Raw genomic sequence first — 277,923 nt, 5'->3', positions numbered from 1 at the left:
TGGCTGGTTTTCCAGTTCTTCACTCCTCCTATTTCCTTTTGCTTGGTGACTTGGATATGATTTTTTTAACTTACTTGCATATTGTTGTTCCTGTTGCTATTATTGTTATTATTATCCCTCAAATGCGGCTCAGGCGGTTGAGAGTCTATTGGTTTGGAAATAAAATGGGCCCACCCAAATATAGGACAGTACTTTTTTATATACTCTGGGGATTTCCAAGTGTATAAATTTGCAACTTAAAAGGAAAAGAAAAGTTAATCTCCCAAAAGTTGGTGGGACAAGGAAGGACCCGTGAGCTTCCAGAATGCATGGAATGCTGTGGGGGCAAGAGAGAGAGGAGAAGAAGCTGGAAAATGGGGGGGGGCAATAATGTCTTAGAGGGCGACAGGATTAGGGTTGGGGAATGCATGCTATGAGATTTGAAAAGCACCCATGGATGTTTCAGGAGAAACAAAAAGAAAAAGAATACATTTTTTTCTTTCCCTCTCACCAAAACGCTCCTCTCCCCATTTAGCTACAAAGTGATTAGATTCAGGGGGTTGGTAGCCCCCCCCCCGGGCGTTTGAAATCTCTAGCGCTGTAGGGCAGAGCAGGGGAACTATTCCAGAGAGGTGAGAGGAGACTTCTTCCTTTTCCTCCTTCAGAAGAAATCCCCCCCGCCCCTTCCTGCTATCACACTCTCCTGAGAGGCCTGAACAAAGCTCCTGTTCCATGCTGGCTACGTATGTCCCTGAAAAGCAGCATTCCTCTTGGGGTGGGGGTGCAGAAATACGCTGCAGCTTGTGTTGCAAGGCATCACCACCTGCAACCTTGCGTAGATTCCTGGATTTCTGGAAGGGGAACGAGGGCCAGCAGGTTGTCAGCATGTGTTCCATCACAGTGACACCTGTTCAGAACCTAAGAATGGAAATGGGACCTGCTGCAGAATGATGTGCTCGCTCCATATAGTCTCTGTTTCTTGATTCCCTTGTTCCACCTGTTGCTCCTGCTCTTTCTGGCTCCTGATTCCTCACCCCCTTCTTTGTTGCTCCTATCTCCTCCCCGACCTCATCTGTTGCCCCCCCCTTTTCCCTTCTGTCTCTCGCTCTTCCGGCTGCTCCTGTCTTCCCTCCACTACCAGTTCCTTTCTCCTGGTTCTTCCTCCTCCCTGCATACACAGGTGAGAGCCATTGAAATGGCTTTCAAAAGCCTGTTGCACAAGCCTTGCTTAGAACAGGAGATAAGAGTAATTGAGCAGGGCGAGTCACTCCTGCGGAACATGCATGCTCAGTAGACATGTATTGTTTGGAGGAATTTGCCCCTTCTTTTGAAACTCTGCATACATTAGCTGGGCATGCTGGAATGGCTTTTTTTTGTGTCTCTTTTTGGCCACATTTGGATTGGCACGAACCACTCGAGTTCAGCATTAGCGGGAGTAGTAGCAATGTTCCTGTTTTTCTGAATGGCTCACGGTTGCTTTGCAGCAATCTTGGGGCACCTCTCCTTGGGTTGTCCAGCATTCCCTCTGTTGGCCACTAGGAGGCAGATTTTCTCATGAAACTATGCTTTAGACCAGGCATCCATAGCTGCCAAGTATCCCGTATCCGCCGGGAAAACCCCTTTTTTCTTACTGTTTCCCGGCGGTCTCCCGTTTAGGTTAAAATCCCGGTATTGTCCCTTAAATCGGCTTCGGCCCGGCGGCCAATTTTCTGGTGCCGCTTTGCCCTTCTATGGGCATCAGAAAATGGCGGCGCCAGCGCCGGAAGTCGCTTTTACGTGTTCCCGGTCATGCGCGGAAGCAACTTCCAGTGCTGGCGCCGCCATTTTCTGGTGCCCATAGAAGGGCGAAGCGCCACCGGAAGTTGCGTCACGCAGCTTCCGGTCATGCGCGCGCTGCCGATCCCAGATCTTTACGCCCGGAACTTGGCAGCTATGCAGGCATTCCCAAACTGCGGCCCTCCAGATGTTTTGGCCTACAACTCCTATGATCCCTAGCTAACAGGACCAGTGGTCAGGGATGATGGGAATTGTAGTCCAAAACATCTGGAGGGCCGAAGTTTGGGGATGCATGCTTTAGACAAGGGCTAAAGCAGGCATCCCCAAACTCGGCCCTCCAAATGTTTTGGGACTACAGTTCCCATCATCCCTGACCACTGGTCCTGTTGGCTAGGGATGATGGGAGTTGTAGTCCCAAAACATCTGGAGGGCCGAGTTTGGGGGTGCCTGGGCTAAAGGAAGAGACTAGGACAGGAAGGTCCAGGCCTGAAGGTGTTAAGTAAAATCCACAGAGGGCCAAGTGGCGATTTTAGAGTGTTCATCCATGCAATTATGAGCAGGCTGAAGCATCTGGTGCCACGGTCCCCCCCCCCCATCCTGCTGCCCTCAGGGAGCAGGATGCTGTGTGTTCTCAGCACAAGCTGATTGAGGAAAAACACTGAGTTAGCATGAATTGACAACTGTTTCAGGGCTGGCAGGAAATGGCAGTGGGAGATCTGTAGGGGGTGCTGTGCTGCAGGGAGTGAGATGCAGGTCAAGAAGACATGCTGTGCTGTCAGGAAGAAGCATGAATTGAGTACTGCTTTGTCTATTAATTTTTTGTTATGTGTGCCCTCCTTTATTAACACCTTAAACGTGTGGTTGTATCACGGGGCTTTGCTGAAAATTAAGTCAGGTTTGCCAGCAACAAGCTAGGCTAGCACATTATTTGCAACAAGCTAGGCTAGCACATTATTTGCATCTCAAAACTGCTCTGTGACAGCTGTCAGCGTCTAAGGGCAGAGGTGACAAGAGTTGACTTTTGGGGAAATAAATAAGTATTTATCCTATGGCACTTTTACCCCATACAACATCTGAGGTTGATGGGGCAGTGCCCCATTCACCCTAATGGACCAGCCTCCACTGGTTCCTAGTCAGACAACATGCACTCATGTGCTTTGCATGCAGAAACATCCAGGCTCAATCTCTGACATCTCCAGCTGAAAGGATCAGATAGCAAGTGGTGAGGAAGACCCTCCATCTGCCTGAGCCCCTGGGGAGTCACTTGCCAATGTGGCTCGAAAGACAAATGGACTCACCTGAACCTTTCCAAACCAAATATCATAACCACATCTTTGCATAATGGTTTCTGAGATAGCCGAACAGGCTTTTGCTTAGGTTTGGGTACAACTGGATGCCAGGCGGATCAAACCTTTCCGAATTGCACTGATGCTAACCAATTTTGCATCATGGTTCCAGAAATCATGGAGCTGGTTTCCGTCTATGTTTGGATTACAATTGGGTGCCATTTTGAATCTTTCAGAAAACTGCCCCGATGTTAACCCTTGTTTTCAATTATTATTTTGTTTCTTCAAATTCCCAAACAATGCCGAGCATGAGGCTGCTAGCGAGTTCTAGCTCAGGAGCAGGGAACACATGCTTTGACTGCAGAAGGCATCAGGCCCCACCCCTACGGCTGCCTGCAGCAGCAAGTGGTGTGAATTGTCTCCACTGGAGAGCCACTGCCAGTCAGAGTGTTAAGGGAAAGGCCAAAGCTTAGCGGTAAAAACATCTGCTTTTTTGAATCTGCTTCAATCCCTGGTGTCTCCAGGTAGAATTGGGGAAAGACTCCTGCCTGAAACCTTGGATCAGTGGATTAGTGCTCCTCTTTCCTTTTGGGACGCGGGTGGCACTGTGGGTTAAACCACTGAGCCTAGGGCTTGCTGATCAGGAGGTCGGCGATTCGAATCTCCGCGACGGGGTGAGCTCCCGTTGCTAGGTCCTAGGTCCTGCCAACCTAGCAGTTCGAAAGCACGTCAAAGTGCAAGTAGATAAATAGGTACCGCTACAGCAGGAAGGTAAACGGCGTTTCCGTGTGCTGCTCACCAGAAACGGCTTTGTCATGTTGGCCACATGACCTGAAAGCTGTATGCCGGCTCCCTCGGCCAATAACGCGAGATGAGCGCCGCAACCCCAGAGTCGGTCACGACTTGACCTAATGGTCAGGGGTCTCCCACAGTTCAAACATGTCCTGACAGCGAGCTTGCTGCCAAACGTAAGGAAGAGATGGCACCCAAAGGAAATACAGTGGTACCTCGGTTTACGGATGCAATTGGTTCCGGGGAGCCAGTTGCTCCCCAAGCAGTCCGTAAACGGAGTGCCTCTTCTGTGCATGCGCAAAGCGCCAATAGAGCGGTTCTGTGCATGCGCACACCACGCAGATCACTTCTGCACATACGCACGCTGCGCAGATCGCTTCTGCGTATCTGCGCGTCGCAGAACCCGGTCTGCGGCGTTCGGAAACCGATCAATCGCAAACCGCAGCGATCGTAAACCGAGGTACCAATGTACAGAGCACAGAGTGGGAGAGACTGAGAGCAGCCTATGAGCTAGCTGTCTGCACAGCCACTCACACTCACCCTAGCGAAGAACCTCCAGATGTTGCTGGACTGCAGTCACCATTGGACATGCTGGCTGAGCCCAGCAGTATCTAGAGGGCCACATGTTTCCCGTCCCTACTCTAGTGCAAAGAGGGGGTCACCCTTTTCAAAATCCCCAGAATGCAGACTTGATGAACAGTGTGGCTAATATATTTAACACACATGATTTCCCCACCAAAGAACCCCAGGAACTGTTAAGGGTGCTGGGAATTGTAGCTCTGTGGTGGGTAAACTACAGTTCCCAGTGATCTTTGGGGGAAGCCATGCACTTTAAATGCATTGGGCCCACGTGTCTGTGATCATGTGTCTGAAAGCAGCTCTGTAGTTACTCGTAACTTAGCAATGCCTCCTTTTGTGACGTAAGTCATTTTGGCTGTGTCCCTTCCCCTCAGTAACAACCTCCCCTGGACATATTTTCATAGGACTTTATTTGAAAGGTAGATTCCAGTAAAAATCCATGCATTTTGTTGTTGTTGTTATGACAGACAGACTGTTGTTTTTATTTGTATTGTTTTTTCCCTTCCTCTTGCTTTATTCACCAGTAAGTAGCACAATCAAGTGGATTTTGCCCCTCTTAAAAAAATGTTCTTGTATTTTTGTCTTTTTTTAAATATGAAACCCACTTTTATACAGAAAAAACTTAGAACAGGCGAGGCTTTTCCACTGAAAGGTTTTCTCTCTCATTGCACATTTTAAAACGTACACTTTTCCTCTCAAGTTTTAAATTGTTCATCCTCTCACATTACCACAAAAAAGGAAAAAAGCCCACCCTCCTTACACAATTCTAAGCAGCCCCCCCTCTGGAAAAAAACTATACACTTTCATTAAAACAAATGAGAGGGGGGGCAATACTACTTCTTAAGAGGCAGGAAGAAACAGTAAAGAGACAATCACAGTTTCTAACTGTTTTTCAGACATGGCTTTCCCATAAGATTAGCTACTGAAAGACGAGAGTGTAGTCTCTTGACAAACCTCTTACCAAGCAGTATATCTATTACCCAAGCACTTAATTGTTTTGAAGTTTTAATATATTCTCTTTGACAAGAAGGCTAAATCAAACAGTGCTGTATTCAGGGGTCCTTGAATTCTTCATAGGCTGACCCTTAATTCTTCAGCCGGAGAATTTCAAACCAAAATTCTTGACCTGAATTTTATGTCAGCTGATTTATCAGCCAGGCAGTAAGCATGCTTAATCAGAACAAAGTCCTACAGCATCTCATTGTGCTTACCTTCCTACCAAGTGCGATTAAGGTGGCAATAGTCTGCATCACCCTTTCCAAAGTCATTTTGGTTTGGTTATACAATTTGGTTTGAGTTTTATTTTAACATATATATATATTTATATATTTGCCGAATGTGAGACATTCTGTTCCGTAGTTTTATTCTCATTCATGGGGAAAGAGAAGTGGAAATCTGGCAGCCTGTCTTGTAATATATTTTTTTACATTTAGTTTTTGATTTCTGCCTTCTCTTCCCCTTCCCCTCCTCCTTCCCCATTAATGGTGAAATATATCCATTTTGTTAACATCTATTTATTGTAACTCTCCCTGAGTCCATGTTTTAGGGTCGCTATAAAAATAAATAAATAGCGTGGTTCTGATCTGACCCCCCTGCTGCCAGTGCTGCCAGGATAGGCCTTAAGTATCCTGACACTGTAGTTACAGTCTCCCCTTCTGCTCTTGCTGCAGATGCAGGATATGTGACCCCCCCCAAACCCCCAAGAAATGCAGTCAATAAAACTAGTTTCTGGGAGATTGTGTTTCCTAAGGAGATGGAAAGGGGTATACATTATACATTGGGCCACTTGGGTTCTTGCGGCACCCGTTCAAAAAAGGAAATCCATCTGGGTCGGCAGTGAGGATCTGCAGACCCGTTTCTGCATGCAGAAGGGGAGTAAAGTCGAGCATGGTTCAGGATACCAGGATTATAAAACCGATTGCTTGCAAGTTGGCACAAGTTCCGCTGGGGAAATAGTAATCCCGCTGTTGTTTTAAAAAAGCAACAATAACGCAAATCAACCAAGTCCTAAGAAACTTCACAATCGTTTTGTTCGTCTTCTCATATATATGCGTGGTTTTGTTGTTGTTGTTGTTTATATCTATCTATATCTATCTATTTATATATTTATAATACATGTAAAAATTCTCCCTAGGATGCTGAATTGGGGGGTGGGGTGTAGGTAGGGATGAACAGAAGTGTAATCCATTTCTATTTTTTACTTCTTGTTTCATTTTAAAAGTTCTTCTTCCCAATATTGAAAAGAAGATAAAAGGGGGGTCTATCTATCTATCTATTAAATGGACGAGACAAACAAATAAAGTCAATAATGACTGGTTGATTATCATTTCAAAGTGGGCAAGGGGTGCCTGTATAAATAGCAGGGACCCTCTCCTCCCCAGAGACATCTTCATCTCAGGAAGAGCTATGGCTCAGTGTTAGAGATGGGCTGGAAACTGAAAAAGACTTCAGCCAAACATGTACTAGAAGGAGATTGAAGCAAAGCCTAGTGGATTAGAAATACTTCTAAAAGCCACCAGGGGGCAGTCGGTTCTTTTGGATTTTAAAACACCTTCCCCGCCCTTAAAAAAAATTCTGGCACTGTGTTTTGGCACAAACTTTTTTGTCAGCCCTTAATTAAGCTGCAGTGAAGGAGAAGAGAGGGTTCCCTTATACCCACTGAGGAACAAAACACCCTCTTGATCCACACTGCAGCCCCAAATTTGGCACAGTACGCTGTGGAAGCCATCTTGTAAGAGGCTTACGAGTGGAGGAGCCAGGGTCTTCAAAACATATATATACACAACACACGTCCCTTTCAGATTCTGAATCTGGCTGCCCATTAGAGATCTTAACCAAGTAGGCAAGGAAAACTATCCCCCTTCCTCAAGCACCTCTAAAACACAAAGCATCCCCTCTTCTCCAGCCCAATGTGGGGTGGGGAAAAGTTCATCTCTAGGTTATCCTTGAGGTGCCTGTTTTGAAAGGACAATGATGTTTGGTTTAAGTGTCTCTTAAGCTGTAGGAATGGCTGATCTCTGTCACTTCATTCATGAAAGCCCCCTGGTGAACATACTCCTCCGCTACTTTGCCCTCCCCCAAGGTGTGAGGTGTGAACTTGGGTTCTATTTGCGGGTTAGAAAAAAAGGACAGCAATGCGAGCTCATGGATGGATGAGGGAGGGAGGGAGGGAGGAGGGAGGAAATGCGTGGATGGGTTGTTTTCTCGCTTTGCAACTTTCTGACTCTCCCAACCTACTCTCTGAGCTGTGTCTTCTCTTCATCTTTCCTTCTCCCTATGCCCCCTCCTCCCTTAACTCCATCCCTACACTGGCGTTGTCTTCCTGTTGAGCGTGTTGGTGTTGGAGGAGGCGTCTTTGCCCAGGGTGCCAGTTGCCCCTGCTACACCAGGCCCAGTCACTGTGACGGTGACACCAGGGTCCTTGGGGAAAGTGTTGTGCAGCTGCAAGAACCCACCGCCACTGCCAGTTGCGCCCGGCGCAGCCGCGCCCGTCGATGCCGTTTCACTGGCACCGCCGTAGAGCGAACTGACGTTGGCTTTGGAGGGGTCCCTCGATAGTGTGTACATGGAGATGTCAGTGGAAGGGAAGCCTTTGAGGCCCACCGGTGAGGTTTCCCGAGACTGCGATGGCTCGGTGGAGCGGGAGCTGGAGCGTGACCGGCGGCGGTATCGGAAACGGTAGCTGGGCAGGCGCAAGATAGCCGACGACGAGGAAGATGGGTTTTTCAGTAGCTCCGTGCGGCTCTTGCAATGGGCTTCCCGGTTCTTCTCAATGTATATGTTGACGGCCAGGACCCCAATCATCTCGGCCAGGATGAAGGAAAGGCCACCAAAATAAAAGGACCAGCCGTAGGAGTAGTAGCTCTTCTTCTCGTCGTCGCGTTTTGTGCCAGGGTCTCCGGCATTGGCTGAGATGTAGACGATGACACCGATGATGTTACTGAGGCCTGAGGAGTTGTGGAAATAAAGAACAGTGAAATGAGGGAAGCTGTGGGGTGGGCAGGTAGAGAAGGCAGATGACTCACTGTATATGGGAATGGGTTAGGGAAAGATGAAAGCGGGAGGGGAAATGGTGGCAGTGAATGGATATGTCAGGAGTTGTCAAGGCTCGAATTGGGAGCTCCTGGCTCTGTACACAGCTGCCCTATATGTTGAGACACCGAGACACTGTGGCTGCACTGCCCTAAATCCGCCTCTGGTGGGATGAGCAGGAGGAGAAAGGAAAGATGAGGGAATGGGTAAGAAGGTAGAGGTAAATGGTTGTGAAGTTGTAGATGCATGCATGGAGTGATAAAGGAAGGGTGATAGATTGGCAGAGAAATAAGCTGTGTACACATATCCCGCTTAAAACACAGCTAGGTTGTTCTTTTCACCAATTCAGATTGAGACTGGTTTGAGTGGGGTACTGCACTGAAATGCAGCATTTCATAAGAAATGGAAGAATTGATACAGATTGTGGCTTACATCATATGTATACCTCTTCCCAAAGCAGTATTGGGAGCACCTGGATGCAAAGCAAATGGGAGTGTATACACAGCCATAGACTGGGGGATAAAGTTTTTGGTGGATCTATTCTGTCTGTCTGTCTGTCTGTCTGTCTCTGTGTGTTTCTGAATTAACCACTGAATAGACACACACATGTAACTACACTAGAGAACCAGAGAGGGATTCTTTACCCCCCACTCACCTGCAGCAACAAATAGGATGCCGGCACCTAGGATGATGTTACGCTTGGACTTGTAGACACGGCTGGCAGCCACGCAGAACCCTCCCAGCAATAGCAAGATTGCACTTAGAATGGGGAAGATGCTTGAGGCTCGTACCACACCTGTGGGGAGGGGAAGGTAGGTTGGAGGAGATTACAGTGCAGGAAATAATATATGTCGGAGAGCAGAGCTCTCTCCACAGAGAGAACTAGTATCTCAGGGTGTGTTCTGAACCAGCCTTCCTCATCCTGACATGCTAGTTTTCTACGCGTACAGGATTTCTTCAGAAAAAAAAATCTAGAGGGAAAGAAGCATTCGATGATGCAGTCTGTACCTTCACTCTGAAATGGTGGAATCCAGCAAGGGCAACGCTACAAGATTCTGCCGATAGTTTGCTTTACATAAGTAATGCCAAATCAATCCACAGCCTCTCTAGAGCCAACTTCATTTGCCTGCCTTATTGGTTGCAATACAGCATTGATGACTTGTGGCTACTGAGCTATGACACACCCTGTGTGCCTGTGTGTGGGCTGGAGAAGCTGTTGGAAACTGATGTGGGAAATGTTTCCTGTCGAAAGGTTAAAGATGCTGTTCATATTAATTATTTCCCCCACAACACTCTGAAAGGAGAGGTTGGAATTTTTGTAATTCACCTTGGACCAGTGCCTTGCCACAGTAATGGACTGGATGAGAGCCAGTAAACTAAAGCTTAATCCGAATAAGACAGAGGCACTGTTAGTGGGTGGTTTCCTAGACTGGATGGATGGGAGACTGCCTGACCTTGAGGGGGTTACATTCCCTTTTAAGGAGCAAGTATGTAGCTTCGGGGTGCTCCTGGATCCATTACTGTCACTGCCAGGTGGCCTCGGTTGTGTGGAGTGCCTTCGTCTGGTGGCCCAATTACGCCCCTATCTGGACAGTGAGACTAACTTCTGTGGCCTACGCTCTGGTAACCTCTAGCTTGGATTACTGCAGTGTGTTATACATAGGGCTGCCTCTGAAGGTGGTTTGGAAACTTCAGCTGGTGCAAAATCCAACAACCAGATTGCTCACCAGAACAAGACAATTTGAACATATAACGCTGATCTTGGATCGGCTGCACCAGCTGACAGTTTTTGGGTTCATTCTTCAGGACCTCAATGCCTGAAGGACCACCTTTCCTCATACAAACCAACCTGGACCCTGCACCTGTCATCCAAGGCCCTCCTCTATGTCCTCCCTCCCCAAAATGTTTGGAGGGTGGTAACATGAGAACGGGCCATTTCTGTGGTGGCTCTCCATCTGTGCAATGCTCTCCCCAGAGAGGCTCACCTGTTGCCTTCATTACACAACTTTAGGCATCAGGCAAAAAATTCCTTTTTACCCAGGCCTTTGGCCATTAAAAATATATTGCCTGTTAAATGGGGGGGGCTGTTCTCATGATTGTTTTATTATTATGCTATGTATTATGTTGTTGTTATTATGGTGCATAAATTATGTTCTTAATGTGGTACACCGCCCTGGGATCTTTGGATAAAGGGTGGTATATAAATCTATATATATATAAATGTAGGCATTGCACACACGGAGGTCACAGCCTTTCTCCGTAACTGCTGAACCGTAATGTAACAAATTTGGCCACAACATTCCATGGCCATCAGGGAGGAATCTGGCATTTAATTTTTCCCAAAAAACACACCTTTCAACCTAAAATAATGATTAAATACAAATAAAGTGGTGCCCAAATTAGACGTTACCACCAGAAGCTCTGAAAACTCCAGCAGCATCCAATAGAAAGGCAGATCGCACCCTGCCACCTCCAAAGCTGTGCCTCCAGATGACATCACAAAATTCCAAAGTAACCAACTGAAAACAGTCCTTTTGCAGCAACAAGGCCCAGCTTTTTCAATAGGCCGTAGCATTGCCAAGCAGGGAAAACTGAGTAGGCCGTACCATTCAGTGGGCCACAGGCAAAAAAACAACAACAACAGAAAAGGGCCTTTCACAACGGGGGGGTGGGGGTGCACAGGGATGAGGCACAACAAAGGGAGGGGGGAACACATAGCCATGGGGGGGAGGGAGGACCCTGAGTCAGCCAAAGCAGTGGGGGGTGGGTTGGGACAGTGAAAACTGAGTAGGCTGCAACATTGCCCAGTAGGCCACAGGCAAAAACTAACAGAATATGGGCCTTTCACAGGGTGGGGGAATCACAGGGATGAGGCACAACAACGGGAGAGGGGACTCACAGGGATGAGGCACAGCAAAGGGAGGGGAGAAAACACATAGCCATGGGGGGGGAGGACCCTGAGTCAGCCAAAGCAGTGGGGGTGGGGACATTTTCAGGAACACGCGTGGGTGGGGAAGTCTTATTTTTGAAACTTACAGTAGGGGAGTCGGGGTTGGGACAGGGCAGGTGAGGGGACTCTGAAGGTCAATTTAACAGAAAAGGGTTCATTTAACACAAAAACTCACAACAACGCGTGGCCGGGCCAGCTAGTTGAATATAAATAAATAGGCTTGAGCTACCTCTTGGAGTTGTCCATAGAACACTTGACTGTCCAATCACATTCCCTGAATCCATTCCCCACACTTCTTCCCTCCTGGCATTCCCTAGCATGGGACCATTTTTAATAAATCATCCTGTCCCACAAAGAAAAGCAACAATCAAACCCCACGGGAACCCTTAGAGAAAGACGTTGCATACCTGCCAACCTTACACAAGTGAAAATGTAAAGGACATGCTTGTAACACTCTGATTCTCATAGAAAGATTTACCGCCTCGGCACTCTGAGCCCCTGTATTATATGTTGACGAAGGCTCTACTCCACCTATGTTCTGCATTTATTTTAAAGTCAGACCTCTTAAACTGCAGCATGAGAAGTGGCAGGCTGTGCACTACGTGGTGCCTTAGTGGTCATGCACAGACATTTATATGTTTGCAGATACTCTAGTTGTTCTTATTTGCCATGGGTCGTCCCTTATTTTATTTTTTTGTACTCATCCCTCACAAATCACAATCTTTTCTTTTCCTTCCGTCCTTTTTCTCTTTTCCTCTTTTTGGCCTCTTGGGGATGTCTTGTTGGTTTCTGTGAGTGTGAGAACTGTCAGCCTTTGGAATTCTGCTCTCTTCCTGGAATCTCTAGAGGTTTCATGTCAGAGTGAACAGTGAATACATCTTGTTGCTTTTCAGTGCATGTGCATGCATGCAAGGCTACAATGCAGTGCACAGCCAGCTGTTCCACACACTGCAGCTGCTGAGGTATATTTTGAAATGTTGGTAACTTATTGTTGTGACAATTTTTTTTTCATATAGGTTTATTCCGTCTCAATTGTTTTTACATCACTTACTTTTTAAAATAAATCCCTAGCTTTAACCAAGTGAGCAAGCACTCTCCCAGCTATTAAATGTGTGTTAAGGGGCAGGCAAGTAAATGATTAAAGTAAGCAAGTCAATGACCAGGGCTTTCAGCAATGTTGTAATGGGAGGGAGGGTGGCTCAGACAGCTATCCTTGGTATGAGAGCTGGGGTGTAATAAGCATGTCCCTATTTTTGTCTGTGAAAATTGTTGGGAGGGTATGTGCTTGCGTGCTAGAGACAAAATGTATCTTACCCCTCACTCAGATATTTAAATGTCATGGGGGCCTCAGGAGGGAGGCGAACCTTGATGAACAGCAATATTAGTATATTTCACACATAATTTTAGGAATCCTCAAAAGCTAGATCAGGGATAAAATAAGGTAGTCATTTGGGGGCCAACTCAGCAGAATTAGTGGGGAATCCAAAATACAGAAGGGCTGGCTTACCACATTAGCCTGGATCACACATAATGCTAAGCCACAGTCTATTTAACTATGTTTTATTAAACCACGGTTTAGCATTATGTTTAAACATTGTCACAGTGACTGAACAATGTGGAATTTTTTTGGCCACAGTTTCACTGGTGGAGGAGGATGTGTGTGTGCGCCAACCGCACCCCACGCTTGCTACGTGGGTGGCGCCCCTGGACGCTTGCCGCGCGGACGGCTAGCAACACCCCTCCTGACGCTTGCCGGGCAGGCGGCTGCTCTGAGTGCTGGGGCAGGTAGCTCCGCCCCTGCACGGTTTGTAGCCATGGTTTGTGGTTGGTATACAAACCCTGCTTTGTTTTAACTGTGACATTTTTCCATGGTTTGTTTGGCCCCTCCACTCCAGATGCTCACCAAACTACCAGGCCAGAGTAATTGGAAAACAAAGCAAATTTGGGGGGAACAAGCCATGGTTTGTTTGATCATCCTTGGGACAAATTGTGGATAACTCATGGTTTGTTAAACAACCACAGCTTAGTGTTATGTGAACCAGGTCACTGTGAAGCAATACACCTATAGAGAGAGGGAGGGCATAAGTCAAAAATCTAAAATTACCTAACCGCGCCACTGGAATAGGGGCAGAAGTTTAACAGTGATAAGGTCCAGAAAAAAGAAGGTACTGCCTCTGATTAGGAGAGACAGGGAGCAGCATATGAGAATTTTTTTCAGAGTAGAAAAGTAGATTTACTTATGCGCAAGTGACTCCATCCTAACTCATGTCAAATCAGAATGGATTTTCAGAGGGACAACCAAGAGAACTCTCTTGCCGCCAGGGCTAATGTCAGTTCCAAAATATGAGCTTCAGTGTCTCAGCTGTACAGGCATTGGAAAGGAGGAAGGCAAATCTGTCTTGCATTGTTTTTGCTTAAAGGGGAATGTGAAATGGCTGCTCCTCTTTCCCTTTGAAAAATATCAGTATATTATTTTAAAATACTGTATGTATCATCATTTTTTTTAATCCTCTGTAGGCACAGGCCTGATGGAGCTGTTTAAGGGAAAGGTGAGGACTTCTGAGAAGAAGGAACTGTTAAGAGCAGCTGGCAGAAAAAAATGTCATTCATAAATTCTTGGCTAATCTTTTCAATTAGACGAGAGTAAATTGTAGTAAAAATATTAAGATGGCATTGGCTTGCAGATAGAGAAGCACCTCCAAAATTGCTTTGGTCATGAAGTACACCCATGTTGGGCAACAAGACTTTGAGCACCCAGTCCTAGAAATGTACATGGGATATTTGTACCCATTCCTGGCCTGAGGGCTCTTTCTCCCCCACCTCCCTCTCACCACCACAAGACACTTGATGTCCAGGTTAGTGTTTAGGGGTGACATTATTCTGGACAAATATCTGCACCAACTTTTGTCAACCCCCAAAGTGTACCATAAGTGTGCTGTTGGAACCAAAGCTTTCCTGAACTGAACTAGCCTTGCTAGCTGGCTTTGGGTCAGAGGAGGTGAGATACAGGAGGTCTCTGAATAAGATCTTCCTTATGTGTTTTCTTCTTGTTGTTGTTATTATTGTTGTTGTTGTGGTGGTGGTTGTGAGTCCCATTGTGAGTTACAACAATTTAATATTCAGAATTAAAAACAGGTAAAACAGAATGCAGATACAGGAATAGAATGGGCCCTAAAAACATACACCTCGGGTATCAAAGGCACAATTTGGATTAGGACCTGAGGTCAGTATTGTGTCTCCAGCAGTGGCCAATGAGATGCCCCTGGAAATCTCATCTGGATGGAGGCTGTAACCTGCTTTGGGATGGGACTACCCTCCCCACCCCCCCGGCCGCTGCCTGAAAAATAAAATTCACAGCCTGAGAGTACTCCTAGATCCAGTTGGATGAACTCTTTTCACCTGTTTGGCTGGTTTGCAAGCTGTGTTCCTCCTGAGAGGAGGTGGATCTGGCCTCAGTTACCCATGCACTAGTTACATACAGACTGGCCTGTTCCATTGTTCTCTACAGGAGAACAATGCAGTTTGGAATTGGTATAAAGCCCAGTTGCCAGGATGCTTGGTAGGAGCAATGCAGTGGCCTCAAACGCAGTAGTTTCCAATCAGTGTTCAAGGATCAGTTTAAAGTGCTGATTAATAGCTTGGTCTCAGAACATTTGGGGGCTTTAAAGATTATCTTAGCCACCCTGAGCCTGGTTTTTAAACCGGGAAGGCTGGGGTATAAATAAAAAAATTTTATTATTTATCTTTATTTATTTATCTTTTTATTTGCCCATATGAACCTGTCCAGGCTTAGATCAGCATGGGAGACTGCTCGCTGGCACACCTTTAGCAATTATTTGATTGGTGGGTACCACAGACAAAGCCTTCTCAGCAGCAGCAGCACCACCACTGTTGCGGCATTCTCTCACAGGGAAGGTCTAACAAGCTACTTCCCTTCCCACTTTTAGACAGTGCTTGAATATGATTGACAGCACTGTGTTTTGCTGGCTTTGGATGCTGCCGTGTTTTTCGTTTTTCTATTTTTGTGCTCTACTTGATTTCCAATTATTTTTCTTTGAATATACCATAAGTCACATTGGAAAGTTGGTTTGGCAAAAAGGGTATAAATTAATTAAATAAAAATAAATGGACAGATAAATAAACAGAAAGAAGGAGATAACTATCTATGGCCACATGCTCCAAGCGTCTGGTAATCCGAGCTGTATTGCTTCTGAATATGGAGGATGCAGTTAGCTGTCATGGCTAATACCATTCCCCCATGAATGTCTAATCCTTTTACATGAATGACCTCCCGAGGGCTAATGTTACTTATATGCAAGCACACAGGCCTCTCTCTCTCTCTCTCTCTCTCTCTCTCTCTCTCTCTCTCTCTCTCTCTCTCTCTCACACACACACACACACACACACACACACATCTCCTGACCAGGCAGTTTGCATTTAAATTTACCTACATATATTAATCAAGGTGGGATGCGGGTGCAGCGCCGTCTTAAGCACTCCCGGCGCCGTGGTGTGCCAGATCCCTCCGGCGCCCACTGGATCCCTCCGGAGCCCTCCCGTCCCGTTCCGGCGCCCTACCACCCTGTTTCCCAGCGCGGTGGGCGCCGCGCACAGCGCGGGTGCAACAGGCACTGCTGCGCGGCAGGCGGGCGGGCAGGCGCAGCTGCGCGGCGGACCGGTCGGCCAGCGGGTGGGCGCAGCTTGCGGCGCCCTCCTGGCGGGCCGGTGCCATGGTGCCCTGCGCCACCCAGCCTGCACGTTGGGCCGGCCCTGTGCGGGTGGCACTGTGGGTTAATAATAATAATAATAATAAATTTATTATTTATACCCCGCCCATCTGGCTGGGTTCCCCCAGCCACTCTGGGCGGCTTCCAACAAAACAGAAATTCTAAAATACAGAAATCCATCAAACATTAAAAGCTTCCCTAAACAGGGCTGTCTTGAGATGCCTTCTAAAGGTCTGGTAATTGTTGTTCTCTTTGACCTCTAGTGGGAGGGCATTCCACAGGGTGGGTGCCACTACTGAGAAGGCCCTCTGTCTAGTTCCCTGCAACTTGGCTTCTCGCAGTGAGGGAACCGCCAGAAGGCCCTCGGTTAAACCACAGAGCCTAGGGCTTGCTGATCAGAAGGTTGGCGGTTCGAATCCCCGCGATGGGGTGAGCTCCCTTTGCTTGGTCCCAGCTCCTGCCAACCTAGCAGTTCAAAAGCATGTCAAAGTGCAAGTAGATAAATAGGTACCACTCCAGTGGGAAGGCAAACAGCGTTTCCGTGTGCTGCTCTGGTTCGCCAGAAGCGGCTTTGTCATGCTGGCCACATGACCCGGAAGCTGTACGCCAGCTCCCTCAGCCAATAAAGCGAGATGAGTGCCGCAACCCCAGAGTCGGTCACGACTGGACCTAATGGTCAGGGGTCCCTTTACCTTATGAATCAAGGCAGCACCCCGCCCTTTCCAAAAGGAAGTTTCATGAAAAAAATTGAATGATATTCAGGGCAGGGAGGAATACTTTTTTTGCACTTGCTTTTTCAAATTCAAGGCAATTAAATCACTGCAGAGCCCTAATTTGGCTGGAGCCTCTACCCCAGAGAGTAGTCAGCGTAAAGATGATTCCAGCCTTGCATTTGATATTTACCTGGCAGGGGTGGGGTGGGGGACGCAAGAAGCCACTCAGCAGAACTGATGGGGAATCCTTGGCATTTCCGACACAGCTGCATCTACCCTGCCGCTGCCCCTTTATAACTTGTCAGTAATCTCCAGCATGAAGAAATGGTGAGTGAACTCCTTCTCTGCAACATGGCAGACTCAAAGGAATCCACGGCACTGAGAAGCAGCTACATCCCTTTTGCAGTACAGTAAACCCCCCCCCCCCAAGGAAACTACAATATTTGATGCACCCCCCTTTCAATACGTAGGAGTTGCTGTCCATCTCCAGCTAAATCTTGAGGGCGGCTTCTGTATCTCAGCCCCAGCAACCTCTAACACTGAGATTCAGTGGTATTCAAACTCTGTTTCCCCTGGTAACGGAGAACAGTAGAGACACATTGCTGCCGAGGCCAAGGCACGGGAATGAATAAGCCCCCTATTTATACGTACGTAGGAGGTATTCCGCGCTGTCGTGATCGTAGTCTGTGTCCTCTGGAAAATGGTTGATTTTCACGCACACCCCTCGCTTTAGCCCTAGAGTGGAGGGAGACAGAGATGACCAGCAGCATTCAAAGCAGTTCTGTGAACGCGGCTTGAGCTCAGAGCAGTGTTTTGATGCATCTCCTGGTAATTGGCCCCAACTTTGTTGGATTTTCTGTGACACACAATGTTCCCTACCAAATCCCAAGCTCTTACAAAATCTCAGCGCAGTCTGCCAAGCCCCATTTCTCGAGGCAGGCCCCTCCACTATTAAGTGCTACCTCTTAGGAACATAAGAAACTGCCTTGTACTGAGTCAGACAACAAATCCATCTAGCCCGGTATTGTTTACACTGGTCAGAGTTTTTCTTAGTCTTATTTGGAGATGCTGGGAATTGAACCTAGGACTTTCTGCATGCAGGGCAGATGCACCACCACTGAGCTATTGTCCTTCCCAAGAAGCCACCTAGAGCACCTAGGGGCACCGGGGACCTTCTTCAGGCCTGGAGTGGTAGGTTACCATAGTCACCAACATTGCTCTGGTAGTCCCCTAGTAAGCTGAGTTACGATTGGCTAGTTGGTGGTTGCCAGCTCATTTGGCAAAGGTGTCTAAACTTTAAGGCACAGAGCGAGTCTCCACTTCATTCTCAAGATGTGGTGATGGTCAGTGTCTTGGGAAGTTTAAAGAAGGGATGCATCACAGGTGACAATTCTATCAATGGCTATCTAGCCACAACGACTAAATAAAATAGTCATATTTATGTGTGCCATTCACTACAGAGTAAAGGTAGGGAGGGTTATTATCTTTGCGTTCTGCTTTTTGGGCGTCTCTGAGCTGTCTGCTTGGTTGCTATGGGAAGCAGGATGCTGGAATAGATGGTTCTATGGTCCATCAGGACCTTTCTGGTGTCAGCCTTCACCAGACCTGGTGGTCTCCAGATGTTTTGGGCCACAACACCCATCACTCCTCCACTGACCCTGCCTGTTCTCCTTGTAGTCCTGTGCTGCTGAGGCATTCATCAATCAGACAGAAGCAGGCCTATCACTATGATGTCACATTTAAATGGCACTGAATTAACTGCTGTGTTTCTCTTAACAATCTCACAGTGCCCATTCCCCATGGAAAAGGCAAAAGCAGGCAGCATGATTGCACCAACAGGAGTTTGGATGTTTGTCTTTTTAATTTTATTTTTTAAATGTTTTTAAAAATTCCTTTCAGTAGCACTTTAGAGACCAACTAAGTTTGTCATAAGTATGAGGTTTCGTGTGCATGCACACTTCTTCAGATACTTGCATGCACACGAAAGCTCATACCTATGACAAACTTAGTTGGTCTCTAAGGTGCTACTGGAAGGAATTTTTTTAGTTTTTGTTTTGACTACGTCAGACCGACACGGCTACCTACCTTTAAAATGTTTGTGATTCAGTGCAAAAAAAAAGCAAAAAAGGAATGAACATTTAAAAAACACCAGAAAAAGGCGAATGGCAGCCTGTTTAAAAAGTAACGAGGGAGGGAAGGGACTGTGTTGCAAGTAGGGATAAAAGGAAAAAATCCATTTTGTTTCTGTTTTGCTGAGAAACTACCTAGTGAACCAAAAGACAATTACTCTTTGAAATGTACATTTCTCTGAATTTTGCAATGCTGTTCCAAATAATATGCACAAAAAGCATATATGGCAAACAAAAAATGCATTATATTAGGGGGAAATCGCTTGTACAAATATGTGTATTAGACAAAAATGCATCCAAAAATAAGTATTTTAGGAGAAATGTGCAAAATGAAGCTGATAATTCCCCCCCCCCATGAGGATTAAAAATTATATTCAGGTTGATGCAGAAACTGAATTTAAGACTGTAAAAATGAGAAACTGAGAGAACCCAAATTTGACAGTTTCATCCATCCTTAGCTGCTGGCCATGTAATGATGGAAGCGTAGGAGGCCAATGCAGGCAAAATCTTGCTGATGAGCAGCTTGATGAGGAAAAGGACGGAGGCTGAAATTAGTCTCCCTCTCTGGAGCTGATAATCTGCATCATTTCAACCTTTCTGAAAGGTCTCTGGAATTCAGGTACGAGTGGTAGGTAGTGACAATGTAATGAAGGAATGCAGGGGCAAGTCATGCAGAGCTGAGGGGCTTCACCAACTTTGTCACCATGTGCATCGCAGATTGTAGGCCATGCCTGGTGGATCCCAAGTGGGTCTGGTGAGCCGGAAAGGACCCTGAGGATAATCTAGTCCAGGCATAGGCAAACTCAGCCCTCCAGATGTTTTAGGACTGCTACTCCCATCATCCCTGACCACTGGTCCTGTTAGGTAGGGATCATGGGAGTTGTAGTCCCAAAACATCTGGAGGGCCAAGTTTGCCTATGCTTGATCTTAGTCCAACCCCCTGCAATGCAGGAATATGCAGTTGTCCCATATGGGGATTGAACCTGCAACCTCGGTACAGTATATCAACACCATGCTCTAATCCACTGAGCTATCAATGACTCTGTTTAGGGTCAGAAATATCACCACAAGCCGTGACCCTATAAAAGCGGGGCACCAACAAGGGATTTCCTCTAGGTACAAACAGGGCTTCAGAGGCTTATTTAGGACCACAGTAAGAAAGGGAAACGGCTAGTGTGGAAGAACCCTAATTTTGCTCTGTGGGGGTGTGGCAGCATGAGAAGGCGGAAGCGGGCAGCGAGCATTTAAAGGCTTTCTTTTTCTTGGGGAGAACCTGGGATCTTTGACTGCGCCTTGTGTGGGCAACATGGCAGCCTGTTTACTGTTATGTGGGTAGAGTGAGGAATTCTAGAGTAAGGAGAGAGCTTTCACAACAGCAACAATATGTACTTGATTGCAGTTGGTGTCATGCCCACTGTGACAGGCGGGATTGTGTTGGGTTTGTAGACTGTAAGGGCCACATAGGGGAATAGGAAGCCCCTATCAGTTTGAGGGGCAGACCACCCACTGCCAGTGGAGATGGGGCAGGTTTTTGCCTCTCGGCAGTTGTATCACCAAGACCAGTGCTTTAGTTTTCTTTTGTAAGACTGCATGCTTTCCGAGTTACATAGGAGAAAGCAAAGGGGTACACTCCAGATTAGGGACTAACCCTGCTCCCTGCCTCTGGTGACCCCACCCATTAAAAATCAAGCCTGCTCCTTGCTCCATCGTGTATTCTGTTCCTTGGTCACAAGTGTGGCTGAATAGTGGGACAGTGGGACGCAATGTTGGTGACTGGCTTTTAGAATATATCTATATAGACAGATTCTTTCATTGCTGCTCCAGCTGCCTTCCTCTCATCCTGTCTCATCAACTGAATCTCTCAGTCAACAGCTGCTAGGCCATACTATTGGATATTGGGTTGCTGCCAAGCTTGCAGCTTAAGTTTGGAATTGTCATCCTTTGTTTCAATTGTGTTTTACAGAGAATCTAGATATTATTGCCAGCTTGTTGTATTCCAGTGTTTTTTTCCAGAACCGATTTGTATTATTTTTATTCATTCATGCAATAAAACTGCTGCGTCAGCCTGTCTGGTGTGGAGCAGGAAACCATTAAACTTTTCTGAGCTACTGTGCCTTTAGTTAAAAGCTTCTGTCTTGTGGCTTCTGCCTCTTAATTGCTTCCCATTCAGCATGGCTGGTGAATTGCCCTGTAATTAGCCAGCTTCTATTCCCTGTAAATGCCGGGGAGGGGGGTTGATTACTGGTATCCTCTCATATTTTCTTCCTCTTTTCTTATTGTGAAATAACATTATTTTACAATACGGAAGACAAAATAATGTGGGAAATTAGTAATCAAATCCTCCCACCCCACAGGGTAGGAACTCACTAATTAAGAGCAATTAAGAGGATTCATAATTAATACTGCTGACACATTGCAAAGGAAGCAATTAGATGTAAAAGCTGCAAGGAGAATCATAGAATCATAGAAGAGTTGGAAGGTACCCTTAGGGTCATCTAGCCCAACCCTCTGCAATGCAGGAAGCTTCCAAGTAAAGTTGCAGGGGGTGTCTGCTGAATCAAGCTTACATAACATTTTACAACCATCTTAGCCACGAGCAGAACCACCATCTGAATTTTCTTTCATGCTAAGTGGGGGAAAGCAGTGTCTCAGCAGTACTAAACAGCCCTTCATTTTTAATCAGCACTGAACCACAAAGATTTATGCCTTAGGACAGGCACCCCCAAACTGCGACCCTCCAGATGTTTTGGCCTACAGCTCCCATGATCCCTAGCTAACAGGACCAGTGGTCAGGTATGATGGGAATTGTAGTCCAAAACATCTGGAGGGCCGAAGTCTGGGGATGCCTGCCTTAGGACCTAGGTCCAATACTTTTCTCGCGAGTTCTTTCCACTAGTTTCATTTCCTCTTCTTCCAACCTTTTCTCATGGTAGATGAATCGTACACTAAGGGCTTCTCCCTTGTCACATCTTTGTTATGATTTGCTCCAGCTTGGTGTGCTGTCCTACAATTCTCCTGTCTCCCTCTCCTTATTTTCCAGTGTTTTTTTTTTCCTAAACTTGCTTTCCAGAGAGGGTGTTCAGGTTCCTGGCCAGTGGCCGCCCCTGAATCCTGTCCCAGAACTTTATTGAATGGATTAACAACGTTTGGACTGCGCCCCTCACCTTCTAAGCAGCATATCCTCCAGAGGCCTGAATGGGTGAGCCCTCCAGGATCCTTCTTGTCTTTCTGGGGGGTTTCCTCGGTAGATATGTTGGTGGTATTGCAGATGAAGGCACGGGCATACAGCCAGTAATCTGTGCCAATGGCGATGATCATGAGGCCAAAGGCTGCAAAGGCCCCCACAGTGGTGAGCAGGATCTGGACACCTTTCTCACACCAGACCATCCTCTCCTCATTCCAGCGTTTAAGTGACTCCAGCTTGGCGGCAAGAAAGAAAACTGGGAGTGGTGAAGAAAAATAGTGGTGGTGATGCTTTCAAGGAAGCAGGTGATGAGTGCCTTGTCTATTGTGGTTGGCTTCCTCTTCCAGTCAGCAGAATCTAAAAGCACAAGAGGCTTTTGGAAAATGGCACCAGGAGACTATTGTCTTTCACTGAGTTCAATGTGTAGAAGAAACCGGGATATAAGATGGGCTGGGAAGGTTGTCCTAACAACTGTTGCAAAACCCTAGGGAATCCTGTGAAGAACACAAGCAGAGCTCCTTCTGAATTGCTTCTGACTATTAGATTCTCTTGGAAGCGCTCTCTTCAGATATTCTGTAGAATATCTAGTTGGACTTCAAGATAAGTTTCCAGAGAAGGTGCAATAAGTTTTGGAGAATATCTGGGAATTTTATGGACGATTTCTGAGGAAATTCTGGAGATCTGTCAGACTAGTTCTCTGGAGGACACAGTCAGACGATGAAGGCTTGGGTAGCAGCTGGAAATAGCCAGGGGAGGATAACTGAAGAGTTTCTGGATCACTGTTGTGCAAATCCTGAAGAGCAGGTAGAAAAACCTCTGGAAGGCTTCATCTGGATTACATCTAGATGCCTATTGGTGGAGTACTGGAAGGCTACAATGGAATATCTAGGTACCTACTGGAGATTTTCTGGAAGCTTGCAAGATCCTTTCTGGAGGTGTACTAAATTACAACTGGAGAGCTCCTAGAGATTTCTGGGGGGAAATCTGTATCTTCTCTAGGTTCTTCTTCTTCTTCTTCTTCTTCTTCAAATCTGGATGGCCACTGAGGAACCCATAGAGGTTCTATGGAGAAAATAGGACTTTCAAATATATTTTGTGGTAAAATTCTGTTTCTTCTTAATATGCAGCTTCAGCAAGTTTCAGGGAAGCCTAGAAATGTTTCCCGTTTCTTTATGCCAAGTTTACTTGACTTCCTTTTTAAAAATGTGCTTGTCCTCAGTTTCTTCCTTTCGGGTTTCTCTGAGTTTGGGAGACTTTAAGTTTCAGCTTCTGCTCTTCAGTTTGAGGCACACGTCGGTTTATGAGGATCGCTTGATCTCTCTGACTCAACTTGACATGGAGCCAACTAGTTGTGTGACTTAATGATTTCTGGGCAAAGGGGAGGAAATGAAGAAAGACAGAAAAAAAGAAAGAATTGAGTAAAGACTGCAGAGGGGGGAAGTTTTTAAACCAATCCCTGATACCTTGATGTTCATTGCAGGTATTCTGGTCCTCAGATAAACTATTTATTTATTTAATAAATTATTAAATAAATCAATAGTTCATCTAGTGATCTGCACTCCTATCCTTATTGCTAGTGGACTTGGTGGTTTACAATAACAAAATCAGCAACAACTGTAGAAGCAGGAGAAATTGAGTGTAAAAATAATGTAGGCACTTGTAAACAGTAAAAGGCAATGAAAAGGGCCTCAGCCATTAGTCAAAGCTATTAAAGGCATTTGATATCAAGACAGTGCTTTTCATTATTAATTTAAACAACACAGTTTAAAAGTATATAGTTTGATGAGGTGGTGCTTAAAATGATTAGAGACCAAACTTCCCAGCTCTGTCCCTCCTTCACAAACATGTATTTCCCCTCAGCAACATAGGCTAGTTGCCCTCTGATGGGTTCTTCTCAGACTTGTATTTTACTTTCTTTCAAGATTAAAATAGATTTGCAGTCATCCAGGGGTGGAGGAAGGGGGGTGCGGTGGGAGTGGGCCGCCCCGCGTTTCGCCACTGAGGGGGGTGACAAAATGCTGGGCTGCACTCACCGCGGGGCCTGCAGCGTGCCAGAGCCACGCATCTCTCCTGTGAGTGACACGGTGGCTTGGGCGCCCGCAGGCTCCGCGCTGCCCCAAACGGTCCGCCTGCTTCCTCCCCCTCAGCTGTAGGGCGGCTGAGTGGGAGGAGGCAGGCAGACTCCTTGGATGCCCCACAGAGCGTCCTGCCCTGGCTCACCCCGCCCCACCCCACCCCGCAGGGGGGCTGGCCCCGCCCCTGGGCGTAGGGCCCACACACCGCCCCAGGTGCCCAATCAGCTTGCTCCGCCGCTGCAGGCATCCCCATCATCAGGATTTTTCTGTGCCTCGTATAGAATTTTCTGTAAAAGGAAGATGGACTTATCCCTATCACCATGGCTGCATAGACACATGCATTTAAAGCACACACACATCAAGAATAGTGTGGACTGCTAGTTACCCCTCACAGAGGTATAATTCCCAGCACCCTCAAGAAAGTACAGTTCCCAGGGTTATATGCAGGTGGGGGCATGTGCTTTAACTGTGTGGTCTATTCGCAGCCCATATCCAATTTGGCCCACAGTGAGCAGGTGAAGAGGCAAACTTCTGGGTGGTTCCATATCTCAGAGGTGGATTTAGGGGAGCGTGACCAGTTCGCCTGCACTGGGTGCCAGGCCAAGAGGGTGCCGCAGGGTCCCCAGCGACAGTGACTTACAACAGAAGGCAAGGGGCCGGGGAGGCACTGAATTTTGGCATTGCACAAGACGTTGCTGAAATTTGAAAGCCCAAACTCCGCCACAGCATTTCTAATTGCAAATTGGTGTGTGTATGTGTCACATGAATCACTGCTTCCCCCATACTGCATATACATCTGCTTGTGGGAAATATGCCCACAGCCACACTGATTTTCATGGGGATATATGCAGATTAGTCTGAGAAATGGCTTAAACATGCGAACTCCCTTTCAGGCTTTAAGCCAAGAAACATAAAGCAACACTAAAAGGGTGCTTCTCTGTCTAGCATGTGCATAATGAAGATCCTTCATCACCGAATATGCAGGACTACTAATTAGAGTCCTTTCTATCAATTGCAGGTTGGCCAATTGCAACGGAACATCATTATATTTTTTTCCAACTATGTTTATGCAGTGCATACCCAAGCCACTATTCGTCAATGGAATAAAACGAAAAAATATATAAAACACATCAGGTGGGACCATTTATTTCTTCACTTGCTGGGTGACCAGACACAAGAGACTGCCTCTGATCATGTGCCAAATTTGCAACCATTGAATTGTCATAGCAAGCCCCTGTAAAGCAGAAGGGGCAGCGATTGGGTTTCAGGGAAGAGGTCTGTGGCTTCTGCAGAAATTTCGGCTTATTTTGACTTTAAGTACTTAGTACATATCTACACCACAGGTGTGAACTGCATAGCTGCCAAGTTATCCCTTTTTTAAGGGATTTTCCCTTATGCTGAATAGGCTTCCTCGCGAGAAAAGGGAAAACTTGGCAGCTATGGTGAACTGGTTTCACAGTCATTCCCTTTCTGCAAGCCTAGATCTTAGGAGTCTGTGAGATCTCAAACAGAATGCTCTGCCCTGTTGCCAAACTAAAATTCCCAGGATCCTTTGGGGGAAGCCATGACTGTTAAGCAGGTATAGAATTGATACAAATTTGAAGTGGACCCGTATCCTTGTTAGTTTTGTATGACGATTGCTGTTGCACTGTGCCTCATCAACACATCGCACTCTTAGAGAATATTGCTGTTTTCAGGAGGGATTCAGTCAACATACTGACCAATTCAGGTTGCAGCATGAAAGATGACTTGGTGCTCCTGTGCAACAAACCTGCTTCCCCCCCCCCCAATCACATTTTTTTGCAATAAAGAAAACGTCTGCACTGGAAAGTGTGGGATAACATTGATGCAACGACAGCTAACCTCTATGCAGACAAACCAGAATGAATGCGGAATAAATAGCAAATGTCATCTGACGTCCCCATCAACTTTGTGCAAATAGATCAAGGTGCGTGCTCAATAAAGTCTGGAAGCGACTATTGTGTGAGGATACACCATGCAGGTTTTAAACAAAACTTGGATTATTTTCTTAATTCCTTTACACCATAGCACCCAGACTTTCTCTCTCCTCCTTCCTTCTTTCTTCAGTTTATTCCCACACCCGCCTCCACACCCTCAGTATCCTGGAAGGCCCAGTTAACAAAGTTTAAGGGGATGACTAAAAAGCAGTTATTGGCAAGATCTTGGGCACTGGGTGGTAAGTGATCACCTGGTTCCACCTGTAATGATACAGAAGGTCTCGGCAAATTTGCAAATAGGCCACACATTTATGAAGCTGAAGTACTAAACCAGGCATCCCCAAACTGCGGCCCTCCAGATGTTTTGGCCTACAACTCCCATGATCCCTAGCTAACAGGACCAGTGGTCGGGGAAGATGGGAATTGTAGTCCAAAACATCTGGAGGGCCGAAGTTCGGGGATGCCTGTACTAAACAGATGAGATCTAAGGTCTTGCAAGCCAACTGTAGAAGTGGCCTAAGGCTACACACCATATATGTAAAGCATATTCTTCTCCTACAAAGAATCCTGGGAACTCTAATTTGCTAAGGGTGCTGGGGATCGTAGCTCTGCGAGGTTCCCAGGATTATTTGTGGGGAAAGCGTGTCCTTTAACTGCATGGAATTCAGAATTTACCCAAAGAGTAGAGTGATCCCAAGCATAGAATATGAGGCATCTTGTTTTGGCTTTTGCACAGATTTAGTAACATTGCCAACCAAACAGAAAAGGGGAAAACAATATATTCCACCCTTGTATACCTTGCAGTTCTTACTTTGGGTTCTTCCTTGGACAGGCCCAAATCTCAAGCCCTGCCAACCACTGTGGAGTTTTGCCCAGACCCATCAAAATTTCACAAGTAACAATGGGAACACATTGAAATCTGAAATGCCTTTAGCAGTGCTATTTTTCTGGGGGTACGCATACCCCTAAAGTTTGGCCTCATTGAGGGGCAGTATTTCAATATGAGTAGGAAAATGAGTTCCAGGTAGGTAGCCGTGTTGGTCTGACATAGTCAAAACAAAATAATAATAATAATAATAATACCTTCCAGTAGCACCTTAGAGACCAACTAAGTTTGTCATAGGTATGAGCTTTCGTGTGCATGCATACTTCTTCAGATTCAGGAAAATGAGAATACCCCTAAACATATTTTATAGGGGGGGGGGAGCACTGGCCTTGTGTATATTTTAATGGCAGACAGAAAAGTGAAGAGAGAGCCTCCCCCAGGATGCGTACACATAATACCTTATCGGTATTATTATATATTTATTTATATCCCAACTTTTCCCCTCAAGGTGGCTGACAGATAAAATAAGAGCAGCTAAAAACATGGGGGGGGGAATTAAAAAAAATTATATTTGCACACCACCCCTATCTCTGAACAGTGTGAGATTCCAGGGGTTCCAAGAGCTTACCCAGGGTTCAAACTTCTCAGAATGAGGGACAGCTGTGTCTTTAGGATATGTCATTTATTTATCCTACTACAGAACTGCAATTCCCAGCACCCACTACAAACTACAGTTACCAGGGTTCTTTGGTGAGGGTGGGAATGAGTTTTGTATATGGTTTAAAGGTATGCTGTGTATACAGTGCCAGACAAATGCTAAGCTTAGCTAACCTAGTTTTTCATTTGAATTACACACGTGCAAGATTCAAGCACCAATATACAGGGAGTGCCACTTGTGAAATCAGCGCCCAGGTGTGTTTTTCTTTGCTTTGCTGTTTTTGTCCTCCTATAAATACTAATTTTGGCTGGCAAAGACTTAACCTAATATTGGGGTCATCTTGTACCTGGTTTGACAGCCTTATTGATTTGCTGGGTGCTCCTTTCCATTGCAGAGAATCTGGGATTCTTATTCTCCAGGTTTCCCACATCTACAGCTCTTTATCACACCCTGTCTCTCACCCAGTCCCAAAATATTCCGCCCCCATCCCAGACATTCAGAAGACTGCAAGATACAGTTCCCAAGTAAAGATGGATGATAATAACAGCACCAGGGAAACAGACTGATTGGGGATGTGAGCTTCAGTGTTCTGTACCCCAGTAGCAGTCGGGTGTACATGGTTAGAAATTAACTACTGTACAGTAGAATAAGACAATAAAAGAGAATAATAATAATAATAATAATAATAATAATAATAATAATAAAACTGGTTACACAATCCTACTCATGTTTGCTTTAGAAGTAAGTCCCACTGAATTTATTGGGACATGGTGCTTCCAGTTAACCTGTTTATTGAGCATTCATCCTGATTTGTCTGCAGGGAGACAGAAGATGTTGGCTCCTTATTGAGCATTCATTCAAATATTTTTTTTGAGGGGGGGTGGAGTTGGATGATGAGTCAAAGCAAAATCTCACATTTTCCACTGTATTTCCCGATCACCTTCCTTATTGCAAAAAAGCCCCATCTTTGGGGAAGGGGGTTTGTTGCACAAGATCTCGCAATCAGCTATAATTGTGCTACCTGGATTTGCTGGCACGTGGTTGAATCCCACCTGGAAATAGGGATAGCCTGGAAGCGCCTTTATTTTCAAGTAAGCGAAATTGGATATATATAAGAACATAAGATGGGCCTGCTAAATCAGGCCAGTGGCTCATCTTCTCCAGCATCCTGTTGTCACAGCAGCTGGCCAGATGGGAAACCCACAAGCTGGACTCGAGCGCAACCGCAACTCTGCCTACCTGTGATTTCCTAGCAACTGGTGTTCAGAGGAATCAGGCCTCTGGAAGAGGTGGTGGGACATGGCTGTCGGAGCTTGAAAGCCACTTTTGCTCTCTGTGCCTTATTCCTTTTCTAGAAATTCTGGAAGCCTTGACTGCCTCCAATGTTTTCTGAACATCACACCAAGCTCGCTACAGCCCTGGCAGAGAGAGAACCCAGGCGTCTTCCTGACTCGAAGGACCTTTCCTGCTGTTTGAGCCTATGGTTCTCTGCTGCACAACTACTGAATCCAAAGAGTGGTAGCTTATAGCCCCCAAGCCAGCAGTGCCCATTCTCTTGCTAGAGTGCCCTTGATGGGTGGGAAGCAATCTATCCTAACAGTATCCATGGATACCATTTATAAAATATTGGCGAGAGCTTTAACTCCACCCCACCCCACCCCACCCCCCGCTACTAGCTGCCTTGAGGCCTAGAGGATAAAGACTTGTGGAGATGCAGATAGAGAGGCAATGCCATCTTGAGTGACCTTGGAGCCAAATTTGTAAAATAAGGAGTGTGCTTTACCATGGTAGATAACTGAAACATAGAAAGGCTTCAGGAATGGTCTGGTTAATTTTTCACAGCTATGATAGTGACTGGGTGAATAGATATTTTCGTTTTCTTTCTTTTTCCAGATTGTGCCGAATATTGATACCTGTTCTGTTTCTGGTGAGTTTTTACTTTATAACGAGTGTGTTCAAGATGTTTTTTTTCTTTGCCATCTTTTGTCTCACTTGCCTGATAGCATCTCTTGACACTATGTGACCTGACCGATATGGTCAAACCAATCTGAATTTCTGTGGGGGTTTTTTTTTGGGGGGGGTGTTGCTTTTGTTCAGTTCTTTCAGCTGTCTCATCATGTGACTCATTCAGCCATTTTGTTTGCTAGGTAAGAACTTTGCTTGAGAAAGCTAAAGAAAAATAAAGAAAGAAAAATTTACATCTGGTTTAGAGAGCCTTGGACGCAGGAGGAATTTGATGGGCAGATGGCTCATTTGGGGATGAATGAATGAATGAGAGTATATGTCTGGGTGTAGGTAGTTAGGTGAATGAATAGATGGAGGAGGGAAAGTGAGGTAGGTCGGCTGGCTGGTGAGGGTTTATGAATGGATGGAGTGTAGGTTTTGGAATGGCTGGATAGACACAGGGAGATGAATGGATACTACTAGGAGAGACACTAGGGATGCTAATGGAGAGAGGGGTAGAATGTTTTTATTCATAGGATGTTATATTTAAAGATCAGCTGGTTAACTAGTCGATGGGTTGGTAGAATATGTTTATGGTGAAAGATGGTTGAGTTAAGAGTTGAACAAGATAGAGAAAGACTTGACCTTATTATCCTAATAGGAGCCTAAGTAACATCCATCATTTTTCTGTATCCTTTTTATTGATGGAGGTTTCTCTTGTACCATCTGCCCAGCCATCAATAATAATAATAATAATAATAATAATAATAATAATAATAATAATAATGGCAGTAGTATGGTAATATATAATCTGCTTTACTTGGGCTGCTTACAATGGCCCCATAGCCCCATATAATACAGCAGAATCATAGTAAAGCACAATATCAGAATAAAACAAATACTGTAACTACAACGGGAATTGAGAAACTGAACTAGGGTTTCAAAACAACCACCCCCCAAGACCTCTGATAAGCAAATGCAATGCAGTTCTCCTTATTCAAGGTGATGCTCCAAACGCCTTTCTCAGTCAAAAGGTCTTGCACATGACATCCTCCCCTGGGTCTTTTCTGTTTCTTCCTGCCCAGAGTCGACTGTATCGGCAGGTTCAAAAGCTCTAGTCAAGAGCCACTTCCAACTGCCACTTTGAAGACCATGCAAGCTCAGAAACGCTGAGGACTGAGACCTATATTATACAGCTGGTTCTGAATCCAAGGCCCTCTAGACTGGGCAATTAAGCACCCAGATAGAATCTAGAAGTACTGGTAGGTAGGTTTCTTTACTCACTGCTAGTTGCAGCTCCCCTCTCACATAGGACCCTGGAGACTCCCCCCACCCCCGCCATCTTCACCTAATGTAAATCTGTATAACCCTTTCTTTCCGAGAGAACCCAGGAGTTCTGCCTTTCAGCATTGGAACACTCCCTGTTGTAAGCCACAGGACTTGACTTCCTTTATGCAGAACCCAGGAGTCCCTTGATCCACCACACACAGCCCACCAGTCTCCACTCCTCTCCCAAAGGAAGAAAAGCCAGGAAGGGCTCCCCACGTCCCACTATCAAAAACCCTCTCCTTCTTTTACAGGGACTTTGATGCTTTGCATTTTCAGAGGTCCGCCCCGCCCCCAATATTCTGGTGATTCTTCTAACAAGAAAATCTCTCTTGTCAGTGGCAAATGGCCAGATGGGAGATGGATCTGAACCCTGGAAAGCCAGACAAACGTTGGCATTTTGTTGGGGTGTGCATAGTCCCCCCCCCCCCACAGAATAAGGCCTTAACCTTTGCGGCCAAACTCTTGGGAAGGTGGTCTGCGGTGAGGATCCCCTTTCCCCATCTTCTTATTAAAGGCATGGCTGGTTCGAAGCCTCAATGCAAAATGCCGGGAAGAACAGGCACCTGACGGGCAGCGCCGTGCACAGTTCAACCTAACACTGACATGGGCATTTCTTCCTTGGCTTGATTTCCTCCAAGCCCTCCCTGCTGAATTCCCCATTCATTCAACAGCTGCTCCCAATCAGCAGTTCTTTTCAGTAAGGCCAAAAAAACCCAGCATCGCTGGAAATTTCAACCAGCCTCCCCTTGTCCGCCCCCCCTCCCCAGTATTCTCAAGCCATGCTGCCATTCCCAACATGTGTATGTTTCCCCCCCCCTTGTCTCACAAAACAGGGGGAGGGGGGTGTAAGAAAATAAAAGAGAGGAAAAAATGCAATGCAAAAACCTGGCTGGTATACAATTCAAACCCACCTTCAGTGTCTTATTTCCCCCTCTTGCACATGCAAGCCTGTGTGTGCAAGCAGTAAACGTGGAGAGAAATACACCAAAAGAAAGAAATCCACAGGAGAGGGGACACAAAAGTATGATGCCAAGGGAAATTTATTCCAGTAGATCTGTTGCATATATGCTTTAGCAAAGCCGTCCGGAGGTGGACATCACCTGAAGCGAAAAGGGAAAAGGCAGTGCCTGGGAGGACCAGAAATTCATTCTAGCAACTGGGGAGTTGTGGATTTATTCCTTGGTGCATGAGAGAGAATCATGACACAGTTGTAAAATCCTTCTCTTGTAAATCACAGGCATATTCCACCCCCCCCCCCCAGCTCCTGAATGTCTTGCACGTATATCTTTTGCAGAACAAGGGGAGAATATTGAGAGAGAGAGAGAGAGAGAGAGAGAGAGAGAGAGAGAGAGAGAGAGAGAGAGAGAGAGAGAGAGAGAGAGAGAGAGCAGGCTTACCTTGCAAAAAAAGGGGGGTCTGTTTTCCAAAGGTGTTACACGCTGGGGGTGGTGTGAGACGGCTTCTCTTTTTGTCCCCCCCACCTAGCAGTGGGTTGTTGGTGGCACCAGCCAGAGAAGATTCTGCGAAATGGCGTTTTATATCGAGGGGTATTTTGCTGTATAGGAGAGAGATGCTAGCATGCTGTTATTATGTCATTGGGAGAAACCATTGGACGAAGGAAAAAAAGAAGCAGCAAGCGAAAGAGGCTGGTTAAAGGAACGGAGAGGCATATGGGGTTGGGATGTGTGTATGTAGGGGAGGGGAGGATGGGGGGGCTGTGTGATGCCAGAGCGTTGTTAGGCATTGTGTGTGTGTGTGTGTGTGTGTTTCTGCATTGGGCCACCACGCATACCAGAATGGATTGCTTACTGTGTGTTGTGTGGATGGATCACTTGAGCATTGTTGTGAGCTGCAGTGTTTGTGTGTGTGTGATGAGCAAACAGTGGGACTTGGGGTGGTGTCACACAAGTGTTGTTGTCAGTGTTGTTGTGTATATACATCCTTCTTTTCTATGCTGCAACCCCTCCCTACAAAGTATATTTGGAGCTATAACGTGACAAGACATGATGTTCTTGCTAACATGTTCTTATGTACGTTCTCTCATGATTATATACCCTAAAGTGTTGCATTTGTAGCATTCCATTGTGTGTCTGGGGAGGGGGGTATACAAAAAAATATTGTGTGTGGGGGAATATGTCTTTCTGAATTTTCTTAGACAAGTCTCCATTGGCTGTCATTACATTAGAACTGGTCGTACTGGATTGTACTGGCTGGGGTGCAACATATCCAGAATGGGTACATCATTGTTGTATGTTGTGCATCACTTTCATCTGGCTAATGCATGATGCGCTGGTTGTGTTCCATTGCATGTTGGTTGCACTTTAAATTGTGTCCATTGCCTGTGACTTTCCATCATTTTTTAGTACTGCATCATTGTCATATAGCATGATGCTGTAGTATGGATGTATTTGGGTGTTTTGTTGAACTCCTACTGGTCTCCTCTTGGACTGGCCTCAATATCACATCTGGGTTTGCATTCAGGTCTGCTTGGGGGCTTCCCATAGACATCTCACTGGCCGCAGGGAGAACAGGATACTGGGCCAGATGGCCTGATCCTATGATGTTTGTGACAGCACAATATTAAGGTAAAGGGACCCCTGACCATTAGGTCCAGTCGTGACCGACTCTGGGGTTGCGCGCTCATCTCGCATTATTGGCTGAGGGAGCCGACATATAGCTTCCAGGTCATGTGGCCAGCATGACAAAGCCGCTTCTGGCAAACCAGAGCAGCACATGGAAACGCTGTTTACCTTCCCGCTGTAGCGGTTCCTATTTAACTACTTGCATTTTGATGTGCTTTCGAACTGCTAGGTTGGCAGGAGCTGGGACCAAGCAACGGGAGCTCACCCCATCACAGGGATTCGAACCGCCGACCTTCTGATCAGCAAGCCCTAGGCTCAGTGGTTTAACCCACAGCGCCACCTGGGTCCCACAATATTACCCAGCATCTATATAATCTGGTTCAAAGTCCAGAACTTGTAGATTTTCTTTCCTTCATCACAGCCCTGGGAGGTAGGTTAGAATAAGAGGGAATTGCTTGACCAAGGCCATGGAGGAGTTCCATGACTGAGTGAGGATTTGGACCTGTGTCTCTTAACATCAGGAGTTCCAAACCCAAAGTATCCATTTGTTGTGTGAGTGATTAAATGCGCAATCATCTTAATTGGTCCCTTGAGAGAAACTGAGTCCTTCCCATACAGTGGTAGCAGGTGCCTTTTGGGACCGAGAGCCCAAACAGTAGGTAGAGCTAAATCCAATGACTCGCAGAGCCAACTAACTCTAGTTTTGCACCCATCCTCTTCCCTGCTGAGTTCTACAGGGGCAATTCTGAGAGAAAATGGGGGAGGAACCTGTCAGCCTCTGAACAGTGGGTTGCCTAAGAACAGACTAAGGTTGGCGAGGCTCCATTGCCCTCATGAACCAGCCTCCACTGTCCCCCATACATATCATAGAATCATAGAGTTGGAAGAGACCACAAGGGCCATCCAGTCCAACCCCCTGCCAAGCAGGAAACACCATCAAAGCATTCTTGACATATGCCTGTCAGGCCTCTGCTTAAAGACCTCCAAAGAAGGAGACTCCACCACACTCCTTGGTAGCAAATTCCACTGCTGAACAGCTCTTACTGTCAGGAAGTTCTTTCTAATGTTTAGGTGGAATCTTCTTTCTTGTAGTTTGAATCCATTGCTCCATGTCTGCTTCTCTGGAGCAGCAGAAAACAACCTTTCTCCCTCCTCTATATGACATCCTTTTATATATTTGAACATGGCTATCATATCACCCCTCAACCTTCTCTTCTCCAGGCTAAACATACCCAGCTCCCTAAGCCGTTCCTCATAAGGCATCGTTTACAGGCCTTTGACCATTTTGGTTGCCCTCTTCTAAACACGTTCCAGCTTGTCAGTATCCTTCTTGAACTGTGGTGCCCAGAACTGGACACAGTACTCCAGGTGAGGTCTGACCAGAGCAGAATACAGTGGTACTATTACTTCCCTTTATCTAGATGCTATACTCCTATTGATGCAGCCCAGAATTGCATTGGCTTTTTTAGCTGCTGCATCACAGCAGCTAAAAAAGCCAATGCAATTCTGGGCTGCATCAATAGGAGTATAGCCCTATTGCCTAGGCCTTCACAACCTCCATCTGCCAGCTCCCTGTGTATTCCCTGCCTCAGAACTTCATTTATTTAGCCACCTAGTAGTAAATAAATTAGTAGTGGCTAACTTGTGGCTCGCCAGATGTTGCTGAGCTGCAGTTTCAATAATCCAGTGATTATTGGCTATGGTGGCTTGATCTGATGGGAATATCTGGGGTGAGGAGCACAGGTTAAGCACCCTTGCTATTTACTTTGCAATGTAGAGTCACAAACAGTCAGCAGTTCCTGCTGTGATTTTTGTTTCTGGATTTTTCATCATGCAAGGTATGTGTCTATCTTGCTTATTTACTGATTCAAAAATGCATCGGAACATTTTTATATTAATAATTAATAATTTTATTGCATTTATATCACATGTGTCCCGTCCCCCCACAAGGAGCTCAATGTGGCACATTCAGTTTCCTCCTCCTCATTGAACAACAACCCTGTGAGGGACTGAAACTGCCTTGGTCGCACTGGTCGATGATCTCCGGCGGGCTAGGGACAAAGGTAAGAGCTGTTTCCTTGTTCTGCTGGATCTCTCAGCGGCTTTTGACACCATCGACCATAACATCCTTCTGGACCGTCTAGAGGGCTTGGGAGCTGGGGGCACTGTCATGCAGTGGTTCCGCTCCTTCCTCCTGGGCCGTGTTCAGAAAGTGGTGGTGGGGGATGAGTGTTCAGACCCCTGGGCTCTCACTTGTGGGGTGCCTCAGGGTTCTGTCCTCTCCCCCATGCTTTTTAACATCTATATGCAGCCGCTGGGAGAGATCATCAGGGGGTTTGGGCTGGGTGTCCATCAGTATGCTGATGATACCCAGCTCTACCTCTCTTTTAAATCAGAACCAGTGAAGGCGGTGAAGGTCCTGTGTGAGTGCTTGGAGGCGGTTGGAGGATGGATGGCGGCTAACAGATTGAGATTGAATCCTGACAAGACAGAAGTACTGTTTGTGGGGGACAGGAGGCGGGCGGGTGTGGAGGACTCCCTGGTCCTGAATGGGGTAACTGTGCCCCTGAAAGACCAGGTGCGCAGCCTGGGAGTCATCTTAGACTCACAGCTGTCCATGGAGGCACAGGTCAACTCCGTGTCCAGGGCAGCTGTTTATCAGCTCCATCTGGTACGCAGGCTGAGTCCCTACCTGCCCACTGACTGTCTCTCCAGAGTGGTGCATGCTCTAGTTATCTCTCGCTTGGACTACTGCAATGCGCTCTACGTGGGGCTACCTTTGAAGGTGACCCGGAAACTACAACTAATCCAGAATGCGGCAGCTAGACTGGTGACTGGGAGCGGCCGCCGAGACCACATAACACCGGTCCTGAAAGACCTACATTGGCTCCCAGTACGTTTCCGAGCACAATTCAAAGTGTTGGTGTTGACCTTTAAAGCCCTAAACGGCCTCGGTCCGGTATACCTGAAGGAGCGTCTCCACCTCCATCGTTCTGCCCGGACACTGAGGTCCAGCTCCGAGGGCCTTCTGGCGGTTCCCTCACTACGAGAAGCCAAGTTACAGGGAACCAGGCAGAGGGCCTTCTCGGTAGTGGCACCCACCCTGTGGAATGCCCTCCCACTAGAGGTCAAAGAGAACAACAATTACCAGACCTTTAGAAGGCATCTCAAGGCAGCCCTGTTTAGGGAAGCTTTTAATGTTTAATGGATTTCTGTATTTTAATGTTTGATGGATTTCTGTATTTTAGAATTTCTGTTTTGTTGGAAGCCGCCCAGAGTGGCTGGGGGAACCCGGCCAGATGGGCGGGGTATAAATAATAAATTATTATTATTATTATTATTATTATAGGTTAGACTGAGAGGCAGTGACTGGCCCAAGGTCACAGTGAGGTGTTGCCTGGGTGTAATCTATCATTGAACTCTGATAATGCCTCTTCCTTGCCTGGCATATGACACACACACACCCGGACACCAACGCCAAAGGTTGCCCAGAAGGGAATGTGGCCCTTGGAGTTCAAAGGACTCCCCAAGCCTTTTCTAAAGGCACATAAAGTAGGTGGAGCTTGTTGAAGAAAGTGTTGCATAATGAAGGAGCCACTTCTGGAAGGTCCTGCTATGAGATCTTGCAAAGTGGACAGGTTTCTTGGTGGAGGGCCTTCTCCAAAGATTTGGTGGGTTTTGGTGGATGGGAAGACTCCCAATGTATAGAAGGCTCAAGCTGTGGGTTAAAAAATAATACAGTCATACCTCGGGTTAAGTACACTTCAGGTTGAGTACTTTCAAGTTAAGTCAGGCATCCCCAAACTTTGGCCCTCCAGATGTTTTGGACTACAATTCCCATCATCCGTGACCACCGGTCCTCTTAGCTAGGGATCATGGGAGTTGTAGGCCAAAACATCTGGAGGGCCGCAGTTTGGGGATGCCTGTGTTAAGTACTCCGCGGACCCGTCTGGAATGGATTAATCCACTTTCCATTACTTTCAATGGGAAATTTCGCTTCAGGTTAAGTATACTTCAGGTTAAGTATGGACTTCCAGAACCAATTAAGTACTTAACCTGAGGTACCACTGTAACCATACTTTGAATTGCACCCAGAAATAAAGAAGCAAGCGGTATTGCTTCACTGCAGAATGGTTCCTGGTCATGCACAGAAACCCTGTATGCCTATGGTTTGTACATACTTGCGAGGTCTATTCTGAAGCACTGTATGGATGTTGTATGGATTACAGGTGCCTAACTTCCACACGTTGTCTGATAATACCTGATAGAGCAGGGCACCTGGAGGGTTCTCAATCTCTGAACAGGAGCCCTGATAATTCAGGGATCCTGATGGCATGAAGACATTTGTCTTTGCATACAGTTGAACATGAGAGGGCTCTTTCAGACATGTAGAGGTCAAGGAGGAGCATGCAATTCACTCGCCTTCCATGTAGTCACGTAATATCCAGAACAGGGTTTGGCAGTCTATTGGATATGCAGGTTTTGCAATGGAGCCTGTCACTGCAGTCTTCGTTTCATTCCTCCCCGCGTGCATACAGCCTCCCTAGATTTGTCATCCGAAGGCTTAAGGACAGGGGACGAGATCAAGTGGACAGGAGCGGATGAGCAGTTACATCTGTATAAGCGCATTCACCGGTGTCCATGTTTCTGTGCTACCGTGTAAACTACACTCAAAACATTTTACAGAGGCCAGAATATGCAGTGATTCAGCAGAGTCACATCCAGCCCTTGGATGTGAGGTTGTCCTTCCCAGGCTTGGCTTCACCAGCCCCCCTCCTCTCTGTGTGAGCCCAGGGGTCCCGCAGGTGACAGTGGCCCACCCACCCACCATGCTCACTTCCTCCTACACAATCTAGACTGAGCTTTTCACAAGCAAAAGGAAGACAGAGGGCTCTAAAGAGGGATGAACTTGTGCAGGAATCAAGGGTAGATTGTATACTTATCTGCCATACCTTGCATTGTTTGGGACTTGCATCGCTGGCTGGGGCTGATGGAAGATGCAGTCCAATACCATCTTGGGCAGGGAGTGGCAGCAGTGCATCGGTTACCCTTACATATCAATGTGCATTGTTATCACATCCACCATGATGGTGGAGGGAGTCAGGTCTGTGGCTGGAGGTAACACATTTTCCCCAAACCAACTGTGTCCAGGGACTACAGGATGCTTAGTGTGTCACGTGGAACTTCATGGTAGCCACTGTGAGCCATACCAGCTTCTCTCAGCACATGACCACCCTGCCTTCCCTGCTTTGGTGATGCTAGATTGTGACAAAGAGACAAAAGCCAGGAACTGGGTGATTCCTCTGAGTGACCGATACAAGTCATCATCACAGTGTACTGATTATAGTTGGTTATGTGTGTTGTTCTGTGGGTGTGTTCAGTGGTGTTTTGATGTGTGCTGTTGCACATAATGTATCCTTACATTGTGCCATGCCCTATGTATTACATTTGTACAGAGTATATGAAGAAGAAGAAGAAGAAGAGTTTGGATTCGATATCCTGCTTTATCACTACCCTAAGGAGTCTCAAAGCGGCCAACATTCTCCTTTCCCTTCCTCTCCCACAACAAACACTCTGTGAGGTGAGTGGGGCTGAGAGACTTCAGAGAAGTGTGACCAGCCCAAGGTCACCCAGCAGCTGCATGTGGAGGAGCGGAGATGCGAACCAGGTTCACCGGATTACGAGTCTATGCTCGTAGACCACTACACGTAGACTACGCTCGTAACCACCACACCACACAGGTATATGGTTGTATACCTGTGATAAATGTCATTGCCACGGGTTACTGCATCTCCCTAGTCTGTTGTGCTGCAGTGTGTGAGCTATTACACAACACTGCGTTAGTGTATCGCAAAGGAAGTGTGTACTATACATTTTGTGCTGTTCGTTGCAGTAGCATTGCAAATTGTTAATTACTTAGGAATAGTGGTGTGGGGCATTTTTGTGTGTTTTATTATCAGCTGTGTACCACCGTCATCTATCAGGCTGTGTTGTTCTACATAAATCCGTGGGCTTGGGGGTTATGCATGCCTTGTGCTCACTGCTCGTGGTGGCTGGTGCATATACCTGTGTAGTGTGCACATGCAAACTGCATTGTCGTCGTGCGTGATTATCTGCCTGTTGTGTTTGCGTCACCGTGCACTTAAAGTTGTGCACAGCCTTGCTGCCGCATTGCATAGCACCAGTGTCCCCTTGGCATAACTTAGAACTATCCAGGGTTGCACACAGTGTGGATTGCCCCTGTTCTTTTGGCATATGCTGCTGCTGATTGTGAGCTCCAGACACAGCCGGGAAGCTGCTGCCTCCCTTCCCCCCCCCTGCCCCGGTTGCCATGCCAATGCAGAATGCTGTATCTCTCTGTTCAGCAGATGCCAGTGCTCACAACTCCACCTCTCTCCCACCCAGAAGTCTAGGCTTGCAGAAGGAGTGGAAGGAGGGGGGGGTGATTCTGAGATTGTTGTGAAGAACTCCCTGTCTTCTCTCCTCCTCGGCTTTATTTGAGCGAGGGTTCAGCCCCACAACCTGTTTTGAATGTCAGAGCTCATCAGTCTGGGAGCGGCACATTTCCCTCTCTGACAACACTGCGTCAAAGCAACAGGGGTTGATGGCAATGTGGATCACAAAACATGTCAATAGAGGACAAGTCAATTCATTCAGTCAAACCGCTGAATGCACCATCCGTCACCCGTCAGTCTTGTGAAAGTTTGGCATTGTCTGCCGGGATAGCGGCCCTTGTAAGAAATAATATCTCATGACAACAAAAAGGAAATATGTGTACATAGGCGCAAACTTGATCCTATTCTTTTCTTATGGACTGAGCTCCTCAAATGCAAATGATGAGTTGCCAGCTTTGCTGGGCCCTCCAGGGTTCCACCCTAGTGAGGTAATTGGGATGCTAGACTCTGAACAAGATAAAGCTACTGAATAGGGGAAGTCCAACTAATGCTCAACCAACAGCCAAAGTCATATTGCTGCCCCCTCCAACTTCATGCAAACAGATGAGGATGAAAGTCCAATAAACAGGTTGCCTGGAAGCACCAAAAGTATACTTACACTATAGATACGAAGCTCCTCCAGATGGCCTATTTATTGAGCATCCATCCTAATTTGCTTGCCCAAAGCATACCCAATATTGTCCTGTCTTCAATGAGCATTCTGATTTATTTGTAGGGAGGATAGTCAACAACAGACATTCATTCTGATTTATTTGCACAGAGGTTGCATTCAATCATTAACCCACGCTTTTTAGCGCATTTCTCTGTCATTTTCCTAACTGCAAAATATTAGATTTTTTTTTATTTAAAAAAGTGGATTTCTTGCTCCAAAATCCACTTTATTTGTGCAAACCTAACTTTTTGGTATGCAGCTGAATCCCTCCATCAAGACAGTGACAGTTTGGGGGGGGGGGGTGACCATGCAGCTGTATCCATGACTGAGCAGCCCTTTTTAGGATCCCCTCTGCTCACCCTGAGAAGGGGGAGGGGCTAGAAAAGGTGACCTAAACATAGTCTGCCTCCCTTATCCCAGTGGGGTCACCACCTAGCGGTTGTAAAATCCACACCATGATCAGCTCCCGCCTGGAAACCAATGTCCCCACTGTGGAAGGACGTGTGGATCCAGAATTGGCCTCCATAGTCACTTACAGACCCATTGTTAAAATCGTGTTTATGGAAGACAATCTTACTCGGCTACAAGTGATCACCAAAGAGAAAGAGAAGAGAAGTGATGTTTATTCAGAAAGAGATCCCACTTTGTTCTGTGAGGTTTTCTCTTAGATAAGCGTGCATAGGACTGCACCCTTATCTTGATTTATGTTATTTCCTCTTCCTCTAGGAAAAGCATAAGAAATTCTTGGAATTGTAATTCCATGTGTTGATCTCAGCATCATCACCAAACTTCAGTTCCTGGGTTTCTTGGAAATTAAAAGCCAATGTAAGTTTGTAGTGGAGATGAAAACTGTTGTGAGGGTCATTCTGCAAAATGTGAGCCGTGAACCATTTTAATCCTTTTGACCCAATAGTGCCTCCATGATTCCGATCTCTTCCTTTTCTTGCATTTCTTCAACAGCTCTTCCTGTTCCCCGGGCACACTTACACATCCACCGAACCTCCACTTTTCTCGATTCTTCTTTGCATCCCTTTAATTTTGCTGCGGAACCTTCCCCAAGCTTCCCCGGGAGCACTCTCTATCCTATTTCCTCAACTCTGCATCCACTGTATGCTTCCATTTCTCACTGGGCAATTACAGTCATCTATTTACATCATAGGGACCCAGGTGGCGCTGTGGTTAAACCACTGAGCCTAGGGCTTGCTGATCAGAAGGTCGGCGGTTCGAATCCCTGTGATGGGATGAGCTCCCGTTGCTCGGTCCCAGCTCCTGCCAACCTAGCAGTTCGAAAGCACGTCAAAATGCAAGTAGATAAATAGGAACCGCTACAGCGGGAAGGTAAACAGCGTTTCCATGTGCTGCTCTGGTTTGCCAGAAGCAGCTTTGTCATGCTGGCCACATGACCTGGAAGCTATACGCCGGCTCCCTCGGCCAATAATGCGAGATGAGCGCGCAACCCCAGAGTCGGCCACGACTGGACCTAATGGTCAGGGGTCCCTTTACCTTTACCTTTTATTTACATCATAGGCCATAACCTCCTGAATATTTGCATAGCACCAAACAGGAAGGGGGTCATTTGTAACATTAGAACATGTTTACCATGGTCTTGCTTCTCCAGCTTCTTGGCTGATTGTAGCTAAGTGGTCACACACACACACACACACACACACATACACACACACACCAACTCAGCACAACACTACAAACAACTGCCTTCTTTTGAAATTCACTGTTGGATGTAGCATGCCTCTGAATACCAGCTTCTGGGAATTGCAAGTGGGAATAATGCACTGTTGCACTGTGAGAGCAGGATGCTGCACTTAGATGGGCCATTGGCCTGATCCAGTAGGGTTCTTCTTATGTCCACCTCCCTGTTGAACCTCTGGCACATATTGAAGACAAACTTTTAAATTGAATTCTGATTTTATGGTTGTAACTCATTTTTAGTCTTATTGCATCGGGTCTCCTGTACACTGCTTAGAGACAACTGTGTGGTACCTCGGGTTAAGAACTTAATTCGTTCTGGAGGTCCGTTCTTAACCTAAAACTGTTCTTAACCTGAAGCACCACTTTAGCTAACGGGGCCTCCCGCTGCTGCTGCGCCGCCGCCACCGCACGATTTCTGTTCTCATCCTGAAGCAAAGTCCTTTACCCGAGGTACTATTTCTGGGTTAGCGGAGTCTGTAACCTGAAGTGTCTATAACCTGAAGCATCTGTAACCCGAGGTATCACTGTATACAAAAAATTGTAAATAAAAAAAAGGTATTAACTGCTTTTGCGCCATGGCAAGTTTTCCAGTCTTAATTTCTGTTCTCTAAATTTCTACATCTATCTGTGTTTTGTTTTTTTCAAAGTTCCCATGAAAATTCATCAACTTCTCAGTGTGAAGTGTCCTAATGTGCATCTTTATGTATGCAATTTTGCCTGGTATACCCATTTTTTCCAAAGCAATTTCCCCTAACATCATGCATTTTTGTAGGTTGTTTTCATTAATACATGCATTTATAAGCACATTTGTGCCCTAGGCCATAGCCTATGTGCACATTACTTCTATGGAGAGCTGCTTTGCAAAATTCAGAGAAGTGTGGATTTTGGTGGGTGGCTTAGTTTTGGTTCACATATTGTTTCAGAAAGAGCAAATTAAGTAAGCTTGCCTTTAAGTGGTAGCTGAATCTGATTTCTCCTGCATCCCTAACAGTAGATACCTTCGGTCACACATCTTCCGCTGGTGGCCTTCCCGCAACCCCAACCTTATCCCTTCTTTGTTCCGTGACTTCCATTCCACCTGCACCCACTCAGTCTTCCTCCCCACCTCCAATCTCTCAGACAGGAGATTTATTCTTCTCTTCTCCCTCCTCCTCATCTTCCTTTTCTTCCTCTAATTTCCTCCCCCACATCCTGTCGCCCTAACGTCTTCCCCCGTATCTGCTCTCCCACCCTCCCCACTTCTCAGTAGTTAATTCTGCCTAGATTCTATCTCTCCCTCTGGCAAAAAAATATTGCTAACTAGACTCATGCTCTTTTTTCTTAATTGATCCCCCCTCCCATCCCAGCAGAGGTTCTCCTTCCTTGCTCCTCTGATCCATTTCCCCCACATTCACTGCCAAAAATCTCTCTTCCCCCCCCCTGCAGAACCCTGGATTCTTTTGATGCAACCATCCCCATCATTCCCTCCTGCCCCCACTCTTTTTTGTCTCCCAGACTTCTCTCCCCCACCCCGTGTTCCTCCTATTCCTCTTGCCGCATTTTTTCCTTTTCTGCAGCCCCAGCTTGTTTTTCTTCCTTTCCCTTTTCTCCATGCCCCCCTCTGCATTTGATTTCCTCCTCCTATTAGCAGCAGTCGTTGTTCCAGAAATCTACCCACCTCCTCCTAGCCTTTTCTTTTAATCTCTTTCCCCTTCTCCATAATTCTCCCCGCCGCCACTGATCCTGTACCCCAAAATCTCACACTCCTCCAAACACATTTTCTTTATTCAGCTGCTTGCACCAGCTGCTCCTGTCTTTCTTCCTCCTATTATTTCTGCCTCGGTCTCTTCTGCTCTCTTCCCTCGTCAAAGTGAATCCTCATTCTCCCTGATCTCTGCCCGCACATTCCACATTCATTGCATCCTTCCTGATTCCACAGTCCCCCTCCATTCCCCCCTCCCGTCTTCTCTATGCGGCACAGTTTCTGCCAGTTCCTCTGTTGCCACGTGTGCATCCAAGGTACCATATTCCCAGCTCATTGCCATGGTGACCATTAACCCATTCCATATTTGCCAGGAGGAGGAGGAGGGTGCTCATAGTGCTAGGCCTTCCCTTCCTTTCTCAGGTTAGTGTAGCCCATTAGCTCTCTTATATTGACATCATTGGTTCCTGATGGAGACTGGGGAAACGGAGTCACAGGGAAATGCGCCCATAAGGAATGGGGAAAGATCCAGAGTTCTCCTGCCTTCCAGCCTTGTCCTCTGGTCCATCTTCACTCAGGTGCCAGTGAGCTTCATGGCTGAGTGGAGATTTGAACTCTGGTCTCCAGGCTACTCTAACCCAGTGTTTTTCAACCTTTTCTGGGCAAAGGCACACTTGTTTCATGAAAAAAATCACAAGGCACACCACCATTAGAAAATGTTAAAAAAAAATAACTCTGTGCCTATATTGACTATAGATAAAGTAATTCTCCCACGGCACACCAGGAACAGTGGTTGAAAAACACTGCTCTAACCACTACACCACACTGGCTCCTTGAACCTTCTTGCACTCTGCTCCCTGGGGAGACTGGAGATCATAGAACTGTAGAGTCGGAAGGGACACCGGGGTCATCTAGTCCAACCCCCTGCAATGCAGGAAACTTTTGCCCAACATGAGGCTTGAACCCGCAACCTTGAAATTAAGAGTCTCATGCTTTACCAACTGAGCTATCCCAGCTTGGATCCTGTCGCTCCATCACAATGCCCATCACTTTATTGTTCTCTTTTCTCAGACAGCCAGGGGGGTCCTTCTACCTCAGCCCCAAAACGTGCGAAGCAATAATAATAAAGATGATAGTGCCTCTGAGCACACACAGAGTGACCCCCCTCTTACAGCTGGAAAGGAAGCTATGCTTTAATGAGTCGAACTACTGGTCCATTTAGCTCAGAAGTGTCTACGCAAAGTGGCAGTGGCTCTCAAGGAATTCAGTCAGTCTCTCCCAGAGTCCCATCCCTCCCTGGTGAGGAAGGAATCATTGCAGCTCATAATATGGGTTTTATAGCAGCCTAGTCTATACTCTGGTACCTATCAATCCATCTAGATCCATCTAGATCTTATCTCACAGGGAACTCTGTTTCTATGGTCATGAAAAGGAGAAATTTTTGTTTGAAATAAAGTTTATTGAAGTCTTATTTACATTATATTACAGAGTAAATAATGGATTGTTGTTTTGGCCCAGTCCCTCCTCCATAGCAAGGAGGACTGGGGTTGGGACATTTTTATTAACCATAATAATAATAATAATAATCATTAATAACCATTAATAACAATTTTCTTGTAATTAATTATTTTTTTCTTTTTTTAAAAAAAGGTTCCTTTGTTGGTTAATTAATCCCCTCCCCCTCCCCTTAGGTTCCCCTTTCCCCCCCAACCCCATTCACCCCAAAATTCTAGGATGCAGCCTAAGAAAATAGAATCAGTGCCACCACTCCAGACCAGCCGCACCAATTCTGCCTCCATGACCACAGGATCCACTTTTCTCACCGTGGCAGGCACTCTCCTCCCCGTGTTTCAAAAGTTGCATTCCATGTTTAACCTTAGAGGCTTATAGAGAATAAAATACTCAGCTGCTTCCAAGATGTCTCTCTGCGTGTGCAAATTTAAGTCTTGTAAGCACCACCAGAATATTTCCACTTCCTCTGCCCAGGTGTGACAGAGAGCTTTCACAAGAGGGAAAGAAAACGATTTAATTGGTATAAAAACTAATACTTTGCCTTTGAGTGTGCCACACATATCGATATACGTCTGTTTATTCCAAAACGCTTCTTCTAGCTTTAATGCTGCTGACAAAATGCCCCTATTCCCGTTCTCCTTAGTCTGTTTAAATGTACAAGATGGCTTTTAGCCCTTATATGACTTTTTCCATCCCAAGGGTTGTTTGTATCCATGCACAGGGGGGGAAGGAAGCAAGGCTTAGAGATGTTTTAATGCTTTCAGTGCCAAAATTCATCACGGCACTATTAAATATGCCATCCCTCACTCTCTCACTCTGTGGGGCTCTTGCACTTTTAACCACTCTGTGGTGGGTGGAAGTTGAACAGGTGCAGCTTTTCACAGTGATGGCGAAGGCTTTACCTGCTGAATTTTTGTTTGTCCTCATGCACCTGCGAAAGCCACAGGTGAAAGCTCTGCCCCCCCCAGATGGCAGATTACTTAAAACGGTAAAAGCAAAACGTTTTCCCTCGCTGCTCTCAACTCATTCTGGTTTCTAGCATGACTGTTCGTTCAGCAGAGAGCCCCAAATGCAGGGCTGCCAGATCTAGATTCAGAATCCACTTGTACCTTCAAGGCTTGCATGGGAGAGAAATTCTTACCGGGTGTGGCTTTTTCTGCTCTTAAAGGCACAGAAAGCCTCTCAGAGGCAGGCCCACCCACCTTACCTGAAGGGAATTTGCTATGTTTTCTCTGTTTCCCCTTCCTCCCCCAGAATGACCTCAGCTGCAGGGAGAGGAACACATATCAACTTGGATTGATGGAGAAGTCTATCCTTTGATGACTGCGAGGGTTTGCTTGCTTGTGTGAACGAGCCACCCAATATAAGACAAGATTGCTACACCTTTCCTATCATCTCAGAGCAATGTTTGCCCCCCCCCCCATGGGTTTGGTACACACATTCACTCATGGTGGGGTGGTTGAGTCATCCGTCAAAAGAACTCAAGTGATGCCGCCTTGAGTAATAATACATAGGTATCAGAAAGGTGACGTATAAATCCTTTATAATAAATAAAGTGTGTGCTGTCTGATGCAAAGGTGATTTTGCAGTGAGGAGTGAACAACTTCACCTTAGGCGATCATCTCAGCCGTCCGTGTGAAATTCATGTGAAGTGGGACAGGGGTTACCGAGAAGCTGACAGTTGCCTTAATTTTAGTGGACGAACTCCTGTGTCTTTAAGAGCTTCGTAACACTCAAGAAATGCATAGCTGAAGTTTTCCCTGCATTGCTACATCTCTAGGGACAGGTTCTTCTGCTGGGGCGTTTTGCCTCTTGTACTGCAATTGATGAAGACACAAGTGGTTGCCCATACAGAAAGGAGCAATCGTTGCTGGGGCCATGATTCCTAGTCCACTGGCACTTGCTTGATGTGTGAGAAGTCCACTCACACCCTGCAATACTTTTAAATAGACAAACAAAAACATGCCTTATGCTGTAATCCAGTGCAGACATACCTGGGGCTATGCCCTCACTGAACATAGTGAGACTTCCTTCCAGGTAAACATACATTGGATTGTGCTTCAGTATTCCTTGCTGTAATATGATCCTGCGTTCAAACTGCCCATGTATTGATTCTGTATGTTGTCATGGTTCTGCTTCAGACACTTAGTTGTGGGTTTGCTTTTTGTGAATCGTCTTGAGATGTATGATTGGTAGCATTAAAAACAACAGCCGCCATAACCCTTTAGAAAACTGAGCATCCTGAAAGGGGGATATTTTATCCAGTAATACTTTGGGAGGAAGTGTAGGGAACCACATTCCTCCCCTCCATAAGTTCAAGTGCGTTACTTTTAAATAACATGCTTATAACTAAGGCTGCAATGCTGAATCAATCAATCAGGTAAACTCAATTAAACCATTTTGATTGACTAAAAAAAGCTGCCCCGATTAACATCATGTAAAAACAAAGTCTGTATTAGGCTGTATCCAACTAGGTTCTAGTCAGAATAAACCCACTGAACTTAATGGACCTACGTTAGTAATGTCCATTAATTTCAGCGGGTCGTTTCTGAATATGACTAATTGCATGCAGCCCATTCCCCCACCCCCGCCTTATATCCACATTTATTAATTTTTAGTACAGTTTTTTTAACCAGGTCTTGGGCTGATTAACTTTCTATGTCCTTTTAAATGTGATCAGGGAGGGTTATCAGTCTGTCTTGGTTTTTTTTAATGTAATTTGCGTTCACATTTTGTATTTTTATGTTGTGAACCACCCTGCCATCTTTGGATGAAGGGTGGTGGAATAATAATAATAATAATAATAATAATAATAATAATAATAATAATAGAAGTCTGCTCAGAAATAAGTCTAATTGAGTGCAATTGGCTTCAATTCTAAGCCTACTTACTAGGGAAGTAATTCCAACTGGACTTGGACTTATGTTTTTAGGAAACATGCATAGGGTTGAGCAGTAAGAAGTTAAGTTGCTGAGCGTTGCATTCATTACATTTGTTTCTGAATTGTAAGAGCAGTGGTGGAAAACTGCAATGGGAAGAGAAGGGCAACAACTAGAACGTGCCGTCATAGAACCTCTGCACAAATTTTGTGAAAACAAACCAAGAGGATGGTTCAATATCTGCTTTGTCTGATGGTGACCTATGTCAGGACAACTGAGGGCCCATAAGCCAACCTGGGCCTGCTTTACTCTTCTGTCTACAACCTTGCTGCACCATTGGCTGGCTTGCTCTCATGCCTTGAGGACCAACCTGATTTGCAAAAAGGAGCAAATAATGCTTTTCACAACCTGGAGACCGACACAATCACCTGCCAAAGTCTGTATATCAAACTGCTGTTAAAAGCACTACTACAGTGACCACGTGGAAAGTTGGCAACTCTGCTTGCAGTTGCCCCATGACCTCTATAAATTCCTCATGCTCGGTCTCTCTCTCTCTTATTTATTGCACAGCACACACACCCCCACCACTGAGACTAGATGTCCAGTTGCAAAGGGAAAATTGTGGGTCCTATGTCAAGCAGGTTTCCAAGGAGTTTTCCGTGCCTATCAAATCTATTGGGAAAATAGAAAAAAGAGGAGACTGACACCCAACAACCGTTGGCTGCAAAGCTGTACTCCTATAAGAAGCCATCATCGCAGTACCTATGTTGCTGCTTGGCGATGGCTATTGCTGCTGACCTGACCGAACCTCTGAGCCACACACTCTGCTTTCCTCTCTTTATTTGCACTTTGGAATCAGAAGCCATCCTCTGTATTCCTTCCTTCCTCCATTCTGAGTTGTCATTTTTGTTGAATCTCTACATTTATGGACCCACCACCTCCCTGATCTGGTATTGCTATGGAACAGGCATCCCCAAACTGCGGCCCTCCAGATGTTTTGGCCTACAACTCCCATGATCCCTAGCTAAGAGGACCGGTGGTCAGGGGTGATGGGAATTGTCGTCCAAAACATCTGGAGGGCCGAAGTTTGGGGATGCCTGCTATGGAAGCTTGGCTCACAACAGTCCAGTTATTTTTTTATTTTTTTAAAACAACCTGAGGCCCTAGAGGGACATGAGTGGCAGCAGTCCTGAAAGTTGCGCCACCTGCTTTCTGCTATCTGAGCAACTGCTTGTATTTCCAGAGCTTCCCTCCCCCTGAAAAAAAAAACCCAACAACAACAACAGATGAAACACAGGTTCCCAAGCTCAATATAGCTTGACAAGGGCAGCAATGATTGAGTGCATTGGACAACTGGAAATAATGGGGTGGGACTTATTATGGGATTAATGGAAGTTTGAGGAGTGAGTGCCTGCTCTTCCCTCCCCCTAATGTGCAAATTATAGATTTAGGGCTAAGATTGGTACAACCCAACTGCAGACTGGAGGCGGCCAAATGTTGTGCCCATCTTCAAAAAGGGGGGGGGGAGAAGACCCAGGTAACTACCGACCCGGGTAACTTGACAACAGTACCAGGGAAGAAACAGTTGGTCTGTGAGCACTTAGAAAAAGATGCTGTCATTACTAAGACTCAGCATGGGTTTCTCAAAAACAGTTCATGCAAGATGAATCTCATTTCTTTTCTTTTTGATGGAATTACAAGCTTGGTGGATCAGGAGAAATGCTGTGGATGTAGTTTACCTTGATTTCAGTAAGGCTTTTGACAAAGTCCCCCATGCTATTCTTGCAGAGAAGCTGGTAAAATGTGGGCTGGACAAGGTAAGTGTTAGGTGGATTTGTAGCTGGTTTACTAACCAAACCCAAAGAGTGCTTACTAATGGTTCCTGATCATCCTGGAAAAAGTGACAAGTGGTTCTGTCCAGAGGGTTCTGTCCTGGGCCTATTGTTGTTCAACCTCTTTATAAACGACTTGGGTGGAGGAATTGCAGATGATACCAAACTGGGAGCAGTACCAATGCTGCAGAAGACAGAATCGGGATTCAAGGTGACCTTAACAGATTGGAAAACTGGGCCAAAACTAACAAAATGAACTTCAGTGGGGACAAACGTAAGGTTCTACACCTAGGCAGGAAAAACCAGCTGCACCAATATAAGATGGGGGACACCTGGCTTGCCAGTAGTACATGTGAAATGAGCTTGGGGTCTTAGGAGACGACAAGCTTAACATGAGTCAGTAGTGTAATACAGCAGCAAAAAAAAAAAAGCTAATGCTATTCTAGGCTGCATCAACAGAACTATGGTGTTCTGATCAAGGGAAGTAATAGTTGTGCTGTGTTCTGACTTGGTCAGAACACACCTGGTGTCCTTCCTTGGAGGTTTTTAAGCGGAGGTTGGATGGCCATCTGTCATGGATGCTTTAGTTGAGATTCCTGCATAACAGCTAGTTGATCTAGATGACCCCGGGGGTTCCTTTCAACTCTAAATGATTCTATTAGGGTGGCCAGAGTGAGAGAGACTAATAGGTGATGATTGTGGACCCCTGGGGTGGAGTGCAAATATGGTGATGCTGTAGATAGACCACTTGATAGATGGCAGGAAAATCAGAAACCAGCGCTGGATTCTGATTTCCTAAGCAATGCATGAAGGTGAACTTAACTGCAGCTGGTGCTGACTCTGCAGTGGGAGGAGGAGGAGGAGACATGCAGAAAAAGAGAATCTCTCTCTCTCTAGCTGATTCAGCAGTATCTTTCTTCTCATCCCTTTTCATAGCTATGGCACGAGAGCAGTCAAATAAGCATCTGCTCCTTACCCTTCAAAAGTCCTTGCTGCCTTCTCTTCCCTCTGTGTAAGATGGGTCCATGTTTTGATTGCATTTATAGCATCCAAGGGTAATTCATCTTTTGCTCAGGGGAATTCTGACATAGTGGGTGCTAAAACTTGCTTCAGATTGGGAAGATGGGGGGGGGCAGTGCCACAAGGAAATCCATTGCATCAGCATGACACCTCTTCGCAGGAAGCCATATTGCAATGTTGCCTGCAAATCACAGTGAAACAGAATGCCATTCTTTAAACCTTTGAATGCCCCAGGGGAAATGGGTGGGACTAGCCCAATCTAACAAGAATGTCATTTCCTGCCCCACCTTTTTCCCTGCAAAGGACAGGAGCAGAAGTCCTCCCCCATCACTCCGTTTACTACTGTGTGGCAGGAAAAGAGGCTGGTGACAGGCAGAGAGAGAGAAAGAGAGGGAGAAAACACAAATTCTTCCTTATCTCAAGTTAGATCTTTGGTCCATCTAGGTCGGTATACCAGCAGCCTCCAGCTTTTTCAAACTTAGGACCCATCTTTCCACCAAACATGGATTTGGGGAGGCCAATTTCTTCTTCTTTTATCACATATTTGTATGGCAGTCATGCCAAAGTTTCAACCCACTTTAGATCAGCTTGTGGTTCTGTAGTGGGTGCCCAACCCACCGCTTGAAGACTGACGCCCTGAATCAACTGGCAACAGCATTTCAGGCAGGAAGACTTCCAGTCCTACCAGGAACTGATACATGGTGGGCGTAGCCAGCATTTGGGGGGGGGGCAGGACTTAGTTAGGGGAAATTGGCGCGGGGGGGGGGGCAGGACCAATTTGAGTACTTCTATTGTTTTACTTCTTTTGTTTTACTATGGCTACACCCATAGACTGATACTGCGGTCTTCTGCCTGAAAAGTAGGCTCATTTACAGCACTGAGCAACAGCCTTTTCCTGTAGCTGAAGCGAAACTGGGGGTGGGGGTAAAGCAGGATTAAATTTTACAGGGAAAGCTAAAATAGTTTGAGCTGAGCAGCCAGAAACACCGCAAGATTTTCCCCTCAGGCCTTCTCTTTCTATACAATCTTACATCGAGTAATATCCCATTTTTCTTTGCCGTTTTCCTCTTGCAATTTTTCCACCACATGCATCCCCCCTTTTATTTCCCTCCCCATCCCCATACTCCTTCCATTCAGGTTTCCCTCTTCAGCAGCTCCCTCCCCTCTCCCACTCCCACCATTTTTGTGTGTGTGTCCTGTCAGCATCCCTGTTCAACTCAAAATTCATGTCAGTTGTCTTTTTTTCCTGCACCATGTTCCCTCTTTGGGTGAACCACAGAGTATCCATATGCAGGACCTGGAGTTTCAAAGGAGCAGCTGAGTATTATAGAGAGAGAAGAGAGAGGAACCGGAAAGGAAAGAGACAGTTTCAAAATGAAAGCGGGTGGGGGGGGATGCACGAAATGTTAAGAGGAATTAAATGAGATGGGCGGGGAAAGGAAGAAGCAGAGGCAAGGAAAGAAAACCAGAGAATTATGCATACCGAGTCCTTAGAAAATGAGTGTGTGTGTGTGTGTTTAGCAATCCAAAAATAATCATTCAGAAAGCCCAAGAAGAAGAAATGTTGTGAAAGGGGGGGGATTAAGAAGGGTACAGAAAGTAAAAAACCTCACACACGAGTGAGTGAGGGAATGGGGGGGGGGACCGCTAAGCAAACAAAACAAAAATAAAAGTAAGATGAGAAGAAACTGATGCAGAAAATATAAGCTGTTAAGTCAAAACAAAGGAAAACCAAGAGTGAGAAATATAGGAAAGGAAAGGAAACAGGGATTCAAACTTTTCTCCCTAGTGTGGTAGATGATTGACAGCTGGATAATAAATTTCTCTCTCCCCCCCCTCCCCTTCCCTCCCTCTCTTTCTCTCTCTCTTCCTTCCCCCTTGAGTCTTTAGTCTCATAAACCCCAGGTGGCATCATCATGACTGAAGGGAACATGCTTAAAAAAGAGTCTTCTGGAGTTCTTAAGAGTTTCCATTTGCACCACGATGACATGGCCATGGCCCGTTGCTGATGGACAACTGAATGATGGGGTGGGAATATTTGAGGCATTGTTGGTTGGAAGACACAGTTATTTCCTCACCCCTCCATAATTGTGTTTTAGTTGTCTCATTTGTAGGGGCACCATTTTTTTAAAAAAGGTCTCTTCGGATAATACATTGGGTCCTTCTCTAAAATGCTGACAAAAATAAAGGTGGTGGAAGAGCCAGGAGGTGGAGCCAGGAAGGAAGCAAATGGTATGAGATCTTGGAAGAAAATTAAGATGTCAGACTATTTTCTTCAACAATAGGAACAGAAACGGGAGTGGGGGCATGCACATTTCCTGACAGGAAAAGGCCTTATTTTAGCCAACCCCAAATGGTGGTGCAGCACTTTGCTGTTGGGTTCCAAGGGGAAGTGCCTGAGACAATAATGAAACCTACAGGATTGGTGCCCAAGCTGGTCATTTGTGAGCATACAAAAATGATGATTAGTTATTTCCTGTAAGAACCTAGAAGGCAAGAATGAGGCACAGAGGGAGCAGGTGTGTGTGTGTGTGTGTGTGTGTGTGTGTGTGTGTGTGTTGGGGAGGGAGGAGGACATTTAGAGCACAAAAGAACAGCAAGGGAACAGTTTCATGCTAGAATTTGGTTGACTGAGATTGAGATATTGGTAGAAATAAACTGAATAGAATATTTCTCTCAGGGCTAGTTGTTTTGAGACAAATAAACATAGCAGTATTTGTAGAGCTATGTTACAAACCGGCACGATGAAAAGGGGGGTGTAAAATATAGCACTACATTTTACCTGGTCATTTTTGGTTGAATCAAGATGGCAGTCTAATGTATTTCCTGTCATCACCTAAGAAGCTGGGATGGAGGGATGGCTGTTGTCAGGTGGATAAGCCTGAAGAATTAGGGCCTTTGAAGGATGGAGGTAAAAATGTCAAGGAGATGTCATTTATGGTCAGGAAACGAGAGAATGATGACAATGGTAAAGCAATTACTTCTTGTCAAGCTAGTTTTGTTTGCTCGTTGTTGTTGTTTTGACAGAGGGAGATGTTGGCAATGAGCCCTCTCCTTTCAGGAATTGGATTGATGGGAGACAATGGCTTCTGGGCATCTTCCTCTCACAAGATCTGAAAAACGCAGGTGGTTTTGGAACCTGCTTGTTGTCGAAACCTCTTCAGGGAGAAGGTTGAGAGGAACATACTTCACGAGTCACTTCCCACTAAGGTTTCCAACCACCTGGGTGAAAGGAGAAGTATTCTGAGGCAGCAGAACTGAACTGGGGGAGATATCCCTTCTTTCCGCTGCTCTGTGGAGAATGAACAGGGCGTGTGCGCGACTTGAGTTTTGAGGGGTGGTCTTTTCAATTTGGTAGTTTCCCAGGGAAGCAAGGAAATAAGGACAGTTTCCAAGAGGGCAGAAGGGGTGATGAGGGGGGCACTGGCAATCTCAAAAGTTAATTGAATGGTTCCCACGAGAGAGAGAGAGAGAGAGAGAGAGAGAGAGAGAGAGAGAGAGAGAGAGAGAGAGAGAGAGAGAGAGAGGACATTTCTAGCAGAGTAGGTGGTAAAGAGTCTTTAGAGAGGGGAAGACAACCCACACTGGTAGGGGAGTCTCCTAGGCAGGTTAGGGTAGAACGATACAGTCTGCAAGCGAAAGCTGGCTTCCTTGTCCAGCTCGTTCTCTGGTGCGTCTAGCAAGGTGAGGTGGATATGTGCATATGTTCAGGGTACTTGATGGCTGGTGGGTAGTTCTGAGTCATCTGGATGGAAACGTCGCTGGAGATGTCAGAGGGGCTACGTCCACGGTGCCACACTTCGGGGTGCAAGAACTGGCCAGAGTAGTCGGAGCAGTCGCTCAGGCGTGGCCGGTAGAAGGCTGGGTGAGGGCGGTACATTTCCTCCTCGGCATAGCGCTTGGTGAAGAGGTAGACAGACATCACCCCTGCGCCCTGCAAAGAGCCATTACAGAGGGAAATATCAAGAACAAGACATACCCCTTAGATGCAACCGTATGGTCTCACAAGTACTGGGAGACCAGGGTGCAAATCCTCGCAGGGCCCTGGGTGGCCTTGGGGCAATTACTGTCTCTCAGCCTAACCTACCATCTGTGAAGATAATATGGGAAGAGGGAGAACCATGCAGGCCACCTTGACTTCCTTGGATGAAAAGTGGGGCACAGTGTAATAAACAAATAAATGTCTGTGTGTGTTACGTCTGTAACTCACGTCGCTCGTTGTGGCATCTGGATTCATCCCACTCAAGGATGTCTTCAGGGCATGAGGAGTCATGCTCTGGAATGCGCATTTGCGCAAGTAACACTGAAGGTTGTGTAGACTTACGGCCGTAAAGCATTCTGTTGGTCACTGTGATGATACTCAGCTTTTTGCAGATGGGCACGATCATTCTAGTCCGTAGATGTTTGACTCATGCCAAACATACCAAGAACTTCCTTCATGATTTCTGTTCAACGTGTACTGAAGAGACTTCAACTCCCAACCCCTGTGTTCAGCATCAAATGCCCACCATTTTAATTTCCCACAGTGCCTCAGAGATAGGAGGCAATATGGGAAATTAAAGTGGCAATTATCGGGCATCAATTGGGGGGCCCACTAGCCTAGAAGGGGGCCCACTAGAGGACATTATACCAAAGACTTCTTTAAGCCTGGAGGGTGTGTGCTTGTGAAATCAGCACTGAAATATTCTGTCCCCCACCCCACCAATTAAACTGTAAGAACTGCCCTATATTATCAGATCGAGTATGCCTTTAGCATGCTGTTTTCAAGAGCTGCCAAGGAGATGCCACTAAGAAACTCACAAGCAGGTGAGGAGGGTGATATCTATCCCCTGTTGCTAATCCTCAGAAACTAGAACATAGAGATATGCTGCCTTCATATAAGAGGTTTTCATTTATCTATCCTGGTTGGTTTTATTCACTGTTTTCTCTTTTCTTTTCTTTTCTTTTCTCTTCACTTTTCCTCATCAATTTGCATTTAAGAAAGAAAGAAAGAGTCCTCATGAAAATTTATCCACATTTTAGTGTGGTTTTCCCTCCCTAATTTACATGTTTTGGCAAAGCAATTTTCCTAATATAATGCATTTTTGTATGTTATTTGCACTAAAATATGCATTTTTATGCACACTTTACCATAGTACGGTAAATGCATTCCTGTACAGATTACTTGGCTGGAGAAGTGCACTGCAAACTTCAGAATTGCTTGAATTTTGGATGGCTGTGTTTCGGTGCACTTGCTGTTTCTGAAAGTGCAATTTAGGTGGAGTCACATTTAAATGCAAACTGAATCAAATATCTCCCCCAGCCATAGTCATGTCCAGTTTGGCCCAATGTCTTATGCTGCTGCTGCTGAATTACTGTGAGAGTCAGGGCTAGCTTATGCACCAACATTTCTTCTATTAGCAATGTTTTTGGGTGTGTGTGTGAGTGCCAGTCTTTAGGAGGACAAAACAGAATCATCCATGCACAATAGGAAGTATTGGCTTGTTTGAAAGCCCCGTATTTGTAGAAGTACAGAAAACAAACAAACAAACAAACAAAAACTTAAGGGGAATCCCTTCCACCCCCCATAGCTTCAGAATACTGAATCAGTTGGCAGGAAAAACTGAAGGTGTATGTGTGGAATGGTCTGGTTGCCTGAAAGGAGCAAGGGAAGAGGGTAATGTGGCTGAAACAACTAGGGAAGCTTCAAAACTCTGCTGCTCGGGCAGGTGTGAAAGAGGGCAAGAACCACCCTCTGCTCTGTTTCCCTCCTTGCTGGAGAGAAATGCACCAAAAGATGATGGAAAAAGAGGCACAAAGAGATCACTTTTCTCTGGACAGGTAATTCCCTGGTTCATATTGAGTTTATTTTAAATTGTCCTCAGAGAAAAGTGAAAGTAAGAGCTGCCCATTGGTATAAGTGGATAGCATCCAAAATGTTAATGCAACTGGAATTGGACACCATTGTGTCCAAGCAAAACTCCAAAAGAGACAAAAGAGCTCCTGTTCTTTTTAATGCAATTCTTGTTCATTGTGAAACACTTAAATATATTTTCTTGCTAATATAAATCCCAAAGCAAATGTGGTTCATATTGCCAGCTGGAAAAGGGAGACTTGAGGGTTTTTTTAAAAAAATATATCTTGCAGAGCCCCTTCCTGAATTCTTGTCGTAGACAAGGAGACTTGGGTTGTATCCAGATAGGTCCATTAATTTTAAGTAGAACTTAAGTTAGCCATGCCAATGGGCCTCTTCTGGGTATGACTAAAAGTGAGTCTATCCTGTTAAAAGAGAGTCTATCCTGTCAGGGAGATGTGCCAATCTCAGATTCAGGGATTTTCTTACCCGCTAAAACCCTTCATGTTTTGGAAGCTAATATAATATCTGTTTAGGAAAGGCTTTGGCTACGTTGCAGCCCTGAAGTGCCATTCACACAGAAAGCTGAAGGCCTGGGGACATTGTAACCTCTGTGTGGTTTGCAACAGTCCTACAGTGCTGTCAAGAGAGGTTGTCCAGAGGTAGAAGCTTACTGCAGCCTGGGGTTTGACTAAACACAGATACAGTGTTATCCTTAGCTTTTAGTCGCATGTTTCAGGTTGGCTTGAGAGACTAGTAATCAACGACCGTGCAGTGTAGCTCACTGCTGTATCCTTACTGCAGGTTGAGAGACTGCTGAATATAGAGGAGAATCTTGGTTCAGTACATATTTTGATCCCCTTCATCGATCACTGCCTTCAGTCGTGGCGAAGGGGCTTGAATAACTCCAAGAAGCTATGAGCTATGCCGAGCAGGGCCACCCAAGACGGACAGGTCATAGCCGAGAGTTTAGACTAAATGTGATCCACCTGGAGAAGGAACTGGCAAACCACTCCAGTATTTTGCCAAGAAAACTCCATGGACATAAGGAGAAGCTTTGAGAAGCAAGTGAGAGTTTCCAAGGCATGTTCTGGTTCATGAGGTTACGGAGAGTCGAACACGATGAAGATGACTAAACCACAAGAACATATTTTGATGGGAACCTACCTAACCTGCACTTCCCAAAACGTGAACAGGTAGCCTTCAAAAATTAACACCTCTCTGAATTTTGTGGTGCAAACTTCAGCTAGATACAAAAATGTGTACGTTTGAGGGAAAGTGTGCATAAATGTGCATATATTTGTGAAATAAACACACAAAGATGCATTATATTAAGGGGAAACTACTTCCTCAAGTGTGTCTGTTTGAGAAATGTGTGCTAAAATGCTGACAGTTTTTCTGAGGACTTTTAAAAATAAAATTTTGCATATTGATGTGGAAAACTGAAACCATCGAGAAATTGAGAAAGAGAAACCAAAACTGATGCATTTGCCCATCCCTAGCTGGGAGGGAGTATTTTATAGGAGCAATGCAGTACAGTGGTACCTCGGTTTATGAACACAATTGGGTCCAGAAGTCTGTTCATAAACTGAAGCGTTCATAAACTGAAGCGAACTTTCCCATTGAAAGTAATGGAAAGTGGATTAATCTGTTCCAGACGGTCCGCGGAGTAACCGTTCATAAACTGAAGCGAACTTTCCCATTGAAAGTAATGGAAAGTGGACTAATCCGTTCCAGACGGGTCCGCGAAGTACTTAAACTGAAGCGTTCATAAACTGAAACATGGGTGTAATTGGTTCCGGAAGTCTGTTCATAAACTGAAGCGTTCATAAACTGAAGCGAACTTTCCCATTGAAAGTAATGGAAAGTGAATTAATCCGTTCCAGATGGGTCCGCGGCGTTCATAAACCGAAAATTCATAAACCGAGGTGTTCATAAACCGAGGTTCCACTGTACTCCAATTCCCTGTTAATAATCCATAATCAAGTTGCAGCAAAAGTCAAAACTTATCATAGAATCATAGAATCGTAGAGTTGGAAGAGACCACAAGGGCCATCCAGTCCAACCCCCTGCCGAGCAGGAAAACCTGCCGAGAAGAAAACTTAAATTGTCCCCTGAAACCTCCAGCCAAAAGGGGGGGGGGAGTCGTCATGCTTGGGGAAGCTCCAAGGTTTGCAGAAGTTAAAATAAAATAAAAGTATATTGGTGGCAGTTGAGGGGTAGTGGAAGAAACAGAACACAAAATAAATAAATAAATAAATAAATAAATAATTTGTACCCTGCCCATCTGACTGGGTTGCCCCAGCCACTCTGGGTGGCTTCCAACACACATAAAAATAATAATAAAACAGCAAACATTAATAGTAACAATCTGATCCAGAATAAAAATAACTTTAAACTTGAGGGAGTGGAAGACTGGGCTGTCTTGCTTAGGTGGTTTGACAGGCAGGAACCCTAAACAGGAGCAATCTCTTTAGGAGGAAGGAGATGTGGTGTTCCCACTTGTTAGACTCCCAATGAGGACATGGATTGGCAATAGTACAGTGGGCACCCTTTCTGCCTTCTGGCCTTAAAAGCCCTGTAAGGCCAGCAAAGGAAAACTTGCTTTACCGCTTGGCCAAAATTTAAATCTGCGATTCAAGACTGGGAGTTGGGAGTGTGTGTGTGTTTACGTTTGCGCATGCATGTGTAAGAGTAGTGTGGGAGCTAGTGTTGTGTAACAGTTTGAGTGCCGGACTTCGAGGTGGGAGACCAGGGTTCGAATCCCCGCTTAGCCATGAATCTCACTGGGTGACCTTGGGCCAGACACACACACACACACACACACACACACACACACTCAGCCTAACCTATTCCACAGGATTGTTGTGAGGATTCAACGGGGTGGGGTGGGGACAACCATGACCGTCACCTTGAGCTCCTTGGATGAAAATGTAATAGATAAATAAATGCTGGGAAGTGTACCTCTTTGAGCAAGAAGGAAGAAGCAGCAAAGGCAAAGGACCACCCGTAGCGGTATTGGAAGTACTGCTCTGAGCCACTGGGGCGGTTCATCACTTCGTCATTGATGCTGGAGATGTACAGAACCAAGCCCACCACCAGAGAGAGCCCTGCAGAAAGAGCACAGAGGGAGAGGGGTGGGAAGGAAGAGGCTGTTATTTTCAGCTGTTCATAAAGGCCTCACTTGTGGGGAGGAGCCCCAGCTCCAGTAGCAGAGCCCCTGCTTCGCAAGTGCAGAAGGTCCCAGTTTCAATCCTGACATATCTAGGTAGGGCTAAGCATTTTCAGTTTGAGACCCAGGGAGAGAGCTTCAGCCAGTCAGCGTAGACCAGGGGTAGGCAACTTAAGGCCCGGGGGCCGGATGCAGCCCAACTGCCTTCTCAATCCGGCCCACGGACGGTCCGGGAATCAGCGTGTTTTTACATGAGTAGAATGTGTCCTTTTAATTAAAATGCATCTCTGGGTTGTTTATGGGGCCTGCCTGGTGTTTTTACATGAACAGAATGTGTGCTTTTATTTAAAAAATGTATCTCTGGGTTATTTGTAGGGCCTAGGAATTCATTCATGTTTTTGCCCAAAAAGAGTCCGGCCCCCCACATGGTCTGAGGGACAGTGGACTGGCACACGGCTAAAAAAGGTTGCTGACCCTTGGTGTAGACAATATTGAGCTACATGGACGAATGATCAAACTCAGTATAAGGTACCTCCCTCGGTTCTTATGTTGTAGCACAAACCTACCTCACTCTCCACATTTAGCTCAGAACAGAGATGCCACTGCAATCACCTCTTTATGGGTTCCTTTCAGACTATATGTGTTTGGTGGTGGTGGTTAACAGCATGCCCACATTTCTGTCTATTATATCATATAGGAGGCAGCGAGAGCTACTGTAAACCAAGCCTGCTCCTGTCTACATAATTGCACCCCTTCAGCTGCATAGCTTCACCCTGCATTGCATTTCCTTGTTGTAGTAGTAGCATGTGACAAAGAGAAAGAGTGCTAAAATGCAGCTGGCTCGGTAGTGCAGCATGGTGCCGGACTGTGCTTGTGCTGCAGCATCACAGAGAGGCTGATGTGCCGCTCTTCTTCTGTTTCCCGTTAAGGGCCCAGTCCTGCCCCTTTCGGCTGCTCGCAAATTTACTTCTGGGGTTGCCTTGCAGCCATTGCTCTTCGCCAATTCTTAATATAATCTGAACTGAAGAAGGCGAACCTGGACGTAATTGCCTTCCATGGTCCATTCTTCCCTTGCCATGCAATTAGAACTACTGTATAACATTTTTGTTCAGCCTCACTTGCTTGGCCCCATTGCCTTGGCCCCCATAGAGCCCATCTGTCCCCCACCCCTCCAAATGACAGATTAAACACACTTTTTCCTCCAAGTGGAACTGATTAGGTTCTGCAAGGCTTTGGGATATTTTTGGGGGGGTGGTGGTGGTGGTGTACTATTTTATTATATATTTTATCAGAACTGGCCCAGCCATTATGTGGGGTAAAGCCACTGCTTCAGGAGGCAGAAACCCCGCAGGTGACATGCCCATGGGTGCCCCACCTGCCCCACTGCATCCACCAGCGATGGAGAAGCCCTACTGCCATCGGTGCCAATTTTGGGCAAGATCATGTCCATTCAGGGCAAGATCTTGCCTGAAATGGGGGGGGGCACACTTGAGGAGCGCAGAAGATCTCGTGTGATTTGGAGTGAAATCTCACCTGAAATCAGTGTGACCTTGCCAAAAAACAGTTGCTGAATGCAGCCCTGCTTCGGACGCAGCTGGGTGGAGGGCAGGAGAAGGTGGCGGTGGCAGGGACAGGGGAAAGCAGCACTTCCCATTTCACCTCAAGTGGTGAAATGGGACGTACCACCCCTGTATTTCATTATTACATTTACACCCCACCTTTACTTCCAAGGAGCTCAAGGTGGCTTGCATGGTTCTTCCTCTCTCCACTTTATCCCCACAAGAACCCTGTGAGGTAGGTTAAGCTGAGAGGCAGCGACCAGGCCAAGGTCACCCAGTGAGCTTCATGGCCGAGTGGGGATTTGAACCCTGGTCTCCCAGGTTGTAGTCCAGCACCCTAACCTCTACATCATGATGGCTATCTGCTATGACCCGCTGCTTTATTACTACCTGTATTTGTTGCTACTTATTGTATTGATGTTTTAATAAATATGCACAGGCAGGCTGCACCATTTCTTCCTCCTCCTCCTCTGGTCACCCCCCCCCCGGATCCCAGTATGGATGTGGGCCTAAGGTTGCCCTGCCTGCTTCCCTCTTCTTCCCCCTCCTCCCACACTGGGGAATGCAATGGCAGCAAAATAGTCTGAGGGAGGAGGCAGGAGTGGACAAAACTGGCCTTTTGTCGTAAATCTAAAGGCCGTTTTGTGCTTCGGTTGTGTTCTGGCACTTCTGTCATGCTTGAGTTGGAGCGTGACAGAAGCGGAGGGTGGATGTGTCAGGATGCAGCTCTTTGCTCCCTGCTTTGCTGCCATTCTTCTGCTTCCTCTCCTTCTCCCATGCTGGCCAGGGAGGTCCCCACCCCACCCAGCTCACCTGCCTTCTGAAGTGATGGTTGCTTACTGCTGGAGCTGGTGGCAGGGAAGCTAATGGGAGGTGAAGCCAGAGGCAATTCTGGTTTTCTTCCTGTCCTCCTCTCTTGCAAAAATACAGTGGGTGCTTTAGCAATTCTCAGACAAAAGCTGGACACACAGAAACTTCACATTTGTACAAGCAGCATCCAGTAGCTAAATATCTAGCTGGATAAACGAGTCTTTATAACATGTGCCTGCAAGTTAGGGGTTTAGTTTTGTTTTAAATGCATTTGCCCTTTTATGTTTTTTCTTTAAGTTTTTTTTTTTAAATTTTATATGTAAGTTGCCTTGAGATGATGGTTTAGAAGGTGATTAATAGTAATAATCCTGTAATTTTTCAGTTCTGCTTTTACCAAGATGGCTGGAAAGAATGCCAGGGAGTCTTGGAATAATAAGAAAATTATGAATATGACTCTGGGAGTGGGGGGGGCATGAGACTGCTGGACTTTGGATTTGGGGTGTAGAAAAAATAATGGTAGAACCTTGCCCCTGGCTTCTGAAATGTAAGTGTTGGGGGGGGGCAGAGAAAGGGTGTAACAGGGAAGACATATTCCCACCTTTCCCAGCTCCTTTCTGGTCAGTGCTTCTTCAGGGTGTTTGAAGAGAGCATTGCTGAAGCTGTCTTGGAGGGAAGAGTGATAGCTCAGGGGCAGAGCACCTGCTTTTCAAGCATAAAGTGTCAGATTCAATCCCCAGCATCTCCAGGTGAGTCTGGGAATGATGCTTGTCTGAAATCCTAGGTAACCACTGCCAGTGAGATCAAGGGTGGGGAAACTGTGACCCTCCAGGTGTTGTTGGGCTACATCTCCCATCATCTCTATTACTAATTGGCAGTGCTGGGTGTCCAACAATATCTGAAGGACCACAGACTCCCTGGCCCTGAGCTAGGTGAACCAATGGGGAGTCACCTCTGCCACTAGACACCAAAGGCTAGACCACAGATTTCAGAGGATTGGCAGATCCCTGTGAAGAGATCCCCGCAGCTTGAAATCCCAGGGCCTAGAAGAAGAAGCCAATGGCTGCAGGATAAAAACTTTGGCCTCACTGACCAAATGAAGCATTCATATGGTGTAGCCGCTAGTCTATAAGTAGCTAAGCCAGGCTATGAAGAACTATTTATTAGGTGCTTCAGGGCATTGACTCAGTAATGTATACAGTCTGGCTCAGCTGCATGGTCGCTGACCATGGTCCTGAAATCCACACCTTGACCCTTCTCCAAGGTGCTGATGCTTCCCTGTGCTTTTCCTTCCCATCACCCTAGGACAGTGATGGCGAACCTGTGACATGCAGAGCCCTCACTGCTGGCACGCACCCCATCAGCCCATTCACACTGTTGTTGTCCCCCCCCTGCATTTGTTCTCCCATTCCTCCTACAGCTTGTCTCCGCTAGAGCTTGTCTCCGCTACAGCTTGTCTCCACTGTTAAAACCCGGATCCTTTATTGTTGTTGTTGTTGCTGGTAGCCAGAGATTGGTTTTTTAACCCTTTCTGTGCTGTTTTTTCTGGCGCTTTGGCAGACTATGATTGGGTGTAACAGCGTTCGTTTTTTAACCCGTTCTGTGCTCTTTTTTTGCGCTTTGGCAGTGAAGGTATTATTCGTCATTTATTTCTGTTCTCCCCCCCCCAAAGCACAGCAGCTTTGGGGCATCCCCCCCCCAAAAGCAAAGCAACTTTTGCACAAACACCCCCCCAAAAAACATCCAAAACTTTGGTCAGCATCTCCCCCCAAAAAGCCCAACAACTCTGGGCACTTTGTGATAAATAAGGGTTTTTTGGTTTGGTTAGGTTAAATAATTAGTTTTTGGTTTATTAAATATTACAATTATACATTTTTGTTATTTAAACTATAAATATCGCGAAATTATGGTTTTTGTCTGAAGTGACACACCACCCAAGTTATGCTCGGTTTTTTGGTGAATTTTGACACACCAAGTTCAAAAGGTTGCCCATCACTGCCCTAGGACTATGGACCTCCTCTGTGCTTGGGCTGTCACTTGTGTTGAGAACCCCCATGGAACAAGGTTGTGAAAGGCTACTCTGTGGCTTGCCAATTCTTTACAGAAGCCACCGCCCCACTACAAGGGTTATAGTCCCCCTGTTGCCATGGCCTATCCCTGCTCCACTCTGAAGACTACCACACAGGATTTATTTAGCTATCCCAAATGTCATGGTTAGCACACAGATTCCAAGAATAAATTGCCCTTGGATGAATGTTCCCCCACACCTCACCAGAGAGGATGAAGAAGATTCCTGAAACGAAAGCCAGGATGGTCCTCTGGGGGCGGATATGTCCAATGTTGCTAATGACAAATGCTGTGAAGACGAGAAAGAGGCTGACCATAGGGAAAGGGGTGGCTGTGCGGATGGTCTCTGCCGAGAGAAAGAGAGAAAGAGAAGAGTCAGAAATTCTGGAGTTAAATTTGAGTCGATCCTCTTCACCAAAGCGCAATCCTAGAACCAGGTTTGAATGCTCAGATTTCTGACATGTGAAGCAGTTGTATTGTTTGGAGAGCCCCTGAGCACGCAGAGATATATTCCCCCTACTTCCTGAGTAACCACAGGCAGCATGCATTCCTCTAAGAGTAAAAAGGCTGGGGCTTCTAGATGGGCTTAAACTGGCACTCTTTCTTTTAGAAATGACCCCACAGTACACACACCAAGTTTTAGTGAGTTGGATGCAAAATCATGCCTGGTTCTCTGCAAACTCTATTTATATAAATGGAGATTCCTAACATAGCCCTGTTTCTAGAATTTGGTCTTACAGACAACACAGATGAATACCCCACACATAAAATAACCCACATCTGAATGTGGCAAACAAATGTAGTAAAATTTCCAAAGTAATTTCAGGATTGAGCTTTGATTAAATGGAAGCGGGGAGTAGAAGGAGGGGAGCAGATGGTAACATGTGTGACTAAAATGTTTGAGGCAGAGCTGGCTCAAGACATTTTGCTGCCTGAGGCAACAGTGCAAAGTTCCCCTGAACATGTACAAAGGCTACTGACACACCGTACAACTAAAGCACGGCAACTGTAGTTTGTTAAGGGTGCTGGAAATTGCAGTTCTGTGAGGGGTAAACTACGATTCCTAGGATTATTTGGGGGGGGGCATTGTGCTTTAAATGTATGATGTGTGCACATCCAAAATTGACTTTAAAGGGACATTTTCAGATCAGTAGGTAGGGGTAGGGCAAAAAAATCATACTGCTGTGCCACCTGCATCTCTTCCTATAGGACCATAGATGTGGCTTCCCAGAATTAAAAGAACTGAGGCAGGGGCAGGGGCAGGGGCAGAGGTAAACATCTGCTATGACATTCAGTAAAGCGGGTTGAAGATGCCTGAATTGTATGTAAACCATAATACATGCGCCGTAATAATGGTCCAGTGAATGCACGGAAGTAAGCTTACAAGTGCTACACTAGACGCATGTCCACCACGTATCAAAACATCTCTTTGCCCTTACATTCAAGAGTCCTTATCTTTAGACACACAGAGAGAGAGATGTACATGGGTGATAAAACTAAATCCCTTGTATCTCAGTTGTTTCCCAAGCACATGGAACATTTCCACATACAGGTGAATTCTTATTTGCATGCAGATGGTCCACATTACAAAACAACACAGTCTATCAGATAAATGCTTGCACCAATACATTCTGGAACCAATCCAAGGTGTACTTTTCATTTTTGAGTGTGATCTTAGGTCGACCTTAGTCTAGCCTATTTGTCGGGCCCTCTTCCCAAACCCACAAATTTGACTTTGGTATACAACATGAAGTATACTTTTTCACACACAAAAATTGAGTTTTCCAGAACATGAGATTCAGTTACCCAAAAGTTGCCTTTCTAAAAGTCTCTTTAAACTGTGTGTCAACTGTGATTCCTGATAAGGTAATTCCTGCTTCTGTTAAAAGGGCATGAACCCCATTTGTATTTGGCAACCCTGAACACCAAAGCATCTAACCTTGATGGCTCAGAACTCGAGCTAAGGGCTCCACCCTTTTTGGACAATGTCAAGTTATTTTTAAAAAATTAAGAGTGCCACTGGAATATGTGCAGAGTTGATTGCCCTCCACTCTGTGTAACAGAACTTACTACTAGCCATTTCTGGAACTACAAGGTTCACTACTAAACAATAAAACACCTCTCTTGGCTGGAACTGAGGCCTAGTCTGCACATGCCACAGATGTGAGGAGGTTGAATTCTGAGGTGGTAAATGTGCAGTAGCATTTCAGACTTCAGCTGAATGCACCACATTTTTCAGTACTCCCTCGGTTTCTTCATTTGTAAAGCCCTCCTTGTAAGTTAAAGAAACAACCACAACTATAATTAGGGAGGTTCTGGCCTAGCCTGCTCCCTGCTGTGTTGGTTTGTGCTTGTTGGAAAATTTCTTCTGCTAGGGGAGCATCGAAAATGCAACACCCTTCCTCGCAGCTCAGTTGTAGAGCAGGAAACCCTTAATACCAGCGCTGTGGGTTTGAGCCCCATGTTGGGTGAAAGATTCCTGCATTTGCTGGGAGGTTGGACTAGATGACTCTCATGGCCCCTTCCAACTCTACAATTCTATGATTCTTCCACCTTTTTCTAGGTCCCCCCTACACCTCCAAAAGAATGGATCGTGGCAGGGTGTTGCATGCCAAAGGTGGTAGAGTGGACTGTGGGAAGGAGATACTTCTCCATGTAAATACTCCCTGCAAATAGAAAACTATGTACTGTCAGGGTGCTGCTGGTGGCTACTGGCTGCTTGCCCAGTAAAGCAGAGAGATAGAGAAAAAGTGAACTTTTCAGTTCCTTTTTATTATTAGAATTACCAGGACAAAATTCCATCCACACTGTTCATTATCCAGCGTTGCCTCGAGTGAAGCTCCACCTCCCCTTCTCTGTACTTCCCTATTCATCAGACTCCACCTCCCTCTTACGGCAGCTATTAAGTGCCACCCATCTCTGAGCCCTCTTCTCTCTCCTTCTCAATGAACGCCTGGTTTGGGGGGAGGGAAGGGGATCTGGGGTACTCTCCAGTGACAGAATGTTAGTCAGCCGCTTCTCAGGCTCTGCCTGTTCTGTGCTACCTGGTTCCTGCTCCTCATCTTCCATTATTTCCCAACTTCTTCCTTCTTCTTCTTCTGGGTTGTGACCTGTGCCGAACCACTCCCCTAGATCTATACTCTCGGCCCCTTCCTCCTCTCTGGAAGGCTCCTGGGGAGGCAGTCTCCACCATTCCTCTTCATCTGTCCAGTCCCTGACATATACATATGCTAGAAGAATTCCAGACTTATCCACTCTGCTTTTTTTCTACTCACAGAGAGGTTTTTAAATAATAATAAAAAGCAGGAGAGCATTGAAAAGTGTGATTCCCCCATGCAGCTGAAGTAGTATAATGCATTCTGCAATCTCCTTCCCACCTTTAACTAATAAGTGCGTTCACCCAGTTAGCATTAAGGCAGATGCAACTAAAAATAGCCCTCCTAGGGGCTAGGGTAGCCAACTTTATGTTCTCCAGGTGGACTACAATTCCCATAATCCCTGGTTATAAGCTATACTGGCAAGAGTTGATCAAAATCCCCGGTTATAAGCTATACTGGCAAGAGTTGATCAAAATGAGGAGCCCAAAGCATCTGGAAGGCACCATATTGCCTATTCCTGATCTAGGAAGAGGAAACATGCTATATGATTCCAGGAGATAGAGTAGGGGGCAGGTGAAGATCACTCCAGAGTTTGCTCCAGCTGCCTATTCACTGGGTCATCAGTCATCAACTCAGAGGAACTCAGGCAAAGACCATCTCAGAGCTTCCGGTGGTGGCTGGAACCCATTGCTACTGGTAGGGTGGGAGGCAGGGAGTCCAACAGTAGGTGGCGCCAGTAAAAAGGCAGGCAGGTAGGATAGGGCCTGGCTGAGGGCAAACTGAGGTTGGTGGGGCAGTGCCTGTTCACCCTTAAGGACCAGCCTCCATGGACCTCCTCCAGTGGAACTCTCTGCTTGCCACCATTTTATCACAAACTGGGAAGGATCCTGAACGCTTTCTATAATTTGCTGCTTTTTGCTGTGGTTTCTTTAAAACATAGCTTAATGTTTCTTGCACGCCACCTTGGGAAATAAACTGTTCAAATAAATATTAAGCCTGATGCCATCCCCATTCCACCTCATTAGCTTTCACTTGGCAACGGCAATAAAACTTAGCACACAATGATTATGTCACCCCATGCAGTTTAGATTGTCAGGTGTTAAAGCATAGAAGGGTAGACTGAGGTACGGAGGTGGTGTATTTGGCTGCAGCCTGAAATTGCTTGTGTGCCATCACCATTAATGACGAGCTGCAGAAATCTTCTCACTGCTGCTCTGGAAATTCAAAATATTTTTCCAGTTGAGATTATAAAAGCCTGACTATACCTTCTTTTGTCCAGCAGGGGGCAATGATATTCTCTCTCTCTCTCTCTCTCTCTCTCTCTCTCTCTCTCTCTCTCTCTGAATCAAACACACACACACACACACAATTATCTCAGTTCTGTTTTCAAGATCACACACTAGAACTGTCTGAGTGTTTAGTAACTGCATGAAATAAATTTGGTACTCCGGGAGGGAAACTTGAGAAATTATGTCATAATCAGAATAGAATTGTTGTCAACTGACCAGAAAAGCAAGCTGTGCTCTTGTGCCTTTTGAAAGTAGCTTGGTTTTGCAAGAGAAGAGCAGGTGAGGCTTTTCATAGCATGGAGATCAATGGGAGCTCCTCTGCTAATGCCTGCTGCACATCAGTTCACTTGTTCAGAGCACTGGGGCTGGTTGAAAAGTTGGCAACCTTGAAGCCAAGCTATTGTTAGAAGCAGGGTTTTCTTTTCAGGCAATCTGGCCTCTCCAGCTCCCGACCACAAATAGGGTTGCCAGACTCGATAGAGGACAGGACTTCTGTGCCTTTAATTGCCCTGCTCTCTTTTGAGTCTGGAAACCTTAAAGAGAAACCAGCAGACCCTTTGTATAATTTCCAAGCAAAGGGTCTGCTGGTTTCTCTTTAAGGTTTCCAGCTCAAAAGAGAGCAGGGCAATTAAAGGCACAGAAGTCCTGTCCTCTATTGAGTCTAACCGCAAAGCCCCTGCTTGTTAGCCTCAGCAGTCAGTTTGTTAGCTTTATTGCCTATTTTGGCTCAGAAGGTCAGCGGTTCGAATCCCTGCAACGGGGTGAGCTCCCGTTGCTCGGTCCCAGCTCCTGCCAACCTAGCAGTTCGAAAGCACATCAAAGTGCAAGTAGATAAATAGGTACCACTCCAAGCGGGAAGGTAAACGGCATATCCGTGTGCTGCTCTGGTTCGCCAGAAGCGGCTTTGTCATGCTGGCCACATGACCTGGAAGCTGTACGCCGGCTCCCTCGGCCAATAACGCAAGATGAACGCCGCAACCCCAGAGTCGGTCACGACTGGACCTAATGGTCAGGGGTCCCTTTACCTTTAGCCAAGGCACACAGCACAGTTGTCAAGGCCAACTAAATATTTTCAGGGCAGAGCTTTGGTGGTAGCTTCCACTTCTCTCCACAGCTTAAAGCAGTAGTGACACCCACCCACCCCCAAAATGAAAATGGGGGCAGGTACACAAGGGGCAAATTTGGGAGGGGGGTGCGTGTGCGTGCAAGAGAGATAGAGAGCTCTGTGCCACATGTAAGAAATTTCTAAAAGAGAAACAATGGCATATTTTCCGCTAATGCTCCCATCATAGCCATCTTTTCTCTGAAGCTCCCAGTATAGGGTGGCCAGAATAGAAGGTTTGCTTAGGATTCCAATGTGAACCTCCCCAATTTGCACTTTCCAGAAAAATATTTGAACCGAAAAGCAGTTAGCCTTCAAAATTCACACATTTCCCAAATTTTGTGGTGCGGTTCTCCAACCAAATAGTGTGTACAAAAATGTGTATATTGGGGGGAATTGTGCATTAAAATGCATATATTAGCATATAACGTGCATTATATTGGGGGAAACTACTTTAAATAATGTGTATTCCCTGTTTAGGGAAGCTTTTAATGTTTGATGGATTACTGCATTTTAATATTTTGTTGGAAGCCGCCCAGAATAGCTGGGGAAGCCCAGCAGATGGGTGGGGTATAAATATTATTATTATTATTATTATTATTATTATTATTATAGTATATCATGCAAAGTTGCATACCTGGAATGTGTCTATTGGGAGAAATTTGCACTAAAATGCAGACAAATTTTCATGGAGACTTTGAAAGTATACATTGCAAACTGATGTAGTAATTTGGAAAACAGACCTTAAGACTGGAGAAACAAGACATGGAGAGAAACCGAGTTGGCAGGTTCTTCTATCCCTAGTACTGTGACTGTGGCAGTTGTGCAGAAAAGGGAATTTCAGCAGGTGTCACTGGCGTGCCAAGATCCACCTGTGGAAATTTCCTCTTTTACACAACTGTTAAACACTCAGGAGCCCTGCCCGGTTTATTCACCTGGTCGGCTTAGCTCCTATTGATTTTGAGGGAGCTAAAAATCTTCCCTACCCCAGTTCTGTCACCATTGGACAGATGTGAGCCCACAGGGAACTGCTCGCTCTCTCTGCTGGAAATAAAGAAAAAGCACTATTCTAGGCTTCCTCGACCTCAGCCCTCCATATGTTTTTGGCCTACAACTCCCATGATCCCTAGCTAGCTAGCAGGACCAGGGATGATTGGAATTGTAGTCTCAAAACATATGGAGGGCCGAGGTTGAGGAAGCCTGCACTATTCTGTCTGTGGAAAGTGCCTTTCCTTTAAGTAGCCATAAGGGTCCTGCAGTGGCAGTGGGGTGGAAGGTTACTTGACCAGGGAGAGTGCTGCTCCCTCTAGCTAGCCCCCCTCCCATGCCACTTATGCCTCAAAGACCTAAGACAGTCTTCATCAACATTGTGCTCTTCAGATGCTTTTGTGGACTACAACTCCCATCAGCCCCCAAGCCGTGGTGGCTGGGGCTTATGGGAGTTGTAGTCCAAAACATATGACGGGCACTAGACTGGCAAAGTTTGACCTGGGAGGAGAAGCATTGTGTCAAGCCCACCTGAAATGTATGGTGAGCTGCCAGGTGCCACACAGACAGTCCCAAGCAGTTAACAAATACGTGTGTTTTATTGCATGAATGGTGAACTACACCATACTTGAGCGATTTTGGCCGTTTCTGGCTTGGTTGTCCAAGCTGCAGGTAACCAACGTCCAAACTGCTCTACTTGTTGAATAAGTGGATATTTCCTAAACTGTGCTCCATGGACCACCAGCTTTATTCAGGTTCGTACAAAATTCAAATTATAGATTTCATATTATAATACAATGCAATGTAAGAAATAACAGGCGCAATCAAAATACAATTAAAGAATCATATGGTTTCTAGCACATTAGAATTGCCACAGCAGGTAGAAAAACCATGAGGTGGGCTGCCAAGACTGCAATTTTCAAGTGGTCTGTGAGGGCAGGTAGTCTGGGAACCACGGGGACATTTCATTGTTGTAACTAGGCCTGGGGTCTTATGGTAAAAGGTGGGTCAAACATCTAATTCATTCATTGTTGTTTTTAAATAACAGTTAAGGGGATTTCTGCTGCAAAGGTGCCCTTCGGTCCTCATTCTTAAAACCAAGTTAAACGTCCACAACGTGTTGGATGTTTGTGGGGAGGAAGGTGCGGCAATGCCAGCCAGCTTTTGTGGGGAATAGCCATGGTAGTCCTTCTGCAGGCTCCCATAGGAGTGGGCAGCTATTGCTCCCTTTGGAAGGCAGTTCTGCTGAAACTGGCAAGTCTTACCTGCAAGTCAAGAAAGAGTAGAACTGCTGGGGTGTGAGAAGAACTTGCGTTGCGTGTCCTTCCACAGCATTTCAAAAACTAGTCATTGTAATGGAGCAGGGCCACCAGGGGGCGCCCCAATAGCTACAGATACATCCAGACTGCACCTTAGACTGGAGTTCAGATAATAATAATAATAATAATAATAATAATAATAATAATAATAATAGATTCACTTGCACAAGATGCAGTGATGGCCATCAATCCAGCTGGCTTTAAAAGAGGATTAGACAAAAATTCGCTACTAACAGCGGCTCCTAACCATTATGGCTACATTCAGGGCCATCTCAAGCAGGTCGGGCGCCCTGGCGCTGAGGCGCGGACATTGTGCCGGCACCCCCGCCCTCACGGCATGCAGGATGGCTTTGCCGCGTGGCGCCCCCCCTGCCAGCCCTGCGCCCTGGCGCCCCGCGCCACCGGGACTGCACCTAGAGCCGGGCCTGGCTACATTCTGCCTCCACTGTCTGAGGCAGTTTGCCTTTGAATACCAGTTGCCATGAATTGCAAGTGGGGGAAAGGGCTGTTGCACCCATGCCATGCGAGGGGGCTCCTCTGCGAGAACAGGAAGCATTTCTACCAGCTTTGTTGCATCAAAATTGCATTCCTCAATGGACTTTGCCCCCCCCCCGAATACACATTTCTAAATGTATTTTCTGTCAAAATAGGCAGTTGCAGATGTATTCTCTCGTCAAAACCACACACTTTAAAATGTGTTGAGACACATTTTTTTAGGCAAGAGCTGTACCACCATAACATTTGGATGAGGATGAAATCCAGTGGATAGGAACAGTCTAATCCTCACCTTAGTCTGGCAAGTGTGGATCAGTTCAGCTTGTATTGGAATTCCCAGGGATTGAGCTCCTCGAGGAGCCCTAATCCTTTCTTAGAGAGCAGTGGGATATAAATCCATATGCTTTGGAGAGTTGGGAGTTGAACGACTTGTTAACCTTTCGCTAGTGTGAGTGGCTGGCCTTGTCATTCTTCAAGGGCTCAAATCCTGCTCCATGTCGCTAGAAGTTAAATCTCTGAGCAGGTGGGTGGGCGCATAGCCTCTCTGCAGTGCATGTGGGCAGAACGTGAGCGCTAACTGTGGCTGCCGAGGGGTATTTCAAACTGTTGCTGGCATATTGGGCCGGGACAGGCCATTACATGTGCTTGTTTTGTTCAAAAGGACAACCACCCTCTTGGCTTTTAAGTCAGCCAAGGGCAAGCTGAACAGCAGGGAGCACCAACCTTTTGGAGTCCAGGGGCCCATGTGCAAGTTGGAGAAACTCCTGTGAGCAGCACACACAGAGCAGTAGAGTACATTCCACAACCTATCCTGTTGGCTGTAACCAAATGGTTCTTGCCCATCTAATCTCAGCAAGGGGAGGGGAGTCTGTGGCCGCCAGGGGACACCTCTGGGCACCCTCAGGCACCATGCTGGCAACCCCTGTATACAAGATAAAAGTCAGATGAAGGGTGCCTACAACCCTGCACCATTGTGGAGGTGTGTGTGTGTGTGTGTGTGTGTGTGTGTGTGTGTGTGGAGGTGGCCAAACAAACATTTCTCATTTTAATCCATGAAATGTGCATGCATGGGGGGGGGGGGGTCGCAGATGCGGTGGGTGGGATGGGAAGAAACAAATTAAGGCCAAAGATGAGAGGTAGGCATTCATTCTCCCTTCTCCCCAAGGCGGTCGCCCCACCTTGCTTCATGGGTGGGCCGGTCCTGGGAATTTAACCATTCGCCCCCCCCCAGCTGTGACCCTGGTCTGGAGCAGGGCCTTCATGCCTGTTATTTAGTTGAAGTAAGCCATTCATCCTATTGCTACAAGTGGGGTTGACATCATGTCTAGGGTCTTAGCCACACCATACATTTAAAGCACATGGCTTCCCCTAAGGAATCCTGGGAACTATAGTTTGCTAAGGGTTCTGGGAATTATAGCTCTGTAGTAGAAACTACAGTTCTCAGGATTCTTTACGGGAAGCCATGAGTGTTGCAATGGGATAAATATGCTTTAAATGTGTAGATGTGACCTAATTCGACCTTCAGAGAGCCCCTCTTAACTTTATTTTTCTCAATGCCCAACAAACAGAAGCATATCGACTTACTAAGAATGTTTTCTGTGTTCTCCGTTACGAGGGGGCCTTCAGGGTCAGGGTCAGGCCTGGGCTCTAGGAAGTACTCGGAAGCAACACAGCTGCCCTTTTTCTGACCTGCAGAAGAAGAAAACACATCACATTCATGGTGTCAAAAGCTTCTGGGAAGGGGCCAAAGGTTAGATCAGGTGGGGACCTCATACTGGTCCAAGGGATGGAAAGGACTATATGTCACTGAGGTACGTCTGGCCAAGTGAGAGGACCAGGAGGGCCAGCCCTACTATTAGGCAGAGTGAGGCAGGTGCCTCAGGTGGTAGGTGTTGTGAGGAGCAGGAGGCAGTGGCAATCCCCTATGGCCATTCCTATCCCCTGGAGCTGAAGCCCCAGCAGCAGTGGCGTTTCCTTGTTGCTAGTCTGGTTTGAGGGTCTGGTTGCCTGCACCTCTCACCCATCCAGCTTCTTCCGATGTGCCACAGACAGCACTGGTGCGAAAGGCCTTGCACCATGTGAGCCCCAGAGCACAGGGCCCATCTAGTCCAACATGCTGTTCTTACCAGATGCCTGAGGAAAACCCACAAACAGGACCTGAGCACAAGAGCCCACTTGTGATTCCTCCAGCAACTGGTATCGAGAAGCATGCAGCCTCTGATAGTGAACATATCCAGTGTCGCAATGAGCCACTGACAACACACAACTCAACTCAGACCGCATACTTCAGTGGGCAGAGCATGTGGGCGTAGCATGTGGGCGTATGTGGCTCTGCTGACCTGATGCAAGCCAGTGCTGCCACACTGCAGGTTTTGTTTGAATGGGTAGCATAGCAGGGGCTAGGAAGCAAGGCCACCCCAGGACATTTTGCTGCCTCAGGTGGGCAAGATCTGCTCCCCTCTCCAATATTCCATTCATAGAAACCTCCTGAACTGTTGACTCTTACTTCAAGTTGGGAAAGTATCTTCTACCACACAAGTGGGCAGCTGACTAGCTTAGGAAAGGTGCGGCTGGCCATGTGGCCCACACAACTTGCCATGAAGAAGAAGCACTGTGTGAAGAAGAGGCAGGACATTTGCATTAGAGATTGGAGGGACGGGGAAATGAGGGCTAGAGAAGTTCACACAGGGCCTACAGGCAGGAGATACATGTATGCTCTTGCATGGGGAAAGTGACCGCAGAAGGAAGTTTCAGAGGTGAACAGGTAGGGTGGGGGGATTATAGAAAAAGAAGGCCAAGAATGTATATTGCAGCTGTGTGGGTGAGCGATGAAACACACATTATAATTTGAAGTAACCAACCAAAGTACGGGATTCAGGTCTTGTGGTTTTAAACTAAAGGAAGTAGGCTAAACTCTCGTTCTGAAGGAAGTTCTGAACCTACAGAAATCTTCCACATTTTGAGGTACACGCTGCCAGTATTGATGCCACTGTATCTCGAGTGGTAGATTAAGATTCAGTCGGCAGTTTGATCTCAAACATTTGTTTCAGGAACGAGGTTCCTGAATGATGGCTATTCAAAGAACCTTTTTGAAAGCTGAGCTCCTCGGAAGAGTTCTGCTCTTCTGTTAACAACCAGCAGTCAGATTGTGTCCAGCAACCCTAAGCTTTGCAAGAGTTCAACTGCAAGTATACGTAGACTTGCAGGCAAACAGAGCAAAACCCAGATATGTGTTGTTGTTTTTAAAGCCCCAATGCATGGCCTTACAAATCACTCCCCTCTCATTATCACTTTCCTAAATTAGATGAAAACACAAATTATGGAAGCAGAGGAAGCCATGCAAGCCTAACAAAGCAGTTTAGATCTGGCCTAGTGTTGTGGCCGGAGCATCACCTGTAACTGGAGTCTCCAGGTGTGACATGAGGGGATTTTGGGAGGGGAAACTTGACTTTTCAAGGCTCTTACCAGCAAAGAAACAGACCCTCCAGAGCCCAGCGTGCAGTGCCATGACTATCTCGGTGGTCTGGTTCTGCGGAAACACAATCCCTTCCTCCATGAACAGCCAGTAGTCAGTACTGACGGCGATGCCCACCAGGAGCAGTCCACACGCTCCAAAAACACTAGACAGCAGGGTCAGGGCGCGGCTGCTGCAGTTACTCATCCTAGGTGACAGGGGGAGCCACTGGCCAAATGCAGCGCAAGGACCTGGAGGAGGAACAGATAACAGTCAGGCAGAGAAACCAGATATTCACACAAATCACCCTGCCCAAAAGCTATACTCACATTAAATTTGAACTTTTCCTAGACAAACCAATGGGTTTTCAGAGACCCCAAGAGTTACTGGCTCCCATATTCTTCCTAATCTTTCTTTTCACCAAGACAACATGGCAGCTGGCTCTACGCACCACCCTAACTCACTAAAACCTCCCAAAGAATCCAAGGGGTCTTGTACAAGACCCTTCACCTTCTAACTCAGGAGTGAGGAACCTCCAGCCTGCGGGCTAAACTAGGCCTGCCAATCTGGCCTGCAGAAGCCATTTTTGGCCAGCCACACCCTCCTGTCACTCATATGGCCACCTACCTTTTACCATATAGCATCAGGTGCAGGATAGGCAAAGCTGCAGCTGCCAAGGAGCAACCAGCAGGGCAGAAGTGGATTGGGGCTTGCTTTTGGTGCAGGATGCAAGCCCTGCTGGGTTTTGGGGGGGGGGCAGGATTGGTTCTACTTGCCTGCTTATCGAAAGTGAACCCATGGAGGGTTGGACACCTTTTTGATCCAGCCCACAGGACAAAAGTAGTTCTCTACCTTTGCTCTGACCCAGTAGATTTTTTTAAACATAAAAATAAATTCATATCCCGTCCATTCTCCCAAAGGATGACTCAGGGCAACAAATACTTCTGTGATTTTAAAAAATTACATTTAAAAACAAAATAAAAACATATTAAAGGCATTTAAAGACAGTCGGAAGCTTTTAAAAATAACAGAACAAAACATCTAAAATAAATTTAAGAACCAGTGTAACCAAATCAGGTGACTAGATAGCACCAATGAAATAGAAAAGACTTCAGCAGGCACCTGCTAAATTTTAATCTTCCTCTCTACATGACATGGGACCCAGGTGGCGCTGTGGGTTAAACCACAGAGTCTAGGGCTTGCTGATCAGAAGGTCGGCGGTTCGAATCCCTGCAATGGGGTGAGCTCCCATTGTTCGGTCCCAGCTCCTGCCCACCTAGCAGTTCAAAAGCACATCAAAGTGCAAGTAGATAAATAGGGATCGCTCCGGCAGGAAGGTAAACGGCGTTTCCGTGCGCTGCTCTGGTTCGCCAGAACCATGCTGGCCACATGACCCGGAAGCTGTCTGCGGACAAACGCCGGCTCCCTTGGCCTATAGAGCGAGATGAGCGCCGCAACCCCAGAGTCGGACACAACTGGACCTGATGGTCAGGGTCCCCTTTTCCTTTTTACCTCTACATGACAACCCTGAGAGGCCTTCTAACGAACCTCTCCTAGCTTTCATACTCTGATGAGGAACCCCTTCATGACTGCCCTCAAATCTCAGAACACTGCAGAAGATTCTGGGGTACAGTAGTATTCTGTTTGTGTAGGGTGTCATCCAGGTCTGCTAGACTTACCTATTGAGAGGGTGTCCAAGATTACTCTCACAATGACCCTGAATAACACTATTCCTGGTGTTCTAGAATATGCCCACAATATATCCTTCAGGCAGCTGGTCCACCATTATTGGTCTCAATAAAGAACTCACAGTAGTAGTAGTAGTAGTAGTAATAATAATAATAATTTATTTATTTATACCCCGCCCATCTGGCTGAGTTTTCCCAGCCACTCTGGGCGGCTTCCAACAGAAAAATAAAATAAAATAAAATAATCGATTAAACATTAAAAGCCTCCCTAAACAGGGAGGGTTGGACACCTTTTTGATCCAGCCCACAGGACAAAAGTAGTTCTCTACCTTTGCTCTGACCCAGTAGATTTTTTAAAACATAAAAATAAATTCATATCCCGTCCATTCTCCCAAAGGATGGCTCAGGGCAACAAATACTTCTGTGATTTAAAAAATTACAGTTAAAAACAAAATAAAAACATATTCAAGGCATTTAAAGACAGTTGGAAGCTTTTAAAAATAACAGAACAAAACATCTAAAATAAATTTAAGAACCAGTGTAACCAAATCAGGTGACTAGATAGCACCAATGAAAAGATTTCAGCAGGCACCTGCTCTAAGGAGCTCCAGATTTCCTGAAACTAGTTTGAAAACTTTTCTACCAGAAATGCTTACTTTCACCTACATATTCTCCGTAAAGGACCCCTGACAGTTAAGTCCATTCGCCGACGACTCTGGGGTTGCGGCGCTCATCTCGCTCTATAGGTCGAGGGAGCCGGCGTTTGTCCACAGACAGTTTTCCCGGGTCATGTGGCCAGCATGACTAAGCCACTTCTGGCGCAACAGAGCAGCGCATGGAAACACCATTTACTTTCCCGTCGGAGTGGTACTTATTTATCTACTTGCACTGGCGTGCTTTCAAACTGCTAGGTTGGCAGGAGCTGGGATCGAGCAATGGGATCTCACCCTGTTGCGGGGATTCGAACCGCCGACCTTCTGATCGGCAAGCCCAAGGGGCTCAGTGGTTTAGACCCCAGCGCCACCCGCGTCCCTACATATTCTCCTTACTCCCCCCCCCCAAAAAAAATCTGGGTTATGAAATCTCCACCACCCATACCCTAGCTAGCCCATTAGGCCTTCTGACATGATGCCAGCAAGATTCATAGTTCTCTCCATTCCAGCATAATTCTCTAGCTCACAGTTCATGGATTTTCATTACAACCAGAGAAGCCTTGCTTCTTCCAAGAACTTGGAAGAAGCAAGGCTACACTGGAAGGGACCACACAGGTCACCTAGTCCAACCCCCTGCAATGCAGGAATGTTTTGCCCAAGGGGAAACTCAAACCAACAACCCTGAGATTAAGAGTCTCATGCTCTACCAACTGAGCTATCCCAGAGCTAATGTGAAGAAGCCGGACACCCTGGTGTCTATCGTGTCTCTGAGGAGCCCTCAGTAAAGTGCCTTCTGGTAGGACCTGTCCTACATTTCTGGGCCTCCTCCCCCAGGTAGGGTCTGAGAGCTGCCCTTTTAATTTCCTAGAATTTCCCGAAGTGCCAGACTTTGTTTTTTCAAGAGGAACCCAGGGCAGGTGTCAGAGGTGGACCATCCTCCCAGGGTGTGGGCTCCAAGCACTTGCCCAATCAATCCGTTTCATGGCCATGATCTCACCAAGTTTTCTTTTAAAGAGTCAGGTGGCTTTCCTGCCTTCCTTGCTCTGGGCCTTCCTGCCACTTCCCCCAGAACAATCCAGCATTCCTGATCCCCAGTTTAGGAATCTACATTCTCAAAATGTATGTGGGGAAAGGCTGTAGCTCAGTGGTAGAGCATATGGATCTTAGGAACAGTGGAAGTTGCCTTATCCCAATTTCTTGGTCCTTCTGACCGTGTTCCAAGCCCTACCTGGAGATGCTGGGGATTGAATCTGAGACCTTTTGCATGCAAAGTAGATGTTCTGCCACTGAGTTATGGTCCTGAGTTAAGGTCCCGGGTTCAATCCCCAGCGTCTCATGGAGAAAAGACCCTTGCCTGATATCCTGGGGAGCCGCTGCCAATTGACGCGGACCAGCCTTCCCCAACCTGCCGCCCTCCAGATGTTTTGGCTTCAGCTCCAGCCAGCACACCTGTGGTAGAATTCTGCTGTAGGCCAAACTGAGTTTAGATCAGGCATCCCCAAACTGCGGCCCTCCAGATGTTTTGGACTACAATTCCCATCTTCCCTGACCACTGGTCCTGTTAGCTAGGGATCATGGGAGTTGTAGGCCAAAACATCTGGAGGGCCGCAGTTTGGGGTACCTGGTTTAGATGGACTAAAGGCCTTGGCTTGGCATGAGGAGGCTAAAGGTAAAGGTAAAGGGGGCCCTGACCATCAGGTCCAGTCATGTCCAACTCTGGGGTTGCGGCGCTCATCTCGCTCTATAGGCCGAGGGAGCCGGCGTTTGTCCGCAGACAGCTTCCAGGTCATGTGGCCAACATGCCAAAGCCGCTTCTGGCAAACCAGAGCAGCACACAGAAACGCCGTTTACCTTCCCACCGGAGCAGTCCCTATTTATCTACTTGCACTTTGAGGTGCTTTCGAACTGCTAGGTGGGCAGGAGCTGGGACCGAGCGACGGGAGCTCACCCCGTCACAGGGATTCGAACCGCCGACCTTCTGATCAGCAAGCCCTAGACTCTGTGGTTTAACCCACAGCGCCACCTATGTACAAAAAAGAGCCCCATTTCTTTAGAATTTTGTTGGGATTTTTAACAAAGCAAAATGCAAGATGCAAAATAGACCATCACAGTCCTCAAAATGAATATTGCAGAATCATATTCAGTTCATGCTTGTTGCAACCACTAAAGCAGTGAACTCATCAACAGCTCATAATGACCAAGCTCATTACAGAGAAAAGACACACTGCTGACTTTAAATGCTCTGGGTAGAGCTGATCCCAATACACCAAAAATGATCCCATAGATTGGGAATGGTGAATTATGAGCATGTTTACTCATAAATAAGTCCTGCTGTGTTCAGTGGGGCTTGCCTCCAGGTAAGGGCTTAACCCAGCAAAAAAAGGGGTGGGGTGGGGGTAAAGAATTTATATTGTAACACACTAAGAGATTTGGGTGGTGAAGCCTCCAGGCACCATTGGCTGCCACATAGGGCTGAGGGAAGCATAATGGTTTTCACTTTCCTCCTAGGAAGTCAGAAGGGTCTAGCTCAGTGGTAGGGAACCTGTGGCCCTTCAGATGTTGTTGGACTCTAATTCAAGTACACACCATAGACTTAAAGCACACACGACTTCCCCCAAAGATTCATGGGAACTGTAGTGCTGGGTATGTTTAGCCTGGAGAAGAGAAGGTTAAGGGGTGATATGATAGCCATGTTCAAATATATGAAAGGTTGTCATATAGAGGAGGGAGAAAGATTGTTTTCTGCTGCTCCAGAGAAGCGGACACGGAGCAATGGATTCAAACTTCAAGAAAGAAGATTCCACCTAAACATTAGGAAGAACTTCCTGACAGTAAGAGCTGTTCGGCAGTGGAATTTGCTACCAAGGAGTGTGGTGGAGTCTCCTTCTTTGGAGGTCTTTAAGCAGAGGCTTGACAGGCATATGTCAAGAATGCTTTGATGGTGTTTCCTGCTTGGCAGGGGGTTGGACTGGATGGACCTTGTGGTCTCTTCCAACTCTATGATTCTATGATTCTATGAATTGTGACTCTGTTGGGGTTAGCTACATTTCCCGGGATTGGGGGAAGTCATGTGCTTTTAATATACTGTATATGTATATTGGCATGCCTTGGCAATATTATGGGTTTGGTTCCAGATGGTTTCAATAAAGTGAATATCGCAATACATTGAGTCACATCATATTTTGGGGGGTTTCCCCAGTGCATATAAAAGTTATGTTTACACTATACTGTGGTCTATTAAGCTAGGCCCCACTGGCTGCTGGGGAGGGAGGGGAAAACCCAGCCCCAGCCCTAGCCAGCTCCACTCCCTTGGACAGAAGAGCATTGGTGGTGGACTTCCTTCCCCTGGAAGCGGCCGGGCTTCTGGCACCTGCACCCACATCCTCATGAGAAGCAATAGCTGCGAAGCACAATAAAATGTGGTGTGCCTGTAGTGTGTATATGCTGCCAGAGAAGAAAAGGCCAGGAGACGTGGAGGGAAGGGAGAGAGAAGGGAGTGTGTGTGGATTTTCCTGGGATTTCAAAGGCGGAATTAAAACCCAAGGAGAATTTCTGAAAGGTTGCGCATTGTCAATTGAAAATTGTGGCTCAACAATTTTGGTGGTTACTTAGAAAAAGCTCAGCAACTTTTTGGGTGTGCTGGTTTTTACCCTTTGAAATAAGGTGACCCTAAGTAACTAACTAAATTACTAAGTCAGGGGTAGGCAACCTAAGGCCTGTGGGACGGATGCGGCCCAATCGCCTTCTCAATCCGGCCCACGGACAGTCCGGGAATCGGCATGTTTTTACATGAGCAGAATGTGTCCTTTTATTTAAAATGCATCTCTGGGTTATTTTGTGGGGCATAGGAATTCGTTCTTTTTTTTCTTTTCCAAAATATAGTCTGGCCCACCACATGGTCTGAGGGACGGTGGACCGTCCATAGCTGCCAAGTCTCCCGCTGAAAAATGCGAGATCAGCAGCGGCGCGGTACCGGAACATGCGTAGAAGCGACTTCCGGTGCCGCTCTGCCCGGTGCCCAGACATGGGCAGAGCGGCACCCGAAATGGAGCCTCCCTGGAAGGTAGGAAATCCGGGGGATTTCCGGGATTTTTTTCCTTTCGGGATAACAGCGGGGAAACGGATTAAAATCTGGGGGTTTCCCGTGAAAAACGGGAGACTTGGCAGCTATGTGGACCGGCCCACAGCTGAAAAAGATTGCTGACCCCTGAATTAATTGTCTGCGGACAAACGCCGGCTCCCTCGGCCTATAGAGCAAGATGAGCGCTGCAACCCCAGAGTCGTCCGCAACTGGACCTAAGTAACTCACAAGGCATGTTGATTTGAAATGACTACAAACCTTTGGTTGCAAGCCTCTAGTCCAGGGCTTTCCAAACTTGGGTCTCCAGCTGTTTTTGGACTACAACTCCCATCATCCCTTGCTAGCAGGACCACTGGTCAGGGGTGATGGGAACTGTTGTGGAGACCCAAGTTTGCAAAGCCCTGCTCTAGTCCACTACTGAAGCTTTATAACCACAGCAGTACACCACCATCACCCCATAACCATTAATTCTAGTGCTTGCTTCAGGTTTTGGGGGCAGGACTTGGCAGGGTGCCTACAATGGGCAGAAGTTTAACTTTGTGCTGTGTGACATATGTTTGTATCTTGCTTTTCTGCCCAGGAGCTCAAGGTCATGTATGTTTTCCTCCCCTCCTCCCTTTTATATTTGCAACAGTCCTTTGAGGTAGGGCTAAGCAAAGTTACTATATGTCCCTAAGAAGCAGTTCTTGCCCTCTCCTTCTGGTGCCAATCTGCACAAGCACTCAGAGGAGAAGAGGGTGGCCACGCGCCCTGGTTTACAGAGGATAGCCCTCTCTTCAAAGGGCTCTATCCGGTCCGAGTCTGGATTAAGGAGAAGCAGGAGAGGCCTTGAAGTTGCCTGTTACTGGTGAGCACCTGAACAGCAGACAGAGCAGGCCACAGCAGGCCACCAGGTTGCAGCCTTTCCCAACCATGCCAAGAGCCAGTGCTGGTCCTACTCAGGAGTAGACCCGCTGAAGTCCAATTCACACTACTTACTTAAGTGCATGTGTTTTCTACTACTCTGACCTGAACTTAGTTGAATGGATCCATCCCTGAATTTGCATCTCAACAGAAAACCAGCGTATGGAAATTTGACGCAGACTTGGCACCCTCTCTTTTTGTCGATGCGCCGCTGCTCCTCTTTTGAGCCAATGCGTGTGTAGCCTCCTCTCTTAGAGGAGAGAGCGCAAGGGGACCAGGAGGCTCCAGAGGTCAGCAGTTGGACCTCTGCAGGGAGTGGGCCTTAGCAGATGCCCAGCGTTGTGACCCCTTACCCCTTACATACATGCCCCACAAAGCAACCTTGCAATCAAGTCTTGAGCCACACTCTACCTGCCTGTCCCCAAACACCAGTCTCTGGTCCTGGTCCTTTATGCAGCCGTTTTACAGAGAGACTTGGAAACAGCAGAAACAATGTTGTACCTTCTCAATCTCATTCTTCTTCCCACACCCTGAATTGCCCATCACACCTGTGGCTGGTTTCTCTCCCCCACCCCAATGGTTTCTGGCGTTCAAGCTTCCAGTGGGTTGAACTGGCTGGTGCTTTCGAACCTCCCCCCCCCCCTGTGATTTCCTGTCTGATCTGGAAGCCCTGCACCAGTTGTGCCTGAGCGGGCTGTAGTGAACATAGAGAGAGCTGGATGGAACTCTGCACATGCTCAGAGCCAATCTTCTAGATATATTCTGGGGCTTAGCACTGATACAGAAACGGTCTGTTCTGGGACTGGAAAGCAGTGAGGTCTCACCTGAAGCACTGAGCTCCCTTCATCCCTTCCTTAGTTTCCTAACCCTCAGTGCTCATAATTTCAGGCCAGTTCTCTTGATGGGTTTCTGTGGAAGGATTGGGGGGGGGAGAGCAAGCCTTCTTGTGCACCCCCCCACACACACTCCATGGAAGACTCATCTTTTCCATTGATTTATCTCTTGCAGAAGTTGATGTCATGAAACACAACTATCCTCACGATATATGGGAGTCACGTGAGAAATACATTTGGAGCAGTGGGGTGGGGGTTGAAAACATGTAGAGCAGGGGTGAGTCGTTTCAAGTACATGGCTGCTGCCCCAACCTCCAGTCTCCTCCAATTACATGGGCCTCTGGAATCCAGGGTGTTTCCCTCCCCCCCCCCAAGTCTGCCCCCCACGCGCATCTCCACCCCCCGAAGCCATCAAGGCTTTGCTCCCTTCCGTTGCATAGTTATGGTTTTCTCCAAGATATGTTTGTGCTTTCAGAGAGTCCAGCATCATCCCCCTCACAATGGATTTCCAAGCACTTTTTTTCCCTGGCTTGTGTCTCCAGGGGTTTCTATTTATGCCCTCGACTGCATTTGTGCTGAAGAGAGGGACCAAAAAAAGACCTAAACTCTCTCTCTCTCTCTCTCTCTCTCTCTCTCTCTCTCTCTCTGTGTGTGTGTGTGTGTGTGTGTATGTGTATGTTTGTGAAGGATAGGAAAATAGTATCTGGCCTAGAATGGAGGACCATGGGGATAGGAGCAGTCTGAATGGCAAAGAGTCTGTCATGGGGAGGGTTGGCGCCAGAAAAAGGGTGGGGGGCGCAGAAGGCACAAAGTATATTTTAAGGTACTTGAGAGAGAGAAATAGCAGCATATGTTAACCACAAGAGTCCAGAAATGGGGTGGGGTGAGGGAGGCAGTTCCTTGTTAGAGGGCCCAAATCCTTGTGAGGGGGCAGGTCCTGGTGGTGGTGGGGGGCTCTGACAACACCCCTAGTTAAAGAGAGAAATAAAAACATACCCTCTCCCCCCCTTTCCCCTTTAACCCCACTAAATATCAACCTCCCTGCCCTACTCCCTATGCAACAGCGCCTCCTACTGCCTGCCCACGACATTGTTTACAGCCCCTTAGTAGTGAAGTGTCACCCCCACCCCGCCCCCAGAGGAGAACCTTTATTCGATTTCTCCCATCTGTGATTGTTTTATTTTGGTTACAGAAGGCGGCGCAATATGGACACCCTACTCACACACATTCCTCTTCCTGTTCCAGATCTGTATATGTATACACAGCACTCAAGGGAGAAGGAGCCTAAGTGTGTGTGTGTGTGTGTGTGTGTGTGTGTGTGTGTGTGTGTGGCGGGAGTGGAGGAGAGAGAGTGGATGATAAGTTTGTGGGAACGGATAGGAGGGAGTTTGTAAGGACAGCCCAAGGCCCCATCTGCAGTGTCCGTTTCAAGAAGTATCACACCACTTTAAACAGTCATGGCTCCCCCTCACCCCAAAGAATCCTGGGAACTGTCATCCGATAAATTTGCTGAGAGCTGTTCGTTAGGAGAGCCCTATTTCCACCCACAGAGCTACAGTTCCCGGAGGGGTTGACTGCTAAGGGGAATAGGGGGGTCTCCCAACAATGCTTGGCACCCTTAGCAAGCTACAGTTCTAAGAATTATTTGGAGGAAGCCATGACTATTTAAAGTGGCATGATGCTACTTTCAATGTACTGTGCAGATGGGGCCAAAGACAAAGGTATGGATAGGAAGCAGCTGCCTTAATGCTGAGTCCGACCATGGCTCCATCTTGGTCAGTATTGTCTACATTGACTGGTAGTGGCTCTCCAGGGTTCCATGCAAGGACCCTTTTCCTAGCCAACCCTGGCGATGCCGGGGATTGAATCTGGGGCCTTCTGCATCCAGAGCCGGTGCTCTGCCACTGAGCTATGGCCTCCCAAACAAACAGAAGATCGCATGAGCAGAGAGAGGTTTGTAGACCCTGGGTGAGGCTGTCACTCACTGGAAGTCATTAGGCAGAGGCTGGGCAGCCACCGTAGTGTGGTGGGTAGAGTACTGAACTAGGAGCTGGGAGACCAGGGTTCAAATCCCCAATTGGCAACCAAGCTCAATGGGCGACCTTGGGCTGGCCACTATCCCTCAAGCTAACCTACCTCACAGGGTTGTTGTGAGGATGGTGTGGAGAGAGATGCAGAAATATGTACACTCCCTTGAGTTATTTGGAGATATGCTGTGACACACACACACACACACACACACACACACACACACACACACACACACTAAATAACAATAATAGTAAATATGGAGGTGCTCTGCCTCTCAATTTCCTGCATCATCCAGGGGGGTTGGACTAGATAGCCTACAAATACATTTTCCAACTCTAGATTGTAAGATTATAGGATGGACAGACATTTACAAGAGAGGAACAGGAAGGATGATTAGCAGACAGATATTTATTGCCATGATGGATGTGCAGATAGGTATTGACGGACGGGTTGTTCTGTGGCTCAGCTTGATGACGTAAGTTTTTCATGTAGTTTGTGCATAATTTACTATAAGTAGTATGTTGTTTCCCACATTGAAGTGATGCACACATTAGCAGCTTAAAATGTAGCAATGTCACTTCCCCTCCTGTGTTGCTGTACGCACCCAAGGGCGGCAATGTCTTTACCCAATGCACTTTATGTTTCCCTGTGCCTGCAATGCGCCCCCCCAAACTCCTGTTCAATGAAGCTGTCATCTGGCCATGGAGCTGTCATCTGGCCATGGCCTGTCATCTGCACATGTGCAGTGACTGTTTCTAGCGTACACACCTCAGCTTCACCATGGCTTCCATCTTCGAATCAGATGGGAACTGGTTTGTGAGGAAATGCCTCCAACAACTGTATTTCCCAAGATAGATAGGGATTGTGGCTAATGTTATGTGTACATCGCTTCAAACACCAGCAATGGGAGCGCACTGGAGCCAGAGTAAGTCGTGATGTGTACACAGTTTCATTCTGCAGGATAGGGCCAATTAAAAATATTGAGGGCAATATAGGTATACAAGGAAAATGGACAGGATTGTGAGAGGTGCATGAGCAAAAGACAATAACTTGGTAGGGGAGGGGATCCACACCAAGAAAGGGATGAGTGGAAATCTCTCCATTGAGCTTGTATTCAAAGAGCTGGCCTGCAGGATTCATCATACAATATGTCTAATGCAGGCATCCCCAAACTTGGCCCTCCAGATGTTTTGGGACTACAATTCCCATCATCCCTGACCACTGGTCCTGTTAGCTAGGGATCATGGGAGTTGTAGGCCAAAACATCTGGAGGGCTGCAGTTTGGGGATGCCTGGTCTAATGCAACTTTCCAAGATCTATTATATACTGATCTGTAAGTGCTCGCTGTCACAAGTCCTAAAGTTCTCTGCACATAAGATATTCTGTTTCTATACTCAAAACAACTCATCTGGAATAGCCATTGTCCATTTTTAATAGCAATCACAAACTCCAGTTGCTTGAAAAAACATGTTATGAGAGAGTAGAAGACCCTTTTCACCCGCTATTTCTAAACTCAACTCGTGAGTCCCAAAGGGTGGTTGAAGACACTTAAGGAGCAACAAATCTGTGCTACGATGCCTTGAGTATGTGCCCCTAGCCTGAGTACAAACTCACTGAGTGGCACCTACAGATCAAGAACCAATACTGACGAGTTGTTAAGAGTGAATGAAGCTCATAGCTATCATCATATAAACCCATCACCTCAGTTGGGTTTGCAGTTTCCAAGGCTGTGAGTTTGAGATGCACATGCTTTGCATACAGAAGGTCCTACCGTGTTTCTCATATTATAAGACATGTCTTATATTTATTTTTTCCTCAAAAAAACACACTATGACTTATTTTCAAGGGGTGTCTTATTTTTTCCCTCCTCCTGCCGCGGCCGGCATTGCTGCTGTGCCTATCACTATGTCTTATTTTCGGGGTATGGCTTATATTCCTTGAATGCTTAAAAATCCTGCTATGGCTTATTTTATGGGTATGTCTTAAAATATGAGAAACAGGGTAGGTTTGATCCCGGACTTTCAGTAGTATCTGGTGCCCACTGGGACTGGCAGGGTGGAAGGAAGGAGGAAAAACAGTAGGTGGAGCCAGAATGCCAATGACTGGCAGAACCAACTCACTCTAGTTTTGCTCCCTTCCCTTCTGAGTTCTGCAAGGGCAACGAGACCGAGGAAGAGGATGCTGGCAGGCAGTGCCATGCCCTGGTTACAAGCAGGAAGGCAGGGAGCTGGTGGGAGTTGGCTGAGGGCAGTGGCCCAGTTGCCCTAATGGATCAGCTTCCATTATCTTCTGTAGCAGGTCATGAGAACCCTGAGACCCCGGGGAGAGCTACTGTCAGTCAGAGTAGGCAATACTGGCCATCTGGTCTGCTTTAGGGAAGCTTCCTATGAGTGTTGACATTTGACCAAGAGACCCTTTCCCTTAAGTTAGGGTGACCACCCTTTCCCCCAGTCTTGCTCCTGAGCCTTTAGCATCAGCCTGCTCCATAGAAATTTAGCTGGTGGAGCTTTTGCTGCCACATATTTCCATGGCAGGAAAAGCTTCCCGTTAACTGCAGTGGCTGGTGTCCCTTGGCAGATGCAGGGAGCCCAGTCAGTAGGTGGCACCAGAGAGCCAACGACCTGCAGAACCAACTCATGCTAATTTTGTTCCCATCCTTCTCCTCCTTGCTGAGTTCTATGTGGAGATTCAGGAGCAAGAGGAAGCTGACAGCCAATGCGGTCGCCCTGGACTGGTTGTAAGTAAGAAGGCAGGCAGGCAGGCAAGGGCTGTTTGGAGACCAATTGTGGGGCAGTGCCCCATTTGCCCTAATGAACCAACTTCTACGGCCTGTTAAGCCATTGACTACAGTGTGGTGTTCTGACTAGGGAGACGCACGCATGTTCCAATCCCTGTTCTGTTATGAAACTGAGTGGATGATTTTGGCTATCAATTGGGCTAAGAGAGCTGTTGCAAGACTAACACTGGGATGGGAAAAAGATCCAGGTAAATTAGCCTGTGCTCCTTGGAGAGGGTGTTAGAGAAACATAGACCATCCAGCAAAAAGTCCCCACCCCCACCCCACCCCTGGCTAACCTACCACACAGGTTTATTATTAGGGCAAAACAGGATAAGCCCATGTATTTTGCCCTGATCACTCTGGATCGGATTGTGATGAATTAAACATAAAAATGGGGATTGCTGCTGAAATGTCACCGAAAGTGAAACCCAAAATGAACTTGTAGGCTCCTTCTCAGGCGAAGCCTCTGCATAATTTCAAGAAAAACCAAAAGAGTTCAAATAAAACTAGCAACATTTCCCAGGAGATTTTTGTGCATGGACCCATGCAGACACACACACACACACACACACACACACACACACACGGGTGCACTTTCCACCCAACACAGACTTTCCATGTTAAAAGGGCCAGCCGTGTTCATAGGCCAAATAAATAGGCCAAAGGAAACCATCTTTGTTACAGTTTAATCTCACTCTACCCGCATGGAGTTCAGGATGCCACTAACGGGCCCATCCACCCCAATTCATCCTCACAACAACCTTGTGAGGAAAGTGAGTCTGAGAGAGCATGACAGGCCCAGAGCCAGCCAGTTAGCTTCATGGATGAGGAGGGATTGAGGGTGCAGTGTCCTCCCAACACACTAACCACTATACCATGCTGCCTCCCATACAATAAGCATAAAGGTGTTTTCCCATAGCCACTAGTGTAACTCATAAAACAATTCCTTCTCCTCTAACACCACCACACTGGTCCCCTCACATTCTGCCCCGCTGCATGCTGTTGTCATTGTATAATTGATTGTGTGTGCGCGCCCCCCACAGATGTAACAAACCTAGCACAAATGCAGCGCACATTCTGCTTGACCCCTCTGTATCTCATGCACCCATATGCTAGATTAAATCTCACCCATTAGCTCAATGCCAGAACCCACCCCAAGTACCTCTTCCTTTCTCCCAGCTCCACAGCAACCACATCTCTTCCCTCCAGCAAATACTGTACCATATTCATCTGTGGCGGGGAATACAATCTTACAGCAATGTCACCATCTGGGATTAAACATTTGTGGGTTTGTTTGTTTTCAGGGGCGCGCAGTGAGACAGAAATATACACTGTATTATATGCAAAATCTCGTCTCTTTTTACTTGAAACCCGTCTCTCTTTCAAGTAGACTCACACATCCAGCAGAAAAACACGGAAGGGGGAGGAGGGGTTGGGAATAGCTCCTGGGCGCAAGCTTAAACCTCAGAATTGCTGTTACAGTTATAATATCATAGTCTCTGTACACACAAAGGGCTCGTTCCGATAATTTTGTATTTGTGCGCTAGCATTGAGAATTCACACACACAAACAATGCACACCGAGGGTATAGAATTCACATAGACTTTGGTGTTGAAAGGAATTCACTTGCGCGACCACAGTGCATACCCTCTCAAAGAGGGCAACCTGCCAAGAATTAATGGGAAATATGCAAACATTAACTCTATTCCTGCCATACACACACACACAAACATACATACAGTTAAATAAAATGCACATATAAGACATATAAGACTACACACACACACACACACACTGTCCTCATCTTTATGCACCATGTAATCTAAGCGCCAAGGCGTTAAAGGAGCCACCATAAATCAGGCACCCTTATGTGCACTAACATGAAGAGGGGTGGGAGGTAAGCGTAAACATAATTCAATTGACACCACCCTGTGAAATGGCACACACAAGCTAGAGAGACAGGAGCTAATAGTAATCACAAACACAGACACACACCATTGGATGATCTAGACAGATTGATGTTAAAAGGATTGAAGAGGAGCGCTTGCTCTCTCTCTCTCTCTCTCTCTCTCTCTCTCTCTCTCTCTCTCTCTCACACACACACACACACACACACACAGTATACTGGTGCAGCATACGGCTCATCTAAATGAGCAATTCTGGCTGTTTTGCAACACACATACAAAATGCATTTTAAGGGATTTGTATCTATTAGGCGTCAAAAAGAATAGGAAGATGGGTTTTGTGTATAAAGGCATGAACCCACACGGCTCCGTAGGTAATGTTATAGTTGAAAAGATTAGCTGAAGGGAGCTGTTTGAAATCAGTTTTGTCTTTGTGCTTGGCTCTACAGAAAGCCAGAGAAATCTACAGAAAGGACGCTCAACCGTACATGCTTACTAGGTGTAACGGGAATCACACACACTGAAAAACATGAGATTTCATATGAAGTGACATGCAGTGTCTTGTATTGAATATACGCACATGTATGTACTAGCAAGGAAAGTTCCCACCTGCAGCACAGACTCCACATTTCTGGGGGAAGAGGAGGATTGTGCCAATAAAAATCGCTTCCCATGCACCTCAGTGCAATAACAGAACCGCACAGAAACGAGTTAAAGATGTGTGTTCTCTTCACTAACTTATTACCAAAGAATCTAAACACATAATCACCAATCGGTGCTGTTATGTACCAGAGAAAACCCAACCTTCATCCAAGAGGATCTAAAGGAATTCACTAACATACCAACCAGAGGGCTTAAAAGTTAAGCATCTGCAATGCACATCAGGTGCTACAAAACAGCCATTCCGCTGCCCCTCAAGGAAAGGCCACAAGCTCACACCCAGGCCAAAGTTGTCCAAAGTAACACAACACGGGGCGAATCATACAGAGTGGGAACCCAAAAGAGCAGCATGACATTAGTGAGATTCTCTTTTCCTTAGGACTAGCCAAGCAGGTTACAAGCTTCTTAATTACAAAGAACTCCAGGGCTGCCGGGGAAGAGTCCTGTGTAACTCTGAGGCTTCCATCCTCTTAGAACTATTAGCTGATCTGGCCATGATAACCCCTCTCCTCATTCTGTGTCTCTAATGCAGATGGACACACACAGAGAGAGCAACCTGCCTTGAAGCGAAGAAAAGGCGATTCCCAAGCAGGACAATGTAACAGCTGTGTTACTAGCAGGGATTTCAGCGCACTGTTGGGAAGGGAGGTGGGCTAAGCGGGGGTCTGTATCTCTCACCTTGCTGTTAGAATCCCACCGGAGCTTTGAGATCCTTGCTCTTCCACCGCACCTGCATCGCTTTCCTGCTTTTTATTCTTAGTTATCTCTCTTTTCTCGCTCCAACCTTCCAAGGGGTGGCTAGGAGTGGGGTGGGATGTCACCCTTTCGTTCTTTCTTAAGGGAGGGTATCTTCTTGAAGGGCCGGTGACTACGCGACCCCCAAGCGACGATGGGTCTCTATGGCGGAAGGCCCCATCCAGAAGTTTGCTTCATCCAAAAAGTGGGAGAAGGAGGAAGACGAGGAGGAAAGAGAGAGAGAGAAAGAGAGAGATGGATAAGAGGAGAAGGGGCTGCAGTCTTCTTCGAGGTGGGGGGACACGACAGAATGAAAGAGGGAGAAGGAGGGAGCTCTGGGGAGGGGGGGGCGCGCGACGAATGCAGCAGCCAGCCGCGGTTCTGTGGGGTGGGAGCAGGAGGGCGAGCTGGCGGTGGTCAATATGGAGCTGGGGGCCGGAGGAGCGGAGCTAGGGGGCCGGAAGACGGAATGCAGCAGGAGCAGCAGGAGGGAGACGGGGAATGACAGGATGAAAAAGGGAGCCAAGCGGACAAATGCAGCAGGGGAAGAAGGGAGCGCGCGAGCAGACGACAGAACGAGGGACGCAGAAGGAGAGGAGGGGAGAGGCAGAACGAGGCAGAGGGGCGAAAAGAGGGGTGCAGGAGAGGGGGGAGGCGGAGGGGGGTTTGAAAAGGGATGCAGCGGGTGGGGGAGGGGAAAAGGGAAGCCCTCGGAGGACGAAGGAATCGGGGAAGCGGAAAAGGGGGAGAGAATAGAAGAGGGATCCCGGCAGAAGGAGAGAGAGGGAAGGAAAGGAAGAGGGTCCGGAGGAGGAGGAGAGGGGAGTGCTGGGGGGGGGGTTTCCAGGCAGGAGGCAAATGACTGAAAAAGCCACGCAATGGCGAGAGGCTGGGGGGGGGGGGGGCAAGGGAATGCAGCAGCAGAGAAAGGGAGAACGAGCAAGTGGGGAGCGATCAGAAATCGCAGCAGGAGGAAAACCCGTTTGGGGGGGGGGAGTCAGGGAGCGCAGCAGAGATGCGGGTAAAAGAGGGAGGGAGAGAATTAAATCAATAAGTCCCAGTTGGGGGAAAGGAGGGTCTCCCTGAGCCAAAGATAGCCTCGTTATCTGGAGGGCGACCCCGAAAAGGGGGGGGGGAGAGAAGGGTGGCTGTGCGGGGGGAGGGATCGTTGGATGGAAAAAGAGAGCGGGCGAGGGGGGATGCGGTGGAGGCGCGCCGGAGGAGGGAGGAGGAGGGAGCCCGAGAGAGAGAAAGGCTGCTACCGATTTTGTCCTGGGGGGCTTCAATCGGGCAGTGATGCCGCAGTCGGGTGCCGAGAGGTGGCTGCCTGTCTCTCGGTCCCCCTCCCTCTTGCTTTCCCCCTCTCTCCCTCTCCCTCTCCCACACTCACACGCACGCACACACACAAACACACAGGCTGGCACGCACAGGGCGCCCCCGCGGCCGGATCCCGCACGATCACGGGATCCGCTTGGCTGGGAACTGACGAGGGGCGCGAGGAGAATTCACAATCGCCCCAGCACACACACACACACACACACACACACACACACACACACACACACACACACACCAGCCCGGCTCCCTGCAGCTGGCCGTGATGTCAGAGGGACCACTCTTAAAGGGACCTTGCCAACCGGGGAGAAAGTGGGCTCGTCTGCTGGGTGGTGTGTGTGAGAGAGAGACAGAGAGACAGAACGCGAATAGATCTGAATAGGAGAGGAACGCACACAACAGATAGCAAGCGAGCAGGATGTAGCGGTGAATATCCGAAACGTGGGGAATGTCGACATTCTCCACATGTCTGACACTCGCGGTAACATTCGCTCTGCCCGCATTCACATGTGGGTGGAGCACGCGTATGTTGGTCTCTAGACTATCCACAGTCATCAGATATAAAAGTCAGCCTTCACCAAATTTCGGACAATGAGCTAGCCTAGATGTCTGCGTATGTGTTGGTACACACACAAACACAAACACACACGTGTGCCTAAGTGCGGGCATCTGAGCCCAAGACATTCACAAAACCGACCTCGGGTTGTCAGCATTTCGTCTATGAAAGCGAACAGTTCACCGAGGTTTGGACAGTCATTGTAGCCTATGGAGGTTTTTGTGTTGTTGTTGTTGTTGTTGTTGTGCCTGTCATATACAACAACTATAATAATCATCATCACCTTTATCAGCAGCACCAAAGATTCACAGCTGATGCTGCTGGGATAATGCCAAGTAAATACAATTCGTTAAAAATGTTAATACAGTCATAACAAAACGAGGCACCCACAACTGGCACCTGCGCCTTAGAACACCACCTTGTTTTCTGCACACCTCTATGAAATGCACGTAAATCTCCTCACCACCACACGCGCGGGCGCGGAGTCTCCCCCTAGTGTGAGCATCAGGATGGGTGGCGAATGGAGAAAAGAGGTTTTGTAATAAGACTTCATTCGAGGAGTTCCTAGGACTGGCCGTGAGGGGACTGAGCGTCGATGCTCTCTGGAGCCAGAAATCCTGAAAAGGGGAGGGAGATCTGGTTTGGCCTTTTTTCTTTTCTTTCTTTTTGTAGTCTCAGTTCCTGAGGTCTCTTCGGAAGCTGAAGCCGGGACTCCAGCCGAAGTCAGGAGGGCTCCTGTCCTCTCTCAATGAGAGCCTCGTTCAGTACACACAACAGAAGATAATCCTGTTGACCCACAAGAAATGACCCAATCCCATATTATGGCAAAACCTTTATCAGATCCTCATTAGATATCATGGCCTCATGAAGCTCATATTAATGAGTTTTGGTCACGTTGGAAGCTTTAGATTCCTTGGATCTCCAAGTGGTAATCTAGTGAGTTTACAGAACTGGGTTTCTGGGTTCCCTTGGCATGTGGAGGAAGTAAATGGGTTAGCAATGGGAAGAAACTGGGAGGGGAGCAGCTGTAGACAACTGGGAGGCAAGAAACTGGGAGAGGAGCCAGCAGCTGTCATAGCTGAGGATGATGGGAGTTGTAGTCTCCAAAACGTCTGAGGGGCACCTGGTTGCGGAAGCCTGAGTCACAGGAGAGACACGTCAGTGGGTTTAAAAAATGTATTGTTATGATTTATTCATCACCTTCCACACATGTCCCAAGGCGATGCACAAAATAGGATTAAAACAGCTAAATAGCAGTTACAAAAATAAGCAGAAACAATGCAAAACGAACACCATATGGGAGACACTTATTCATCCAGCAGGGTGGAGGAAAATTTTCTTCTGGGGAAATGTAGAGAGTGGGCGCCAGGCCTATCTCAACAGGGGGCGCTGTTCCACAGAGCAGGGGCAGCCACACTGAAACCCCCGGATACTTCAAGATTTACTGTTTGGGGCTGAGCTTCTGACCATTGCAGGAAATAGGAGCCAATGCTCAAGGAAAGTGGCAACAGGTACAGGGCCCCAGGGTCTGATGTGAAGTGAGGGCCTGAGACAGTGGGAGCAAGCTGTAGGTGTAGGAGCTTGTGGGAGCCTGAGGAGCAATGAAACTTATGGGGATGGGTGGGAAGAAAGAAAGGGACCGAGACGCAGGTAGATACAGCTGTAGGAGTGAAGGAAGAAGGAGGGTCCATTTCAACATTTCAGCATGCTTTAATCTGATCCTCTGTGTGTGGGAGTTATGACTATTCAGGGCCCACACTTTGCACGTGCTCAGAGGCACTCTTTTTAGTACTACTTCATACGCTGCAGGTGCCTCTTGATTTTTTGCATGCCGTGTATTTGTTCAAAAAGCAACACAAACACACAGCCGTGCTAGGAAAAAAAGAAGAAGTTTCCATCTTTGCATTTATTTGTTTGTAAACTGTATACCCGCACCTTTCCTCCCAAAGGAGCCTAGAGCGGCAAACAACAAATGATAAAATAATATTAAATAACCTCTTTAAAACAGTTCCAATACAAATGTAGATTGTAGAAACATGCAAGCATTCCCCAGTAAGCCTTCAATGAACTTCAAACCACAATCAGGCACTCGGAGAATCTGAAAAGATAAGATACCCGATTTCCAACCCAGAAGGCAGCCGGGCCTTCCCATTCTGTTGCAGAACTGGGCCTCTGTGGTACCAGGTGCTGCAAAAACACCAAATGGCATCCATTCTTCGCCTTGAGGCATTTTGAGTGGGCGAATGTAGAGATATATTTATCATCAGACAGTAACAGAACAGAAGCCTCCTTTTATCCTTCTCCCCCCACAGCCCACAAACTCAGCCTCCCTCTGCTCCACTGACAGATATGAGGGAAGATGGAGAGAAATCTCAGAGCTGGTGAGACAGTAAACAATCAACAGGAGGAAGGTGGCCAGAGGGTAGGCTGGAAACTGCAAAAGTTTTCGGTTGTTTCTGCAGAGGGTATTTAAAACTCCTTCCGTGAGATATGATAGGCTGAGATATTTAAGTTGTAAAATTAAAGTATCAAATATGCAAACGCGGAGACACAAATCACCTCCTTTATTAAAATCAATAACATGACTACAAAAACAACATATTCCTTTATATGTGGCTGACATAAAGGTAAAGGGACCCCTGACTATTAGGTCCAGTCGTGACTGACTCTGGGGTTGCGCGCTCATCTCACATTATTGGCCAAGGGAGCCGGCGTACAGCTTCCAGGTCATGTGGCCAGCATGACAAAGCCGCTTCTGGCAAACCAGAGCAGCACACGGAAACGCCGTTTACCTTCCCGCTGTAGCGGTTCCTATTTATCTACTTGCATTTTGACGTGCTTTCGAACTGCTAGGTTGGCAGGAGCTGGGACCAAGCAACGGGAGCTCACCCTGTCACAGGGATTCGAACCGCCGACCTTCTGATCAGCAAGCTACTCCTCTGTTATTCTGATCTTTAATCAAATGTGTGATCAACCAAGCTGTTTACTCTTAATTCTTCATCTATGCCCCCAAAACTGAGAGGTTTTTTAAAAGAAAGAAAGAAAGAGATGCAGAGGTAGTCTTCTCAGGGTTGTTGCCACAGTCACACATCACCTGCTTGCAGACCACTTTGGATCATGCAATGAGGTCATCATTATGCGTCATGAGAGGTAGCTGCCACCACCCCGTGACACTTCCTTCTCCTTGCCTTCTCCTTCAGTATTGTGATGTCATCACACCCAGCATTTCCAGGGCCCTGCTCCATTTCATTGACTGTTGCTTGTTAATGGCAGCCAGAGAAACACTGAGTGTGATTGCCACAGCTTTATGAGTATTATCATTATTATTAATAATATTTATACATTGCTTTTCAACATAAATCTGTAAAACCTAATAAAGCAACAATACGAGAGCAATTAAGACCAGTCAAACAAACCATTAAGCAATGAAAATAAATCCAGGGATTCTGTATAAAAGCTGTATAAAAGCTGCCATTTTCTTTTATTTTTTAAAAAATCATCCCTTCCTTCCTTCCTTCCTTTCACACCATCTATGTGCATGGTGCTGTACAAATAACAAGTTTGGACTCAGCCCCAAAGGACTTAAAATCCAAAAGAGACTCAGGGAAGCAGCAGATGAAGGGGGCAAATGGAGACGTGAGGAGGCAAGGGAAGAATATGTGATTGCAGCAATTAAATGTTCTTTAGCTTAGGGCCTGGGCAGCAGGCGATCCAAAGACTTTGTGGGAAATATGAGGTTTGGCCTTGAAACAAATAGGACTGACGGTCACACAGAGGCGTTATGGGAGGTGGTCCCAGGCATAGGCGGCAGCAAGAGAAAGTGGGTAGATAGAGTCCATTCAGGGTGCAGGAGACCCTTGGACAACTGAGCATGGTAGAGTTGGTTGGGCGAAGATCACAGCAAAGGGCCTTCTAAACTAAGTTCGTGAAATCCCACCTAAAAGAGAGGAGAAATGGGGGTTGGAGGAGCCCTCCGGAGTGTGTGCTTATGCCTTGAGATCTTCAGACAAAGGGTGGTATACAAATTTAATAAATAAATAAATAAACAATAACTTTTGGGGGGGGCAGTGCGAGCAAGGCCCCGTTCCTGGCATCCAGCAATCAGATCTAACCTGGCAACAGGTCCAAGGGAAATCCTCCAGTACTCAGGAAGGCTCAATTGCCATGGTGACTTTTTCTACTACTCAGTGGTGTCTTCCCTATATCATCTACTTTGGGCTACAGATCCATAGAGAGATACATTGGTTTATCAAAAGCCGGAGCAGCAATATGTGACCAGAGTAACAATCACACAATGAGAACATGGTGAAAGTGAGTGAGTTGTAAGTTGATGGCAGCCACAAGTGTCCCATCCCTGCATCCTGCCCATACCTAATTTGGTGCATGCCACCAACCAGAGATAACAGCTGTGCCTCTTCACTCCTCCCCCCCCCCCCCGCCGCCACCACCCATATTTCAACAGTATCCCATCATGATACTGCTGGGGTTAACAGTTGACATTTTGCTAGAGTGAGCTACCACTGTAGTCAGGCATCAGTGTTCAGCCTCCCTCCCCAGGGTTTCTAGAAGTGGGTGAATGCATTGAGTCCCTTGGGCACAAAGAGATGAAATGCATGGGCATGAAAGCGAAGGTGCCATGTAGGGCACAGCCTGCCATTTTAACACATACCACAGTTACCAAGGATGGCATATTGTCAACCCCGTTTTTCACATCTACGGAGCTCATAGCTAAGATGAAATTTGAGTGAAGATGTGAAGGCCAGGGAGGGGAGGAGACATTTGTGGGAAAGACTCAACAGCATTTCCTCCCTATGAAATGTGGGTATTTGGGGCGGAGGTAGATTGGGTATATATATTGCGAGCAAGTTTCTGTTTCAGAAGGATGAATGAAATAAGTTTTAAAAGAAGTGACTTGAGCTAATATTGTTTTGTTACTCAGCCAATTCACACTGCCTGCAAACCTGTTAGTTCCAAGCTTCATAGGTGGTAATGTTAGTGATGACAGCATCGCTACCATGTTGGGTAGCAATCAACACTCTTTGGTGTTAGAAAAGTACTTTCAGAAGCTGCAGAGCATAGGCCATCTTGATGTGTTCTGGTCCAGAAAGGCAGTATGGGAGTCTGGCAAGCATATCGCTCCTACAACAGCAATGGGGAACCTGTGCCCTTCAGATCTCGTTGACTCCTACCCCTATCAGCCCCAGCCACCCAAGCCAATGCTCAGCGATCATGAGATGAGACTGTATTCAAAGGGTGTGGAAGCTCCATCTCAAAGGCCAGACTTGGCCCACCAGTGGTTTCTGTTTGGCCTGCGAGGCCACGTCCCTCCAAACCATGCCCACATTGGATGATGTATGTGATGATGTCAGATGTGGGGCAAATACTGATGTGGCTGAAATGGAGCAACTGTGAGCTCCAGGATTGTTGCTTTGCTGCTGAAGCAAGGAGCGCTCCCACTGCTCATCTGTTGGCTTTCAGAGGTTCAAAGAGCAGCTCAGAGCTGTTTGCAAAAGGGCTTTCAAAAAGCCCCTACACTGCACTTTGAAGTTGCAGCAATCTGGACTTCAGCGCACAGCATCGTCTGATGTTGTAGTGACACTAGGTGATTGACAGGTGTGTAGCCCTACCCATGTGTCAAATTTGCCCCCCCCCCCAAGCCAACCCTAGGGTTGGGGACATAAGGGTCTGGAATGCTAACTAGGAAACCTTTACCAGGCTTGCAGCAGAAATGCAAGAGGTGATGAGTAAGTAGCCATAGGCTGACAGCCTCCGTTTGAAAAAGTGCTCTGCCACTGCCCCACCCCCAATTCCTTACACAGACTTAGGCACCTCCATAGCAAGAGTCTACAGAGCAGCTTTCACCAACCTGGCACCCTCTGGATATTTTGAGCTACAATTCCCGTTGGCCCCAGCCAGCAAAGGTTAGCAAAGGTTGCTAGAGGGCTTCATCTCTTGGCTTGCACAAATCTTTTAGAGCGCGGAGTCTGTCCCATCAATCTTGGCCAGTGTGGCCAATGGCTAAGGATGATGGGAAAGATACAGGTGTCTCCCCACATATGCACACTTGACCAGTGAGTGACCACATATATATGCGGGGCTGGGAAATAATTAAATCAATTTGAACGGCAAAAAAGGCACACACACAAAGGGCGAAAATGGCCGTAGAACAGTGAGAAAGCTGCAAAAATGAAGCAAAAAGAGCAATCCCAAGCACTTTGGGGTACCAGAATACTTCTGAATCACAGCCAGGCACTCCAGGGTACTGGTCTACCCCCCCAATTGCTGTTTCCACATCATCAGTGATGAGGAAGACTGAGAGCCATCATTGCTTGCCACCATTCATGCCAGTCTGGTAATATCTGCTGGTTTTTAAAGGGTTCCCAGTGGTTTTGAGGGTGTTTGCAGGCTTTTCGGATTATGTTCACCACTACATGTGATTTCACACATATGTGCGGTAGCCAGGAACGTAACGTAACCCCCATGTAAGTGGGGAGGTGCCTGTATATGCACATGAAACACAGGAGGTTATAATTGCCCCCTTGCCAAACTATGAAAGTCACGAGTGAAAGCAGTAGTTGGTTCCTCTCCTGGTTGCCCATTAAATCTCTTGTTTGCCTGTTCCCACTCTGACCATCACTCTCCTTAAACTATTCCCCCACAACGAGAGCCAGGCGCAATTGTGAAGGAGCTCTGGAAAGTCAAATTTTGAAAAGAAGATTTGGGGGGGGGGAGAAGAGCAAAGGCGGGTGTCAGATAACACTGAACTCAGCACCCGGAGCTCAAAGTGCTGAGTTGCCTTCTCTCTCTCTCTCCTCCCAAGTACATTTTCCTCCTCTAATAGCTTCATGTTTCCCTTTGCTCAGCTGTCACAGCTCACGTCCCCTTCAAAGACTCTGCTCTGAAACACAACATTATTTATTGAGCAGGCAATTTGCCGGGGATGGGAGGAGAGGGGGGGGGAGAGAGAGGGGTATCCCTGCCCAGTCCTGCAGATGGCCCTTGATCCCTGGACACCCATAAACCAACGGACAGTTGGGCCTTTCCCTCTGGTTTTCCCCAAAACCCCTGGCACAAAACTGTTCAAAGCATCTCTCATTTCCTTGCGGCATCCCTGGGTTCCCTGCATTTTCTAGATGTGCAGCAGCAGCAGCAGCAGCAGCAGCTGAAGACTGTTGCAGCACCCAACAAATCCTGGAATGCCACTGTTAACTCCAACTCAGGACAAGCCCAAGGCATTTTGCTGCCTGAGGCAAAAGATGAGAGGCCCCTCTCATCCATTCCATGCTCAGGAGCCGACCAGACTGGTCATTGAATCTCAGCGGATGAGACAACGTCCTCCAGAATATCTCAGGGCAAAAGACTTGCTTAGGGGGCACAGGGCAGGATGTGTGTGACACATAGCTTTGCCATCCCAGCACCTCACCGCTGACCCCAACATCTATATCTGCTGCTGGAGGCTGCCACCGCATCCTGCCTAATGGTAGAGCTGGCCCTGGCTCCCACTCTCCCTTAGTGACCAGGATCAGCAGGAGTTACTAAGAATTTAAATGGCCTGGGGCACAGGCTCCCAACATGAATGAGCATAAATGTATGGAAGGCCTGTGGATGGGTGGGTCTAGTAGGCAGGTGCCCTGGAAGCAAAGTGTTTTTTTTTTCAAAAAAGGAAGAGGGAAGGGGCAAGAGATCTGGGGCCTGGCACAAGAGACCTGGGACTTCCCTTTGGGTCAGCCTCTAACAATTAACACCCCTGCCTGGCACGGCATACATCCCCTGGATCACAGTCCCGATAATTCACTGTCCTTACTTTGGATACTTCCAGACAACCTGTTTCCTTGAGCATTCGTCCTGATTTGTTTCTGGGGAGGTTAGATGACATTGCACCAAAGCAAGGACTCAGCTACATTAGTTAAAAAACAACAAGAGTGTTTTGAATGCATTATAAACATGCAACACCAGATGGTGCTGGAGAGCAAAACAAAAGTCTAAGTGCTTTTCCATAACAATTTTTTTCTTTTGTTATAATGATTTAATTTCTGACTTATTTATAGTGTTCCCCCCCCCCACGGGTGTAGGTCCACCCCAAGTGTTATCCCACACTTTCCAATGCATTTCCCCGTCACTTATTGCAGAAAGTCCAATATTTTGGAGAAGCCAGTTTGTTGCACAAGAACTCCAAATCCACCTGAATTTGTCAGCACATAATTGAAAATACCTGAAAATAGTGATAGTCTGGAAGTGCCCGCTTTTGAAAATGTCTTGTTAAAATGTGTTAGTCCAAGTTGTGAGTGTTGTCGTTCTTCAGAATTCAGTTTGTCTGTCTGTCTGTCTGTCTGTCTGTCTGTCTGTCTGTCTCTCTCTCTCTCTCTCTCTCTCTCTCTCTCTGTCTCTCTCTCTGGGTGCCTAGAAGTTGGGTTTCTGAGCGAGGAAAAGGTGAATCTTGCTACCTCTAGTGCACATGTGCACAAATGCTTGTGCATGGACACTAAGGCATAACGCAGTGTACACAACAGCAGTCTCAAATGCTGGTAAGGCTTTGAAACTTCTGCTAACAGATGGTAGGACAATTCCCACCCACCCACCCGCAGCATAGCTTTAACCTAAAACACCTTGGTTTTAAAAAGTGGGAAATGACATGTTACTGCACACAGCAAACAGAGCCTTTGGCAATATATGGGTGCAATAGGCAGGGTGAGCATGTGTCAAAATAATAATCCCTTGTGTGTATTAAATGTTTCCCTATTTTTGTCTGTGAAATTATGGAGGGGACAACTAGCAAATTTATGTCACACACACAACTGTCAATCTGGATGATAACAACTTCTGAACACTCTTCAACCTCTGATATGCTTGTTCAAGAGCAGGGTTTGATTATCTCGCTCACCCCCTTCACTATAGCTCTGAACTGAAGTGGGAGCAGAGCATCTTGGCTTGCTGCGTGCATTGTGCCCAAGAGCCATTGTGAGCTAAGGGCACCCACCCAGTGCTGAGGCACAGCAAGCCTCAGCCCTCTTCTGATTCTGAGCTTGTTTTCTTCCCTGCGCCTAGGGGCAGATGGCTCTTTTAATTTTGGTTTCTCTAAGTTTCTCGGTTTTCCAATCTTAGGTTTGGTTCACTGCTCTTGCACATCCGTTTGTATTTTTTTTTTAAGTCCTCATGACAATTTGTCATTATTTTAATTCACAGTTCTCCTACTTACTGGTATATACATTTTTTACAAGCAATTTACACACAATTGTGTATGTTATTTTCACAAACGTGGTGTGTTGTTGTTGTTGTTGTTGTTGTTGTTGTTGTTGTTGTTGTTGTTGTTGTTTTGCATTCTTTAGTACAGTACATGCTTTTTGTTTGGAAAACTGCCCTGCAGAATTTGGGGAGTTCCAAAAGGTAACTTTGTTTTTTTGATTTGCATATTGTTTTAGGAAGGTGTGAATCACAGCACTTGTTGGCAGCAAGGGGGCGGCTTTTGAGTCCTTGTTCTTTCATCCCAACACTGGGTTTAAACTGCAAAGTTATCTCTGCTGTTCCCTAGAGGAACAAAGCATCCTTCGAATGAATCAAGAACGTCAACAAGAGAGTGAGGGTACTGACCCTGTTTAGAGACCCTCCTGGACTTCGGCCCTAACCTGCACTGATGGTAACCAATGCAAGAGCCTATGATGGATGTAGCTCAGGTGGTAGAGCTTGAGACTCTTAATCTGAGGGTCGCGGGTTCGAGGCTCACGTTGGGCAAAAAGATTCCTGCATTGCAGGGGGTTGGACTAGATGACCCCTGTGGTCCTTTCCAACTCTACCGTTCTATGGTTTTATTATTCTAAGAGAGAGTGTGGCCAGGCAAGAACGCCGGGACTTATGGACAGGGCCTCTTATGGACAGGGTGAGAGCTTCATCAAGGCAGCACAATGTCTGTATTTCGGTGAGAAAGTAAACGTGGACGACTGCCTAGGGGTGATGCCTAAATCCAGGTGATTATTAGCTATCAACTAGGCTTTATGGGACCCAGGTGGCGCTGTGGTTAAACCACTGAGCCTAGGGCTTGCTGATCAGAAGGTCGGCGGTTCGAATCCCTGTGACGGGGTGAGCTCCCGTTGCTTGGTCCCAGCTCCTGCCAACCTAGCAGTTCGAAAGTACGTCAAAATGCAAGTAGATAAATAGGAACCGCTACAGTGGGAAGGTAAACGGCGTTTCCATGTGCTGCTCTGGTTTGCCAGAAGCGGCTTAGTCATGCTGGCCACATGACCTGGAAGCTGTACGCCGGCTCCCTCGGCCAATAATGCGAGATGAGCGCACAACCCCAGAGTCGGTCACGACTGGAGCTAATGGTCAGGGGTCCCTTTACCTTTAGGCTTTATGACAGAGGTGGAGAACTGATCCTCTGTGGCTTTTCTTTGATAGGTGAGCAGAACTGCTCACCTGTCAATCACCTGGTGTCAGAATGACACTAGATGATGTGTTTTGCTTTGCAGCATGGTTTGAAATCAGACCACAGCAGGCAAAGGACTGCAAGGGCAGAGGGAGGAGATGGCAGACAGGACAGTCTTGCAGCATTTGGGCAGCAAACTGAAGCGAGTGGAGTGACTGTTTAGTCCCTACCAACACTCCACATTGCCAACTCTCCAGAACTGATCAGGTTAGGGGGGGAAAGGAGCATGCTTTTTAGGACCACTATCCTCATTGCATTAATCACTGCCTCAACCACCCTCCTAATACAATGTCCGGGGCAGCCGCCCCTACCATTAGGCAAAGTGAGGCAACCTTATCAGGTGGCAAATGCTGGCTGTTTCTCATGACTCTTCCTGACAGAGCTGTGTATGGCACATGGCTTGATCCGGCCTCCCAAACTAGCCAGCTTCCCCAGGTGTAGTCAAAGGTGGTTTTAGGCTAGTGTGACAAGTTTGGCTGGACCATGTGCTGCGCTGCAAGGGGCGCCACTGCAATGCTGTAGAATGGAGCGCAAGAGGAAGGGGGCAGCAAATTTCAGCATGGCATGGGGCGCCACTGAAATTGGAGAGCCCAAAGTCTGCCACTGGAGTTTCCGAGGACCCTATCTCATTGTGGAAGTCAGATTAAACAGCCAGCCCACTCGGCTTTGCCTCAGGCAGCAACATGCTTTAGGCTAGCCCTGACAATGTCCGCTGCGCGTCACAGTGTTTTTACTTTGGAGTAGTAAGTGATACATTAGTGGGTGGGTGCGGGATCTGGCTTTTTGTTAAGAACATAAGAAGAGCTGCACTGGATCAGGCCACTGGCCAATCTAGTCCGTCATCTTGTTCTTGTAGATGCTTATGGGAAGCAGGTCCTGAGCACAACCATTTAAATCAGGCATAGGCAAACTCGGCCCTCCAGATGTTTGGGGACTACTATTCGCATCATCCAGGACCACTGGTCCTGTTAGCTAAGGATGATGGGAGTTGTAGGCCAAAAACATCTGGTTCAACGATGTTCCCGGAAGCTGTGAAGTGCAGATGGAAGGCAGGGTGCCAACGTTCTACAGTGGTACCTCGGTTTATGAACACAATTGGTTCCGGAAGTCTGTTCATAAACTGAAGCGTTCATAAACTGAAGCAAACTTTCCCATTGAAAGTAATGGAAAGCGGATTAATCCATTCCAGACGGGTCCGCGGAGTACTCAACCTGAAGCGTACTTAACCCGAAGCATGGGTGTAATTGGTTCCGGAAGTCTGTTCATAAACTGAAGCGTTCATAAACTGAAGCAAACTTTCCCATTGAAAGTAATGGAAAATGAATTAATCCGTTCCAGATGGGTCCGCGGCGTTCATAAACCGAAAATTCATAAACCGAGGTGTTCATAAACCGAAAATTCATAAACCGAGGTGTTCATAAACCGAGGTTCCACTGTACTTATCTTATAGCTTATAAGTTTTCATGGCACCTTGTAATCATGGTTTGTCTGATTCAAGGCTGAGACAGGGGACCAGAGCGCCCTCTGCTGGCGTTGAGCCACACTGGTTCATTTTACTCCTGGGAAATGTTGCTCAGGGCTACAGAGAGCGTGCCAGAAGGTTTGAAGGGTGAGGCTCTTGTTGCGGGGGTGGGGGTGCATGCATGTGCACAAAAGCAAAGGGAACCCCAGTGAGCCTGCCAGCAGCTCTGGCGTTCAATGCAATTACGAGAAGGGGGGAAAGTTGCAGATGAACACACCACGTCCTTTGCTAATGCTCCTTTAGCAGTCTGCTTTCCTCTGCAGCCTCTGTCCCAATAGGCAGCCCTGTCAATTGACATCTCTAAATTGTCCCTCCTTGTCAGATCCATGAGACTATCTGAGTGCCCAGACTGTAGTCTGAGGACCACCAGTGGCCCATGAGCTTCCTTCAAGTGGTCCATGGCATGTTGGTAAAAAATGGCAGTGGCTGTGAGGGGTGGGTGTAGCGACCTTTCCTGTTGTTCTCAGAACCCAGCAGTCTGGCATGCCTGGAAGGGAAAGGGTTTGCTTCCCTGAGTTCCTTTGGGAGGAAGGAGGGGGGTATAAATTAAATAAATAATGGTTTAAAATGTACAGTGATACAATATAGAAGAAATAAAATAAGTGTTAAAAGTGGCTGGGGAAACCCAGCCAGGTGGGTGGGGTATAAATCATCATCATCGAGCATCTACCACAGCACATTCTAAATTATCACTATTAAGTGGCCCACCAACACTCTGTGCAATTTTCAAGTGTTCTGCTGGAGAAAAAGAAGAAGTAACTAACCTAAGTGGCCTAAGTGTGCTGAGTCGAGGACTTTCAATGATGATTGAATTATTCTCTTGTGCTCTCCAGCTATCTTCACAGCTACTTTGCAATCTGGGCAATTAAAAAGTATGGCGTTTTCCCTATCCACTCTTATGGGTTTTCATGGGCAAAAAAAAAAAAACCCATTAATGACAATGACAGATATGCCAGACCAATTTGGTCCATCTAAATCCAGTGTCTACTTTTGACTGGCAGTGTCTCCCCAGCCAAGGTCTTTCCCCATATTGGCTTACCTTGACATTTCTTTTAAAAAAAAAACAGGGGATGGTGGGAGTTGAACCCAGGACATTCTCTATGAACACCATGCACTTACCACAGAGCTACGGGAACGAGAAAGAGAACATTTAAAGCTGCCAGGCGGTTGATCCCTCTAGTCTAGCCCAATGTTGTCCTACTACAACCAGCATGGTCTCTTGTGTTGTAGTCTATCTGTTAAGTATTCTGTGTTGGCTGGGGACTGCATGCTGAGATTCCTGCGTTTCAGGGTGTTGAACTAGATGACCCCCAGGGCTCCCTTCCTACTGTAAAATTCTAGGATTCTAGGATTCCAGGCCTTGCTAATAGTCATCCTTCGCCATCTGGTGGCCATGTGTCCTCACTGCACTTGGAGGGAACGCAGCCGCTATCATTCCAAGGAGGACCAGCAGTCCTTGCGACCCCTGTAAGGCTACATAACCCCAGCCAGGGTCTCAGCCCCTGCTGTTCCCCATCGTCGGTGCTGTGATATCCAGGGGCAGGGAGTGGCAAGCAGGGAAGAGATGGCTGAGGCTTTCTTTATCCAGGAATATTTCCGGTTGTGCACTACGGGGTGCAACTGAGACGTCTGCTCAAGGGCACAAAGACAGACCTGACATTTGTAGGGTAGTGAGGTTTTCAGTAATCATACTGCTATGCTCTGCCCATCCCACTTCCACCAAACAGCGAGAAGCTCCAGGATGCAGCAGATTCCGTTTTCTTTGGTAGGAGGTGAGCTTACTGACGGGTTTTTTTGTAATATTTGCATTTGTTTACAGGTTGAGCATAGGTAGAGGCATCTGGTTTAAGCAACACAGAGCCGAAGCCTTCTGTTGGTTCTGCATCAGATCTCTAGGGAGACAGGACCCCAGGGTTGCACTTGGAAATCTAAGCAAATGTAATGGTCACCACAAAATGCTTATTCCATGCAAGAAAAACAGCTGGTGCTTAGTGCCTCCCCCTTTAAAAAACTACAGGAAAACAGCTCCCCCCCCCACAAAAAAATAAAAATAAAACACACACAGTAAAGTCACCACCCTGAGAAACAAGCAATCCAGCTCAAAGAGAAAAAAGTTCAAACATATCTAAAAGATAAAATATATATATTTGGGAGCTGCAGGGGATCTTGGCAGGCCCCAAGAGGGTGATTGAGGGTGCCACAGAGTCCATATTGGGGACCCCAATAATAGTGGGTATTATATACACATAGCTATAAGGGATCAGGGGTGTATGAGGTGTTAGGGGAGTACCGTAGTACCTCTGGCGGGGGACATGTCATGCTCCTTCTGGGGCACTTTGTCCTTTCATCTCTACCCTGCACTGAGCTCTCACCTGCGGCTCCTAGGAGCTGCAAGCATGTGACAGAGGCCACACCTGGGAATGTCTTCGACTGGCTGGCTATGCCTGTGAGGGGAGCCAAAGTGTCACAAACCCTCGGTGAGTAAGGGACTTCGTCTGTGTGTGAAGACAGGCTCCAAGTGGACTGAGCGGATGAAATCAATAGCGGGTCCGATGGTCAAGAAGGCGGTTTCTGCACTCCTCTCCTCCTGCACTGGACTCCTCAATTTGGGAAAGTAGCCTAGGAGAAGGAAAACTCTGGTCCTAAACCTCCGCTGCCTTGTGGGACATCTTCAGGAGAAGAAAAGGCAAAACAGTCAACGTTACACAAATTCAGAGTGGACGCCCTAAAACACGGTTGGATGGCACCTTTTATGCCTCCTTCCGACAACTCCTGCAGCTGAGCTGTTGCCAAACCTATTGCTCTGCTTTCCTTTGGACCACATCAGCGGGGCCGAGAGGGAGGTCTTGTCGCCTGGGCAGCCCAGGACCTCCATGCACACTGCCCAGGCTTGTGCCCCAAGGAGGTCACTTTAGTGCTGCTTACATAGCAGTTTGACTTCACCCCTGGAGGTGCGCTCCATTGTCTCTTGAGACAGACGGATGCCAGCCACAGCAGAATGGATTAGCACACATTTTTTGGATTCTCTCTGGGGGTGTAGTGCAGAGGGTTGTCACGGGGAGCTCCTGCAATCCACAACAACCATGATGGCAGCTGCTGCAATCGCCACCGCCACCGCCTCCCCTCCCCTCCCACCACTGCTGTCCCCAAGCTAGGGAGAGGGAGCTGTTGGCAAGGCGCTTAGTTCCCCAACAGGACTGGGGTGCGTGTGGAGAGGGTGGCAGTGGAGCAGCTGGCCAGGAGGAGGAAGAGGGGGCTGTAACAGATGCCAGCATTCGATACGCTGCTATACAGAGCTCAAAGCGCACTTGCAGTTCTGGGGGCCTCTTTTTGACTGACGTCTGTTATGGCATAGAGCTTCACTGGTGACTTTAGGCTTGCATACCCCATCAAAAACACATCCCACCCACCCCCAAAAAGAAGAATATTTGGAACTGTATTTCTGTGATAGGAAAACTACAGCCCCCAGGATTCTCTGGAGGTGGGGTGTATGCTTTTAATTTCCTTTTAGTGCATGGTGTGTGGGCAGCCTAGGAGAGACTGCCCACAGAATGATCCAGAAGAGAGATGATCCACGAGGATTGAGAAAATACACACCTCAGTGTTTGGATTGAGAATTGTAGCAGAGCTGAAAAGCTGCAGCGGAGAATTCTCAACATCCTCCCCCCCCAAATGTTCAATATATCACAAAATTCCTTTGTACCTTAAGCAATAGCCTGGGGGGGGGTGTTCTGAAATAGTTAAAGCATTCTAAAAACAATCACAGTTAAAAACATCTAAAAGCAGTTACAGCTGAAAACATTCTAAATGCAATGACAGTAAACAACAGTCTTCTGTCCAATGATCACAGAGTTGCCAGGAACAATATTCTTGAACCACCAAATGCCTGGGTAGACAGGCTTGTTTTCATATTCCTCTGGCTATTTAATAATGATGGATGCAGGCATGCACCTCACGAGGTAGGGCATTCCATAACGGGGGGGCTACCGCTGAAAAGGCCCTGTTAGTGTGAGTTGCTAGCATTGTCAGCTCCCGCTTCAGACTAGGCTAGGGCCTTCTGTACTCCTCCTTGAGCTGCTCTCCAGGGACTGCTCACTGTTGATGGGTACCATCAAGGACCCCCATGCTCTCTTCTTGGGGTTCATTGACTTGGATGGGAGAAGAGAAGAAATGAGTCTCTGTCAGCTCCAGGCCGTAAGCATCCTTCCCAGCATTTAAGGCTGGGCCACTAGGGTGAGTGGAGTGCTGCCTCGCCAACTTCAGTGCGCACTCAGCCCATTGTCTTACTTGCAACCAGCCCAGAGGGTGGCTCTGGCTGCCAGCATCCTCCTTAAGCCACATTTATGACCTACGTTTTAAGCACCATGATATTACTTTAACCCATCATTCTTCCCCCAAAGAATCCTGGGAGCTGTAGTTTGTTATGGACACTGAGAAAAGTTAGGAGACACCCCGCCCACATTCCACTCGCAGAGCTACAGTTCCCAGAGTTTCCTGTGAAGAGGGATTGCCTATTACTCCACTCCAGGAATTGGCCCAAGGGGGTCCAGGCATCGCTGCTTTCCACCACTCCACAGATGGAAACAGCAGCATGCTTGTAGTATTATTTTGCTAAGATCTTCCTATTCACTTTTCTGGAAGGGGTAAATATTTTTGTATTCCTACACATTTTGGGGGGGGGGATAGTACACCTGGTGCCTGTTAAGTACCAGCTGTATGGATGCCCTCAAAGAAGGTGAGCTGCATACCCAGTTGAACAACAGTAACAAAACTTCCCAGGTTCCACAGGCTGCCTTTGTGTTATGCTTGATCGCCAGGCCTGCCAAATCATCGCTGCCAGATTGCTGATTCAAGCTCAGCGTTTTGTACTGGGAAGCCTGACGGAGGCAAAATGGGTTTTTATTGACACGTGGCACTCAAACATACAGACTGGCTGTCGGGTTTCAGGCACCATTAAGGAGAGTGGAGTGGACCGTAGCCAGATCTGACCCAGGAGCCGCCATCTGCCAGGAAGATCACCTGTACAGGACTTCAGGGAAATGAATGAGAAATGCACAAGAACTTGGCAAAATTCTGATATTTTTTCTCTCCATTTCCAGTTCGTTTATGTGGGGCTTGCACTAGAGATCTTCCTAGGGCATCCATGAGATTACTGGGTGCTGTAGGCTTTTACTCCTTACACGCTGCCCAGGCTTGCACCCCAGAGAGGTCACTTTGGTGCCGCTAACACAGAAGTTTGGCTTCACCCTGGAGGCACACTCTATTGTCTCTTGAGACAGACAGATGGCAACAGGCTTTTCCTTAGAAAGCAAAAGAAAGTAGTTCAGAGCTGTTGGGATTCAACAAGACTTCAACAAGAGCATCTGCTTTGTATGCAGAAGCTCCCAGGTTCAATATCTGGTATCTCCAGGTAGGAGTGGAAAATCGAGATAGGCCAATGCTCTGACCAAGTGAAAAGCATCTTTTTATATTCCTGTTAGAAATAAAGGGTGGTGGTCCCAGGTTTTTAGGGGCGCGCAGCTGCAGCCCAGTGGCTGACCACCTGCTTTGCATGCAAAAGTTCCTGTGTTCAGTTCTTTGGCATCTTCCTACAGGACCAGAGGTGGGAAGAAAAAAAACATTCCTGAAACCCTGGACAGCTGCTGCCAGCCAGTGCAGACAGTACTGAGCTAAATGGACCCACAGTCTGACTTTTATCAGGCACTATGGCTACCCGTAATGGATGCTTTAGTTGAGATTCCTGCATTGCAGAGGGGGTGGACTAGATGGCCCTTGGTGGTCCCCTTCCAACTCTATTATTCTATTATTCTATGTTCCAGCCAAGAAGCTCAAATGCCTCAATCATCCTACAAGCCCAGCAACCTCACCATCTGCCCCCCTGCCTCTCCTCCTTTTTTTGAAGACACCCTTACTTTTCCTGCGAGAGAAACTAGGTCAAGGAAAGATACCTCCTTTTGCAAATGACGTTTCGCACTTGTCACGGCTTGGGATCCTCATAGCAACAGCCGCCGTACTCTTGAGATGTCTCCCCCCGCCCCGCCCCCCCCCCCCCGCCCTCCGGCTCTCATCTCATCTGCACTTCCTGTATGCTCCAGCGGGAGGCAGCATTGTCTATCTGCCTGGATGTCTCGCATCCATTCCCAAGTAGACGGAAGGAGATCAGAGTGCTCGCAGCCCCCCCCCCTTTTAAAAATGCTTAACTATTTAACAAGCAATGCTTTGTGAAACAAAAACAACAACAACACACAATCCATCAATATTTTAAGCAGCACTTCAGCTTGTGGTATATTATACTTTCGGATTTGACCGAAAAATAAGAAGAGTTAGATGAAATAATAGTTAAAAACAATGTCCTTGTGTTCTCCTCCATCATCATCATCATAGTGTGCCAGCTGTGGAAGGGTCTCCTTGATCACAAGCCCCCCAAGCTGGATGGATTGCTCTTCCTCAGCTTTACTCAGCCGTCGGCACTGTGGGTGGGTGTGTTAGTGTTACTCCATCACATCACGTGTTACTTTGGACAATTATTGCCTGCATCATTCCTGGTTAGAGCGCTGGGCTGGGGAGGCCCGGGTCCCACCCCTCCTTGGGCTCATGGCTTGCCCGGTGACTTTGGGACAGTCAGTGTCCTCAGCCTAACCTACCTCGCAGGGTTGCTGCGAGGATTAAATGGAGGTTGGTGGTTTCTGCGTGTTCTCTCTGAGCTCCCTGGAGGAAGGATTGGATAAAAACGGAATGCCGCCCCTACTTTCAAAAAGGATAGAAAAAAGTGCAGGGGTTTAAATTCTGTAACCTGGTTCCTCTCCTATGGTAAAGGGAAGCACTCGGCATGCCCTCAGAGGCATTCTTTCTTCTTCAAATATCCCTAGGGTATGAAGGTATGGGAAACTGGCAGCGGGTGTGGGGTCGGGAATGATTTCAAATATTTTCTAGGGCTAAGATCCTGTTCAGATTAAGCACTGGCTGGATAGATGAGGCATTCTTCATCCTCTTTCCACCCTTCACCCCAAGGTTCTAGTATCAGATGTGTCCGGGGTTAAATCTCATCCACCTGTCGTTCCCTTCTTAGATGCACGAAGAATCAGTAATAAAGCGTTCTGCACATGCTCAGAGGAACCCTCCTGGCTTCACATAGTATACAGACGAGCCCTTGCATTGGAAAAAATGGTTCTGAGGCAAAGGCTTCAATCTCATCCGATGCAGCCTTAAAACGGGGTTGGGGGAGGGTTGTGCGAGCTCTCCGGCCACCCTCAGCCCTCTGCCTCCCGTTCCTCCCCACCCCCGACCCTCCCTTTGCCCACTCTCCCCAAAGCCCCGGGGAGCGTTGCTGCTCCTGCCTCCGCTGCCTCCGCGTGTGGTTATTGCTGTTTAGCATTCCATCACGCGCTCGCTTCCCCCTAATCACTGCTAGGAAAGCGGTGCCTTTACCGGCAACTTCAGACCTGCCAGGAACAGCTAACGGCCCTGACTGCGCATGATTAGCTCATAAACACCACCCAAGCCAGGAAGAGCAGGGAAGAGAGAGGGAGAGAGCGCAGCAGGGCCAGGACGCCTGGGTTCTCTGGCCAGGGAGCGAGGGGTCCAGAGAGCTGCTGTGTCAAGATGCCGAGGCTCTCTCACCAAGGGGGAGTGGCGGCGAGTCGCGGCTGGCTCCGTGGCTCCATTGGGGCGGGTGCCTTGAGAAGAGAGAGAGAGAGAGAGAGAGAGAGAGAGAGAGAGAGAGAGAGAGAGAGAGAGAGAGAGAGAGAGAGAGAGAGAGAGAGAGAGAGAGAGAGAGAGAGAGAGAGAGAGAGAGAGAGAGAGAGAGAGAGAGAGAGAGAGAGAGAGAGAGAGTTGGATTGCTGTAAAATAGAGATACATCTCTCTCTCCCCCCCCACCGCCACTCTTCCCTGCCCCCAGCCATTGACTTCGTATTGGATGTACTGACTCCACTGTTTTCTGCTGCACACACAACTGATCGGGGATGGACAAGAGATGTTGCAGCAGCAACCAGCACCTATTCTGCATCCCTGACGCAACGTGTGTATACTCATTAAGCTCACACTTCTGGGAGCTACTGTGAAAAGAAGGGAGAGTGCCAGTCGCTGTAACCCATTAAGAGGGATTTGCAAACGACGAAGGATGTAAAAATGATCATTGTACCTCAAGCATGCCACTTTTTGCAGACTCATTCAGCACTCCATGCACACCTACATATAAACACATCTGTGCATGGGTAACATTGCCCATACAGACCCCACGTGCTCCATAAGCACTCGCCAGGACGCCATCGCACTATTCAAACCAGGATATGTACATATAACACCATGTGTGCAAACTGTGTACCCTCCCCCCCCCAATGTACACAGACACGGTACTGGTGCACATAATCATATTTGTGTGCATGCTCCTCATGTGTCATATATAGGGATAGAAAGAAATATGAAGGCATTTTAATGCATGTGCACACACCAAGGACACACACACACACACACACACACACACACACACACATGAACACCTTACATTGCAATAATATGCACAGACAAACCATAGTCCATTTGCAGGTATTTACCCTTAAGGAATGATCCACCCAAAGAGACACACACGAATAAATGGATACAAGACAGCACATATTTATGCATGTCTACTCAGAAGCAAGTAAGTGTGCATAGGCATACAGCACTATGCACACACTCCAGGGCAAATCCACAAGCTCCATGCACATGCCAATTTTCCACACGCATCCACCTATACATATGAGAAGGTATACACCTGCATGTCCGCACCTGCCCAAAATGTGTATACTTGGTACTGGTGTTACAGTGGTTCTGTAAAATCGAGAGGTACAGTACAATAGAAATATATTAAATAAAACTACCGGTAGCAAGTGACCCCCCCCCACCTATATATTGCATTGATTTCTTTTTCATATTTGTATCGTATCAGGGTCAAGGTGGCATACATGGGACCGTCGCTTCTACATCACAGCAGCCCTACAAGGTAAGTTACGAAGAACAGAAGAAGCTGCCTTGTATAGTGTTGACCCACCTAGCCAGAGTACACTGGCTGGCAGTGTGTGTCCAGGGTTTTGAACACAGGTCTCTTCCAGCTGTACTTGGAGATGCCAGGGATTGAACCTGGGACCTTCTCAGTGGAATGCATGAGCTCAGCCACGGAGTTTCAGCCCCATCCTAAGCTAGGCTCAAAACCAGCAACTAAGCTAAGGATAATCACCAAGGCTCATTCCAACCCAGGTATCTCCCTGGCCCAAGTCCACCACCATATGTGTAAGATGTGCAGCACTATAATTCTATATCCAAAATCCACAGGATCAAACATAATGTTGCAGCATAGTGAGCAAGCTTTGGAGCATTTCCCGAACTCTTTTATCAGCCTAGATGTTAGGCAGATAAAGGAACACAATACAGTCGTACCTTGGTTGTCGAACGCCTTGGTACAGGTATGTTTTGGCTCCCGAACACTGCAAACGCGGAGGTATTCCGGTTTGCGAACGTCCTTTGGAAGCCGAACGTCCGACGCGGTTTCCGCGGCTTCTGATTGAGTGCAGCCAATCGGAAGCCGCGCCTTGGTTTTTGAACATTTTCAGAAGTCGAAGGGACTTTCAGAATGGATTCTGTTCGAGAACCAAGGTATGACTGTATCTGCAGGTTATAACAAAAAATGTATGTGTAATGTATATGGAGCTTTAGGGGCAAATGAGGGCCAGCAGATTTATCCTCACAAGAACCCTGTGAGGTAGGTTGGGCTGAGAAACAGCAACAGGCCCAATGTTACCTAGCTAGCCATCATTGCAGCCAAGCTTGAATTCTCACCCTGGACTCTCCGGTCTTAACGAAACACCAGACCACCACACTGTAAAGTACCATTTATGTTCATCTCCAGCTTCACTGCTGAACAGGAATATGAACCCAGGTCTTCATTTCACGCTCTTCCCACAACAGTAGTAGTAGGTAAAAAGGTAAAGGACCCCCGGACGGTTAAGTCCAGTCAAAGGAGACTATGGGGTTGCGGCACTCATCTCGCTTTCAGGCCGAGAGAGCTGCCGTTTGTCCGCAGACAGCTTTCCGGGTCATGTGGCCAGCATGACTAAACTGCTTCTGGTGCAACGAAACGCCGTTTACCTTCCTGCCGGAGCGGTACCTATTTATCTACTTGCACTGGTGTGCTTTCAAACTGCTAGGTCGGCTGGAGCTGGGACAGAGCAACAGGAGCTCACCCCATCCAGCGGATTTGAACTGCTGACCTTCCGATCAGCAAGCCCAAGAGGCTCAGTGGTTTAGACCACAGCACCACCAGCTCCCCTTGTACCGGTAGTAAGTAGCAATAACAATAACACATTTGTATTATTTATTATATTTATGAGATGCTTCATTAAAAATCCCTATTAAACTGCAATAAACTTAAGAGACAACCAAACTTAAGAGACTCAGAAAGCAAAACCAATGCTGATAATGTATTCAGCAGCAAAATACTATCTATAGCACTTCCAAGTGTTCAGAGCATTTCTCCGTGCGTCAAGCAGTTCTAACCCCTTTAACAACTGTTAGCTAAGTCAGTATTATTACCATCTCTCCTCTCTGAGTTCACAGCCTATTTTACAAGGAGCGATGGGGGCGGGCGGAAGTCAGTGCCTGGGTAAGACCGCCTAGCGGTTAGCTCAGGCAGAGCCGAGGTTCGAACCGGGTACAGTGTGGCCCGCGGTCCCGTGCTTAGCCGCTGCGCTACACCAGCTCTCATTGGATGTTCCTTTCCATGTTCCGCGCACAAGACGCTCTACCTAATACGTGCGCATGCACAAAATTCCTGTTCCGTGCACGGTCAGTGCAAACTGCCCGTGTACAGAGGGCAACCTCATGCGCAAAGTGAAGGCGGCGGGCCGGTGGCTGGAGTGGGAGCCGCCACGGGCCATTGGGGGGGGGAGGTTTTCCCGCTTCGTCTCTTGGGACGCCCAGCCGCGAGGGGGTTAAACGAGTCTCGCGTGGCTGTTGTTTTTTTGCTTTTCGGCCTGCGGGATCTCCCTGCACACCCCTGGATCACCTTACCCAACCTCTCTTCCCTTTTCTGCTGCAGGGATAGGCGGGGACCAGCTCGCTTTCCCCTCCTCCTTACCAACAGTCCCCTCCACACTTCCAGGAATCACCCAGAAGAAAAGAAAAAAAAGCAGGAGGGGGAGGGCGAGGGGGAGGGAGTCTACCGGGGTTTACACAGCCACTTCCTGCCAATCAGGAGCCTGCCAGCCACCTCCGGCGGCCAATGAAAGTTCTGACCATTCATAAAAATAAATACTCTTGCCACACTCCACCCCAGCCACACACAGGCACCAGGAATCCAAGCCTCTCTTTCCCCCAGCGTGTCAGTTACCCCGTCAAATATACAAGCTCCTCTTGGAACTGGAGCAGCTCAAATATTATTCTTGTAGCTCTCGCTCTCTTTCCCGCCCTTCTCCGTCCGTCCCTCCAGCTCCCAGCACTATGCAGCCAGCAGCAGCCACACGCTGACACGAGATGCGAGTTCACCGGCTCTCGCTCTCTTCCTCCTCCTCCTCCTCCCACCGCCGACCAGCCCCGCTTTACTCCGCTAACGGGAAAAGCGCTTCAGAAACGCGCGCGCACATTCACACACACTTCCAGGAAACCAGAAAGACGCTGCGATTCTTGGCGAGAGGAAACGGATCGGTCGGCCTTTCTGCGCGCACACTCCTCCTCCCCCCTCCTCCTCCTCCTCCGCCCAAAGCAACTTCCACCACTTTCGACTCCTCTTGAGGAGTCCTAATCCGGGAGGTATCCTGTGTGTGTGCGGGGGAGGGGGATGTGGGGGATAGAGAGAGATTAATTGGCCCAGCCTGGGAACAAGCCTCCCATCCGGTGCGCCCTAGGCGCGCGGGGCGTTCGCAGACTCTGCTCGGCGCACCGCTTCCCCCTCCCGACCACAACCCGCCCCTCTCGCCGGCGTTGCAAGTATGGCAAAGGCAGGCGATCGGACTGGGCTCCGTTTCGACAGAGGATCCCGCGAAGGGGAGAGAATTTTTAAATTTTGATTCCCCCCAGCCCACCCGTTTCCTCCCTCCCTCTCCTTTTCTTCCACTCTTGGAGAGAAACGCACAGGCATCTCGCTGCTTTCACGCCGCCAAAGGTAAGTGAGTTTAAAATAACGACGACGCCGGCGAGAGCAATAATAACCCCCATCCCAGTCCTTGTTTTATATTGTTGATGCCAGAAGTGGGGGACAGGGCTGAGATTGCAAACGTGGGGAGAAGACGACGACGACCAGGGACAGGACCAGCCCGCCCAGAGCTGGAAGCGAGGAGCAGTCAGTGCCTGGGTAACAAGTTCTGCCCCTGCGCTATTGTGGTTTTCATGTCGGGTGCTAGTCAGCCTAGGAGAAATAACTTCCTCCAAGTTTAATTTTGTATCCTCGTCATAAAGGATTAATTATTATGACGGTTATTAATTAATTAGGGAAATAAGGGGAATCCAGATTGTAGGCAAAGCAGCACGGTGGTTTAGGTTGGTTTTGGGGGTGAACAAGGACTAGAATCTGTACAAATTGGAAACATGACACACACAAAAATCAAAGAAAATGCAAACTTCCAAAACAGTTAACATTTTGCTTTTGAGAGCTGGCTTCTGGAGGATATCTTTGTGGTTGTTGTAATTAAAACAAAACAATATGCACAGCCAACTTGCTACATTCAGGACGTTTCCATTTCCACCACACACGCCTTTAAAAAAAACCTAGTGGGATTGCACAACTGGGAGTATTGGGAGGGAAGTGGAAAATCAGCAGGATTTTTAAATTCAGCTAACCCAATAGAAAATTTATTTAGGAGCTGGTTTCCAAACCGTGCAAAACCTTGGTTGGAAGCCCCATCTTATTTCCACATACTGTATTCCCCTTGTAAAGATTAACAGTGTTTATTTGCTAGTTTGTGAAATTCAATCCCTAGTATCATCAACATCATTATTTGTTATCACCATCATCAAAATAGGTATTGATTGCCTTTCCGTAAACCATACTGAAGGCATTGTTGCTGCTTTAAAAATGAAGGAGACAATAACATGTAATTAAGAGCAGCAAGAAAAGGAGGGGCCTTTGGGGGTAAAGGCAGCAACTCAGAGGAAGAGCATCTACTTTGCATTGCAAAAGGTTCCCTGGTTCAGGTGTGGCTGGGCATGTTCCTTGTCTGAAACCCTGGAAAACCACTGCTAATGGTGCTAATACTGACTATGTTCCTACAGTCCAACCCAAGATGTGCCTATTTAAGTCCTGTTTAAGTGGAACACTTATGCCCATGCTTAAGCCTTCCGTTTTAAATGTGATCCCCTTTTCTAAAGCCTTCAAGTCCAAAACAATTGCAAAAAAGTTTTGCTAACAAGAGAGAAAGAAAGGCAATGAGGTGTTGCTAGCTTGGCAGGGTGTTCTGCCATTGCGATGCCACTGTTGAGGAGACTCTTCCTTTATAGAGGAAAAGGTGTGTGGGACTTGGAGTAAAACCGCCTTAGAAGATCACTGGTGCCAAGAATGTTCATAGACTGGACATATGTGCCTCTTGTTTATGGTTAGCCATCAAGGACTCTATTTAAACCCATGCAGAGATTCAACAGGTAACCTCCTCCAGGGGACCATTCTGCAGCTTGCTTGCTTGCTTGCTTTCATTGGGAGTGGATTGTCCAACTGCACCCAAGGCAGAAATAAGGCAGAAGGAAAACCCAGAGCACCGACTCACACAGAGATATGACAGGCAACATCCACCTGTCATTTGACAGCAGCTCTTGTATGACTGGAAGCTGCTAGCACAGCTGATCCAAGCAGGATCTCTCTCCTCCAGCAAAGACTGGAAAGCTAGAGCAGTGACTCGCTCAGAGAGGCAGCGTTATTGTGGATGGGTACTTCAGGCTCACAGAAACAGTCAACCATTTACTTTCTTTTTTTATGAAAAAAAAGAACATAGGAAGCTGACCTATGCCTGGTCAGGCTGCTAATCCATCCAGGATGTAGATCTATCTACTGCCTTTCCCATCACCTGCTACCTGATGTTTTTAAGTAGGGGTCCAGGAGTTGACCCTGGGACCATCTGCATCCAAAGCTTGTGCTCCACCCACTGAGCCCTTGTCCCCTTCCCCAGTTTCCTAATGGCAGGCTTGCAGTTTCTTCATAGTGTTCTGCTTAGGTAATTTTAGACTCTGGACACTAATGGGCTCGCAGCCTGCCTGCCCCACTTTAGGCGGTCATGTGTTTGCTTCCCTTTCTTCAGAATGTGGCAAGCCTTTCACCCCCTGTTCCTGCTGCCGAGGGAGACAGCTGGACCTCTGGCACAAAGACTTGCCCCATGGCAGCCACTGTTTGCTTGTAGCACCCAAGTTGGCAGGGACATTGATGGATAACCTCACAGTTTCAAGGACTGGACACAAAGGCAAACATTAGCATAACATTTGCATGTGCTAATGTATACGTAGAGATGGGAACATAGATGGAGATGCCAAGGGATTAGATCTGAGACTTTCTGCAGATGCTCCAACCACTAAGCTGACAGCCCTACCCCCCCCTTAAAAAAAAACACCCAGAGATTTCTCACCCAAATCATCCCAGATAAATTTTTCAGTTAATTTGGAGTAGAGGTTGCCTCTACTCAGTTCCTCTTCAGATTCATTTATCCCCATTGATTTCTCACAGCCCCTTCTCCAAATCAATTCTTCTTGCCCAAATCAACTCTAAAGTAGTCTTAAATTAATTTATCTCCCCAGGTGAGTATCCTACACAGTAACCTAGAGCGCTCTCACATGCATGCATTCAATTTCCCTTGAATTCATTACCTGGCTTCAAACACTAGGGGGCATTAGAAAAAAAAAGGTATGAAGCCCCATATCTCATGGGCCCACCTGTATCAACTCTACAGTTTGGGAATTACCAAAGGTGGGTGTGGAGGTTTTATTTCTGCATCAGAACCTCATCACAACCCTGCCAGCCTGTACAGGGTGGTGTGTGTGTGTGTGTGTGTGTGTGTGTGTGATTTCTGCCAGAAGAATGATAGGTGCAGAAAGTACTGCCCAACTCATTTTTTTCCAGGAGAGATTGGGGAACAGGGTACTGTACTAGAATCCTGCTGCCACATCCAAGCCCATGTATCTGAACAACAGAACTGTGCTCTAATGTAATATAATTCCCCACCCTCCCTCTCGGTATTATTCACAGATGCCTCCTTTAAAAAAGAGGAGGAAGAAATTCCATATATTGTTTAATTTTTCTGGAGTAGCATTCGCCACGTCGATCCTGCTGTGGGAATGAATGCTTCCAAAAGCACTTTTTCTGGCAGAGGTTTTTTTGTAAACACTGGCATAGCATAGCTTCCCTCTCCACTCCCCCCCCCAAACAAATTAAGTTAACCACACCCATCCCCGTTAGTCTCCTCCCCCTAACTTTTTCAAAGGGTCTCGGGAAGCAGCTACAGTGGGATGAGAAGATCTTCCAAGATGGTGTCAGCAACAGAATGGTCACTGCAGCCTGTTGTGTTCTTGGGGTTGTACCACTTCAGTATCGAGGCAGGAAGAATTGAAGGATGGAATGTTTTCTCTTGCACTCTGCCCATGGAATGTTGGGGGAATGATTCTTGATTTCTGTATGCAGGGGTGTGGGGAAACTTGTCAAATGTGCAGCCTTCAGCTTCCAGTGGTACAGTCCTGAGGAGGCTTTACCAGGCGGAGCCTGTATATTAGCTCTAAAACTGGGCTTCAGACCTTGTTGTTGCATTTTATGCTCGCAAGCAGATATGCATCGGGTGAAGTTTTCCTATCACTACAGCTCTCTCAAGGAAAAGCATCACTTGTTGAATTTCTGCCCACACACAGCTGGCAAAGGCATAGGATGCCTACCAGAGGGGAACAAAAAATAGGGCAACCCTGGTCTAAGCCACGCTTTAGTATTTGAGCCTAGGACTTGCCGGTAGGAAGGTAGGAAGGTCGGTGGTTCGAATCCCCGCGACGGGGTGAGCTCCCGTTGTTCGGTCCCAGCTCCTGCCCACCTAGCAGTTTGAAAGCATGTCAAAGTGCAAGTAGATAAATAGATACCACTCCGGCGGGAAGGTAAGCAGCGTTTCTGTGCACTGCTCTGGTTCGCCAGAAGCGGCTTAGTCATGCTGGCCACATGATCTGGAAGCTGTCTGCGGACAAACGGCGGCTCCCTCGGCCTATAGAGCGAGATGAGCGCTGCAACCCCAGAGTCGTCCGCAACTGTACCTAATGGTCAGGGGTACCTTTACTTTTACGTTTACCTATAGGAGACTTATCAGGAGGTTCAGACCTAGAGCACACCAGCTTTAGGAAGGCTGATGTATATTGTTCTGAGATGGGCAACAACTTTGGGGTTCTTAAATGTGTGCAGTTTGCAAATCTATGGGAAATCCTAGACAGCTGGACAGTTCAAATTATTTGAGAATGTGCAATGAACATAAAAGTGATTCCTTTCCAAAGTGACAAAAAAAAAAGGTATTTGCTTCCGCTTTCCCAGGAAGTAGGAAGTTGCAGGGTATGTTTCCTTTTAATGAAATATCAGTTACTGTACAAAGGCTTTGCAGTAGGTGCTTACTTATAAAAAGACAACATTTTGGGAGCAAACAGGCTTATATTTATCAGGCCCCGCGAGTGCTATTTTGGGTAGTAGACTCTCAAGGTGGTACTTACTGAACCGCTACAGCCCACCCCAAGACTTCACTGCCAGCTCTCTGTGAGATTCCTTGTATGGCTCCCTATCTCTACCCCAAACTCTGGTGGGTGTTACATTCCAAAGGAAGGAGAGAGTTTTCCATCCATCAAGGACCAGTATGCTGTTTTGACTACCATAGGTGCCTCGTACAAAATCGTTTTATGACCAGTCATATTCATATCATTAAATGTTTAGCACATTTAAAGCACCTGCCTTTCCCCAAAGAATCCTGGGGATTTTGGGGGAAGCCATCTGTTGAACTGCTGTAAATGTGCTTTAAATGTATGGTGTAGATGTGATGACAGTAGAGGGATTTGAACCCAACTCTTCCAGGTCTGAATGCATTTAACCAGGCCTGGTCCTAGGATAAATAGCACCCTGGGGTGAGGGATGCCTGCAGCATTCCCCTCTGTGGCTGGTTTTGTAGGGTTGCCAAGTTATGTAGCTTGTGCAAGGTTGCAAAACCCGACAGTATAACATGCCCTTGTTGCTCCCAGGCATTCCCAGAAATGCTCATGAAAAGAGCCCGGAGATACCTGTCAATGATTTTGCCCCAGCAGTGTAGACAGAACAGTCAACAAACTCTGAACTTAGCTGGACAACACACACACACACACACACACACACACACCCCTTCTTCAGCTTGGCACCCAAGGAGAGCCACACAGCTCATCCACCGCTATGTTTGAGCTACAACTATTAGTTCCAGGTAATCACCCCACCAGATTTGCTGCGAGATCAAACAGTCTTCTATGTTTCTGTCCAGTTTAGTAACAGGAAAAGCTTTGGAGATGTGTCAGCAGAACAAGGTGGGAGAGGGGTGAGGCAGTGGAGGGGAGAGTACCACTTTACACTGCAGATAAGAGGTTCCTACAAGAGCATCTACTCAACACTTTGTCCCTGCAGCCTGTTTTGGATGTACTATCCCCTAGCCTAGACAGTGGGAAAAATATCATTGCTTCTTAGAATGATGGAATTGTAGAGTTGGAAAGGACCCCAAAGATCATCTCTGCAATGCAGGAATCTCTGCTAAAGCAGCCACCCAGCCTCCACTTAAAAACCCCCAAGGAGAGTCTGCCACCTTCCAATACAAGGCTGTCTGTTCCACTGTTGAACAGTGCTTAGTGTTAGTTCTTCTTGTAGAGTCAGGACCTCCTTTCTTGTCACTTGAATCCACTGGTTCCAGTCCTACTCTCTGGAGCGGGAGATAACAAGTTTGCTCCATCTTCCATGCTAACAGCCCTTTAGATATTTGAGGATGATTATCATATCTCCCCAGAGTCAGTACTCTGAGTAGAACTTAGTTGGATACAAGTCATTGATTTTAATGGGTGTATTCTCTGTATGACTAATTGGATATCACTCAGCATCCTAATATGTCCTCCCTGCTTTGCTATCTGGGCACCCAAATTTGCCTTTGTTCTCCTGGGTATAACTTTCATGGATGATTCCCATAGCTACTAGTGGCAAAGGTTTGTGCAAGAGTTGAGTTTGCTCAATCATAGCCCAGCAAACACTGGGCAACATAGCTAAGGCTCCCTGCAAGAAGTTGAAAGCTGTGAAGCCAAGTGCTCTGACAAGCTTGGCGCACTGAAATGTCAGCACAACATCCTTGGTCTGCCCCCCCCCAAGGCCTTATTTTGATGACAGTGGCCAAATTTTGATGACAGTGGCCAAAAAACAAACAAACAAACCATTAGGTACAGCACTAGAGTGAGCAGAGACCCAGTGCCCTGGTTAGGTTGCAGACCACCTCCTGCCCAGTTAGCAGATTGATCTGGTGGCCACAACCTCCCATCTCAGCATATCTGCATGGAGTTGTGTGTGAGGTGGCCACACACACACCACTCATGGACAACACCTGGAAGTTTTTGGCCAAGGGTGAATGTGTCTCTCAAACCAAAAAAAGCTCTGCTTTAGATAAAATGTCAAAGCTACTTTTCGAACAAACTTTGCTAAACCTGCTTTGTTCAGTCGTGCCGATCCGAGATCTTTCACAGCAAATGCACGAGAATAATATGGAGCATTTTTAGTTAGCGTGTCTCCATTTATGCGCATACTGAAATAGATCTATTTCCCAAGTTTCTTGGTTCTGCTTTTATGCTTTGTCTCGAGAAAAGAAGACGTGAGTCCAGGAGAGAGACCAGCTGGAGTTTGAAAGCCAGCAGGTTCCTGCTGCATGAACTGTCTCTGCCTTCCTTTTCAGATGCTGTTCCGGTAACCGACTGAGCGTCTCTCCCAGCCAACTGGAGGCGCAATGGTCCCCTTGTGCTGGTGCTGCATGCCAGCACCTACACCAGCTGCGGCGGCCATGACGGGCACGGGCACAACCTCCTACCACTTCAAGAGTTTCTGTGGGGAGTTTGAGCGGGTGGAAAGCGCCCTGGAACGCCTCGAGGCCAGCGGGTTCTACTGGGGCAGCCTGTCTGGGGCCGAAGCCAAGCGCCTTTTGACCTCCCAGCCACCCGGCGTCTTCCTCGTGCGAGATTCCTCCGACCACCACCACCTCTTCACCCTGAGCGTCCGCACCAACACGGGCATCACCAACCTGCGCATCCAGCAGCAAGGCTCAGCTTTCCACCTGGAGGCCTTGCCAGGCGCTGGCCACCCCCCGGCCTTCCACTGCGTGGTCCGGCTAGTAGAGCACTATCTGTGCCTGGGAGCAGTAGAAGGGGGGCCTTGCTACCTGGAGAGGGAGGGGCAGCCCCCGGTGCCTTTGGCCCTCGCCCATCCTCTCTGCTGCAAAGTGCCCACCTTGCAAGAGCTGAGTCGCCGGGCGGTGCGTGCCAGTATGAGGGGCAGAGGCGATGCCAGGGCTCAGCTGCAGCGGCTGCCAGTTCCACAGGGACTGTTGAACTCGCTGTGCACCTGAAAGGCTCGTTTCCTTCCTAACATTCCCTGTACAGTATATAAGCAGGACTGCCTGCACAGTGTATTGCTGGTGGCGCCTGTTTATCATTATCTTTGTGGAATAAACCAACTGGTATACTGGGGCCAGCCATCTCTTCATTCATCAAAAGCCTTCATATTCATTCTGATGCTCTCAAGATGTCAAGTATCACCAGAAGCAGAGAAAGGGAAAAAAGCTGCCTGGGTGGGCTTGTAAGACAAGCCCCCATCTCAAAAGCACTCTCAGAGAAAGGTATAAAGAACTCCTGCTCTCAGGAGGAGTTGCAATCCTTGCAGGTTCGCACTTGTAATCTCTATGGCCAAGATGTAACTGTTTCCCTAGAACAGGTAAGAGTTGCCCTATCACCTCACAGTTCTCTTCTTCACTGGAAAGTCACTAGGAGATACACTGCTCAGTGTTAAATGAGGGGTAGATGCAGTAAATCTAGCAACAATCGGAAGTGTAGTAATTTGTCAGAATAAACCTGCAGTCTTCTAGGTGTGAGCAACCTCCGTTCCTTCAGATGTTGATGAACTAAAAGCCCCCTCATCCCTGACCACTTCTCATGCTTGTTGGGCTGACGAGAGTTGCAGTTCAGCAACACCTGAAGGGACTGAATATCCCCATACCTGTTTTAATGTGCTACAAATTAGAAGCCCTTGCTTTCCATAGTGTATGGGGAAGGATGTGGGCATTCCATGACCAAGGAAAAGGCATTCTATGTACAGATCAGACTGGGGTTCCATTGCAAAGGCATCTTCTCTCCGCACCAGAGCCAGTCTCTGTGTATGCAGCTGCCCTTCCCCTTCTCGCTTTTCATGTTTGACCACCTCAACATCCCATTTTTCTACACACAACACAAATCTTTCCAGTCACTGGCCTAAGGGCAGGCCTTTACTGTAACTTGACAGGCCTCGAGGATGTTGACACAGGAAACTAGTTGTTGAGAAAAAGACGTTTTGAGGCAAAAAGTACAAGCTCAGCTAATCTGATGCTGCATCTGGCGACTCTTGAGCTTGTGTATGTTTTCATAAACAGCCTGGTGTGTGCAAAGGCCATGTCACTGGGGAGCTTGGAAGAGCAGAGGGGGCTACAGATCTACAGCAGTGTTTAAAGGAAGAAGTGGCTTCTAGTTTATTACTAGGGACTAGGCTATACCACAGTGAGCATATATGCTCAACACTTGCCATGCACTCAAACCCTGTACAAACCAGGCCATACCAGAGGTGTTAAAAGCTTTAAAACAAAACAAAAATCTTAAGCTACCTTTGTCCAAAACTGTACCTGACCAATTAATAATTGAATTTTTTATCCTGTGCCTGTTCCGGTTTACCCGAACGTTAAACCTGAGCGACCCTGCCCCCATTTAAATCAACTGCAGTCATGGGTTCTCTGATTTCAATCTTATTCTTGGGTTGTAAGTTCTGCATTTCTTGTTGGCAAGCCAGATCTCTTACTGGAAACTCTGGGAGTCCCTGCCAATTTGTATCCAAGGCGAGGTGACCCAGAACTTCAAGCTGCTCTGATAAAAGTTGGAAGGCTAATTTAACTTCGACTTCTGTTTGCTTGGAAGTCTCCTTGAAAGCAATGAGACACAGCACACATGGGAGGTGCATGCAAAGTTGGCACCCAAAGCACTCAATTCTGCTCCCGGACCCCAAATCTCTTTTCCATCTGCCATCTGTTCCCGTAGATGCCTCCGGGAAAGATCCCAACTTGTTTCCTGCCAATTCCTTTATCATCGCTCACCTTTATGCTATTTTCAGCAGCGATCGTTTCCATCTACTGGAGAAACGGGTTGCAATTCAGCTATACATATATGTATGCTAATTCCAGGAATAATCCCCCTTGAGAGTGTACAGAAAAACAAGGGGAAGTATAGTATTATGGGTCCAGGGAATGAATGACCCAGGAAGCCATTGGGAAGGGGGTTGGCGGATGACAAACAACTGCTCCTTGTTTTTGGACTCTTCTGTCTGCAATGGAGTTATGCACGCCTCTTTTCCATCTATGAAATGGTTAAGAGTACAGTATCAGCCTCAAATGCACTCTACCCTCCTCAGCCACACTCCACTACTAGCCCCCTTCCCAACCAATTATTGGCTGCTGCTCCTTCCTATGCAGATGTCCGGTTTGTCAAAGTGCTAGGAACAACCCTCAACCAAGTTTCTCATCTGAACAGAGCACCCCATGCAAGATCACTTGTTGCAGGTATTATCAGGTATTTTCAAGATGCACCCCAGACACCAGAAGGGCTACAATATTTTACCCACAAATATTTTTTATTGTGTAATGTTACAGTTAAGGCAGGCTTGATTCCCCACCGGCATGTGCGGAGGGGGGGCACCCCACAGCTTAATCTTCTTCCTCATCATCACCGCCTCCAGCACCGCCCTGGCCCTTCTTGGCATTCTTCCTCTTGACACGACCTGGGCGGCCACCACCATATGGTGAGCGGAGAGAGAAGTCAATATGCTTTTGGGAGTCCAGGCGGACGATGAAGGAAGGGATGTTCACTACTTGCTTCCTTACACTGAAGAGGGAGAAAGGAAGCAGTTAGATGTTCCAGCTAAACCCAGCAACATTCTTCTTAAGAATGGTTTCTCACAGAACTAGAGAGCTAAAGTAATAATTGACAGAAGAGAGCCAGGTGAGGAATCAAGTGATCACCCCCAATTCCAACACTCTAGTTTAAAATTTAAAAGCTCAGCGTTTGGGAAAATGAACGTTAACATCCTGCTCCTATTATCAAGGCCAGGGTTAACCTCAGCCCCTTACTCAATTAACCCTTACTCAATTAACACTGCAATGAATTCCTAAACATGATGCTCAGAACCAAGTCCCACCAATCAATAGGCTTTTCTTACACATTAGTAAGTGTTGAACAATACAACTCAAAGCAACTATGCCCTCACAATTTCTTGCTCACAAAACTGGTCACAGAACAAAGGTTCAGAACCAACCAACAACAGGAAAGGCTTGGGAGAAACTTGATTCAAGTTTGACGTTTACTGCTGTTGCTCTCGGTATACAATGGCAAGATGAATGCCTGGTTATACGTACTGAAAACCGGATGTATCAAGAGGGACAACATTAACACTTTGTGCCGAGAAGGAGCTGAGTTGCTAGTTGTTACCTCTACTGCCCACACGCCAAGACCTTCGCAAGGTGTACGGCTGAGCCGCAGTGAACCTTGCCGAAATTGATGGTGCTTTTGGCATACAGCCTCATTAGGCAGACTGCAGGGCTTTTAGGTTATCCAGGGTTCCAGTCCAGGGAAGGGATTGGCGGGGTAAAGAGACACACGGCTGGGACATGTCCACACATCTCCCTGCACAGGCCACACATAAGAGACATCAGATGCATACAGAGGTAGACCCTGTCTTTACAACCCACAGCAACTCAGTCATTGCTTTTGGCTTTGTTCTGCTTAAGTGAAATGCCATTTCTAAGCATACTCCAAGGCAACCTACCGGATGTGTCTTTGACGGATGAGCACCCGGGCATGGTGGATGGACTTGGCCAGGCCCAGCTTGAAGACTTGGGTTTGGAGACGCCTCTCCAGGAAATCCTCAATTTTCAGACCCAGGATGTAATCCAGCTTCATCTTGCCCTCATCCAGCACCCCAATTCTGACCAGACGGCGCAGCAGGGCATTACCTAGGAAAATATATGGTCATGTAAGCAAGCTGAAGAGGCCCACACATGCTTAGAGAAGTGGGTAAAAGATTCATATATTTTGGTACGTATATATTTTGGCCATGTAAAAAGCATTCTCTATGAAATGCTAATGACAGGTGGGAGAGAGAAGAGGAAGAAATGGCACCAAGTTGACGCCAGCATTTGAAACTCCCTTTGTTCTAGGTGCATTTTGTGACAGGGAACTTTATTCGTGTGAGCAGTTTCTGAGCTCTGGGTGCAGTACTGCGCCTAAGATTTCAGATTAAAATTGCCACTGCTAGAAGGAAAGGACCTTTTTCTGCCTCCCCACTTCCAGCCACTCTGAAGACTGGAGAAGGGACCCTCATAAGAATATTACAGGGGCAGGCAGGGAAAGTATGGATTTGTTTTTTGCAGTCTTCAGATAAAGACTACCAGGCATCCCCAAACTGCGGCCCTCCAGATGTTTTGGCCTACAACTCCCTTGATCCCTAGCTAAGAGGACCAGCGGTCAGGGCTGATGGGAATTGTAGTCCAAAACATCTGGAGGGCCGAAGTTTGGGGATGCCTGGACTAGACCATGTGAAAGCTGAACATAAGATTTAACCTGCAGTTCATTTATTTTCAGCTTTGTATTCTTGTTATAAAAAAGTGAACCTAGAAACTCCGTTGCAGCACCCATAACCTAGGTTTAAGGTGCCATTTAGCTCCTAGCTTTCATATCTCGGTTTCTAACACTGGTTGACACGTTTAGTTACCTACTAGTAAGCAGCATTATAGTATATTACATTGACCTTGAAATCACAGTTCAAATCCCAACTCAGCCACAAATGGTGGGCAGTCTTTGAGAAGTCAGTCACTCTCAGCCTTAGTCTCTGATCTGAAATATGGGACTGATTTACAAGGTTCTCAAGACAATATACAGTATAAATATAATTACAGCAAAGGGAAAAAGAACAATTCAACATAGGTAACTGATATTAATCCAATAGATCTGGTCTATTCACTTAAATCTAACACAAGAAATAAGCACATCTGAAAGGCATTAAATACACACACACACACACACACACACACACACAGCGCGAGAGAGCTGTATCATAAAGTAGTATTTACAATAATATTTATATATAACACATTGAAATCTAAAACCAGAGACCATCAACTAACCATTGTTACATCTGAAGGCCACCCTGTTTAGGGAAGCTTTTAATGTTGAATAAAGTATTGCATTTTAATATTTCTGTTGGAAGCCGCCCAGAGTGGCTGGGGAAACCCAGCCAGATGGGCAGGGTATAAATAAATTATTATTATTATTATTATTATTATTATTATTATTATTATTGTGGAAAGATGTAAATATTACAACTGTCCATAACAGTAAGTTGATAATCTCTAGTTTAAAATTTAATAGGACCAGATCCAAGAAACTGGTAGGATTCATAAAGGAAGTGAACTCACATTCCAGATCCCTTAATCTGCTGGTAACTTAAAGGGATCCGCAACAGCAAAAGAACCATTAAAGATGCAGAAGACTGCCACATCCAGCCCTAACATACCCTCAAAGAGACGCCTCTGATCCTTCTCATCCAGGGTGAGCAGCTCTCGGGCAGCTTTGCGGATCTTGGCCAAGGTGAACTTCACCCGCCACACTTCACGCTTGTTACGCAGCCCATATTCACCTAGAAGGGGGATATAAAAGTTCAAATGTAACATGCACCTGCCTTTGGAGCGTAACTGTTTAATTGAACAACTCTTTATTTTCATCCAGAATAAACTAACCAATCAGCTTCAGTTCCTGGTCAAGCCGGGACTTCTCAAAGGGCCGCCTTGGGGTGACGTATGTCTTCCGACATACCCAACTCCTGGCAACTGGCATGTTGGCCTAAACAGTCCAGTCCTGTGGAGAAAAAAGTTGAGAGATCTATAGAAGTGGCAGGCAGATGAAACAAGTGAAGCAAATGAAGTTTTGATATATTTCACAGCTACTCTGTATAATTTATTATTAGTCTCTCATTTCATTTATACATTCATCCAAACCTATGACATAGGCTAGGCCGGCCAGGAATTTCAGCTCTAAAGCAAGCCTTTTCTACTTGTAAGGTCAATATTACCCAATGGACTGCACCACCCAAACTGAGTTTAGTGTAAATTCAATACAAATTTTGTTTTCTGGAGTCTAGACTGACCCTTAACTGAGTCTACTGGACACCAGAGGGTCACAATTGTTCTTTGTAAAGTTGTGTTGAAGCCCCGAAGGCGATATAAATCATGGAAGGTTGCCCATTAGAAAGGGGGAGAATAGTTTCTTGAAGCAATATGCCACTTTGGACCACTTGCTATATCCAAAAGAAAGCAGCTAATGTACTTGCATCCAGTCAGCATTAAAAACTTCATTTTCAGTGCAGATACTGAATTACAGCAAGCAACTAAAGTATACTTTTTAACAATTTCAATAAACCAGCAAGGCCCTTTGGCCCCTTTTAAAGTCCTGTTCCCCACAAACTAAGCTAAGCAAGACCTGTAATATATGTGGCACAATTTACTGCTACTTCAGTATTTTAATATGGATATAATTTGAGCAGAAAAAAAGAGTGATTCCATATAACAATGGTTAAGCCCAAATGCTCCCAAACTGAGCAGGGAGGTATGAGAATTTGTGAAATGCTCAAAGATGTTATGGGCCAGCAGTAAAATCTCAAAGAAAGGCACATTCCCTACTCATATTAAGGATGATTTTGCATAAGCAGCATTCACCCACCCAGCCTCTGGGGAGGAAACACTTAACAGTGAATCAACTCACCAAGTTTTGAAAATGAATCCACCAACATTATAGAAAAAAGGGAGCACCTAGAAAAAGCTGCTATTTTTCAGCAGCACGTGGAGTGACACCAAGTTATAAAATTCCAGAGTTGGAAGGGACATAGAGGGTCATCTAGTACGAATCTTTCTGCCCAACGTGACACTTGTAGAATTCACAAGACAGGAAAGGCTAATTCCCCTTTTAAAAAAATTAAATCACGTGAGACCGGCGGTTCGAGGGTGTTGAGCGTGTTCAATCCCCACCATCCACGAATCCCCTGAACAGGCCGAGCAGCGCACGCGGGGCTGCCCTAGTTCTACAACCCGCACATGCGCATTGAACGAGTGAGGCGGGGGCCGCGCGAATAAGGGCTCCAACGCAACCGCTAAGGCACTTCTAGCAGTTGGTTGCCGAGAACAATTTATTCGGAGTCACTTAAAACGTCCTTCTCGGCTACCGGGGCGCTTCTTATTCCCCGACACCGAGCCTCGGGTCACCGTGAAACAAAACCTCTGCTTACCTTCCAACGCGCTTGACGGCCACTACTAAAAGGAAGGGAGCGGCCTAAGAGGGTTGGTTATATATTTCGTGCGCTGCTCCGCCTACCGTCTCCACTAGCCAATAGCAAGGCGACGTCTTTCCTGCCTAACCTATTGGCGGAGGGCCGCTTCGCAGTGCGATAACCAATTAGCGCTTGCTCCAAGAATGATAGAGAGGAAGACGTAGAGAGGTGGAGGGGAGGGTAGCACGTTGCCTTAACGGTCCAGGAAACCACCGCGTCTGTGTGCGGAGTGTAGCCGCCATTGCTTTGTGGCACCCGTGACCTGAACCATAGAGATGCCAAAGAACCCACAATGCGTTTCCGCTCCCTTTTCATTAGAGAGATACATACCGTCGCTGCTATTTCTCACTTCCGGTCTTTAGATCCGGGGTTCTTCTCTTGGTTCTATCAAAAGAAACACGGGGCCAGTGACGGCTTTTTCTGTTTGTTTGTTTGTTTGTTTGTATGTGTGTATGTGTGCGTGTGTAGTACAGGATGCGTGTCAACTCTTAATATTTTCTGTCTCCGTGCTCTCACCCAGTAGTACCCTACGTAGTACAGTATACAGCAACTATGGCCATTCAGTACCTTATGAGAGGCAGAGGGGGGAAGATGGTGCTTCAGTCACAGCTGCTCTGGATATTGGGTGGTGGCAAGGAGCGTGTGTTTGTGCGGCAAAAAGTGGCTAATTGGTTTAGTAAATAATAAGGGGCGGGGCGGGGGGACACGGGCAGAGAAAGTGTTGGGAGCTCAGGCAGCTTCAGACATTTCTTTTCATATATATAGACAAAAACAATATTGTACATCAGTTTACCTAAAGTTAAACAATATAATACATACAATACATACCGGTACATTGCCTACATACATACCCAGACATTTCTTTTCCCTGATTTGATGGGGGCAGAGACAGCATGCGCTGCGGAGTGTGTGTGTGTGGAGCGGCCCCTCTCTCTGCCCACCCGGGTACTCTGCAGAACCTGACCAGGCCTGGTGAGGCAAGCAGAAAACTGCTTGGACCCATGCTTTCTTAGGCATGGGACAAACAGAAGTCTGGAAGAGCCCTAAATGTCTCTGCGGAAAACTCTACCAGAGGGTCACTCCACTGCGAAGTGGTTTGACCATAACTAGGTGATAATTTCGACCCCCACTAACATCCCGACCATCCTCCCCTAACCCTGAGACAACTATGAAATCAAGAGTGTGCCTTTTCTTCTGTATTAGACCAGTGACAAGCTGAGACAGCCCCATGGTTGTCATGAAAGCCATGAAGTCCAGTGCTGGGTCTTGACATGGATGTTGAAAACCTCCAGGAACAAGGCCTTCGGGGTTTTCCAGCACTACGCCCAAGACCAGCTCAGGCAGCAAAGCTGTTGGGGAGCAGGGTGCGTGGTATACCAGTAGGAGGCCCCTCCCTATATGTCTTCTAGCCTTATGCCAAATGCAGGCTCTCATCGCCTGACCAAGGATGGAGGGGTTTCCTGGCTAGTGAAATGGTACTTGTGTGGACTATTTAATCTATATACATCCCACACCTTCCTCCCATGGTGGCAGCTCCCCACCAACAACAACCCTGTAGTCTGTCTTGATGCTGCACATCCACCCAGGTCTCAGTAATGCGTGTCGGGTCAACTTCCTTATCCATGATTTAATAGTAGATGGGTGAGATTTCATTTTACTGTGAACTGACCTGGTGTTCACCAACAGCACCACCAGGCTAGAGGGCACAGTGGTCAGTCCATCAGGTGCCTGTGGCATGGGGAGGGAGTTTGAAAATAGGATCGGCAGTACCCATCTTGGACCTCACCTCTCCACCATTAATTTAAAATACAGTACTTTATTTTACAAAAATTATATATGGCTTGATTGTAGTAAAAAACCCTAAGCAATTTACAACAAATATGAAAATTATCAATAAAAACAGTTAAAACAATGAAAAAACTTGTACAAATAATTAAAATAAGAATAAAATAGATTAAAATACATCAACGTCTAAGTGTCTGGCTCTGCTTGCCTATACGGTATTTATTTTCCTGTAGTGTATTCTAATGCTGTCCTTCAGTATTGCTGCTCTGACAGTGGCAAACAGTAAAATGAACCTGTTAGCAAGAAAATAATAAAGCATGTCATGAAGATAATATATATAGAAAGCAAGGCAGCAAAAAATATAATCACGGTGGAATGCCATTGAAGTTTTAAAAGGCCTCAGAAAATGAAGTGGCCTTCATCTAGCATAAGAGAGATCTAACTTTTATAGATAGCTTGGGCACTGTGCTTCTAGCAGTGCTGGCTTTGGAAGTAGACTACTGTAATGAGTTTTGTTTGGGGCTTCCCTTGTGTTTCCCAGCAACTTGTGCAGAATGCAGCAGCCTGGCTCCTGATGGGGATTTCACATCAACAGCACAGTGGCTGCCTATATACTACTGGGGCCAAATTAAAATTCTTACTGCTAGCTAGTTTATAAAGCCCTAAACAGTTTGCTTGAGGGACCGCCTCTCTTCCTATCCAACTGCCCAGGCTTTATGTTTGGCAAGAGAGGCAGTCTCTGCAAGACAGAGGGCATTTTGTGCGAATGCACCTAGTGGAACTCCTTCCATCTGTACTTTTCTGCTTACACAGGGGCCTTTTCTGTGCAACCCATCAGTTATTGTATATCACTATCCAGTTGCTGGCTAAGTATTCTTATGCTATGTGTTATGTTCAGCGTCTGGGCACTCTGTTTACTATGTGGTACCTAAGCTGGTCAATCCTCCCCGCTCACCTCAAGCCTCTTGGCTTGAAAAAAATGAGATATGGTAAAGTTAAAAAGAGAATTCCCCGAATGCCTAGAGTCAGGTTGGGGGGCAAGTACTGTTTGGTGAGAGAGCCCCAGGAGAGATTTAATATCACAAAACAAGCAGCAAAGTAAAGCGTAGAAATGTGGACTGTTTGCAGTTTAAAATACCCCAAGTTGCTTCTAAAGTTCCCCCCTTCCCTTTGCTTAGAAAGAGGCCACCAGTTTGGTAAGCTAGAAATGGTTTACTGTACTTACAAACTCTTCAAGGGTCAGATTCATGTGCTTTTCCATGCAGCAGCAAGAAAAGACAGACAGTACAACATAGATTCCAAAATGGCAAGTGTTTCTAAATTATTTTTATAGAAACATAAAGATGGCTTTCTTAAGCCACATGGCTTGCAGCAACCAGCTTGGACCTCCTTACTGGTAGGGTTCACATGGTGCAATTGAAAGAACAAAGAGTTTGATAACCCTTCCTCCCAAGGTGAGGTGGAGTGATCCAGCTAAGCCTGGCAGAACAGCTTACTCTATGGTCTCAACCTCTTCATACATTAATCAGAGTTAAGCATCTTGGTTATATGAGGTTGGATATCCCGCAAGGCTCTGGTTTCTCTCCTCTGAAACCCATTTCTGTCTTGAGCTAGATTAGAATCAGTTTTAAGAGTTGAAAATGGTCTTCCTTGTATGTGATATTTACATTGAAATTAAGACTTCTATTTGAATAAATGGGAGCTTGCATTTCAAGGCAAATAACAGATGCACCCGCACCCCCCCCCCCCCGCAGCCGCCACCTGCCACGCCTCTGATTTACTTTCTTTAATGCCTGAAATTGCTAATTGTATGAATGATGACGTGTCTTTCTTGGCCCTGAACGACACTGAGAATGCTTGTACATAACTATTTCCACATTAACGAATGCAAATACAGCAGAACATATGGAACTCGGGAAGCATGAGACATAAGGCACTAACTGCTTCATATTATTTTTTCTTTAAATGAATTATTAGGAATGCTTCACTAAGAATCAGACCTGGACAAATATATCTTAGGGATGGATACATTTGGATGCTGCTAAGAGGTAAATACAGTCAAAGAATAATATGGAGCAAGAACCACACATTGGATGACTTTAACTTGCTCAGTTTTAACTTGCTCAGTATAAAGCTTTCTTTCTTTCTTTCTTTCTTTCTTTCTTTCTTTCTTTCTTTCTTTCTTTCTTTCTTTCTTTCTTTCTTTCTTTCTTCAGTGGGTGGCTGAATTTGCCCAGACAATGAGTTTCTTTCCCCTTTCTCCTGCACTGTTGTGTTCTGGGATGTAGAAAATTGCTCTTGGCTCAGGGAGCCTGAAGGCTTGTAAATCACCCCCCCTTTCATTAGACACTTTCATTTGGTAAGCAATAAAGTGCTGAGGAACAGAAAATGCTAGATAAATGAAGCTGCTAATTTACTGGGTGTCTTTTAAAGCAGGGGGGAAAAACAATAAAGTTAGGTTTGTGTAAGCATTTGTTTGTGGCTCAGACTCCTGTCCTGCTTCTATCCTTAAAACTCCACTTTCTCTCTCTCCCTGCCTCCAAATGATCCTCTCAGAAGACATGGATCCAGGCATCTATTTGCCTTCAAGACAAAAGTATCCAGGATCCCTAACATCTTGTCCATTTCTCTCATGGTTGAGTGGGGATTTGAATGCAGGCCTCTCTTGTCGTTTGTGACATTACAGGACGACAAACCTGGGTTTACCACTAGGGGCTAACTACCGTATACATACCCTGTTTCTCCTAAAATAAGACATACCCATAAAATTAGCCATAGCAGGATTTCTAAGCATTTGCGCAATATAAGCCTTACCCTGAAAATAAGACATAGTGATAGGCGCAGTTCTGAAGGGCCCCAAGGAAGAGGCGAGGCTGGACGTGTAATAAAAAATAAGACATCCCCTGAAAATGAGCCACTGTGGGTTTTTTTAAAGGAAAAATAAATATAAGACGGTGTCTTATTTTCGGAGAAACACGGGTAGTTACAGGTAGGTAGCCGTGTTGGTCTGACGTAGTGCAAATGTGTACCAGAGCTCAAATTCCCTTTTGTTAAATTAAGAAAAATAGTTTGGGTGGGGAGGGTGTAACTGAGAGTCAATAAGTGGTACCTAGGGAGAGGGGAGAACATTCCCCTTTCCCCACTCCAGATCTCCTCTCATGCATCTCTCTCTCTCTCTCTCTCTCTCTCTCTCTCTCTCTCTCTCTCCACTTCCTGGATTTCAAGGGCATGTTTGCCTAGTAGTACCGGTTAAACAAAGGCAAAACATCAGTGAGAACTGTACCTTTAAACTGGCTTAAATGTCGTGATTTTCCCCAAGGAAATCTAGGTACAGTACTGTAGTTCCATGAAGTGGTTTAGGGATTCCAAAGAGCAATTTCCCATCATGGACCCAAAAGTACAACCCTCAAGTTCATGGACAGAAGCCAAGGCAGTTAAACGCATCTCAAACCAGTTCAAGTACCGTATGACATGTAGTCATGATCTTAGTGGATTTTCATGTGGATTTTCTGTGCAACGCTGTGACAGTAACATGCGCTGACAAATTATGAAAGTTTTCCCAACGGAAACTTTGAGAAGGGGCCATGATGGCAAACACACCATACATTTAAAGCACTCCCGAAAGAATCCTGGGAGCTGTAGCTTGTTAAGTGTGCAAGGAATTATAGCCTCTGTGAGGGGTAAACTAGAGGTCCCAGGATTCTTTTGCAGAGCGGAGATTACAGGTGAAACTCAGAAAATTAGAATATCGTCAAAAAGTGCATTTATTTCAGTAATGCAACTGAAAAGGTGAAACCAATATATGAGATAGATGCAAGACATGCAAAACAAGATATGTCAAGCCTTTATTTGTTGTAATTGTAATTATTTGTCGTTAGGCGGGTCAATTATAAATGGAATGCAATTAATGAAATGTAATAGCGATGTTAATTTTTGTATTATTGTAACTATTAGTTTTATTACTGTGGAATTTCCAAAAGAAAGCATTTGTAAAAATTTAAAGAAAAATAAAAAATAATAAGTTGCATTACTGAAATAAATGCACTTTTCAACGATGTTCTAATTTTCCGAGTTTCACCTGTATCTTAAGTGTGCTTTAAATATATGGTGTGTATGCAGCACATATTTTAAAGGCCCCATCTGCACTATACTGTACCTTTAAAGTGGTTTTCTACTACTTTAAATGGTCATAGCTCTTCCCAATGTACCTTGGGAACCCTAGTTTGCCCGCCACAGAGCTATAATTCCCAGCACCTTTAACAAACTACAGTTTCCAAGATTATTTGGGGAAGTATGCTTTAAATTATAGTGTGCATGGAGCTAGCTGCACCCCCCAAAATCCTGTTTTGAGTAGCCAACCAGATATTTCCGGGAAGCCCACAAACCAGTAGCATGATGGCAAGAGGCCCTCTCCCACTGTATGCCTTCAGTACCTGGTAGTCAGAAGGTACTCCATGGTGCGAGAGGAATAGCAGCAGGTATCTGTGCGCCACCATTTTGTGTGAGTGAAACACTCTGGCAACTGGGGTCTACATGCATGCAATTATTATTTATCTATTTAGTTATTTCATAAAATGTATACACCGCTTGGCTGTAATAATAATAAAAAACCCCACCTCAAAGCAGTTTACGACAAAGTACAGTGGTCCCTCGCAAGACGAATTTATTTCATCCCGCGAGTCGCTTCGTATAGCGAAAAATTCGTTTTGCGAAGCGGCTCCCATAGGAACACATTGAAGTGCGGTTTCCCATGGGGTGCCTCGCAAGACGAATAAAAAAATCGTCTTGCGAGGCACCCTATGGGACGAAAAAAAACCGTCTTGCAAAGCGCGGCATAGGAAACTTCGTCTTGCGAGTCTCCATTGAAATCGCAAAACGCATTCGTCTTGCGAAAAATTCGTGTTGTGAGGCATTCATCTAGCGAGGTACCACTGTAAAACAATAAAACTGATAATAACTCACAGCCAACGTACAAAAGTTTAAAATGCTAAAACAGATTAAAATTAACTCAACTTTCTAAGCATCTGAGCAGACTTGTCTGAACAGGAATGTTTTTAGCAGGCGCCAAAAATAGTCCAGCAAAGCCGCCTGCTTGATCTCAATAGGCAGGGAGTTCCAAAGTTCTGCCACACTAAACAATCAAATTCTCAACGCAGCTTTAATGGCTGACACAGTGAAAGTATTACTGTAAGCCCTCAACACACACAGGGGTTACATTCTCGGGATGGCGACTAAAGGCAAAATCACATCTAGTCAAGACCCACTGGGTTCAATGGTAGGCAGGATTGCCAGTCATTTCCCCCAGAACCCCGCACCCTTTCTGCCTGTTTCGGGTTTTTAAAAATTATTTTCACCACATACGTAAAGCTGAATGTGCACAAGTTAAATGTGTGTGAGTTGCAGGCTTACTGTATTATTTTTTAATTGACCACACTGCGTAAGATTCCAAGACCATTTCAGCACGTGTGGAAACTTCTGCCATCTTGCACTGAGATATTTATTCATCTTGTTTGCATTCTACCTCCAACAAACTCAGGGCAGAGTATTTTTCAGCATCCCATATTTTTCCTTTACAAAATCCTATGGGGGGCTTAAGCTGGAAGATAGTAACTGGATCAAAACCATCCAATATGATTATCAGAGTTGAGGAAGGCTATGAACCCATGTTTAAGGCTGTTCACCTTGTGGTCAGTACACCCACTTAACTCCGCCTTCTGACACCAGTGCACCAGTTGGCCACACCCCTCATTGGTCAGAATTGCTGAATGAGTGGCTTTCAGGCAGATGTGGCCTCACCGTCATCCAGTGCTGTGGTTGTGGCTTGCAGCAGGTCCAATCCCCTGCCCCATATGTTTGTTGAAGGTGGGTCATTTGAAGATTTCTTCTCTCTGATCCGAATTTGAATCTTTCTCTGGGATGCATGAGGCAACGTGTATGGATGACCTTGAGAAAATGGTTCTATGTGACATAAAACACAGTTCATGACACCATGTGAACGGAGTCTAGTCTGCCGTTGAGAAGGAGCAGGGACTTTTCAGTGGCGGCCTCTAAGCTCTGGGATTCCCTCCTACCCATTCTGCGGTCCTTGTTTGCACATTCCGCCACCTCCTCCTTCCAGAGGACAGGAAAAAAATATATTTCATTCTGCCTTTCCTGTTTGTTTTTATCTGATAATTATGGGATTTTGGCACCACTGTTTCAGCAGCTGTTTTCCTTTATTCGGTGTTTTAATTTTATTGTTGTTTACGTAACGATTAATTGTTTTCACACTAATATCGTTTTAAATCTTTTTATCACTATTGGACACTGTGCTTGGTGGCCGAAAAGCAGCATGCAGCTACTGTAAATAAATGCAGCAACACTCCCTATCTATGTCTAAGACATTTTCTGCAAGCATGAAATATTGTGCATGACCTGTTATGAGTTGTGTGTATGTTTGTGTGTGAGAGACTCTGTTTATGCTTGTGTGTGAGAGAGAGAAGGAGATTCTCCTTATGCTTATGTGTTTGTGGAAAATGACACTGAATCTGGCAGATGCTCAGCGGCGTAGCATTATTTGTGTGCAAAATATCCACTCCCCTTTTGCAGCTCCCTTTGCCTCGCTGCCCTAAACCTCTCTTTTAATCACTCCATCCTTTCCTGGTCCTCACCTCCTTGCTCCTGCACTCCCTACTGCTGCTGCTGCTGCTACCCAAGAGCAGGTCTCCATGGTGATAACACCCCCCCCCATCCATTCCTGCATCCTCCTCCCTTCAGCCTAAGTGACATGCCCATTGTCCAATCCACAACCCGGGTTGGATGGGAGGGCTTTGATCTCCATCAATTTCTCTGCTACCCGAAGAGCAAGGTTTCCGAAGGGGGGGGGGAATACTCAGCCTCCTTCCCCCCCTTTTCTCTTCCCCTCTTTTTCCCCCTCTTTCCTTCCTTCCTCCTTCCTTCTTTCATCTGGGATTTTAGGTTTTTCTCCTTCACCTCTTTCCCACCCCTCCCTCTTCCCCACACATCTGCTTCCTCCTGTTCCCTCCCCCTCCCCATGTGAGATCACCTATTGTTACAATGGCTTTCTTCGCCCCCCCTCCATCCTTGCCGCCACTTCTCTTCAGCCACCTTTGACTATCCTCTGCCCTCCCCTCCCTCTTTATTTATTCCATTTCCCATCTCCTCCCCTTCCTCGGGCAATGAGAGAAGATGATGCCTGGGGATGAGATCCAGGTAGCTGCCAGCCAAGCGGTCGCACATCCACCGAAGGATGCAGGCGACACGATCTGTTGGAAACCATTGTTCTTGGCGTCTTCTGCTCTGCTCCATCCCTTCTGATGACTGATGCCCACCGTGTCTCTTCTTTTCTGTGCATTGCTGGGTGGCGGATCTCCCCCCCCCGTCTCCACTCCCCACCCCGCACCTACGTCTCGAGACCTCTCCCCGCCTCGCTCCCCTCCTTCCTGATCCATGATCCCAGACTCCCCCTAAGATGCTAAGACAAGGCCCCTTCCTTCTCCTGGCTGCGTCCATGTCGTATTTCAACCCAGAGAAAGCTTTGGCAGCGCCTTCGGAAAACGGTGAGTCTTCTTGGCAGGTTGCGAGGGCTCCCAATTCATCTGTGACAGTGGCCACCCCTCCTTGCCTTTGCTTCCCTCGCCTCCACCATCTGTGGCCACCTGTTTGTGTGATGGGTTACCTGCCCGAATTAGATACCCATCCCACTTTCATGTGTGCAAAGCTGGGCACAGCGGCAGGGCTTGCGGGATTTCTCACTTCCCAAACAAGAGACTGGCGGGGTTTTCTGGGTTAATAAATTCCATTCCGGAGAGAAGGCTGTGATTCCTGTACAGACCAAATTAATCATTGCTGGTTTTCGTCAGATGCCTATGCTGGCGGTGTTTGCTGGATGATTGGATTCCCCCCCCCTTCTTCCTTTCCGACCCTGGCGAGGGAAATTGAGTGGCAAACGAGAATAGAAGTTATTTGGGGCGTGCGAGAACAAATATGTTTTTTGTAGATGGTGGGGGCCCATGATTAGAGCACAGCAGCAAAGATCTGGGATTAGTGTGTGAAGAAAACAAGGAACGTGTGTGCGTGTGTGTGTGAGAGAGAGAGAGAGGTGGGGAGGGGTGGGCGTGAGGTCTGTGGCATCTCGAATATATAGCATGAAGCCACATTTGGTCTGGCAGCCATCTGGAGAGAGCGGCGTGACTCACTATGGATGTGCCCTTGGCACAAGGGTCTGGTGATGGGAGAGTTTTGTGGGAATTGGTGTGTGCTGTGGGACTGCTAAAGTGCTGGGAGGGCCGGCATGCCTGAGATAGAGAAGGTACTTGGGGCTGGAAGATAACGGGGGTTGTGAAGATGAGCTGAAAGTGAGAGGAAGGTAGAGGTGTGTGCATAAGGGACGAAAAGGTGAAGGGAAGGGTGAGTGGATATGTACTGATGGATCGTACAGGTAAGAGTAAATGACAGGACCTCATCCACTGGTTACCCTTCTGTAAAATGGGAGCAATAAAGACTTTCCTCGTAATGTTAGCTTGTTTACGAGTGAGTGTGTGTGTGTGTGTGTGTGTGTGAGTGAGAGAGAGAGAGGGGGGTGGGGTGGGGGCCAGAGATCACACCTACTTCATACATTTAAAGCACATGACTCCTCACAGCTACAATTCCCAGCACCCTTAACAAACTACACTTCCCATGATTCCTTGGGGGAAAGCATGCTCTTTAAATGTGTAGTGTGGCTGTGATCCGAGATTAGGACAAGGGAACATTGCTTGTGGTTTTTACTGGAAGTAACTGGCTGGCCTGTTGCGTGAACCAGGATGTTTGCATTGGATCAACTTTTGGTCCAATCCGATAGGGTTCTTGTTTTCTGCGAGACAGAAATAATCACAAAGATTAGTTCCTCGCAGTGAATTCTGAAACACTGTTGGATCAAAAGGCCTGTCAAACAGGCCAGGAGTTTTATCTTCCTTATACCTTTAAAGGACATTCAAAACACATTCTTTTCATCAAAGAATTCTAAGCTTTGTAGTTTACCCCTCATGAGTTGCAGTTCCCAGAAACCCTTAAGAAACTACACTGCCTCAAATTCCTTGAAGAGGAGGGGAATGTGCTTTTAATGTGCTTTAAAGCTACAGTGTGTACCAACATTGGACAAATTCAGTGCTATTCTTGACAAAGTAGCTAATGAATCTTATTTCAGAATGCATCCCCCCCCCTACTGTTCCAACAGCTGGAAAGTTTTTTTCCTGAGTTATAATCAAAGCCCTTTCTCTTTCTCTTGCAAAGTCAGTGTGTTCCCTCATGTACTGTACAGCCCTTCCAATATTTCTCTCTCTTTTTCAGCTCTTGTTCTATACATGCTCTGGTGCCATAGTGCAGGCTGGAGTGGTGGGGCTCAGGCTCATAGCTGCCAAGTTATCCCTTTTTTACAGGGATTTTCCCTTATGCTGAATAGGCTTCCTCGCGAGAAAAGGGAAAACTTGGCAGCTATGCTCAGGCTACCATTGGCTTACTTGCCATGATGTCACCCGGAGGGTAGGGAGTCCTGGGTTGAGTGCTAAGGGGGCCTTGGCAGACCTTGGACCTTTCTGCTTTCTTCTGCAGACAAGGGCAGATAGGGAAACAAATGAATGTTCTAGTAGCCCATTTAGGGACAGGCTAATCAAGGCCATTTGGGTGATGTCAGAAGAAGCAGTTTGGTGGGAAGTCCCATTACTTCATGATGGGCTCCGGACAGATGATTTGACATTTCCCTTTGCGTCACCAACAAAAAGTCTATGGGCTCACCACAGACTGTTTGCCAGGCTTCTCTTAATGTAGGGATTCATAAATTTTTCCTGGAAAATCCAGCTGGATTTCCATTTCTGGTATAACTTTTCCCATGTAACCACCCCCAACCCTTTAGAAAACCTCCAACTGCAGGCTTAAACTGGTTTAACGGTCATTTCCTGTTCCTACAGAACCCTGGGAATTATAATTATTTTGGAGGAAGGGGCTAGACGCCTCAGCAGCTTCACCAAACTACAGTTTCTAGAATTCTTTTTTTTGGGGGGGGGAGTAATGGAAGTTAGAGAGGTATAAAACAGCTTATATAGCCATGGCAGTATATTGACTGTTTTAGTTTTTTTTTCAATTTTACATCTGAAAAATACATCTGCACAGTTTCAGTTTAGAGTTCTGCTTCTGAGGCACCAAATGGGTGGATGGCAGTGAATGGAAAGTGGGATGGATAAAGTAATTGACTGTGGGTTGGTAAAAAGTTTCCATTGGGGAAGACCTGGCCTCAGCACCCAGCATGTCAGGGCAAATGTCAGGACCCTCCTGGATGGGTGCCACCATCCTTTCATATAAAATTTGCCTAAGCATTTTGATAAAAAGTGCCAAGCGGGGCAGGTGCTGCCACAGCCATCTTTATCACCTAGAACAGGCTTCCTCAAACTCGGCCCTCCAGATGTTTTTGAGACTACAATTCCCATCATCCCTGACCACTGGCCCTGCTAGCTAGGGATCATGGGAGTTGTAGGCCAAAAAAAATCTGGAGGGCCGAGTTTGAGGAAGCCCGACCTAGAATGTCTCTAGGCCTCAAGTCCATGGCGCCCAAATGCATTCTGAGGGGAGGGAAAGATGGCGGCAGCTACAGCTGCTATCCTCAGCTGCTGATAACCTTTTCGGGTGTCCGAGCGAGGTTGCGGGGAGTGAGAATTGGTAGGGATGGGTGGTGGTGCTGAGCCCAACGCGCAGCAGAGAAGTGCTGAGCGAGTGGCAAGGTGCTGGTGTCTTCATTTGTCTGGAAAGGCTCACCAGCATGGCAATGTGGAGGACTTGAGGGGCAAAGCTTGCTGAGGACCTATTCACACTGGGCGCTGTAGGGCTAGATGTCAGGAGGTCTGCATGTGGGGAAAAGAGGAGACTGGAGTCATGTGGCTGGGAGGGTAAGTAACAGAAGTACAGTGGTGCCTCGCTAGACGAAATTAATTCGTTCCACGGGTCTTTTCTTATAGCGGAAAATTCATCTAGCGAATCCCATAGGAATGCATTGAATTTTTTTTGAATTTTTTTTTGCCCATAGGAACGCATTAATTGAATTTCAATGCATTCCTATGGGAAACCGCGATTCGCTAGACGAATTTTTCGTAAAACGCATTCGTCTAGCGAGGCAACCTCCGCTCGAAAAATCCTTTCGTTAAGCGGAAATTTCGTTAAGCGGGGCATTTGTTAAGCGAGGCACCACTGTAGTTTGTTAAGAGGATGAGGAGTGGAGGAATGTGTATGATGATAGAAGGAAGGAATGGTTTCTGCCCTGGTCTAGAAAAGTGTGTAGCCAGATGTGTAGAGGAACCGGATTAAACACGAAATAACAGATAACTGGAGAATGGTGCTGTAGGTCCTGAACAGATGTGTAAGGGCTGAAACCAGAGAATTAGTTTACATTTGGGGGGTTGAAAAACACACCCACCCCTGGCATCTGTCCTCCATTCTCTATCATCAACTGCATCTCAGATCCAAAATGTAGAATTCTGGAAGAAAATTTGAATGCCTGCTTATTTACTCTCACTCCCGGTCCTACCATTAGGCAGAGTGAGGTGGCTGCCTCAGGTGGTGGATGGTGGAGGACAGGCAATGGCAGTGAGTTGTTGGACAAAGCTGTGCGTTCCCCTGGGGCTGCTCTGCGCCTCCTAAGCACGTACGCTGCCCTCAGGCAAGGTGGAGGAGGCTAGCCTGTTGCCCATCTTCGGCTGTCAGGCTGCATATGCACCCATGTCTTTAAAGCACATTGCAAGTACATTGATCCCCCCAAAGAACCCTGGGAATTGTAGTTTACCCCTCACAGAACTACAGTTCCCAGCACCCTTAAGATACTGCAGCACCCAGGATTCTGCATGGGGAAGCAAAATGCTTTCAGTGTGCGATGTGTGTATCACCTAGTCTCATTTCTTCTTTACAAGTAATAGGAGGGTGCCATCTTGTATTTTGCCTCAGGCAGTGAAAAAGGTTTGGGTCAGCCCAGCTGCTTTGGCTGATTCTTATAAATGCCATATTATGGGTTGTGGATGAACATAGCTTTTGACATTTTAAAATGTGCTTTAGAGAAAGACCCTGTCCCCTTTCTTCCTCTGTCTCTTGCCTTCCCTGCAGATGGTTTGTCCCAAGGCCGGGCTCCCCTGGCCCCTCCCTATGCTGTGGTCCTGATCTCCTGCTCAGGTTTGCTGGCCTTTATCTTCCTCCTCCTCACCTGCCTGTGCTGCAAGCGGGGCGATGTGGGGTTCAAGGTGAGCCTATGGTTGTGGGGATTTGAGGTGGGCATGGAATGCTTTGGGGAAGGGTTGTTGTTGTTGTTTGCTGAAAGGCATTTGTGGCTTCTATTCTGTGAAGCTAAACATCATCATGGATTGGAGTGTACAGTTTTCCAAGCCAAAAACTGGAAACCTATGGCACTCTCATTAGTTCAGTCAGCAAGGCTGATGGTCAGGGATAATGGGAGGGACACAAGTTCCCCATCCCTCATGTTGGTGAGTAGACCTTGCACCAGCAGTTAACCCCATTGGGCATTTCCTGTGGGCCCCATTACACCAAAGTGCTCCTCACCAGCCTGATCTGATGCCCACTAGCTCACCACTGGGCCCAGCTCCACCCCATAGCAGCTGGCTAGCAACCTTACAGGATGGGAGACACTTGGCTTGAGAGCAGTACATGTGAAAAGGATCTAGGAGTCTTGGTAGACCACAAACTTGACATGAGTCAACAGTGTGATGCAGCAGCTAAAAAAGGCCAATGCAATTCTGGGCTGCATCAATAGGAATATAGCATCTAGATCAAGGGAAGTAATAGTACCACTGTATTCTGCTCTGGTCAGACCTCACCTGGAGTACTGTGTCCAGTTCTGGGCACCACAGTTCAAGAAGGATACTGACAAGCTGGAACGTGTCCAGAGGAGGGCAACCAAAATGGTCAAAAGCCTGGAAACGATGCCTTATGAGGAATGGCTTAGGGAGCTGGGTATGTTTAGCCTGGAGAAGAGAAGGTTAAGGGGTGATATGATAGCCATATTCAAATATATAAAAGAATGTCATATAGAGGAGGGAGAAAGGTTGTTTTCTGCTGCTCCAGAGAAGCGGACACGGAGCAATGGATTCAAACTACAAGAAGATTCCACCTAAACATTAGGAAGAACTTCCTGACAGTAAGAGCTGTTCGACAGTGGAATTTGCTGCCAAGGAGTGTGGTGGAGTCTCCTTCTTTGGAGGTCTTTAAGCAGAGGCTTGACAGGCATATGTCAAGAATGCTTTGATGGTGTTTCCTGCTTGGCAGGGGGTTGGACTGGATGGCCCTTGTGGTCTCTTCCAACTCTATGATTCTATGATTTCTTGCTTGAGCACTGAGAAAGGGGCCAGAGGGTTCTTCTTCTCAGATTCTGGCATTCTTGCTGAGATGGCTAAGCATTGCCTGCATCAGTGCGATTTGCCGTGATAGCTTTAAAAGGCTTAATTTTTTGTTGTTGTATAATTTTAAAATAATAATCATAGACTTGTACAGATGGGTCCAAGAGGGTTGTCTAGTCCAGCTCTCTGCAATGCATGACTCCTTTGCCCAAACTGGGGCTCGAACCCACAACCCTGAGATTAAGAGTCTCATGCTCTATTAACTGAGCCGCAAGAGTAGAAAGGAGCGCCAGAGGTCAGTCCTCTGTGTTTAAAAAGTCTTTCGAGCCACCGTGGCAAACCACAGAAGTGATGGCAGAGGCATTCTCCAGGCCACAACATCACCAAAATACCTGTCTCTAAAAAGGATGCCTTTGACCCTTTCTCAGAGCCCAGGTGCTGAGGGAGGTGCCAGAGAAGCTGTTATTCTAGCCGTGAAGAATGTTTTTAAGCAGGATTAAGAGAGACGTCAGGGCGGAAGGGAAGAGGAGGACGGCAGTGTTGTCCCACAAAGGGGAAGATCGGATGAAGCAGGGGCAACTTGGGTGGCGGCGGCGGTGCATTGGCCATGCCAAGGTCCCCATTAAACCTGGCACCAGCCCTGTTGGTGGGTTCTGACGCTTGGGGATGGGAAAGCCATGGGGAAAGGTTGCTATTTCAGGCAACAGACTGGCAAATAATGGGGAAACCAGCAGAATTTCTTATCATCCTTACACTCACCTCTGCACCACCTGGCAGGAATTTGAGAACCCTGATGGAGAAGAATATTCTGGAGAATACACACCACCTGCAGAGGAGACGTCCTCCTCTCAGTCTATCCCGGATGTCTACATTCTGCCTCTCTCAGAGGTCTCGCTCCCGTCCTCCAACCAGCAGATGCCCAAAACAGGTAGGATTCCTTGCAGAGGGTATGCATGGCCCTACCTGCCTCTTTATTTGCTGATTTGCTACTGGGTTAGGTTCAAGGTACTCGTGTTTATCCACAAAGTCCTAAACAACTTGGGCTCAGAGTGCCATGGGGACCACCTGATTCCTTATGCTCCACCTTGATCACTGAGATCTTCTGATGGGGCCCTTCCATAGCTGCCAAGTCTCCCCCTGAAAAATGCAGGATCAGCAGTGGCGCGGCACCGGAAGTCACTTCTACATGAGTGCCACCAAGAGCTTAGATAAATAGGAGGAAAAATAAGTAGAAAAAAATTGTAATGGACACCATTACAAGAGCAGGTCCACTGGGCGGAGTGGCACCGGAAGTCGCATCTACGCATGTTCGGACATGCGTATAAACGACTTCCGGTGCCGCGCTACCCATGTCAGGGCACCGGAAATCGGGCGGCGCCAGGACCCAAAATGGAGCCTCCCTGGCAGGTAAGAAATCCGGGGGATTTACGGGATTTTTCCCAATCCGGGCTGCCAGCGGGAAACGGTTTAAAATACGGGGGTTTCCCATGAAAAACGGGAGACTTGGCAGCTATGGGCCCTTCTGGTGGCTCCCCCTGGGCCTAAGGATCAGTTGGCCTTCTCTAGGACCCAGCCTTTTGTATGGCAGACCCTGCCCTGTAGAACTGCCTACAAATGGAGGCTTGGCAGGAACCACCCCTCTCTTCCTTCAGACGTCTTTTGAAAACCTTTTCGTTTACAGCATTCCCCCCCCTCCCCTCATAGCCAGCCAGTATTTATTGATATTTATTGATGTCATTCTGTTGATTTTACCCTTATACAGTATGTGTACTCCGCCTTGTTCTATTTTTTATGAAAGTGTGGATTATAAATTTGTAAAAATAAACAAATCGCTGACATTTCCCACACCAGGTTGGCCCCATATAGATGGCAGAAAGGGTAGAGCAGGAACGGGGAGCTTTTGGTCCTTCGGACGCTGTTGAACAACAACCTCCGCCAACCCTGGCCATTTTGCTCGGGCTGATGGGAATTGTAGTTCAGCAACATTTGGAGGGCCAAAGGTTCTCCATTCTTGCCCAGAACAATAGGTGGCCTACAAAGGGAGAAGCAGCGCTCATTACATTTGCCAGGAATCTGGTACCATTCTGCTCCATCAGCTGCTGCTGCTAGCTTATGTCCCAGTAGCTTGTCGATTAACTTTTGAGCGTGGGGGGAAAATGAAGATGGCAGGTTCATGCTCAAGTCATCGGGTCATGACATTGTCTTCTGTTACTGCCACACTCTGTCCCTCTTTCAGATCTAGTTAAACACCTGGGACTCAGCAGACAACACCTCAGTTATTTGCAGGAGATTGGAAATGGCTGGTTTGGAAAGGTGAGCAAAAGCTTATTGTTGGGGATGGGATTATTGTTGTGGGACCCAAGGTTCTTTCCAGCAGGCTCCAGTTTTATTCTCAGGGAATAATGAAGAGCCACTGTGAGTTTAAAAATAGCAATAATTTGAAATATTATTATGCAGCTTACAACAACAACAACAACAACAACAACAACAGAGTAACAGGACACTTACGTAATGCAGATGCACAAAACGAAACAACAGCGAATAAATCAACAACCATGGTTACATCCACGCCATATATTTTAAAGCACATAGCTTCCACCAAAGGATCCTGAGAAGTGTAGTTTGTTAAGGGTGCAGGGAATTGTAGCCCTGTGAGGGGTAAACTACAGTTCCCCAGATTCTTATGTCCTTTAAATGTGTGTTACCCAGGTGGCGCTGTGGTTAAACCACTGAGCCTAGGGCTTGCTGATCAGAAGGTCGGCGGTTCGAATCCCTGTGACGGGGTGAGCTCCCGTTGCTTGGTCCCAGCTCCTGCCAACCTAGCAGTTCGAAAGCACGTCAAAATGCAAGTAGATAAATAGGAACCGCTACAGCGGGAAGGTAAACGGTGTTTCCATGTGCTGCTCTGGTTTGCCAGAAGCGGCTTTGTCATGCTGGCCACATGACCTGGAAGCTATACGCCGGCTCCCTCGGCCAATAATGCGAGATGAGCGCGCAACCCCAGAGTCGGTCACGACTGGACCTAATGGTCAGGGGTCCCTTTACCTTTACCTTTAAATGTTCTCTAACTGTGTGGTGTGGGTGTGACCAGTCAATTGCCCAATACAGGCAGAAACAACAATCGGAAATAAAATCTCAGTATTGGGTGGAAAGGATAAAAGAAAACCTACAGCCATCTTACAGATAAATAACCAGGATCGAGAAGGTCCTCTCTCTCCAGTTGCCACCTACCTAAATTCAGATTAGAGGGACATAGAGAGAAGCCTCCCAAAATGAACAGAAGGTTCAGTCAGTCCTTGTGTGGTAAAAGGTGGTATCCGTACTCAAAGCTGGGTAGGGCTTCATAGGTAATTACGAATTACCTTTGAATTGTGCCCAGAAATGAACTGGCAGTCAGTGTGGCCCTGTAAGAACAGGCAAGATGTATAGCTGCTTCCAGGCTGCTTACATATCCCTGGCTTAAATCGCTGCCAGGTCATTCTTTTTCTGAACTCTGAAGCTAGTTTGGAAGAGAGAGAAAAATGTGGATGTGCAAGGTTTCATAAGAAACGACATGATAGATATGGATCGTGGCCAATGTCATGTGGACACTGCTTCCCTAAACCAGTGGTAGGATCACACTGGATGGGAGCGTGTGTTCACAGCTCTGGTTAGTAACCGTTTCCCCCCCTGTTCCACAGGTAATCCTGGGTGAAATATTCTCAGATTTCACCCCTGCACAAGTGGTAGTGAAGGAGCTACGGGTGAATGCTGGTTCACTGGAGCAGAGGAAATTCCTGTCAGAGGCCCAACCATATCGGTAAGAAGCAGGAGAAACTGAAGTGGGAGGAAGGACCAAGGGGCAAAATATCCCCATATAAACAGCTACCTTATTTTGGGGCGGCTGCTGCAGAGCTAAAGCCGTCCATGATTCCAGTAAGTGATATAACTCATGCCAGTCTCCCCAGTGAGCCCATCATCATGTAATAGGGAAACGCTAGGCGAGACTCCAGTAATACAATTACAGTCGTACCTTGGAAGTCGAACAGCTTAGTTCCTGAACGTTTTGGCTCCCGAACGCAGCAAACCCAGAAGTGACTCTTCCGCTTTGCAAACTATTCTTCCGCTTTGCAAACTATTCAGCCGAACGTCCGATGGGGCTTCCACGGCTTCCGATTGGCTGCAGGAGCTTCCTGCAGCCAATCGGAAGCTGCGCTTTGGTTTCCGAATGTTTTGGAAGTCAAACGGACTTCTGGAACGGATTCCATTCAACTTCCAAAGTACGACTGTACTCCCTGCTCTAAATAAAAAAGGCTGGTGGAACATAAGAAAAGGGAAGAGCATAGGAAAGAAGGAATCTTTACAAAATGGATTTACAGTGGTACCTCATGTTGCAAAGGGGATCCGTTCCGACGGCCCAATCACAACATGAAAAGGCCGCAACATGAAGTGCCGCATCTGCGCACGTGCGTGACACAATGTGGCGCTTCTGCACATGCACAAAGCGTGATTTAGTGCTTCTGCGCATGCGCACAGTTTACGGATGCGCCGAACCTGGAAGTAACCCGTTCCGGGACTTCCGGGTTCGGGCGTCCGTAACCTGAAAATACGCAACATGAAGTGGACGTATCATGAGGTATGACTGTATACTACACCCAGTCGAGCTTTGCTCACTTTGGAATGTAGTGTCAGCTCTTTTTTATTTTATTTGCTAAAATGCAGTTGGGGTACGCTTTCAGCCTTCGAAAACTGAGCAGAAACAGGTGCTGCCTCTTTGTGATGAGTGGAGCAAAACCTTCTTTTCCCCTCCTCTTTCTGCCCTTCTCTCCATCCACCCACTTCCCTCAAGAAGTCTCCAGCATCCAAACATATTGCAATGCCTCGGCCTGTGCACAGAGACCATCCCTTTCCTGCTCATCATGGAATTCTGCCAGCTGGTAAGTATACTTAAGCCGAGAGATGAATTTGGGTGGGAAAACACAAGAGGGATAGATTGCTCTTGCCAGGGGTCCAAACAGATCGCTGTGGGACGGGGGGCGGGGAAGGTTCTCCTAACATCACTCCATCTGTTTCGCCATAGCTGCCAAGTGTCCTGAAAAAAAAGGGACATTCTGTTTTTTTGACGTGAGGCTGGGGAATTTGCTTGGATCTGTAGGAAACTTTGTGCTAGCTTCGCTGACTTTGCTCGCCAACCCTTTTCTCGCCCTGTGTTCCTCCAGGGAGATCTGAAACGTTACCTTCGAGCTCAGCGCAAAGCAGACGGGATGACCCCTGACCTGCTGACCCGTGACCTCAGCACACTACAGCGCATGGCCTATGAGATCACTCTGGGAGTGCTGCATTTGCATAAAAACAACTACATCCACAGGTAGACAAGAGACCACGATCCTTGGGTTTTTAAGGAAAGGTTGAGCTGTATGGAGCTGTGTATGGTTTAAGTGCTAGAACTCAAAGGGTTTTGCTGATGAATGTGAATTTTAATGATTTGAAATGTAGTGGGCCGTACTCCAGACGTGGGTGGCGCTGTGGTCTAAACCACCAAGCCTCTTGGGCTTGCCAATCAGAAGGTCGGCAGTTTGAATCCCTGTGACGGGGTGAGTCCTGTTGCTCTGTCCCAGCTCCAGCCAACCTAGCAGTTCGAAAGCACACCAGTGCAAGTAGATAAATAGGTACCGCTGTGGCAGGAAGGTAAATGGCGTTTCCGTGCACTCTGCCTTCCATCACAGTGTTAGGTTGCGCCAGAGGCGGTTTAGTTATGCTGGCCACATGGCCCGGAAAGCTGTCTGTGGACAAACGTCAGCTCCCTTGGCCTGAAAGCGAGATGCACGCCGCAGCCCCATAGTCGCCTCTGACTGGACTTAACTGTCCAGGGATCCTTTGCTTTACTTTTAGTTTTACTTTACCTCTGAGAGGCAAATTCAGTCCAGCTGAGTATAGTTTGAGCAGGTCGGGGGGAGAACAGATGTGTGAACCTGCCTATCTGCCGAGCTCTTCTGCTGAGGCCTTACTCGGAGTGTCTCACATTTGAAGATGGGGGGAGGGCATCTAAAACAGGACTTTTTCTCTGGTGCCACCCAAAGTTTGGAATGCTTTGTTGTCATTCAGCAGAGCAGTTGTAACTGGGGTGGGGAGTGACAGGTAAGGGCAAGTTTTGTCTATCTTCATCTCAGCGTATCTTGTTTTTCGTTTGTTTTTAAACCCCTCCATAGGCTTCGGAGGGGGGGGGGGGGGAGATTAACTATGCCAGCTCCAGGCTGGTGTAGCTGATTAGCTTCATTCTGGGATTTTTTTGGGGGGGGGGATGGAGAGGCTTTGTATCTAGGGCCATTCTGGCTCTCCCCACCCCTGGCAAGAATGCATCATTTTACCAATGGAATTACTGCTTTACACCATAGGATTTCCCATGGCATACAGGGGGACACTGGGTTTGGCTCCCTGCACCAGAAAGACTCCTATCCGCCCAAAGAAGGGCACTTTTGCCCCTTCTCTAGCCCCCTCCAACCAGTGGACCTGGTCTTGTAATGGTGTCCATTACAATTTTTTTCTACTTATTTCCCCCCCTATTTATCTAAGCTCTTGGTGGCACCTGATTAGTTAGTGCTATTCTGTTTATTTTGGGCCAATTGGCTACATTAAATTAAATAAATAGAAAGAAAGAAAGAAAGAAAGAAAGAAAGAAAGAAAGAAAGAAAGAAAGAAAGAGAAAGCTGGTGAAGAAAGGTGCTTAAAAAATCTTTATTTAATTTACATATCCAATAACCAATATCAAAATTACATTTCACATACATCACATTTTCTTCAGCTTTGTTTATACATAAAGCAAAAATTCTCAAAATTCAAAAAAAAGAGAAAAAAGAAATCTCTAAAAAGGGAAAAAAGAGAGAGAGAAAAAAGAGCAATGAACATAGGGCTAATATTGATACAAATATTAAATATTACTTCCACCCTACCTCCATTCACCTTTTTAAAGTATTGCTTTAGACTTGCGCAGTTTAACTTTCTTTATGCTCGAAATCATAAATCCACTGTTATCGATATCTTCCCAATCATGCAAAATTCTATTTTCATGCTTATGTCATTCCAACTCATATGCTCCATAAATTTGCCTAATAGTCTTGTTTTGTTATACAGTACATTGAATTTGTTATTCTTCCTAAATTACCAATACAGAAGTTTAAACTTTAATTATGAGGTTGTGTTCATTCTGCTGGTTTGTTTATATTTCTACCATCCTGTCCATATATTTCACAAATTTTTCCCATTCTCTCTCATACGTTTCGTTATCTTGCTGTCTTATTTTTGATGTTAATCTAGCTATCCCCATGTATTCCACCATCTTGTATTTCTTGTATTTCTTGTTTCTTGGAATACAAGAAAGGTGCTCTTTACTCTCTCTCTCCATCCCCTGGCCCACCCACCTCCAAGCCACCCTTACTGGGTATTTATTCTATCCCTCCCTAGTGATCTGGCCCTTCGGAACTGCTTGCTGACCTCTGACCTCACAGTGCGTGTTGGAGACTACGGCCTGTCGCACAACAACTACAAGGTGAGGGGCGAAGCCATCCAGGTAGATTGAAATGTGTGGCCTGTGTCTGGTGACATCAGGTTTTTTTCAATCAGCGCATATATATTAACTTCCTGCTGAAATCCCTTTTGCTATCACAAAGGATCTGGATTCAGGTAGGTAGCTGTGTTGGCCTGACGAGGTTGAAATATGTGTAAAAAAAATAGCACCTTAGAGACCAACTAAGTATAAGCTTTTGTGTTCATGCACACTTCTTCAGATCATATTTGAAGCAGTGTGCATGCACGGGAAAACTTTTACCAAGAACAAACCTAGTTGGTCTCTAAGGTGCTACTGGACAATTTTTCAATTTTTTAAAATATATTTCGACAAAGGATCTGGTTTATTTTTGTCCCACTTTTGTTGTTCTGTAGCCCCTTTGGGCAGCCGTAAGGTGGTAGCACCGAGGAAGCATCACAGAACTGTTAATAAAGCAAAGTAAATCCACCACTAAATGCACCAGTGTTGTGTCAGGGACATATTGCGGCATATACCTGCAGAAAGACACCTGCTTGGAGAGGCTCCACGCCATAGCTGCCAAGTTTTCCCTTTTCTCGCGAGGAAGCCTATTCAGCATAAGGGAAAATCCCTTAAAATAAGGGATAACTTGGCAGCTATGCTCCACGCCCCTATTTTCACCTGTGAAGCTTTGGAGAGTCCGCGTCTCCAGCCCTGTTCCACCCATTCCTCATTTCTGTTCGTAGGAAGACTATTACATCACTCCAGACCGGCTCTGGATCCCTTTGCGTTGGGTTGCCCCAGAACTGTTGGATGAGATGCACGGAAGCCTCATCGTGGTGGATCAAACCAAGCAGAGCAATGTCTGGTGAGTTGCAAGGAGCCACGCCCACACACACACCTGTGCTTGAGGGAATTCACAGCGCAACCCTATACAGTGGTACCTTGGTTCTCGAACTTAATCCATTCTGGGAGTCCCGAAACCATTCAAAAACCTAGGCGCAACTTCCGATTGGCTGCAGGAGCTTCCCGCACTCCAGCGGAATCCGCAAAATGTTCGCAAACAGGAACATTTACTTCCAGATTTGCAGCATTCTGGGGCCGATTTGTTTGCAACTAAGCCGTTCGGGAACCAAGGTTTGACTGTATGTCTTTTCAGATATAAGCACCATCAAGTTTAATGGGGCTTATTCCCAGGTAACTGTGCATAGGATTGCAACCTTAGTTTGCATTTTGCACCCCTAGATCCAATTGGGGTAGAGCTGAAACCAACTTGGTTTTAAAATCCTCAAGGGGATGCTCCCAACTTTGCTTACAAATATTTAAATTTATATCCACCGTGTTCAGTGGTGGGGAACCGCTGGCCAGTGGGCCTAATTAAGCCCAGCAGGCCTCATATGACTCATGAGGCTGTTTCTGCTGAGTCATGACCATCTGCCCTATGTCAGGTGTAAATATGTAGTAATGTGGGGTTTACATGCACCCCATTCCAGCTGATCTGTGCTTTGGCAAAAGCTGATCATCAGCACTTTGCCTGGCGGTGTGCCTTTAGAGCACATTTGCAGGCACTCTTTGGTGTCAAACCATTCCTGCAAACCTGACATTTTCCCTCTTCCTTTGCAAGTGCAGCCTGACTGCAATCCTCCCTTGTAAAGAAACTTCAAAGGACATTCTTTGAAGACTTACTGTCAGCCTCAAACAGCTGATTGGCGCAAACACCATGCCTTCAAAGGAGCTCACTCTCAGTACCCACCAGCTGATTGGCGCTGAGAGTGAGCCTTTTCCAAGTGGTTACCTGATGCCATGACATCAGGTGATTGACAGGTGGGCACACACTAGTTTAAAAATTGACCAGCAGGGGGTGGGGTAGATAAGGGATCCAGCTGGATCCAGCTCACTTCTGACCTAGAATCATAGAGTTGGAAGAGACCACAAGGGCCATCCAGTCCAACCCCCTGCCAAGCAGGAAACACCATCAAAGCATTCCTGACAGATGGCTGTCAAGCCTCCGCTTAAAGATCTCCAAAGAAGGAGACTCCACCACACTCCTTGGCAGCAAGTTCCACTGTCGAACAGCTCTGAATTTTTAAAATAACATGTCTAGTTTATGGATACTCTTTTGGTTTAGGGATTTTGTGAGAGGCTGGGAGCCTTATTGCTGTTTCACTTCTGCTTTTGATTTCTGGTTGTGTTCTTTTGCTGTTGTGTACTGCTGTGTGATAATGTACTGTCGGCCTCTCTGTGGTCCCACTGAGAGAAAAAGGTAGGAAACAAATACAAGAAAGCAAACATACACATAAACAAACCAACACAGGGTATAGAATTTTCAATCTGGCACGATAATGCTTTACATTATTTCATTTAACACTCCTAGAATAATTCATTGTTAATGCCCCTCAGACTTCTTCTTTTTTAATGGTTAAATTTGTGTTTTCTTTTTACAGGGAAAATGGTGTCTAGTGCTACCTGTACCACCATATAAGCTCTCAATACTGTTGCGTTCCTTTACATCAGGTGTGAGGAACCTCTGGCCCTTCATATCTTGCTGAACTACAGCTCCCATCACCTCTGACTGTTGGCTGTGCTTGCTGGGAGTTGTAGTTCATCAGCATCTGGGAGGGAGGGCAAATATTTTTTACCACTGCTTTACCCTTAAGGAGTGGGAGAAAGGGGAAGGCTGTAGTGTTGCAGACATTTAGGAAACGTACTATGTGTATTTTCAGGGACACCTTAATCTTAAGATGTTCTAAGACTCAACCCTAGGTATTGTACAGAACCAACTCCTAGGGTCCGAGGTCCCTTTGGCCACTCCCAAATAAATTATTCTAAGAGTAAATAAATAAACTGAGGGCTCCCTCAGTTGATGGGCATTGCCATTCAAATGGTGTGTGATCAATTATGTGGGATGGGGCTTACCTGGGCCCCCCAATATTCTATACAAGTTGGCACCCCTGGCTCTGCCTCACATTCAGAAGGTACAGGTTTGATCCCTGGTGTCTCCAGGTAAGCCTGGGAAAAGCTCCTTCCTGACACCTGGAGAGCTGCTGTCAATCAGACTAGAGAATACTGAGCTAGATGAGCCAATGGTTAGACTCCATATAAGGCAGCTCCCTGCTTTCCTGAAACAAATCCCTGGGCTGCCATTTTCTTTATTGTCTGGGCTGGGACTCTTGGTTTTGTGGTGCTAAGCAAGAATGGGTAAAAAGAGGGGTGGGGTTATAAGGCTTCACCTCATAGCTGTCAACTTTCGGATTTGAAAATAAGGGAAAGATTTGAAAATAAGGGATCAGCAGCCTCACCTGTCCCGGGGACAGTCTACGGCAGGCATCACCAAACTTCGGCCCTCTAGATGTTTTGGACTACAGTTCCCATCATCCCTGACCACTGGTCCTCTTAGCTAGGGATCATGGGAGTTGTAGGCCAAAACATCTGGAGGGTCGCAGTTTGGGGATGCCTGGTCTACAGTATATCTAACAATCCAGGATAGCAGCGGGAAACGGTGCTGGAATAAGGGAATTTCCAGCAAAAAAATGGGGAAGATTGACAGCTGTGGCTTGGAATACGGGAGTTTCCCGCAAAAAAGGGAGGGTTGACAGCTATGCTTCACCTACGGTAATGATTTTCTTCTTTGTTTTCTGCTTGCACTTCTCTGGAGTCCATAGTTCTGGGCTTCATCTCTCTGTTCCCTTTGTTTGCCAGGTCTATGGGGGTGACCATCTGGGAGCTTTTTGAGTTTGGCTCCCAGCCTTACCGTCACCTCTCTGACGAGGAAGTGCTGACCTTTGTCGTCAAGGAGCAGCAGATGAAACTGGCCAAGCCACGCCTTAAACTTCCTTACTCTGACTATTGGTGAGTTGATTCCCCTGTTCTCCCTCCTAAGGGGAAAAAAAGTATTTGTTGTCCAGGACTCTCCTCCAAAGAAAGCAAGGCCCACCAGCTGAGATATCTTCTTCCTGAGTCTCCTCCACCCTTGACATCTGTTTGGTGCCTCCTGGGCAGCTAGTGACTTGGGGGCGGCAGCTGCCCTGTGCGTTAAGATTGTTCTTGTCCTCCTAACATTCTTTCATTCTTCCCTCTCTGTGTTCCTCCAACTATTCCTCTGCCTGCCTGCCCATTTCTCTCCCTGCACTGTCATTCTGCCAGGTCTTCCTTTGATTGTGATGTACCTTTTCCTTGCCTGCTCTTCCTAGACCCCTCCAGCTGCACTGGTGGTCTGTGAATCAAATTCCCTCCTTCCAGATTTGTATTTTCAGACCATTTTTCTGGCAGCTGTTCCAGTTGGTTGTCTGTTTTTTGGGTTGTGGGTCTCCTTTTGGATGTTGTTCATATCCGTATAAGGACATATCGACACTATAGGCTTATTTGTAACTTTTTTATTCAATATTAAGCAACGTTTTATATAGTGAAGAGAGAGAGAGTCCCCACCGTCCCAACCACAAAACGTATACTCATGAGTAGGGAAGGCGGGAGAAATCAGATTCAGTTCACATTTGAAGGTGAATCTATTGTGCTTTCCCGAAACAGTAGGTGAACTGAAACACAGGCATCTTTTGAAGTTTGAAATTTTATGATGCAATTCTCCAGCCAAACTTATGTTTTACAAAATGCACGAATTATGAAAAGCTGTGCCTAAGAATGAATGTATTTGTGAAAATAACGCACAAAAATACATCATAACGGGGGAACACTTGGTGAAAATGTGTATATTAGGCATAAAGTGCATATGAAACATGAGTGTATTAGGAGAAATTTGCACCAAAATGCTGGCGAATTTTTGCCAGCCTTAAAAAAAAATCAAGTGGGGAAAACTGAAGACTGGAAAAATGAGAAATCCCAACTGTTGCCTTTTCATGTCTGCTTGTTCTTCTGACTGTGTCTGCTAAGGCTTCCAATTGGCCTTCCGACTGTTCTCCGTAACTCTGCCCCACAACCCATCTCCTGACAGTTTCCCCACATATCACTGCCCATTCTAGTGCTCATGCCCCCTTTAGCTTCTGCTCCTTTTCCTGTCTCCAACTCTATTCGCAGTGCCTGCGACCATCTTTTCTGCAACTCTATTATTATTATTTTTTTAAAATGTTCCCATTCCCTATCCCCACCCCCAACTGTTCTCTCAGGCTATCTCCCCCTCCCACAACTGTTTCCCCCCTCCTGCTCCTATTTCTGCCTGTTTTTCCGACTGTTCCTCTATCCTTCCTCTGCCCCTGCCCTGCTACAGGTATGAGGTCATGCAGTCCTGCTGGCTCCCGGCTTCCCATCGCCCAACCATGGAAGAGCTGCACTTGCAGGTGAGCTACCTGTTGAATGAGCGCTCCAACGCTCAGGCGGAGGAGAGCTTCGAGTGGCGCTGGAGCGCTCTGAAACCCAAGCGCTCCTCTTCACCGCCCCCGGCCTCCTCTTCTTCCTCGACATGCCATCGCCGCCCCTCGGGAGAGATCTCGGCCTATCCATTGCTGGACGGGTTCCACGGCAGCGACATGGACGACATCCTGACGGTGACAGAGAGCAGTGGGGGGCTGAACTTTGAGTACATGTGGGAGAAGGCCCGCCTGGGGCGGTGGAAGGGCCCTGCCTCGGCACCACCTGACTACCCCTCCAGCAACGGCGGGCTGGCTGTGCCGGGCAGCAATCCTTTCTACGAACAGGCAACGCAGCGTGGGCACAGCCTGGAGACACCCAGCGTCGTGCCCGTCATCAGCGCCCGCAGCCCCTCAGTCAGTAGTGAGTATTACATCCGCCTGGAGGACCATGGCAGCTGCGAGGGGCCCGTCTGCGCCCCCAGCCCTGGATCCCCACCCCAGCCTCTCTTTCCCTCGGATTGGGACTCCCACGGCGCCCCCTACCGGCCGCAGGAGCAGCCCAGCACCAACCCCTTCTTGGCCGGGGGCGACGGGGACAGCAACCCCTTCCGCGTAGACGGCGAGATCCAGGAGACGTCCCTGACTGAGACCCCGACGTCGGGGGGAGAGGCGTTCCTAGCAGAGTCCCTGCTCACAGTGTACCGCGAGCTGGAGGACCAGCATCGCAGCTGGGATGCTGAGATGATGGAGGAAAGAGGGGCAGGGGAGACGCTGGCCGGGGACCCCTCGGAGTTCCAGGGTTCACCCTCGTGGGAACAGGAGCCGTCGCTGATGGAGGACCAGAGCTCTGGCAGCAGCACCGATGGGGGCGGGAGCAGCATCGGGGGCGGGCGCCACAACCTCCTGGCGTGCCCGCTGTGCACCCGGGCACGTTGCACGTGCGCCATCCCTCGGGGGGACATGGTGAGCGGCTGGAGCAACCACGGGCCGCCCCTGCGGCGCCCTCACCACGACAGCTATGGCACGGAGGACGACTCCTCGCTAAAAGTGGAGCGGGGCTCCCTTTCTGACTGTCCAATGCTGCCCCCTAGAGACTGCAATGGGGATGGCGGGGAGCGCAGAGAATTCTACGACCCGCTGATGGGCACAGCGGTGAAGACCTATGAGCTCCAAGATTACCCGAAGCAGAGAGGCGGGGGGAGCGCTCGCCCACCTGGGTCGCCCTTCCCAGCCCTGCCGTCTGGCTGCTGCAATGTGATTGTTCCGGTGGAGATACCGCCGTTGTCCACCCTAGCCGAAAGTAACGATGAGGAGACCATCGCAATCCTCCCGGAAGTCATCGATGGATTCGCCACTGGCCCAGTGACCTTAAGCCTCTCCCCCGCGGTACCAGATCGGCAACGGGGAACCCTAGACTCAGTGGATTCCTTGGACATTCCTTCCAACACCAGCTCCTCGGATGTCTGCAGCCCAGCATCCCACTACTCCTCTCCAGGGCAAAAGTTTGGTGACAGCGGCTACGAAACAGAGAGCACTTTCTCACCCGAGTTCATCTTCAAGGAGGAACCGCCACCGCCACCTTCTGGAGAAGAGGAAGAAACAGAGGCAGAAGAAGATTCCGGCAAACTCCCAACACCATCCATCTCCCAGTCCACTAGTGATCTTACCTTGTCAGTAAGTGAGGAAGGGGCGGAGCTAGAGGAGGAAATAGGGAGGAGCCTGGGGCTAGCAACACCTCACCGGGACTCAGCTTACTTCTCTGACGGGGAGGGAGAACCGGCTGAGGCACCAGCTGCTGCTGGGCCTGAGATCAGGAAGCCCACAGAGAAGGTGACGGTAGACGGAGGCTTTGTGGTCCAAGTGTGCAAGGAGCAGCTGTTGGTCACACTGCAAGAGAATGTCACACGCAACCTACTCTGTAGTCAGAGTAGGCTGCCGACTCTGAGGCTTTCTCCAGCAGCTCCCTTGAAGGAGCAGGCTGTTCTCAGGCTATGGACCTTAGGGCCAGAGGACGGGAAGAAGACGGAGGAGGAAGAGGCGAAGAAAAGACACAATGGAGATGCAACGGGCTCCCAGTGGCCAGAAGGTGTGGAAGATAAAGTGGAGGAGGAGGAGGAGGAGGAGGAGGAGGAGGAGGAGGAGGAGGAGGAGGAGGAGGAGGAGGAGGAGGAGGAGGAGGAGGAGGAGGAGGAGGAGAGGCAGCAGCAACAAGAAGAGGAAAGAGGAGATTCTGAAAAGATGCCGTCAGAGCTGGAGGAGGAGGAGGAGAAAAGGAACGAAGGGGAGATGCCAAGCCAGAAGGAGACCCAAAGTGTAGCAGTGCCCATCGTGGTCGAAACACAGGATACTGCCCAAGAAGACAGATATGTAGCAGCTGAGCAGCCCAAAAAGGATCAGGAACCTGGCGTCCCTGCGAACCAAGCCAGTGAGGATATCAAAGGTGAGGGTTCCATCTGTGATTGGTGTGGAAGTAAAAACAAAGGGTTGGGACTTTCATAGAACAACGGGGGAAGGAGAAGCCAGGTGGGAGACAGTGGTTTAACCTATAGTCTAATTGCTGATTGGCAGTTACACTGAGTGTCTTCAAGCCCATCAGCTGACCGGCAGCACTTGCAAAGCCCTGTTGTGCCTTTGTACATGTCAACAATCGGCTGATCCATGGGCCTTTGCAAGTGGTGCCCACAAGCACTGCCTTACTATGTCTTTCCCTGCCCCACTCCTGGCACCATAGATGATCTCAGGAGTAGGACAGGTGGGTGTGGCTTAACAAAAAACGTCCCCATTGACCAAAAGGGAAGGCCTGCCAGAACTAATTAGACCCACAGGTCAGGTTGTGTATGTGTGCTATTTTGGATGCTAAGGGTATCCTTATGTGCAAAAACAATCAGTATCATAATGTATTCATATAAACGTGTGGTGTGGCTGCATTTGGGAATGCATTTGTGTACAGTATGGGAATGCTGACAACGAGAATACTAATAATAACAATAACAACAACAACTTTATTTATACCCCACCCATCTGGCTAGGTTTCCCCAGCCGCTCTGAGCAGCTTCCAGCAAAATATAAAAACATAATAAAACATTAAACATGAAAAAATCCTGATACAGGGCTGCCCTCAGATGTCTTCTAAAAGTCGTGTAGTTATTTATCTCCCTGACAGCTGATGGGAGGGCGTTCCACAGGGTGGGCGCCACTGCTGAGAAGGCCCTCTGCCTGGATAGATACGTTTGGGTAGAAATCCTAGGGACGTGTTCTTAATGAAGTAAACCTCTCTTTCTGTCTCTCTCATCCCAATCCTTCCATCCTCACCTTGCTTCCATACCATTTGCTCTTCTTGACTTCTGGATCTTGGCTTTTCGACCCAATCATTCCTGGCCATCCTTCCATTTTGACGTCTGGCTCTTCCCTCCAGCCAAGCTCTCCCGCTTATCTCTGTCGCTTCCCCCTCTGGCCTTGCAGACGTTCCCCCCACTTGGCGGGGGAAGGAAAGGGCCATTCTGGGAAGGAGCGGCTTTGGGGGAGGGTCCAGCGCTGGGAGGGAGAGAGGCTGCCATAGCAGCAGAGGATGAGGAGGAAGATGATGCTGAAGAGGAAGAGGAAGGAGGCCTGGCTGGAGGCGGAGGGCAGGGTGTCCCCATTGTGGTGAGCGAAAGCGATGACGCCCGTAACTTGCGTGGCCTCCTCAAGTCACCACGCTCTGCTGAGGAGGCGGCTGCTGAGCTTGACCGTAAGCGGAAGATGGTCTCCTTCTTTGACGATGTCACCGTTTACCTCTTTGATCAGGTGAGCTGTCAGGAGCACCGAGGTTGATGGTGTGAAAGTTTGACCACAGTGAGGTGAAAAGGGCTTCTTTCAAGTCCAAGCCAGTTCCCTACTCTGTCCTCCTTCCCTCAGCCATCTTGGCTCTACTCCCCTCTTTCTGTTACCACTCCTATTTTGGGACCTGTCTTCTTACTAAGCACTCCAAACTTAAGCTCCCTTGTCTACCCACAGAGCATTCACGCCCTCTTGGACCTGGTTTAATCCAAGCCATACTGACCTTTCACTTTCCCTCACACAAACTGTTAGCCAACATTCCGTAGGCAACAGATTCCTAAATAGTCCAGCGAGTTAGTGAATATTTGGTGATATCGAGCAATAGCGGAAAATATATTATGCACAGGTAGCAGGCAGCAGCCCATATTAAATTGTGGTAAGAATGTCAGAAACAAATTGAAAGTGGGAGGAGCCAGAAGCGAAAGGATTGCAGTTCTACCACAACCTCTTGTCTTCCTCTGTATGCAGGAGACACCAACCAATGAGCTGAGTTCCCAGGGAGCTCCAGATGGTGATTCCCCCTCCCCTGGTTCAATGGCAGAACCAGGGCTTGATGCCTTCCCTTCTGCTGATGGCTTCAGTGAGTATTGGGTCAAGGAGGAGAGAGTAAGTAGAAAATAGTCGCTATCGCCATCAGGAATCTGAAATGCAGAATGAGGCAGTCCAGCTGTATAGCCAAAGAAACAGTAACCTGCTCACTTCAATCAGTGTTTGGTGTGAAAATATAAAATGAGTTTCAGGAAGATGTCCTGGCTTCCAGGGGAAGGTGGCTTCTAAGTGTGTGGGGGAGGGGTGAGGGGTAGGTTATGATGGGGGCATGATCCAAAACAGACAAGGTCCAGTTCTAAAGCAAGGCTGAGGATGCTGATGGAGATCAAAAGGGCCAGAGCAGGGGTAGCCAGTCTAGAGGCCTTCAGGGGTGGTTGGGCTCCCAACTCCCACCAACGCAAGCCAACATGGCAGATGTTCGAGGTTGGTGAGAGCCGTACTTCAGCAGCATGTGGAGGGAGATTTTATAATTAAAATAAAAAACCTACAGGATTATGGGCTGTGGCTTTCTTCTCCCAGCCATTTCATTAAGACCTAAGTTCAACTAATGGGCTAGTATAGATTCCACCAAGTGTTTCGAAAGCAGGTGTTGCCATACAGTGAGACTGCCTTGAAATATGGTGGACTCCCCTTCTTCAGAGGCTTTTAGGCAGAAGCTGGATCAGGATGGTTGCAAAGGAGTGGTACAGTTGTGGGTTTCCCCCATTGACAGGGGCTTAAGCTAGATGGCATCTGAGGTGCCCACCAGCTTTAGGATTCTGTTCTCTTTCCACAACCTTAAAAGTAAGCCAGCTTCAGATGTATGAGCGAAGCGTGTGCTTCCTGTATTAATTCTGATCCAGTGCAATTTGGCTCATTGGCTAACAGAACTTTGGGAAATATTGCCAGGGTGTGTTTTGTGTTGAAATTTTTTTATTATTATTGAATCCCTGAATAGTTTATTTTTAGGAGATAAACTCCTAAAAGATTTCTGCTTGAAAGCACACAGTCTAAAAGTGTCACACTCAACAAGGCAGATGGTAGCACAGAGCCTTCTTGGTTATTAAAAATGGATTCAGGGCAGCTTTGTGCCATAGCACAAATGAAGTGAAGACAGAGGATGCGCAAGTCCATTTATTTTATTTGATTCCATTTATTTTTATTTTAGGACTCTTTTTATTTTAGGACTCTGCTACTCTGCTTTCTACCCCACCCTGCAAAAGGCCTCCGAGGCAGCTTCAAGACTAAAACACACATATATATACAAACAAATAAAAACGAGGGGGGGGAACCAAATACAGTATAGTACATGAATTATCTCATTGAAATAGCAGAACAGGAACATAGCAGACTGCCTTAAACCGAGTAAGGCCTTCGGTACATCTAGCTCAGTATTGCCCTCACTGACTGGCAGCAGCTCTCCAGGGTTTCAGGCTATATGACCGCATTTCATTGTTTCCAGGGGCTGTCGGGGGCAGGGGGGAAAGGGGTGTGTGTGACTGCCTTTCTGCCATGTTTTAAACCTGTGCAGGTCAGCACCGGAAAGAGTGTGTGTGTGTGTGTGTGTGTGTGTGTGTGTGAGAGAGAGAGAGAGAGAGAGAGAGAGAGAGAGAGAGAGAGAGAGAGAGAGAGATGATGCCAATTGAACCAAGGGAACAGGCTGGTAGAGGCTGTTTTCCTTATCGCTTCAATCTAGGCCTCCTTCCTACCTCCCCGTTCTTCCTTCTCCACTCAGGTGGCAGCTTTGAGTGGGATGATGACTTCCCCCTGATGGCTCAGAACCCGTCCTATGTCTCCATGGTGCCCGACCCCAACACAGCCAAGCCCCACCCGGTCATGTCATCGCCTGTGCCCATGGCCCCTGCCTTGCTGCCAGCAGCCAAGCGGGCTGAGTCCGGCCTTGTGGATGCCCTGAGGTTCTCTCGCTTCACTGTCTCCCCTGCCCTTGAGCCACACCTTTCTTCATCCTGTGACACCGAATTGGGACCCACGGCTGGTAAGTGGACACATGGATGCACATGGTTCTTATTCGTGGAGCGGGGGCTGATGGGCCATGGCTGCGTATGTGCCATAGATCTTCTCCCAAAAGATCCTGAAAATTGTAATTTTGTAGCTGGAATTGTACCCCTGTGGTGTGGGACGTTATTGCAGTCAAACCAACAATTCATGTTTTGCCAGATAGGCACATGAAGGGGCTGAGGCTCACGGAGCTTTCCTGTAAAATTTGCTAGAGAGAACTCTGTGAGATCACTTCCTTTGCCTGCCTTGGCAGGAAGCTGTAAAGCTACACCCTTTCGTCCTGCCTGGGCAGCCTGCTTTTCTTTATCATGCTTCCAAGCTGACCACACATGCATGCCTGAGCTCTGCAGCTCAGACACCATTTTCGAAATTATATTTCATACTTTTTAAACTTAGTAGTTATAAACCTGCCCATAGCTGCCAAGTACCCCATTTTCCCTGGGAAACCCCCGTTTTTACTTACCTTTTCCCGGTGGTCCCCCGTATCACTTCGTCTCCCGTTTTTCTCCGTTATTTTCTCCTGCCGGCGGCCATTTTTTTTCTTTCTGATTTGCCCTTCTATGGGCACCAAAAATGGCCACCGCTGGCTTCAAAGTTGCATCTACGCATGCCCGGAAGTGCATAGACGCGACTTCCGGTGTCGGCGGCGGCCATTTTTGGTGCCCATAGAAGGGCAAAGTGACACCGGAAGTTACGTCGACGCAACTTCCGGTGTCACAGGGCTGCCGGTCCCGGATTCTGCAGTCTGGGACTTGGAAGGTAAGAACCTGCCTTCATTTTGCTACTGTAATTGCTGCTTCAAGACCCTAGATTATGTAAGTAAATACCACTTTTATTTGTTCACAAAACAATGTGCGTGTGTGATTGTTGTTGTTAAGGGGGAAATCCAGTTGGCCTTAAAGCATCCTGGGTTATTGTTTATAGGAGGTTAAATCAACCTTGTTTTGCTCTCCGAGCTTAAGCTGCAAAGGATGGCACTCATGTGAGTAACGAAGGATAATCACAAGCATATTATCCTCTCGTGTTTAAATCCATTCTTACATGTGGTGGGTAAACTAAAGTCCATCCACTGGTACAGACAGTGGGTGACTTTCATGTACAACAATGTGAAAATGTAATGTGAAATGCAGTAGGGTGGAGTGGGGTGACCTGGTTTTAAGTTGATAATGTGTTAAAAGAAGCTTCCCCCCCCCTTCTCCCAGATCCCATTGAGAACTGAGACCAAGTAGAAATCGGACAACCCCGCCTCTTCTTCTCTCGACATTCAGGGACGACGCCCAGTCATCCAGTTGACTTGCCCATGATGCCAAGATTTCACCTGCCAGTTCCTGTGGCGGATGGACAGACAGATGTGTTTATGTGTGCGTGCGTTTGCGTGCATGGTGTGTTGGGGGGGCCATTGTTGCTAACTGGAGCCTGACATCATAGGGACTGTTTTTGCCCTCCCTCTCTTGCCCAACAACTCACCCCCACTTCTGGGGAAGGGGCAGAACTTTTTGTATAAACAATCATGAGCCAATGAGTGATGAGGAGGGGGGCATCTCCTCGATTTTAGGGGCCCCTGCCCAGCACTGGCTATTGAATGTATAACCTTTGTGCCCCCCTCCTGGCTTCCCTTCAGCAATCTGATATGTCCCTTATAAGGACCCTCCGTGCCAAATTGAGAGGGTTGGGTTGGGAAACGGGTTTCCAGGAAGTAGCGTCTGACCTGCTCATGAGCCTTCTTCTGCAATTCCCCAAACCTCATCAGCTGCATCTTGGAATGTGGAACATGGCTGCCAATTTAAAACAAGACAACCCTTTGTGCCAAATGGAACTGAATAGGGCTGGTGATCCTCCCCTTTTAACCAGCGTTATATACAAAAGAAAAGACCGTTGATTCGAACCTCGGGACAGAGTTTTGTCGGCAAAACTTCATCACCAAGTCAGACACACAGCCTTGGAATTACCAGCGGACAATTGGACTCCACAAGGCAGGTGGATGAGATTTGGTTGGGTAGGGGCCCTTTGATCTGACACCTCTGCAACGGCATGATCCAGAAGTATCGTTTTTGAGAAGAGACGCACATTGGCTCAGCACTCATTGGGATGAACCAGTATGGGAGGATGTTGACTTGGTCACAACACCTACTTAGTGGCCATATAATGGACAGCCATGGGTTAATTGTCTCAGGCTGGTTGGTGTGTCATACATGGGGGGGGGGAAATATCCACCGCTCATACTTAGCATTGACAGAGATGGTTAGCTATTATTGGGATTGGCCTTTTCCTGACCTTCCCAGTCCTACCCTGGTTGATATTGGGAAGTTAATAAAGGCTACTGGGATACAGTTGAAATCACTGGAAGTTCCAGGGATTTGCGGAGCCATTGGCCATTCAGTTGTGCCAAAAGCTCCATGTGAAGACTGAGATTGTATTAGGAGTGGAACGGGGAGCTCAGAGGGGTAGGGAAACTTTTGGAGTTATTCATTCCACGAGCATCTTGAGATGATGGCTCTGCTCACTCCCTTCTCTGCTTGTAGTGGCAATATTTGGATACATGAGGCATCAGTGTGGGGCAAGGATGGGGAAACTGTGGCCTTTCAGTTGTTGTTGGATTCCAATGGCCATCACCCCTAGGGAGAATAGACGAACAGTCAGGGATCATGGGGGTTGGAGTCCAGCAACATCCGGAGGGTGACAGAGGTTCCTCATCTTTTGTGTGAGGCAGTGTGTGGGTTGGTCTTGTGGAGTGGGCAGATATATGCATGAACCTGCTTTCCAGCTTGGGTGGGTGGGATTAGATGTCAACTTCCTCCTGAGCTCTCGCAGCATTGATTTCTGAAGTAAATACTCACTGGACCACCAATGTCATATTGCTGGTTTGGGTTGAGCCTACGATAAGAGGCAGTCAGTTTTTACTCGGCAGTTTGATACAAGCTCATTCTGCCCTTCTAGGGGGAGGGGTTGGTTTAGGGTGCTAGCTCCTTCCTTCCTCCATCCCTCAGAAAGAATTTTTCTGCCCAGATAAGAGACAGGTATTTAATTCTGAACTTGGGGTGCATGTGTATGGGAGATAATAAGGGGGGGGAGAAGGTGAACAGGAACTCAGAATTACCTACAGGGAGGCAAGACAGATGACCAGCCAGATGCCACAGGGAGGTGCCAAAGCAAGGCATGCTGGGAACATCCATTGCTGGTTTGTGGCAGAGATGCACCATCTTTGAACCTAGAGCTTGCACCTGCTGGCTTGCAGAGCTTGCAAGGGTATGGAGAGATGGCGAAGCAAAGTCAACAAATGCACTTGACAGAGAGGAGGAGAGCCGGCATATTTCCAAGCGAGCTGGTGTGCTTATGAGCATGTGAGCTGAGAGGCAGGGAAGCAAGTAGCTGCAAACTGGCCTTTATCCTGAAATCAAGTCGCTTAATTTGGCCAGCCAGGCAGAAGTGTGTCCTCTGACCTGCCGTGAACTAGCAGCTGCCACAGCTAGATTGAGTGGCTAAGGTGGCAATCCTAACAATACCTGCCTGGGAGTAAGTCCCTTTTCATTCAAGAGAGCTTACTTCTGAGCAGGCACATATGAGCAGGCTAGCACATGCTTCTTTTGTCAAGCTATCACAGTGTGGCAAGGAAGATAAGGCCCTTCAGTTTGGCTACCAGAGCCTCTCATTTGAGCCTCCTGCTGCCTTAGAGCAGCCAGTCCCTCCCCAAAGGCATTTAAGGCATTTAAGGCACTCTGCCCTCCTGATATGTCATATCATGGAATTGGTGACTTGGAAGGATCATTTAGTGATTTTAGTCCAACCCCCGGCAGTGCAGGAATCTTTTGCCTGACATGGGGCAAAAGATCCCATGGCCCTGAGATTAAGAGTCTCGTGCTCTATCAACTGAGCTATCCCATGGCATCCAGCAGTGTTAAATATGTGCTAAGAAGTCCCGTGCCCATAGGAGTAGTTTCCTGGGAGCACAAAAGCTTGCAACTCTCTTCTCTTACCTGCTCCTGCAAACCTCCAAAAGTTGCCTTCACCCCTGGCAACACTGGCGGGGCCAAGCCACATCACTTCTGGCCCTAAACTCACAAGCAGGGCTGTGTTGGTCCCCTGACTCTTCCCCCCCCCCCAGTCTTCACACGATATATGGCCACCCTTGGTGCCTCCACCAGGAGACCTGCTTGTCCACTGTGAGAACCCCTTTGCTTAAGGCAGGGGTAGGCAACATGGCACCCTCCCTTGATGCTGTGGGGCTCCCAACTCTTATCAGCCCCAGCTATCTGTGGCCGATGGTCAGGAATAAGATTGGAGTTGTAGTTCAACAGCATCTGAAGGCTGCCATGGCAGCTACCCGTAGATTAAGGGACGATGCCTCTGAGCTAAGATTCCCCTTCCCCCAAAATGACCTTACCGGTGGCATCGCATTCATAACCTTCAAACGTTTTCAGGCAGTGCTAGGGAGAACAGGAAGCAGAAGAATCTAGAAAACATCCAGATTGGAAACATCCAGATTGTGTCAGGCTGGCCATCTTTGTCCTGTGTCTTGTGGGCTGGTTTTAGATTCCTCACCTGCTGAGACTAAAATGGCCGCTCTGACTCAGGGCAAAGGCTCTCCCACATTACTACCAAGTTCCCTCTTTGTATATTCTGAGGAAAGCAGGAGACGATGGGGGCCAGATTTAAAAACAACAACAACAAGCACCACCGACCAGATTACCACATAAAGGGAGGAGAACCGTTGCCAATTCTTCTGATCTGCCAAAATGAAAGAGATGTATAAACTAAAAAGGAAGAGTAGGCGGTGGCGGGGAAGAGGAAATGACCTTAAAAACAAAAACCCACCACTGCACCCAACTCTCAGTCTATGTGGATGAGTGATTCTTCGGGTGGGGGTTGAAAGAAAGCAAATAGCGGGTGGGTAGATGGATGAATGGATAGGGAATGTGACTATTCAAGGAATGGGGGTGGGAAGGGTGGCAATAGGCTGCGTAAGGATGCATTGGGGAGGATGGACTGTGTCATGGGCTGGGGGGGGGAGTGGCTGGTCAGAGATGTTACTGTGGGCTGACTGTAAGGGGTGATACTTTAATGGAAGGGTTGTGGGAAGGAGTATGTAAAGATGGGGAGAGCATTTAAATATCAGAACTTAAAGAGAGAGAAAATCTCCAAAATTCTGCAATGGTAATAAATTGTGCATATTTGCATACATTGAATTAATTTGCCTGATTTGCCACTGGGTTCCTCCAGAGTCCGAAAATGGGTGTGGAGAAGAGGAGAGGTGTATGAGCAACAGAAACATTGGAGTGTGGCCTACATGGGTGTGACAGGACAACTGCAAGAGAGGGCACACAATGTGAGCATGGTGCTCATAGCTAGTTGCGTAAGAGACTGCTGTGGCGCCGCTGCTTTTTGTTGCGCAACAAGCACTAGAGCAATACGGTTGCGCTGGAATTCGTACTGCACATCCTTAATGCTTGCGCAACATGCGCCGTGAGCCGGAGAAAGGCAGAATCTGGGCTACACTTCCTCTCTGACTTTTGGCAAGGAAAGGCCATGTTGGCTGGCCATTTCAAAAGTCACATTAGCCCTAGGCACACATTAAAAGACTCCGCATGCTGCAGGGAGCTGGGGCCTATCACAACGCTCTCTTGCTGCCTTTTTCCTGTGGTATGCACACAGCGGATGCTACTGCCTGACAGAATAGATATAAACACCAATTCCTAAGTGAGTAAATGCAAAAATATTTTCTTCATTTATGTGTTGCATTTAGCACATGCCTGCTAGAAACGGAACAATCTAAAATTCCCATTAATGAATTGTGCTTGTCACAATTTCCCCCTGCTACCCATGCATACCTTGACTGGCCCACTGTGAGATTTGGTTTCCAGAGAATGAGAAAACCGGAGCAGGAGTAGGTTTATATTAAACTTTATTAATATTAGAATTAGGAAGTATCGACACAGAGATATATACATAGCTAATGAGAGACTCCCTCCCACGGCCACGGATAGCTGCACACCTCATGTGTCCCTATGCAATGATGCTTCTTACACACACACACACACGCGCACACACGCATACACACACAAGCCCGATACCCCCAAATGGAACACATCATATCCTTTCCACACTTTGTTCAGAGCCACACCAAGCACCCAGCTATGTACACTTGTACATATTTAGAGTGCATGTGTGCGCACACAAACACAGACTCATTAAATAAAAAGAGAAAGCTATTTATTGATGGGTAACTTGCTGTGAGGTACACTTGCTGAACTAATGGCCTTATATTATCCTACCGAGAAGGGAGGAGAATTTTACTATCCGATGCTTCCCTAGATTTCTGATCTGATGCAGATGCAGCAAGAAGACTCCCTCTTTTCCCACCACTTAGAAGGACAAGAAACAAACAAAAACAAAACCAGTTTACTCAGCTGTTACACGCACATCAAGGTAAGGCACCACCTTGTAACTAGTCACCAGCACTGACCCATTTTTGCCCTTGGAACTATGTCAACCGAACAAAGCAGTGGGACAGGATGGATTCTTTCCACTTGGGGGCCACAGAGCACACATAAGCTGGAATGGAATTCAATTTGCTTTCCCCTCTAAAAGCAAACAGCAGAACTCTGATTTTGTTTGAGTGTGTTACAATGAGTGCTCTTGCACATCAAACGTTGCCATCTCTGTCATTCCTTCAAAGCAGAATGTCCCCAAATAAAAACTTTCACATCATTTCCATGCTCAGAATTTGAAAACTTTGATCTCAGGTATGAAATTCTGCAATTTGAACTTGCACTACAGGCTTTCCAAGTAGAAATATCCAGAATGCAAAATCCCCCAGAACTGACTCTACAAAAACATGCAAAACAAGAAGAAACACGCATACATAAAACCAACATGGGGATTTGGGTCATTTCTCTCTAGTGGAGGGGGTTCTGCCCCCCAACATAAAGCCTGCCACCCCTAACATAAATCCTGGCTAAGCCCGTGGCTGTGAGTATGGTGAAATTAGGCATTTGCTGTTAATAAGGCACACTTCCCAGCTGCATAGGTTTTAGATAATGTATCACATTCTGCGATCAACAATCTGCTACAGAAAATTCTGCAGCTGGTTATTTCATAAAGGACATTTGCAATTGTATAGCCACACCCAAATCCCACATTTTATTCCTCTTCCCCACCCTCACCCCAAAAAAGCATTCTATATTTGGTTGTCCATAGTACAAGAAGTAGTTGTCCTAGCAAACTGGTGACAGCTGTCCTACTGGGAATTTCTGTGAAGGAGAGCAGCTTCAGACATTACATGGAAACGGAGGGCAGAGGGGACACGCATTCACTTTTCACACTTCTGGTGCCATATCCCAAGGAGGAACTGCAGCACCCCCCTTGCCTTGCCTTGCACATGTGGACTTCCCCAGCATCTGGCGCACACACATCTCATAGCAGAGGAGATGAGCAAGTTTCAGCTTTGGATGATACGCCAGAAACATAAAACGAGGGCACAAAACCAGTTAGCCTTCTTCACACCGTTCTCGTGGATCCAATTTGGCCTTATCCATATGCCATTTCCCTAACCCTATCCAAGCCAAACACTGGTCTTATATGCCAATTTTTGAAAACATATCACACAGCTGGGCAGCTACTTCTCTGTAGCTCATTTTGCTGACCTTGCCATTTCAACCACCCACTGTAAGTTTTAATGCTGCCAATTGCACCCACCCTGAATGTCAATCAACATCCAAGGACAACCAATATTGCAAAGTATACAAGGGGATGCGACAGAATGGCTGAGGAGGGGTCCTTGCCACCCCACACGGAACCCATTTACACAGCTGAAACATTTTATCTCCTGCTTTGACAAGCTCTGACCACATGTCCAAAGGGCTGTGGTTCTTTCAACCCTTCCTGGCCCCTGTGGCAAAGGCCATTGATTTGCTATGGAGTTGTGAACATCAACAGAGGTATTGCTTTCGTGATTGCTTATCCCAGGTCTGAAAGAGGGATGGGCCATGGACGTTTCCAGAAACTGGGGGAGATGGAGGCAAGGTCAAGGACCAAGACAAAGTGGCCAGGACAGGGAGTCTGCAATGGCACATCTTTGCCCACAGGGGGCAGCATGCCAGTCCTTAAAATGTGTGGCTTGATGGCATGAAGGCACCGCATAGGAAATGGGACAACATGCCCCTTTCTCAAAAGAGAAATAACTGCTTCAGGCAAAATGTTTGCATCTGAATTAGTCAGCTTGGGTTTTGACCAAAATGCCTGCATTTTGGTTCCCCAAGACATGCATATTGCTGCAGATTGTTTTCTTCTCCCAGCAACTGAAGTTAAGAAACATCCTCAATTATTTTAACATTTCCCAGATGCCTTTCTCTAGTTAGCTACCTCTCCAAAAAACTCAGGAGTCCTGACTCCTGAGTTTTCTATCTACGTCTCATTACATTATGTTGGGACGATGACAAAATCTATTCTCGCAGATGGCCATATATCCTAATGTGCTGAAGTTATGGTTAAATCTGCTACACAAATCAATATAAATTACATGGTGAACACATGAGGAAAATGAAGGGCTATTGGGGAGATGGTCGGCGTTGTTTTTCTGTGAAAGTATTGCAACTTCTGGTTGAAGAGCAGTCAAAGCTCCCTAGCCGTGTGAACCGCTTCGGCGAGGTCTGTGGACTACCCAGCCGCCCACGGAGAATAGCTCAGCAACCACTGCACTTCCAGAAAACCCAGGAAACATAAATCCCAGTTCCTCTTTAACACACCTCGTTGCCCTGCACAGATTATAATGATGGGCTAGTTGTCTCTCAGTCTCAAGCAGCCACTGTAGATCAAATGCCAACAGCGTTTTCATACAGCCTGTAGTTAATGACTTGTCAGTGGAGACTGCTCATCTATTCACCCTCAAGTAGCCAAGGGCTGCCGAAAGTGGGTATGTTTACCGCTCGAAGAAGGCAATTACGAAGTGAGGAATTCATATGTATTAGTAGGCCAATGCATACCTAATATATTGCAGAAACAACTTTCATATCCCTTCCAATGCAATGCTTTTCAATGGAGTCAGTTCACACATTCAGCTGCCAAGTGATGTTGCGTAACTGACTGATGTACGTTGTATGTTGAAAGTGAGATTCAGCCTTGAATTCAGCCTTTCCCAAATTCCGTTTGCAATGATCACCCATTTCCTCTCTCTCCCAAACTATTCTCCCCTTCTCAGTCCTGAAATCTCTAAATTCTATACTGCAGGGGTAGACCCGGGGGACTTCCTGTTAGTGGTCCCTCTGTGGGATGATCTCACCATAGGCAGCCTTTTTAACCACAAGGGATCTACTGTACCCCTTACATGATGTTTATTGCCATTAAGGGGCTAAAATTTCGAAGGACCAGGCTATCACAACTGCAGCCATCAAGGGAGCCACCTGGGCAGTTGAACCCATGCTCTGTACACACAAATTCCAGAGAAAGTGAGGCAAATTTAAGGCTCAGGGAAGTCAGGAATTCTTAAATCGCACTGCTTCTAATGAGATTTAACCATACCTCACTTTCAATCTGGTCTGAAATGCCTTACTTAGGAATACATACCACTGAAATGATGGGGCCTTACTTCAAAATATGAGGGTGCAACTTAGATACAATTTTTTAAAAAGGGAACTTTGCCACTGAGTTCCAAGGAACATTAATTGCATCCACATGCCCAGATCTAGTGACGTGCCTTCCTTAAATTTTTTTTGCAATGTGAGAAGTGGCTCTGAGTCCTCCTCTATCTACCCTAGTTTTCTTCTTCTTCCATCTGACCTCCAGTCCCACATCCTCGATCTTTCTTCTGCCTCTGTTCCTCCAACTATTACACCTGTGCTTGCCTTCTTCTGTCCCGTTCTCTGTCCTTCTGCTGTTGGCTTGTGTCCCCTGCAGGAAATCTCTGCCACCGAGCGCAACACACAACAGTCCGTGCCCAATACTCTCAATGGCAACTAGAGGGGTGATGAGGAGGCAGGCCTGGTCTGGCCTGTGGCGCCGACTCCAAGCCAGGAATGCTTTGTTAGGTAGGAAAGGCCACACGGTGGGGTCAAAAGAGGAAGTGGGTGCAGCAATCTGGCTCCACCAATCGCCACACCTCTCACTGGATGAGCGGAGCTGAGCGGTCGTTGGTCACCGTACGCTTCAGCTTGATGTGAGCAAATGGGTTGGTCCTGCAGCAGGAAAGGGTAAGTCAGAGAAGGATAAGTGTCACCGTGGCAGGAAGGAAGCACCAGATCATGAAGGATGCTTTCTGAAGCTCTGGGTAGGGAGTTGTTACTCTCAGAACCACAGAATTGTAGAGCTGGAAGTGACCATGAGGGTCACCTCAATGCAGAAATATTTCATTCAGCGTGGGGCTCCAACCCACAACCCTGAGATTAAGCGTCTCATAGGGGTTAGCTCAATATGGCATCAAATGAGGTGACAATGCAGAATACAGAGAACAGACAATGGGTGGGGAAACAACACTTTTTAATGCTCTTCCATTTTAAAACAAAGAAGCCCACTTTGCAAATATAAGACTCACATTTCAGGGACAAAGGCTCTAGCCTGGCCTTTTGCCCACAGTGCTAGTTTCCTGTTTGCATGATTTATTTATTTTTAAATGTATAGGAGCATTGAAAAGCTGCAGTTTTCCCACCTGTAACCTGAAGAAGGGCAATCCATTCTACCACTTCACTCTCCTGAATGCGTCAGCTAGGCCTGAATCACAAGGCACTCCAGAAGCTTTTGCTCATGGTGCCCTGTGCTCTCTGGGACTCTTAAAGCACTATATGCAAAATTATATCAGAATTGGGGCACTGGAGGTCTCACAGGAAGAAAGACAGCTGTGGAAGCCACAGGAGGGTTTCTTACCTTGACAGGGAGCCACTTGGACTGCCAAATTCATTTGCTAGCTGGGAAGCAAAACGAGAAAGAATTGCATTCAGAGAATCTTTTCAGTTTAGGCAAAAGGCAGATACTCAAGAGATCCAAACCCCAGATCAGCAGACGAAGCCACAAAACTGTAAAAACTTTGCACTGCAGAATTTGCAACTTGAATTTTGAATCGTTTCTGCTAAGAAATGTTGCTTAGTGGTCTTTGACCACTGGGTGGCAGCACATGAACGTTAAGAGGACAGATGTGGCTAGGGCACCTCTAGCGCTCTCCAGCTCCTTCTCCACACACAGCCACCTGGCAAACTCACCTGCGACAGGTCTGGGTTCAGCATGCTGTAAGGGCGCTGGCGGGATGCACCGGCACGCGGTGAAGGCCCGAAGCGTGGGCCGTCGCCACCGTCGGGCCCAATGGGGGGAGACCCAGCTCGGTCCAAATTTCCTGTGCTGCTACTGTTCATCTTGCTAAGTGGGAAGCTGCTCAGGAAAGGGAAAGGAGAAAGTTTTAAGGCAATTCATGCCAAACGACTTTTGCTTCCTAGATTTGATCCAGGATTTCTCCCTCTTTATGCTTTGGAGGAAATCCTAAAGCCTGGGCACCTAGCCCACCCAGCTTGATCCATCTATATCTTTACCTATATATATCTAGCAGTGGGAGAGGCAGGTGAGCACAAAGCCCACTGCAGTACAAGGATGAGGAAGCCCTATTCCCACGTAATCCCTTGCTGACTGGCAAGTATTAAAACATTAGCAGCTCCCACAAAGGTCAGCCGCTGGAGACCCTTAAGGCAATCAGTCTCAAAGGTTCAAATTGTCCTGTCCCTCCACCACCAGCCAAATCTCCTTCTGAGGCACTGCCCCCCCCATCTCCCACCTTACCTGCTGAACGGTTTGTCAGACCCTTCGGCTGGGGGGAAGGGCCGGGTGTAGGAGAAAGGAAACCAGCCTTTCCTGTAAAAGGCGAAATGGGGAGGGAGAAGCATGGGAAGCAGACATTTAAGAGCAGAAAGGAAAAGGGCCAACAACTGCTTCCTATTCTTTCTGCGCTTGAGAAGCGTCAGTGCTAAGGACAAGAAGCGGCAGAAGCAGGTGTAGCCAAGGCAGAGAGGTTTGGGGAGGTCACCTAGCGGGCTAAGGAACAGCAGGGGCTAGCAGCCCAGATGATCAGGGTTCTCAAGAAAAGGGAATGAGCTTGGTTTAGTCACAAAACCAAGAAAGGCTGATAGCCAGTGTTCTTTGCAGAGGAGTCACAATGGCCTCACCACCAGAGGCAGTATGCCTCTGAATGACTCTTGCTGGGAATTGCAAGTGGGGAGGGGGCTGGGAGGTCCTGCTTTCCAAATTCCCCAAGGCACCTGGCTGGCTGCTGTGAGAACAGGTTGCTGGACCTGTTCTTGAAGGACAGTGCCTCCTAGCTGGGGTTGCATCCAACCAAGAGTAGACCCACTAAAATTAATGAACCTAAATTGGTCATGTTAAGAAGTCTACTCTGAGTAGGACTAGCATTGGATGCAACCCTTGGACTCCCAGACCCTTCTGCAAGGGAACATAGGAAGCCACCATATTTTTCTGTGTATAACACTAGGGTGTGTTTTTTTTAAACAAAAAAAAAAGGTTTAAAATTGGGGCTCGTCTTATACATGGGTAGAGTTGAGGGGCGTTTTCTTAAATTGGAGTCCCCCAAAATGTCTTATACATGGGGGCATCTTATACACAGAAAAATACGGTACTTAACACTGGGTTAGGCCATTGATGTAGTGGTCAGAGCCAGTGTGGTGTAGTGGTTAAGAGCGGTAGACTTGTAATCTGGGGAACCGGGTTCGCGTCTCCGCTCCTCCACATGCAGCTGCTGGGTGACCTTGGGCTAGTCACACTTCTCTGAAGTCTCTCAGCCCCACCCACCTCACAGAGTGTTTGTTGTGGGGGAGGAAGGGAAAGGAGATTGTTAGCCACTTTGAGACTCCTTTGGGTAGTGATAAAGCAGGATATCAAATCCAAACTCCTCCTCCTCTTCTTCTATTGTCTACACTGACTGGCAGCAGCTGCTCATGGTTTCAGGCAGAGGTCTCTTCCAGCCCCACGTGAAGCTGAACCTGGGACCTTCTGCATGCAAAGCAGATGCTCTGCCACTGAGCTACAGCCCTTCACCTCAAGGGAGCTGAGTCGAGCGGTTGCTGGCTGTAAGGTCCACAGACGTCTATCTAGTCCAGTATCCCTTACTGTGGCTGGAAGTAGCTCCCCAAGATCTCAGACGGAGGTCTTTCACATCACCTGCTCTATAAAATGTCAGAGACTGAACCTGGGGCCTTCTGCTACTATTGCACTACAGGTCTTATTCAAGCTGAACAGGCCTCCCCTCTCTCCCTCCCCCTGCAGAGGTTGCAAGAGGATCCTCATACCTGGTCCCTGCAAACTGCACACATGACCTGGACCCACACAGGTAAGGGTAAATTCCCACCCATCCAACAGGGAAAGCCTACCAGTTGTGTTTGTATGGGGCAGAAGGGGGAGGATCTCGCTTACATTTTGGTTGCCTCATTTTCCCCATAATGCCAGCCATCCCGTGCCTCGGTCACTAATAAAAGAATGATGTCTCCCTCTTGGAAGTTGAGCAGGGTGCTGTTCTCTCCTGCTGCATGCGAGAATATCGCCTGGACCCTCCGCCGTTCAGACCGTGGAGGAAGGACCGACAGAGGATTGATGCGGGGCAGGGTTTTGTTCTCCACTGTGGGGAGACGGGAACAGAATTGGGATAGGGAAAAGGCGAGAGTGTTAGTGGATCAACTCTGTACATATGTATATTTACTTCTAAGACCGGAAGAGCTGTACAAAGAATATAGTTTAGCGTCTGGAGACAATAAACACTTAGTTACTTTGAACTGTATGAGAGAGGAGTTTTTCCCTTAACTGGAGACTCTGGAAGAAGCTGTCTGATGGGAGCAGGAAATCTCTGAAGACTCTGCTAGGGCTCCACATCCTCTGCTGAGACATCACACAGGTGGAGGTGTGGCAAGCTACCCACTGACTTCTACAGGTCACCAACAGTTCTTACAATCAGTGCTCAAAAGGTTTTATGGCTTCTCTTCAAGTTCTGCATCTCTTCCTCCATCCTGGCCAATGGTGAAAAAGTGGCATCGTGCAACTCCAATATCGGTGTTGTTGTTTTAAGGGAATGGGCAGAATTTGTTCTGTCCCGACACTGCACAATCTGGAGCTCTGACGAGAATTCAACATAAACATGACTGATCAGATGGCATAAATTACAGAGTGAGAGTCCCATTCCATTCATCCCGGTTTTTAACTGGTGCTGGCTAAAGAAGGAAGACGGGCTGCAGATCGAAACCAACCTGGGGCACTTACCCAGCGTCGCCAGGCGGGTCTCCATTGACATTTTGCGTGGCATTGGCAGGGTGCAGGAATAGCTGTCAGCGGTCTTGGTCTGTAGAGGGGCCTGAGTGGTTTGTGTGGGTGGCAGACCTGATGTAATGGTGAGGGGTTCGGTGACCGGCGGGTGCCCCAAGTCCCGAGATCCCCGCCCACGGTGTGAGTCGCCATTTGGTAACGGCATCACCTCCTGGACTGAGGCACGCTGCGGGGGATCGGGGGAGGGAGAAGGGAAGAGAGAAAGCAAAGAACGGATAGGGAATTATACAGGTGAACCCGGATGCATCCTATTGCCCCACCTTCCCGCCGCACAGAGAACTAATAATAATAATAATAATAATAATAATAATAATAATATATTTTTTATACCCTGCCCATCTGGCTGGGTTTCCCCAGCCACTCTGGGCAGCTTCCAACAGAAAAATAAAATACAATGGTCTATTAAACATTAAAAGCCTCCCTAAACAGGGCTGCCTTCAGATGTCTTCTAAAAGTCTGGTAGTTGTTTTTCTCTTTGACATCTGATGGGAGGGCGTTCCACAGGGTGGGCGCCACTACCAAGAAGGCCCTCTGTCTAGTTCCCTGCAACTTGGCTTCTCGCAATGAGGGAACCGCCAGAAGGCCCTTGGTGCTGGACCTCAGTGTCCGGGCAGAATGATGGAAGTGGAGACGCTCCTTCAGGTATACTGGACCGAGGCCATTTAGGGCTTTCAAGGTCAGCACCAACACTTTGAACTGTGCTTGGAAACGTACTGGGAGCCAATGTAGATCTTTCAAGACCGGTGTTATGTGGTCTCGGCGGCCGCTCCCAGTCACCAGTCTAGCTGCTGCATTCTGGAGTAGTTGTAGTTTCCGAGTCACCTTCAAAGGTAGCCCCACGTAGAGCGCATTGCAGTAGTCCAAGCGGGAGATAACTAGAGCATGCACCACTCTGGTGAGACAGTCTGCAGGCAGGTAGGGTCTCAGCCTGCGTACCAGATGGAGCTGATAGACAGCTGCCCTGGACACAGAATTGACCTGCGCCTCCATGGACAGCTGTGAGTCCAAAATGACTCCCAGGCTGCGCACCTGGTCCTTCAGGGGCACAGTTACCCCGTTCAGGACCAGGGAGTCCTCCACACCTGCCCGCCTCCTGTCCCCCACAAACAGTACTTCTTATAACCTTTGGGCGAGTGTGGTCCTTCTTCATAGTTGGCTAAAGTGTCACATTAGTAGTTTGGGAGCTGCCATTTGAATCCTGGCAGTAAAGAGGGAGGTTGGGGCCCCCAGGATGAGCGGCCTGTTCACCAGTCCACCCCACGGACTCACGTGGTTTGGCCCCAGCTCCGAGAGCTCTTCCAGGACCTTGGAGCCAGGGAGGGCATCAGTGGCTGGTATGGGAGTCCCACCAGAGAGGTTATTGGCTGTGAGCTTGACCAGGGCCAGGGCCCGCTCTGGTAAGCGGGTGGGTTGAGTGCATGACGTCTGCCAGATGGGCAACTTGGCTGCCAGCAGCTCCCGTACCTGCAAAGGGATGAAAAGAAGGACAAGGTCCGTGTTGCTTGTTTTTCTTTTAGCCAACCGGCTTCCACCCCGTCCTGCTTAAGCTACTAGCGGTTGTCTTTTAGCTCCAGACTGCAGGAAGTTGTGCTGAGTTCTCTTCCCCACTCCAAATTCCCAGATTTCACCTAGACCTGCCTGTACAGGAGCAGACAGCATAGTTTGCGGGGGGGGGGCAACACTTACCTGACCTTCCAACAGCTGTGTGACTGCTGTTTACTGGGAGGGAGAGGGACAAGTTGGCAGGGAGGCTGGCACAGTCCAAAGCACTGGCAGTTCTATTATTCTAATATTCTCTAACCACATCACCCTGGCTCAGTGTCTCAGAATGATAAATTCCGCGCCCGTGCCAAATTCTGCAGTGCAGTCGCGGAATCGCAGAATGCAAATGGCCCTTCCTGATTCGCTCTCCTGAGGCCTACATTGGGGAGAGGGAAAGTGAAACAGGGGCTTCTAATCCCTCCTGGGGTGGAGAGGATGCAGCTCACCTTAGTGTGATAGTTGCTGAAGTGTTTGGAGACTGCACACTGGCGGTCCACCAGGAAAGAGTACCGGCGCCTCTCCTCCGTCAGGGCTGCCTTGTAGCCTTCAGCCACGAATCGATCCAGTTCGCTCTGTTTGGTGCTCATGATCTCCACGTACTAAGACAAAAGCCACCATGAGAAGGGAAGGAACCATCATGTTGTAATCTGAGGCCCAACTGCTTCACACCCAGGCCTGCATAGCAGTGCTGAACACCATTTAGTCTCTCCTATACTGTATTATGTAGCACACTTCATTTAATTTCATAAATGTATATCCCGCTACCCTTTGACAGAAATCATTCAAGCGGCTTACAATAAAAAGGATGTTTAAAACTGGGGTGATTTCTTTAGGAAGCCAAAAGGTGGCGAGGGGAAGGAGGTGAAATATGCAACATCATACTTGAAGCGAAATCGTTTTTTTATTATACATTGTGGAAACATGTTTTGACATGTCGCCTTCTTCAGGAGCGAGTGCGAGAGATGTCAACAATGATTATTAAACTGACGATAATAACCTTGCATAAAAAATACACTTTGCCTCAAAATCATACCGAACCAGGTATATTTAACTTCCATTCTCTCTCAAAAAAAGGTGAAAAGGAGCTGGTGTAGAGGAGAATTCTGAATACGTTCTGTATATGTCTTCTAGTCTCTAAACTCTTTGGTTAGACTGAGTAATAAAACAGAGAAACTTAACCAGCAACAGTAAGGGTCAAATCAGGCACGGCACCACTCACGCAATTAGCAATTTCATGATTTCTTTTTTTAAAATAATAAAATAGCAGCAAAGGAGTCTCATTTCCAGTTGAGACCACAGCAGAAGAGGCTCCCCACACCCATCTCTTTTGCTTCCTCTCCCTCTAAGCAGCCAGTTCTAATACAGATCACCCCCACATGCCTGCTATTTACTTTTTAAAAAACAGAACGAAATGTGTGATTGTTCATTGGACGCATGGTGCTATGTCGAGTTTAGCCTTAACAGCACAATCTGTGCATGTTCACCTGGAAGTAAGTCTGACTGTTCGATGGGTCTCACTCTCAAGCACATTTAGGATTGTAGCCGGAAACACTTCCAAGTATTTTACTCAGTACCTTTTTTTTAACACATTGCTGTTATCATCTCTCCTAGTGCCCTTGAAGAATGCAACAAGTCAAAACATGTTTGGGCAGTATCACATTGTATAATAAAAATTTTTTTCACTTCAAGCATCATTTTGTGGTTTCATCCCCGCCTTCCTCCTGCCTCTTTCTTGTCGGCTTTTTGACCTTTTGATGCTCTGGGCTCTTCCCGCCCCTCTCCCCTGTTCAAGGTAATTTCTTCCCTGCTCTTTGAAATGTTGCCTGTGAGGTGAGATAAAACACCCTGTTATTTTATATTCTATATCAGACATTTGCCCAATGCAGTTTCTCCCTGGCTCATGGCTGGAACTGCTGTTCAGCTTTTAGAAAGCTGCACGGCTCACAGAGAGATATTATTACAATCAGCAGATACATTAGCGTTCAAATGTACTGTACTCCTGTTCTCATGCCTTCCAATTTCAGCCCAATTGTGAGTACAAAAGGGTAGCAAAGGTGCTCTGAAACAACTACCATATATATTCCGGCGTATAATACGACTGGGCCTATAAGACAACCCCCAACTTTTCCAGATAAAATATAGAGTTTGGGATATACTCGCTGTATAAGAAATACGACCCGACGTATAAGACGACCGCCGACTTTTGAGAAGATTTTCCTGGGTTAAAAAGTAGTCGTATACTCAGGAATATACAGTAATCTAATTTTAAGAAACATAGGGCTTGTACTGATTTTTATATCCTGGGAAGCTAGGGGCAGCCTTATAAGATCCAGGAGCTGAAGGGTTATCTCCATACCCCATTCCCCCTACCAGCCCCCTCCTCGCGGCCTCTAGCCTGAGCAGGCCTTGATCCTGAAGTAATGGTTGCCGCGGCAACAAGGTTGACAAAAGGGGCCTTTCCGGAGCCAAACGCTGCTGCTAGGATTCACAGGATGGGGGTAGGTGGCGGGTGGTAGATAGGGGAGACAGGGCACCAGACCAAATTGAGTCAGAGAGCGAGGGAGACGGGTGACATCTGAATCAAGGCGGACACAACGTTTCTGCAGCATTCTCCATGCACAGGACCCCATCCCCTCGCAGGGAAACTTTGCCCGACCTTTCAGGTTTGCTGTGTAAGTGTGTACCGACTGTGCATGTGAAGGCGGGTGTGCAAAAGCAGCACACTACACTTGCACTCTGAACAAGCAGGGTGTTTGTGTAAGGCTCTGGGTACAGGGTGTGCATGCATAAAGCACAAGGCGTGTGTGATTTGCACACGTATGCACTTGCCTGTATTTGCGCTTACGGGTGTGCACACAATAGGGTATATGCACGGGTCTGGCGGAGAGACTGTGTACATTTCTCTTTGTATTACTGTCAACAATCCAGGTACCCCCTCTGTAGAGATTACCTCTCCAGGCACTAAACAGCCAAAGAATGTTAAACCCTTTTAAAGACATAAACTTCTTAGTGACCCCAATCCCAGCACCCAGATGGCATCTGTATGGAGTAGCCAGGTCCTGAGTGTAACCTGCTCCACTGAGAAACTTTAGAAAGCTGACCTTCCAAACAACAATATTCCTATACCTTTTTTGCATCCAGATCTGTATTTTTTCATTTACACAAACAGAACGTCCCAATATTATATACACTTTCAAAATTTTGAAACACAACACATACTAGCAAGGTTGTTCTGCTGTGTACCATTTTCCCCCTGTAACCTATCTGTTGCTGTTGTTGTTATTATTATTATTAAATGAAATGTAGCTGGAGGCTAAAATTTTAATTTTTTATCCCATCCCGTTTGTGAGAATTGACCATTCTGGCCTTGCAGGACTATGAAAACACCTTAAAAGCTCAGCTTAGAATTGAGATAAGTCAAAACTAAAAACACCATTCTCTTCAGAACTTCATGGGCTTTAATATTATATGTCACGAGATGGACTAACTTTTAAAGTTACGAGATTCTTTTATTTATTTTTTAAAAAGTGAGTGATGTGCAAAGTTGTGAGTTTAATCCCAGACACCCTAGACTGCAGGACAAGGGAAAAGACCACTGCTTGAACAGCTGCTTCCAGCCAAGGTAGATTGTAGATGGGCTAGAGAGGTCATTTGTCTACCTCAGGATAAGGTAGCTTCACTTGTTATCTTATATCTTGTAAATAAGCACACTTAACTTGAGGAGAGAGAGAGGCAGACATGAGGCTGTTTTGTCTCCTGCCCAGATAGCCTGACCTGCAATTCCACATATCTGCTTCTGGCAGGATGTGACACTGTTCCCTAAGGGAGCGAGCAACATTTCCATTGTTCTCTTAAGCACTTCCCTTTATGGAATCCCTCCCTCCTCCACTGCCAATCTCACCTGCACCTCGCGATCCCCGTATTTCTGTGGGTTTTTGCTATTCTGGCACTTCTTGCGCAGTTTTTTCAGCTCCGTCTGACACTTTTCAATGGACTCTGCTTTGGCACGGTGCTCGCCTTGGTATTTCTTCAGGGTGGCCTAGGAGGTGGGGAGGGAGGGAAGGAAGGAGGGCACCAGACAGTACATAGCCAGGTCAGCCTTGAAGGAACAGGATCCTTCCTGGTTCTCCGAGCCTCATTCCACATATAAATAGACAGAGCAGCTCAAGAAATGGGCTGTTGAGCTTTTATTCCTTTCGGATGACCAAGTAGATCAGGGGTGCGGAATCTTTTGTTCAGTCTGAGGGCCACCTTTCCGCATCAGGGGGCCGCATGCTAGGGGTGGGCAGGGCCAGAGGCAAAAATGGGCAGAGCATTGGATGTCTTATCTCTTATCTATATAAGGTAGCCAGCGTTTCTCAACTAGTGTGCCGCGAGACGCTGGCTGGTGTGCGGCGACGTGCGGCGACGAGAAGGGCGATTTTGCAGCTGCAAACTCCACCTCCCTGGGCGTCCTATTTCTTCGCCCCTTCTAGTTTCCACAGACCAATCAGCTTTCATTATTTCCATTTTCCCCATGCCTCACGTGACAGGATCATCCCAGAATCCTTTAGCCAAGATGGCAGCCCCCAGCAGCTAATAGTGCCGCACCCGCACGTGTGTCTCTTTTTTGGAAAATCGAGCGGACTTCAAGTAGCTACTTTTAAAATATTCAATCTCCATCATTCAAAAGGTAGTTTGTTGCTAATTCACGGAGGCATGAAGACCAAATCGTCCTCTCACAAGTCCGAGAACACGCACAGGGTAAGATACGGGACGGCGGGGTCGGGTGGGGTGGATCAGAAACCCGGATCTTTTAAGAACTCGGCAGCGCTGACCCGCCTGAAAGCAATATTTGGCAAGTGTTTCTTACAGTCATAATTATAATATAGGGCGGCACAGAGTTAATTTTTTTAACTTTTTAAATGGTGGTGTGCCTCGTGATTTTTTTCACGGAACAAGTGTGCCATGGCCCAAAAAAGGTTGAGAAACACTGAGGTAGGCTACAGTTTCAGCCACACTTCAGCTCGCACTTCTCTATCCAGGCAAGCAAGAGGCATTGTCTCAGTTACTGGAGGAGGGGATGGAGCAGGGTCAGAGTTCAGAGCTCTGGGGAGAGGTTGTGGTATAGGGAGAATCCCAAGGGCCAAACAAAGAGCCCCAGAGGGCCGCATTCAACCTGAGCAAGAGGTTCTCCACCCCTGGACAGATGCACGTTGACAGAATGACAAGCTGGAAAATGCCTTCTCAAATCAATACAACATACTGAATGCATTATTGGTTTTCCTGAGGGACAACAGCTGGCCTTGAGCCAAATTGGGTCTCTCTTGAGAGAAATCTTGGACCTGGCAGAAACAGGACCTGCTGACAGTGGACCCTTCTTTCTTCACAGCCGGTCTTAGAGCTGAGCTGCACATCCTCACCTTCGGCAAGAGTGGGGAACTTGTGGCCACCCACAAGTTCCCTGATGGGAGTTGCAGTTCAACCACATCTGGAGGGCTACAAGTTCCCAGTCCCTGACCTAGAGGGCTCTCAAGAGAGTGCCCAGCCCTCAAGCTTTTCCACATGAATAGCAAGGCCTTGTTTGGGCTTTGCCTCTGGCTAGCAAGAAGCTCTCCGGAGAAGTGAAGGCCTGTGAAGAAGTGCTGACCACTGTCTCCTTTGCTTTCTCATAGACTCTGACTATCCCTCAGTCTCATCTTCCTTGCAGGGAATTATTGTGAGATAAAGACAAGATGAAAGAAACATCACAACCCATGCTTAGCTGAATAAATCCTTGCCTCAATGGCACTCTCTTCTGTGGGTAAATTAGATCAGTGTTTCTCAACCAGTGTGCCTCCAGATGTTTTGGGACTACAACTCCCATCATTCCTGACCACTGGTCTTGCTAGCTAGGGATGATGGGAGTTGTAGTCCCAAAACATCTGGAGGCACACTGGTTGAGAAACACTGAATTAGATACCTCCCTAAATGGCCAACTGTAAGAAATGGAAATGTATATAAACAGAGATGGAACCAGCGTTTAATTTATGAATAAAACAAATGCAAGGCCCATGCCTTCCTGGAAGCCATACTGTGACACTATTTGACCTGGAAATTCCAGGAATGTTGTGACAGGCTCTGTGGTGAGGGAAAGTCATTCTGCACGTGCACACATTCGGGTACTTTCCTTCATCATTATTTCAGACATTTGGGGCATACATAGATTCTGATACTGAGCCCTAGCAAAGATTAACGCTTCGGATAGAATATTGCACAAGAAGTGATGGGCGGATGAATACACATGACAACAGACAGACAGACTTGAAATGGCAGAAGAGGAGGGTTCCGATATTAATCTTTCTCTCACCATCAGATACTTGATATCCAGTTCCAGTTTGTGTTCTAGCTGGGATAACAGCTCCGAGTGGAAAAGCTTCAGCTGGGACCAGGTGACAGAGAAGCAGGAAAGGAGAGGGTGAGAGTCAGGAAGAGTCAGGAAGGCCAGTGCCACCCCCTCCCGCCCATAGATTAGAGGTCCCGAGAATGGCTTTTGGACATGACAGAATACCAGGATAGGTGGGTCTGCAGTCCTGATTGGAGGCAGCAAAGGTGAGGAGGGGAAGAGGGCAGAGGTCTAAATAGGCCCATCAGTCTGATTCAGGCAGGCCTGATGCCAGGCTAAATGGGCCCATCACATACAGATACTTACCGTTTCTTCCAGCTGCACTTGGATCTGACGGTGAACCTCGGCCATTTGGAACAACGTGTCACCTGTAGGTCAAGGTGATTGGAGGCTTAATGTACCCCAGACATTCCCTGGTCTATGAAAAGGTCCTTTGTCCCCTGGACTCTGCCTGTCCCTGGATAATCTCCTTTCGGGTTAATTCCTTTCCTAGGAGTTGACCAAAGAACTCCAACCAGCTTTTAATTGGAACCCAAATGTCGATGGCAGGCATTCGTGGAAGGAGGCCTTCAACTCGGTACATACACACAAACTTGAGCACCGCTCTGCAGCTTCTGCTTTGGGGGGTGCATTGTGCAATTCACACAACTGTGACGCAGCGCACACTAAAGGGCATCCAGATGGGAGCACCCCCTCCAAAAGAAAGTGTGATCTAGCACAGGAGCAGTTCACAGCCCTATTGCCTAAGTAGCTAAAAGTGACAAAAAGGTGTTTAAAAAAAGAAAAGCAAATATGTACCCTGCCTATCGGCTACAGGAGCCCTAAAAAAAAAGCTTACAGCATTGTCAACCACAAATATCTTCTGTATACATTATAATCTAAGGTTGTTGTCATGCTCTGTGGTTGAAGCAGCCATGTTAGCTCCAGGGTGAAACAGTGCTGGTGACAGGCGCTTAACCGAGGGGGGAGAGGTGCTTCACATAAGAGTTCAGCAAGCTGTTTTGTGAAGCCGCCACACACACACACACACACACACACACACACACCCCGGTTAAATGTGGTTGAATGGATGAAGGCAAGGCACCCCATCCTTTAAATGAGGGTGAAGGTTGGGACGAGCTGTGAGGGGATAGGTGAAAGGGTGGGTGAGGTACAAAGGGAGGTGGTTGGGCCAGGGAAGCAAGCAGGTATACAACAAAATCACAAGATACAGAAGACGCGCGAGAGGGGGAAAACCTGCCAGCCTCCCAAAGAAGACCATTCCACAGCATAACCTGGCCCCAAACCATTTAGACAGAAAAAAATGTGTCCGAACTATATTTGAGGTTTTACATTTTTAAAAACCTATCTGAAGGTGGCATTACAGTTAGGGCTGCAAGACAGGAGGAACAATCAACAGATTTATAACCGGGATACACATGCAGCAGAATGAGGGCTGTACCATTTCAGGCTGCAGGTATGGATGGCATGTTTGAATGCTCAGCTACATGAAAACTGCCCAATAAATAGTAACCAGGATGAAAAGGAGTGGGCAGGACTCTAGAATCTCTTATACCGTACTGCATCTTATGTGCAATTTATAACTTGCAGGGAGTTGCGTTTAGATGGGGCAGTGTTCAAAACTGGCATCCCTACCTCTCCTGTGAAGTGGTACAGCCCACCCTAACACCACAGTTTTCTTGCTACCTCCCTCTGCTGCATGGTGGAGTTGATTAATGGTAGGGGCCCATTTTAATCAATCCGGCCATGACTTAAGGGCACCCTTGTTTATGCTGGAGTCTATTTTGGTTCTGGTGTTGCAACAGGGAATGGAAAAGAGGAAATATTAAAGATTGCCTCTGCTTCTAACAATGAGCAGTAGCTTTTGTTTGTGAAATCGTACCTTATCTTGTATTTCCTTCAACATCTCAAGAAAGGGCCTGCCGCACTTTTATTTACATGTAATTGATGGATTGTTTGACAGAACCACTAAGAAATCTTTAGCTGCTTGGCAGCCCTATTTACAGCGGAGACTCGTACACCACAAAACAGCTACTGCTAAAAAAACCACAAGGCCCCACAGCCGGCGAGCTTAAAGACTAGTTTACACCGTCAGCAGAGCCAAGCAGTAACAATCTCCTTAGGCATGTGCAGTTTTAGGCTACGAGAAGCAGTGCTGAACACCAACCTGGATGGCTTTGAAAGAGAATTAGACAAATTCGTGGGAGACAAGGCTCTATTGGCCACAATGGCTATGTTCTGCCTCCACTGCCAGGAGCAGTGTGCTGAAAGTGTTGCTGTTGCATTCAGGTCTGGCTTGCGGGCTTCCCAATGGCGCATCTGCTTGGCCACTGTGAGAACAGGCCGCTGAACTAGATGGGCCACTGGCCCGATCGAGAAGACTCTTCTTATGGGTGGATATTGAATGCTTGCTAGTGAAACAAAACAAAACCCTTCATGCAGAAAAATAGGATGGCAGGGAGAAACTGAGGCCAGACTCTCCTCCCTGCCATGCTATTCAAACATACAAGGTTTTTTAAATTAAGGAAGGATTCAAGCATGCAAACACACCCAACCCCCTCACCTTCAGCCTGAAATGGCACAGCCCAAAGGAAATTTTACCAAATGGTTTTGCTGAATGTGCAAACTGGCTCAATGTCTCAGTTTGCCCAGAAGCAGAGATGTGGGGGCTTTGCTCTCTTGAGGCATCATCCCTTGATGATTCCATGATGCTTGAAGGGCAGAATTCCATGGAGTCACCAAGAACACATGGAATGCTGTCCTATTCACCACCAATAGTCCAGATATGGGGGTATGTACATGATGAGACAAGTGCAAGTGGTATCCTCATTGGAAGCGGCTCGGCAGGTGGAGCAGAGCTGCAACTCAAGCCTCCCAGAAGATATTCCACAGCCAATTACGGGAAGCGGAAGGGGTGCAGATTAGAAGTGGCTCTGCTGGTGCCCCTGCACTACACTGACCTTCTTGCAGCTTCACCCCCCCTCTTCCTCCTGGAAGAAACCACTTGCGAGCAACAGGAGTGACCAATACTATGTGGTTCCAAACAGAGACTAGATGCTGTGGGTTTGCTGGGGTTATGCCAACTCCAGATTTGCCTGCCTGCCTCTTACAATGATGCTTGCAAAGTCACAATTGGCTAACACCTTTTTGCAAGCACAAATTCGCGAGCAAGAGTGCTCTAGAGAGAGTTTAGAAGTAGGAAATAAGTCTCTTCCCTCCTGAGGGGGCCACAGGTCAAATAAAAAACCTACCTAACTCCTTGGATCCTTGGCTGTCGCTGGCCAACTCGCCGAGTTTCACTAAGGCATCAAAATAACCCTTGGCAGCCACTGTAACTCCTGCAAGGGGTGGAGGGATGGACCATTGAATCATAAACTCTCAACACAAAAGCTGCAGAGACCTTTCCCCTTTAAGGAACACCAACTCTGACCTGGCCTGAGGTCAAGGGCTGGACTGGGGCATTCCATTACCTGAGAGTGCTTTCTGATAGTTCTTTCCCATAGTAACAAAATTCCTTAGACTGGGGTTGAATTGGTCCAGAATCGCCTGGTTACAAGGGAGAAGAAAACAAACAAATAATGCAAATCCTTCTGGCATCATTCAGACAAAGTTTAGGCACTTTAACTTCCCACAGAGAGGCTGAGGCGTGTGCTTCATTTCCTAGCTGAAATCCACAGGAATTAGAAGTATCAGTATGTAAGTGATTGGTTCATCCCCTTAGCATCACAATTCTCTCTGTATTATCAGGAGAGAGGACTTCCTTGCAAAACAAGATGAATCACGAGTGCTTAGAAGAGACACATAGTAGTAGTAGTAGTAGTAGTAGTAGTAGTAGTATTTATTACATTTGTAATAAATGTAATTGATAGAGAAATCAGAAGATAAGAGTCTGAATTCTGTATGGTTTTATTTTAAATTGTATTTGATGTTAACCTATATTCTTCTTACGGTTGGAAAACTACTTTGTATACCTTAGTGAAACTTTGGACTTTGCAGAAGCATGAACTCAGGACAAAAGGGAGAAATGAGCTAAGAGGAAGGCACGATTGGCAAATCCTCACCGTGATCAACTCCCACCTGCAATCTTATGTCCCCACTGTGGAAGGATGTATGGATCCAGAATTGGCCTCCACAGTCACATACGAACACACTGTTAAGACCATATTCATGGAAGATAATCTTACTCAGCTACGAGTGATCGCCAAAGAAGAAGAAAAGTAGTCTAAAAATCTTACAAATGAAAAAAACAACAACAAAATAACATACTCTGGAAGCAGATATATAATCTGGCACAAGGAATGGGAGAATTGTACGCGGTGGCATGCAGGGAGTTGAATATGACAGAGGGTACCTGGGAAATAATACACAGACCTGGTTGACATGTCATGCTAAAACAAAACAAACCATGGTTTACTGTGAAGCTGCAATCTCTGGGAAAGTAGATTGGGGTTGTTTTGTTCCTCCCCAGGTATTCTGAAGCTGCACTAAACTAAGCCATCATTAAGCTCCGCGTATTGTCTGGAACCGGGTTTGTGATTTTTATCTCCCCCAGACCAATCACAAGCTGTAACTAAGGTTTGTCCTTTATGGCTTGTTGTTTGTCCAGGAGAGCTTAACCATGACCCCTGATGCAGAGGACAGACTAAGATAAACCACAACTTAACTCAGTATAACACTGAGAGAGGAGCAATGTGGCCATGACATCCTCTCCAGGAGCACCATGGCTTGACTTAGTATGACATGTGAACCAGGCCGCAGATAGATGAGAAATCTAAGAATGGATAAAGTAGCTAGGTCAAATAGCTTAGTTGTCCATGTTTTCCTCTAAGGAGTTCAACTGAGCATATATATCCCTATATTTCTCAAAGCAGCCCTATGAGGTGGGTTCAGAAGTGCTGGCTGACCCATGGCAACCCAACTGTAGTCTAGCATGCTAACCACCACAATGCCTTGATCAAGAGTGAGCAGAAACCCTAAACTTTACAAAAACATTGTCCACATCTATAAAATTAAAATTAACATAATTTCTGCATGAAAAATAAAACAATCAAAACTCTACAGATTTTCTTATGACCTATATTTTGTATGTTATATTGATATGCAAAAGTCAATTCATATATTTGGGGATCGAGAAATAATTGTTGATAAGGACTGTGACATTTTATTCATTTCATTTTAATGAAGGAATTGGTTTTAATGTTGCTTCTTCTTTTTTGACAGGTATGCATTAGCAAAATTTACAGTTCTCCCTGACTCATGTGTGCTGCTTGGTAGCTACTGGTCGGGAAGCTATTTATCTTGTTTTGACTCTGATCAAGAGTGCCCAAGGGGGGTGGAAACGGAGAGAGGGAGGGAGGATTATTTGGACAGACAGGAATGTGTGGGAGGATGGAAAGGCAGACTGGAACGGGATGAAGGGAGCAGACAGAACGATGGACGGAGGGAGAGGAGAAGGGATGTCTTGTGGAATGGAGTTGGCCTGGCCTAAACATTCACCAGAAATAAGTGGTGAAAGAGGGCCAACCTTGGTCACAGAGCGTCTACGCCTCTCCCTACCCCCTATCATTTGGGACTGTGATAGAGGGCACCAAACCTGAGAGAGCTGCCCTGGTGCTACCAAGTACTTTTTCCCTTCTGGAAATAGGAAATCAGGTCTGGTCTGCATCTAGGGTTAGTGGTTGGACTCAAGCTTGCCTGTGGACCTTGGGAAGGTGCTGTGTCCCACTGATCTTTGACCCTAGACCTGTGGTAGAATTAGGCATTATCATCATTTAAAACTGCACACGTCTCACCTGGCCCTCATATGAAAGTTCCCTGCAAGTAAAAATCTAGCACAGTGAGGAGGATGTTAGCCAGCTCACTTCTTTTGATGCTATTTTTCTACCTACAGATTAAAAATCCCTTTCCTGTAGTCAGATGCTGAATAGTCTCTTCTGCCACCTTATTCTCACCTGATTCTTTTGCTGTTGATTCATCACAAAAAGACATTTTCACGCACGATGTGAAAAAGGGTATTTTGCTTTCCTGTAATATTATGCAGGTGAACGCCACAATCACATTCTGCCTTTTCTTGCCTTTTCTGTTCTAAATTTACAATATTCCTATGCCCCCCTCATTAGCATGATAAGATAATGATATGATCTTTTAGCCTAGCAGACGCAAAAAAGCCTTCAGCAACTTATTGCAGAGTAATGGTTAGAGTAATCAACTGTGCAGATCCAGGCTCAAACCCCTAGTCAGCCATGAAGCCCATGGACCAAGTCCCTATCTTTCAGTCTAACCTCATCTCAATAAGTTGTTGTGACGATCGAATGAAGGACCTTACATCATCCTGAGCTCCTCTGAGGAAATGTGAACTAAAAATGTAATAAAAAATTAGAATAAGTGGGCACCGCAACAAAATGTTAGTAATATGCAGTCCATTTCATTCTCCCTTACCACTTGGGTTTTCCATTCCACAACAGTGAATTCTGCCTTGACTGAGCATGCTCAGTCCTCATTTGGTTTTTTGGGAAGGAGCTCCTCATTTTCAGGTTAAACACAGCTGTGGGTTAAACCGCAGAGCCTAGGGCTTGCCGATCAGAAGGCCGGCGGTTCGAATCCCTGCGATGGGGTGAGCTCCCGTTGGTCGGTCTCTGCTCCTGCCAACCTAGCAGTTCGAAAGCACGTCAAAGTGCAAGTAGATAAATAGGGACCGCTACAGCGGGAAGGTAAATGGCGTTTCCATGTGCTGCTCTGGTTCGCCAGAAGCGGCTTTGTCATGCTGGCCACATGACCTGGAAGCTGTACGCTGGCTCCCTCGGCCAATAATGCGAGATGAGCGCGCAACCGCAGAGTCGGTCACGACTGGAGCTAATGGTCAGGGGTCCCTTTACCTTTACCTTTTACCCTAAATATTATTTTATGCTCCTGCAAACCTTGGGATTCTCCTAAGCCTGCTGATACCTCTTGCTCATGGGTGGTACCATTTTGGCTACATAACCAACGACAACTCACAGCCCAGACATGGGAGATAGAGGGAATAACAGCACTGGCGTGTATAATGTTCTCCACACACCCAAGGAAAACTGCTCTGAAGACCCAGATTTCAGACAACACAAGCGCCATTCTGCTGCCCCCACCTTCCCAACCCCAAGGAGGCAATGGCCCCTTCTCGGCATCTGCTTTAACAGCTGTCAGATGTGTCTCTGCTGCGCGAAGACAGCAAAGAAAGCACAGGAACCCTGGCCTATGTGCGTGCTTCCTCCCCGGATAAGAAGAGAATATCCCACCCAGTTGGAGTCAAGATGTTTAGGCAACACATCTCAGGGAGAGAGGATGGGGAGCGGAAAGGGTTAAGTTTTCCCTCCTCCTGGCCAAGTACATTGAGGCTGGGATTTGGCATGGGATTTGCTTCATTTCCATATGGGAGAAGAAAACACACAGAAAGAGCAAAAGCTTCCAGCTCCAATCTGAACTTGACCAGAAAAGCGGATAACCACAGATTTCATTGAAAGCAGGGAGCCCAGGTCAGAATCTGGCCTCACATCCTTAGCAAAGTGTCTCCAAGGAAGCGAGCAAAACAAGAACACTTTATTAGCGGTAGTGTTTCTATTACCATTGACGAACTCCCCACCCCCCCACCCCGAGTTTTTTCCATCCACATGTCCAAAGGCACAGCTGAGTTTCTAATAAAACAGTGGGACCAAATGTTGATGATGATGATTAATAAGAATAAGAATAATAAAGTTGCCCGTAACTACATTTCTCCTGCAAATAACAGAACAGTTCCGTTATCTGAGCAAAACTTTTTTAAAAAAGTTCACACAACTTCTCCATCTTAATTAGGGTTTGTCTGGTTCCCCCCCCCTTTTATTTACTAGAAGGAAGGGGAAACTCCCCAGACCTGGACATTTATCTGCATTCAAAAGGTGGTGGTGGGGCTGCGGGGTGGGGTGGGGGCACAAAGTGTGTGTGTTTGTGGAAATGTGGGGTTTGGGGGGTGGCGGCTTGTTGTAACAACTCTGCCCCACTGGCCTCTCCTCCCTTTTCACTGTCCCTTCCTTTTCTGAGGCTCTGTTTTTCCAAAAGATTTTGGGAGCTGAACAAAAGTCTGGTTAAGAACAGCCAGAAAGCAAAAAAGAAAGGGGGGGAAGGGGGGGCGTTGGACGGGGTTTTTTTGTGTGTGTCGGTGCTGGAAAGGGCTTGTGTGCGATGGGGTGTGGATGGCAGGACTGGGGCGGAGGAACAGAAGGACGGAAACACAAATCAGGGAGGGAGGGGGGCAGAGGTGGGGAGAAGCGGTGTGGGGAGAGAGATGAAGGGGAGCCAAAGAGAGGGGCGGAGGGGGGAGTGGAAGAAAGGAAGAACAGGAGGAATAAACAGGGGAGAGGGCTGGCTGAGGAACGGACGGGGGGATATGGGAAGAGAGGAAAGGGTCAAGGGAAAGAATGGAGAGAGAAAGAGAGAGAGAGAGAGAGAAAGAAAGAAAGAAAGAAAGAGGGAATGGGGAAGGGATGAGGAGAAGGATAGAAAGTGTCCCGCTCACTCACCCTATAGACGTTCTCCGTGAGCCGGTTTACCTCCTCCGAGCGGGACATGATGCCGGGGCAGTGAGCGCCGTGGGGCCTGGACGGGGCGTGTTAGAAAGGGGGTGGGGTTGTGGTTCCCCCCCCCCGGTGGGGGCCTGAGGGGTGGGTCTTAAAATGGGGGGAAGCAGGAGGGGATTGGGAGCCGGATCAGCTGGGAAGGAAAAGGCTGGGAGAGCAGCGCCAGAAATCAAACGGGATCCTTAGCAGGCGGACCACACAGATAGATAGATAGATAGATAGATAGATAGATAGATAGATAGATAGATAGATAGATAGATAGATAGATAGATAGATAGATAGATAGATAGATAGATAGATAGATAGATAGATAGATAGAGATAGATCGTGGTAGTGAGATGGGTAAAAGCGTGTCAGGCTCATATACACCGCCATTTTTATCTTATTTTTTAATAGTACTATGCACAGGGTGATGGAGGTATATACATACTGTTGCCAAATGTTGGAGAATTGGATTCCCAGCATCTGAAATGCGCCGTTTGTTTTGGGTGGAGGGAGGTTTATGTTGAAGTCCCTAGTCGGGATTTTTATTTTTATTTTAATCTCCCCTTCTGGAGTCATTTTCAGTGTTTCGCTCTTAGGGAATGCTGCTGGATTTTAAGGTTATCAGGAAATAAACACCCAGGTGTAAAAAAAATATGAAAGTTAGCAAGTTAGTCATGGTGATCGTCGTCTTAAATTTTTAAGATTTTGTAAGCTTTTCTCAAGGCTACAAAAGCAAAATTCAGTGTTTGAAACCCATACACGATGTCCGAAGTCTGAAAAGTTAATTTTAGCTGTGTTCAGGATGATGAGGCTAAACGATATTTATTAGGAAGATCAAATGAAGAAGCTGGTATTTTATCTGCATAAGTTTAAAGAGGAGGAAAATAATTGTCCCAAAAGCAGGGGGGGGGGACTTCATTAGATTAATATGATTGTGTATGTAGAACTGGGATCATCTTTCTTGTTTTGATTATTCCTTGTTTTCTCTCACACAGGACTCAAGGCTGCTGAAGTTTTCGAAAGAGCTTCTATTAAAAATAAGTGAAAATGTTGAAATCTGCTGGCTTGATTAATCAGGAACCCTTTTTTCAATAAATCAAAACATTGTGAAGATATTAATCTTCCTGTCTAAAGCGGGGGTGGGGAACCTTTTTCAGCCAAAGACTGTGTTGCCTCCTCACAGGCAAACATGCAAAGGACACATTCCAGCGATGGGTGAGGCCTTACATATAAAGTGACTAATGAATTTAATCATCGTAGTAGTAGTAGTAGTAGTAAAAAAAAATCCTGCGTGGTTAGAGATTTGTCTCCCTTCGCACTTGGTAAAACTTGCACACAGGAAAATCTGTGCAGTGTAAACAAACTTTCAAAGTCTGCAAAGCAGCATTTGAACCCTGATCTTGAAAGTTCAAGCCTGGGAAACAGATATCATTGACCAGTATAGGTTGGCTGGAGAATACATGAGATGTAACACAGAGGGAGATTCCAAAAATGGTTTCCAACAGCAATGGATCTGGAAGTTGGGCATAAGCAGCCCTGACGGAGCTTGGCGGGAGGTTTGGCTATGCCTGCTATTGTTGCTTTCCAGGGCTGGCAGGATTCCCAGCCATGCAATGCCAGCTCTGGGCGACTCGTTTTTCCCATGGGACACTGTCCAGGCCCCCTGTAGTGAAAGTCCAGGACCTAGGACGGTGCCTGCCAATCCTGTATCTCTACCGCAGTGTGTCCTGATAAGATGGGTGCATCTTGGTTTCACGCTGCCCCCTGCTGGCTGTCTCTGACACTTGGAGCTGGCAAGAGAAAGCAAAAGGGTTAGGAAAACAGGCTAGGCCTACTGCAGAACTTGATCTGGGCCCGGTAGGGTGAGCCAAGGAACATGCTCATAGCACCCCAATTCCAATTCCAGGGATCACTGCCTGAGCTGCCTCTGCCACACCTTGCTGAGGGCTGCAGTTTGCTTGCTATAATCCTGCCCGCACAGTGGTGCCCTTGGGGCAGACATCCAAGGCCTCACTTAGCAGAAGGAAGCCCCCCAAATGCAGCAGGGCCAGGTAACCATGTTTTGAAGTAAGTGAAGAAATGCACATTACCATCTAAAGAATCCAACCACATGACCATTAAGCCCAGAGTCTCGAAATCATCATGTTGTAGCGTGGGCGGCAACAGCACAGGGGTGGTTCCCTCGGGAGCAAAATTGTTAGGGGTGCACAATTTCAACACCCGGTGCTGCGCGATACAGCTGCACACTTCTGTTGCTGGGCTCCGATGAAATTCCAGGGCTATCTCTGGAAAATCGGGACACTTGGAGGGTTTGGTGGTTTCCAGCACCTGCTGTTCAGAACCTTAGCCTACTGCCCCACAGAGCAGAGCTTCCCAGACTTTTATGTTGGTGACACGCTTTTTAGACATGCATCATTTTGCGACACAGCAATTCAGTCTTGCTGGCAAAGCAGAGGTTAAACTAACCCCTTTCCAGTCCCGGGATAGTTGGGAAAGCTTTGCCATAGAGCATAGGTAGAATGTACGCATTGTAGCTAGTAGCCATTGACAGCCCGAGCCTCCATGAATTTGTCTAATTCTCCTTTCAAAGCTCACCCATGGGGTGAAAGAGAGAGAGAAAGTATCCCAGGGTTGCCCCACCTCTTCCTTTTTTCGGTTGACCACAGGATGAGGAAATGAGCTGCACTTTGACTCAAACCTCACGTACCATGGGAGAAGGAGGAAGCACACTTGAGCAGCTTCTTCAGCGGATGAGAGAAAGACCCAAGACAAAGACCCAGTGCTAAAGGTGGGTCTGCCCAAGGCAGGACCTTCAGGGTTTGGTGGGGAGGTTTGGCATCAGTCACAGAGGCAGCTTGCAAAATGGAATGAATGGAAGGGCATAGAGGAAATGATGGGGCTGGAAAGAAATGGGTATTTCTCATGCTTGCCTGGTGCTGCCCGTGGCAGCATTCTTGCGTTTGCCTCAAGGAGCTTCCCCGACAGGCAAAAGCCCAAGTGGGCAAGCTTTCCCCCTCTGCTGAAACTGCCTTGTAGCAGTCGGTGTTTTAAAAAGTGTGAGAGATATTACGACTTGCAGACCTTACAGTATGAGGCTCTGTGAACTCCGGACTTTGGAAATGATTGCTTTCTTGCGTCTGACTGGATCACAAGCCTGCGGTTTCAGATTCCTTCAGTCATACCGCCTTGAGCTTCCTCCCAAGTGGCATTTACAAATCGCTGGACAACTTGAGGTTGTTCAAGGTCTGAAGCGGTCCTTTGTTTAGCTGTGGAGTTTTGCGGAGGCTTCTTTTGTCTCCTTGCATATTGTTATGCTGATCCTCTCTTTCCTGAGAGGAGAGAAGTGTGGTTTTGTGTGGTGTGTTTTGTTTCCTTTGGATGAGAGGGCGCCCAGGGATGGGGGCAGGTGCTGGCGATAGGGGTTGATGTTCTGCTGGGCCAGAGCAGAAGACCCACTGCCAATCTGTGCAGCCTGCCTGCTGGTCCTCTTCCTTGTTGCCCATCCACCTGCTGTCTCTGAGGGCACAGAAAGAGAGGAAGATGCCCTTTAGTCAGCCAGACCATTTGCTCCATCTGGCTCAGGGCTGTCAACACTGTCTGGCAGCAGTTCACCAGCGGCTCAGACAAGGAAATGTTTCCCACCAAGAGATTGAACATCGTCACCTTCCAAATGCAAAGCCACTTTCCTAAATAAAATTACAGGTGTGTAAAAGCAGTTAGCATGCCGCAACAAGCATGTGAGCAGCCTCCCCGTGGGGATAGGAGCAGCAGCGGTGGGGAACCATCACCCCGTTGTGATCATGATCAAAATGACACACCCCAATTTTCTGTTAGAATCTTTCCTGATACAAATCACAGTTTGTGTGTATGTGTGTAACCAGGATGGTGGCAGGAAGACAAGGGTTAAACTCCCCCCTCTCTGCCCACCACGATCCGGATTCTGCTTAGCTTTACCCCTGCCCCATGGTGCCTATTTATTCTAAAAAGTCCATATCAGTTGTTTCCGCACATCTACCTTGGCCCTGGCGCCAGGGTGAGTAAGTGGTGGCAGGATGAAGGAGAAGGAACAGCTGACCTCCTTTCATCTCACCTTCTTCCTCTGTCGGCAGCTGTGGGGCTGGTTTCAGAGGAAGAAGAAGCCAAGTGCATGGGCGGGGGCAACAGTGGCAAGGAAAGAGAGAGAGAGAGAGAGAGAGAGAGAGAGAGAGAGAGAGAGAGAGAGAGAGAGAGAGAGAGAGAGAGAGAGAGAGAGAGAGAGTGTACTGGTATGTGTGTGTCCATGCTGGCTGGGGCTGATGGGAGTTGTAGTCCAAATTATCAGGAGAGCACCAGGCTGGGGAAAGTTGACTTACACCTATAGCTCTGTTTTTGTTGCATTTTAGACACTATTCTCCTTCATTCTAGACTAACATGTTTTGGGGAAGTCACTAAAGGCTTGCCTGTGCAGTGTGGAAGGCACACTTTTCACCCCTTCCCAGGACCCCCTTGAGTACCATTGAGAAGATGCCCCCCCCCTCCTATGGCAGGCAGCTCCTTTCAATATAATAGGTGGGGCATGAACAATGGCCCCTTGCTATGCATTAGGAATAAGGAGAGAACTCTGCTGTACCCCCATATTGCATCCCTGAGCCTTTGAAGGGGCAGGGAACCTGGGCAGTTTACCCCTGTATATGACTAGTGAATTAATATCAGCACTCCTCCTCGGTAAACCTTTCAGAAGAACCTCACGTTTCCAGCTGCCTAGATTACGCATTTCACCACCCTGAGTTTAACTCACTGGAAGCATGCTCATATTCTTGTTTTAGGAGCTAGACGTCTTCTGTATGAAGCTGCTGCATAATGTTTCTCTCAACCCAAGACGGAGAAGAAACAACTGCCTTTGGTCCTGTGAAACCCACAGTATGACATACAGGAAGCACAGAGAGCTCGCCATGCCCAGTTTTAGACCTGTCTCCATGATGCTCTGCGTGCTGCTAGTCTTCTTCGTGTGGCCGCATCGGGGCGTTCATTCTTTCGGGCTCGCTCACTGTATCCTTTCCCCGAACAGACCGGGCCTTGCTGCCTGCAGTGGCCAGGCCATCTCCAACTTGACTTCTACTACCCTCCAGCTGCCCAACTCCACTCGCTGGCTCAATGCCTCCAACAACAAAGTGACACACCTGACTTCAACGACCTTTTCCCATCTTCCGCACTTGTTGGAACTTTACCTGGACCATAACAACATATCAGGCATTGAGCCTTATGCCTTCCAAAGCTTGGGGGAACTGGAGGTGCTTGATCTGAGCTGGAACCAGCTGGTGTCTGTGGAGTCCCCCATTTTGTCCAGCCTCAGGAATCTGCGTGAGCTGTTTTTGGGTCACAACAGTATTGCCACATTGCATCCCAGCTCCCTCATATCCCAGGTGGCTCTCCAGGAACTGCACCTTCCCAACAATAATCTCTCTAGTCTCCAAGAGGTGGCAACAGCCACCCAAGGCTTGGCCAACCTTACCTTCCTTGACTTGGGTTCCAATCAGATCTCTACTCCGTGTATGGGTCCCAGTTGGGTTGTCTTTCCTTCTCTGAGGAACCTCAGCCTCAACAGCAATGGGATTTCCAGGCTGGACTTGTCTAACTGCTCCTTCCCTAACTTGCGACAACTCAACCTAACCTATAGCAACATGTCGCAAGTGGAGGCTGGATCCTTTCGGGCCACCCCTGTTTTGGTGGAGTTGTCCTTCAACATGAACCCCCTGGATATCTCCCAGCTTATCAATGCAACTCTCCCTAACCTAACCATGTTGCATTTCTCCAGTATGAATCCACCATTAAACGAGACCATGCCAGCAGCTTGCTCCTTCTTCAAGAGCTGCCCCTCTTTGACCTCTTTGGACATCCAACATTCTCAAATGAATGACACTCAACTGAGGCAGCTGGGTTCCTGCACTAATCTCACGTGGCTGGATCTGTCCACCACGGGGTACAAGTATCTGAAAAATGGGGTCTTCGAAACATTTCAAGGCCTGGAATTCCTCTCTCTGGAGAAGTGCAAGGTCCTGAGGCTCAGCTCTAGCGCCTGGGGGAAGCAGATGCAGCTACGTACCCTGATCCTGAGGAGAAATTCCATCTCCCAGCTGGAGGATTCTGTCTTCCGTCCTTTGAACCATTTGAGCTATTTGGATCTGTCAAAGAACCACCTGACCAACCTTCAGCAGAGATCCTTTTTTGGCATGGAGGCATTGCGGACCCTCATCCTGCAGGGCTGCCAGATCACAGCTGTCACCCGCAACACCTTCCATTATGCCCGTAAGATGGAATTCTTGGACTTGAGGGACAACAGCATCAAATTAATCAAGGCCCGTGCCTTTTTGCTCAAACACGTGGGGACTCTCCTGCTGTCGGGAAACAAAATCCTCACTGTCAAAAGGAATGGCTTTTACCAGCTGAACTCCCTGAGATATCTCTACCTAGACCACAACCTGCTCTACAAGCTATCTCGGGGACTCTTTACACACCTAAAAAAACTAGAAATCTTGGACATCAGTCACAACCACCTCTTTACTTACAACAAATATGATTACCCGAGTCCTTTTGTTGGTCTCCGCTCCCTTCGCAAGCTGGACCTTAGTTTTCAGAGTCCTAGACTACCCATTTGTCCCCCAGACAAAGTCCTCCAAGGCCTGGGGAACTTACAGTACCTCTCTTTGAAGGGCAACCCCAGTCTCTTGTTCCTTAACATCTCGTTTGTTAACCTGACTAGCCTCAAGTCCTTAGATGTCTCTGAAATCAGTCCAGTCAATAATTCTTGGAAACCCTCATTAAATTTCTTCCAAGGCCTGGGTAACTTAAGCCAACTCTGGATAGATGACAGTGCCATCAGGGACTTGCCTGAACAAATATTTTCTGGTTTGACATCTCTAGAGCAACTCTCCCTGAGCAAGAATGACCTGAGGAACATCAGTAAAGAAACGCTTGGTGGGCTGTCCTCCTTGAAATATCTGGATGTCTCTGGGAATCCCCTGACATGCTCCTGTGATAATGCCTGGTTTCAAAACTGGTCTGTGTCTGAACCAAATATCCAGGTGTCCTTGCTGGGTTCATATCATTGCTTTGGCCCTGGCACGACTGACCGTCTCTTTGCTTATGAAGACTTCTCCTTCTGCTTTGAGACTAGGGAAATATACTTCTTCATTGCCACCACTGTGATCACCCTTTGGTTCCTGTTTACTGTTTTAGTCTATGCCAAATTTGGTTGGACCCTCAGGCATGGCTACTACCTGCTGAGGGGCTGGGGCTTCAAGCGCCTGCGCCAAAAGGGACAGGAATACCAGTATGATGCCTACATTTCTTGTTGTAGTCAGGACCACGAATGGGTGGTGAGCAATGTTCTGGAAAAGCTGGAAGTGCAAGGAGAACCCGGCTTGCGGCTCTGCTTCGGGCCTAGAGATTTCGCCCCTGGAGAATATTACATAGACAACGTTCAGAATGGAATAAGCCAGAGCCGCAAGACCTTGTGTGTAGTGAGCGACAATTACTTGGAAAGTGAGTGGTGTTCGCTGGAAATCCAACTTGCTTGTTCCAAGATCTACTACCACAGAGAGGACCCTCTGGTTGTGGTCTTTATGGAGGAAATCCCTAACTACAGGTGAGTGAGGATAGCTCATCAGCCGCAAAGGTGAGACAGGAATATTGGGTGCCAAGGCAGGAGATCTTATTTCATTCATTCCTTCTGTTTTGAACATTTCTTATCCTTTGTTTAAAATAAACCCAGAGGAGGGTGCAATTCCACGAATCATAATAAAACCACAATTTAATATTTACCTCCCCATGTTCAGAAACGCTGGGGAAGGCTACTGCCTTTGCGCCCTTGTTTATGGGCTTCCCATATGCAGCTGGTGTGGGAATGTTGTAGGTACTAGGAGAGGATATATTGATTTAATAGTATCCTTCCTTGTGAGTCAGCAGCAGAGCGACATCCCCCAATATATAGCAGGAAGCTAGTTGGTAGGCTCGTTTGAATCTCTTTACTTAAGCAATCCAATCTGGCTTTGTTCAGATTGGATTTTGTTCCTGGTAAGTCCCCTTTTTATTCCTCCTAAAAAATAAAATAAAGACACAAGAAGCTTCTTTTAAAAGTAACAAGAATTTTACTCACATTCAGTTCACAGGTGGATTCCTGAAGGCAGGCTTTAGCTTAGAGTTACAGAAGAGGGTTTGAGTTCATCCCATATGGGAATGAGCCCATGTCCTGGTGGCTGAGAGCCAGCAGACAGCAAAATACATCAGTATCAAGAAAGCATGGCATCAAGAGAAAGAAGAAGGGAGATGGCTGTGTAACCAGCCCCTTTTATGGGGTCTCCCAAGGTCACGCCCACCTACCTGGTCACATGCAGGGGGAGGAAGCTCCAGACCAGGTGTGACAGGAAGTCCTCCTAGCTGTGGAGTAACACCCCTCCCCCGCGCGCGTGTCCACTCTGGGCAAACAGGAAGTGTTGTACTTGACTGCTTATGTTACATCCCACAGTTGGTTGGCCACCAAGGGAAGCAGGATGTTTTGCTTAGATTCATCCTTTGACTGCTCCAGTGGGCCACTTCTTGAGGACCCTGTTGAGTACGGGTGAAACTTGGGAAATTAGAATATCGTCGAAAAGTGCATTTATTTCAGTAATGCAACTTAAAAGGTGAAACCAATATATGAGATAGATGCATGACATGCAAAGCAAGATATGTCAAGCCTTTATTTGTTGTAATTGTAATTATTTGTCATTAGGTGGGTCAATTATAAATGGAATGTAATCAACGAAATGTAATGGTGATGTTTATTTTTGTATTATTGTAACTATTTGTTTTATTACAGTGGAATTTCCAAAAGAAAGCATTTGTAAAAATTAAAAGGAAAATAAAAAAATAATAAGTCGCATTACTGAAATAAATGCACTTTTTGACGATATTCTAATTTTCCGAGTTTCACGTATGCTCAGTGTGCTAAGGAATGGGGAACCTCAGCTCTGCTTTCCTTCCTTCCTAGGTTGTCTCCCTTCCATCGCCTAAGGAAACTGATGAAGCAAGAGAGCTACCTCACCTGGCCTGAGGACCCTGAGGCCGAGAATGTGTTCTGGACCAAACTGCACGAGGCCTTGAGCTGTGGAGAGCCAGAGCAAAACACGGCGCAATTTAGCGTGACTTGTTAGGTGACGGCCGCAAAGCAAAACACTGGGACTAGCCCTTCCTGATATCAGTTAACCTACGACAGTGCTTCTCAACCGTGCAGCCTTTTAGCTAATATAAAAATCCCACACTCCAACCCCCTCCCCCCTTCAAACCTGGCTCCTCTTATAAGTTTATTTGAATTTCCAAAAATAAATTGAAATGTTGCGACTTTTGATTGTCAATAGCATTTTGCGTTTAATAATAGAAATGAACGAATTTCATACTTTTATAGATAAATAATTTTGTTTTTGTTGTTGTTACTTAGCTTGGAATATATTTTTTAGAAATACACCCCCTCCCTTGAGATCTTTATACAAGCCTCTGGGGTGGCGGAGCCCCACTGGCTAAGAAACACTGACCTAGAATGACATGAAGCAGAAGGAAGAACATGTACAGTACGGTACTGCGATTGCCGCCACCAACAAAGGATGCCATGGCCCTTTCCATCTCTGGATGACAGAATGTTTTATAAATGATGCTGCCTGAAATTGGACCGGGACATGTGGAGCTCACATTAACTATCAAGTGTGTGTGTGTGTGTGTGTGTGTGTGTGTGTACAGTGGTACCTCTGGTTAAGAACTTAATTCGTTCCGGAAGTCCATTCTTAACCAGAAACCGTTCTTAACCTGAGGTACCACTTTAGCTGCACCGCCAGAGCACAATTTCTGTTCTCATCCTGAAGGAAAGTTCTAAACCTGAGGTGCTACCGTGTTTCTCCTAAAATAAGACACGTCTTATATTTATTTTTCCTCCCAAAAAACACGCCACGGCTTATTTTCAGGGGATGTCTTATTTTTTATTAAGTATTTTTTATTAACCATGCATTTTGTAAAGTGGGCAAGGCAAGAAAAGAAAGTAGGGTACCGTACCGGTAGTGTTTTGAAACTGGGCTTTGGGGCTCGGCACGGTGCGCTGCACACTGTGGCTCTTGCCGTCGGGGCTTGGCGCTGCGCACGCTGCGGCTGTTGCCGGCTCCCGCTCGGTTGGGGCTCGGCTCTGTGATCGCTGCGCCTCTTGCCGGCTCCCCTCAGTCGGGGCTCGGTTCCGCGAGCGCTGCACCGCTTGCCGGCTTTTGCTCAGTCGGGGCGGGCTGTTGCTGGCTCTCACCGGGTCCCGGGTCTCACCGGGTCTCACCTTGGGGAGGCGCGCTGTTCAGGCTCCCGCTGGGTCGGAGCTCGGCGAGCGCTGCGCCTTTTGCCGGCTCCCGCTCAGTAGGGGCTCGGTGCGGCGTGTGCTGCGCCTCTCACCGGGTCCTGCTGTGTCGGGGGTCGGCGTAGCGCGCTGTTGCAGGCTCCTGCTGAGTCGGGGGTCGGAGAGCGCTGCACCTCTTCCCTGCTCCCACTCAATCGGGGCTTCGTGCGGCTCGCGCTACAGCTCTCGCCAGGTCCCGCTGGGTCGGGGATCGGCACGACGCGCTATTGTCGGCTCTCCCGGGTCGGCCCTCATGGGGTCCTGCTTGGTCGGGGCTCGGCGCGCTGTACTGCTGGGACCTGCGGCTCTCGCAGGGTCCTGCTGCAGCTCTTGCCGGCTCCTAGTCAGTCGTGACTCCACGTGGGACACGCTGCTGGGCGATTTGGCGGGGCAGCAACATCCGTTTCCGGGCGCCAACAGGAAACTTCCTTTTCCTTTTCCTCTTCCTCTTCCAGACCTGCTTCCCCCCCGGCTTATTTTCGGGGTATGTCTTATATTTTTTCTACCCTTGAAAAGCCTGCCATGGCTTATTTTTGAGGCCTGTCTTATTTTAGGAGAAACACGGTATTTCTGGCTTAGCGGAGTTTGTAACCTGAAGCCTTTGTAACCTGAAGCCTTTGTAACCTGAAGCCTTTGTAACCTGAAGCCTTTGTAACCCGAGGTACCACTGTATAAAAATATTGAATCTAGTAAGCTGATGCCTAACAGTATTGCCTTAAAATTCATTAAAAGAAAATAATTGAGTTTTTTTATTAGTTGGGAATTAATCAATTCTTTTTTTGGGGGGGGGATACATTCTGAGCATGCGTTCAAGGCTTATTGCTGCTGTGCGATGACTGGGTGTTGAAGAGCTTTAGAAACATTGTTAATATCAATAACTGTGGTTATTAGGATTGTTGTCTAAAAGGCTCAAAATTCTAACGGCAAAATTATATAACTCTCTCAGGTTTGTTTGAGATGTTTTCTGTATCCTGAACCATACACTTTTATGGGTTGCTGGTAGAAATAGCTCTTCTTGACACCTGCTGCTTGTCTGTATGCAATTATAGATGGTTAGTACAATGACTTTGATCCCAAAAGAGTAACTGGGCTGAATTCATTGCAGACACGTAAATTAATTCCACTTAACACCATTGAAATCAATGGGAAAAGTAAATCCTATTGATTTCAGTGTGAACTGAGTGCAACAATCTTAGCCTTGTTAGCACAACCCAATGTGCTAAAATGTAAAATGCCTGCTACAGTGGATCCAACATTCCCAGTTATAAATGCTATTAGATTTGGGGGCTGTCTAAGGGGAAAACCCAATCGTGTAAAAGTGTTCTGGCAAGTTCAGTTTCCCATGTCAGATATGTGAAATCAAGACTTGTAAGAACCAACCTGTTGTGCTCTGAGGCTAGGGATGGAGGACATGCTATTCAGATTGCATTCAGAGCCAAATCTATCATAGGTGCATTTTTTCAAAAACAACATGAGAATCGAAACACAGTCATCCTCAAAATTGATGGGGAGGGGGAAATGTGTTTAGGAGAAAGTTGCACAAATTTTCATGAGGATTTAATCCCCACCCCCGCAAACTGCTGCAGAATAACTCAATTTAAGATTGTAAAAAATGAGAAACTGAGAAATCCCAAATGGACAGATGTTTCCATCCCTATCTGAGCTCTGGGCCTCCACTACCTCTGCCCTTGGGCTATGACTGAAGCTTCTCAATCTGATTTTTACTTTTTTTAAAAAAAGCAAATCTAACAGAAAAAAGAAGATACCACCACTACCACTGCTACTAATAACACCATTGCTAGCTGACATCAACAATAAGACGATTCCATAATTCAAACATATAAATTAAATATAGGCAGTCCAAATATCCAAAGAGATATCTAAATGAAATTGATGATTATAAGCCATGAGTTCGAATACAGGGGAAAAATACTGTTTGTGCTCTTGGAATATATCTCTAATATTTTCCCCCTAAGTGCAGTAGAAGTATTTTCGTTTCTTGGAGGGGTGGGGAACATATTGAGGCTGTTCTGAAATTTCCAGTGCTTAGGGAATTGGGATCAAACAGTTAAAATGATAATTGACCCTGGTGTTTTTAATGTGGTTGTTTCGTCTTAATATTTATGCACTGCACTGAATTGTTTTGTGCTTTTCCTCTCTGTTTTTGATCACTCCACTAGGCCCTTGTGTGGAAAGGTAGGATGTACTGATATATCTTTCACAGATATTCCCACCGTCTTGCTATCCACACCCGCACCCATGGCCTGCTTGACACCCTGGCTCCCCCTATGTCCTCTTATTCTACCTGCGAATAATGGGCCCCGCGTAAGTACTTTTCATTAGATGAGATACCAGTGAATTAGTTCAAAGCTCAGACTTCGCTTCTGTGCCTCTCACGGGTAACTTAATTCTTCTGAGTGGAGTTTTAGCTTTGCAAGTCTCTTATCTGCTGGGGGTGGGAAGGTAGAGGAGGAGGAGGAGGAGGAGGAGGGCAGTGGCGTGAGGAGGGGCTCTACAAAGGCTTCCAGGCAGGGGCCTTAGCAACAGGGGTGGGAGGAGGATGGGCAAGGGTGAAGGAAAAAGCTCTGCTGTGACACCTTAAGCCCATTAATTTCTCGGTCGCCAGGGGAGACGATGCTTCTCTCCGCATCACCAACGGATTTGGCAAATTGAAAAGGAAGGAGAGGCAGGAAAAGCACAAATCCCGCCTGCCTACAGTGTTGGGATACCTGCTGGCAACTCGGTTCCGCTGGGCAGTAAAGCGCAGGTGCCGGCAAAGGAGAAAAGGCTCTGACTGCTGAGGCAACGCTACCAGATTTCTGGGGAGGGCAAGACCTGATTCGTGTTTGGTGACTTGGCGGGCCCAACTTGACTCCCTCCATTGTACTATCCGGTTGGAATTAACGTCCACGACCTTCGGATCGCCTTCCTAACAGAGGCCTATGAGGTGGCCCCTTGGGATTTCCGTTGGCCTCCTAAAAGAGGGCCTAGATGGTCGAGGTTGCATCTAAATCTGTTGTGCGGCAACGTCCATAATATCTAGACCACCGGCTTCTATCTAGGATCACCTCCATTCTCCTTCCTTGGCTGCAAAACCCATTCCGGACTGCTCTCCCTACCCCCACCCCTTTCCCATCCGCCAGAGCCATCACAGCTGTGGAGATGGCCTTGCATTGGGTGTTCCTCTGCCTCATCTTCTCCCCACTGATGCCGGCCACTGAATACGGCTTGCCCAAATTCATCTGCAGCCCTATGCCGTTGGATATGGACAACGGCTGCCAGTCAGCCAGCCAGCAGCGACACGGAGCAGGGGCTGCTAACAGCGGAGGGAATGGGCACTGGGTAGGGACTCTTGAGGAAGCCAAGGAAACCATCCTCCACCTGCGGGAGACCGTGGTGCACCAGAAGGAGACGATCTTGGACCAGAGGGAGACGGTGCGGGAGTTGACGGCCAAGCTGAGCCGCTGCGAATCCCATTCCCGGAGGCATGTCGGGGAGCACCATGGTGGTCACCATGAAGAAAACCACAGCCATGGGCATGGGCATCACGAGGGAGTCCACAGAGGCCACCACGAGGGTGGGCATCGGACCCACCATGAGGATGCTCACAGGGGACATCATGAGAATGCACACCAAGGCCACCGCGAGGATGGGCATCAGGGCCACCATGAAGAAAGTCCTAGGGGACACCATGAGGCTGGGCACCGAGATCCCCATGAAGGAATCCATGCCCGGGAGAACGAGTACCACCATTTTGGGCAACGGGAGCACCATGAACTACAGGTGGGGCACAGCAACCACGATGCCTTTCGCAAGGGGGCTTCCGCTGCCAACACCATGGAGGACCCACCCAAGGAGACCTCTGGGGTGCACCAGATGGAGAGGATGCTGGAATCCCTCAAGGAGAGACTGGAGCATCTTCAGGTACAGAGTCTTGTGCATCAGCCACCTCTTCTCCAGAAAACTATCCCGTATCTTTCCCAGTTATGCTTTCTTCTCAGATTTGTCCATCTGTTCCTTGTCTACCCAAATATTCACCACCCAAGTTTGCCTTCCATCCCTCCCTCCTTTAACGTGACCACAGTAAACAACGGCAGGCAATGCTCTTTATCCCTGGTTAAAAAAGACAAAGCCCCACCTTATTTAACACACAAACCTCTATAAATCCAATGCCCCCCAAAACATTTCCCATCCTGCCAGATACACTTTCTCGCATCAAGCTTTCCTGCTGCTTCTTCACATCTGTGAAATGCATGAATAGATTCACACGGCTAAGTTGTCTTAGCCATAGGGATGATTTTTTTGGACATTGCATGTGAGAAGCAAAATTTATTATTTTGACAGTTTATTGAAACACATTATTTCGCTCAAAGAATCCTGGGCACTCTAGTTTACCCCTCACAGAGTTACAATTCCCAGCAACCCTTATCAAACAACAGTGCCCAGAATACTTTGAGAGGAAAAAAATGTCCTTTGAACGTGCTTTAAAGCTATAGTGAAGACACAGCCTATGAAGCTACCCCATCACTACCAACAATATCTGAATGGGGAAAACCACAAACTAAGGTCAGTCAGTACTCCCAGGGGACACCTAGCTTGCCTGTAGTACATGTGAAAAGTTTGTTTTGTCCTGCTCTGGAGGGTAGGACTCAAATCAACGGCTTCAGGTTACAAGAAAGAACTTTCTGACAGTAAGAGGTGTTCAACAGTGATGACTCCCTTGGAAGGTGGTGGACTTTCCTTCCTTGGAAGTTTTTAAGCAGAGGTTGAATGGCCATCTTTCATGGATGCTTTAATTGATACCTTGCACAGAAGGGGGTTGGATTAGATGAAGCTCAAGGTCCCTTCCAACTCTATGATTCTATGAAATATTTTGGATCTCATTTCTTAAGCGTGCCGTTGCAGACTGATCTCTAAGGTGCTACTGGAAGGATTTTTTATTTTATTTTTTGTTTTACCTACATGTCTATTCATCCATCTTCTGTAACAGAGGCCTTCATCAAGCAAGATGCTACACAAAGCAGTGGATGAAGGAGGATATTCTCTGTCTTAAGGCAGTATATTTCCTGCTTAAGCCACATCGATCAGGTCCTGATTCTTCCCACTCTGTAAAATCTCTAGAGCTGGATCATCTGTAGCTTGGTTCTCATCACAGTTTCTAGACACCTTTACCCTTTATGCCTGGCAGAAAAAAATATCTGAATTGACTCCATTGAAAAAAATTGCGCTGAAAGTCATTTTTGTAGTTAAGAAAATTCTCTAGGTGGATTTATATCTCAGTCATCACTTCTTGTTACAGTCATCAAGTGAAGACCATGCGTTTCTGGCTTTATCACACACAGTCGGCCACCATTCTTTCAGCTAAGAAGTGATCCACCCCACACCCCATGTTCCTATCCCTTGAGGGAGCCAACATCTGGCACTCCAGATGTTGTTGGACTGCAGATCCCATTATCCCTGACCATTGGGCTGGCTGGGGCTGATGGGAGCTGCTCTAAAACTATAGAATGGTGTAAACCCATTGTTCCTGTCCCAGTCCCTGTTGCAAGAGAGAAAAGACTGCCTTCTGCCACCTTTGCATTAAACTCTCTAAAAATAGGCAGAGATTGCAGCTGAGTCCCCTTTTAATCTTCTTTTCCCTAGTCTAAACATACACAGTTTCCTTTACCTTTCTTCATACTGACTAACACACTTTCTAAATGTTTGGGTGTCATGTTGCTTTCCTGCGCACAGGTCCACCTCCCACTTTTCCCTTCCACCCCCCCTTTCCACAAACCCTGTATGCCTTGTCTCTCCCATCAACATACGTATCAATCTCAGCTGCCGAGGTATCTCCTTCAGTAAGGAAGATAGTTCACAGGGTTTCTTGGAATTCCCCCATGACCTTTTCCCTAACCGCAGGAATAAATGTAGGTGAAATCTTTGTTAGGACTCCATAATGGTTTGGTGTCAGTCGTCTCTCTGCCCTTTGCCTCCTGAACTTATCACAAATGACCACTCACTCACACGTACTCTTGTCTGTCTGTGTGTCTATTTCCCTCCCTCCCTATGGCTATATGTAACCAGAGACAGAAAATCATTTTGTTTTGCTTTTACAAAAGTGAGGTTGGTGTAACTGAACCAACAGCTTGCACATGATACAGCACAAACAATGATTCCTGGTTCAATGAGAGCCGCCTTCCAAACTGCCCCCCCCCCCATTTTCTGGTTCCAGTTGAAGTCAATTCATTTCTTTTTACAAGCTGAGTCTATCCATACAGGATAGCACTCAGCTATCTCGGTACCTGCAAATGAGCAGGTCCTTTTAGAGGCATATTTTGGTCTCAGAGGGAAAACCATCTTCGTGAACCTTTAATCCCCCACACCCCAACACACAAACCTTGATTTCCCAAAGTGCATAACACACCAGCCTCCGCCCTGAGGCCTACCACACCTCCCAAGAAAGGAATAACATGTCGACCAAACTCCAAAATTGACAGCTGGGTGAAACCTTTATTGGGGACTTAACCGCAAGCCTTTCAAGTTTTCCAGATGTAAAAAGAGAAGAGAGGAGGCATGGGAAATAGGAACTTTCTTTTTTCAGCATTTTGAAAATTGAGACCTTGGGTGGAATTCAATGTGGCAGCTTGCAAGGTGGAACAACCCCCTGTCCCCCCATGAACTGTTCTGGGGGTTCCTTCAATACCCCTAAAACAATATTATGGGGTGTATAGGAGGAGGAGAGGGGAGAGAGTCCCATTGCACAAGCAACATATTGCCTGATGGTTTTGGAGTGTTTCCCCCCCTTATGGATCACCATAAGTTTTTAATGAAGATCAAAGGTTTCCTTTCCCTCCCCCTCCTTCTTCTGACAAATGCCGAAACTACTGCCAGGGTGGCGGCATCACTCATCTAGGCCTTAGGAATTCTTACTGACCGTCCTTTCCTCTCAAAGGCTATCCTTCACCTCACCTTCCTCGCAGGGTTGTTGAGATGAACAATAATAATACGTGATAAAGGTAAAGCCTGTACCATGTTAAATTGGGCCTCTTTCTCACCTCGGTCCATGTTGCACGTCCCGTACCTTACAATTGCGTTTCCTCACGTGGAGCAGCTGTGAGATCTCCCAAAACGGCTGTCGGACGAGGGATAACAAATAGGCCAGGAAGCTAGGAGAGAGGAAACATGCAAATGGATTTGTGGAACGCAGAGGTGGATCGATGGATTAGAATGGCATGTCCAACAGGTAGATTGTGCTCTACCGGTAGATCACTGGACGTCTGCGGTAAATCACCGGTAGATCACTGGCTCCCCCCAAAGAAGCTGAACAACTGTGGCTCCCCTAAAAAAAAGCTCAACATTTCACCTCCTCCCTGAAAAAACTCAACAACTTTGACCTGAACCCCAAAAAGGGGGTAGATCACTGCCAGTTTTTAACTCTCTGAGTAGATCACAGTCTCTTGGGAGTTGGCCACCCCTGGATTAGTTGCATAGGAAGGTTGGAAGGAAAGCAGGATAGATGAGATGAAGGAGGATGGGAGAAAAGATGAGGTGGAATGAAGGACTGACAGATGTAACCCTCAGGCCCCCGCTGCAAAAAGGAACTCAGGAGGTCATTTGGTGCTGCAACATTTTTAGGGGCACATAAATAATAATGTTTATACGATCTGAGAGAGCATCCTCCTCTTCAGGGACAGGTCAGGTGTCATTTAGGATGGCAGAATGGGCCTTGAGGACACCACAGAATGGCACTTCCATTCAAGACTATGTGCTGCCTATTCTCGTTGTGTCCCCCTCCCCACTTGCTTACCTGACCTGCCTCTCATGCTGTGCTTCACACCTTTCCATGCCCCCTTTCTTCACCTTCATAGCTTTCCCCTCACACACCACCTGTTAATTACCCTTCGGAGGCCATTCCTGTACATGTCCTGCCCCTTTTTTTCTCCTGCGATCCAGATTCCCACAATATGGCTCTCATTCTGTCTGGGGTTATATGTGGACACATACACACCATACAATTTAAAGGACATCTCCCTCCACCCACCCAAAGAATCCCGGGAATTATCACAGAACCTACAATTCCCAGCACCCTTAACAAAACTACAGTTCCCAGGATTCTTTGGGGGAAGTAGTTGGCTTCAGGTGTGTTTTAAATGAATGGTCTGTTTGCAGCCTAAGTGGGAAACAGGATTAATTAAGCCTTCAAGGGGCGGGGGGCGGGAATTGACTGGTTTGATTTTAGACAATGGCCCTATCAGGTAGGAAGTAAAATCATATGGGGGTAATTTGGATGGCAGGGTTCCATCATTTCCCGGACAGAGAGGTTTAATCTGAAAATAATACTAATAATGGAAAGTGCTAAATCTGATGAGTTTTTGACATTTACGATCTATGTGCTGGCTCAGGCATTTGATAGTGACCAATACTAAGCTTTTGCAGATATTGTTGTATTTCACTGCATTGATTTTAATGGGAAATATTATTTTTTTTGCTGTGGACTACCTTAAAAGAAAATTACACAAAGCAGTGTACAAAAATAGTAAAAGCACAGAACAATAACAATACAGTGAACTGCCCTGAGACCTCTGGATATAGGGAGGTATATAAATTCTAATAATAATAATAATAATAATAATAATAATAATAATAATAATAATTCCACCCCACATTCTCCCTGGGACATGGCAGGATAATATAGACTACGGATGGGGAACCTATGGCCCTCCAGATGTTGTTCCTGTGATTCCTGACCATTGGCCATGCTAACAGGGGCTGATTGGAGTTGGAGTCCAACAATCTCTATGGGCTATGGGATTCCCACCCCTGAAATAGACAATCGAGCTCCTCTAGGGCCACACCATAGCTGCCAAGTTATCCCTTTTTTTAAGGGATTTTCCCTTATGCTGAATAGGCTTCCTCGCGAGAAAAGGGAAAACTTGGCAGCTATGGGCCACACAGCTTACACGGGGTGGGGTGGGGTGGGGTGGGGTGGGGGTGAAGGTGGAGATAGTTTACCTGTTATTTATCTGGACTCAGTAGGGTGCAGGTGGGAGAGTCATACAAGAACCAGGGAGACAGACTGAAGTTCTTACACAGCCACAAAGCTCACTAGGTTACAGTGTTATATCGGAAAAGGGGCCCGCAAACTGAATGAAATCCAAACGCAGCAATAGAGAGAAAGAATGCAGTTTATTTGGCTGGCAGCAATTGAGGAACCATGCCTCGCCTGCAACGTCCAACCCATCATGGAGGGAAAGACCGTAGCTACCCCACCTTAGTTGCCCAGTAGGGTCAACTGGGTTGGGTGTCTGGGCTTACTTACTCTGGGAGCTGAGTGGAAGTGGGCAGCAAGCTTAGCTCGGTGGCTCTGCTTCTTGAGCGTATTGTCTGCTCTGCAGGGAACTAAAGTAGGGAAAAAAGCAACACGTCTCCAGTCTCTCTCTCTCTCTCTCCCCTCCCCCTGGCAAATTATGCAGGTTTCACGCAAGCTACAAAATGATTTTCTGTTAATCAGCTTTAAATTCTGCTTATTTTTCAACTTCCAGTTCAATGTGGTTTGCTCTAGATAGAAATAGAACACAGCTGTACTTTGAAGTGACACTACCAAGTGGCCAAGTGCTACAAATATTATGAACACGATAAGTATTATTATTATTATTATTATTATTATTATTATTATTATTATTATTTCTGTAAGGAGTCCATTTCAAAACTGGACGACGTTTTTATTTGGTTAGAACTTTTCTTTATTGTTTTCAAATAAGAAAAATACATCCGAAACCTTTCCCCAGAACTCAAGTAGGACAGGACTGACAGGTTTGGCAGCAAAGCAGCAAATACCTGAGAGGTCGCTCCGGGCGTTTTTCATGGGCACTGCCAGCTTTGGCAACCCTGTACAACCTGAGGCTCAGTAGTAGCAGAGCACCTTTGCATGGAGATGGCCCCGTGCTCAATTCTTGGCTTCTGCAGGTAGAGCTGGGAATGAGGTACACACGATTACCTCTGAAGCACATCCCAAGCACATTATTTCCCCCAAAGAATTCTGGGCACTGAAGTTTATTCCTTAAAGAGTTGCTCATTCCCAGCAACTTTTAGCAAACTACAGTGCCCAGAATTATTGGTTGGGAGGGGGGGGGGAGACGAGAGTAATGTGTTTCTAATGTGCTTTCAAAGTATAGTGTGTACACAGCCTAGGTAAAGGTAAAGGTAAAGGGACCCCTGACCATTAGGTCCAGTCATGACCGACTCTGGGGTTGCGCGCTCATCTCGCATTATTGGCCGAGGGAGCCGCGTACAGCTTCCAGGTCATGTGGCCAGCATGACAAAGCCGCTTCTGGCAAACCAGAGCAGCACATGGAAACGCCGTTTGCCTTCCCGCTGTAGCGGTTCCTATTTATCTACTTGCATTTTGACGTGCTTTCGAACTGCTAGGTTGGCAGGAGCTGGGACCAAGCAACGGGAGCTCACCCCGTCACAGGGATTCGAACCGCCGACCTTCTGATCAGCAAGCCCTAGGCTCAGTGGTTTAACCACAGCGCCACCTGGGTCCTGTACACAGCCTAAGGCTTCTTTAACTAGATGACAGCTCTAATTGCTAGTGTTGTTGTGATTATTTAAAACACCTTTATCCTGACTTTCCAGGGTAACAAACCTGAAAGTGACTTGTAGCTCCCATTGAAACAGTGTAAAACACCCACCAGACATAAGGGCTAACAGGACATGATGGGACATTTAGGGAGGTAATTCTATAGGAGAGGTTTTTTCCACAGTGGAGGCCCTAACCTCCAAAGGGCAGGGCTATTGGGAAGAGGGCCTCAGGTGAACATTCAATTGATAAAGGTAAAGGGACCCCTGACCATTAGGTCCAGTCGTGACCGACTCTGGGGTTGCGCGCTCATCTCGCATTATTGGCCGAGGGAGCCGGCGTACAGCTTCCAGGTCATGTGGCCAGCATGACAAAGCCGCTTCTGGCAAACCAGAGCAGCACATGGAAACGCTGTTTACCTTCCCGCTGTAGCGGTTCCTATTTATCTACTTGCATTTTGACGTGCTTTTGAACTGCTAGATTGGCAGGAGCTGGGACCAAGCAACGGGAGCTCACCCCGTCACAGGGATTCGAACCGCCGACCTTCTGATCAGCAAGCCCTAGGCTCAGTGGTTTAACCACAGCACCACCTGGGTCTTACATTCAATTGATAGGCAGCTACAAATGGTAGAAAGTGGTATTTTAGATATCCTGAGCCTAGGCTGCTGAGCCAGAACTGCACTTGCAAATCGGGATAGAAGCCAAAGTCCCCGAGGTATGAAAGCAGCTTCTATTGTGTTGCTATTTGTTTTATATTTATATATAAAAAAATATTTACAACTCATATTTCCAAGATCCATAATCTGGGAAACAGCTATCATAAAACCATGATTAAAAAAACAATAATGACACCCTACCAAAAAAAAAAAAAAACCCCAACCCACGCCCAAATTGCTTGATAACTAATACAAAACATGTAAGAATTTCCTACTGAAAAGCATGTCAGAACAACATTGTTTTCAGCTGATACTTCAGGCACAGAGAGATCTCTGTCCTGAGGCAGGTAATTTCATAGCCTAAGCCAGTGGTTCTCAAACTTCTTTCTCTGGGACACACTTTCAGAAAAAGAAAAAAAATTGCTCATTGCCACTTTTTTATTTATTTATAAGAAACACACTGGAAAACAAAAAGAAACAACTCCTAGCAGTGCTTGATTTATAACATAGAGAACAAAATACTTTCTAATATGATCAAGGAGCATCCAGAAAGTATAAAACAATGCAAATATTCTGCAAATAAAAAAGTATATATTGATACTTTACTATACTACACTGAAATGTTTAAACATTTCTTAGATTGTCCTTGAATCTTCCTGCCACACACTTCGAGAACCACTGGCCTGAGCCCATTTTCTTCAATTTGGGGGCTCTAGGTGTCCTTGGACTACAACTGACCATTTGCTAAGCGGGCTGGGGATGATGAGAGTTGTGGTCCCAGCTGATCTGGTAACCCAAGGTTGAGAAACATTGATCAAGGGGCCACCACTGAGAAGGCCCTTTCCATCTATTGGCCAGGTTTTTTTTGTGGAGTGAAGGGAGGAATGCGAAACAGGATCCCTGTGTCTTCTCTTAAAATGTTCCGTTTTTCCTGTGGAGCTGGAGTGACCAGAAGCTAAGAAATCCAAGACATTTTGTCTCTCGAAAGAGGAGGGGCCTTCGAAATAATAGCACCTTTGTACGTGGTTTTATGATCCTGCTTCGTACGTGATGGCTTTTACAGAAGAAGCCTTGAAAGGAGGGACAGGACAGTGCTGCTCCCATCACTGTGGGTGGGAATAGAGATTACTAGAGCATCTGAGGTGTTAACCTGAGTGCAGTGACTAAAAATAATTATGCTGCCCTTTCCCCTCGCTTTCCCCCTTCTTAATACGTAAGCAAGAATTAGATATCCAGGAACACACCAAACTGGAGGTGGGGGTACAGTATCAAAGTTGGTGGGTCTCCCAGATCAGGCCTGTGGGCAGGGAAGGGACTCTGGAAATGAGTAGTGGCTCAAGGTATTTTACTTCCAGAAACAGAACCCGAATGGCCCCTTCCCGGCCCCGCTAGAGAAAACACTTGTGAAAGTCTTGCTGAATTAGTCAGACACCACTTCTTGTGGTGTCTTGGTGTTGCCTGAAGCAGGTTGTCACACTTGTGGTGTGGCAGGGCTGGCTGCGGGAAGCCAGTCCCAGAGATCTGTTGACCCGTACCTGGGAATAAGTTCCATTGAACTCAATAAGGCTTACTTCTGAGTAGACACATGCAGGATTGTACAGTCCACGAACTGTTTGTTTTATGTAGGCTGCGTCCTAGACAAGGCCTGACGTATTATTATTATTATTATTAATTATTATTATTATTAATTATTATCATTATTATTATTATTATTATTATTATGCCACTAGAGTGTACACAACATACATTTAAAGCACAAATGTACACAAGAATGCTGGGAACTGTATTTTACCCCCTACAGAGCTGTAAGTCCCAGAAACCCTTAACAAACAAACAAAGTTCCCAGAATCTTTTTGGGGGAAAGAATGTTATTTAAGTGTGCTTAAAAATGTAAAGCTTAAATGTATGGTGTGTTTAAAGAACAATGAACAAGCAACACAGGTTCTTTCTCTGTGGCACTTAACAATCTAAAATTCAACACAAAGAAAAGATGGAGGCGAAAGTCACAGGAAGGCCATGTGTTTAGTTTGGTTATACGTTCAGCAGGGGATGAGAACTAATAGATTGTGAAGCAGGTTTCACAAAAATGTAGCTTTCAGGAGAAGAAAGATGAGAGAGGCAGCAGAAGTGTCCTGGTAGGAGGTTCTGGGGTTTTGAGGCAGCAAGAGAGAAGAGAAGTGGCAGAGTAATAGAATTAATGGTTGACATGTGTGCCCGTCTTGCCTTCACCAGCACAATCGGAACAGCTCTGTCTTCTCCACGTCCCTGCGCGATGCTCTCCAGAAAAAGATAAGCATCTTGGAGCATCAGATCCACGAGAAATCAAACACCTCTGAGCATCACACGACGGGTGTGCCCACAGCAGCAGGACTCAGGCACAAGCACATCTCTCATGGGCACAGTGTTGAGAAAGGTGAGTGGCAGTCACACACCAGGTGTTGCCAGGGTCAGGGTGAGGAGAGGGAGTTTGGTCTTGAGGCAATGGGGTGGAGATGAAGGGAGGGAGGGAGGGAGGGAGGAAGGAAGGAAGTCATCTCTGAAGGGTTGTCATAGAATAAATTCGTTTTCTGTTGCTCCAGAGAAAGGGTAGTCAATATGGTGCCCTCCAAATGTTGTTGGAGCACAACTCCCATCATTCCCCCTGTCCACTGTCCATGCTGACTGGGAATTGGAATCTAAAAACATGTGGAGGTCACCACTGCGCTGGCAAACCCTGCTGCAGAGCCATGCTGGCTATGAATCAAGTTTGTGTGAGCGGGCAACCTTTGGCCTTCCAGCTGTTGCTGAACTTCAACTCCCCACCATGTTTGCTGGGGGTGATGGGAGGTGTTGTTCAGCGACATCTGGAGGGCCAAAGGTTCCTGCTCTAAAATTAATTTCTTAGGCAAATAAATTTGTCAGCATGTGGACAGTGGAATAAGCGGGTGTCATTATTTAGTGGGATGAATCATGATCCAGTCAGAAAAGAGAGGGGCGGCAGGATGTGTGGAAGGAATGACAACACAGTGGATTTGTAGATCGATAGATCCACAGGAAGGCAGAATGAAAGATGTGGGGATGGGTGGCTCAGTGACAGAACATTGAAAACATGGCTTAGTAGATAAAAGCAGTCATGTGTGGCTCATTGGCTGGTTTATTGGTTGTGGGATAGAAGGAAACCTTAAAGATTTTTTTTAAAATAACACAAAAAACACAAAACATAATAATTTGCAAATACAACAAAAACAACATTTAAAAAAAAATGCCAGCTGACATTGTCAATAATATATTCCATCAATCCTAAATTAAATGTGTGGATCAATATAAGTAGTCCATATGTTACGGATAGATACCTAAAACGAGACGGACAATTATAAGCCATTCTTTCAAACATAGAAATGACAGGTCTTACTGTCTGGAGGCTTGTCCTTTGACCCTTATAGTTTGTGTGCTTCCCACAAGCATTTGGTTGGCCAGTGTGAGAACGGGAAGCTGGACTGGATGGGCTGTTGGCCTGGCTCAGCAGGCACTTCTTATGTTCTTATGGAGTCTATAAGAACCTTAATATATGCTGGAGGCTTGTCCTTTGAACCTTAAAGTATAAGGCTGTGCCCATAGCATACTGTACATTTAAGACACATCCCCGCAAAGAATCCTGGGATCTGTAGTTTTAGCCTCGCAGAGCTACAATTCTCAGCACTTTTAAGAAATGACAGCTTCTCGGGAGAGGGTGGGCGTGCTTCAAATGTTTGGTGCGTATGCCCATTTTAAGGACTCTCAGATTCCACTTGTTGACTATCAGCTGTATAGGAGGAAGGAAACTTTAGCAGCCGTGTGAACAGATATGACTGGATAGACCATGATGAATGGAGATGGACAACTAAGCAGACAGACAGCAGAGTGTGATGGATGAATGCGGTTGTTGTCCATTAATATTATTTCAGTTGCGCCATCAGTGTGCATGGGGCTTTACAAAGAAGAGGTACCTGCCCCTAGGAGTGTACAGTGTAAAAACCCAGTACAAGGAAGTCCACAGAGAAAGTGGAGGGAGGAGTCAACTAGGAAATTGTGCATGATATTTCAACGACTGGTGATTAGGCTTAGTTACAGTTGGTGGGGGGAAGACGAAAATGGATAAAAAGAGGGCAGCATTTGGGGCGGGGCGGGGCGGATGCTTGGTAGATAAACAGGGCCGTTAGCAGCAGATGGATGGACAAACCCAATTCCCCTCCATTTCTCTGTGTTGGCAGCTCAGTCCCACATCTCTGATCCCCTCTGTCCTCCAGGAAACAAGGTGGAGAAGCATTCTGAGGACTTCCGGGTGGGCTTCCCCCTCCGCACTAACTACATGTACGTCAAGGTGAAGCGTACGCTCCATCACGAGATCTTTGCCTTCTCCATCTGCCTCTGGCTCAAATCCAGTTCAGCACCAGGAATGGGCACCCCTTTCTCATACTCTGTGCCAGGCCAGGCCAACGAAGTGGTGCTCATCGAGTGGGGAAATAACCCCATGGAACTGCTGATCAATGACAAGGTACGGGAGCAAGGCCAATCTGGTAGCTTCTTGAGCTGGGTGGCAGTGGTCACATATGTTGTGAGACTCACTGTGAGACTCTTGTGGGTGAGCTAAGAGTTTGGACCCAGGCTGACAACCTGGAGGCAGAGAGGGAGGGTGTGTCAGAAGGAAAATGAACTGACATTGATTTACATATATTAGTAGCTTTGTACTAATGTAACATTTTTATAGGTAACGGTGTATTTTTGTAATATTTTGTTTAAGCTGCCTTTTGTTGCTTCAGTTTTCTGTACACCACTTAGAGATATTTTATAAATATATGAAGCGGTCTAGAAATCAAATAATCAAATATGTTTGAAGAATGACCACCATGTTCATGTTTTTCTCTGTCTTGGCTACCTTTTGGGTTACAATAAATAAAAAACAAACACAGTTTTTTTATGATCACTTGGGCTGGAACAATTCAGTGATGTCCTACCAAATCTGAAGAGGGCCCAACAATAAATTCAAGAGACAGAAGTCTGCCTTGTTTGCCATTTCAAGCCCTCTGGGCGGGGGTTCTGGGATATATAGCACAAAATGAATTGTTCACAAGGTAGTCAAGAGGGGACACAGGCAGAGGATTAAGAAATCTTTACCAAAGGTTTGCTGTAAACAAGAGAGATGTAGCTATAGATACCTTGACTTTTGCATTAGAATATTCTGTGAGCAACATCCTCCCATACCCAATTCTGGTTTTGGAATAAATTGTGTCAATTGAACAAACCTTGATCAACAAACACCCATTCATTCACAATTCCAGTATAGCTACAACTCTAAAGTCCACAGCTGCATCGTGTCTTTATTGGTACCAGCCAAAAAGTCCCAGACATGTGGCAATGTTTTGAGTTTCTCCATAGCTCTTCATCGGATGGGATATCACACAAAGAGACAGACAAGGAAAAGTTCGAAACAAAAAGTACACAACTAGATGTTGTAGCCACGAGGTTGCCATTTTCAAGTTGCAGATTGCAAGCTACACAGCTAGCTTAGTTTTTGTACTCAAAAATAAAAATCTTCACCCTACCATCCTACATTGCCTGATGAAGTGTTCTGGAGAACTCAGAAGTTGCCACATTGCTGTGACTTTTCGGGTTGTCCCTATTAAGAGTATTACCCCATTTGGACTTGGTTTCTTTTTGACAACCTTTGCCCTTTACGTGTCTTGAAGTTCAGCTTGTCCTTTGGCCACAGCCTTCAGCAAAGACCTCAGAAGAGATATTGAGGCATGCCTCAGGATTCCGTTGAAGCTGGATTGGCAATATATATTGTGCTCCATCCTGCCTATCCTCTCCCAGTGTATTGATCTCCCTCCCAAAAACATTGGAGGTGAGGCACAGAGAGATATTCCCAAGGCTTCATAGCTGACTGGATATCAGCTATAACCTGCTCCTTCTCGGTCCAAGGCTGTGCAGGTTCAACATAGCTGGTGTCATTCAGATCATGATATTCAGATATCATTCAGCATGTTTGCTCACCCCACCTTAACCTTTTTCTCTGCAGGCTGCCACATTACCACTGGCCATTAATGATGCTAAGTGGCACCACATCTGTGTGACATGGTCAACCCGGGATGGCATTTGGGAGTCTTACCAGGATGGAGTCCGGAGAGGGAGCGGAGAGAACCTGGCTCCCTGGCATCCAGTGAAACCTGGGGGTGTTTTCATACTGGGCCAGGAGCAGGTAAACACCCCTCAGTTATTACTTATAGTAGAGAGCCATTTCTGGCTCCTCTAAATCTGGGTTGGGGAACATGTAGCGCAGGTCATGTGACTCATGCAGGAGCACAAGCAGAAAGACGTGCGTCCTGGTTTGGGGTCTCGAGATGTTGGAGGGTGTGTTGTCATCCTTGACTGATGGCCATGCTGGCTGGGGCTAATGAGAGCCAGAGTCAAATTCATGGAGGAGAAGGCCACGATCCCCGATGGCTATGTTCTACCTCCACTCTCAGAGGCAGTAAATGCTTCTGAATATCATTTGCTGAAGGGGACACTGCTTCTGCACTCACGTCTTGTTTGTGTGCTTTCCACAAGCATTTGGTTGGCCAGTGTGAGAACTGGAATCTGGACCGGATGGGCTGTTGGCCTGGCTCGGCAGGCACTTCTTATGTTCTTATGGAGTCCAGCATCCCATGGAAGGCCACAGATTATCTTGCCTTGCTGTGTTTTCACTCTCCTCCCCTCACTCCTCTTCCTACAGGACACTCTGGGTGGCCGCTTTGATGCCACTCAAGCCTTCATTGGGGAAATCTCGGATTTCAACATGTGGGGCCACATCCTGACACCAGGCGAGGTTTACAAGATAGCTACCTGCACCAGCTACGCCGGTGGCGACCTCATCAACTGGGCCGAAGCCTCCATGGAGCTTCACGGAGGAGTAGTCAAGCTGCCATTTAATGCCTGCCACTGAGAGGCTACGAAGGAAGAGGGACTTCTGGGTTCTCTGAGAGGAGAGTGAAATCTAGAGGGTGGGGCTGGGCACAGGCATCCCACGATTTTCTGGAGAGACAAAGATACATAGTGGTTTGGTTTTTTTATATAAAAAAAGAGGGTAGGATTTGGAAAATAATGGGGATCTTACTGTTTGGGACAAGGGTACTCCTGGATCTCCTAGGAGAGGGTGGGGTGTATGTAGCCAAGTTTTGTGCAGGGAGATCTTTGGATCTCATGCCTGGATTTTCAACAAGGGTGCCTGATCAAAATTTTACCTTTAAAAAGTAAGCAAACATTTGGAGCATTGATGTCTGTTCTGTCGAGGTGAGGGACTTCTGTCCCAACTGTAAAATGCTGATGTCACGTTTTGGAATGGAGCACTTCCTTAATATGTGAGGTAAATGGAAACTGCATTTTCATGGTGGAACACAAAGGTAAAATAGAGGAGACTGCTTATATAGGTCTTTTGTAAGGCCTTAATAGCACAGCATTGGTTCATTGGGAAGGTGATTGGAAATAGAGTAGTCAGATTATCCAATCTCTGGCAAACTGAGTTTCCCAACCATCTCTGAATCTGTTTTTAAATAGTAGCTTTCTTCTGTTGCCTTTGTGAAATATGCTTGGCAGGAATTGGAGGGAAAGTTAGGTATTTTCTTTTGTCTTGGAGATCTCTAACCCTCCTCAGTTCAGAAGACAAGATCCTGTGTTGTTGTTTTTTTACTAAACTAAATAGCCATTTGCGAACTCAAACCTCAGCTTATCTGCTTCCTCTAAACAGGAAGACCTCTGTCCTTCACCCCGAACATACAGACCAATTAAATACACCCTACACATCCTAGTAGGAGAGTTAAAGTTCTGTGTTTCAATCTTAGCCCTTCCAGGAGTAATCCCAAAACTTGGTGGAGCCCGCTCCTGGAACCATTGTTGATTTTAACATCTCCGTTCCGCTCCTTGGGAATAACTTCCAGGATCTAGGCCAGGCACCCCCAAACTTCGGTCCTCCAGATGTTTTGGACTACAATTCCCATCATCCCTGACCACTGATTCTGATAGCTAGGGATCATGGGAGTTGTAGGCCAAAACATCTGGAGGGCCGCAGTGTGGGGATGCCTGATCTAGGCCTTCCTATAAGATTTGGGGAGGATCTGTAGGGATATTTTGCTCTCTTTGTCAATATGTATAAAACGCGTGCCTCTACACTGATGCTTCTCTCCTTAGGTAGATTCACATGACCATTTTTCTAAAGGTTTTTAACCCAGTTCCACTAGTTTGTGTATCTTAGGCTAATTTGTAAATATTTCAAGGTATGTTCATCGATATCAAGAAAATCAACTGTTTGGGGGAAACTATTCCAAATGTTGTAATGTGGACATGGGCTGAATGAAACACAAAAGCCTTGGGCCAAAGTCTAGAAGCAAGCTGATATGTAGGTTGATGGGATTCGGTCAGATTCTGGAAACACCATAAATCCATAATGCACAACACCATAAAAAACATATTTTGTTGTTGGTGGCAGCCAAGATTTTGATGTGCTGCGACAAAGGGAATGCCTGGTTGCTACATTTGCTCGTATATACAAACCCCAGTTCAGTGCTTCACATTCTCAACCCTCATTACAGTTGACATTCACAACATGCACATTAGAACACAGGATGATGGAAGAACACAGACCAGGTAGAAAATAAGTGCTTGGTCACATGGGGAATGCCACGAACTAGTCTCATACACACGTTCGACACAGATTAACTGCAAAAACACAGTATGCGCTGGAGAAAAACAATGGCAAAATGGTTGTACGGATCTGTATCGATTGTCATTTTAGTAAATGTAGGGCAATATATTGGACCCCTCCCTTATAAATAGAAAGAGGAATACGTTGTGGATAAGAGTATAAAAGTGAGGTCCAGTGCAAGAGAGCAGGTGTGCCTAGAAGCAAGGATGTCCAAACTCACCCCAATATTGGTGAACTACAACTCCCATCACCCCTGGCCATTGACCATGCTTCCTGGAGCTGATGGGAGTTGTAGTTCAGTAGAATCAGGAGTGGCAAAGATTCCCCACACCTGGTTGGGACTGCATGGGAGAAAGGGCTGAAACAGATATGATGTTGGAATTAAATCATTTTGAAGCAGCTAGCAGCTATTGAGCAGGGCCGAGGTGATATGGTTATCAGGGCAGTAGCAACACTCTCGAATGCTTCCCCATGCCATGTTAAGCCTGCTGTAAGATCTATACTGGGAAAAAGGCAGGTGTGATACAAGTCCCTTTCTTTTATCCATTGCAGATCTAATAGCAGATCAGAGATCTCTCACATCACATCTGTTTTGGCTTTCAAGGGAGGGGCCTAGAAGCCAGAAATCCTAGGTTTGTTGGAATCAGTGAAGGATGCAGACCAGAGTTTTAATGTTTGCTCCAAATAAACACCAAATGTCTTCTCTTGTGTATGTGTGTACATATATATAAACTTCTTAGCATAGGTTTTTCTATCACTCCCTCTCTCTTTGTAAATACTGTTTTTTTCCTGGGCTTTGATAGCGTTCATTTGTGGAATGGGTGTAGCTACATGGGGGTATGATGTTAATTGTCTTGAATTTTCATACTTCAAACTGGATGCAATAAACCTGCCAAAGAAACTGCAACCCTTTCCCACATGCTTTTTGGTCTTTGCTTTTAAGACTCCAAATATTTCTTTCATAACACACATTGTATCTAGATAGCACTTGTCCAAGACGCCAGCATATTTTGGAGATATTAGCTCATGATCAAACTATACTTTGGCTTTCCTTCACATTTCTTTTAAATACAGTGGTACTTTAGTTCTCAAACTTAATCTGTTTTGGAAATCCGTTCCAAAACCAAAGCGTTCCAAAACCAAGGTGCGCTTTCCCATAGGAAGTAATGCAAAATGGATTAATCTGTTCCAGACTTTTTAAAAACAACCCCTAAAACAGCAATTTAACATGAATTTTATTATCTAACGAGGCCATTGATCCATGAAATGAAAGCAATAAACAATGTACTGCAGTCACACAATCAATCAATCAGTAGCTGAACTGGGTTCCACGCAGTCACAATAACAAAACGAAAAAGCCGCAAAAACAAAAACGCAAAATAAATAGCAAAAACAGACAGACCTCAGTGTAACACTCAAAGCAGAAGCGTAACTCTCAAAATGGAGCACGTTCGGCTTCTGAAAAAAAGTTCACAAACTGGAACACTTACTTCCGGGTTTGCGGTGTTGGGGTTCCAAGTTGAGTACTAAGGCGTTTGAGAACCAAGGTACCACTGTACAAGCAGTTTCAGCAGGGCTGCTTGGCTGAGTGGAAGAATGGCAGGGTGGGGGAGATGCTACGTTCTTTCTCCAGGAATTATTTTCCAACCTCAAAATACCCCTCCCCCCAATATGGTGCTCTTAAAATAGTTCTTAAGAGTGAAGGGAAACCTCTGGTTTTTCTCTTGTTGGTGGAAAATCAGGTGGAGTAGGTGGGCGGGGATTGACCAGAAAACCAGCTGGAAAAGGGTTAAGCAAACCCCATCCTGCTGTTCTCAGTTGCAGCCTTTGAGGCTTCTTTTTTACTTTTCAACTTGCTTTTGCTGCCTCCGAGGCTGATTTTCATGTTTTTTTAAAATGGCAAAATTATTGGGGGGGGGGGAAATGTGTTATCCCTATATTGTGGGTACGGAGGCTGCAAAGTAAGAACTGGACACGGACACACAAGATTATGACCAAGAGGAGATTTGAACTCCTACCCAGATTTACAGCTCATGCTTTTAACAACTGAATGTCATTTATGGTATTCTCCCTCCTTTCAGGGTGAGAAGAGCGTATGCAGCCCTAATTGCATTTCAGCTATATCAAATAACGAATACCACCCCTAATATACCTCAGCTGAGATGTATTGAACAGAGATATGAAATACTCGGCCAAAGTTTGGCAACGCAACACAGAGACCTTAGCAGCTGTTGACCCCGTCAGCTGAGCAGATGGGAGATGTTCCAGGAACATGTGTGAATTGCTATGGAGGGAAGAATAAGGGTATTGTGAACAATTGCTAACACTGTTCAGAGAACATCCAGTGGATATCTTTGCATCAAAATTCTCAACCTGAGAATTTCATTTGGAGCAAAGTGATTTCAGCATTGCTTTGGCTCGTGTCCAGGCAGGTCATTCACTTGTTCTTGATCTCATTAGCAGTGGCTCAGGCGAGATCTGGCCCCTCAGCTGTGGGATGGACATGCAAGGTCAGCAGAGCAGCAAAGTATTAATAGCCTCAGGAAGGATGCATTAGTGACCCCGAGGCCAATAGAGAGATCTAGTCTGGCTCCAGGAAGCAGCAGGGCAGGGGGTGGGCAGAAAGGCAGTATCTTGCTTCCGCTTCTCCACAGCAGGCTGGTCTCAGGAGCTGTAGTTGATGCCCACCCCTCATCTTATCCAATGCCTGGACCCAAAAGGCTCAGCTCAAATACGAAGTGAGCAGTACACATGGTTCTTCTCTGGCTCAGGTTTCCATCTGAGCTGGAGAACATTCAAGCTGATCCCAAGAGGAATCCCTGTCCCCCCCCCAATCCCCATGGGCCACACCCTTGAACCACAGTGCACAGAGCTGGTGCTCTGTAACAAAGTCCCTCGTCCTTTTGCCTGATGTGTTGCTATGCAGAGGGCCAACACCTGGCTGAAAGTAAACCCTGGAATGGCTGTTTCTCAGAGTCTGCTTCGCAGCAGGAAGGCAGAAGAGATCTTCTTCCTTTCCTCTCTCCCCGTTTGCTGCTACTGGAGCACTTCAAAGCACCAGTCTTCATAAGAGAGGATGGAGGGAAGACAGTGGGTGGGTGTGGTGAAGAGGACTGGGTAAATACACATAGGAGACTCACTCCAAATTTGGATTTGGAAATAAGATGAGCTATCCCCCCCTTTTTTTGGAATGGGGGAGAGAGTGGAGCTCACCCATCACTACGCCAGAGAGGGGGTGAGGTTGTACATTTGCTGGGCCCCCCAAACCAGCTTACTTTCTCAGTTAGATCCCAATGGAAGAGCTTGTTCTCTCAACCTTTGATTCAAGGGTGGGAAACCTTGATGTTGCTGGACTTCCAACCCCCATCACCTCCAGACCATTGGCAGTGCTGGCAGAGGCTGATGAGAGGTGAAACCCAATGATATCCAGTCCAGCCCACGTTTAGCTGCACCCGCTGTTCCCCAGATTGGGAAAAATGATTCAGTTTCCCCCAACTGTGTGCAATTGCTCCATCTTGGCTCTTTCAGGTTCAATTAATACTAATAATAAAGACTCCTGCAACACATAGACAAGTCTGCAGTGTTTACATATCATCCAACGATGCATACATTAAAATTTAAATAATAATTAACATTTTTTTCTTTTTTAAAAAAGAGACATTGTCATCATAAAAGGAAATGGATTTAAAAACAAGAAAAAATGCCCACTTTTCTTTCTTTCTTGTTCTGGAACAGGTGGGGGCTGTTATATTGCCCCCACTCCAGCAACACAGGTATACAAATCCACAATGAGAAGTTTGCCATGGGAGGGGGTGGTAAGAGTAAAAATTTTACCATTGATATTGCTGTAGAACTATTCCTCATCTTTCAATTGCACCAATTCTGGGCGTTGCCAGAGCTACTGTGTGAATAGCTTCTTGTAAAAGTCAAAAAATGAGATGATTTGGAGGCGGGATGAAGGTGGGGGAAGAGAGAAAAGCTGTTTGCATGTAATGCTGGAGAGAAAACTAGCCACAAATGGCCAGAGAGAAAAAACTGGGACTCAAGAGCCAAACTATAAGTGGCATTAAATGCACCTTTATAATTAATATGCACACTTTAAAAAATGCAAACAGCCATGGTGATGGTGGTGAATAATTATTAAGATCGCAGTAGGGCAGGAGATGGAATATTTTCATTTTCTTGCTGCAGTCATGCTCATTAAAATGTGCAATGGGAGCTGCCATCCCAATGCAAACAGCAGCTTGGGCGGCACAATATTTTGCCAGGTGATGTGTCAAACTCCCCCTCCCTCCCTGCCTGCTGCAATCCTGATTAATTATCAGCACCCCACTCCAGAGTAGCCAATATTTGCATTTAGAAAAATGTGCCTCTTCAATGCAGGCACATTTAAAGTCAGGAGTTTTTCTCAGAACTAAAAGGGGACTATGGCAAGGCAGTGAGATCTAACAGGAAAAGGGCTGTAAACTTGGAATTTCCTAGAACTGGCTTCTAGTAGTATAGAATACAGGCTTCTAGGATTTCAGGGAAGAGTGGGCGACTGATGACAGCTGCTAGGATCAAAATTTCCAGGCGCTTTGGGAGCAATGAAATAATTTAATTGGGCAAGGGGAATGGCCTGTTCAGCAGAGTTAATTGTAAATATATACTTCCCATAAATTTGGAAAAGTTGAATTGAGAGAATAAAGACGGCTGGTTTGCCATCTTTAATATCAAGTGACCCAATTCAGTCAGTCAATGACACATAATTTCTATCAAGTTCTAATTAAACTTGGCCCTTACCATGTCATTTACACCCAAACGGAATAGCTCTCTCTCACACACCCATATTAACTGAAAATTAATACCAAACTGTTTTCTTTTCCTTGTCCTGCCTTGAATCCTTTTGCCTTTCTTCCATATGGAAAGAGTGGATCTCACTGTGACTGAGACCAAACTACGCCCCTTTAAAATCCAGGATGCCTCAAACCAGATCTACCTACGTTTCAAGTTTCAACTCAACAGGATTTTAAATGGCCGGTCCTAAAAAAATGCACTTCATCTCTGGCTTGCGGGTATTGCAAAGTTTAAAATGCTCACAGCAGAAAAAGACAAGGCCACACTCCTGTTGCAGTCAAAGACTTTTGCAGGCTCACAAGCACTCTGCAGCAAATCTCACCAGATCTTTGCAAAGGAGTTTATAAACTTTTGTTGAAAAGTGCTTCACGTGGCTCTAGCAAATAACACCTCAGGACCATAAGAAGTCCTGCAGGACCCCAGCTGCCACACCAAAGGGTTTGCCTGAGGCAAGTTAAGTGGTGGAAGACGAGATTTCTAGTTAGAGAGTTGTGGGACAAAGAGGTACAATGTCCCACCCAATAATTTAGAGCTTTATCTGGTTAGAAGCTGTAGAAGCTAGCTAGATCTCCAGCACATTCAAAAGGTCACTCTCTTTTACTCTGGGCTAATTTTTATGGAAACATCCCATCCTGGCCTCTGAGCTCATCAAGCACTTATCCGAGTTTGACTTCCTGCTGCAGGTATTGGGGAAGGTGGGGAATATCCAACATTGAACCATCCCGATTTTTCAGCCATGAGAGGTCAAAGTGTGTTCAGGGAATGCTCACCTGTTTTGTGTTATGGAAGAGCCTTTTGGTTTTAGACAGGAGTCCTAACCTCAAAGTAAACTGTTTGGGATGGGATGGGATGGGGGGGGGGAGAGAGGGAGGGAGAGGGAGTTGCTTCAAATTTCAGTTCATTTCAGGCAGAACTTTGGCATCAACCACTTCCACCATGTCGTCTCAGCACAGGAGAGGCCTTCTTACAGAGATCGCTGGTCTGAAGCCAAAGTTCCTTATCAGATTCCTCTTTCAAAGTTATGGAGACATTTGGGGGGGAAAAACTCCAGAGGGAAGCCCCAGATCTCTACCATCAAGTCAAAGTCTTTGAAAAGAGAAGGACTTTGGAGCAGGGAAAAGCAGAACTGATTTCACAGACAATGGTCCAGTTGCGTCTGCAAAGGTTTGTGAGTAGCAGCTCAATTTCTTGGAAATGGCAGTGACGGCAGTAAAGAGGGACTTGAAGGTTTCTTCCGACCCTGTCCCCTGGCTGTGAAGAATCAAGAGCTGTCAAGTTCCACAAATGTGCTGGCTATTCCTGCTGTAGAGGAATTGGGTAGTGTTTGAAATCGTGTCAGTGTGTGCGCGCATTGGTCTGTCTGGCTCTCTGCTGCCCCCTCCTGGCTGTCAGTTATGTTCACTTCCTTTCGCAGAGCAAATGCCAACTTAACGGGGGGGGGGGGGGGGTATAGCAGTACAGCCCTTGGTACTTACTTAGAGGTTCAGAGCCGGAATACTGGGAGACACAGTGTAGCTGGTTTGGCAAGAGACTCTAAGGGACACCTTCAGGGAAATGGGTGTGGAACAGCTCTCCCGGAACTGTACCAGCACTAGAATGCAGGTGGGGGAAATCAGGGGACTGAATATTCCCCTGCAGTAAAAACAAAGAAGAAAAAACCTCCCCCTACAGAGAAAAACTAGCATATCAGAGAGAGATACTAGTTTACTCTTGCACATGCTTTGCTTAGGTGTGCAGGGTGCTGTTTTTATGCAGTTGGCCAGGGGAAATGTGCCATTTCCCGCCTGCATTTTGAAGTGGTACAGTCCCGAGAGAGCGTTCCCATCTCATTATTCTGAGCATGTAGACTGGCTCTAAAATGGGGAAGCATAAACAGGTATAATCGGAAGGTCCAATCAGGCGGGGGAACCTGCCCTTAATGTAGTCCCAGAGTGTCGCCCTCTCAGTCCAGGTGGGGTCAAGCAGCAGAGGGGGCTTCAAAGGCATCTGCCAGAGTCTGCTGGGGGCTAAGACAAGAAGCCGCTCAGAGAGGGAGAAGCCGGCCCCCCAAACAGGAAGGCCCTCTTCAGACTCTTGCAGAGCCCCTGGCGCAGACAGTTCCCAAGTTCATGCCCCCGTAGGCAAATCCTAGAAGGCCAAGTGGAAGCTCCGGAGACGTGAGCCAGGGGAAGGCGGGCAGAGGGCGTCGGGTGTGCTGGCATGCCATCAGGCTGGCAGAGTTGCGTGGTGGTCCAACGATCCAAAGGAAAAGGGGGCAGGGGGGTTGGCTGGCTGGTTGGTTTCATGGAGCTCAACGCAGGTGGGTTTGTCGGCAGGTCCTAGAGGGGATGCAGGAAGGAAGGGAGGAAGGAGGAGGGGCAGGAGGATCCCCGCTTCATGCCTGCTCCTGCTTCTGCTTCACCGAGATCCGTTTCTTGCGGGCGGCCAGCATCTCGTAAAATGGATCCACGCTCACAGCAGCCCTGGGAGGGGCAAAGGGAGGAATGGGGACAGGTAAGCCACCAATCTGGGAGTTGATGCGTGTGCATGCGGGGGGGGGGGGGAGAAACCTCTGGCATTGCACGGCACTCTGCTCTGTCCCAGCTTGAAGCTGGTGTGTGGCACAGCACACCGTGTTTTGGATGGGTCAAAGGAGTGCTGGGATTGGTGGAGTCTGGTCCGTCAGGAAGAACAGAGCACTGCGCCAACCTTGGTCTGCTGCCAGCAACCTGTCCGTCTCTTTGCTTGCATTCCATGCAGCCCATAAGGCAGTGTTTCTCAACCAGTGTGCCTCCAGATGTTTTGGGACTACAACTCCCATCATCCCTAGCTAGCAAGACCAGTGGTCAGGAATGATGGGAGTTGTAGTCCCAAAACATCCGGAGGCACACTGGTTGAGAAACACTGCCATAAGGAACAAAATTAGGTAGCATATGGATCTTTGACAAGATAAGCATGAGAAACACTTAAGCGGGGCAGCGGTGGAACAGACTGCCTGAAGGAGATGTAGGAGATGGGATGAAGAGGAAATCGGAACACAGGCCAGACATGTGTCATTTGGGGAAAGCAGGGAGAAGCAGGAAACTATGGTAGGAATAGCCACAGCTGGGATGCAAGACTTCTGGTCTATTCCCTTCTTGGGAGAGGACTGTGATTCAACAGAGGAAATAAGGAAGCCCGGAAAGCCAGGATTCCTGGATTCTCTAGGCTAGGCCTGACGAACCTTTGACTCTCTAGATGTTGCTGAAATTGCAACTCCATCAACGGTGGCCACTGGCCCTGCTTGCTGTGGCTGATGGGAACTGCAGTTCAGCAACTTCTGGAGGGCCAGAGTCACTGTAACTGCTCCAGGTCAGTGGTCTGCAACTAGCAACATGAGATTGACCTACTAAGAGTAGTATAGAAACATTTGCTTAAAAGGAGTAGAAAGCTGGGGCGGGGGAAGGAAAAAAAAAGAGAGAGGGTGCAATTATGTTTGTTGTGGTCAGAGCAAAAGAGGAACATTTTGAGAAATCTGCTGCCGATTTCTCAAAATCTGCAGGGAGCCTGTGAAGTTGGGGTTTTTCCAAGTAAGGGTTAGAATGGGTGACTCACAATCTGTGTTGCTATTTCCAAAACAGCAAATGCATCACCACCCACCCTCTTTAAGAAAGGAGGTGTCACGGCTACATTATTAACACAACCCTTCTCAAATTGACGCATCCAATTCTCATCCAATCAACCCCAAGTTTTCCTGCAATGCTGCTGCACATCAGATTTCTGAGGGAGATGCTTTAATTTCATTTTCATCTGAGAAAAAAAAATAGCTTAACCATCATTTAAAAGCTTTGTCCGACTCCCGATCTCAATGGCTGGGGGGAAATGAGAAAAGGAAATTTAAATGAATGTGTCAGTCTTGGGAGCAGCTCTTGGTTCGTAGCCCCAGGGTCTACCCGAAATGTACCAGTTCTAACTTGCTCAACTGCGATGGCCTTCTCCCTCCCTGCCTATAGGAATCCTTGCAGAATCCTTGCAGAAGGACCACATCTCAGCGGCAGAGCATCTGCTTTGCATGCAGAAGGTGTTGGGTCCAATCCCTGGCAACTTCAGATAGGGCTGGGAGAGACTCCCTGCCTGAAAGCCTGGAGTGTCACTGCCAGTCAGTGTAGGCAGTACAGAGCTAGATAGGCCAACCAGGGGCATAGCAAGGCGCCTTGACACCCGGGGCGGCAAATTGCCATGCACCCGGGGGGGGGGGCGACACTGCTACGTAACGACTCTAGCTACAAACTCTGGGAGGGGCGAGGCGAGGCTCCATTGGCTGCTTTACATGCCACTCAACAGTGGCAGGCGGGGCTGCGCATCGTGGAGCCTGATGGGGGCTGGGCCTGGCCTGGGAAAGTGGCCCACCCGCCGTAAAAGGACATACAGCTGCCGCATTGCCTTGTAAGGCAACACAACCCTATATGTTCTTTTACAGCGGGTGCACAAATTGCCATGCACCTGGGGGGGGGGGGGTCGCCGCTATGTAATGGGGGCCGTGGTATCACCGCCCCCCCGCGCTTCCAAAGCCGCGCGCCTCCAGCCAGAAACTCTGGGAGGGGCGAGGCGAGGCTCTGTTGGTTGCTTTACATGCCACTCAACAGTGGCGGGTGGGCTGTGCGTCACGGAGCCTGCTGTGGGCTGGGCCTGGCCTGGGGAAGCAGCGCACCCACCGTAAAAGGACATACAGCTTCCGCGTTGCCTTTTAAGTGTCACCCCCCCCAAGTGGAACTTCCCCAGGCCAGGCCCAACCCTCGGCAGGCTCCGTGACGCGTGGCCTTGGGGCCTCGGATCACTTGCCGCGGCCCGTCGGCGGCCATCGTCGGTGGAGGTGCCAAATTGTCTCCCCCCCTAAGTGGAACCCGGGGTGGCCCGCCCCCATCGCCACGCCCCTGAGGCCAACGGTCTGGTTCAGTATCAGGCAGCTTCCTACGTTCCCTGGGAATGTTAGATCTCCAGCAGCTTTGCCTCCCTTGAACATCACATCCCAAACATTCTTAGGGAAAAGGCATCTCGTAAACCATGTCCATGATGCCAGGGGTGCCCTGAAAAAAGCTGGAGAGAGAACATCAAAAAGTGGACAAGGAATATATGTATTAAAATGCTGGTCTTTAAATAAGTGGCTTGGGACCCATGTTGCAGCCTGATCTAAGGTGGGTTGCGGCAGCATATAAATACCAGGGAGGTTCGCCTGGCACCTTCATTATATAATCTTTAGGCACCTGGCGAAAATGCTCCTCTTCAACCATGCCTTTGGCTGATTCATATTTACAGCCTTTTAAATGTGTTTATTTTTTTGGGGGGGTGGTATTGTTGGGTATGTTTCTGTTTCAACTATTTATTTGTGCTTTTACCTTATATTTTTACCATGTCAACCGCCCTGAGATCTTATGATGAAGGGCCAGGAGAGAAGAGTCTAATAAATAAAGAAATGAAAACAAAGAAGAAAAAAATGGGGGGGGAATGGTCCCCGAATGCATTTTTTAATTAAAGCGGCTCCCCAAAAGGCTGAATTAAAAGATCAAGGTGCATTTCAGGTTGAGGTTAAGGATGGGCCTGGGGAGCCTAACGAGAGATGCCCTAGGATAAGTAAGGTCTAGAAATCTGAATGAGGTGTGTCAAATTCTCTGGAAGGTGAGTGTGGTATCCAAGGTTTTAAGAAGGGCTGCAGAACCTATGGCTCCCCTCTAGGTATCTCAGGATGCTCAACTCTCATCAGCCCCAGCCAGCACAGCCAATGACCAGGAGTGATGGTAGCTGCATGTCCAGCAACCTCTAGGGGAGCACAGGTTCTCCATTCCTTGGCTAGAGATACAGGAAGAAAATTCTGTTGATGGGGGTAGGATTCCCAGGGAAACCCCCTCCCCCTGGAATGGTGCCTTATCCTCACTTGATGGATTTGATCCATTCATCCTTCTCCTCCTGCGTTGGCGCCGAAATGCGGTAGACCATGTGGTTCCCCTCGACCACACGCCCGTCTGCCTCCGTCTTGCAGGCCTTGATGAGCTGGCCCTTGTTGTTGGGAATGTAGAGCTCAAAGCAATTCTAATAACAAAGAAAAGGGAGGAGAGAGAGAGGGAGAGAGAGAGAGAGAGAGAGAGAGAGAGAGAGAGAGAGAGAGAGAGAGAGAGAGAGAAGTCATTGAGAATGGCTGGTGTCTGTGAGCAGCCTCACCCCCCGCGCCTCTCCAGCGGTTCAGAAAGAGGGCTGGGCAGGACACAGGAGGAAGAAGGCAGGTGGGGAGGCTGACCGCACGGGATCTCGCAACCAGCAAGTGGGCAGGAAAACATCATGGGATTAACGTTTTGTGTTTTCAAAAATTGGCAACCAAAATGGCCAAAGGCCTGGAAACGATGCCTTATGAGGAACGGCTTAGGGAGCTGGGTATGTTTAGCCTGGAGAAGAGAAGGTTAAGGGGTGATATGATAGCCATGTTCAAATATATAAAAGGATGTCATATAGAGGAGGGAGAAAGGTTGTTTTCTGCTGCTCCAGAGAAGCGGACACGGAGCAATGGATTCAAACTACAAGAAAGAAGATTCCACCTAAACATTAGGAAGAACTTCCTGACAGTAAGAGCTGTTCGGCAGTGGAATTTGCTACCAAGGAGTGTGGTGGAGTCTCCTTCTTTGGAGGTCTTTAAGCAGAGGCTTGACAGGCATATGTCAAGAATGCTTTGATGGTGTTTCCTGCTTGGCAGGGGGTTGGACTGGATGGCCCTCGTGGTCTCTTCCAACTCTATGATTCTATGATTCTATGATTCATAGTCCCCATCTTTCCCACATATATTAATTTGAAAGAGTCTTTATAGGCTAACTATAGCTCAGCAGAAAGTATTGCATTGAATTCAGCTGTTAGCTATTCTCTGCAGGCCCTCCAGCAAGTGACAGCATATCTAGAATAAGCTGAGCTCAATCAAAGTAATTGTGATCATTACACTTCAGATAATCACATTTCTTGAAGATTCCACCTAAACATTAGGAAGAACTTCCTGACAGTAAGAGCTGTTCGGCAGTGGAATTTGCTACCAAGGAGTGTGGTGGAGTCTCCTTCTTTGGAGGTCGTTAAGCAGAGGCAGGGGGGTTGGACTGGATGGCCCTTGTGGTCTCTTCCAATTCTATGATTCTATTCTGCTGTTACTATTAAGAGCTCCTCGCCATTTTCTGTGACAGCAGAAAGGCGGAATGGAAGTTCCTCCCCCACCCCACCAAACAAAGGAAAAGTTAAAGCAGCAATTTGGTAACATCGTTAAATTAACGAGAGAGTTAAAAAATAATAATGAAAACTGCGACTGGAACTTGAGTGTCATATAAAAGGAGCTTTGGGAATTTCTAGGAAAGTGTTTGGCTGTATAGTTCCTGGGGAAATTCCCAGTGTGGCTTAAATGCATGAAATTTAAAGGAATCTTTTGGAATTTATAAAAAATAGAAGAAGAGGAATGAATAACAATTGCAATGCTGCAACCCAGTAGTTATGCTGATTTTCATGGGGCATCAAATAAAAGAACCATAGCCAAGATGCAAAAACAGCATAGGGCAGGGCGAACTCACTGGTTTCCGAGGGTCTTCCACTTCCCGAATGCTCAGGTTCTCCAGAGGGATAATTCCTCTTGGTTCCTTGTCCTGTCAGCAGATTAAAGAGAGAGAGAGAGAGATGGAGCTGAAATGGAAGGTGTCTGGAACCTGAGCTGGGAAGGGAATGGAGAGGAGGACAAGGGCTTGATCCAAGGAGATTTGGGGGAAGGGTGCAGCTCAGACCTCAGGGCTCCTCCAGCTTCAGCCCTCTGCCACTGCTAAAAACAAGCGGGGCTGGCACCTTCTTCAAGCATTGTAGCACTTGGCATGCCAGATGGCACCCCCGTTCTTTTATTTGTGGCCGAGCTTTTTTTTTGGGGGGGAATGTGAAGGGTGGTGTGTTTGTTGCTGGTTCTGCTGGCCCAGATGGGGCTGAACTTGCAAGACTATTCCCTGGGTCCTGCCCTCTCTCTGCCTGCATCTGAACTCTGGAGGAGCTGCCGTGCTCCGGGTTGGGGAATGGCCAAAGTTCAGCCGCAGAGCTTTATCTGCTTTGCAGGCAGGCAGGTCTCAGGTTCATTCCCTGGAATCTCCAGGGCAGGGCTGGGAATGTCCCCTATCTGAGACCCCGGAGAGCCCCTGCCAATCACGGTAGACAACAGGGAACTAGGTGGACCACAAGGTCTGATTCAGTAGAAGGCAGCTTCCCTCCAGTGCCCTCGGTCGCTGTTTCTCCCAACCCTGGCCGTTTGGCACTCTGGGGCGGCAGGTACTGCTCTGGGCTGGGGGGCTCTTGTGTGCCAGGTTGCTGGTTGAGGGTGGGAGCATGGGATGGGAGCAGGTGGGGAGAGAAACCGTACTAACTGTTGTGTATTCAAAGTAATAGAGGCAGTTGTCAGTCAAGATGAACCAGCGTCTCTTCCACGTTTTCACTCGCCCTCCTGAAAGGAAAAGAGGAGGGAGGGGGGAAGGGATTTGTGCTCGCATTGATGCATTTTCATTTCCGCCGCTAACCCTTCCCCAACCGTGGAGCCTCAGGGGGCGGGAAGCCATGCTTACGGACAGAGCCAACGCAACGGAAAAGATTCAGCAGAAGTGTGAAAAGAAAAGGAAACAAAATAAACAAACAAAAAGCTGACAAGGGGAGGCAAACGACAAAGGGGGAATCTGAAAATGGGACCCCAGAGTGGCGAGAAGAAAACTCGCAGCAAACACTCAACGTAACCACAAAGCACAACTGCAAGCGTGGGAGGAAGTTCCTGTAGAACAGGCGTCTGTGGGATATATTCTTTCTTTCGTTCTCGTGTGGGTTTTGCTTTGCAAGCACTGGGTATCCCAGCAGGCTACTTGGAGATGAAAGGGACCAGTGGAGGGCTTGTGGCTTCCTCTAAGGCAGCCTTCCAGCAAGTTATGTCCTGCTGTTTTGCAACGTGGGGGGGGGCAGGACTAGCTTTGTGGTGACCCCTCCCACCCCCCTTCAAAAAGAAAACAGAGCTGCAATTTGGAAAAAAAGGCATTTCTGCCTCTAGGCAAGGTTCTTCCGAAAGAGGAGGGAGAGGGCTTGCCAGCTTAGGATGCTTCCAATGCGTTTTCAACCTCTATGGGAGGCAGATTCTGCTGATGAACTGGGTTCTCCTGAATAAACATCACTTTACATATCCAGTAAAAGGACTCCCGATGAGATGGACCTCCAGGGAACCGCCACCAGTTTCAGCATGCAAGGCAAGCTTGAAGGCCAACTACTTCTACAAAGCTCAGACTTATCCCCAAATTCTCACTCCCAGATGCTTCCACAAAGCCAACAGACTTTCCTGGCTTCAGGCAAGGTGAATATGCTTGCATGAGTGCACGTCTAGCTGGAGGTGTCTCAAATGTTTCAGCCTTTGGGGGGGGGGCACTGATTTTGGGAAAAAATGCAGTTCATCCTCTTTTAAGCTCCCCATTTCGATCCAAAACAAACACACACTTCCCTTCATTCTGCTCCTCCCACCTTACCCATTAAGATAGTAGTCCTCTTTCAGATTCAGGGCCCCCTGTTAACACGGGACCCACTCTCTGTTGTTTTCCTTCTTTTTCTTTTTAATAAACACCTCCCACTTTCCTGCTTCTCTCTAGGGTGACCAGATGCAAGGGTGGGGGGCGGCTCCTCTGCTTTTAACAGTTACGAAGGCACAGACACAAAGCACCCACAGCTGGGGATGTGAAGGCCTGGGGAAAAAAAAAACCTGGGAAAATTGCCCTTCCATTTCCCCACCCCTATTTGTTTCTGAAAAACTGGGTGCCTGTGAAATTTCTCAATTTCCCTTCCTTCCTTCCATGCCTTCATGGGTTAGGCTATGGGTTGCAGATATTCCTTCCCTCTTAGGGACCCTCAGAAGAGTGCTATTGGAGCCCCTCTGACCTCACATCCTGCTTTTCCACCATGGCCAATCAGCTGCCTCTGGGGAGCCCTTAAGCAGGGCTTGAAAGCCACAGTCCTCTCTTGCTCTTGCTCCCCAGCTGTGGGTGCTTTGTGTCTGTGCCTTCAGGTTGCACACAGTCGTTTTCTGCAACAAGTAAGTACTTAACAAGAGTTCTGCTGCTTTCAGGCCAGGATGTTGGGCTAGCGGGGCCTTTGGGACGGCCCAGCGTCCTGTTTCCACAGGTAGGACAGGAGCACAATAGTTCTTGAAAAATCAGAGCTGCCCTTTCTCAGCACCATATTATACTTTCTGAGGTGCAGCGACTTGAATGACACCCAGCCTTCCAAGGGGAGTCGAAGCACAGATTTATAGGAAGGCTTTATGATATAGGCGGCTTCATTTCCAATTTATTTACCTAAGATAATAGGTTAGGGCCCTCCAGATGTTTTGGCCTACAACTCCCATGATCCCCAGCTAACAGGACCCGTGGTCGGGGAAGATGGTTATTGTAGTCCAAAACATCTGGAGGGCCGAAGTTTGGGGGCGCCTGCCTAAGATCCTCAGCTAACGGTGCTTCTCAGACTTAAGTCCCTGGCTGTTGTTGGATGACAACTTCCACTGAATAGTGAACACAGCAACAGCAAAGCAGAGTTGTGGGAGATTCAAGTTGCTTGCGATACATTTCGAGTTGTCACATGCATTTTTTTAAGCTCCCCCCCCCACAATCACCCCCGAGAAATTCTTCAGCTGGGACAAGCTTTTCCCATCTCTATCAGTAACTTAAAAAGGGGGGGGGGGTAGTTACAGGTCCTTTGCAGCCAGATACACTAGCTAGCAGGACCAGTAGCCAGTGATGATGGGCGTTGTAGTCCATCAAGAGCCGGGGACCCAAGTTTGAGAAACACCCTATTAAAAGGTATGGGATACCTGTCCTCCAATGCACCTGGCCACCCTCTCTCTGATCTTCTCTCTGTCAGGATGCCACTACTGAGACCTGCTTTAGGCCATGGTGTGACCCATTTGTGGGTCCTCCTGATCCTTGGCTGAAGATGAATGCATGAAGATGTGTACCCCTTCCAGTCAACAAAGGAATCCAAGTTCCATATTTAGTCTTCCATTCCTAGCCGACTGAATCTGTCCCTGAGCACCCAGCACAATTAGTTCCCCCCCACCCCCGGCCTCCCCTCCAAAGAGCACCAGGCAAACCAGCTCTCGGCGGCAAAGCAAACATGCCCCCCTCTTCTCACCTACCTCCTGGGTTGGGGGGCAGAATTCAGACAGTGGAACAAATGTAGTCCGCGCCGTGGGACGGTGGAGGAGAGAGGGGGGTCAGGGCAGCAGTGGTGGGGAAAGAGGGGAGAAAGAGAGGTGGGGACCGGGGAGTCAGGATAGAGAGAATGGGGGTGAGAAAGAGAGAGAGAGAGAGAGAGAGAGAAAGGAAGAGGAAGAGAGAGGAAGAGAAGGAGAGAGAAAGAGAGAAAGGAGAACAAGTTACATCAACATAAGGTAGAAGTACATGGTCAAATCAAAAATCCTCCGACACAGACACAGGCATTTGGGGGCATCAGGAGTGGGGTGGGAGGGGCAGGTACAGGGAGGAAGGGTTTAACATTTTATTGGGCTGGATATAAGGTGATGGGCATCACTTGGCTAAATAATGTAGACCCCTAAACTCTGGCACGTCACAGGAAAACCTACTGCTAAAGTGTAGATGAGGTTGACATTAGCGATTGTAGGAATGGTTTTCCAAAATAATCAGCCTCCGCAGGGAGCTGTGATGGATCTTGACATCTTAACCAGGCCAGGGATTGGCGTTCCACTTTCTCCTCCTCTTTCTTTCTTTCTTTTTTAAAAAAGGTGTGTACATTATGGGGGGACCTTTTGTGTGGGGAGTGAGGGGGTTCCCCAAAATAACGCTGCTTTCTTCAGATGCCTCCATCTTGAAGCCGTGCTGATTCGGCCTCTTGACACTTCTCCTCTTTGCTCTTGATTGGCTGGCCTCTAAGCCAAGGGCAGCCAATGGGCAACTGTATTGTACTAGGGACCCCCCCCCCCATCAAGGGCAGAAGAAAGGAAAGGAGGATGTGGTGGTAAATGAAACTTGGCTCCCATGTTGCCCTCTGGACATGCTTCTGGACAGCAGTAGCAGCCTATTCTGGACACTTAAATCATCTCAAGGACCAATTGCAGCCTCACCGGGCTGGGTAAGGCCCTGGCCTTCAAGTCTTCCACCTGAGTTACTTGTTTCTGGTGTGAGGATGCGGCACAAGCTCCTTCCCCCCCCCTTAGATAAAGAACCCCATTTCTGACACACCGTCTGCTGCTCTGAAACGCAATCCTTGCCCATTTGTGGCTGTGCATCTATTACAGGGCTGCTTGGACCCATGCTCTACAATTCAAGCTCTGAAATGGCACCACCGTTTTGGGCGCGCCTCACCCACAGACAGCTCAGGACTTGGGAAGCTGCCCGAGGCAACAGATCCAGCAAACAGTGTGTCTTGGGACTACAGAGATGTGATTGTTTTCCGGCAGAAGTTATTCTGGTGGGAATTTCACTAGTAACCCCTAACTCGATTCTGGGAACTTATTATGATTAAGGAGCAGAAGAATGTCTGAATATGGGACCAGATTTAGGCTTCAGCATTCTGAAAATCCCATAGTTGTGGTGGTGGTAGTGTTTTTTTTTTAAAGAAGGCCACTTTCAAGCGCTTCAGGTTGGCTTGAAAACTTATCCACAGCCACTGGCGAAATATTAAGATGCCAGAGAGGAGGTTTAAGAGACATTTCAGTAGCCGAAGGAAGCGAGGTTTCAACGGCTCGCGATGACTTCTCCCTACTTTTAGAGGGATTCCGAAATCCCAGCAGACCCCTCTCATCATCCTTCAGAGGAGATCCACCTCAACGAGGAGCTGGGGAGGGGGAAGGGAAGAGGAGGGAGAGGATCCCGGTTTCCGCCCGATCCTTGCAATCCGATGAGCAGTGGGTCCAAACGGGTGGTTATGTATTTGCTGGTGGGGTGGGGGGAGGGCTACTGGGGTGGATTTCAGGAGGATCCCTTTGATCTGATGAAGAGAGAGGTCATGCTTTAAATGACACAACAGGCGGGTGGGGGGGGAGAGAGGAGAGCGCAGAGACGTGCAAAGATCGCGGGGGGAGCGGGTAGCGGTGGTGGTAGGGGGAGGGCAAGGGGAAGGGTAGCGGGGAACGGAAGGGGGGAGGAAAGAGACCACAGTATTTAAAGGGAAGGGTGGTGGTGGTGGTGGTGGTGGGGGCACCTCTCACCCAGCTTGAGGAGCCAGCCCTCGCGGTCAGGGTTAAAGAAGGTGTGGGTCAGGTCGTTCCCATCGTCCTCGGGGATCTTGAAGGGCTCGTTGCGGATGCTGTCGTACAGATTCTGGGGGGGAAGGGGAGGAGTTACAGGCAGGATACAGCCCTTCCCAAGGCAGAGAGAAAGGGTGTGTGTGTGTGTTTTCAGTACAGCACGGAGACCACCAAAGATACAGCAGAGAAGACAGAACACCAGGTTGAAAAAGTGCTCACGACAAAGGGCATTTTTTTTCAAATCAAGGAGGTCAAGGCGTCTCACGAGCAGGCGCAGGATTCCTGAGTGGTGAAGATGACCACGACGGCCTCCCCTTCTCCCAGAACAACGCCCAAAGAACAAAGCAGCAGGCCCATTGAGCCCCCCCCCACCCCCTTCCCCTCCGGCAGGCTTCTCACCCGCAGCAGCTCCTCAGGCAGGTCCCCTCCGTCGTTGATGCCGCGGTTCATGGTGATGAACCTCTCAACGGTGGGCTTGTCGCGGACGTTGGGATTGTGGAGGCTGGTATTGAGCATGATTACGGCGAAGGAGAGGACGTAGCAGGTATCTGAGGCAGGGAGGGGAAAGGACAGAGGAAAAGGACTCAGCACCTGCCTCGGCACGTCCACCTTGTGCAGCTAATTCTGCTTTAGGGCGGGGGTGGCTAGCAGCCAGGCTGCCTTGCTCCCCCGCCAAGGCCCTGCTGATTTAGGTCGAAGCGGCAAAATTTATAGATAGATAAAACGGCGCAAACAACTATTTGTACTGATTTTTAATTGTATGCTTGTTGCTTCCTTCATTTCTTGTATACCGCATTTCATCCATCTGAGCAAAACAGAAGATGATAAAATACAATACGAAATAAATGAAGCAATAAGAATTAAAAACTGTACATCTCATTACAATTGCTACCGCAGGCCAGAGAAATCTTTTAAGTAGTCTGCCAAGACTCTCCAATTTTTGCAGTGGTCCCTAGCATAATAAAAGCTTTAATTGTACAAAATATTTGTGAGCGATGTCAATTAAAGCTGATTGTTCTGCAGCTCTAACAGTTTTCTGACTGATTTCTGTGCTGATCCTACATCAGGCATCCCCAAACTGCGGCCCTCCAGATGTTTTGGCCTACAACTCCCATGATCCCTAGCTAACAGGACCAGTGGTTGGGGAAGATGGGAGTTGTAGTCCAAAACATCTGGAGGGCCGAAGTTTGGGGGTGCCTGTCCTACATAATACAGGGCAGGCAGTGCAATTGCGGATGGTTCTACTTCTGTCCTCAGCCAGAGTTTCCTTGGTTTGGATCTGTTTGGCTTGTTTCCCAGCTTGTGCAAAGAGAGGAGCAAAGCAGCAGCAGGCAGGTTAAGTGAAGGAGGCTCGTTCCTCTCTTGTCTTATTAAGCCAAGATAGGATTGCCTGAATGTGATCAGCGTAACTGAATTTATTTTCCATCCCAGAGAACATAGGAGCCCCACGGTTCCCAGCACCAGATAAGAGTTGCATTCCCCTTTCCAGAGAACCCAGTACCTGTGGACTGAAAGACTCCCGGGTTGCACAGGCAATACCGCTGGGCAAAGGCCTCCATCATACGGTCAATTTTCTGGGCTTCTCCTGGCAGTCGGAAACTCCACAGGAACTGCCTAGGTTGGGTTTGGGGGGGGAAGATGATGAACAGACAAAAGAATGATTTCAAGGTTGTGGGTTTGAGCCCCATGTTGGGCAAAAAAGATCCCTGCATTGCAGGAGGTCAGACTAGATGACCCTCGTGGTCCCTTCCAGCTCTACAATTCTATGCTTCTATGCCTACTCCGTTAAATACTGTGCCTATACTTATTCTCTGTATGTGATATTTTGTAATTTTGGCCATGCAAGTTAATGCAAATACAGGCGAAACTCGGAAAATTAGAATATTGCCGAAAAGTGCATTTATTTCAGTAATGCAACTTAAAAGGTGAAAGCAATATATGAGATAGATGCATGACATGCAAAGCAAGCTATGTCAAGCCTTTATTTGTTGTAATTGTAATTATTTGTCGTTATGCAGGTCAATCATAAATGGAATGTAATTAGTGAAATGTAAAAGCGATGTTTATTTTTGTATTATTGTAACTATTTGTTTTATTACTGTGGAACTTCCAAAAGAAAGCATTTGTAAAAATAAAAATAAAAAAAATAAAAAGTTGCATTACTGAAATAAATGCACTTTTCATGATATTCTAATTTTCCGAGTTTCACCTGTATAACAGAATGGACCTCCAGGACAGTGCTGTAACTGACGACTTTCTAGCCCCTTTCTATCTCGATTACTCTGATTTTTGTGTGTGTGGAGGGAAACATTGTTGATGAAAAGAGATGACTGAACGCCTCCTTATGCTGCCTTTCATTTGCTGCTTTCCTGTGGTGAAGCAGCTTTCCAATGAAGGCGCCCGATATAGTCACATTTACACAAGAACTATGCACATGCAGCTAACAGAATCCTGTGTACTGGGTATAAAAACGCTGTGCTCAAGGAGAATGGGAGGGACACACGACTGCGCAGGAGGTTTCTCTCTCTCATAGATAAGGCTGCACACCCAGCATGCATTTCAAGCACATGACTTCCCTCAAGGAATGCTGGGAACTGTAGTTACGGGTGCCTGGAATCGTAGTTCTGTGAGGGGTGAGCTACAGTCCCCAAGAATTCTTGAGGGAAGTCATGTGCTTAAAATGTATGGTGTGTACAAAGCTTGAGGATACAAGGACCCCTTGTATGACCCCTTGGCAGGGGTTGGACTGGATGGCCCTTGTGGTCTCTTCAAACTCTATGATTCTATGTCTTCTTTGCCTGTGGCCACATGGTGTGTCTGTGGGAAGGCAACCATTACACTTCCAAGACTGGGATTTACAGGTGAAACTCAGAAAATTAGAATATTGCCGAAGAGTGCATTTATTTCAGTAATGCAACTTAAAAGGTGAAACCAATATATGAGATAGATGCATGACATGCAAAGCAAGATATGTCAAGCCTTTATTTGTTGTAATTGTAATTATTTGCCGTTATGCGGGTCAATCATAAATGGAATGTAATTAATGAAATGTAATAGCGATGTTTATTTTTGTATTATTGTAACTATTTGTTTTATTACTGTGGAATTTCCAAAAGAAAACGTTTGTAAAAATTAAAATAAAAAAAATAAAATAAAAAGTTGCATTACTGAAATAAATGCATTTTTCGACAATATTGTAATTTTCCGAGTTTCACCTGTATTTTTGAGGCAGAGGAACAGAGCCAAGAGTGGCCGTCTCTGGCTGAGGAAACCCCACTTTGCTGGTGCCATTCCTGCCTCCCCCCCCCCCCCCTGCACAGGAAAGGGGAAGGCAAGAGTCTGCAGCTAAAAGGCTGGGGGACCTACTCCAGCAGGCCAGGGCTCCCTACTCTAGAGGAGGGCTGAGGATTCCCAGACTCACCTGAGCGCCTGCACAAGGTTGAGGTCCGTAAATTCGTGCAAATCGACAAAGGCGTGGAGTACCGCGATATTAAAATCCTCCCTGAATAAAAGGTGGAGAGAGCTACAGTTAAGACCTCCCCTTTCACCTGTATTCGAAAGTAGCAAAAGCCACACCTCCACCCTTCTCCCCCTGACTCTCCCCCTTTGAACCCACACTTTTTGTTTCTCTCCTGCTGACTACACTCCCTCTGCTAGGCGAAGCTACTTCTCATCCCATCCCTATGATCCTTTCCCAGGTCCTGGAGACTCCAAAGCTCCACCACCACCACGGTGGGTTATAAATGGTCACTTCTTTGAGGCTATCCCTCCCACATTCCCTGTCCCTTCTCACCGCTCGCCCAGGTAGTCGCCAATGGCTGTCTTGTTGAGTCCTTCCCCTTTGTAAAGGAAGCGGGCAATGTCCTCGGGGGTGGAGCGCAGCAGTTCGTTTTCCACCAGGAACTGGATTCCCTGCAAAACAACAACAAAGTAGCCGAGAACTGTAGGACCCAGAACTCAAGCATGCCCACAACCTAACAAAACATTTAAGTCAGGCACCCCCAAACTTCGGCCCTCCAGATGTTTTGGACTACAATTCCCATCATCCCTGACCACTGGTCCTGTTAGCTAGGGATCATGGGAGTTGTAGGCCAAAACATCTGAAGGGCCACAGTTTGGGGATGCCTGATTTAAGTCATTGGGATACTTTCCAGAGAGTACTTGGGAGGACTGGCCCCCTAACCCACCATATTGCAATTCTGAGGCAATTGCAGAGAACTCAGGATTCACAATTCTCCTGTCCAGCAAAAAAGAAATGAAGTTTTTGCTACCTTTTCACAGGGGTGGGAACAGTTGGCCTTCCAGATGCTGTTGGACTCCAACTCCCATCAGTCCTTGCAAGCATGGCCAATGGCCAGGGATGATGAGAACTGTAGTTCAGCAACATACAAAGGGCCACATGTTTCCTATGCCACAAACCCCAGAACAGAAGCAGACAACCTGCGCCCCTTGGCCTAATTTCAAAAACGGTCATTTCTGACCTCTGGCAAGTGTCCATTTCCTGTCAATCCACTGAGGAGGGAGAAAAAGCCAGGAGAGGGGGAAAGAAAGGGAGGAGGGGGCAGAAAGATAGCAGAGGTGGGGGGGAAGGGACTCCATCCCATTTGTGACTCTAGCCCTGCCCTCACTTACCATGCAGTTCTTGAGAGATTAGCCCCCACCCACCTGCCTATCACATGCCATTTATGACTTATCATTTCCTGAGGCAACTCTATGAGGCTTTTCCGGACACAATTCAAAGTGTTAGTGCTGACCTTTAAAGCCCTAAACGGCCTCGGCCCAGTATACCTGAAGGAGTATGGGCGTCTCCACCCCCATTGTTCTGCCCGGACACTGAGATCCAGCACCGAGGGCCTTCTGGCGGTTCCCTCACTGTGAAAAGTGAGGTTACAGGGAACCAGGCAGGGGGCCTTCTCGGTAGTGGCACCCGCCCTCCCACCAGATGTCAAAGAGAAAAACAACTACCAGACTTTTAGAAGACATCTGAAGGCAGTCCTGTTTAGGGAAGCTTTTAATGTTTGACAGACTACTGTGTTTTAATATTTTGTTGGAAGCCACCCAGAGTGGCTAGGGAAACCCAGTCTGATGGACGGGGTATAAATGAATGAATGAATGAATGAATGAATGAATGAATGAATGAATAAATAAATAAATAAATAAATATGCCTGATCAATCTCAGAATCCTGACATATATTTGGTACCAGAAACAGTCACTGCATGCACCCCCCCCAGCCACCTACTTTTTTGGGATCCATGTTGAATTTCTTGCGGCCCATCCCCATCTTCCGGTTTCTCTGAAGCGTTTTACTGTACAAGACAAGGAAGTGCACCCATCATTCCTTTGGCCCTTGAAAGAACAAAGGGGCTGCAAACCTCTAGAATCAAGTGGAAACGCTGGGGAAGTGTACATGCTACACGTCCTTCTGAGACTCTGCACCATTGCAGACTGCAGGTGTGCGGTGGGCTTGCAGGTCTGAATGTTTCCCCTAGAAAGCAATGTTTCAGGGAGACAGCTGGGCCACAACCTTATCCTGTCCTGGTAGAAGCATCCAAACATGCCACTTCCCACCTGCACTCCAAAAGTGGCACTGCCAGTCTCAGAGAAGGATTGTCTCACATGCTTACCCCTAAGCGTTCAACCAGACTCTAAACAATGGATTATCAGAGGTGACACTCTTTACCATGAAAGGCATAGTAGCAGACACTGAACCATCTCTCGGAAAATGAAATAAGGTGGTAAGAACAGCCTTGTGCCACAGCCAACCAAAGATCCATTATGGCCAGTGCCTGGTTTCCAACACTGCCTGCCTGGCAGTTCACAAGCCCTTGCAAAAGTGGCGAAGTTCACAAGCACTTGTAAATGGCAAAATGGAACCAGCGAACTCATTTGCCTCCAGCATCTGGCCTCATTTTTTAAATATATATATATATAAACATAATGGATAATGGTTGTTGATAGGATTACCCTCTGTTACTCATTAAGCAGGGAAGGGAAGTTCTAACTTGAGGCTGGCATTGACACGGGAGGAATCAGGATGTGTTCATATCATGGTCAACATGAGGTTCTATGGGACACTCTACAAGGAGGTACATTTTCCCCATCATGTACCTTGCATAGAACAGGTACTGTAGCCCAAGGGTTTCTGGGATATTTCTCTGATAGTTTAACATGGTCTCTAGCAGCTGTTGGAAAATAAGAGAGGAAATCTCCTACACAAACAAGTATTTATTGAGGCTAGTGTTTTGAATGAATAGGAACCCCTTTTCAATATAATATAAACATACATTTATGTTTGTGAAGCTCAGTAAATGGATTTCTGCACACCTGGAGGCCTCTCCACTCCTGGTTTCAATTAGGGCTGCAACCTAATCAAAGTCTCATTTTAATTCATTAATCACCTGAGTTTTAGCTGATTAATTGACTAAGCTTTTAATTACATTTGCATATGGGGGAAACAATTATTTCTGAGGCAAAGACGTACGTGTGAGCGGAGGAAAGCTTCCTTTAAAGATGGTTGCTTGCCATCTGCAGTATTTTTTAAAAAACCTCTTGTATATATATATATATATATATATATATATATATATATATATATACACACACACACACACACACACACACACACACACTCTTAAATATATGCTGCCCGATTCCTAAGGGACATCCTTTTGGTCAACTGACAGTTTGTTTTTTCCAACATGGAGTAATCTAACTGATTAATGGATTAAATGCTGCAAGAAAATCCCAGGCAATCAAAGAAAGGCAGGCAAGGAGGTACTGGGATTAGCACATTCTGAGCTTGAATGCAGATGCTGCAGGAATGAGGTTAGTTGCTGCCAGAAAGGCTTGCTCTGGCACCATGATATAAACAACATTCTGGAAGTGGCCACTCTCTGTACTGCAGCCCTCCAGGTGTTATTGCACTCCAACTCCCAACAGCTTCAACCAGTGTTGCTGATGGTCAGGGATGATGCAAGTTGTAGTCCTGCAGGATCTGGAGTGCCGCAGGTTCCCCATGCATATTGTTAAGGAATCTCTGCTTAAGGAGACTGCTTCATACAGCCAGACCATTGGTCCATCTTGCTCAGTACTGTCTACACAGACTGGCAGCAGCTTTCCAGGGCTTCAGGCAGCAAGCCTTTCTCAGCCCTATCTGGAGACACTGGGGCTGGAGCAAGGGGCCTTTAGCACAAAAGTGAGATGCTCTACCAGCCAGCTGCCGCTTGTAAAAGAAGGAAATCCCTCACCTTCCCTCATTGGCTTCCAGCCCCTCCACCTCATTCATGGCTTCACTGAGCTCATCTCGCAGCCGCTGGATTTCCACCAGGAGCTCCTGCTTCCGCCGGCGGATGTTGTCCAACTCTAGCCTCTCCTCTGGCGTCAGGTCTGGAGGCACTGGGGCAGGGGGGGAGAAGATGGGAAGAAGTGTAATATTCTAGCCATTTTGATTGCACACCCTGCTGGTGGCAATGGAAGCTGCAGCATGGAGGTGAGCACCAAGTCAGAGGATACAATGGGCACAGAGTCAGCTTTGCACCCTGGAAGACCAGTGTTAAAAGTCAAGCAGGGAGCCTATGCTAGTCGAGAAAGGCTCCCCACTCCTCTCTCTAACTTACAGAGGGCGATGGGGTGCAGAGCAAGTGTATCCCCCCCCCCACACCGCTATCTCTCGTGGTGGGAGGGATCAGAATGCCTGGATAGGGTCTGAGGCAGATATGTATGGTAAAGAAATAGAAAAAGCATAGAAAGGGGTTCCATGTGGCAGGTTAAAAGGGGGCCCCTGACCATCAGGTCCAGTCGTGTCCGACTCTGGGGTTGCGGCACTCATCTCGCTGTATAGGCTGAGGGAGCCGGCGTTTGTCCGCAGACAGCTTCTGGGTCTTGTGGCCAGCATGACAAAGCTGCTTCTGGCGAACCAGAGCAGTGCACGGAAACGCCGCTTACCTTCCCGCCGGAGCGGTCCCTATTTATCTACTTGCACTTTGATGTGCTTTCAAACTGCTAGGTGGGCAGGAGCTGGGACCGAGCAACGGGAGCTCACCCCGTTGCAGGGATTCGAACCGCCGATCTTCTGATCAGCAAGCCCTAGGCTCTGTGGTTTAACCCACAGCGCCACCTGGGTCCCTTATGTGGCAGGTTAGGGTTACTAATACTTTAGATGGTTCCTGGGATTGGCGAAGAAGGAAGATCTGCCCCTGAAGCTGAATGGGAATGGGAATAGGAAAAGCTGAACAGGGTGGGGTTTCCATTTCTATGTCTACTGTACAATCCTATCCTACAGAAACCACTTTGACATATAAGCAGCACATAAATAAATAAATCTTACTTGGAAGTGCCAGTGAGTTCACTGGTAAGTTAACTTTCAGATAGGACTGCAGCCTTCCAGATAGGACTCTCAGTCCAAAGGATGGCTTTCCCCCATTTGAACCTGCCCAGACCCTTCTTTGCATGCCACTTCCAGGGAAGGTCTAAAGCAGGCATTCCCAAACTTTGGCCCTCCAGATGTTTTGGACTACAATTCCCATCACCCCTAACCACTGGTCCTCTTAGCTAGGGATCATGGGAGTTGTAGGCCAAAACATCTGGAGGGGATGCCTGGTCTAGAGGATGGTGACAAGAAAATGGGTCTTTTCTGCAGCGGTCCCCCATTTATGAAATGCTTTCCCCAGGGAGACCTGCCTGGAGCCAACCTTGTTATTGTTTCAGCACCAGGCAAATGTGTTGTTTCAGCACCAGGCAGCGGACAGCACCAACGAGATGATATTTTACTGTTACATCTTTTTTAAAATAACGTTGATACAATTTTATCATTGTATTTATTACTTTGGCTTCTTTGGGATTTCTTCAGTAGGAAGAGATGTATGGATTTAATAATCCTAAACCCCCAAGAGTATTCTCTGGATCGGACAAAGCTTGTCACTGGAGAACACACATTCAATTAACTTATTACCACCTCCATCACATTAATAATGCTGCCTATTTAGTAAGGACTGAGGAGTGAAGCGTGATCTGAGTCAGTGGCCGCAAACGTCTGGATGTGGAGGGTGATGGTGCTTCCAGTTTCATAATGTGGTGTAGCAATCAAGAGATGGACCTGTGAATCTCCCTCATTCTCCAGTCTTCAATATGAGGAAAGCAATACTAGACCACATACCACACAAGATAGTTGCAATGCCTGTTGCTGCCTGTATAGGCCCAAAGTATCAAACCACAAAAGGGGCTGGCCATTGCATGATTCACCCCTCTGGGCATGTCTCCTTCCTAATCTGTCTCTGGCGGTAATCAGGGAAAGAAGTTAGTAATTCATCCCTGTCTCGGAGTTGGGTGTGACTGGGTCATCCAAACACTCCCAATACCCAGATGTGGGTATTGCCAGATGTGGCAAAATTACCTGTCCTCAGATGAGACAGCATGGTGTTGCGGTTAATGCGCCACATTAGGACTAAGAGACTAAGAGACCTAGGTCACTCCCTGGGTCTTTGGGCCACTTACTATCTCTCAGCCTAACCTACCTACAAAGGTGAAAATAGGTGCATGTGAAAGAGAACTAGGTAGGCTGCCTCAAGCCCTTTGATGGGAAGATAGGATATTAAGTAAATAAATAAGCTTTGCATGAGCTGCTTCCGCCAAGATGGCTTCCTTTGAAACATTTACTTATTTATCTTATTTATATCGGCTGCCCAATAACGTAGCTCTCTGGAGTATCTCACAAATATAAAAATGAAACTATCATTAAAAAAACCCAGCTGCAGCGCAAGCATTCACAGCAGAGAAAGACCTAAAAAGCCTGGGAGGTTTAAAAAGCCTGGGAGGATAAAAAGTCCTTCACCTGGTTCTGAAGAAACCATTAGGAAGGTGCCAGGCGGGCTTCTCTGCAGAGGCTACCCCACAACCAGGACGCCATCACCAGGGAGACGGACTCTCCTGAGTAGCCTCACTTAGCTTGGGCCACATTCACACCACAAATGTAAAGTAAAGGAGTGCGATGCTACTTTAACCTGCCATGGCCTCCCGCAAACAACCCTGGGAAGTGTAGTTTGTTAAGGGTTGCTGAGAGTTTTCCAGAGATCTCCATATTCCCCTCGCTGAGTGACAATGACCAAAGTTTCCTGTGAAGAGGGAATGAGTTACTGGGAACTGTTGTTTTGTGAGGGGATTATGGGAGATTTCCTAACAACTCCCAGCAACCAGCAACAAACTACACTTCCCAAGATTCCTTGCAGGAGGCCATGACTGTTTAAAATATGCATCATAGCGTTCTAAATGTGTGGAGGGGATGTGGCCTTGGGGAGGACCCTCAGAGCAAGGGAGGTACACTTGGCACAGCAGCTCTTGCAGAATAGTGGTGTGTATGCCACAGATAGCCTTTTGAGATAGGGTTGTTCTTATTCTTAAATGCAGTAAAACTAAGCTTCTTCTTTTTTTACCTCTGTGTTTGTAGTGCAAATTGTGCCTTGATTTTTAAATTAAATTCATTTCAATTAAAAGCGGCGGGGGAGGGGGGGAGGGATATGTTCATTATCTCTCAGGAGCTGCTGGGGGTGGGGGAAGAAATGCGCTGCAAGGGAACCTGAGGTGACACAAGTTCAGAAGCACTTACATAAACTCCCGAGTGCAATTAATCAGCGGCACTAATAATTAATTAATTGTGCTCACATTGAGCTTTCATCCAACACTGGGTTCACAAAACAACTTCAATAAAATAAAATAAAGAATCAATTTATTGTTCTTGGTAATAATGATGCCTGACCTTCCTGTGCACTGCAAATAAAAGGCAGCCCCTCCAAGAGATAAGATCTTCTCTGACTCATTTTGCAAATATTCCTCCACCCCCGCAGAATGTTTAGCCCCGGGACACAGACACCCCTCCCCCAATAAAGAGAAATGGTACAGACCATTACTTAAATTACTGTAACTTTTTTTTTAGTCTTCCCTCCTCTGCCAACGGAAATGGCTCTGCCGGTTTACGCCACCCCCCCACTCAGCCAAATGGTACGGCCCACACACACCCCCTCCTTTCATTGTAGTAGGTACTCCCAGCTGTTCACGGCAATGGTACATCCCAATTTCCCCCCCCCACTAGAATGGTACAGCCTTAAAAAAAAACCCTCCGCCCTGTCAATCGAATGGTATACATCGGGTATGGGTCACGTCAGGCGTCCTTCACCAGATCCATACAATTTTCATGTCTCCCCCTTAAATAAAATGAGATGGCCCACTCGCACATCTCTCCCTGTCACTGGTATGGTTCAGCCCAGTCCCACCCCTCTTTGTAAGGGATCGGCCCCGCCCCCTAGTCCTCTTGCTCAGAATGGCTCGGCCCGCCTACCCGCTTTTCCCATTGTAGCTACTGGACGGGTCTCCGCCTGCCTCGCCCTTGTTTAAGCTTCCCCGTGGCCGGGTCTCGGGGATCCCTACCATAGATGCCGTCCTCCATGGTGACCAGAGTGCCCCTAAAGGGGAGAAATGAGAGCTCCTCACTTTCTCCGTGTCTCCTTTCTTCGGGGCTCCCAACGGCTGCGCCTTCCTCCCGCAGCAGCCTGGTCTTGCACTGAAAGGAACGTTCCGCCCCGTGCGAAGGGCGTAGCCAATAGGAAAAGAGAGACTCCGCGGAACGCCAGTTGACAGCTCGGAGAGGGAGCCAATAGAAATGGCGTGCTTTTCTCTCAGAATTGGGATGTACGTCTTTTTCAACCAATAGGCACCTCCCTGATGATATTGACAGGGGAGTTATTCAATGAAATCTGGGACTTCTCCTAACAGCCTGCCCGATATCCTTCTGTGGATATGCAGTCGACGCTATAGACTTTCAGCTGTCCCACCCTATACACTACCAAGAAAGCAGAGTGATAAGTCAAGATGTCTGAGAGGGCGCTTCCTGGTTCCTTTCCACGCTATTTCCATCCGTGGGAAACAACGAAGAACGCGAGCCTTTTCGTGGACCATTGATTATGCAGTAGGACAGCCAAACAAAAGGCAGCGCCAGAGAGAGAGGAGTCCGTCATCATGTCCTTTATATCTCAGGCCTTATTTCACGCGATAAAGATAATGCTTTTAAACGTTTTGAAACACAAAACACACACTGGCAGCAGCGCATGTACAGCCCATTCCCACATCGCTGGTTGGTTTGATTATGTATAGGTGGGCGCGCGCGCGGGGGGGGGGGGCGGTTTACGACAGCCCTGCAATGTAGCCTGCTGTTTATTTATAAGTCGGGGTGGTTTGGATTTGTAGCCCCAAATTCCCCATGCAAAACACTTGGTCGTCGAATTTCCCCTTAAGTCTTCCTGCCAAATTATCTGATGAAGTATCTGATGAAGCAAGTGTGCATGCACACGAAAGCTCATACCAAAATAAAAACTTAGTTGGTCTTTAAGGTGCTACTGAAGGAATTTTTTTATTTTGTGCCAAATTCCACTTCTCGGTTGCATAACTGCAATGACGCCCCACCGGCTTTATGTAAAATCCCTACCCACACCCACTCTGCCAACGATCAGGGTTTAAAAAAAGAGAGCACGACATTTTTCCCCCCGTGGGAGGACACGCCCAGTCTCAGGTATGCTCGTATCCTCGATTTCCCCGTTTGTTTCGTCTTGGCATCTCTCGCTTTTGCCCGAGGGTAGGAAGAATATTTTTCCAATTTTAAAACCGGAAATCCGATATCCGTTTGAGAGTCTACACGGCACAAGTCTATGCACTCCAAAAGACACGCTTGGTGTCCCGCCCTCGTTGCTTTATTGTCAGTCATGACGGAGTGATGTGCAAAGAAGCCAATAAGAGAGTGATAGAAGGCTCTGCCTGGCGCATGGCCTACGGAGCGGACTAGAAAGGGAACACGCTCTTGCTAAGAGGGGCCTAGGCGGTTGCTGTAGACCCCGGCAGCCTTACCTAGTACTGTACTGTAATTCAGTTGGATAGAGCAGGCCTCTTTATGAATATTAAAAATACAAAAATTCGTGCGGTACCTTAAAGACTAACACGCATATTTAGGCATGAGCTTTTGTGGACCACACAGTCCACTGCATCAGAGGCACGAAGTCAGTATCCTCAATTGCTGGTGATGTGGGAAAACTCCTCTTCAGGCCCATTGTACAGCCAAGTCCCTTTTACTCACCAGCAATGACAAGTGACACCTGAAATTTCTCCAAGAAGCAAAGTTTTATTTCTTACTAGTGTAGAAAAGGTTACAGCAAACAATCAAGAAAACTATCAGAGGCTAGAACCTCAGTCTTCGTTCACACACAGTTTATATAGCAATACAGGCTAGACGTGCAAAGCACCATTGGTATGGTGCAACAGCTCACCCTAACTGCAAATACAGGTGTTTCCACACTAGAGCTATCTATTCTAGGCATTTTCCTGTTTATACATCTAAAGGTCAAGCCCTTGCAAATGTCTATATCTTTCATTTACACACTTCTCTGTTCTTTCTTGGTTCCTCTCTTATAACATGCATTATGGCAACAACAACAAAATCAAAATGGTGTCTGCCTGGTTCAAGATGGCATTAATCTGGCTTTCAGTTACAACATGTTCACTGTACATTAAAGTGTCACTGATTTAATAGGTGCCATTCCTCATAAGATTTACAGTTAAAGCCAAATTTTCCATCACCTCTTACAAGAAAACTACCAGTACTCTCTAGATAGAATCTTATAATATCTGATAAAGCTGGGCACTGAGGGATAAATTTGTTTGCATATATTTGTGGAAGCAATGTTCTCTTCCAAATAATAATTTGGAAAATGATTTCACCACTAGCACCATTATTACAATCTCATAACTCTAATGGTTTTTCATGTTCATTTTTGTATGAGGGCATACACTCCCCCAACTAAGTATCCCTGTTTACCGTGGACAAATGTATTTCTGATATGATCTCTCCCAGATTTGTGAATACCTTCAGAGATATTGTTAGCATTGTAGGCAAGTGTGCTAGAGTTCCCTTTCTTCATTTTCCAGCTCCCTTCTTCCTTGCTCTCAAAACTTAATAGGGGTGGTGGTGGAGAGTGATACACACACACACACACACACACACACACACAAAACGTGATTCTAAACTAGCACACTTACATTACTAATATGTGAATGTGTAAAAATATACACACAGTTGTCACCCCTATTTTCATACCAAGTATCTCTGAGTCTTGTCTCAACACTCCTATTATTCCACATAGGAACATAGGAAGGTGCCTATGGTCCAACTAGCTAAGCATTATCTTAACTGATTGACTGAGACACTCCAGAGTTTCAAGCAGAAGGCATTCCTAATCCTACTTGGAGATGCTGAGGATTAAAGGTGGGACTTTCTGCATGCAGGCAGGTGCCCCACCACTGAGCAATGGCCCTTCCCCTTGTTGAACACTTTGCTCTGCCAAGTGTATAGATTTGTTCTCCAATAGTCCTGTTCTATCCTGTTCGGAAATAATAAATGGTTCAGAAGTAAATTCCCTTAAGTTCAGTGGGACTTACTCCTAAGTAAGTGAGCATAGGAGTGCAGCCTTATGTAGTGTTTGCTGCGTTGGTTAAACATATGCTGGAGAAACACAATTGCCCTAAAATCTGTTATCAGTGGTTCAAAATGTGATTTCCCTGTGTGGGAAATGACACTCTCTGTACCCAATATGGTGCCTTATTGCCCATGCACATGCAGAAACCTGAAGAATTGGCAGATCTAGCAAATCCAATTAACAATGTTTTAACAAGGCATCCTCAAAGGGCAAAAGTAGGAACAATGCAGGGACCATGATTTATCGGGGCAGACAGCATCCTGGAAATAGGGGCATGTATCCCCAATAATGTAGTCCATGCATTGGTGACCTTCAGCCTGGATTTCTGCAATGTGCTCTATGTGTGACTGTCCTTAGGCCTGATCTGAAAGTTTAGCCGGTGAGCTGGACTGCTGATGGGAGCTGACAACTGGCAGCATGTGGTGTCTCTCCTAAAATATCTGCATGGGCTGCCGATATGTTCCTGGGCTACGTTCAGGATTCTTATATTAACGTAAAGGTAAAGGGACCCCTGACTGTTAGGTCGCGGCGCTCATCTGGGACCAAGCAACGGGAGCTCACCCCGTCGCAGGGATTCGAACCACCAACCTTCTGATCAGCAAGCCCTAGGCTCTGTGGTTTAGACCACAGCGCCACCCTTAAAGGCTGTCTGAGCACTTATATCCCAGCTTAAAGGCTGTCTGAGCACTTATATCCCACCCTTAAAGGCTGTCTGAGCACTTATATCCCTGGAGGAGTGCTATTAGTTGTCTTCCATGTCTCAGGAGACCAAGTAGACTTTAACCAGAATTCAGTTAATGAATTTCAGATTCAGGAAACACAAGAAGTATCTTTGCAAAAATGCCCACTCACACCATGCAGTACAGTACCACATACATATACAGTGGTGCCTCGCTAGATGTATATTTTTACACATTCATTCCACAGGTGAATTCTTATAATGAAAAATTCGTCTAGCGAATCCCATAGGAATGCATTGATTTTTTAAATAAAAAAATTGGCCCATAGGAACGCATTAATTGAATTTCAATGCATTCCTATGGGAAACCGCAATTCGCTAGACGAATTTTTCGTAAAACAAATTCGTCTAGCGAGGCAACCTCCGCTCGAAAAATCCTTTCGTTAGCGAAAAATTCGTCTTACAGGGTGTTCGTCTAGCGAGGCACCACTGTACAGTGGTACCTCTACTTATGAATAACTCTACTTACAAATGTTTCTACTTACAAATGGAGCTCTGTCTGCCATCTTGGATGCGGTTTAGATAGGATTTTTTCTACTTACGAATTTTTAGATAGGGTTACTTCGACTTACGGATTTTTTCTCCCTTTTTTTTTTTTTAAAAAAAATAAACTTTATTTGGAATTATTTAAAATACACACACTCACAAACATACACAAACACGTATGACGTCAAAGTAAAGAAAAACAAAACTAATATAATACAAAAAAAGAAAATAAAGAAAAACCTTATATTCGAAAACAATCACTTAAACAAAGTAAGAATAAGACATAACAGAATCCAAATAATATTTGTAAAGTATCCAAATCATAATTATAACAAAAGTTTTAACGTGGGAATCTTAATCATCAAACAGAAGATTTAAAATAGAAGCAAATAATGAATAAACAAATAATGAATAAACAAATCAAATATCTCTTCAGACAGTCATTCATACTCAACCCCCTAATTTATGGACTCTGGTCCAATTCATCTTAACCATTAAATCTGTTACGAGAAGCTTAAATACCCTCCCCATACCCTCCACCCTAGTGACTTCCAGTCATTCCTGTATGTTGATTTTCTTTCTTTGTTCTGATGCATGCTTAATGCAATTTCCTCCTGCCCCTTAGTTTCCTTGCCCTTCATATCTCTGCCTCAAGATTCGCTCATTTTACCTTATTTTTCATATATGATTCAAAAGATTCCCAATTTTTACCCGCTTTTTCCCTACCCAATCCTTTTGATATCCCATTTCGGATAGCCAAATTCTTATATCCCACTAATTTCGTCAGCCAATCTTTAATATTTGGGATTTTGTCACTTTTCCAATTTTGTGCAATTAGAATTCTGGCGGCTATAGTGCTGTACATTACCAAACATCTATCTTTGGCCTTAATTTCTTCGCCTACCATGCTCAAAAGAAATATCTCCGGTTCTTTCTTAAATGATGTCTTAATTATCTTTTTTAACTCCTTATATACCTCATCCCAAAAATTTCTTATTTTCTTACACCACCACCAGACATGTATAAATGTTCCGATCTCCTCCCCACACCTCCAGCAGGTATTGCTGTTTCCCTTGTATATCTTTGCCAGGCGCACCGGGGTTAGATACCACCTAAATTGCATTTTATAAATGTTTTCCTTCAAATCATAACTAATAACCATTTTAATATCCCTTAACCACAGTTTTTCCCAACTTTCATACATTATTGGTTTGCCCACATCCTGCGCCCATTTAACCATTACGTCTTTTGTTAATTCATCTTTAGTTTCCCACTCCAGAATCAATTCATACAATTTTTTAATAAATTTATTTCCCCCTTCCAATATTATTTTCCCAAATTTAGACATTTCCTTTTCGAAACCGATTGTCTTATCTTTTTTAAATCTTTCGTTAATTTCAAAATATTGTAGCCACACATTACAATATCTTCTAATTTCATTATAATCCTTTAATTTTAAATGTCCATCCCGCTCCTCTATTAATTCATTATACATCGGCCAATTACTTTCCATATTTACTCTTTTAACTGAAATTATTTCTTTAGGTGATATCCACCGTGGTGTCCTTGGTTCCAATATCCCCCTGTATTTTACCCATGTTTTATAAATTGACTTCCTGATGATATTATTCCATAAGGCATTATGTACATTCAGTTTTTCTCTTAATAGGTGCCAATGCCAGCCGAACCCCAGTCCGGCACCCTCCAGGTCCAAAACTTCACTGTCTTTTAGCTCAATCCATTCTTTTAGCCAGAACAGGGCGGCCGCATCGTGGTATAATTTAAGATCAGGTAAATTTAGTCCACCTCTTTCCTTTTTGTCAATTAATACTTTATATCTGATCCTCGGCTTCTTCCCATCCCAAATAAATTTACTGATATCTTTTTTCCAAATCTCGAAGCATTTAGACCCTGCCAAAATTGGTAGGTTTTGAAATAAAAACATCATCATCGGTAACACACTCATTTTAATGATGGAGATCCTACCTAACAGCGAAATTTTTAACTTAGTCCACATTTCCATTTTCCTTTTGATCTCTTTCCAAGTTCTTTCGTAATTGTCTTGAATTAAATTTATGTTGTTTGCTGTCATGTGGATTCCTAAATATTTTATTTTTCTCTTAATTTCAATGCCAGTTACCTCTTGTAATTCTTTCTTTTCTGCTTCTTCCATATTTTTTGTTAAGATACCACTTTTGTTATAATTTATTTTAAATCCGGCTAATTTCCCAAATTCGTTAATCTTTTCCAATGTTTTAGGGATGCTTTTTAGGGGATTTTCGGTGGTAACGATTAAATCGTCCGCATATGCCCTAACTTTATATCTTTTCGCTCCCAATCTGATCCCTTCTATTTCTTTTTCTTCTCTTATTTTCTTTAGCACAACTTCCAGAACTATGATGAATTTTTTCTCCCAATGCATTCGTATTGGATTCGACTTACAATTTTTTTCTACTTACGAATGTGCGTTCGGAACGCATTAAATTCGTAAGTAGAAGTACCACTGTATATGATCTTGCTATTCTGCAGATCTTGCTATCCCAGCTGTGGACACCAGAGGGGGTGCTAAGATAATCTATTATAAACCCTACACTTCTGGCATGCTTAGGTCCCCAAACAGAGGGATGTGGAATAAATGCAGGTGATCAGCATTTATGGGTTACTCTCATGGGGGTGCTGACAGATCTGAAGAGGAACTGACTGACCGAGATATCCTGCGTGTGAGCCTTGACTCCTTGAGGCTGGGGCTCAAGTGTCATAGGGGCAGCTGGCAGGTCAGGACGAAGAGTCATTTGTGAGCCATCTGTCTCTAATAAGTTGCTCTGTGGTTGCTGATTAGTTGGACGGGGGCCAAGCAAGTTTACCGGCAATGGATTTAGTGCTAACACAGGGTGGAGATGGAGCCAATCCACACCCTTTCCCCCGGGCCTTAATTTTCTTCCTTGCCCCACATGTATTTGCATATCCTCCAAAACCAACTCTTGAGCATCTCTACTTCTGATCCTCCTTTTGCTCAATCCTTCCACCATAGCTGCCAAGTTTTCCCTTTTCTCGCGAGGAAGCTTATTCAGCATAAGGGAATTTCCCTTAAAAAAAGGGAGAACTTGGCAGCTATGCCTTCCACAAGTACTCTTAGCCTTCAGGCTGAGTTGGAATGAGAGAATTAAAGAGGGGGCCTCTTAAGCTTTGCCACCCTGTGGCACCCAGGACTGAATTTAGGTTCTGGAAGTGCCTTGGATAGAGGCCCTGAGCCGTTCTCCACCTTGCGACTCTTCCTTTGCAAGACAGAGGTGGTTCAGCTGCCCATTTATGCGACACAACACCAATGTGCTTAGTCTGGAGAGGAGAAGAAAGGTGCTTGGCATCACCAAAGCTATTGGAGTTGATGGAGGAGCAGGGATGCTGAAAAACTAACTACTCACAAGCCTATTACCGTAATAGCTAAAGTTACTAGGTCTCAGGGTTGTTTCAGTGCTTTTTTAGGGTCTCTAGAGCAGGCATCCCCAAACTTCGACCCTCCAGATGTTTTGGACTACAATTCCAATCATGCCTGACCACTGGTCCTGTTGGCTAAGGATCATGGGAGTTGTAGGCCAAAACATCTGGAGGGCCGCAGTTTGGGGATGCCTGCTCTAGAATAAGTGAAGGTCCTGAACACAGGGGAGAAATTATTGTCTGCTTGGCTTGAGAGGTTTTGCCTTTTTGCTCTGCCATCTCCCCTCTCCATGATGCAGACATCTTGCCTGGTGGCTAGGTACCCCATCTCGATTCTGATGAGCGTCAGGAGACTTGGCAACCCTCTGCCCAGTTAGGTGTCCCATCTCTTCAACAGTTGAGCTGCCTTTGCATCTACTGGGTATGTTTGCTTTCACACATGTAACCTCCAGGGGTGAAGTCAAAACCGCTGTGTTAGCAGCACCCAAGTGCCCTTCCTGCAGTGCAAGGCTGGGTGGTGTATATGGAGGTCCTGGGCTGCACAGATGACAAGACCCCCTCTCTCCCCACCCCCCTCGGCCTCGCTGATGTGGTCCAAAGGAAAGCAGAGCAACACATTTGGTGCCAGCTTGGTTGCAGGAGTTGCCAAAAGGAGGTTATACAACAAGCACCATCCAACTGCCATAAGGACTCCAGTCTGAGTTTGTGTTGGTTTTACTCCTTAGGCTTTTCTTTTCCTGCAGATATTCCTCAAGGCAGTGGAGGTTAGGGCCAGAGTTTTCCTTCTTCTAGATGGGCTTTCTTCCCAGGTTGAGGAGCCCCATCCACCCCTCGCTTCACTCTACAGCACATGCAGAAACTGCCTTCTTGACTGTTGGAGCCAAACTGGCCTAACGTGGATGTAAAGCAGGCATCTCCAAACTGCCAGATGTTTTGGCCTACAACTCCCACGATCCCTAGCTAACAGGACCAGTGGTCAGGGATGATGGGAATTGTAGTCCAAATCATCTCATAGCTGCCAAGTTATCCCTTTTTTACAGGGATTTTCCCTTATGCTGAATAGGCTTCCTCGCGAGAAAAGGGAAAACTTGGCAGCTATGTCATCTGGAGGGCCGAAGTTTGGGGATGCCTGATGTAAAGTGTGCATTGGCTGCAGAGCAAGATTGGGGGGGGGGGGGCGGTGGCAGCAGCTTGAGCAAGAGATGGTTGAGGCCTCTCCTTTTCCCAGCTAGGGGCAGAGGGACTAGGATATTCCCTTGTCACACCTCTCCCTACCCTGCACCTCCATACTGGGGAATGCTTTAACTGTTGAATGTCTGGTGTGCCCATTTGGCAGCTGTTAAAGGCACCGGAGCCATGTCAAGAAAACAAAAGTAGCAGAAGGAAGACTTGTGCTCAAATTCTGCGATTCGCCTGCTGAAATTGGTTCGTTGCTCTTCATTCAGGTTCCCTGTTTCTGAAATGGTTACAGTGGTGCCTCACAAGGCGAATGCCCTGCAAGACGAATTTTTCGTCTTGTGACTCGCAAGTCACTTGTGATAGTGTCTCGCAAGACGAATTCATTTTGCGAAAAATGATTGAAATTTCTTTTTTTGCCCATGGGAACGCATTAATTAAATTTCAATGCATTCCTATGGGAAACCGCGATTCGCAAGATGAATTTTTTCACAAAACGAATTCGTCTTGCGAGTCACTATCACAAGTGACTTGCGAGTCACAAGACGAAAAACTCGTCTTGCAGGGCATTCGTCTTGCGAGGTACCACTGTATAAAGGCCTCCCTTGAAATATTATTGGGCATGTGTGGGCTTGAAATAAGAGTATGAAAACGTCATATACTAGAATTAGTTCAGACTAGGACCCAGGAAACCCATTTTCAAACCCCCCACACTCAGTCATGAAGCTTACTGAGTTAAACCCGCCTCACAAGGTTGTTGTGATGATAAGGGAGAGCGAAGGGCGTTGGTAATATACGGCTAGCCCCACATGGTCACCCACTGGCCGCCATGAGGTAAGAGCTTGTGGTTGACCTCTGTCCCAACCTCTGGCGACTTTCACATCCCAGTCTGATAGATGCCCTAGGCTTGGAGATTAGGGACTCATGAGAGGTTATTTTTGGCTCAAGGAGAATGCCTTTCCACTTGATCTTGTCACCTGCTTCACGGTGACCGGTGAGGAGTTCCTGACGCCCCGTCACCTCTGCGGTGCCAGTGTGAAGAGTGGGTGCCATCACCTAAGAGGCACGGGGTGATGGGACAGGGCAGAGGAGCAGAAAGTGGCAGGCGTGCAGAGGGAGCAGACCCCAATGCGCCCCCCCTCCACCAGTGCTGGCGCAAAGCAGTCAGGATTAGTGATGGAACTGTATCATATTAATCTGAGCTCCCAGCTGCGAATCCAATCTGAGCTCTCACTGATCTGACCTTCAGCCTTCGCTACTGTCACCCAACCGGCTTGGACAGCAGCTGTTTATAGTGGGATGACTTGTACGGCTCTGAGATGTCTCCTGCTCCGGGTTGGAAGTGGGAGATAGACAGATCTGACCCCTGGGCCACAGTCCTCAGTCAGGTTCTCTTGTGCTTCATTGGAATGAATGAAAGTATATCATTGGGAAGGGAGCAGCACTTCAGGAAGGGGTCATAGGTCAGTGGGAGAGCACATGCATTGTATATACAGAATGCCCTGTAGCCAATAATAATAATAATAATAATAATAATAATAATAATTTATTATTCATACCCCACCCATCTGACTGGGTTTCCCCAGCCACTCTGGGTGGCTTCCAACAGAAATATTAGAATACACTAATTTCTTAAACATTAAAAGCTTCCCTAAACAGGGCTGCCTTCAGATGTCTTCTAAAAATCTGGTAGTTTCTCTTTGACATCTGGTGGGAGGGCGTTCCACAGGGCGGGTGCCACTACCGAGAAGGCCCTCTGCCTGGTTCCCTGTAACTTGGCTTCTCGCAACGAGGGAACTGCCAGAAGGCCCTCGGCACTGGACCTCAGTGCGATGGAGGTGGAGTATATCCTTCAGGTATACTGGACTGAGGCTGTATATATAACAGGAAGGCTTCTCTCCTATGATCCTGGAGAACTGCTGCCTATCAGAGTAGACATTACTAGGCAAATAGTATGACCTGATAAAAGGCAGCTTCGCCTTCAGTCCTAGCTATCACTACTAGCATGGAGTGTGGTGGTATGGTCAGGGTGCAGCAATCGTGGCTCCCCATCTCCACTGGTGTTTCTTCCTTTCCTCCCTTCTTTTTTATTCAGAGTAAGGTAAATTCCATACATTTGACTTTAAAGTGTGTGTGTGTGTGTGTGTGTGTGTGTGTGAGAGAGAGAGAGAGAGAGAGAGAGAGAGAGAGAGAGAGAGAGAGAGAGAGAGAGAGAGAGAACTTGGGATATAACAGTTACACCCATATTTTGGCCTTTCCCCAAATATTTAATGGGGGGGGGGTGACCATACATTATTTGTTTTAAGGGGCATTTCTTTCCCTTGTTTCTGCTGCAGAACTTAAAACAACAACAACACATTGGACCATTAGAGGTTGGATTTCAGTTTTTCTTTTTAATGACAACCCTTGATTTTGTGGTGTGATTACATTTTATACGCCTTAACTGTCTCCTTCTAAAGAAAGACTTATTTGAAATATTGCCAGCCCATAATGTACTTGCCAGTTACTTTAAAAAATTTTTTTTAATACACACACATGAAAACTTCCAGTTACTTCTGCTGGAACTTTAGACAGGACTTACTGATTTGGGCTTGGCAAACCAGTTTTAGGGGTGCTAAGACCACGTGTAGTTCTGCACCCTGTAGGTGTGTGATTTCTGGCCATTAGAAATGAAAAGAAACACACATTTCTGAAACAAGCTGCCCTTCTGCATTTTCATAGATCCTACAAGGCCAGATTCCTTCCGGAAGATCCCCTGAAAAGTCACCTCCAAAGCTCAAGGAACCCTTCTTCCCTCTATATATCATAGAGCCTGATAGATTAGACATCCACGGCTCAAATCCACAAGGGGCAGGTCTTCATTTGAGCAACATTCAGTATCCCCCTTATAAGTCCTCGGAACTCCGTACAATAAACATTTTTAGCTAGCTCCCACAGCCACATCCCTAATGTTATGAACATGAGGTGAGTATTGCTCCTAAGTTTACCAGCTGTGTTTAACTTTGCTTTCTCCCCATTCCCTTTTTAGCATCGATAACCTCTTTAAACCTCCTCCAGCAGTTCCAACGATCACGGGGAAACTCTCAGTTTGTCCAAAGGGCTAAAATGTCAGAAAATGGCCTTTCTTTCTCCCAACAGTTAGAGACACAGACACCACAGCCTGTTCTAGAAAGCCCAGACCTTGCTAGATGTGTTTTTTTTGGGGGGGGTCAGGATCGGTGAAGCATGAAAGTGTTATCATTTTGCCGTGTGAAGAGGCGGTTGCTACAACAGCTGCTTTTCTCCCCACCTCCCCTCGGCCCTCCTCAGTCTAAGGACACTGGTGGTGTCACGTGGTGGCGGCTGCCTCATTCTCCAGGCTCACCCTCCGGCTTCCCTGCCTTTCCTCTTCCTCCTCTTCCTCACGGCAGCAGCTGAGCGCCACCTCGTTCTCGTAGCAGAAGGAGGCGCGAGCTGCGGTGGCTCCTGCAGGGGGCGCCCTGTATTTGCGGTGGCTCAGCTCCTTGGCGCTGCACGTTGGGGTTCCGGGCACCTCGTAGGTACGGTGGAAGTGCTGGTAGTCAACCTCGTAGTGGCCGCGCCGTTCAAACAGCACAGGCTCAAAGCGGTGTCCCCAGCGCAGCTCGCCGGGCAGGTAGGAACTGCGGCACTGAGTGGTCATTGCCGTGGCTTCCACCATGCCTTCTAGGATGACCACCAGCTCAAAGTCAGCCTCGGCCAGGTCTGCGGGGCCGTACTCGTAGAGGGGGCTTTCGGCGTCGATCTCGTGCACAATCGTCACAGGCGACACCAGGAAAATGCGGTCGGTGCCGCTGTCGAAACCCACGTTGACATCGTTGTGGTCCAGAGGGATGTACTCGCCTTCGGGGGTCACACGAGGCTGCGGGAGGGAAGGCAAAGGAAGGAGGGCGTTATGTACAGAACAGGACTTGGTGAATGTGTATTCGCGATATGACTCACAGTGCCCTGCGGCAGGGGTGCCAAGTGGAATAAAATTAGGGACGGGGGGAGGGGCTCCAGGTAAGCCCTGCCCTGCATAACTGATCACATGAAACGGCGCGCACACAGCATTTGAATGGCAATGCCCATCAATTTTGTGAGCCCCCCCCCAATATTAGGGGCTGAAGACTCCTCGGTCCCTAGGTGTTGGCTCCGATGACCAGCAGCCATTTCCAGGGTTGATTGGGAAAACTGCCACTGCAGTTGCCAAAATGGCTGCTGGCCACTGAAGACCACCCTTTTCTAAAACATAACTCCTACAGAGGATTCTGCTACAGGATGTAGAGCAGGCATCCCCAAACTTCGGCCCTCCAGATGTTTTGGACTACAATTCCCATCTTCCCCGACCACTCGTCCTGTTAGCTAGGGATCATGGGAATTGTAGGCCAAAACATCTGGAGGGCCGCAGTTTGGGGATGCCTGATGTAGAGGAAATAAGCAGCCCACTTGCATATGTCAACTGGCCTCCTGTCCCTTCGAGAAGCACCACCCTCACGTCTATCTTTCCTTCCAGTCCTTTCACAGTTTCCCTTCTCTTACCTCAGACTCATTCATCTATTTATCTGCCTTGCCTTCCATCCCTTAATACCAATGAGCGAAGTGCTTGTTTTTCAAAAGCCAAGCCATGGACCCCCTACTTTTGAATATTTTGATATCTCTATGGTATGTGAATGGTGCCCTGGACCCCCTTGGTGGGTGGCCACCAATTGGGAGTTACTGCCTTATACAAATACAGTGGTACCTCGGGTTACAGACGCTTCAGGTTACAGACTCTGCTAACCCAGAAATAGTTCCTCGGGTTAAGAGCTTTGCTTCAGGATGAGAACAGAAATCTCGCAGCGGCAGCGGGGGGAGGCCCCATTAGCTAAAGTGGTACCTCAGGTTAAGAACAGTTTCAGGTTAAGAATGGATCTCCAGAACGAATTAAGTTCTTAACCCGAGGTACCACTGAGGTACAGTGGTACCTGGGTTCTCAAACTTAATCTGTTCCGGGAGTCTGTTTGACTCCTGAAATGGTTAAAAAAACCAAGGTGTTTCCCATTGGCTGCAGGAGCTTCCTGCACTCAATCGGAAGCTGCATAAGCTGCGTTGGACATTCTGCTTCCGAAAAACATTCACAGACTCACTTCTGGGTTTGCCGTGTTTGGGAGCCTGCTTGTTCGGGAGCCAAGCTCTTCTGAGTACCAAGGTACCACTGTACTTCTCATAAAAAAGAGCAGCTACAACATCCTCTTTCTAGCAACAACCTGAAGAATATTCTCCACATCTGTTCACCTACCTCCCACAAACTTCTGTCCTTCTCTATCTAAAGTTCTTCATACAGCTTTGTTGCCTTTTATCTACTCATCCATTTCCCACCTTCTGATTTAATCATCCCAGAAGAATCATCAAAGGACTTCCCAAAACCATCTCGCTGCCGCCCAACTCCTGCCTTGCTCCTATAGTGCCGTCCTTACCTGCAGCAGCTGTGCCCGAACATGGGCCTCCACCAGGTGGCTCTTGCGCAGGTTGGCCACACGCCACATGAGGCAGAGCTTCCCGTCGCGCATGGCCACCACGGCTGTCTCGCTGAAGACCAAGGTCTCGTTGCGCTTCTTGGGTTTGGCGATCTTGACCATGATGGCCCCAATGATGAAGGCGTCAATGATGCAACCCAGAATGCACTGCAGCACCACAGCCAGGACGGCGCATGGGCACTCCTCCGTCACACTGCGGAAGCCGTACCCGATGGAAGTCTGCGTCTCCAGGGAGAAGAGGAAGGCGGCCATGAAGCTGGTGACCTCGGAGAAGCAGGGCTTTGAGTTGGGAGGCTGCTCGGGGGCAAGGTCCCCGTTCATGGCGGCAATGAGCCAGAAGGTGAAGCCAAAGACCAACCAGGAGAGCACGAACGAGAGGCAGAAGATGAGGAACATCCAGCGCCAGCGGATGTCCACACAAGTGGTGAAGATGTCTGTCAGGTACCTCTGGCTCTTCTCGCTCATGTTGACGAACTGCACGTTGCAGTGGCCGTTCTTCTTCACGAAACGGCTGCGCTGCCGGACGGGGGCGGGCCTGCCGTTGTGGCAGCTGGTGGGGGACTCCACGGACTCCTCTTCCCGCAGCTCCCCCACCCCGCCACCCCCGCTGAAACGACGGATGGCTTTGGCCACCCCCATATCGGAGGGATTGGCCTTTGTCCCGGCCAAGGCTAGGCCGGGCTTGGGGGATTGGTGGCCCAGCCTGTGTGTTGTGCAGAAAAAAGCTGGTGCCAGGGAGGTGTTAGCAGGTGATAGTGTGGCGCTGCTCAGAATTGTCACTTCTGAGTAACCTGAAAGTGGAAAGAGTAGAGAGTTGGCAAAGACTGTCATTGACTCATGTCCATTAGCACATCTCCTTAACTCACTTTAAACTCCGATTCCCCCCCCCCCAAAAAAAGGATGATAAGAAACCAAAGTAAGGATTTGTGTGGCGCTGTGGTTAAACCACTGAGCCTAGGGCTTGCTGATCAGAAGGTCGGCGGTTCGAATCCCTGTGACGGAGTGAGCTCCCGTTGCTTGGTCCCAGCTCCTGCCAACCTAGCAGTTCGAAAGCACGTCAAAATGCAAGTAGATAAATAGGAACCGCTACAGCGGGAAGGTAAACGGCGTTTCCATGTGCTGCTCTGGTTTGCCAGAAGCGGCTTTGTCATGCTGGCCCCATGACCTGGAAGCTATACGCCGGCTCCCTCGGCCAATAATGCGAGATGAGCGCTGCAACCCCAGAGTCGGTCACGACTGGACCTAATGGTCAGGGTCCCTTTACCTTTACCTTTTACCTCTACTTCATTTTAGGCCTGTTTCCTGCCTTCTGGTGCCATTTCACTACCAAGATGCAATGGAGCCCGTCCTTGTGAATGTGTGGGCCACCCATTCTGCTAACAGGGCATCTTGTGCCTTAGAGGGCTTAAAAGCCACCTTAACTGGTGTGCACCACATTCCTCTCAAGGCATATTTACTTTATCTTACAGAGCAGCTCAGGTCTTGCAAGGCGCTCTCCTTCCAGCTAGGTTCTTAGGTTGTGAAAGTTGTTGAAACACCTCAACACGGGTGTTGAGGCAGCAGATTTTGGTTAGAATATAGAATATGATTTGTGGCATAAGCTATGGAACCAACATATAAAGTTTACAGCGTGTACAATTTTAAAAGAAAATAACAGCTTCCGCTGGTACCTGACACCAGTCAAGTTGGCAAAGATTTACGAAAAGAAAAACAGAAAGTGTTGGAAACGTAACCAAAAGGATGGAGAAATGTATCATATATATTTCATATATCATATCATATATCATATGTGGTGGCAATGTGAAAAAGTTAAAACATTTTGGGAACTAGTTTATAATGAATTAAAAAAAGATGTCAAAATATACATTTCCAAAAAAACCCAGAAAGCTTCCTATTAGGTTTAATGGGAAATTAAATTAAAAAAGAAGATAAAAGACTATTCATGTACGCCACCACAGCAGCCAGAATGGTGTTGGCTCAAAGATGGAAATCAACAGAAACTCCAATAATTGAGGACTGGAGGGTTAAAATGAGGGTTAAAATTCAGAGTTAGCTAGAATGACAGGAAGGATAAGGGACCAGAAGGACCAGAAGTTCCAAAAAGATTGGAGTAAGTTTGTGGAATATCTAAAGGAGTACTGTAAGACTATAAAGACACTAACAGGATTGACATAAAACCTACAACAGAAACAATATAGATATATTCAAATATGGTAATGTAATAAGAAGATGCCAGAGTTATGGAGATGATAAAGTGCAATATATATGATGATGACTTAGAAAACCATGGAGGTAAAAGGAGGAAGTTGTGTTCGGCAGAACAATGGAATGTATATAGTAAACAATAAGAGAAATGTAAAAGATTAATTGCTTTATTGATGACTATTTTTCTTTTCTGTATATTAGTAATTTTATGTTTGAGAAAACAATAAAAATTTATTTGAAAGAAAGAAAAAAAGAAACACCTCAACATTTGCAAAGCTTTATTATTTTTTATCTTTGCAATATGATTTTTGTTTGTCAATTCATTTTTTTTAAAAAAGGAATTGAGATTTATATGGAAATCCGGAAGCTGTTATCTGGGGTGTGTGGGGATATGGTTCTTAGGCATTGAGAACAATTACACATTATACTTTTTACATGTTTCAGAGTTGAGCAGCGGCATTGAAAAGAGATTGCAGGCTGAGACCTGGCTCAAACTAAGCCACAGTTTAATTTGATCCAAAAAATTAATGTTTCTTAAACCTGTATTCTTATTGGCAATCATTGTGCACCTCCTTCACTCTGTCTTAACATTATTACTAACTTTCAGGCTTTATCGCGCCCAACACCTCTCTTCCTGATTTGCTTACTTGCTTCTTTGCTTAACATCCACCTGCCGAGGAGTTTTGTTGAACTTGAAGGCTTGCTTGCCAGTAATTTCTAACTGCTACTCTTCCCAACATCTTTTGTTAAAAAAAAAAAAGTAAAAAATTCACCATCGCTGACACGATGGTGTCTTCTGATTGAGAAACCAATTAGAAGAAAAGCTGGCAATCTTAACAGTAGCACTCTGGCTTATAACATTTTAAGAATGGTTTCATGCCTTTACTCCTCACAATCTTGCTTGGTCGATCTCCCTTCCCAGAGAAACCGGGATTGCCAGCTTTTGTTCCTGTTCAGGTTTCTCCATCTTTAACATCTTTTTCAGTGTATCTGAAGAAGTGTGCATGCACATGGAAGCTTAGACCTAGGACAAACTTAGTTGGTCTCTAAGGTGCTACTGGAAGGAATATTTTAATTTTTCAATTTACTTTGACTCCATCTTTAACAGTTACATGACAGAGAGAAATTCAGGGACTTATGCTTTTTTCTGCCATGCAGGGGTACAAAGAGTTTGCCCTGAAGAAATTGCTACAGTTCTTAAGTACAGAGGTGGTGGTGGTGGTGGAGGGGAAGTAGACAACTGTCAGGTTAAGTCAACATGTCCAGAGGAGGGCAACCAAAATGCTCAAAGTCCTGGAAACAATGCCTTATGAGGAACGGCTTAGGGAGCTGGGTATGTTTAGCCTGGAGAAGAAAAGGTTGAGGGGTGATATGATAGCCAATATATAAAAGGATGTCATATAGAAGAGGGTGAAAGGTTGTTTTCTGCTGCTCCAGAGAAGCGGACACGGAGCAATGGATTCAAACTACAAGAAAGAAGATTCCACCGAAACATTAGGAAGAACTTCCTGACAGTAAGAGCTGTTTGGCAGTGGAATTTGCTGCCAACGAGTGTGGTGGAGTCTCCTTCTTTGGAGGTCTTTAAGCGGAGGCTTGACAGCCACCTGTCAGGAATGCTTTGATGGTGTTTCCTGCTTGGCAGGGGGTTGGACTGGATGGCCCTTGTGGTCTCTTCCAACTCTATGATTCTATGATTCTAACATCTCCCACCTCCTGCACAATTTACTACAACAGACCTTTCATTTCCCCCAGAGGTCCAAGCTATCCTGAAGCTCTATATTGCCACAGGGACAGTTCGGTGGAAGAGCCCACACTCTACATGCAAAAGGTCCCAAGGTTCAGTCACTGGCATCTCCAGTTAAGACCCCTGTCTGAAACCTGGGACAGCAACTTCCAGTCAACAGGTAATACTGAGGCAGCTTTTAATGTGACCCCCCCCCCGAGCTGTCCTGATTCCTCACTTCGTCCCATGCAAAGGCAGACAGCTGTGCAGAGAGTATTGTAGCAGGAGTACCTTGCCCTGACCCAACAGCACCATGGTGCATCCTGCAATTCTCTGTTGTGAACAGCTGATGCACAGAAGCCTTGTTCTCTGTTGCAGCTGTCCGTCCTAGAAAACTCCACTCACCTTCAAGTGGATGTTGCTTCACCTGCAGAAAGCTCTCAAGCCAATGGAGGGACTTTGATCTGGCTCCTGTGGAAGGCTTGCCTTTTGCCTGGTGTGCCTAGAAAGCATGGTCTCTTAAGGGGAAATCTTGCCTATTTATCTGGAAGCAAAGGGTGTGTGGCATGACACGCCAGGAGGCTGGGCCTCTTCCTCAAGAGTGAGGCCCCCTCAGGCCCTCTTCCCAGATGGCTTGCAAAAGGCACCTCCAGCCCTCCGGGGCAAAGGAACCAGCCAAGACGACATCCAGCACCCCCAAGGGGGAGAAAGGATACAGAAGGAAGAAGCGAAGGCCAAAACTATTTCCGTCAGAAAAAGAGAAGATTTATGGATAGGGGATCGGGGAAAGCTCAGGTCCTTTTCAAGGCACCTGCTTCGTCATTCCCACATCATTCCACTTCTGAGGTGAGTCATTGCCAGAGTCCCAACATTTAGGTTATGAAATGTTTAGATTAATCAATGCAAAATCTTTTGATGGATTCAAAAGACACCTCCCGACAAAATGGAAATTGTAGACATATCTTAATTCAAGACGTTTTAACCTTCTGCCTGAGATAAATTACGCTACATTTTCAAGCATGTGATTTGACGTAGTGGCAAAGAAACAGAGGAGAATATGTACAGGTAAGCTCATTCGCTGTAAGCTGTCAAAACGAATATACCTCTATGTACATAGGATCTTGCTTGTGTTTGCTTGTGTTTAATTTGGGTGCAGTATTATATGTGCTCTGGTCCATGGGGTCATGAAGAGACGGACATGACTAAACGACTAAACAACAACAACAACATTATAATTTATTCTTGATTTTATTGCCCCGCGGTCAAGTTAATATTATTATTCAAACTGGTTAAACTATACGTCTTTTGACTACAACAACTTATTGGGTGGCCAGCCCCATACTAGAAAAAGCACTCCCACTTTCCCCACCCACAGGCCTCTCCCAAGAGATGCAACATACACACATCATTTAAAAACAAGGAAAGTATGGTGTTTCCCAGGGCAGTCTCGAGCAGGTCGGGCGCCCTGGCGCTGAGGGGCGCAGATCGCTCCAGCGCCCCCACCCTCGCA

The 277,923-nt window shown here is 47.0% G+C and overlaps 10 protein-coding genes across 12 annotated transcripts; 4 read left to right on the top strand and 6 right to left on the bottom strand.

The window, feature by feature from the left end:
* Window positions 1-7,715: 7,715 nt before the first annotated feature.
* Window positions 7,716-22,638, bottom strand: CACNG8 (calcium voltage-gated channel auxiliary subunit gamma 8). The gene is made up of 4 exons (XM_035136242.2): window positions 22,128-22,638; window positions 17,486-17,569; window positions 9,100-9,240; window positions 7,716-8,359 (listed from the first exon to the last, which is right to left on the bottom strand). The coding sequence occupies exons 1-4, from the start codon at window positions 22,348-22,350 to the stop codon at window positions 7,716-7,718; spliced, it is 1,092 nt and encodes a 363-aa protein (XP_034992133.1). The 5' UTR covers window positions 22,351-22,638.
* A 32,220-nt stretch (window positions 22,639-54,858) lies between these two features.
* Window positions 54,859-76,646, bottom strand: CACNG7 (calcium voltage-gated channel auxiliary subunit gamma 7). Its single transcript, XM_035137242.1, has 5 exons — window positions 76,451-76,646; window positions 74,570-74,674; window positions 64,901-65,041; window positions 60,055-60,200; window positions 54,859-55,191 (listed from the first exon to the last, which is right to left on the bottom strand). The coding sequence occupies exons 1-5, from the start codon at window positions 76,644-76,646 to the stop codon at window positions 54,934-54,936; spliced, it is 846 nt and encodes a 281-aa protein (XP_034993133.1). The 3' UTR covers window positions 54,859-54,933.
* Window positions 76,647-117,844: 41,198 nt separating this feature from the next.
* LOC118095411 (suppressor of cytokine signaling 3) lies at window positions 117,845-126,234 on the top strand. The gene is made up of 2 exons (XM_035136655.2): window positions 117,845-118,675; window positions 125,448-126,234. Exon 2 carries the CDS (start codon window positions 125,499-125,501, stop codon window positions 126,111-126,113), a length of 615 nt encoding a protein of 204 aa, XP_034992546.2. The 5' UTR covers window positions 117,845-118,675; window positions 125,448-125,498; the 3' UTR covers window positions 126,114-126,234.
* Window positions 126,235-128,394: 2,160 nt separating this feature from the next.
* Window positions 128,395-133,226, bottom strand: RPS9 (ribosomal protein S9). 2 transcript variants are annotated; one of them, XM_035136395.2, is made up of 5 exons: window positions 133,115-133,226; window positions 131,574-131,691; window positions 131,351-131,473; window positions 129,605-129,791; window positions 128,395-128,664 (listed from the first exon to the last, which is right to left on the bottom strand). In XM_035136395.2, the coding sequence occupies exons 2-5, from the start codon at window positions 131,668-131,670 to the stop codon at window positions 128,487-128,489; spliced, it is 585 nt and encodes a 194-aa protein (XP_034992286.1). In that variant the 5' UTR covers window positions 131,671-131,691; window positions 133,115-133,226; the 3' UTR covers window positions 128,395-128,486. The 2 variants fall into 2 exon arrangements, with proteins under 2 accessions (XP_034992286.1, XP_060137617.1); XM_060281634.1 differs by having other exon boundaries at window positions 128,582-129,462; window positions 133,115-133,162.
* A 9,100-nt stretch (window positions 133,227-142,326) lies between these two features.
* On the top strand, window positions 142,327-172,388 carry LMTK3 (lemur tyrosine kinase 3). The gene is made up of 15 exons (XM_035137210.2): window positions 142,327-142,500; window positions 147,065-147,198; window positions 149,086-149,236; window positions 150,545-150,621; window positions 151,989-152,107; window positions 153,137-153,224; window positions 153,507-153,655; window positions 155,749-155,833; window positions 156,556-156,677; window positions 159,509-159,658; window positions 161,028-163,549; window positions 164,525-164,895; window positions 165,397-165,508; window positions 167,192-167,452; window positions 168,678-172,388. The coding sequence occupies exons 1-15, from the start codon at window positions 142,413-142,415 to the stop codon at window positions 168,692-168,694; spliced, it is 4,446 nt and encodes a 1,481-aa protein (XP_034993101.2). The 5' UTR covers window positions 142,327-142,412; the 3' UTR covers window positions 168,695-172,388.
* An 873-nt stretch (window positions 172,389-173,261) lies between these two features.
* LOC118095127 (brain-specific angiogenesis inhibitor 1-associated protein 2-like) lies at window positions 173,262-198,286 on the bottom strand. The gene is made up of 14 exons (XM_035136141.2): window positions 198,208-198,286; window positions 193,147-193,222; window positions 192,928-193,014; window positions 189,983-190,044; window positions 189,641-189,712; window positions 187,214-187,351; window positions 183,759-183,911; window positions 183,040-183,234; window positions 181,708-181,936; window positions 180,871-181,072; window positions 179,227-179,298; window positions 178,659-178,824; window positions 178,327-178,367; window positions 173,262-177,641 (listed from the first exon to the last, which is right to left on the bottom strand). Exons 1-14 carry the CDS (start codon window positions 198,253-198,255, stop codon window positions 177,569-177,571), a joined length of 1,614 nt encoding a protein of 537 aa, XP_034992032.2. The 5' UTR covers window positions 198,256-198,286; the 3' UTR covers window positions 173,262-177,568.
* A 2,672-nt stretch (window positions 198,287-200,958) lies between these two features.
* Window positions 200,959-207,960, top strand: LOC118095032 (toll-like receptor 13). Its single transcript, XM_035135896.2, has 3 exons — window positions 200,959-201,037; window positions 203,055-205,873; window positions 207,257-207,960. Exons 2-3 carry the CDS (start codon window positions 203,073-203,075, stop codon window positions 207,417-207,419), a joined length of 2,964 nt encoding a protein of 987 aa, XP_034991787.2. The 5' UTR covers window positions 200,959-201,037; window positions 203,055-203,072; the 3' UTR covers window positions 207,420-207,960.
* A 3,832-nt stretch (window positions 207,961-211,792) lies between these two features.
* On the top strand, window positions 211,793-226,855 carry LOC118095234 (neuronal pentraxin-1-like). Its single transcript, XM_060282224.1, has 5 exons — window positions 211,793-212,554; window positions 222,083-222,263; window positions 224,080-224,363; window positions 225,888-226,067; window positions 226,584-226,855. The coding sequence occupies exons 1-5, from the start codon at window positions 211,793-211,795 to the stop codon at window positions 226,791-226,793; spliced, it is 1,617 nt and encodes a 538-aa protein (XP_060138207.1). The 3' UTR covers window positions 226,794-226,855.
* Window positions 226,856-232,116: 5,261 nt separating this feature from the next.
* On the bottom strand, window positions 232,117-258,186 carry CYTH2 (cytohesin 2). 2 transcript variants are annotated; one of them, XM_060281633.1, is made up of 12 exons: window positions 258,042-258,186; window positions 253,871-254,018; window positions 251,863-251,929; window positions 250,415-250,533; window positions 250,043-250,123; window positions 248,123-248,235; window positions 247,021-247,169; window positions 246,583-246,694; window positions 241,763-241,839; window positions 240,935-241,006; window positions 239,275-239,429; window positions 232,117-235,846 (listed from the first exon to the last, which is right to left on the bottom strand). In XM_060281633.1, exons 1-12 carry the CDS (start codon window positions 258,058-258,060, stop codon window positions 235,759-235,761), a joined length of 1,200 nt encoding a protein of 399 aa, XP_060137616.1. In that variant the 5' UTR covers window positions 258,061-258,186; the 3' UTR covers window positions 232,117-235,758. The 2 variants fall into 2 exon arrangements, with proteins under 2 accessions (XP_060137616.1, XP_034991780.1); XM_035135889.2 differs by having other exon boundaries at window positions 241,763-241,841; window positions 246,582-246,694; window positions 258,105-258,186.
* A 12,111-nt stretch (window positions 258,187-270,297) lies between these two features.
* On the bottom strand, window positions 270,298-273,124 carry KCNJ14 (potassium inwardly rectifying channel subfamily J member 14). The gene is made up of 2 exons (XM_035135518.2): window positions 272,426-273,124; window positions 270,298-270,849 (listed from the first exon to the last, which is right to left on the bottom strand). Exons 1-2 carry the CDS (start codon window positions 273,122-273,124, stop codon window positions 270,298-270,300), a joined length of 1,251 nt encoding a protein of 416 aa, XP_034991409.1.
* Window positions 273,125-277,923: the final 4,799 nt, after the last annotated feature.

This window comes from Zootoca vivipara, chromosome 13 (assembly GCF_963506605.1).
Source record: "Zootoca vivipara chromosome 13, rZooViv1.1, whole genome shotgun sequence".
Classification (NCBI taxonomy): domain Eukaryota; kingdom Metazoa; phylum Chordata; class Lepidosauria; order Squamata; family Lacertidae; genus Zootoca; species Zootoca vivipara.
This window is presented reverse-complemented; position numbering and strand designations above follow the sequence as displayed.

Coding starts and splice junctions, on each gene's coding strand:
- CACNG8 (XM_035136242.2), bottom strand. CDS start 22,350: ATGGTCTGGTGTGAGAAAGGTGTCCAGATCCTGCTCACCACTGTGGGG. Junction 17,570..22,127: donor GAGGATATGCTGCTTAGAAG/GTGAGGGGCGCA, acceptor CCTCCACTCTAG/GGCTAAAGCGAGGGGTGTGC. Junction 8,360..9,099: donor CATCCTATTTGTTGCTGCAG/GTGAGTGGGGGG, acceptor ACAACTCCTCAG/GCCTCAGTAACATCATCGGT.
- CACNG7 (XM_035137242.1), bottom strand. CDS start 76,646: ATGAGTAACTGCAGCAGCCGCGCCCTGACCCTGCTGTCTAGTGTTTTT. Junction 65,042..74,569: donor GAACACAGAAAACATTCTTA/GTAAGTCGATAT, acceptor TTCTCTCGGCAG/AGACCATCCGCACAGCCACC. Junction 60,201..64,900: donor AATCTTCTTCATCCTCTCTG/GTGAGGTGTGGG, acceptor CTCTTTCTGCAG/GGCTCTCTCTGGTGGTGGGC.
- LOC118095411 (XM_035136655.2), top strand. CDS start 125,499: ATGGTCCCCTTGTGCTGGTGCTGCATGCCAGCACCTACACCAGCTGCG.
- RPS9 (XM_035136395.2), bottom strand. CDS start 131,670: ATGCCAGTTGCCAGGAGTTGGGTATGTCGGAAGACATACGTCACCCCA. Junction 131,474..131,573: donor CCAGGAACTGAAGCTGATTG/GTTAGTTTATTC, acceptor TCCCCCTTCTAG/GTGAATATGGGCTGCGTAAC. Junction 129,792..131,350: donor TCAGAGGCGTCTCTTTGAGG/GTATGTTAGGGC, acceptor ATATTTTCCTAG/GTAATGCCCTGCTGCGCCGT.
- LMTK3 (XM_035137210.2), top strand. CDS start 142,413: ATGCTAAGACAAGGCCCCTTCCTTCTCCTGGCTGCGTCCATGTCGTAT. Junction 153,225..153,506: donor TCATGGAATTCTGCCAGCTG/GTAAGTATACTT, acceptor GTGTTCCTCCAG/GGAGATCTGAAACGTTACCT. Junction 159,659..161,027: donor CTTCCTTACTCTGACTATTG/GTGAGTTGATTC, acceptor GCCCTGCTACAG/GTATGAGGTCATGCAGTCCT.
- LOC118095127 (XM_035136141.2), bottom strand. CDS start 198,255: ATGTCCCGCTCGGAGGAGGTAAACCGGCTCACGGAGAACGTCTATAGG. Junction 181,073..181,707: donor GACCCGCCTGGCGACGCTGG/GTAAGTGCCCCA, acceptor GTCTCCCCACAG/TGGAGAACAAAACCCTGCCC. Junction 179,299..180,870: donor GAAAATGAGGCAACCAAAAT/GTAAGCGAGATC, acceptor CGCCTTTTACAG/GAAAGGCTGGTTTCCTTTCT.
- LOC118095032 (XM_035135896.2), top strand. CDS start 203,073: ATGAAGCTGCTGCATAATGTTTCTCTCAACCCAAGACGGAGAAGAAAC. Junction 205,874..207,256: donor GAGGAAATCCCTAACTACAG/GTGAGTGAGGAT, acceptor CTTCCTTCCTAG/GTTGTCTCCCTTCCATCGCC.
- LOC118095234 (XM_060282224.1), top strand. CDS start 211,793: ATGGCCTTGCATTGGGTGTTCCTCTGCCTCATCTTCTCCCCACTGATG. Junction 222,264..224,079: donor TGGGCACAGTGTTGAGAAAG/GTGAGTGGCAGT, acceptor CTGTGTTGGCAG/CTCAGTCCCACATCTCTGAT. Junction 224,364..225,887: donor AACTGCTGATCAATGACAAG/GTACGGGAGCAA, acceptor TTTTCTCTGCAG/GCTGCCACATTACCACTGGC.
- CYTH2 (XM_060281633.1), bottom strand. Junction 246,695..247,020: donor TGCCTGAGGAGCTGCTGCGG/GTGAGAAGCCTG, acceptor CTTCCCCCCCAG/AATCTGTACGACAGCATCCG. Junction 239,430..240,934: donor TGGAAGACCCTCGGAAACCA/GTGAGTTCGCCC, acceptor CTTTGTTATTAG/AATTGCTTTGAGCTCTACAT.
- KCNJ14 (XM_035135518.2), bottom strand. CDS start 273,124: ATGGGGGTGGCCAAAGCCATCCGTCGTTTCAGCGGGGGTGGCGGGGTG. Junction 270,850..272,425: donor TTCGGGCACAGCTGCTGCAG/GTAAGGACGGCA, acceptor TCCCTCCCGCAG/CCTCGTGTGACCCCCGAAGG.